Genomic DNA, 280,057 nt, shown 5'->3' with positions numbered 1-280,057 from the left:
ACCAGGGACCAGGCAGGATGCTCTAAGTACACCCTCTGTGCTCTCCATGTGCAGGCCATTTCCTTAGTAAGGGTGCCAACTGCCATGTTGTCTGTGCTTTTCTCAAGGTGCATGGACAAAGTCACTGGCCTGGTCAGATTCTCAGGCAGACACAGAGGTCCCTGTCCCTCCTGTCCTCCTCATGGGCATACCCCAGGCATGATGTTGCTGTGGATTCGTTCTGAGAAGTGTGGTGGGGGCAAGAGGCGCAGGGTTATGACAGAGACATGGGGAGTCGAGTGAAAGCAAGCAGGAGGTGAGCAGTCCGCAGACTCATTTATTTCAGTTGGTACAGCAGCTTATATAGCTGAGGCAGCCAATCCAGTCAAGGGGCAGTTTATGCCCTAACTGATCACTGCCTGTTGCCAGGCAGGCTCCTTAGCCAGGTGGGTTCCAAATCCATTCCTGAGTAACCGACACTCACTTGCCAGTGCCCATCTTGGCACAGCCTTTTCATTCCACCACATTTCCCCCTTTTGTTTATTTTTGAGCAATGGGAGGCATGATCCTTGGCCATACCACTGTTGACCCCGTTTTCATGTGGTCTCCATACGCAGCTGTGCCTGTCTTGGGTTGTCCCCTAAGGGATCTTACCCATCGTTGACTAACCAGCCCTCAAAATGGGAGACCACAGGAGTGCTTGCTCAGATGGGGGTAGGAATGAGGAACAATGGTAATCAGGAATGGTGTGACCGCACACAGGCCGTTGTCTGTTCAAGTGGCTGACTGTAGCTAGTGGGGTATAAAGCAGTAACGGATGTGGCTGTGGGCAGATCCTCAGGACAGGATGACAGGGCAGGTGCGTGGGCTAACAAGCCAGTCTCTCAGTCTGGTTCAGCTGGTTCTGGTTGGCTGTCTGTTTCAGGCTTGATGTTTCTGGTATCCACATAGGCTGTCCCTCATTCTCTGGAACGACCCTAGCATATGCTTGGCCCTTGGTTAGCAGAAGCCTTTTTACGGGCGTTGGAATCCAGGGCCTGAATTCTGCATCTGCTCCTACATTAACGGAAAACATGTGGGTAGGATGGGGTCTCGCAGCTGCCCTGAGAGCCTGGGGTGCCCGGGGACTGCCACAAACGTGGGGATACTTACTAGGTGTTGATGGGATGACTTCACATAGGTAATCACCTTGAGGTCGTCTAAATTCATCTCACGAATATTTGGGGGTGGCTGACTAGGCATTGCTGTGTTGTCTGCTGTCATGTCATTTTGACTGTCAGAGCTCTTTCCCCAAGTCATCAATTGTTGCCTGTGAGGCAGCAGCCTGGAGTGGCAGGCTCTTATCACTCACAGATTCATTGTTTTTGGTAATCTGTGTGGGCTTCTGAGAGGGGGGTATCTTTCCCATGTTTGAGCACTTAAGAGCGGCGCACCACGCCAACTGTAGCCAAAGGAAAGACACCCACAGCACCGCTGCCATAACAAAAGAAATTCCTAGCACTCAGCAGCTGATGGCATTCTGCAGGTTGTTTCCTATGTCGGATGGACAGACAGTGGTGTGTCAGGTCGTAAGTATGTCCTGTGCTTAATGGGGGACTTCCTTGACTCGTTAGGTCAAGGCCGTGTGCCCAAACGGTGTCTCCAGATTGTCATTTCTCTTGAGTGAGGGAAGATGACTTGGTTCTGAATTTTGGGATGGTCAGTCCCTTATGGGAATTTGCTGGGTGAACTGAAAGTAAAAGGAGGAGCCTAGAAGTGGCGTTACATTTCTGGGCATTGTGTGCCTAACCCAGGGTCACTTCGACCAAGGACAAGGACAAGAAAGGGGCGTAGGAGGGGGTTCTGTGCTCACCCTCACAGAACTGAACAGCATACAAAACACCGATGGGCCTACTTGCCAAAATCAAGGGGGGGCCTCGCCAAGTCCATCACAATGTCTCACTCTCAGCCCGTGTTGGGCACCAGATGATGCTGTGGATTCATTCTGAGAGGAGGAGCGCAGTGGGGCAAGAGGCGCAGAGTCATGACACAGACAACCGGAGTCGGGTGCAAGTTGGCCAAAGGCGAGCAGCTTGCAGACTCGTTTATTTCAGTTGGTGCAGCTGCTTATATAGCCAAGGCAGCCAATCCAGTCAACGGGCGGTCTGTGCCCTAACCTATGCCCACATGGTGTCTCTGGAGAATCACCTCTCTCGAGTGAAGGTAGATGACTTGGTTCCGAATTCTGGTGTGATCAGTCCGTTATGGGAATTCACCAGGTGAATGGAAAATAAAGGAAGGAGCCGAGAAGTGGTGTTATGCTTCTGGGTGGTGTGTGCCTAACCTGGGGTCACTTCGACCAAGGACAAGGACAAGGAAAGGGGTGTAGGAGGAGGTTCTGTGCTCCCCCTCACAGAACTGAGCAGCACACAAAACTCTGGTGGCTGAAATCAAGGGGGACCTCGCCACGTCCATCATGCTGTCTCTCTTTCAGCCATATTGGGTGCCAGATGTTGCTGTGGATTCATTCTGAGAGGAGGAGCGTGGTAGGGGCAAGAGGCATGGAGTCACGACACAGACATCAAGAGTCTGGTTAAGGTGGGCCAGAGGTGAGCATCTCGCAGACTCGTTTATTTCAGTTGGTGCAGCTGCTTATATAGCTGAGGCAGCCAATCCAGTCAAAAGGCAGTCTATGCCCTAACCAACCACAGCCTGATGCCAGGCAGGCTCCTTTGCCAGGTGGGTTCTGAAACCGTTCCTGAGTAACTAATGCTCGCTCACCAGCGCCATCTTGGCATTGCCTTCTCATTCCACCACAGAGGGGGTGGTGGGACCTGGCAGGAGCAAGCCCCTCTGCAGAATACCAGCTTGCTCTGCCCTAATCACCCATATGGCATCCATACCAGCCTGCAAGGCCAGGTCCTAGTGATCGGAGGGACCAGGGTGGCCAGCAGAAGGGGTTGAGCTGCCTACATGGCCCAGCACCTCTCACTTGACTGCAGACACATGCACAGCTCTCCCACACACAGCCCGGCTCACACGGCACCCATGTGGGCAACTCACACAACCACGGAGAACCAAGCCTGGGCTCCTTGTTCTCCGCGATGCCTCGGGGGCCTGCACCATCACCTCTCCTGTGGGAGCTGCTCCCTGGGAGCCCGGATCCCTGGGCCTGCAGCCAGCCAAGGCCACTGAGTCTCAGCGTCACAGAACGGCCAGGTTGCCAGATGGGGCACCTGGTGGCCCGAGGTCCTTTCCTGCTGTGGCTGCCTCCAGCTTGCTGTCCCCGGGATGTTTCCTCCACCCACCAGGGTTTGGATGTGGTTTGTCCCTGATGGCAGTGTGGGGAGGCGGGGAGACCCTCTGTCAGGTGGGACCCTGGGGGAGGTCCTTAGGTCATTTGGGGGCACCTGTGCCAACCCTGGGTTGCTCTTGTGTTGTACTCAGAATGTCTGATTCCCACAAATTAAGACCACCAGGAGCCGAGGCTGATGCAAACACAAGAGTTTTATTTCAAACTCGAGTTTCGTCCGACGTCCGCACCAGGCGCAGCTGGGCTGGATCGGCGGACCTTCAGTAAGATTGTTGGGGTTTTTATAGAGTTGAACAAACAAGTTTGGCTATACAGCATCTGACAGGCTCATATTTTAAATTTATATTTGCTGTTCTGTGATTGGCTAAAGTATAGGGTCCGAGCCGCTAGGGTGTACGTGCCAAACTGCAAGGGTTTGGGGATGTTATCAGTCACCTTAACTGCCTGATAAGACACCTGGAACTTTAGGTGTTTCCCTTCTATATGCTGATTGGCTGTTGCTAGGGGACTTTATTGCAAGGGGAGCTTATTTTTCTTCTTTTAGGAGTTTTTGGCTTAGGGTTCAGGGCCCAGTCAGGCCTGAGTTACAAGATGGAGGCCTAGTCTAAAATAGCTGTGCCTTCGCTGTGGCTCACTAGGCTAATCCTCCGCCTTGCAGCGCCGGCACACCGGGTTCTAGTCCCGGTCGGGGCACCGATCCTGTCCCGGTTGCCCCTCTTCCAGGCCAGCTCTCTGCTGTGGCCAGGGAGTGCAGTGGAGGATGGCCCAAGTGCTTGGGTCCTGCACCCCATGGGAGACCAGGAGAAGCACCTGGCTCCTGCCATCGGATCAGCGCGGTGCGCCGGCCGCAGCGCGCCAACCGCGGCGGCCATTGGAGGGTGAACCAACGGCAAAAGGAAGACCTTTCTCTCTGTCTCTCTCTCACTGTCCACTCTGCCTGTCAAAAAAAAATAAAAAAAAAAAAAATAAAAAAATAAAATAGCTGTGCCTTGATCCAGGCTCAAGTCTCTCATTCCCCACTTCTACTGGTAACTATGGGGACCAATCATGGTCCCCTTTTACCCACTTTACTGGCCTGCTTGTCTAGGGGCTAGTGTTGAGCTTGCAGGACCATCAACTGTACAGTGCTGACTCTTGCCTTTAGACAGGGTCTAGAACAAAGGACAGAAAGGTGCTAAGCCAAATAGAAACTGACAGAAGGGGCCTGATAATGATCTGGTGGGCTTTAAGGCCTTATTAGTTATGAGGCCCAGACCTATTTATCCTTTTACAGGGGGTACATTTTAAGAGAGGTGTGAACCTCCTTGGGAAGGCCCCCTGTTGACTTCCATTACCTAGCTGGCCTGGGAGGAGAGCTGGCCAGGTAAAGGCAGGTGGCACTTTTTCAAACAGGAAGTTTACAGTTCTGCCTGTAGTGTTGCTGACCCCGCTTGGCCGTCCCCTCTGCAGTGGTGGTTACTTTGGAAGCTGGGCTGAGTAAAGAGTTTTTCAGCTTAGAGCCAACAGGATCCATGGCTCTGACCTGGGCGTCCTTCGACTCCAGGGCAGTTCCATTTCCAGTGACCCAACTCTTGGCTGGCAGAGCTGCCAGGGCTCTTTATAAGCTGACTTCTGCTGAAGCCCTGAATTTCCACGTTGAAAACCAATGCAGTGGACTGGCCTGTTGGGTCTCCTTGATGGCAGATCACTGTACAGACCAGCCATCAAAGGGCCTGCCCCTATCTTTACATTGCTTCTTATGCCTAGCTTTTTTTTCCCTCCTGGTTTTTGTTAAAGCAGACCAGAGGATATAAGTCAAGGGGATGTTTAAGTCCCGTCTCTAATCTTTATGGCCTAAACTAGAAGTCTGTAGTCACAGGCGTGTTCTGGTAGCTTTTATTTTGGGGCAGATAATGCCCGTGAGGAAAGCTATGTCCTCACTTTCAACTTTTTTTTTCTTGTTTGGTCTGAAAGGGAGGTTTTTCCTGTTTACTGTGCCCATGGCGAAGTAAGCCTAGCTGTGAAATTATAATTTAAACTCTCCTTTTGGCCATACCATTATTATAAAAAATGTTAGTCATTTTTTATAAGATTTTAAAAAATTAAACTGTACATCTACAGAGTTGTTCAGAATAAAATTAGTTTCCTACTTCGAGGAGAATAGAGAAATGAGGGAGCAAGTCCCTGATTGTTTGCTGATAACAGCAATATCAAATGAAAACTTAGTAACTTTAACCATTAGATAACAACTTAGGAAAACATTTACTAGAAGGTCTCATGCCTTCTATAAATTTTAAGAATGCATGCATTTGGAAACCTTTCTTAAATATTTAACATGGTGTAGCTTGTTTAACCAGAAAACTCAAGCACAAACATATAAAAACAATTTTAGTTTCTTTTTGCCAACAGATTTAAAACATCTGATACAGAGATTTAGGTCAGATGAATTAAAATGTATCTTTGATTAATTTTGGCCATTTAAATTTATGAACAATCTTTTATCCATAAGTCAATTAAAATAAAGCTGTTAATATTTTCCATGTAGACATACAATGTATATACACATATAACATAACATACAAGATGGAACAATAAAGCAGTTTCAGTAATAGCCTTTTAAAATTTCTAACTCCTTCTTGTAAATTACCAATAGATTTAAATTATTTTTTGCTCTTGGTAACCTCAGTTAACCATACTTTTTTGTTTTAGTTGGTACCTGTAATACATTATTGCCTTTATCTGTTTACAGAGCCATCCCAATTAATACAATAGAGGTTGTTGGGAAAAGTCCATTGGAACTTATACAAAACTGTGGATGACAAAAGACTTTAAGTTGGGTTGGTGCAGTGGTCACTTGGCTAATCCTCTGCCTGTGGCACCGGCACTGCAGTTCTAGTCCCAGTTGGGGCACCGGGTACTATTCCAGGTTGCTCCTCTTCCAGTCCAGCTCTCTGCTGTGGCCCAGGAAGGCAGTGGAGGATGGCCCAAGTGCTTGGGCCCTGCATCCGCAAGGGAGACCAGGAGGAAGCACCTGGTTCCTGGCTTTGGATCAGCGCAGCGCTGGCTGTGGCGGCCATTTGGGGAGTGAACCAACGGAAGGAAGCCCTTTCTCTCTGTCTCTCTCTCACTCTCTATAACTCTCTGTCTCTGTCTGTCTCTCTCTCATTCTGCCTGTCAAAAAAAAAATTTAAGTTGTCATGTTTTAAATTACAAACTCATTAACTAACAAGAGGCACTTGTTTGCTTTGCAGTATTTTTAAAAGAACCTGTAGGATTTTACAAAGTATTTAACTCTTTTATGCCTTTAGGGCTTTATTTTTAAGATAACCATCATGTGTAGTAATATAAGATCATTAGGCTTTTTAACTTTTAGACATTTGTAGTTTTTTATATTATTAAAACTTAAAAGTTAGCAGCACTTTACACCTTGACAGTGCTTCTAAATAATCTAAATATCCTGATTAGTTGGTGTCTCTACAAGATGAGAGACATGTGTCTTTCACAATTTTCAGGGACCAATCTGTAAATTGTCAAATTTTAAATATTTGAAATTTTGATTTTTTTTTGAATGACTGTCAAGGATGCAAAGAAGCCTCAAAATCCAAAATATCTGGTGAAATAATATTCTTAAATGATGACATAATATAGACCAAATTTGATCATTGTTACAAGGTGATTATTTAAATCTCGAACATAAGTACATATTTAAATAACCTGTAGCTCTTAATAAAAAAAACTCAGCTATTTTTAAAGAATTAGAATTTAACAGAGACATCAAGAGAACATAATAGATTACTTTAACTCATTGTTTGAACAGAGGATCAGATTTTAATTTTATGTCAAAGAAAAAGAATAATAGTTTTGAAACCAAAAATTTCTTTTTTTCATAATGTTCTGTGACTTTTTTTACACCTTTTGTAACTTACCCAAACATTTTTTTCTATTATTTTAGTATAAACTAGCCATTAAGATAAAACAATCTTTATAAACCTTGTCCTTTTTTATTTAAAAATGTTTTAACTCTTTTTGACCAAGAACACGCTTTTGTACTTGTGACCTGTTACCACCTTTGGTTTTCTGATCTCTAGTCCAGCCTTCGTCTTCCAGCAGAGGTGGGCGTCCCACACCTGGGTGAAATCTCAGGCAGCAAAACCCTGGTGCCTTCTCTGGCTTTCTCTGTTCCGGTGTGGAAAGACCCCACCCTGCCTGAGTAGTACAAACAGTAACAACAGGTATCCTTAGCCTCTGCTGGGTAGTAGTGTAGCAAAGTCTGTCTCTAGGCCTCCAAACAGGCTTTGTCCCGTTCTTTGTATTCCTGGTGGCTGGGAGGCCCCATTTGGCATGCTGCAGGCCAAGTTTAGCATCTCTGAGCTACATTTCTGCAAAGTGCTGCCTGTGTTGTTCCGACCCGCAGTCTTCAGAGCTGTGAGCGAAACACACCTCTCTCCTTCCGCCGCTCGGGAAGTCCGTGGTGCTGATGGAACTGTCCAGGCCACCACTGGCCTCTGGCCTCTGTGCCTGCACCGTGATGAGTGGATTCCTTCCTGCAGCCCCAGAATCGCTCTCAGCTCAAGCCCCGGGCTGCGGCCAAGCAAGGGAAGCTTTGGCCTGCAGCGCTCGTGGCCATGGCAGCGCTGGTTCCGGTCCTGGCTGCTCCACTTCTGATCCAGCTTCCAGCTAATGCGCAGGGAAAGCAGCGGAAGACGTCCCAAGTGCTTGGGCCCCTGTACCCACGTGGGAGACCCTGATGGAGTTCCAGGCTCCTGGCTTTGGTCTGGCCTAGCACAGGCCACTGCAGCCACTGGGGAAAGGACCAGCAGGTGGAATACCTCCCTCTGTCTCTGTCTCTCCTTCTCCTGGTCAAACTACCTTTCAAATAAGTAATCCCTTTCGTCATGACAGATACTGACAGCTGCTATGACATGGACGTGTCCTAAGGACAGGAGGCCTCAGGAAATGCATCAGAGTCCCCTGGAGTGAGGGTCCCTGTGCACGACTGCCCTCTAGTGGCCAGGTTCACAGACCAGGACCCCCACGGAGGCTGCCAGGGGCAGGGGAGGAGGAGTGGTGAGTTACAGTGTGACAGTGAGAGGTCAGGTTTGCTGATGAAGAGAGTTCTGTGATGACAGCTGCCCACGAGCAGTGTGCCCACCCAGCACGCACGGCACAGCTGGAAACGGCTGAGAGCGTCCAGCGCCGCACCAACAAGGACACAGGTACACCAAGACACACACCACCTTGTTGGAAGTGCAGAGTAGGGCTGTGCAGGGTGGAGGAGTCCAACCCCACGTTCCACACTGACACACTGACAATGCACGGGACGCTGGGAAACACCCCTGCAGCCTTGGGCTGCCCTTCCTGACCACAGGGCCTTCTCCTGCCTGTGACCTGGACCTCACCACAGTTGATGCTGACGATGTGACCAAGGGCGGGACACTGGGCTGTTGCATCTGAGGTTGGTGGGAGCTGAGACCTGGTGATTGACATCACCCATGTGGGACTCCATGCCCTGGAGAGCTGCCCAGGGAGCTGCCTGGCCCCCACCCTCCACAACCTACCACACATCAGTGCTGGGAGCACCGAGACCTGTCTCACTGAGGGTACTGGGCAAGACCGCCTGGAAGCTCGGGGGTGGTCTTGGTGGATCTGGCCCTGTACACCTGTTCCCACTGCTGACTTCCATCAGGGTCCTGTGGTTGTACTAAACCACAACAGTGAGGACAACAGCGCTCCTACTTCTGGGAGGGCTTCTAGCCAATCACAGAGCCTGAGGGAGGTCTGGGGACCCCAACACTCTCCAGCCTTGGCGAGAGCTGATGCCCCAGACGCCCAGACACACTCCTCCTGCTCCCCAGACCCAGAGCCAAGACTGCTGCACGACCTCTGTCACCAACACCTGTCCGGGGGTGAGTCTCATGGGGGGATGCAGTTGGCTAAGCATCGGGGTCCCAGCTCTCAGATGCAGTCAGTGCTCAGGGAAGACGGAGGAGGCAAGGGTGGGGGCAGCCTCAGGCAGGTGGCTGAGGACCCATGACAGGCAGGGGCTCACCAGGGGCCAAGGGTGGACGCAGAAACCACAGGGGAGACAGGAGACTGCTCTATTGTGCATCAGGGCACTGCTGGGGGTGAGCAGGGACTCGGTGCCCCCACTAGCGGGGCACAGCACACAGCTGGTAGGGGGCCGGGGTCACCAGGGTACCAAAGATGCCGTGGTCGCTGGGCCGGGGCTGTCCCGCGGGCACCGAGAAGCTGAAGCGCTGCAGCAGGCAGGTGAAGAAGAGGAAGAGCTCCATGCGGGCCAGGGGCTCCCCGAGGCACGCGCGACGGCCTGTGGGGGTCAGGGGCTCAGTGAGCCTGGGCTCCATCTTCCCAGTGTCCCCAGGGCCAGGGCCAGGAGCCGGGCACCCCATGCACCTGCGGAGAAAGGCATGAAGGCCTCCTGCTTCACGAAGCGGCCCTGGGCGTCCAGGAAGTGTCCCGGGTGGAAGCGGAAGGGCTTCTCCCAGACGGCCTCGTCCTTCAGCACCGATGACAGGTTGGTGAACAGCACTGTCCCCTGGGGAGCGGACGCCTGGCCTGAGAGGGGCCTGGGCTGGGAGGACCCCAGACCCTACTCCAATGTCAGGGCCCCGGGCTGACCTGCACCCACCTGGACTCTCTCAAGGAGCCCTGAGCCCAGGGACTGCTCATCCACAGCAGGGCCAAGTGTGACACCTGCCATGGCACCCCTGAAGCCACCTGTCCCTGTGGGCACTGGTTCCTAGGACTCATGGTGGCACATCCTAATTTTTCTTCCTCATGCTCCTGAGGGTCTGTGTGGACACACAGGCCCTGCCTCTGCTCTGCACCTACCCAACGCAGGCTGGGCTGGTTATCACCTTGGGCATGCAGGTCTGGGTGGCCTGGGCTCCATCACCTCTCTGTAGGAGGACATGCTGGGGCCACCAGCGGGCAGGGGTGCTGAGCAGGGGTGAGGGGCCCGGAGTACCTTGGGGATAAGGAAGCCCTGCACTTTCGTGTCCTGTGATGTCATGTGCGGTGTGCCTAGTGGGCCGATGGCTGCGAAACGCTGCACCTCGTGAACCACGGCGGTGGTGTAGGGCATGTTCGCCTGGTCCCCCATCTCTGGTTGCCGCACCGGTCCTATGACCTCATCGATCTCCTGCTGGACACGGCCTGGACAGACAAGCATCCACACAGCAAGTCAGTTCCCTTTGAGCTGAGCTCAGACTCACTGCTGCCTCCTGGCTGTGCCTGTGCCCACATACAAGGAGGTCACAGGAGGCAGAGCCAACCAGTGCTTGGGGCCACAGGTGTGGCTCAGGGCACTGCCTGCTCTTCCCTCACCCAGCCTCACCCTCCACAGCAGCCCCCAGCTGGCTCACGCTGCACTTCCGGGTGCAGGATCATGAGCAGGAGGGCCCAGACCAGCGTGGCCGACGTGGACACCATCCCCGCGACAAACAGTTCACCAATCACCGAGTAGAGGTTCTGATCATTGAAGCTGCTGTCAGGGTTCCCCTTGGCCTGAGCAGGGAGAGAGGGTGGGCTCAGGGGCAGAGGGAGGAAGGCCCCAAATGACCACCTTTTCTCTACCTGGCAGCCAGAGTCCTAGACTGCTGTGTGGCACCCAGGTCCCCCCTGGACATGCGGGGCCTCATCGTCCCTGCCCTCGGCCTTCCATTCATCCTCTCACCTTCTCCACCTCTGCCAGGTAGGCGTCTGTCATGTCTCGGGGTGGCTGGGCTGGGTCCCGTGTCATCCTGTGCTCGGTCACAATCTCAAGCAGCATGTCCCCAAAGGCCTTGTGCCCAGAGAAGACCTTGTCCACCAAGCCCGGGATGCGCAGGAGCACGGGGACCACGTTCAGCACCTGCCCAAAGGAGGGCGGGGTCTCCCTGTGCTCAGCGCCCCAGGTGCATCCCCCACAGGTGGACCCAGTACCCACTCTCCCCAGCTGGGTGCCCCTGCTCTTCTGGGATGTAGAAGGACACAGATAAAAGCCACCAATCCTGTGCTGCATGGCTAAGGCCGACTGGACGCACGGCTTCCTCACCCTGATGTGGGGGTGCCCTGGGGCCCGCCACATGCTGGGGTCTGGGCTGCTCCTGCAAGTCCTTTTCCCACTCTGTGGATGCAAATTCTAGCCCGCAGTGTCTGAGCCCGCACCGAGGGCACTGTGCCAGAATCCGCCTCCAGCACGGTCTCGGTCAGGTGCAGCAGCCTGAGGAAGCGCGGGTCGTCGTACTCGAAGCGGCGCCCAAAGGTGAGCGAGGTGATCACATTGCCCACGGCTTTGTTCAGCAGCACACTGGGGCTAAAGGGGCATCCTGGGGGTGGGGATGCGGTCAGGGATCACCCTTAGCTCCCTGCCCCTTGCCTGCCTGCGTCCCTCGGCCTGTCACCCACCGGCATGGTCGGCGAAGGCAGCACAGAGGCAGGCGGCCTCCTCGGTCACCCTGTGCTCCAGCGACTTCTTGCCCAGGCCGAAGGTGCGCAGCATGGACATGGAGAAGCGGCGCTGCTCCCGCCAGGCCTGTCCATAGGGCGCCATGATCACCCCTGGGGGTGGGACAGAGTGGTGGGCTTGACCCGGGATCAGGCCCGCCCCTGCTCACACCCCGTGTCTCCTCCAGGGCCGGGTGTCCCACCTGCCCAACCCTCTGGTCACCTGTGCCCCTCGCTGGTTCTGTTCTCACAGCCCCCATTAGTCCTCGTCCTGACCAGTCATCCTTCCCCCTAGTCCCCCCAGTCCCCATCTCCCTGCCACTCCTTGCCTTGGGAGCCCGGCCCGAAGCCAAGGTGCTCCAAGGTCGCCACGTGTGGGCGGTCCGCGGTGTCCTCGCCGCAAGTCACCAGCGCCTCGCGCACGGCCGCCAGCCCGTTGAGCACGACCACCGGCGTCCAGGCCAGCTGCAGGCTGAACACGTCCCCGTAGCGGCGCCGCAGCTGCAGAGCCAGGGTCAGGGCACTGTCACCACCGGGGGTCACCCTTCCCCACCGTCTGCTGCATGGAGCCTAGGTCCTCTCTGCCTGCACCACCCCTCTCTCACCTGGTGGTAGCTCCTCCGTGGGTCCCGGAAGTCCACCTGCAGCAGGTTGCCCAGGCCAGGCAGTGCCATGGGGCCCGGTGGGTAGTGTGGAGCCCAGCGCTGGCGCCGGTGCATCAGGTCCACCAGGAGCAGGAAGATGGCCATGGCCACGGCCAGGGACACTAGGTCGTCTCCAGTCAGGAGCCCCATGGCTGTCCTGTTGATCACTGGCTCCTCTGGCTACACCTGTCCCGTCCCGGTCCCCAGGCACCAGGGACCAGGCAGGACACTCTAAGCACACCCTCTGTGCTCCCCAGGTGCAGGCTGTTCCCTTAGTAAGGGAGCCCAGAGTGGCCTTTGATCTCTGCTGGGAGCCAACTGCTGTGTTGATAACGCTGCCACAGGGTACAGGGAGTGGCCAGGGCGGCCAGGTTCATGGGCGGCCAGAGGTCCTTGCCCCACCTCTTCACAGGCCTACCCAGGGCGGGAGGTGGCAGGGACCTGACAGAAGGCCTCTTACTAGACACCCCAGACCTGCAGAAGCTCCTTGGAGAGCCAGGGAGTGACAGGCCAGTGCCGGCCCAGCTCTCTCGGCTTCTTGCTCCCGCGCTGGTCTCCTGCCCCCGTGCTCTGGATTCTGTGCACTGCTGTGAGTTCTGAAGCCCTTGGGAGCACTGCCTGTGTTGTTCCGACCCGCAGTCTTCAAAGCCGTGAGCGCAACGCACCTCTCTCCTTCCGCGGCTCAGGAAGTCCGCGGTGCTCTTGGAAGCTGTCCAGGCTGCTGCTGGCCTCTGGCCTCTGTGGTTCCCAACGGGAAACCTGAGGGTAACATGGCTGCGTGGGTGCGGGGCCTTCCTCGTGACGAATGCATTCCTTCCTGCTGCCCCGGAAATGCTCTGCGGCTCTAGCCCTGGGCCTGTGGCCAAGCAAATGAATGCGGCTCTAGCCCTGGGCCTGTGGCCAAGCAAATGAAGCTGTGGCCTGCAGCACCGGCATCCCATCTGGGCCCCTGCCTCCCATGTGGGAGCTCTGGAGAACCAGTGGAGAAGAGCTTGCTCTCTGTCTTTTTTTCTGTCTCTCCCTCTGGCCCAGTTGCTCTGCCTTTCAAGCAAATCAATCTTTTTTTTTTTAATTAATTTATTTGAAAGACAGGGTTACAGAGAGAGGTAGAGGGAAGTCTTCCATCCATTGGTTCACTCCCCAAATGGCCACAAACGGCTGGAGCTGATCCAAAGCCAGGAGCCAAGAGCTTCTTCCAGGTCTCTCTCGCGGGTGCAGGGGCCCAAGGACTTGGGCCATCTTCCACTGCTTTCCCAGGTCATAGCAGAGAGCTGGATTGGAAGTGGAACAGCCGGACTCAAATGGGCGCCTATATGGGATGCCGGCACTGCAGGCGGCAGCGTTACCCATTATACCACAGTGCCAGCTCCTCAATTTTTTTAAAAAACGAAATTCTCTGAGTCTTGACAGCGAGACTGAGTGTGCACAGCTGAGTCGGTCCTGGCACCGGGAACTTCTTGCATGTGGAGATGATTGTCCAACCACTTGGGATGCTCGGCCAGTCTTTCTTCACAGTTCCTGGCATTCTGGCATAGCAGGTCAGGTCATAGACTGATGTCGGTATCCCAAATGGGCACTAATTCAAGTCCTGACTGCTCCACTTCGGATTCAGCTCCCTGCTAATGCACCTTGGAAGGCACCAGCAGATGGTCCAAGTGCTTGGGCCCCTGCACCCACTGTCGCCCACGTGGGAGACCCTGATGAAGCTCCTGGCGTCGGCCTGGAAAATCCTGGCTGTTGTGGTCATCTGGGGAGTGAACCAGCAGATGGAAGATCTCTCTCTCTGTGTCACTCCATCTCTTTCTCTCTCTCTGCAACTCTGCCTTTCAAATAAATAAAACTTTGCAAAAACAGAGCAGACACTGGGAACGAGCATCACTGGTAGGAGCCCAGATGGCTGCGCCCCACGCTGGCAGAGCTGGGCTTCATTGGCAGCTCCTGCTCCTGACTCCAGCTTCCCCACAGCGCACAGCCTGGGAGGCAGCGGGGACGGCGCAGGCAGTTCACTCCCTGACGCCCTGGATTGCATCGCCAGCTGCGAGTGTAGCAGGCAGGATTCGAAATCAAGACACCAAGGCCTCTTAAAAGGAAACAGTCTTTTATTTTATGGGCATAAGGCCCAGGTGGAATTTCTTAGCCAAAATCCTGAGCCCCGAACAAAGAAGCGTTTTCCCTTCTATATGGTTTTAGCCTTTTTGTCTCCTTTATATGGCTACTTGCATGCATTTGATTGTGTATTTTTTTTTTAAGATTTATTTTATTTATTTGAAAGACAGAGTTACAGAGAGAGGTAGAGAGCGAGAGGTCTTCCATCCGCTGGTTCACTCCCCAGATGGCCACAATGGCCGGAGCTGTGCCGATCTGAAGCCAGGAGCCAGGAGCTTCTTCTGGGTCTCCCATGTGGGTGCAGGGGCCCAAGGAGCCAAAGGACTTGGGCCATCTTCCACTGCTATCCCAGGCCATAGCAGAGAGCTGGATTGGAAGAGGAGCAGCCGGGACTAGAACTGGCACCTATATGAGATGCCGGTGCTGTAACATGCTGTGCCACAGTGCCGGGCCCTTGATTGGGTGTTCTAATGTGACATGGCGGGTTGATAGAGTACTGGGCGTGCGAATGTAGTTACTGAAGAGTTTTTTTTTGTTTTGTTTTTTACACACAAACTGAGCCTTCTGCGGTCTGGCAAGGGTTAACATCATTGCTCTGCACTAACAAGCGGCTCCTGAAGTGGCTACAGAGCCGCAGACAGGGACCACAGCAGACAAAGACTGCACTGCATTCCCAGGACAGATGTCGCCTTCTGCTTCTGACCCTGGGGAGGCCTCTGCCACAGCTGTAATCACGGCAGAACCGAGCCTGGTTAAGACAGAGGCCTCTGCCACATCCCCCCCTTTGATGCTCAGAACCCTTTTGGGTCAGACAGCAGTATGACATGCGTAGCTGTTTGCTTGTTTGTTTTACCCGACCAGGGTCTTTATGTAGTTAGAGACAGTTTTCATAAACAAGGTCACAAGACAAGGAAAAGTCAGAGAAACCCCTAACATTATAACCACACCTAGGAGAGATTTGAATCAACTAAAAACCATCCTCCAAGCAGGTCTAGACTGGGACATGGGGGAGCTTCCTCATTTGATCTTTTTTTTTTTTGACAGGCAGAGTGGACAGTGAGAGAGAGAGAGAGAGACAGAGAGAAAGGTCTTCCTTTTTGTCGTTGGTTCACCCTCCAATGGCCACTGCAGCCGGCGCATCTCGCTGATCCGAAGCCAGGAGCCAGGTGCTTCTCCTGGTCTCCCATGCGGGTGCAGGGCCCAAGGACTTGGGCCATCCTCCACTGCCCTCCCGGGCCATAGCAGAGAGCTGGCCTGGAAGAGGGGCAACCGGGATAGAATCCGGCACCCTGACCGGGACTAGAACCCAGTGTGCCAGCGCTGCAAGGCGGAGGATTAGCCTGTTAAGCCACGGCGCCAGCCTTGATCATTTTTTTTTTTTATGATCTTGTCCTTTTTTTGTGTATACAGCAGTGATTTAGATTAAAATTTTAAAACCAATACAAAGAGGCAAAAAAAGGATTGGTCCATTTATTGTATAGGGCAGCTGACTCCTCGAGCTTCGGCTAGTCGTGAATCAGCCAGTTTCCGGAGTGCCTGAAGCAAGGCTGTGTAGCAGCGTCCCTGGTGAGCTGTGGAGGGCAGATCTCATGCGGGTGGAAGAAGCACCAGTCTCTTATTTGGGGGGCTTGTTTTATCTCCCCCCAACCCGTTTGTGGCTTTGTAAGTCTGGAGCAAACAGATCCAACAAGCGAGTTAAATCCGGCAGGATCTGAAACAAAAAGGCTGAGTCTTTGCAGAGTGCCTAGGAGGGTGCTGTCTAAACCAGGAGGGCGTTTCCTCATTGAGGGAGGCGGGTAGACCGGAGCTCCTCAGGGAAGACGTCCTGTCGGCTCTCATTACCTAGCCGGCCTGGCAGGAGGTGAGTACAGAACAGGCGGTGAATTCGAGAGAAGAGTCCAGTGCTGCCTGTGTGACCCTAGGCCTGCCCCTGGGAGGCTGGGCGAGGTAAAGGACTTTTCCAGCGTGGAGCCAGCAGGGTCTGTGGTTCTACCCAGGGAGCCCTTCGGCCCCAGGGCGGTTCCTCCTACCCAGCTCCCGGCGGGACTTTGGAGAGGCTGGCCTTGGTCAGGAAGGCTATTGCCCCATCTCTCAGCTTTCCACATGGACTCCTGACGCTGTGCAGGGTGGGCTGGCCTCGCTGGGTCTTTGGTGGCAGGACACTGGGGACAGCAGCCATTGGTTGGCTGTACATTGCTCCTGCTGCCTAACTCGTTGTTTCTTTCTTGGTCTCTGCTGAAGTAGACCACCGAGGCAGCCTCTAGGATATCAGTCAGGGCTGTTCAGTTCCATCCTTAGCCTTCGGTGGCTGAGCTAGGAGGCTGTGGTCACAGGCGTGTTTAGACGGCTTTTCCTGTGAGACAGAACCACACCCAGGAGGAGAGCTATGTCTTTCAGATAAGACTGACACATGATGATCGGTTTACCTAACCTGCCTATAAATTTGGTGTTATTAATTTGTCAAAGGATAACTTTAAACTGGACTTCATAGGGAGCAGTGAGCACTGTATTTTACCTTTTTCTATATTATTTTAAGTCACTGTTGTATTTGTATGATTGTAAATGCCTAACCCAAGCGCAGGGTGTTTGGCCAGCAAACCCAAACACGAACATGTCAATGACTTGAAAAAACATTTTTAGTTTTTCTCTACCAACAAACTTAGAACAGCCTGCTTATCAGAGATGTATTGCAGTCACATGTATCCAAAAGGTAATTTGTGTTAATTTAGCAGTCTTATATGACTGCTTGTTTTTAATCTACAAGCCAATCAAAACAGTTTTTAATAATTTTTAATAGACATGCAACCTGCACACATATAACGTATGTATAACATACATTACAAGACTAAACACTAAAACAGTGTTAGTAACCATTTTTTAACTTTTTAAAATTACCATTTATTGATTAGAATTACCTTTTGTTTTAGTAACCTAGATTAACCACACCCTGTTAGTTGGAACCTGTAGTTTATTATTAAACTTTAGTTTTTATCTATTTACAGAGCTGTCCCAAAGTACCGAATACAATAGGAGTCGTGAAAAAGGGGTGCTTTTTTGGGGAGGTACCTAGAAGAGGAAATATTTAAACACAGACCCAACAATATTTTAATTTTTATGAGCAGCCTGGTTTTCTTTTAGAGGCTTGAAACCTCTTATTAAGAGAATATTGGATTCTCTCTGTCTCTCTCTCACGGTCCACTCTGCCTGTCAAAAAAAAAAAAAAAAAAAAAAAAAAGAGAGAGAGAGAGAGAATATTAGGGCTGCCACTGTGGTGTAGTAGGTAAAGCCGCCACTCTTTTTTGCACAGAGACATGAACCTAGTTTACCTGGCCTGCCAGGTATATTTTTCTCATTTATTGCTGTTTTCTGTTTTACACCAAGACTTTTTTGCATGGAGACAAGAACCTACTCCAGCATCTCCACTAACAGTACCATGTGACCAAGGCTCTTTGAGCACGGGCATCCAGCTCTGCAAGACCACCCAACCAAATGCAGGAGGCCATGACAATCAATGAAGGGAGCCTCTGAGGGCCGGCACTGTGGCGTAGCAGGTAAAGCTGCCGCCTGCAGTGCTGGCATCCCATATGGGCGCCGGTTCAAGTCCCAGCTGCTCCACTTCTGGTCCAGCTGCCTGCTACTGGGCCTGGGAAAGTAGCAGAAGATGGCCGGGCCCCTACACCCACGTGGGAGACCTGGAAGAAGCTCCTGGCTCCTGGCCCAGCCTGGGCCATTGTGGCCATCTGGGAATTGAACAAGTGGATGCAAGATCTCTCTCTCTCTCTCTCTCTCTCTCTCCTTCTCTCACTGTAACTCTGATATTCAAATCAATCAATCAGTTATAAAAAAGTCAAGAGAACAAGCAGTGATGATGACTGGAGAAAAGGGAGTTGGCAGGAGTACAAGGTAGCCCAGCTCTGTGTAAACAGGATGGAGTTGCTCAGCAGTGTGAACACAGCTACCCCAGAACGTTACAGGGATACAGCCGGAGGATCCGACATGGCTCTGGGGAAGGCACAGCCGCACTCCCACGGTTACTGCAGCGTAGGTCACAGTACCCAGGAAATGGACACCAGCCGGGGGACTGAGGACAGCGCAGCACAGCCACATGTGGAATCCCATCCCGCCACAAGGAAGGACGGGATGTGGGCATTTCCAACCATGGAGGCCTGCACACCTCGCGCCCGGGTGGAATCTGAACCAGGGGCTCCGAGGCACACAGGAGCTGGCAGGCCGACAGGTGCAGGGCCATGGTTAGCTCGGAGTCTGGGGTCTTCTACTGCCCCGGAGACGACAAGAGCGAGCTGCATACGTCCGTCTCAGGCGAGGAGAGAAGAATTTGGATGTTTTCACCAGAAACAACGGTAAGAGTTTGAGGAGCTCATTCTGTCCACTGTGAGTTTCAATGGCCTGATGTATTCATGTGGCAAACCATCACGATACTGCATAAATATGTAAAAACATAGCCCAGGATATCTATACAATGGAATGTCATCTGGATTCAAAAGGACAGAAATGGACTGGCGTTGTGGTACTGGTCACTCTTGAAAAGCTGGCATCCCGAACCTGAGCCACTTTGAGTCCTGGCAGCTCCACATCTGATCCAGCTACCTGCTAATGCACCTGCACAAGAGCTTAACTGGGCCCAAGTACTGGAGCCCCTGCCACCCACAAGGGAGACAGGATGGAGTGTGGCCTCCTGGCTTAGGTCAGGTCCAGCACGGGCCACAGCAGCATCTCATCTCCCAAGCTGCCATAGAAATAAATACAATAATTCCTTTTGTAATGACAGATACAGACTGCCCCTGGGATGCATCCATGAAGCTACATGAGGCTACAGGAAATGGGCCAGTCAGAATCCCCTGGAGTGCAGGTCCCTGTGCACGACTTCCGTCTAGTGGTCAGGTTCACAGACCAGGATGCACACGTAGGCTGCCAGGGGCGGGGGAGGCAGAGTAGTGAGTTGCAGTGTGACAGTGAGAGGTCAGGTTTGCTGATGAAGAGAGTTCTTTGAGACAGCTGCATCTAATGGCACAGCTGCAAACGGCTGAGAGTGTCCAGCGCCGCACCAACAAGGACACAGGTGCGCCAAGACACACACCACCTTGTTGGAAGTGCAGAGTGGGGCTGTGCAGGGTGGAGGAGTCCAACCCCACATCCCACACTGAGACACTGACTCTGCCCAGGATGCTGGGAAACACCCCTGCAGCCTTGGACTGCCTTCCTGACCACAGGGCCTTCTCCTGCCTGCGACCTGGACCGGACCACACTCGATGCTGACGATGTGACCGGTGGTGATCTCGGGCCTGTGTCACTGAGCTCAGCCTCGTGACCAATCCCCAACACAGCCCTGGAAACAGCCCAGGGAGCTGCCTGGCTCCCAGCCACTCTGCACTTGTCACACAGCGGTGCTGGGAGCACTAGGCCCTGTCAGGATGAGTCCTCCAGGAGGGATCGGCTGCAAGCTCATGTCTGCCTTGGATGGATGTGGCCCCAGGAGCCCCTCCCCAGACTTCCGAACACGTCCCTTGGCTGAAATAAACCATCACAGTGAGGATGATGTCATTTCTAGACTTTGAGGACTTCTAGCAAATCCCAGAGACTGAGGGAAGTCTGGGGACCCCAAAACTCTCTCCAGCCAGGCCCGGGCTGCAGCCCCACAGACGCCCAGACACACCTCTCCATCTCCCCACACCCAGAGCCAAGACTGCTGCATGGCTTTTGTGACCAACACACATCCAGAGCGGCCAGTGGGGGACGTGGCAAGCTGTCCTCTATGAGTATCGGGGTCCCCAGGTCTGAGATGCATCCAGAGGACAGGTAAGGCAGATGAGGCAGGAGAAGGGGAGGCTTCAGGCAGGTGGCTGAGCACCCATGACAGGCAGGGGCTCACCAGGGGCTAACGGTGGACTCAGAAGCCACAGGGGAGACAGGAGACTGCTTTATTGTGCATCATGGCCCTGCTGAGGGTGGGCTGGGGACTCGATGCCCTCCTCTAGTGGGTCACAGCACACAGCTGGTAGGGGGCTGGGGTCACCAGGAAACCAGGGACCCCTTGGTCGCTGGGCTGGGGCTGTCCCGCGGGCACCGAGAAGCTGAAGCGCTGCAGCAGGCAGGTGAAGAAGAGGAAGAGCTCCATGCGGGCCAGGGGCTCCCCGAGGCACGCGCGGCGGCCTGTGGGGGTCAGGGGCTCAGTGAGCCTGGGCTCCATCCTCCCAGTGTCCCCAGGGCCAGGGCCAGGAGCCGGGCACCCCATGCACCTGCGGAGAAAGGCATGAAGGCCTCCTGCTTCACGAAGCGGCCCTGGGCGTCCAGGAAGTGTCCCGGGTGGAAGCGGAAGGGCTTCTCCCAGACGGCCTCGTCCTTCAGCACCGATGACAGGTTGGTGAACAGCACTGTCCCCTGGGGAGCGGACGCCTGGCCTGAGAGGGGCCTGGGCTGGGAGGACCCCAGACCCTACTCCAATGTCAGGGCCCCGGGCTGACCTGCACCCACCTGGACTCTTTCAAGGAGCCCTGAGCCCAAGGACTGCTCATCCATGTCAGAGCCAAGTGTGACACCTGCCATGGCACCCCTGATGCCACCGGTCCCTGCAGGCACTGGTTCCTAGGACATCTGGCAGTACATTCTAGTTTGTCTTCCCCATGCTCCCAAGGGCTCCGTGTGGACACACAGCCCTGGGTCGGCTCTGCACCCACACCACCCAGGCAGTTTCAATCAGTTCCTGGGGCATAGAGGGCTGGGTGGCTTGAGCTCCATCCACCTTTCTTAGCAGGACTTGCTGAGGCCCCAGCGTGTGGGGTGCTGAGCCGTGGTGAGGGGACCCGGCCTACCTTGGGGATGAGGAAGCCCTGCACCTCAACGTCCCGCGATGTCTGGTGAGGCACCCCCAGTGGGATGATGTCCGCGAAGCGCTGCACCTCGTGAACCACGGCGGTGGTATAGGGCATGCGGGCCTGGTCCCCCATCTCTGGTCGCCGCGCCGGCCCTATGACCTCATCGATCTCCTGCTGGACCTGGCCTGGACAGACAAGTGTCCCCACAGCAGTTTGTCCAGACTAGGCTCTGAAGCCTTGACTGCCTTCCCCCCACCCACACTCCCAGCAGCCCCAGCTTGGCTCACGCTGCACATCCGGGTGCAGGATCATGAGCAGGAGGGCCCAGGACAGTGTGATCGATGTGGTGAACATGCCAGCAGCAAACAGGTCAGCGACCACCAAGTGCAGGTTGTCATCGTTAAAGCTGCTCTCAGGGTTTCCCTTGGCCTGGGCCAGGACAGAGGAGTGGGCTCAGAGGGACAGAAGCCCCCACCTGACTTCCCATTCTGTCCCTGGCAGCCAGGGGCCTGGTAGGAGGGGGATGCACAGGCCCCACTTTGTCTGGCTTGGCCTCACAGCACCCTGAACCTCCAGCCCGGAACCTGTCCTGGTCGTTGCCTCTCACCTTCTCCACCTGAGCCAGGAAGCTGTCCGTCAGGTCCCGGGGAGGCTGGGCTGGGTCCCGTGTCATGCGGTGCTCGCTCACCAGCTTATCCAGCAGAGCCATGAAAGCCTTCTGCCCACGGAAGACCTTGTCCACCAAGCCCGGGATGCGCAGGAGCATGGGGACCACGTTCAGCACCTGCTCAGAGGAGGGCGGGGTCTTCCTGTGCTCAGGGCTCACCTGGCCGTGCCTCAGGCTGCCCATCTCCACCATTTACCTATCCTGGCCGGGGATGCCCAAAGACAAACCTGAGCTCCAGATCTCATGGGCTGCCTGGCACCCAGCCCTACTGAGGAACGGCTTCCTTCTCTCTCCCGGGGCCATGGACTCTGGACTCCTCTCCATGGCTGTGGTCTGGGATTTACCTGTCCCATGTTTTACCTGCTGCTGTGGGCTCTCCATGAATGCCCTTTCCACACCCTGTGGATACAGATCCCTGCCTGCAGTATCTGTTAGCCCCGCACCAGTGGCAAGATCCCCGCTGACTCCTCCACCATGGTCTGTATCAGATCTATCAGCTTGGTTAAGTGATGGTCGTTGTACTCAAAGCGGCACCCAAAGGTGAGTGAGGTGATCACGTTGCCAACGGCTTTGTTCAGCAGCACGATGGGGCTAAAGGGGCGTCCTGATGGTGGAGGTGCAGTTAGAGGTTGCCTCTGCCTCCCCCCGCCGCCTGCCTGCGTCCCTCGGCCTGTCACCCACCGGCATGGTCGGTGAAGGCGGCGCAGAGGCAGGCGGCCTCCTCGGTCACCCACTGCTCCAGTGACTTCTTGCCCAGGCCGAAGTTGCGCAGCGTGGACACGGAGAAGCGGCGCTGCTCACGCCACGCTGGTCCATAGTGTGCCATGATGACCCCTGTGGCCAGGAGTGGACTTGAGAGCGTGGCCAGTGGCTGGCACTGCCCCTATCCACACCCTAAACTCCTACCCCCCATCTAGCACCGATCACCCCCAAACTCTTGTTCACCCGGGCACCTACTCAATGTGTTCTCCACCCTGGCCCTGGCTGTCTCTGGCGTCTGCTGATCCCACGTTTAGGTCCCCATCCCTGTATGTCCTTTTGTGGTCACTAACCCCCATTCACCACGGGACCCAGCCTCTCCACATCCTCTTGCCTTGCGCGTGGGGCCCAAAGCCCAGGTGTTCCGAAGAGTGTGAGTAAGGGCGGTCCGCGGTGTCCTCGCCGCAAGTCACCAGCGCCTCCCGCATCACCGCCGGCCCGTTGAGCACAACCACAGGTGTACAGGCCAGCTGCAGGCTGAACACGTCCCCATAGCGGTGCCGCAGCTGCAGAGCCAGGGTCAGGGCATCCATCAAGCCCAGGTCCCCAAGAGCTGCCTGTCCCAATGTCCCGCGAAGCCTTGGGGACCCCATGTGGGCAGGTGCAAGGCGTGACCCCTGATCCTGGGGGTCCTGTCCCCCTGGTTGAGGGATTCCCTTGGGCCCCACCACCCAGCTGTGGCCTGGCCGGCATCACAGCATTGTCAGTGGGGCCCAGCACCATCCTGTTTTACAGGTGAGAGAACCCGGGTCACAGAGGTGAGCAGTGACAGAAGACTGGAACCAGGTCACGGCACCTCTCAGCCTCGGTTCCTTGATTCCAGTGGTGCCCAGCGCCCTGCCCCCGACCCCCAACCTTCTCCTTGGGATGTAATCAGAGGGGCCCTGGCGCCTGCGTAACCTGTGTGCCATCGGTGAGGGGGCAAAAAGCTGCCAAGTCCTGCTCCACCCCGGGCCTTTGCCTTCCCAGGCGTTGCCTTTGGGAAATCCAAACTGTCCCTGGCCCGCTCGGAGCCCTTCCCCTGGAAACCTCTGACACCTGCTTCCTGGTCTTAGCTGGTCCTTGTCCAGCCCAAGATTCCACCCACTCCCCTTGTTTGCTGGGTCCTCCACCTCTGCCGCCCTCCATCACCACCACCTCACCTGACGGAAGCAGTTCGGGATGCCTCGGAAGTCCACCTGCAGCAGGTTGCCCAGGCCAGGTATTCCCACGGGGCCCGGCGGGTAGCGGGCAGCCCAGCGTGGGCGCCTGTGCATCAGGTCCACGAGGAGCAGGAAGATGGCCACAGCCACAGCCAGGGGCGCCAGTGCCTCTCCCGACAGGAGCCCCATGGCTGCCTCGTTGCTCACTGCAATCCAGTGGCAACACCTGGTGCCTCCACCAACCCAGGCAGCTGGCACCAGCCAGGGCTCTCTCACCACCCTCTCCTTGCCCAACCAGGCCGGCCGTGCCTTTATAAAGGAGCTCTAGACCAGCCTTTGTCCTCTGCCCTGAGCCAGCCTGTTTGTTGACTGAGCTACCAGAGGGTACAGGGAGGGGCCAGGGTAGCTCAGCTCATGGCAGCTACAAAGGGCTTTTCCCTCCCCCTGCACTCCCCAGGTGGGAAGTGGAGAGGCCTGGCAGGTGAAGGAGAAGGCCTCCTACCCCCCTACCCGCCACTGAACTCCCCAGGCCCAGGAAGCTCCTTGGAGACCCAGGTTCTGATCTGCTCCTATCCCCACCTCTCCCATCAGACTTTCCAAATCCACGGTATTCTATTCCTCCTTGTAATCTCCATTTCCTTCCTACACTGGACCCCCCTTGCTCACTCTTAACCTTTCAGCTGAAAAGTACATGGATTCAACGTGAAAACAGGATAGAAGGCATCAGTAGTGGAACAGATCAAACAGAAGAAACAACTAGTGAGCTAGAAGACAGGCTATTTGAAAATACACAGAGGAGAATAGAGATAAAAAAGAATGAAATTCAAAGTGTTTATGGACAGCAGGTCAAGAGCAAATGTCAGTGCAGTGAGTTAAGCTGCCACCTGCAGTGCCAGAGTCCCAGATGGGCACCAGTTCAAGTCCTGCTGCTTCACTTCTGATCCAGCTCCATGCTAAGTCACCTGGAAAACCAACAGGAGATGGCCGAGGTGCTTGGGTCCCTGCACTCAAGTGGGAAACCTGAGTGGAGTTATAGGCACCTGGCTTTGGTCTGGCCCAACCTAGGCTATTGTGGCCATTTGGGGAGCAAACCAGCAGCTGGAATCTCTCTCTCCCTCTCCCTCTCCTCCTCCCTCTCCCCCTCCCTCTCCCTCTCGCCCCCCCCCCCACACCTTCCTCTCTGTTACTGTACCTTCAAATAAATCAAATACATCTTTAAAATACAAGTGAGGAAAGGAATCTCAAAGCTGCAAGAGGGAAGAAATTAGGGTCCCATGTCACTCACCCAGAGACTTCCAGGCACAAACGTGTCAGGCCAGGAGAGAGTGGAATGAGACTCCCACTGCACTGAAGGGAAAAAATTTCCAAAAATTTCACAGTACTGTACCCAGCAAAACTATCCTTTAGACATGAAGGGAATTCAAACCCAAATCAGACAAACAACATATGAGAGACACCTGTTGTATATGAGATGCTATAGGGAACTCTTCAAACAGAAAAAAGATGCAAGTCAAAAGGCAATATCAGAAGGTAGAAAACTCACAAATGAGAGCCTAGAAGAATCCGCGAAGTGACAGCCAACTGAGTTTCCAAAGTGGTTCGCAGAGCTCACACTGCAGACTCCTGGAAGTGCACTGCAGAAGAGTGAAACCAGATCCCTACCTTTGCAAAACACAACTCCAACAGGGGAGCGATCTCAGGGCATCCCAGTGCACAAACGGCACATGGATAAAACCCCAGAAGCACAGGAAACAAAAGCAAAAGGAGTAAGTGGGATTTGATCAAGCCACAAGGTTTTTGCACAGCAAAGGAAACGTCAACAGAGTGGAAAGAAGACCCAAAGAATGGGAGAAAGCGGTGTGAATAGCACGCCAGGCAAGGAGTTCATCATGAGAACGTGTGAGGCAGTCAGCTCACTAACAGGGAAAAGCCCATTTACAAAACGGCGGCGGCAGGCCTCTGACTCGCCAGCTTAAGCCAGACAGCAACCTAACCCACTCTGTCCCTGATCTGCTCCCAGTCACAGCCTCCTGCCAACGTGCATGCCGAGAGGCAGCAGATCTCGGCTCCAGTAGTGGGGTCCCTGACACCATGTGCACGTGTGCTTAGCTCGAGGGTCTTCAGGTTGGGACCCCAGGAGCAGGGGCCGCCGCACTGAGGGCCTTCTGTCTTTCTTCTCTGTGAGGTCTCTCTGATGGTTAACAAGGATGGACAATAGGTAGCACAGACATTTCTCAAAGGAAGACACCCCAGTGTCCAACAGCTATGAGAAGAATGTTCAACATCACCAATCTCCAGGGAAGCGCCCATCAAGGCCACCTGAGATTCGACCACACTCTTGGTTAGAAAGGATTTTCTTCAAAAGACAAAGGATCACAAGTCACAGCCAGGCTGTGGAGGAAAGGACAGACTTAGAGCCAGCTGTTGGGAATGTGCGTTAGTACCATGGAGGTCCCTCAGAATGTTCCAGATAGAACTTGCACACGCTCACACGCGGTAGTAGTCTTACTCCAGGTGCACACGCAAAGGAAATGAAAACACCTGTTACACCCGTTAAAGAGCCAGCTGCGCTGCCACGTCTACAGCGGCACAGTCACCACAAATGCACATGTACCCTGTGTCCAGACACAGCTGGAAGACAACTCAGCTGCACAAGAGGACGGAATCCTGCATTTACTGCTATGTGCAGGTCACCTCGTTAAGTGAAATAAGAACCGAGGCTGGTGTTGTGTGGCAGAGTAACACTGGCAATACCAGCATCTCATGGGAGTGCTGGTTCGAGTCCCAGCTGCTCCACTTCCAATCCAATCTCTGCCAATGCACCTGGAAAAGCAGCGGTTGATGGCTCAAGTGCTCCTGCCGCTGCCATCCACGAGGGAGAGCCAGATGGAGCTCCCGGCTCTTGGCTCTTCGCTTTGGTTTGGCCTAGCCCTGGCCACTGTTGCATTTAGGGAAGAGACCAACAGATGGAAGACCTCTCTCTCTCTCTCTCTCCCTCTCCATCTTTGACACTTGGCCTTTTAAATAAATAAATCTCATCTTTAAGAATTAAGAAAATGACCAAGGTACCATCAGCAGGAAGTTGGAGCAGACGCCTAAGAGTCTGGGCTTGCAACTGCACTTCATTATGGACCGCTGGCAACCCAAGTGGCCGCCTGACCGCTGTGCCACAACACCAGTTTTTGAACGTAATTCTTACAAACCAGATGGAAATCGCTCAGCTGGAAAGCGCACTAAGCGTGAATCTTTGTTAAAGATGACAGCAGTACTGACAGCCACTAACAGGGAGGCTTCTTGAGGACAGGAGCCAGTCACAGAGTCCGTGTGCATGACTGCCCTCTAGTGGGCGGTTCACAGACCGGAACACAACATGGAGGCTGCCAGGACCTGGGAGGAGGGAATGGTTACAGTCTGATGGGTGAAAAGTCCAGTTTTGTCCAAAGATAGGAGTTCTGTGATGACAGCTGCGCCAGCTGCCCACGAGCAGAGTGCTTACTCACCATGCACTGCACAGCTGCTAACGGTTCAGAGCATATGATGGACCCCCGCTCCATCGTCAGGGCCCTGGCATGCAGGGCTGGGAGCTGAAAGAACACTCCCGGAGCTGTAGGCGGATGGGTCGTCTTTATTCAGGAAGAAAACGAGGCAGCGTAGGTGCCCGGGACACAGCAGCAGCCCCCAAGGGCTGGCTCCTTTTCTGCAGGGTCACACAGTAACGGCCATGAGCAGAAAATGCATCTCTCACCAGGACCTGCCCAGTTGCCAGGAGGCACAGATAAGAAGGCATAGCAACACACATCTGAACACCACTAGCCAACCTGTTTACCTGGCTTTTTCCACAGTTCCAACAGCATAACTTTGTTTTCTTTTTAATATTTATGTATTCATTTGAAAGGCAGAATTACAGAGAGGCAAAGGCAGAGAGAGGTCTTCCAACCCCTGGTTCACTCCCCAGATGGCTGCAACGGCTGGTGCTGGGCTGATCTGAAGCCAGGAGCCAGAAGCCTCTTCTGGGTCTCCCATGCAGGTGAGGGGCCCAAGGGCTTGGGCCATCTTCTACTGCTTTCCCAGGCCATGGCAGCTTGCTGGATTGGAAGTGGAACAGCTGGGACTGGAACCGGCACCCATATGGGATACTGGCATTGCACGCGGCGGCTTTACCTGCTATGCCAAAGCCCAGCTCCCCAACAGCATAACTTTCCCATTACGGGTTTCACTACATTGTAAAGCAAAGCATGGATGCTCCAAGAAAGGACTATTCTGAGTAAGAGCTGAGGGTATGCCTGTGCAGTAGCAGAGGTCCAACCCCCACGTTCCACGAGAAGTCACGGACTCTACACAGGCATGCGGGAAACATGCCCTGGGACCTAGGACTGCCCTCCTGACCACAGGGCCTTCCCATGCCTGCAGTCTTGACCACACAGGAGTTGATGCCAACCATGTGTCCTCGGGCTGGGGCCCTGGGCTGTGGCACTGTGAGCTCCAGGGTGAGGAGGAAGGCTGGAACCTGGGTAACTGACATCAGCTCCGTGTCCACATAACTGACCCCAGCAAAACCCTGAGCAGCAGGCGCCGGGCAGCTGTGCTGGCTCCTGGCCTTCTGTGCACTTGCCACAAATCAGTGTTGGGAGCACAGACCCCTGTCTTGATGAGCATCCTGGGAGAGACTGCCTGGAAGCTCGGGGCTGGTCTTGGTGGGTATGGCCCCGTGCGCTTGTTCCTGTTGCTGACTTGCGTCTGTGTCCTGTGGTTGTGCTAAACCACAACAGTGAGGACAACAGCGTTCCTAGTTCTGGGAGGGCTTCTAGCCAATCACAGAGCCTGAGGGAGGTCTGGGGACCCCAAACTCTCACCAGCCAGGGTCTGGGCTGATGCCCCACATCACCCATGCATGCTCCTTCTGCTCCCCACACCTAGAGCCAAGACTGCTACACAGCTTTTGTGACCAATACACATCCAGGGTGCGGCCAGTTAGGGACGTGGCAAGCTGTCCTCTATTTGCATGATGGTCCCCAGGTCTGAGATGCATCCAGGACAGGTAAGGCAGATGAGGCAAGGGTGGGGCGGCCTCAGGCAGGTGGCTGAGCACCCATGACAGGCAGGGGCTCACCAGGGGCAAGGGTGGACTCAGATCCATAGAGGCGATAAGAGACTGCTTTATTGTGCATCAGGGCCCTGCTGGGGTGGGCGGGGACTGGGTGCCCCCACTAGCGAGGCACAGCACACAGCTGGTAGGGGACCGGGGTCACCAGGGTACCAAAGATGCCGTGGTCGCTGGGCCGGGGCTGTCCCGCGGGCACCGAGAAGCTGAAGCGCTGCAGCAGGCAGGTGAAGAAGAGGAAGAGCTCCATGCGGGCCAGGGGCTCCCCGAGGCACGCGCGGCGGCCTGTGGGGGTCAGGGGCTCAGTGAGCCTGGGCTCCATCCTCCCAGTGTCTCCAGGGCCAGGGCCAGGAGCCGGGCACCCCATGCACCTGCGGAGAAAGGCATGAAGGCCTCCTGCTTCACGAAGCGGCCCTGGGCATCCAGGAAGTGTCCCGGGTGGAAGCGGAAGGGCTTCTCCCAGACGGCCTCGTCCTTCAGCACCGATGACAGGTTGGTGAACAGCACTGTCCCCTGGGGAGCGGACACCTGGCCTGAGAGGGGCCTGGGCTGGGAGGACCCCAGACCCTACCCAATGTCAGGGCCCTGGGCTGACCTGCACCCACCTGGACTCTTTCAAGGAGCCCTGAGCCCAAGGACTGCTCATCCATGTCAGAGCCAAGTGTGACACCTGCCATGTCACCCCTGATGCCACCTGTCTTTGTGGGCACTTATTCCTAGGACTCATGGTGGAACATCCTAATTTTTCTTCCCCATACTCCTAGGGGCTCTGTGTGGACACACAGGCCCTGGGTCTGCTGTTCACCCACCCTACCCAAACTCTGCCGGTCAGTGCCAGGGGCATGGAGGGCTGGGCGGCCTGGGCTCCATCCTCCTCTCTTAGGAGGACATGCTGGGGCCACCAGTTTGCAGGGGTGCTGAGCTGGGGTGAGGGGCCCAGCCTACCTTGGGGATGAGGAAGCCCTGCACCTCAACGTCCCGCGATGTCATGTGTGGTGCACCCATTGGATTGGAGTGGATAAAACGCTGCACCTCGTGAACCACGGCGGTGGTGTAGGGCATGTGGGCCTGGTCCCCCATCTCTGGTCGCCGTGCCGGCCCTATGACCTCATCGATCTCCTGTTGGACACGGCCTGGACATACAAGCGTCCCCACAGCGAGTCAGTCCCTGGGAGCTGGGCTCAGACCCTCTGCAGCCTCTTATGCTAGGACAGGGGCTGGAGCCAACCAGTGTCTTCGCCACAGCTGTCCAGGCTGAGCTCAGGGTCCCTGCCTGCCCCTTTCACCCCCACCCCACTCCCAGCAGCCCCCAGCTGGCTCACGCTGCACTTCCGGGTGCAGGATCATCAGCAGGAGGGCCCAGACCAGCGTGGCCGACGTGGTCACCATCCCTGCTATGAACAAGTCCGTGACCACCATGCGCAGGTTCTCATCATTGAAGCTGCTGTCAGGGTTCCCCTGGGCCTGGGCAGGGAGAGAGGGTGGGCTCAGGGGCAGAGGGACAAGGCCCCAAATGACCACCTTTTCTCTACCTGGCAGCCAGAGTCCTAGACTGCTGTGTGGCACCCAGGTCCCCCCTGGACATGCGGGGCCTCATCGTCCCTGCCCTCGGCCTTCCATTCATCCTCTCACCTTCTCCACCTCTGCCAGGTAGGCATCTGTCATGTCTCGGGGTGGCTGGGCTGGGTCCCGTGTCATCCTGTGCTCAGTCACCAGCTCGTCCACCAAGCCCCAAAATTCCTTGTGCCCAGAGAAGACCTTGTCCACCAAGCCCGGGATGCGCAGGAGCACGGGGACCACGTTCAGCACCTGCCCAAAGGAGGGTGGGTTCTCCTTGTGCTCAGCGCTCACCTGGACCCGCCCCAGGTGCATCCCCCACAGGTGGACCCAGTACCCGCTCTCCCCAGCTGGGTGCCCCATGCTCTTCTGGGATGTAGAAGGACACAGAGAAAATCCACCAATCCAGTGCCGCATGGCTCCCAAGGCCCACAGGACGCACAGCTTCCTCACCCTGGTGTAGGGGCTGCCCTGGGACCCGCCGCATGCTGGGGTCTGGGATGTCCCAGCTCCAGGTCTTTCCTCTCATAGTGACCGCTCCGGGAAGACCCTGCCCCACCCCCGTGGATGCAAGTCCTCGCCCCCAGTGTCTTTGCCCCCACCGAGGGCAGGAAGCCCGACGTTTCCTCCAGCGCGGTCTTGGTCACGTGCAGCAGCCTGAGGAAGCACGGGTCGTTGTATTCGAAACGGCGACCAAAGGTGAGCGAGGCGATCACGTTGCCCACGGCTTTGTTCAGCAGTGCGTTGGGGCTAAAGGGGTGTCCTAGAGGCGGAGGCGCAGTCAAGGGGTCGCCCCTGTCTTCCCTCCCCTTGCCCGCCTGTGTCCCTCGGCCCATCACCCACCGGCATGGTCGGCGAAGGCACCACAGAGACAGGCGGCCTCCTCGGTCACCCACTGCTCCAGTGACTTCTTGCCCAGGCCGAAGTTGCGCAGTGTGGACACGGAGAAGCGGCGCTGCTCTCGCCACACGGGGCCATAGTGTGCCATGGCCACCCCTGGGGGCAGGGCGGTGTCATGGGCGTGGTCAGCTGGTCTTGTCACGCCCCCTTCATATTCCCTGGGAAGAGTGCCCTCCACGACAAATCAATTGGTTGCCTGAGGGCCACACTGGTTCCTTCTCCAGCCTCCATTCCTGGGCTGTCATTGGCTCTTCCTTGCCTCACATCTAGGTCACCACCCTGTTATCACTTGTCCTGATCAGTCATCCTCCCCCATAGTCCCCCCAGTCCCCATATCCTTGCCACTCCTTGCCTTGGGAGCGCGGCCCGAAGCCCAGGTGGTTGAAAATGGGCATGGGCGGGCGGTCCGCGGTGTCCTCGTTGCAGGTCACCAGCGCCTCGCGCACGGCCGCCAGCCCATTGAGCACAACCGCCGGCGTCCAGGCCAGCTGCAGGCTGAACACGTCCCCGTAGCGGCGCCGCAGCTGCAGAGCCAGGGTCAGAGCACTGGTCACACCAGGGCCTCCCACCACTGCCTGCCCACCACTGTCACCACACAAAACTCGGAGCCCCAGATCCCCAGTAGCAGCCGAGGCAAACAGATCTGCACTCTCCCATTCTGCCTGGAGCGTCTGACCCCGGCCGGGACCATGCAAGGGCCATTGGAACGGTGGGCAGCTGCCCTCAGCACCCAGCTTACAGAGGGAGAAGCCAAGGTTCACACACAGAGCCGGGCCCTGGCCCCACAGGGACAAAAGATGTGACCCACATCCCCGCACCTTTCTCCACACCTGTCTCTTGTTTAGAACCTGACCCTGCCGCCCACCTCCAAGACCTGTCCCTCTGATGAACCAAAAGGGGCTTGGGGTCTACAGATCTGTGGGTGGTCGCCCTGCACCCACACCTGCTATGCAGGCCACCCCACCAGCAGGGTCCCCAGTGTCTTCCGGCCTGTACAGTGCTTCCCCACAAAACACCCCTCCCACCTCCCCTTCTCACCCTGCTCTTGTCCCCCCTGGGGTCAGCCTCCCCCACCATCTGCTGCATGGAGCCTAGGTCCTCTCTGCCTGCACCACCCCTCTCTAACCTGGTGGAAGCTTCTCCGTGGGTCCTGGAAGTCCACCTGCAGCAGGTTGCCCAGGCCAGGCAGTGCCATGGGGCCTGGTGGGTAGTGTGGAGCCCAGCGCTGGCGCCGGTGCATCAGGTCCACCAGAAGCAGGAAGATGGCCATGGCCACGGCCAGTGACACCAAGACGTCTCCAGTCAGGAGCCCCATGGCTGTCCTGTTGATCACTTGCCTCCTCTGGCCACTGCTGCTGCCCCTGGTCCCCTTGGCACCAGGGACCAGGCAGGACGCTCTAAGCACACCCTCTGTGCTCCCCAGGTGCAAGCCGTTTGCTTAGTAAGGGAGCCAACTGCCGTGTTGTTTGTGTTTTTCTCAGGGTTCACGTAGTGTCCGGCGTGGTCAGATTTTCAGGCAGCCACAGAGGTCCTTGCCCCTCCTGTCCTCCTCATGGGTGTACCCATGGCATGGTGTTGCTGTCAATGCGTTCTGAGAAGCGTGGTGGGGGCAATAGGCGTGGAGTCACCACACAGACACTGGGAGTTGGGTGAAAGTGATCCAAAGCTAGCAGCCCGCAGACTCGTTTATTTTGGTTGGTATAGCAGCTTATATAGCCAAGGCAGCCAATCTGGTCAAGGGGCGGTTTATGCCCTGACCAATCACTGCCTGTTGCCAGGCAGGCTCCATTGCCAGGTGGTTTCCAAAGCCATTCCTGAGTAACTGACACTTGCTTGCCAGTGGCCATCTTGGCACGGCCTTCTCATTCCACCACATTTCCCCCTTTTCGTTTATTTTTGAGCAACGGGAGGCATGATCCTTGGCCATACCATTGTTGACCCCGTTTCCATGTGGTCTCCGTACGCAGCTGTGTCTGTCTTGGGTTGTCCCCCAGGGGATCTTACCCATCGTTGACTAACCAGCCCTCAAAATGGGAGACCACAGGAGTGCTTGCTCAGATAGGGGTAGGAATGAGGAACAATGGTAATCAGGAATGGCGTGACTGCACACAGGCTGTTGGCTGTTCGAGTGGCTGACAGAGCTAGTGGGGTATAAAGCAGTAACGGATGTGGCTGTGGGCAGATCCTCATGGCAGGATGACAGGGCAGGTGCGTGGGCTAACAAGCCGGTCTCTCAGTCTTGTTCAGCTGGTTCTGGTTGGCTGTCTGTTTCAGCCTTGATGTTTCTGGCTGGTACTCAAATGCGCTGTCCCTCATTCTCTGGAACGACACAAGCACATCCTTGGCCTTTGGTTAGCAGAAGCCTTTCTACGGGCATTGGAATCCAGGGCCTGAATTCTGCGTCTGCTCCTACATTAACGGCAAACATGTGGGTAGGATGGGGTCTCGCAGCTGCCCTGAGAGCCTGGGGTGCCCGGGGACTGCCACAAACGTGGGGATCCTCAACGAGTGTGGATGGGATGACCTTGCATGGGTTATCACCTTGAGGTCATCTAAATTCATCCCACGGGTATTTGAGGAGTGCCTGACTAGGCATTGCGGCGTTGTCTGTTGTCATGTCATTTTCACTGTTGGAGCTCTCTCTCTCCGCAAGTCAGCCACTGTTGCCTGTGAGGCAGCAGCCTGGAGTGGCAGGCTCTTATCACTCACAGATTCATTGTTTGGTAATCTGTGTGGGCTTCTGAGAAGGGGGTATCTTTCCCCTGTTTGAGCGCTTAAGAGCAGTGTGCCATGCCAACTGTAGCCAAAGGAAAGACACCCACAACACCACTGCCATAACAAAAGAAATTCCTAGCACTTCAGCGGCTGATGGCATTATGAAGGGGATTCTCTACATCAGATGAAACAGATGGTGGTGTGTCAGATCGTACGTATGTCTTGTGCTTAGTGGGGGACTTCCTTGACTCGTTAGGTCAAGGCCGTGTGCCCCCACGGTGTCTCCGAGCGTCACCTCTCTTGAGTGAGGGAAGATGACTTGGTTCCAAATTCTGGGATGATCAGTCTTTATGGAAGTTTGCCAGCTGAACCAAAACTAAAGGAGCTGAGAAGTGCATTGTGCTTCTGAGCAGTGTGTGCCTAGCCTGAGGTCACTCTGACCAAGCACAAGGACAAGGAAATGGGCGTAGAAGGGGGTTCTGTGCCCCCCCCCCAGAACCGAACAGCACACAAAACCCTGGTGGCCTACTTGCTGAAATCAAGGGGGACCTCACCAAGTCTGACACACTGTCTCTTTCAGCCACGTGGGTGCCAGATGTTGTTGTGGATTCATTCTGAGAGGAGGAGCGTGGTAGGGGCAAGAGGCGTGGAGTCATGACACAGACACCAGGAGCTGGGTGAAGGTGGGCCAGAGGTGAGCATCTCACAGACTCGTTTATTTCAGTTGGTGCAGCTGCTTATAGCCGAGGCAGCCAATCTGGTCAAGGGGCAGTTTATGCCCCAACCAATCACAGCCTGTTGCCAGTCAGGCTCCTTTGCCAGGTGGTTTCCGAAGCCATTTCCTGAGTAGTGACACTCGCTTGCCAGTGCCATTTGGCACGGCCTTCTCATTCCACCACAGAGCGGGTGGTGGGACCTGGCAGCAGCAAACCCCTCTGCAGAATACCAGCTTGCTCTGCCCTCATCTCCCGTTATGGCTTCCGCACCAGCCTTGAGGACCAGGTCCCAGTTAACGGAACTGGGGTGGCCAGCAGAAGGGGTTGAGCTGCCTACATGGCCCAGCACCTCTCACTTGACTGCAGACACATGCACAGCTCTCCCACACACAGCCCGGCTCACACGGCACCCACGTGGGCAACTCACACAGCCACGGAGAACCAAGCCTGGGCTCCTTGTTCTCCGCGATGCCTCGGGGGCCTGCACCATCACCTCTCCTGTGGGAGCTGCTCCCTGGGAGCCCGGATCCCTGGGCCTGCAGCCAGCCAAGGCCACTGAGCCTCGGCGTCACAGAACGGCCAGGTTGCCAGATGGGGCACCTGGTGGCCCGAGGTCCTTTCCTGCTGTGGCTGCCTCCAGCTTGCTGTCACCCGGGATGTTTCCTCCACCCACCAGGGTTTGGATGTGGTTTGTCCCTGATGGCAGTGTGGGGAGGCGGGGAGACCCTCTGTCAGGTGGGACCCTGGGGGAGGTCCTTAGGTCATTTGGGGGCACCTGTGCCAACCCTGGGTTGCTCTCGTGTTGTACTCAGAATGTCTGATTCCCACAAATTAAGACCACCAGGAGCCGAGGCTGATGCAAACACAAGAGTTTTATTTCAAACTCGAGTTTCGTCCGACATCTGCACCAGGCGCAGCTGGGCTGGATCGGCGGACCTTCAGTAAGATTGTTGGGGTTTTTATAGAGTTGAACAAACAAGTTTGGCTATACAGCATCTGACAGGCTCATACTTTAAATTTATATTTGCTGTTCTGTGATTGGCTAAAGTATAGGGTCCGAGCCGCTAGGGTGTACATGCCAAACTGCAAGGGTTTGGGGTTGTTATCAGTCACCTTAACTGCCTGATAAGACACCTGGAACTTTAGGTGTTTCCCTTCTATATGCTGATTGGCTGTTGCTAGGGGACTTTATTGCAAGGGGAGCTTATTTTTCTTCTTTTAGGAGTTTTTGGCTTAGGGTTCAGGGCCCTGTCAGGCCCGAGTTACAGATGGAGGCCTAGTCTAAAATAGCTGTGCGTTGATCCAGGCTCAAGTCTCTCATTCCCCACTTCTACTGGTAACTATGGGGACCAATCATGGACCCCTTTTACCCACTTTACTGGCCTGCTCGTCTAGGGGCTAGTGTTGAGATCGCAGGACCATCAACTGTACAGTGCTGACTCTTGCCTTTAGACAGGGTCTAGAACAAAGGACAGAAAGGTGCTAAGCCAAATAGAAACTGACAGAAGGGGCCTGATAATGATCTGGTGGGCTTTAAGGCCTTATTAGTTATGAGGCCCAGACCTATTTATCCTTTTACAGGGGGTACATTTTAAGAGAGGTGTGAACCTCCTTGGGAAGGCCCCCTGTTGACTTCCATTACCTAGCTGACCTGGGAGGAGAGCTGGCCAGGTAAAGGCAGGTGGCACTTTTTCAAACAGGAAGTTTACAGTTCTGCCTGTAGTGTTGCTGACCCCGCTTGGCCGTCCCCTCTGCAGTGGTGGTTACTTTGGAAGCTGGGCTGAGTAAAGAGTTTTTCAGCTTAGAGCCAACAGGATCTGTGGCTCTGACCTGGGCGTCCTTCGACTCCAGGGCAGTTCCATTTCCAGTGACCCAACTCTTGGCTGGCAGAGCTGCCAGGGCTCTTTATAAGCTGACTTCTGCTGAAGCCCTGAATTTCCACGTTGAAAACCAATGCAGTGGACTGGCCTGTTGGGTCTCCTTGATGGCAGATCACTGTACAGACCAGCCATCAAAGGGCCTGCCCCTATCTTTACATTGCTTCTGATGCCTAGCTTTTTTCCCTCCTGGTTTTTGTTAAAGCAGACCAGAGGATATAAGTCAAGGGGATGTTTAAGTCCCGTCTCTAATCTTTATGGCCTAAACTAGAAGTCTGTAGTCACAGGCGTGTTCTGGTAGCTTTTATTTTGGGGCAGGCAATGCCCGTGAGGAAAGCTATGTCCTCACTTTCAACTTTTTTTTTCTTGTTTGGTCTGAAAGGGAGGTTTTTCCTGTTTACTGTGCCCATGGCGAAGTAAGCCTAGCTGTGAAATTATAATTTAAACTCTCCTTTTGGCCATACCATTATTACAAAAAATGTTAGTCATTTTTTATAAGATTTTAAAAAATTAAACTGTACATCTACAGAGTTGTTCAGAATAAAATTAGTTTCCTACTTCGAGGAGAATAGAGAAATGAGGGAGCAAGTCCCTGATTGTTTGCTGATAATAGCAATATCAAATGAAAACTTAGTAAGTAACTTTAACCATTAGATAACAACTTAGGAAAACATTTACTAGAAGGTCTCATGCCTTCTATAAATTTTAAGAATGTATGCATTTGGAAACCTTTCTTAAATATTTAACATGGTGTAGCTTGTTTAACCAGAAAACTCAAGCACAAACATATAAAAACAATTTTAGTTTCTTTTTGCCAACAGATTTAAAACATCTGATACAGAGATTTAGGTCAGATGAATTAAAATGTATCTTTGATTAATTTTGGCCGTTTAAATTTATGAACAATCTTTTATCCATAAGTCAATTAAAATAAAGCTGTTAATATTTTCCATGTAGACATACAATATGTATACACATATAACATACAAGATGGAACAATAAAGCAGTTTCAGTAATAGCCTTTTAAAATTTCTAACTCGTTTTTGTAAATTACCAATAGATTTAAATTATTTTTTGCTCTTGGTAACCTCAGTTAACCATACTTTTTTGTTTTAGTTGGTACCTGTAATACATTATTGCCTTTATCTGTTTACAGAGCCATCCCAATTAATACAATAGAGGTGGTTGGGAAAAGTCCATTGGAACTTATACAAAACTGTGGATGACAAAAGACTTTAAGTTGTCACGTTTAAAATTACAAACTCATTAACTAACCAGAGGCACTTGTTTACTTTACAGTATTTTTTAAAGTACCTGTAGGATTTTATAAAGTATTTAACTCTTTTATGCCTTTAGGGCTTTATTTATTTATTTATTTATTTTTTTGACAGGCAGAGTGGACAGTGAGAGAGAGTCAGAGAGAAAGGTCTTCCTTTTTGCCATTGGTTCACCCTCCAATGGCTGCCGCGGCTGGCGTGCTGCGGCCGGCACACTGCGCTGATCCGATGGCAGGAGCCAGGGGCTTATCCTGGTCTCCCATGGGGTGCAGGGCCCAAGCACTTGGGCCATCCTCCACTGTACTCCCTGGCCACAGCAGAGAGCTGGCCTGGAAGAGGGGCAACTGGGACAGGATCCGGTGCCCCGACCGGGACTAGAACCCGGTGTGCCGGCGCCGCAAGGCGGAGGATTAGCCTAGTGAGCCGCGGCGCCAGCCTAGGGCTTTATTTTTAAGATAACCATCATGTGTAGTAATATAAGATCATTAGACTTTTTAACTTTTAGACATTTGTAGCAGTAGTATTTTATATTATGAAAATGTAAAAGCACCACTTTACACCTTGACATTTTCTAAGATAATCTAAATATCCTGATTACTTGGTGTCTCTACAAGATGAGAGACATGTTTCTTTCACAATTTTCAGGGGCCAATCAGTAAATTGTCAAAGTTTAAATGTTTGAAATTTTGATTTTTTTTGAATGACTGGCAAGGATGCAAAGAAGCCTCAAAATCCAAAATATCTGGTTGAAATAAGATTTTTAACATGATGACATAATATACACCAAATCTGATCGTTGTTACAAGGTGATTATTTAAATGCCTGAAAATAAGTACATAACTAAATAACCTGTAGCTCTTAATAAAAAAAAAAAACTAAGCTGTTTTTAACGAATTAGAATTTAACAGAGACATCAAGAGAACGTAATAGATTACTTTAATTCATTGTTTTAACAGAGGATCAGATTTTAATTTTATGTCAAAGAAAAAGAATAATAGTTTTGAAACCAAAAATTTCTTTTTTTCATAATGTTCTGTGACTTTTTTTACACCTTTTGTAACTTACCCAAACATTTTTTTCTATTATTTTAGTATAAACTAGCCATTAAGATAAAACAATCTTTATAAACCTTATCCTTTTTTATTTAAAAATGTTTTAACTCTTTTTGACCAAGAACACGCTTTTGTACTTGTGACCTGTTACCACCTTTGGTTTTCTGATCTCTAGTCCAGCCTTCGTCTTCCAGCAGAGGTGGGCGTCCCACACCTGCGTGAAATCTCAGGCAGCAAAACCCTGGTGCCTTCTCTGGCTTTCTCTGTTCCGGTGTGGAAAGACCCCACCCTGCCTGAGTAGTACAAACAGTAACAACAGGTATCCTTAGCCTCTGCTGGGTAGTAGTGTAGCAAAGTCTATCTCTAGGCCTCCAAACAGGCTTTGTCCCGTTCTTTGTATTCCTGGTGGCTGGGAGGCCCCATTTGGCATGCTGCAGGCCAAGTTTAGCATCTCTGAGCTACATTTCTGCAAAGTGCTGCCTGTGTTGTTCCGACCCGCAGTCTTCAGAGCTGTGAGCGAAACACACCTCTCTCCTTCCGCCGCTCGGGAAGTCCGTGGTGCTGATGGAACTGTCCAGGCCGCTGCTGGCCTCTGGCCTCTGTGCCTGCACCGTGATGAGTGGATTCCTTCCTGCAGCCCCAGAATCGCTCTCAGCTCAAGCCCCGGGCTGCGGCCAAGCAAGGGAAGCTTTGGCCTGCAGCGCTCGTGGCCATGGCAGCGCTGGTTCCGGTCCTGGCTGCTCCACTTCTGATCCAGCTTCCAGCTAATGCGCAGGGAAAGCAGCAGAAGACGTCCCAAGTGCTTGGGCCCCTGTACCCACGTGGGAGACCCTGATGGAGTTCCAGGCTCCTGGCTTTGGTCTGGCCCAGCACAGGCCACTGCAGCCACTGGGGAAAGGACCAGCAGGTGTGTTGCCATTGATTTCTCAACAATGTTGCAGTGGGTTCGTTTCTGAGAGGAGCAGCGTGGTGGGGGCAAGAGGCGCAGAGTCACCACACAGACTCCGGGAGTCGGGTGAAAGCAGGCTTGAGGCGAGCAGCCCGCAGACTTGTTTATTACAGTTGGTACAACAGATTATATAGCCAAGACCAGCCAGTCTGATCAAGGGGCTGTCTATGCCCCAACCAATCACAGCCTGTTGCCAGGCAGTTTCCAAAGCCATCAAATCACAGCCTGTTGCCAGTCAGGCTCTTGTTGCCAGGCAGTTTCTGAAACCATCCAATCACGGCCTGCCCTCAGTCAGGCTCTGTTGTCATGTGGTTTCCTCTGTTGTCATGTGGTTTCCGAAGCCATCCAATCACAGCCTGTTGCCAGGCAGTTTCTGTTGTCAGCGGCCATCTTAGCATGACCCTTTCACCTCAGTGGCCATCTTGGCATGAGCTTTTCACCACAGCAGCCATCTTGATATGACCTTTTCACCTCATTCCACCACACAGGTGGAAGACCTCCCTCTGTCTCTGTCTCTCCTTCTCCTGGTCAAACTACCTTTCAAATAAGTAATCCCTTTCGTCATGACAGATACTGACAGCTGCTATGACATGGACGTGTCCTAAGGACAGGAGGCCTCAGGAAATGCATCAGAGTCCCCTGGAGTGAGGGTCCCTGTGCACGACTGCCCTCTAGTGGCCAGGTTCACAGACCAGGACCCCCACGGAGGCTGCCAGGGGCAGGGGAGGAGGAGTGGTGAGTTACAGTGTGACAGTGAGAGGTCAGGTTTGCTGATGAAGAGAGTTCTGTGATGACAGCTGCCCACGAGCAATGTGCCCACCCAGCACGCACGGCACAGCTGCAAACGGCTGAGAGTGTCCAGCGCCGCACCAACAAGGACACAGGTACACCAAGACACACACCACCTTGTTGGAAGTGCAGAGTGGGGCTGTGCAGGGTGGAGGAGTCCAACCCCACGTTCCACACTGAGACACTGACAATGCACGGGACGCTGGGAAACACCTCTGTAGCCTTGGGCTGCCCTTCCTGACCACAGGGCCTTCTCCTGCCTGTGACCTGGACTGTACCACACTCGATGCTGACGATGTGACCGGTGGTGATCTCGGGCCTGTGTCATTGAGCTCAGCCTCATGACCAATCCCCAACACAGCCCTGGAAACAGCCCAGGGAGCTGCCTGGCCCCCACCCTCTACAACCTACCACACATCAGTGCTGGGAGCACTGAGCCCTGTCTCGCTGAGTGTCCTGGGAGAGACCGCCTGGAAGCTCGGGGGTGGTCTTGGTGGACCTGGCCCAGTGTGCCTGTTCCCATTGCTGACTTGCGTCTGTGTCCTCTGGTTGTATTTGTAGGGTCTTAGTCCACCCGAACGAGGATGGACTGGGTCCGAGGAAAGTTAGGTGCACCGCTCGCCCGTTCCCCAGCCTCCCGATCCTGGAGACATCAGACGCAGTGGGGAGTCGAATCAGGCAACAAATTGTTTATTGCGCACTTAGCAAAGCCTTTTAAATCACGAAACTGCAGGACTATTGGGGCAGGGCATACGTACCAACCAATTACTTAAAAGGTCATTTATGGGGCGATTTTTTACAGGACCAACCATATGTCTATACACTTGTCATTAGTTGTTGTCACTTCCCCTGATGTTGCGTGGCCAATTAGCTTTGGTGGTAAACAGCTTTGGGTTCTGCCCACCTTACGTCCTTTGGGCGCCATCTTTGAATTGCCTCGTGTGCCTCATTTCCCCGCAGTACTAAACCACAACAGTGAGGACAACAGCGTTCCTACTTCTGGGAGGGCTTCCAGCCAATCACAGAGCCTGAGGGAGGTCTGGGGACCCCAACACTCTCTCCAGACAGAGCCGGGGCTGACGCCCCACATCGCCCATGCACGCTCCTCCTGCTCCCCAGACCCAGAGCCAAGACTGCTGCAAGACCTCTGTCACCAGCACCTGTCCGGGGGTGAGTCTCATGGGGGGATGCAGTTGGCTAAGCATCGGGGTCCCAGCTCTCAGATGCAGTCAGTGCTCAGGGAAGACGCAGGAGGCAAGGGTGGGGGCAGCCTCAGGCAGGTGGCTGAGGACCCATGACAGGCAGGGGCTCACCAGGGGCCAAGGGTGGACGCAGAAACCACAGGGGAGACAGGAGACTGCTCTATTGTGCATCAGGGCCCTGCTGGGGGTGGGCAGGGACTCGGTGCCCCCACTAGCGAGGCACAGCACACAGCTGGTAGGGGACCGGGGTCACCAGGGTACCAAAGATGCCGTGGTCGCTGGGCCGGGGCTGTCCCGCGGGCACCGAGAAGCTGAAGCGCTGCAGCAGGCAGGTGAAGAAGAGGAAGAGCTCCATGCGGGCCAGGGGCTCCCCGAGGCACGCGCGGCGGCCTGTGGGGGTCAGGGGCTCAGTGAGCCTGGGCTCCATCCTCCCAGTGTCCCCAGGGCCAGGGCCAGGAGCCGGGCACCCCATGCACCTGCGGAGAAAGGCATGAAGGCCTCCTGCTTCACGAAGCGGCCCTGGGCGTCCAGGAAGTGTCCCGGGTGGAAGCGGAAGGGCTTCTCCCAGACGGCCTCATCCTTCAGCACCGATGACAGGTTGGTGAACAGCACTGTCCCCTGGGGAGCGGACGCCTGGCCTGAGAGGGGCCTGGGCTGGGAGGACCCCAGACCCTACCCAATGTCAGGGCCCCGGGCTGTCCTGCACCCACCTGGACTCTTTCAAGGAGCCCTCAGCCCAAGGACTGCTCAGCCACGGCAGGGCCAAGTGTCACACCTGCCATGTCACCCCTGATGCCGCCTGTCCCTGTGGGCACTGGTTCCTAGGACATCTGGCAGTACATTCTAGTTTGTCTCCCCATGCTCCCAGGGGCTCTGTGTGGACACACAGCCCTGGGTCTGCTCTTCACCCACCCCACCCAAGCTCTGCTGGTCAATGCCAGGGGCATGGAGGGCTGGGCGGTCTGGGCTCCATCCTCCTCTCTTAGGAGGACAGGCTGGGGCCACCAGTGGGCAGGGGTGCTGAGCCGTGGTGAGGGGGCCCAGCCTACCTTGGGGATGAGGAAGCCCTGCACCTCAACGTCCCGCGATGTCATGTGTGGTGCACCCATTGGGGCAATGTCTGCGAAGCGCTGCACCTCGTGAACCACGGCGGTGGTGTAGGGCAGGCGCACCTGGTCCCCCATCTCTGGCCGCCGTGCCGGCCCTATGACTTCATCGATCTCCTGTTGGACACGGCCTGGACAGACAAGCGTCCCCACAGCGAGTCAGTCCCTGGGAGCTGGGCTCAGACCCTCTGCAGCCTCTTATGCTAGGACAGGGGCTGGAGCCAACCAGTGTCTTCGCCACAGCTGTCCAGGCTGAGCTCAGGGTCCCTGCCTGCCCCTTTCACCCCCACCCCACCCGTAGCAGCCCCCAGTTGGCTCACGCTGCACTTCCGGGTGCAGGATCATGAGCAGGAGGGCCCAGACCAGCGTGGCCGACGTGGTCACCATCCCCGCCGTGAACAGGTCAGCAACTACGAAACGCAGGTTCTCATCGTTGAAGCTGCTGTCAGGGTTCCCCTGGGCCTGGGCGGGGAGAGAGGGTGGGCTCAGGGGCAGAGGGACAAGGCCCTACAGTGCTCCCATTGCCTCGTGGCAGCCGAGTGTTGGGTCACTGCGTGATGCACTGGCCCCACCAACTAGGGCTCTGTGTCATGGGACCCCCCATCCCCTATCCTGGCTGTGGCCCACCTTCTCCACCTCAGCCAGGTAGGCATCGGTGAGGTCTCGGGGCGGCTGGGCGGGGTCCCGCGTCATGCGGTGCTCGGTCACCAGCTCTTCCAGTTCGGCCATCAGCTGCTTCTGCCCGCTGAATAACTTGTTTATCAGCCCTGGGATACGCAGGAGCATGGGGACCACGTTCAGCACCTGTGCGAGACAGAGGAGGTGGGGTCTTCCTGCGCTCATGGCTCAGCTGGACCGCTGTCAGGGTGGACTCAGGGCCTGCTTGTCCCCACCGGTGACCTGCTCTCCCCAGCTCGGTGCCTCCACGATCTTCCTGGCCCTGGGAGGCAGTAGGACAAAGCTGACGTCCGCTTCTCACGCCCCGCGTTGCTCCCAGGGCCGAGGGGATGGGCGGCTTCCCCATCGTCTCCAGCGACCGCTGCTCCTGCTGGGGTCTGGGATGCCCCAGCTGCAGGCCTCTCCTCCCGCAGCGGCCGCTCCGGGAACGCCCTCCCCGCGCCTCTGTGGATGCGACCCCTCGCCCGCACCTGTGGCAGAGACCCGGCCGTCTCCTGCAGCGTGGTCTGCGTGAGGTCCAGCAGCCTGTTGAGGCGAGGGTCGTCGTACTCGAAGCGGCGGCCTTGGGTGAGCGAGGCGATCACGTTGCACACGGCTTTGTTCAGCAGCACGTTCGGGCTAAAGGGGCGTCCTGGGGGCGGAGGCGCGGTCAGGGGTCGCCCCTGGCTCTCCGCCCCTTTCCCTCCTGCGTCCCTCGGCCCGTCACCCACCGGCATGGTCGGCGAAGGCGGCGCAGAGGCAGGCGGCCTCCTCGGTCACCCTGTGCTCCAGCGACTTCTTGCCCAGGCCGAAGTTGCGCAGCGTGGACACGGAGAAGCGGCGCTGCTCGCGCCACGCGGGGCCGTAGCGGGCAAAGACCACCCCTGGGGGCGTGGCGAACCACGGGTGTGGCCTGGGCTGGCCCCGCCCACTCTGCACCTTCGGCGAGCGCGCCGTCCCACCAGGTCTGCCCACCACCCCACCTCTCCCCGCCTCCTGAATGAGACCCCGCCCCGCCCCGGGCCCCTAGAGCAGCCTTTGTCCTGTCTCTGCTGTCCCCGCCCGGTCCCCCCAGGACGCGGTCTCCCGGCCCCTTGCCTTGGGAGCGCGGCCCGAAGCCCAGGTGCTCCAAGCTCGCCACGTGTGGGCGGTCCGCGGTGTCCTCGCCGCAAGTCACCAGCGCCTCGCGCACGGCCGCCAGCCCGTTGAGCACGACCACCGGCGTCCAGGCAAGCTGCAGGCTGAACACGTTCCCGAAGCGGCGCCGCAGCTGCAGAGCCAGGGTCAGGGCGTCCACCAAGCCCGGCCCCCACTGAGCCTACGGTCCTATGGTCGCTGCTAAGCTTTGTGGAGCCCGAGAGGGTGGGTGCAGTTCCTACCCTCTCTCTGTGGAAATCTCGCTGGGGTCCCACCCCCTGGCAGCACAAACCTGCCTGCCCGTCCCCTTAGCTCTCCATTCTGCAGAGGAGAACAGGTTCCCGACGGTGAGCATTAGGACCCTGGTGCCACAGCGGCAAAGGGTTTGAGCTGGGTCCCAGCCCCTCTGGACTTTGGCTCCCTGATTCAAATGTCCCCCCCACTCTGCCCTCTGCTCCCCATTCCCGAATCCTGCTCCACTTGGAGGCCCCCACCCCGAGCCCCCTCCTGGAACTCAGTCCAGCCCACTGGAAGGCCCGTGTCCTACCACAGGATGTGGCCGTGCTAAGTGCACAGCGACCTCCAGGCCTGCATGGTGCCCTCCCCACCAGGAGCCTCTCACACCAGCCTCCTGTTCTCCCACCCCGGTGCTGCCCTCCCCAAGCGTCTGTGGCTAAGGGGCCGCCAGGTCCCCTCCTGCCTGCTCCACGCCTCCCTCACCTTGTGGAAGCAGTTTGTTTGTTCCCGGAAGTCCACCTGCAGCAAGTTGCCCAAGCCCGGCAGTGCCATGGGGCCGGGTGGGTAGCGTGAGGCCCAGCGCTGGCGCCGGTGCATCAGGTCCACCAGGAGCAGAAAGATGGCCACGGCCACGGCCAGGGCTGTCAGAGCATCCCCCGTCAGCAGCCCCATGGCTGCCCGCTGCCCACTTGGGTCCTCTGGCTACACTTGTCGTCCCACCACCGGGAGCAGGCAGGATGTTCTCACCGCACCCCGAGCACCCAACCACACAGGCCCTTTCCTTATTAAGGGAGCTGCCACCGACCTTCACCCTCTGCCGTGGGTCATCTGCCCCATGGAATGCTCTGTAAACAACTGTTGATAGCTGGCAGAGGGTGCAGGCCAGGGGTGTGGTGCTGCTACACAGGTCCTTGCTACCTTTGCTCTCTTACACCTGAGAGGGTTGTGCTGGGTGCTCATGTCCACCAGAGGGTCAGACAGTGGACACGCCCAGCCACCAGTGCTCTGAGGGCTATGGGGCCCTGTCCCAGGCTGCAACAAACTGTGGGACTGTGGCTTCCCACAACAGGGCACTTCCGTGGCACGCCGCGCCAAGCTCATCAACCCTGGAAGTAGTGTCTCTGGGTCAGGGACGTGGTCACGCCCAGCTTTGGTGTCTGTGTCCAAAGTGCGTACGCTTGGCCACTGCTCCATGCTGTTGGGATCGCCTTCCACTAATGGCCGCTCTAACAGTTCGTTTTAAAAGACAAATGCAGCCCACCCTCCCCCAGTTCTGGGACTGGAACACACTGCTGATGAGATCCATCAGCACGGTGGCCAAGGACCCTGTCCCCCCAAAGCCCGGGGTGAGTGACACTGTATGGACAAGCAGAACCTTCGTGAGAATTCTAGAAGCCATGTAGGAAGCCCCCCCCCCCAACGGTTACACAGCCGGGGGTGGGGGCCGACTGCAGAGTCCAAGCTTTTTGCTTGCCTTTGCCCCTCTGTGTCGGGCAGAGCAAGAGCCACGGGGAGCAACCTCGCCAGAAAGCCGCGAGAGCACTTGTCCGGGGGCTGCCCGAGACTGGTTTCTGTTGGCCTGATTTGGTGTGAACAGGGGCAGTGTCTGGATGCCAGGCTGGTGGCTGTCAGAGCAAATGCAGGTCCGCGGGTGGGCCCCAGAGGGAGGGAGAGTTTGTGGGCAGTGGAAGGTTCTAGAAACAAAAATGCATGCTCGGTAGCAGGGAGCTGAAAAGTGGAGTTTTGTGTTTTGCAAGATGAATCAAACCCTGGAGATGGATCCCACGACAGTGAGTACTGAACACCCCCAGAAACCGTACGCTTTGTCGCAGCTCAGATGGTGAATTTCAGGTGCTTACAATGAACTTTTTATAAAACCATTTTTAAAAACATCGCCACTCCACATCTATTAGCATGGCCCAAATCCAAGACACCGAGAAACCAAATGCTGTTGAGGACGTAGATCGTAGGAAGGCTGGGAGACAGTGTGACGCTCTCTCACAGAACAAACGGACCCTCACCACGTGACCCAGCGGTCACGCTCCCGGCGATCATACCCGACTGAGCCAGAAACACGTCCACACGGGAACCTGCGCGTGGACGTTTACACAGCTCCATTTGAACTGCCCAAAGCGGGCATCCAGCAAGCCGGCCGCGAGCAGGTAGAAGGATCACCCGTGGTGCATACAGGGAACGGGGTGAACGGGTCTGAGACTGGAAAGGCTGCATCGCAGGTAGGACCCCAGCTACGTCATATCCTAGAAAAGCCACGGCTGCGGGGGCCGAGTAGGGGGTGCACCCCATGGGGCCGATGGTGCGGCGCAGTGAGGTGCTGTGTGCCCGGTCTGAGCCTCACTACTGTGTCCTGGGAGGCAGCAGATCCTGGACCGAGTGCTGGGGCCCACGAGGGAGTTCCTGGGGCAGCCCTGGCTGTTGCGGGCATTTTGGGGCGTGAACCACAGAAGGAAGGTCTCTGTGGCTATGCCTTTCACGTGGATGGAAACACACATTTCTCTCCCTCTCTAAAGATTTCATGCTGTGAAGTGCCAGTGTGGGTCAGGGCGGGTCCACCGGCAGTGACAAGTGGACTGCTCCAGCAGGCGCTGGGGTGGCGTGGGCGTACGGCAGTTCTCTCTACCTCCTGCTGAGCGCTGAGCGGACGGGGGACTGCAGAAAGCTGCAGTCAGGAGACACAGGCAGCCTGGCCGCTGCCCGCCACAGGCCGTTTCCAAAGCTGGCCTAAGGCAAGGCCCAGAGGAACCACACGTGGGTCCCCACTGTGCAAGTGTCAACAGCCTATCCAACAGGACAAAAAGCAGAATGAACGTTTGCTGTTAGGAAACTATTCTATGGTTTAGCCCTTGACACCTGAAATCTATCAATTTAATTTTAACTGTGTTAACGCCACATCAAGACCAGAACAGGGGGCTGGCGCTGTGGCATAGCAGGTACAGCCACCGCCTGCAGTGCTAGCATCTCATATGGGCATTAGTTCAAGTCCCGGATGCTCCACTTCTGATTGAGCTCCCTGCTGATGTACCTGGGAAAGCAGCAGAAGACGGTCCAAGTCCTTGGGCCCCTGCACCTGTGTGGGCGACCTGGGAGTAGCTCCTGGCTTCAGCCTGGTCCAGCTCCAGCCACTGCAGCCATTTGGGGAGTGAACCAGCAGATGGAAGATGCCCCCCCCCCCAACCTCTCTGCCTCTGTATCTACTCTGCCTTAAAAAAAGAGAGAGAGAGAGAGAGAAAGAGAGAGAGAGAGAGAGCGCGCGACCAGAACAGGAAGCCAATGTGCTTAGAAAGCGGCCCTTTCTATGCAGGTCCTATCTGGCTGCCTGGGCCGGGCACCCATGGCACCTCCACCGTGGCCGAGCTCAATGAGAAATGGACCGCACTGCCTGACGGAGCCAGAGACGCAGCTGGTCTGCCGTTTCTGTTCCCACAGAACTCACGTCTACTGCTCATTTCTAACTTCAGGATTCCAGTTCTCTCAAAGAGCTTAACACTGCGTCGTTTTTACAGCCTCTAACATCAGTGCTGGTGAGAAGTCTGGCCTCACGTCAACCCCGCAGTGGCAGAGGAGCCCGGGTCCTGCCCGGTCCGCGGGGGCAGCTGGGGGTGCAGAGCGGGGTGCCGGGGGCTGGGTCTGCCAGCTGCCTCCTAAGGAGCAGACAGAGCCAAGGTCACTCTCGGAGGCTGGCTCGGAAGAAGGAAGAGACGCATTTGCTTTGTATTAAGGAAAAAAAAAGGAAACAAGGTTAAAATGAAGTTTATTATTTTTTTGATGTTTTGGCTTTTTTTTTGGTTTGTTTTTTGTTTTTTTAAATAAAACTGTTTGTGAAACAGCTATTTTATCCCCATGGCAGAGTGACCCCTGAAAGATGCACTAACCCCTTCTTAAGGCCTTAACAAGATTTTTTTGTACTTTTTCTTTTTTTTTTTTAAAACTCAGATATTTAAAAATTATACAATTTACAAAACAAAACACAACATAAAAAAAAAATCACATAGCATCGGGCTGCCCCCTCTTCTATAAAAATGAAAGCGAAAAGAAACAAGGGTTAAGCGGGTGCTCCTGGCCACTCCCCGTCACCGCCTGCTCCATCTGTTAGGGCACAGGGCCTCTGCCCCAGGAGTCGGCCCCACGCTGGCCCTCGCTGCAGGCCATGCGCCCCTCAGCAGCCACAGTGACCCAGGACACGGCCACCACATCAGGGCATCTGCCAATTCCACCCCAAAAAGGATTTTACAAATGTAAAATAATAATAAATAAATAGTGTTTCTGGAAATGAAAAAATTTATTTTTGTGTTTAAACATCATTTCCTCACTTTTGAAAACATGGACCGTCCCCACTTCCTCCCCGAAACCTCCCACCTGGAGGGCAATGGCAGGGAGCGGGCAGGCCGGGCGGCGCGCACCTGCCCGCCCAGCCCTGGGTCTGGTGTCCTCTGAATGTGTGGGACAGGCTGCGGGACAAAGCCACACCCCTCCCGCCCTGCACGAGATGAGTTGGTTCAGTTCAATTTCACTGTCATTGGAACAAATTTGGAGTTCTTTAACTAGATAAATTTAAAATAGAATCAAAAGGGATAGCGCACCTTTCATTTAAACCAGGTCTTTCCAGACTAAAAATAGATTTATATATATATATTTTTATCACTCCCTTTTAATTCCCCCCACCCTTTCCCCTTCGTCCCCCCTCCCCCCTCCCCCCCACATTGTCACTATGGAGATTGTGTCCATGGAAACAGCCATTCCAACATCTTGGGTCTGTCTTTCCTGCGGTGCCACCGGTTTGTGTGTGATGTGAGAACTTGGGAGGGACGTGCTGGCATGGCAGGCACGGCGGGGCGGGGCGGGGCGGGGCGGGGCGTGGCTGCACATAGGAAGATTTCCATTCCATCACAAGTGTCCACCACCTTCTCATCTCCACAGTCTCACCTGGAAGACAACAACAGGTGCTGAGTGCACGGTCCCATCACCGGGGGCCCTGGGGTGGGGCTCTGGGCAGGAACCCCGCACGCAGAACCTCTGGAGGTGTGCTAAGGCAGGACACACCCAGGCCAACGCAGCGGCCACCGAGGCTCGGACCTGGAAGATGAGGCGAAGCGCCCGAGGTCAGCGGGGGCAGGGGTCCTGCGGGTGGGCTTGTCCTCAGAGGTGGCTAAGGCTGCCAGCTGAGCCGTGTCTGTCACAGCTCCTCCAGCGGACACAGCCAGTTCCTTACGCTCCAGGAAGAACATCCCTCCCAGGGTCTCCGCTCGTTCTCTGAGCTCACGGAGCTGGAAAACGTCAGTCCGCCTGCCCCCAACCCCACCAAGCCCCGGAAGGTGGTTCCATGACCCTTGTGGGGGCGCTGGGTCAGCTCAGAGCCTACAAAGACCTTCGTGGGCACCCAGGTGGTAAGTCAGAGCAGTTCCTTAGGTATCCAGCCCAGAAATTGACCCTGGAAGCCGGGGATGGCCGCCCTGGCGCCCAGCACAGGTGTTCACTGCTGCGCACGGGACCCCACGTCCCCACAGACCCCTGCTGTCCCCACCAGCACCCGGGGGCCAGGCCCCCCTCAGACCCCTGCTGTCCCCACCAGCACCCGGGGGCCAGGCTCCCCTCAGACCCCTGCTGTCCCCACCAGCACCCGGGGGCCAGGCCCCCCTCAGACCCCTGCTGTCCCCACCAGCACCCGGGGGCCAGGCCCCCCTCAGACCCCTGCTGTCCCCACCAGCACCCGGGGGCCAGGCCCCCCTCAGACCCCTGCTGTCCCCACCAGCACCCGGGGGCCAGGCCCCCCTCAGACCCCTGCTGTCCCCACCAGCACCCGGGGGCCAGGCCCCCCTCAGACCCCTGCTGTCCCCACCAGCACCCGGGGGCCAGGCTCCCCTCAGACTCCTGCTGACCCCACCAGCACCCGGGAGCCAGGCTCACCATCTTTTCTGCTTCCAATGGACCTCACTAGGTGTCAGGTGGCCAGGGAGGAGGGACCAGGCCAGGCACGTGCACGTGCGCCGTCTCACCCGGCTTTGCCCCTAAGTGCTTGGCAGAGCACCAAAAGCAGGAGAGCAGCCAAGATTTCAGCCACAAGGCCGGGAACGAGGCCCTGGCGTCCTGAAAGTGGCTGTGGGGCCCAGAAGCCTCCCTAGCCCCCATGGGCCAGGTCTCCGCTCAGGCTGGAGCCCCTGCCTTGCAGCCCAGGGAGAGGGGAAGCAGCAGCATCACACACTGGGCCTTGTGCCGCTCAGATGCCACCCCAGGTGAGCAGGCCCTTCGGAAGTGTGCTAACAGGCACCCCTCCAGGAATAGCCAGGAGAGAGGAACCTCGCTGTGGATGGGGGATGCCTCCACCGGGGGAGCAAGGGACACAGCGGCAACTGCCCTTCCTCCTCCCCCGGCCCGCCACCTCAGCACCACAGCCTGCCTCCCTGTGCACCGATGGCACCACGGGGCTGCCTGGGGCAGAGGGAACGGTGGGCCCTGGCGGCCCTGGGGATCCATCTGTCAGCCTTCCCAACAGCTTTTCCCAGGTTCTGCCGATTAGGCGACCCAGAACACGACCTGAATACAATGGCCCCGTCCTCTCCAGGGGCACTTTTTGAAGATTTATTTATTTGGAAGGCAGAGTTGGGGGTGGGGGCAGACAGGCGGCCTGGCCGTCCTCCGCTGCTTTCCCAGGTGAAGTAAGCAGGGCGCTGTATTGACGTGGAGCAGCCGGACTCAGACGGGTGCTCCAGCGGGTGCTGGGGTGCTGGCCCCTCCACAGTCACTTTTAAGATCTTTCTCTGTCTCTCTCCCTAACTCTGACTCAAAATAAACAAGGGCCGGCGCTGTGGTGAGGTGGGTAAAGCCGCTGCCTGCACTGCTGGAATCCCATATGGGCTGCTCCACTCCCGACCCCGCTCTCTGCTGTGGCCTGGGAAAGCAGCAGGAGACGGCCCAAGTCCTTGGGCCCCTGCACCCACGTGGGAGACCCGGAGGAAGCTCCTGGCTCCTGGCTCCGGATCAGTGCAGCTCTGGCTACTGTGGCCAACTGGGGAGTGAACCAGTGGATAGAAGACCTCTCTCTCTGCCTCTACTTCTCTGTGCAACTCTGCCTTTCAAATAAATAAGTCTTTAAAAATAATTAAATAAATCTTTGAAATTAAAAAACAAAAACCAAAGTCTGGTTCTTTCAGTATGGAGAATGGTCCTGACCCGAGCCAGAGGCCTCCAGGCCCTCCTGCCACAGCCGGGGGCCCCCAGGCCCTCCTGCCACAGCCGGGGGCCCCCAGGCCCTCCTGCCACAGCCGGGGGGGCCCCCAGGCCCTCCTACCACAGCTGGGGGCCCCCAGGCCCTCCTACCACAGCCGGGGGCCCCCAGGCCCTCCTACCACAGCCGGGGGCCCCCAGGCCCTCCTGCCACAGCCGGAGGTTTAGTTTCTGAGTGACTGAGAATTCCGACCCCGTCCTCAAGATGAGGAAGCTGAAGCACGGGCAGGTGATCCTTGTGGCCAAAGCCACACGCTGATCAGAGAGGGGACCGGGCTAGCAGTCAGCAAAGCTCTCCCACAGCCCAGTACCTGGGACATGGCCGAGAGGACGGGGCTGTGCCTGGCTAGGAGCCCAGAGAGCTTCTCAGCCGGCAGCCTGGTGCTCGGTGACTCACGCTCTCTAGAGGCACCCCGGGCAGGTGTGCGGCCGCAGGTGTTCATGCAGCACCCACACCTCGTATCGAGGGCCTTGAGTCCTGGCTCCTTGTTCATGAGCATCCTGGGAGGCAACAGACCACCCGGGTACCAGGGTCTCTGGCACCCATTTGGGAGACCCAGGTGGAGGTGCAGACTCCCAGTCCCAGCTGTTCCAAGCATTTGGGGAGTGAAGCAGCCAATGGAGACATGAAGACCCCCCCCCCCCCTCAAATGAAGGCACCTGGACGCTCAGCAGCTGCAGGCCAAGGCCTCCAGCGTCCCCCGGCGTGCTTGCCCTGTGTCATCCTGCTGCCGTCTACCCTGTGACCTGAACCCGAGCACCTTTTATGTCCCAACCACGCAGGACATCACCCTCTCCACACCATCTCTCCCGGTCAGGACCCGGCCAGGGCCTACCTCCTCATGGCCTAGACTCATGGGAATCCCCCCGAGGGAAATCTCATCTGTACTGACTTGGAGGGGCAGGGTCAGGTCCTCCCAGGACAGTGCAAAGACTGTGGGTGTCCTGCCCACACGCGGCTTGGTCTACAGAGGGTGGATGGTGCTGGGAGGGGGCAACTTAAACAGGGATTTAGGGCGGGACTGAGAGACAAGGGGCTCGGGGCACAAGGACAACCTGCACAAGAAGCTCGGAGGGAAACGCTGGGAGCCGGGAGGGCCTCACCAGGGACTCCTGCAGACACAAGGCGGGGCTGTGAGCTTGGACTGCGGTCTGAGAACCTCGGGGTAAGGGCAGGACTGAAGGACGGCTCGCGAGGACAGAGCTTGTTGCTCAGGGGCAGCCGCTCAAGATCCACAGGAGGCCGGGCGGGGGCTGGGGGACGGGTCCCAGTTCCCCTCAGGAGGTGCTATCCTGGCACGTCTCAAACCAGCCTGGGAAACGGAGAGCCCGGATGCGGCACTGGCTCCTGGTGGGCGGGCTGTGTGACTCCCGTCTCCACCTGGCTCGCCTCCTTCCTTGGCTGTTCTGTGCAGGGCAGTGGACAGAGCATCAGCCTGGATGCAAGTCATCGCTTCCCACCGCTTGGATCCCAGGGCCACCGTGTTTACTGTGTGATAAGACAGGGACAGGGTATAGAGGTCCCGATGTTGGAGCCTGCCCACCAGCTATGTGGAAACCAGGGAGACAGTGACAATCCCAGCCAAGGACAGTGTGGACACCCATGGGCCAAGCTGTCCAAAGACTTCTCTGTGTCACTGGTCTAGTGTGGGCTCGGTGCTGGGAACAGCCCGCTTCTCCAGGGTCCCATCTGTGCCTTGACCTCCCAGCCCCTGCCACAGAAACCTGACTGGACACGTAACCAGCGGGGCATCAGCCGAGCCGCACCACGCTAGCAGGGTCATTTCCTGAGAGAACCCTTGGACAGAAGAGGCTGAGGCAGAGCCAGTGAGTGACCCCGGCCAGGCCCACGCCTGGGGGTGGGGCACCGGCGCACACCCACTGTGCCTTCCCTGTCTCGCTGGGATTTCAGATAACCACAGCTCTGTCGAGCACGGGCCACATGAAGGGCACTGAGGGCAGGTGCGCCTCTGTCCCTGCTCACCGGGGCTTCGGCACAATCCTACGGCACACCCTGGGCAGAGGGTCACTCCGCTGAGCTGAAAAACCACGAAAAGGAAGCTGCCTCCTGGCGGGACGTCTGTCCTTCCCCTCCACGAGGTGAACGGCCCCACCTCACGGGACTCGAAGGGCAGGCCACGCCATCGCCCTGGGAGGAGTCAATGACGGGGCTCGCTGCCGTCACAGGAGTCTGGTCTGCTGGGAGGGGCCGGAGCGAGCACGAGGGGGACAGAGTCCCCAAGACCTGCTCACCAGGCCCTCACCGGCTCTGTTTCGCAAACACAGGCTGGCATTCTGAGACAGAAGCAACCAGCACCGAACAATGACAGCACTGTCCTGACCGGGTCTCAGGCCCCGAGGGAAGATGGCAGGGCCTGTGTGGGCAGCGACTCGCCAGCCCAGGAGCACAGCACTCACTGCCACTGCCTTGCCCCGAGGGCTGATCGGGCCAGTGAGCAGGTCCGGGAAGGCCTGTGGAGCCCTCGGGGGTCCGTGTGCGCCAAGGACACACTGATGACGGCACCTGTCCTGCTCCGCACGGACCCCTCCCCGGCCAACCCCACTCCCTGGAAGGAGGAAAGAAAAAGCAAGGCGCTCACCGACACCTCGACCAGGAAGGCACCGGGGAGCCCCTCGGCCCAGCTCACGGCTGGCCTCTCAGAACAGGAAGCGGCCGTATTCTGAGACGAATCTGGTTTTTCCCTAAAATCGCTGTTGGGTCTTTCAGAGAAAGGCAGAAACTTCCAGGGGAAGAGAACAGTCTGGGACACGCTGCTGCCCTCAAGGGGCAGGTACAGGGGGCTGGGGGGCTCAGACCCTGGAGTCCAAACAGCAGCCCTCCTTTGAGAACACACGAGAACCCTACCCACCCTCATCCCACAGAAGCAAGCCCCCCGCCCCCAACTGCGTTTGGTTTTCCTCTCCTTCTCCTTCTCTCTCAGACTCAGCAAGGCTCAGCACAGCAGAGGCACGGCCAGCCCCACCCCGGGTCGCAGGCTCAACCTCCTGAGATTTCTAGAAGGTAAAATTAAATCAGATCCTGAAGTCTACTAAACCTGAGAGGATTTTTCTTACCCTCCGTACTTCTTCTTCTTTTTTTTTTTTGACAGGCAGAGTTAGACAGTGAGAGAGAGAGAGAGAGAGAGAAAGGTCTTCCTTCCGCTGGCTCACCCCTCAATGGCCTCTATGGCTAGCGCTGTGCCAATCTGAAGCCAGGAGCCAGGTGCTTCTCCTGGTCTCCCATGGGGTGCAGGGCCCAAGCACTTGGGCCATCCTCCACTGCACTCCCGGGCCATAGCAGAGAGCTGGCCTGGAAGAGGGGCAACCGGGATAGAATCCGGCACCCCAACCGGGACTAGAACCCGGAGTGCCGGCACCCAGGCGGAGGATTAACCTAGTGAGCCGTGGCGCCGGCCAGCCCTCTGTACTTCCATAAAAAGGAGTCATGGTGCCCAGTGCTGTGGCCTGGTGGGCTCCCCGCCTGTGGCACTGGCATCCTATATGGGCACGGGTTTGTGTGTCCTAGATGCCCCTCTTCTGATCCAGATCTCTGCTGTGGCCTAGGAAAGCAGCGGAGGATGGCCCAAGTGCTTGGGCCCCTGCACCTGAGGGGGACGTGGAAAAAGCTCCTGGCTCCTGACTGGCCAGCTCTGGCCGTTGAGGCCATTTCAGTGAACCAGTGGATGGAAGACCTGTGTTTCCCTCTCTCTGTAACTCTACCTCTCAAATGAATAATCTTTAAAAAGTAATAAAAGGATGTCATTCACAGTATGGGGGGGGGAAGGGGAGTGGGGGTTCAAACAGCAAAACCTGGAGAATTTTGTGCTTTTCAAAAGAAAACACTAAATTTTACAAAAATGCTGAAAACGAAGTCCTCTGGCTAGAAGCGTTCTCGAGAGGGGCAGAGCCGAGGCGTCTGGCAGAAGCCCCTGCCCCAGCAGCGGTCACGCTCTGCCCTGAAGGCTGACTCCAGGGAGGGCCAGCCAGACCCCGCCCAGGCAGCAGGACAGACCCAAAGCCACCGCAGCCGCCCAGGCTCTGTGCGGAGCTGAGCGACAAAGGGAAGCCCATTTCTCCACCTGGTGTTCGTAATCCACACGGTTCAGTGTGGTGGTGCGGCCTGGCGTGAGCGGGAGGCAGAGGCCACGACACCCGCGGGGCCACACAGGGGTGACGGCGGGGCCCGGCCGCCCGACTCACCTGTGCTTGCTGTCCTTTCCATTCCCGCGAGACACCGCCCCCTCACCCCCGCTCCGACTGCTCTGTGCTGAGGCTGCCTTTCGCGGTCTTGTTCTGCAAGGCGGGGAGAGGGCACGGGGGGGGAGGCTGACAGCAGCACAGCAGCAGCGAGGAGACAGGAGAGGGAGGGGCGGACAGTGAGGACAGGAAGGGCACACGGACAGGAAGGAAAAAGCAGTCAGTACTGAATGACAAACAGGAGACTGAGTTCAGACAGGGCCTCTGCGGCAGAACGCGACGCTTGGCAGCAGAACCCTGCCTCTGGAGACAAGTTCAGGAGAACCCAGAGGAGTTCTGAGCCCTCCCGTGACCTCTTCTAGCACCTTCTGGGGACTGAGGCCTGTGAGCAGCCAGTGACCACCAGGTGTCAGTGTCACCTCTGTGGGAAGAGACAATGCCGCCCAGGCAGGGGTCTGGCTGCATCCCCGCCCCCTCTACCCCTTGCACACAGGCTGTCCACCCTCCCCTTCCCCCCTTCCCGGAGAGAGGTGTCAAGAGAACACTCTTCCACAGAAGCAGCTGTGCACCATCAGGGCCCCTGCCCAGTGACAGCCTGGAAGGACTGAGTTTCCTGGAGGCCTACAGTCTGTATTAGGCTGCGCACTGGCCCGGCCACACGCCAGCTCTGCCACCTGAAGTGCCAATCAGCAGTTACTAGGAAGTGGAAGAGTGTGATCCTCTAACTTCTCTTAACGCCCTCCTGCCACACAGGGTGCTGACCCCCTCGACCCGTCTCCCTGCAGCGCCAGGACCAGGCAGCACAGGGGCTTGGGCCCGACTCACCTTGTGCTTGGGGCACCTCACCGAGAAGTTCTCTTCATGCAGCAAGCAGTCTGCAAGGCAGAAGGAGACAGTCAGGGGGGCCTGCTCGGGCGCACAGACCACAGAGGCCGAGGCCGAGGCCCAGTGTGATTCCCAACAGGAAAACCCGAGAGACCACAAATGAAGGACAGTACACAAACCAGAACATCCAAATGTGTCAAGTATACTCACAGTCTTGTTAAATGTTTTCTATACATTAAAAAAAGAAGACGGAAGGAAACATACCAAAACATAACAATGGTTCTCTGTGGTTATTAACATTACAGGTGGTTTTTTATTTCTGTACGTCCACAATGATATATTATTTTGATAAGAGACAATTTCTATTAAATAGTATTCTTAAAAATCCTTGATTCTAGGCGAAGGCCATTCCAGAGACCCAGGCCAGCACCTCCCTGTAAAAAGTCCTCTTCGCTGCAGAGGGCCCAGGTTTCCCAAGGCCCCACTGTCACCTGCGTCGCACAACCACGGAGGCACAGACGTCCTGGCCTGGGTCACCTCATCCAGGATCCCACGGCGGGACTTCTCCTCCTCGGAGGAAAAGTGACTCAGCGTTCCCACGACTACAGCGAGGATGCAGGTGCCTGAGGGTGCGTGGGACTCTGCGGTGTGTGGAGCGGGCGAGGAGGCCTCATTACCGAGTTCACGCCACACAGCGCAGCTGCTGGAGACCGACAGCCGCGGCACTGGCGCAGGCCGTGGTGGCCGAATGTTAGTAAACACTGAGCACACATTCTCAGAGCCCCCAGGCCTGCAGCGGGAGGCAGCCGTGGCACTGGCCCTTGTTAGGTTCACGATTTAACTCGGGCTTCAGCTGAGGCCCTGATCAGCAGCCTGGGCACCCACAGATTTCACGTGAAACAGGGGGAAGCAAAGGAGCTCACAGAGGAACACTTTCAGGTCTTCTGGATCCTCAACAAATCAGAAAAGGCGCCTGCATCTCTTCCTACCGCGGCGAGCCCTGTCACAGCGCCACCTGCTGGGTCTGCTCCAGGCCTGGGAACTCAGCAGGCAGCTGCCAACCTCCAGGCCCTCCCCGAGCAGACAACTCACAGTAAATGAAATGTGTTCATTTAAAACCCACAAGTACACAGCATGACCAAGACTCCCGGTGCTCCAATCCGCCAGGAAGTTCATGAACATAGGAGTCAGACAACTGGAGCTCAGGGAAGCACTTTCTCTTCACCGGGCTGGAGCAGCATGGTGCTGGCCAAAGGCCTCGGTGCCTCACCCGTGGGGCTTGGCCACCCCAGTGCCCCAGGGGTTTACAGAACCCAGGAAGGGGGCCACGCCAGCGGCAAAGGGCCCCCTCAGAAAGGAATAGGTGGCTCGGTTTCTGCTGGACCATTATAAAATACGTCTCTAGACAGGACACACATTCCCTCTGAGCTAAGAGCACAAAGGCAACAAGACAACGGAAGCACACACTACAGGCAACTTGCGACCAGGGCCAGGTTCTTGTCAAACAGTTGTCTGCTGCAGGGATCTGCCAGACAGTGGAAGCAAGAGACACGCAGGAAGGGCGCAAGTACTCCTTCCTGTTCTCGTACTTCCCCACGGGCCGCAAGGAATTGGAACTCCCGTTTCTGGGAATGGTTAAAACTACAGCTGGAGAGCCCAGGCACCAAGGGCACCAGGAGCCTCTTCTTGGCTATGTCCAATTTGGCCCTGCTCGGGGAGACCAGAGAACAGCAGGATTGTGGCAGAATCTCTCAGGGCCCAGCACTACCCAACACTGCCCAGAGGGGCTCAGTCAGCACATCTAACCGGTGTGGGAAAAGGAAACAGCTCTCTGATAACCACACGAGCCGGACGGAGGGAGGGGTTTACTGGCCTTCAGAACTTGACCCTGTCCCCAGCTCAGCTACAATCTTCCTGGATGTCACCATTACTCCTAACACTGGCACACAACACAGGCAGGCCACGGTGGCCTCCAGCCCATGACAGAGCAAGCATCACCAAACAGCTCACGTGACAGCAGAGGTGCAGATCAACATGAGGTTGGGGAGCTGCAGGAGCCACAGACCGTCTCCATGGAGACATCCCAGCAATAAAAGTTTTCCCAGAGACAGCAAAGCTCATTGAAGGTTTGGGCAGTTGACACCAAGGCAGAGATGAAAATGCTAAACTGCTCTTTCCTGCAAGAGACCAGGGCCTTATTTACGATCTGAGCGTCGTTCAGGGAACACCTTTCCTGGCCATGAAGATACACCTTACAGACCAGAGCTCCTCACAAGGCTGGGTGACCACAAGCACCCATACCCACAGAGCAGACACTGCAGGATCCAGGGTGCCATTCTCTGCTTGAAGCTGCTCCCCTGTCCCAGCTCTGCACATGGGGGCAGCAAAGCCACAGGCCCAAGAGCTTGCCCTCGATCCAGAGTCTCCCCCTCACTGAATACTGGGTCACCAAGTTCTGCTGGGGAGATGCTACCAGCTTGGGGTTGGCGCTGTGGCGCAGCGGATAAAGCCACTGCCTGTGGTGCTGGGGTCCCACAAGGGTGCTAGTTTCAGTCCTGGCTGCTTCACTTCCCATCCAGCTCCCTGCTAATGCACCTGGGAGAGCAGTGGAGGATGGCTCAAGTCCTTGGGCCCCTGCACCCACATGGGAGACCCAGATGAAGCGCCTGGTTCCTGGCTTTGGCCTGGCCCAGCCCTGACTGTTGCGGCCATTTGAGGAGCGAACCAGTGGATGGAGGACCTCTGTTGGCCTCTCCTTTTCTATAACTCTTTCAAATCAATCAATCAATCAATCAATCAATCTTGAGAGAGAGAGGCGTTACCAGCTTCACTGGGCAGGTGCATGTGACAGGCTCCAGCAGAGACAGCACTTACTTACTAAGCCTCAGCAGCTAATGAGGGAGGCCCTGCCTGGTCTCCGCACAGAAACAGGGAGTGAGCGGCAGGTGAAGCAGCACACGGTGCCCCAGGCATGCTGAGGCACCAGCTGAGCTGGTGACCGGCTCACAACAGCAGGGCTGCCCTGCCCCTGGGTCCAGTTTTTCTCAAGGGTTGGGGTAGCACAGTTCAGGAGAACTTCCTGATGGCGAGCACGCTGGTGCTGAGGGACAGCAAATTAAAAGTATATATATATGAAAGTGCGCCGGCAGTGCCAGCATCTCATGTGGGCACCGGTTCAAGTCCCGGCTGCTTCACTTCTCTGCTACGGCCTGGGAAAGAAGTAGAAGACGGCCCAAGTGCTTGGGCCCCTGCACCTGTGGGAGACCCAGAAAAAGCTCCTGGCATTGGATCAGTGCAGCTCCAGCCATTATGGCCATCTGGGGGTGAACCAGTGATGGAAGAATTCTCTCTCTGCCTCTCTAACTCTGACTTTCAAACAAGTAAATCTTAAAAAGAGAGGGAGGGAGGGAGGGAGTATGAGAGAGTACGAATGCAGGCTTCAGAAAAGGATCCATGAGTACAATGTGACCACTGAAATACGGCTACTGAGACCAAAGAAATGAAATGGACTTTTAGATTGAATTCGAGTGGCTATGTGTGGCTAGCGGCTGGCCAGCACAGGTGCAGAGCCGGCTGGACAAGCTCGGGCAGCACAGCTGTGATGCATTGGGGAGGAACACCTCTTCCAGTGGAGGATGGCTCAAGTACTAGGGTCCCTGCCACCCATGTGGGATACCAGGGTGGAGTCCGAGGCTCCTAGTTTAAGCGTGGCCCAGGTCCAAATGTCGTGGGTGTTTGGAGAGAAGACCGGAGGATGGAAGCTCAATCAATCCCCGCCCACCCTCCCTTAACTCTGCTTTTCAGATAAACCGACCTATAGAAATGGGCCAAAAAATGTGATCAAAAGGTTGCACACAGGTGCCAGCATCATTCCATGAGGACGGAACAGTCATTTCTACAAACAGAGATAGGTCAACCGGCCGCCCACATGCAAATGCATGAATTTGGGTTCCCACTTCACACAAAGCCTAAAAACTAACTCAAAATTGATCAATGAGCTCAATGTAAGAGATAAAGCTACACAATTCTTAGGAGAACAGGTACAAATCTTATAACTTTAAATTAGGCAATGGTCCCTTGAGTATGACATCAAAAGCACAAACAATGTAAGGAGAAAAAGGTAAATCGGACCTCACACACAGGAAAACAGCGAAGCCATAGAAAGGAGAAGGTGTTTCCAAATGATGTGTCTGTCTCATAAGGGACTTCATCCAGAAAGGCAAATGATTTTTAAAATTCAACGATAAGGCTGGCGCCGCGGCTCAACAGGCTAATCCTCCGCCTGTGGCGCCGGCACCCCGGGTTCTAGTCCCGGTCAGGGCACCGGATTCTGTCCCGGTTGCCCCTCTTCCAGGCCAGCTCTCTGCTGTGGCCCGGGAGTGCAGTGGAGGATGGCCCAAGTGCTTGGGCCCTGCACCCCATGGGAGACCAGGAGAAGCACCTGGCTCCTGGCTTTGGATCAGCGCGGTGCGCCGGCCGCAGCACGCCGGCCGTGGTGGCCATTGGAGGGTGAACCAATGGCAAAAGGAAGACTTTTCTCTCTCTCTCTCTCTCACTGTTCACTCTGCCTGTCAAAAATAAAAAATAAAATAAAATTCAACGATAAAAAGATAACCCTATTTAACAGGCAAAGGATCAAACAGCCATTTCTCTAAAGGAGGTGTACAAACGGCCAATAAGCACATGAAGACGCTCAGCATCACCAGCCATCAGGGAAAAGCACAGTGAGGGCTGTTTCAGGCCCGGGGATGGTCAGGGCGGAGGAACAACAAGTGTCAGTGAGGACGTGGAGAAACTGCAGTCACGCTCTGCTGCTGGGGATGCAGACTGCACACCTCTGGAGACCACTCTGGCAGTGCCTCCAAAGGTTCCGGAAGTTTCTCTCCTTGGTAGCTACCCAAGAGAATGAAAAACATACACACTTGTCCACACAAAGACTGTGTACACACGGCACACTATTCACAACAGCCACAAACTAGGAACAACCCGAATGTGCATCGACCGATCAATAGACAGACACACACACTGTGTCTCTTATGATCAAATGTCATCTGCCAAAAAAAAAAGATGCACGCTCCATGGATGAATGTTAAAAACATTATGCAAAGTGAGAGAAGCCAGTTATAAAAGGCCACATAATGTGTAATTCTATCTACATGTAATGTGCATAATGGGCAAATTCAGAGCCAGGGGCTGGGGGGAGAAGGAAGGTGAGTGACTGCTAATGGTTAGCAGTTTTTAAGTGATGTGATACAATGTCCTAAAATCTGCTGTGAGAGTTGTACAATTCTGAGAATGTCCACTTGAATAAATAAATAATATGGGAATTAGATGAATAAAACATACTATACCATTTCATACCTTTGCATTATGCTCGTTGCATTTTTTTAGGATTTACAAACAGAACAGAGTCAGGAGAGACAAAAAGAACTATATAAAGAAGGGATATATATATTCTTTATATATGTAATATACAAAGATATAAATATATATATATTCTTTATATAGAAGGGAGAGAATAAGATTGTGTGTCCCAACTCTTCGGAGGTGCTGGATGAGGGTCTGTGGCCCCCTCTTACCTGCATCAACGGCACACGGGTAATGATATCGGAAGGAGCAGCCTTTGTTGTAGCAGCCCAAGGTGGCGCCTGCCTCCTGGCAGTGAGAACATTTCTGAAAGGAAGGGAAGTCAGGCACGTCAGTATCTCACATTCACCCTCTTCCCCAGGCCTTCCTGGGACCCTACTGGAGAGACCTCAGCACGTGTCTGTGTGCTCAGAGGAGGCTGTCAGCAGGATGGGCAGGAATCCAGCAGTTACATCTCAGTCCAGGCCTCACAGAGGATAGCATCTCAAGTAGAACAACACAGCAGGGCAAGAGTGGGACAACAGCCTTGCCTGCTGATGCTGTGTCCACCCACCCACGTGCTCCGCCTGTCACTTCCTCCCTTGCTAGTGTGAGCTGTCTGTGCCTCTTCTGCTGTGGAAATCTGGAGCAGGAGAAAAGGGTAAGGTTGTAGAGTTATATATAAACCGTTCAGAATTAAAAGTGGAATTTGGTTTCTAGTTCTTATAAGATGGTTTTATTTTTATTTTCGATCTACTTACCCCAAATGCCCAACAGAAGCATATTTCCCTTTTCAGAAGTTATGGGCTCCTGTGTGCAAACAGTATTTTTATTCACGAATCCTATTTTAAATGCAATAGGAAACCTGCCACAATTTTCTGGCCAAGTGAGACATTATTTGGTAGCTGAGACGCTCCCTCCTTATATGGTCAGATGTTCTTAAAGTGGGGCCCGTCTGTCACCCTGTGATGCCACTGCTCTGGGTGTGCATCCTGTCAGCTTAAGAACACGTGTCCCATCACAACCATCACAGGCGTGAAGCGCAGCACTGTGGCTTACTGAGGACGGGGGCAGGCTGCTCAGCGGCCGGGGCACACCCAGACGAGGCTGAGCAGAGGACAGATAGGGGTTTCCGCTTCTACGAAAAACAAAAGTGCTCCCTCAGCAGCTACACTCAAGCTGGCTCAGGCACCCTCATGGCGATGCTGATGGCAAACTACACCAGTGCCCGCGACAGTGACGCTCAGGTGCCCCCACACATCAGGATGGCTGGATGAAGCACCGACCTGGGCGGGTGCACCTGTGGGTGCTCCTCACATGCTCACTCAGCTCTCTGAGGCATGAGAGGTAAAGAAGTCAGCTCAGAGGCGAGGTTCGGGCTGGCTACTCGAGGCGTCCTCCAGGAACTCTGGTCTCCTCTCACAACCAAGATTCTTCTGGGCATGATGATCGGCACACATTTACCACGTTCTGTTTATACCCTTGTAAAGGAAGAAAGCTCACCTGGCCTGCACCAAACCAAGGACTGTGAACAGCACTGCCAGGGGCCCTAGATGTTATCTACTTTTTAAAAACAAAACAAAAACCAACAAAGATTTATCCATTTGACCTGAGAGTCAGAGTGACAGAGAAGAGAGGGAGAGACAGCTGCAGAGACCTTCCATCTGCTGGTTCACTCCTCAAATGTTCACAACAGAGACCGGGAGCCAGAAACTCCACCCGGGCCTCCCTCACAGGCAGCAGGAACCCAAGTACTTGGGCCATCATCCGCTGCCTTGCAGGCCCATTAGCAAGAAGTGGATCTAAATCAAGGAGTAGCCGAGCACAAAGCGCCACTCCAACATGGAATGCTGGGTTCCACGTGGCAGCGTAGCCTGCTGCACCACAGAGCCCACCCCAACATGCTACAGACTTTGGCCAGCGCCATGCCACACCTCAGAAATGAGGTCTCACCACCAACCCGAGGCAAAGCAGTGCGAGAGGTGTCAGCGGCCAGCCTGCGGCCCCTCTCTTACTACAGGAGCACAACATTAAGGAGAGCAGGTCTCAGTTAGGGGTGGCATCAGCAATGGGTGCGGAAGGATCTGGAAAGGAAAATCTGCAGTTACGAGGCCTCCGCAGAGTTTTGCTCTTAAAAAAGAACAAGAGGGAGGAACAGGCCAACTTCTCACTCAGGCTCCAGCCGTGGCAGCCATTTGGAGAGTGAACCAACAGACGGGAGACCTTTCTCTCTGTCTCTCCCTCTCACTATCTGTAACTCTGCCTCTCAAATAAATAAATTCTTAAAAAAAGAAAAGAAAAGAAAAGAAAGGCCTTCCATCTGCTGGTTTACTTCCCAGATGGCCACAACAGCCAGAGCTGGGCCAATCTGAAGCCAGGAGCCAGGAGACTCCTCCAGGTCTCCCACGTGGGTGCAGGGGCCCAAGCACTTGGGCCATCTTCTACTGCTCTCCCAGGCCACAGCAGAGAGCTGGATTGGAAGTGGAACAGCCGGGACTCAAACCAGTGCCCATATGGGATGCCAGCACTTCAGGCAGCAGCTTTACCCACTACACCACAATGCCAGCCCCTGTGGCAGTCTTCTTATCACCTCTAGGGGGCAGTCCTGGAGCAAGGCCAATCACTGAGGACAACAGACAAGACACCCACCTTGACACAGGTGAGCCTTAACCAACCCCAGGACCACCAACCTCCAGACCTGTTAACAGGAGACTGAAGGAAACACAAACCAATCAACAAGGGCAGGCGTTTAGCACAGTGACTAAGGTGCCACATGGACACGAGCACTCCACATCGGAGGGCCTGGGTTCAGGTCTCCGCTCCACTGCAATCCCAGTTTTCAGCCATTGTGCCATCATGGGAGGTGGCAGCTGACAGGGTCCCTGCCAACCGTGTGGGAAGCTCCACTCCTGGCTTCAGCCTGGCCCAGCCTCTGCTGTTGTGGGCATTGGGGAGTGAATTAGAAGATGAAAGTTATTTCTTTCTTTCAAATACTTATTTTTTTTTTTTATTTTATAATTTATGGTCAAAATATTCTGATATAGAAGGGACCTGCATCTGAGGTGCTGCTGGAGAAGTTACACATGTGGGCTTTGTAATGTAATATTTCCTGGACAGTGAGTCTCCTACTTTATAGCTTTGACTTCTTGTTCATATTTTTTTTAAAAAAATTTTTTTATTTGACAGAGTTAGACAGTGAGAAAGAGAGACAGAGAGAAGGTCTTCCTTCTGTTGGTTCACTCCTCAAATGGCCGCTACGGCCAGAACTACACCTATCTGAAGCCAGGAGCCAGGTGCCTCCTCCCGGCCTCCCATGCGGGTGCAGGGGCCCAAGCACTTGGCCATTCTCCACTGTCTTCCCGGGCCACAGTAGAGAGCTGGACTGGAAGAGGAGCAACCGGGACTAGAACCCAGCTCCCAATGGGATGCTGGCACAGCAGGCGGAGGATTAACCAAGTGAGCCACGGCACCAGCCCCTCTTAGCTCTGGACTTTGACCACACCCAGCCTTGGTTGTTGTGGCCATCTGGGAGTGAATCAGTGGGTGGAAGATCTCTCTCTCTTTCTAACTCTTACTTTCAAATAAATAAATCTAAAAAGAAAAAAAGAAAGAGAGACGGATGGAGGGAGGGAGGGAGGGAGAAAAGCTGTGAGGGTTAAATGAAGTAATCCAGGCTTACAACAGTGGCTGAATCAGAAGTGATCAGTAAGGGCCGGTTTTGTGGCACACTGGGTAAAGCTGCTGCTGGCAACACAGGCATCCCATGTGAGCGCCAGTTCGACCCTCAGCTGCTCCACTTCAAATCCGGCTCCCTACTAATGGCCTGGGAAAAGCAGCGGAGGATAACCCAAGTGCTTGGGCCTCTGCACCCATGTAGGAGACTCAGATGAAGCTCCTAGCTTCAGTCTGGTTCAGTCCTGGCCATTGTGGCCATTTGGGACGTGAACAGTGGATATGGAAGATCCCTGTCTCTACCTCTTGTTAACTCTTTCAAATAAATAAATCCTAAAAAAAAAAATACTCTGTAAACGTGGCTCAAGAGGACCACGAGATACCTCTTACAGCCCACGGCATGAAAGACAACCTACAGAGCACCTTGTTCTCTCCACCAGCCAGTCTACAGAGGGGGGATGACAAGAAGTGAAGCTTGGATCTCAACATCGTCCCTTTCCTTTCTCAACATCTGCCTCCCTGTCCCCCTGCGAGGCTTCCCAAGGCTCCCTGCTCTAACCTGGCCCACAGATCACATGTCCATCTCTTCATGAAGGAAGCAAACTCACTACTCAGCAGAAAACCACGTCAGTACACTGCTGCCTGCTTCTATCATGATTAATTTGCCATGCTGCACCCAAAGCAGGACATATTAAGGCCTTAGGAAAAGGACCTTAAGGACAATTAAGGGGGCTGGCAGTGTGGTGCAGTAGGTAAAGCCGCTGCCTGCAGCACTGGCATCCCATGTGGGTGATGGTTTGAGTCCTGGCTGCTCCACTTCCAATCCTGCCCCCTGCTAATGGCCTGGGAAAAGCAGCGAAAGATGGCTTAAGTGTTTGGGCCCTTGCCATTCATGTAGGAGATGGAAAGAAGTTACTGGGTCCTGGATTCAGCATGGTCCAGGCCCGGCTGTTGCAGCCATCTGCGGAGCAAACCAGCGGGTGGAAGATCTCTGTCTCTCCCTCTCTCTGTGTAACTCTAACTTTCAGATAAGTAAATAAATCTTTAGAAAAAGAAAAAGAGAAATGCACATTTTCAGTCCTCACTCCTCCGGTGCTGTAACGCCTCTTTCAGGTAATTCAAATATACAATACAGTTTAAGAATCACTGGTTAAATCCAACTCCCCAGAAAACAGGGACTCGGAGGGATACAGCTGACCTCGGATTCTGGGCTTCCTGAGGTCTAACCAGTGCTTCCTCCACTGCCCACTTCACTTCCTCCCCTACAAAGAGACTGACAAGTCATGAGATGTGGTGGGCAGAATTACGACCCCCTGGAGCTTTCCGTCCCAATCCTCAGAACCTGGGACCTTAGGTGGCAAAGGGAATTTCAGAGATGTGGCAAAATCAAGGATACTGAGTGGAGAGAGGAGGTTTAGTTGTCTAGGCAGGCCAAGCTAACGACGAGGCTTTAGGTAGATGTGGGATGGAAGCAGGGTTAGAGAGATGTTATACTGACCTAACAACAAAGAAACAAACAGAAAATCTTATTTATTTATTTATTTGAGCTGCAAAGACAGAGAGGACCCATCCAATTGCTCACTTCTAAATGTTCATAATGGTTGGGCCTGGGCCAGACCAAAGCCAGGAGCTAGGAACTCCATTTTGGTCTTCTGCATGTGTGGCAGGGACCCAGTCTATAGTGTGCAGAATGGGAAGCAGAGCTGGACTCCAGCACAGGAGTCCAGTATCCTATCTGGTACCTTAACTTGTTAGGTCCAACGCCTGCCCCATGCTGCTGCCTTTGAAGATGGAAGAAGGGGCCACAAACCAAGGAACATCGGCAGCGACAGAAGTTGAAAAAGGCAAGGAAACAAGCTCTTCTCCAGAGCCTCCAAGAAACACTGCACGCCCGACGCCTGCACTCCGGCCAGCCCGGCTCCTGCGCAGGACTTCAGACCAGGACCTACCTCACGCCTTGGAAAGCTGTCACAGCAATGACAGGAAACTCCCAGTCCAGGAAGAGTTCCTGAGAATCTCCTAACAGAAACCAGTGCTCCTTTTCCTTTTACATTCTCAATGTAACAATTTTCTCCTCACGAGCATTCCTAAATTTTTAAATTAAAGATTTATTTGAAAGTCAAGGTCAGAGAGAGAGAGAGAGAGATCTTCCATCTGCTGGTTCACTCCCTAGAGGACACATGAAAGCCAGGAGCTTAATCCGGGGCTCCCATGTGGGTGCAGGGCCCCAGGACTTGGGCCGTCCTCTGCTGCTTTCCCAGGCCACAGCAGGGAGCTGGATGGGAACTGGAGTGGCCGGGACTTGAACCGGCACCCGTGAGATGCTGGTGTCATGGGGGTGGTTTTTCTGAACCCCAAGTTTACCTTCTTCATACCATCCTATGCTGCCTTTTTAGTTCCTTTCGTTCTCTCAGCTATCCAACACCTGAAAAGTACTTCCTGCGTGCTGGGCGCCAAAGACAGCAAATGAGAGCTCATCTTCCTTATCCATCCTGTCCTGTCCCAAAAATTAATACCCAAGCTTGTCACTTCCACTTAGGATTTCAGTCTTCACTTTTTACCAAAGAAACTATCTGCACTATCATTCTCCATACTGCAAATATTATAATGAAATAACTGCACAGCTAAATGTCCTTAGTTTTGACGCACTCTTTACACAAATTTAGCGAGATGCACTCCTGGGAGAGGTAACTCCAACACAGCTCCCTGCACAACCCGGTTTCTGGGTCACAACACAGACACACACATGTCACAAGCGCTAGCCCAGGCCCAGACTGAGTCACCACACACACACACATGTGCCAGCCCAGGCACGGATTGAGTCATCACAGACACACACACACATGCCAGCCCAGGGCCGGAATGAGTCACCACACACACACATGTGCCAGCCCAGGCATGGATTGAGTCACCACACACACACACATGTGCCAGCCCAGGCCCGGACTGAGTCACCACACACACACACACATGTGCCAGCCCAGGCACGGATTGAGTCACCACACACTCACACATGTGCCAGCCCAGGCCCGGACTGAGTCACCACACACACACACATGTGCCAGCCCAGGCACGGATTGAGTCACCACACACACACACATGTGCCAGCCCAGGCCCGGACTGAGTCACCACACACACACACATGTGCCAGCCCAGGTCTGGACTGAGTCACCACACACACACACATGTGCCAGCCCAGGCCCGGACTGAGTCACCACACACACACACACACATGTGCCAGCCCAGGTCTGGACTGAGTCACCACACACACACACATGTGCCAGCCCAGGCCCGGACTGAGTCACCACACACACACACATGTGCCAGCCCAGGCCTGGACTGAGTCACCACACACACACACATGTGCCAGCCCAGGCCTGGACGGAGTCACCACACACACACATGTGCCAGCCCAGGCCTGGATTGAGTCACCACACACACACACATGTGCCAGCCCAGGCCTGGACGGAGTCACCACACACACACACATGTGCCAGCCCAGGCACGGATTGAGTCACCACACACACACACATGTGCCAGCCCAGGCACGGACTCAGTCACCACACAGACACACACATGTGCCAGCCCAGGCCTGGACTGAGTCACCACACACACACACACATGTGCCAGCCCTGGCCTGGACGGAGTCACCACACACACACATGTGCCAGCCCAGGCCCGGACTGAGTCACCACACACACACACATGTGCCAGCCCAAGCACGGTCTCAGTCACCACACAGACACACACATGTGCCAGCCCAGGTCTGGACTGAGTCACCACACACACACACATGTGCCAGCCCAGGCCCAGACTGAGTCACCACACACACACACATGTGCCAGCCCAGGCCCGGACTGAGTCACCACACACACATGTGCCAGCCCAGGCCTGGATTGAGTCACCACACACATACACATGTGCCAGCCCAGGTCTGGACTGAGTCACCACACACACACATGTGCCAGCCCAGGCCTGGATTGAGTCACCACACACACACACATGTGCCAGCCCAGGCCTGGACGGAGTCACCACACACACACATGTGCCAGCCCAGGCCTGGATTGAGTCACCACACACACACACATGTGCCAGCCCAGGCCTGGACGGAGTCACCACACACACACACATGTGCCAGCCCAGGCACGGATTGAGTCACCACACACACACACATGTGCCAGCCCAGGCACGGACTCAGTCACCACACAGACACACACATGTGCCAGCCCAGGCCTGGACTGAGTCACCACACACACACACACATGTGCCAGCCCTGGCCTGGACGGAGTCACCACACACACACATGTGCCAGCCCAGGCCCGGACTGAGTCACCACACACACACACATGTGCCAGCCCAAGCACGGTCTCAGTCACCACACAGACACACACATGTGCCAGCCCAGGTCTGGACTGAGTCACCACACACACACACATGTGCCAGCCCAGGCCCAGACTGAGTCACCACACACACACACATGTGCCAGCCCAGGCCCGGACTGAGTCACCACACACACATGTGCCAGCCCAGGCCTGGATTGAGTCACCACACACATACACATGTGCCAGCCCAGGTCTGGACTGAGTCACCACACACACACATGTGCCAGCCCAGGCCTGGATTGAGTCACCACACACACACACATGTGCCAGCCCAGGCCTGGACTGAGTCATGACACAGACACACATGTGCCAGCCAAGACTCCTGGTAGACCACATGCTAGTGTGGTCACCCCTCACTTACTATGGAAGGGAACACGAGCTATTTTTAAGCAACTCTAATGAGAAGCCTGCATTTCTTGGTAGTGTAAACTGGGGGGAAGACTGTAAGACGCATTGCTAGTCTCAGAGCATCCTGAAAGAGAATGGCCCGACAGCCACCCTGGCGTGCCAGCCCTCGTCTGAGGGAGGCTCAGGGGAGAGCTCTGCATGCCTCTTGGCTCACAGAACGGCACTCTCCTAGGAGACGTAACAGCGACCTGAATAATCATTTGGTTTAACGAGCAGCCTTGGAGCGGCAAAGCATCTGGGTCACAGTATTATTAGCACATTGACGATGATGGGTTCTGTGAGCTCTGCAGATCACACACTCTGCCACTACTACTGTGCCTGGTGGCTGCTACCCAGTGCTGCATACCCTCTGCTTGTGCTTGCTCACTCCTTCCTGTGTGTCCAACTCCCCTGCGCTGTGAGATTCATCCCTGCACCCAGATCTGGTACGCTGTAGGCTGACAGAAGGGATGCAATGCTGTACGTTTGAGAGCTGGAGAAAACTAACGAGGCTGCTGCTCAGTATGAGCTGGGAGAGCTTGGGGAACGTGGAACATGGTGTGTGTTCACTTCTGGCCACCAGCAAGAGGCTTTTCTCCTTTTAATTATGCTTGCTGTATCCAGGACAGATGCCTCTGCTGCCCTAGCACCGTGACAGCAACGCAGGCCACACCCAGGTCATCCTCCCAGGCCCTGGGATGCAGCTGGGTATCACATTAATCCTCTGTCAGGAGCACTGCAAGGTGCTGGCCAAGGCCGTGCACTTCAACCCTCTACGTTGGTTCCTGCTTCCTCAGAGTCAGACAAGCTCCTTAGGCTGCAGTTCTGCCCCTCACTGTCCTCACAAAGGCCTAGGGGAAGGGCTCTGGCACCGGCCCCTGGGACCACACCACAGCCCAGTACAACTGGCTTTAAACTGAGGTTTAACAGCCAATCCTGGAAGGCCACAGACACCTAGATCTTTGCAGGCTCATTTTCCTCAGTACTACTGGAAGACACTTTGTGGAATTAAGAGTTATACCAGGGGTGGACATTTAGCCCAGTGGTTAAGACACTCACATCTCTTATCAGAGTGCCCAGGCTGGACTCTCCAGCTCAAGTGAGCTGGGATCCTCCTACCCACGTGGAAGACCTGGACTGAGAGTTCCTGATGTCTGACTTTGGCCCTAGTCCTGGCCCAGACCCAGCCACTGTGGGCACCTGGGGGTAAACCAGAGGACCAGAGCTTTCCCTCTCTCTGCCCTTCCATACCCCACACCCACACCCACTCAGCCTCCTCTCTGCCTCTCAAGTAAAACAAGAGGCCAGTGCTGTGGTATAGTGGGTAAAGGTGCTGTCTGTAATGCCGGCATCCCAGATGGGTGTTGGTTTGGGTCCCGGCTGCTCCACTTCCGATCCCACTCCCTGATAATGTGCCTGGGAGAGCAGCGGAAGATGGCCCAAGTGCTTGGGCCCCTGTATCCACTTGGAAGACTCAGAAGCTCCTGGCTCCTGGCTTTGGATCGGCCCAGCTCTGGCTGCTGCAGCCATCTGGAGAGTGAACCAGCAGATGGAAGAGCTCTATTTCTAACTCTGCCTTTCAAATAAATAAATGAATCTTTAAAAAAAAAAATTTTTTTTAATTTAAAACAAAATAAAAGCTATACCATGTCCCATAGGTTTCCTAACAAGTGTCAATTTCAGAAAGTGAATCCATTATATATGTATCTTAATAAATTACGATGATGCAAGTATAAAACATCAGTTAGCAACGTGGGCTAGCAGTACTCACTGGCTAAAGGCTAGTACTCACTGGCTAAAGTATACTCAAGTCCAGAGTTTCAGGAATACATCTGATTGTCCAACGTGACTATTACCCAGGGGTGAAGCAGCTGGGGACGACTGGACACAGCACATGCATGAAAGCTAGAAGCCACCAAACAGTTTTATCATCTGTAAATGGGGACCATGTGATCTCTCTTGCCTTCCACATAAAGCTGCTGTGTGAAATAACTGAAAGAAGAGAGTTTTGTAAGACAAGCAGCCCTGGGCGAGACGCGACACCTGCTGTCCCAGTCTGCTGCACTGGAAGGAGAAGAGTTAAGTAGCTGGGACCAAGAAGACACGACACACTGAACACAACCAGCTCTGCACCCTCAACAACCACCCCAAGAAAGGCATTCTGAGCACGGGGAGAGGGGTCCTGCCGGGCACCTGCCACGCTCCACAGCCAGTGCCAAGCGTGTCAGAGACAGAGAGCAGCCACCCCCACGTGCTCCTGGCCACAGGTGCCCAGCTACTCTGCTGTGGCTGCCACACAGGCCTGGGGCTCACCAGATGGACCGTTCTCACAGCACACTGAGAGCCTAGTGGCTACCTTCTCTGCCTCCTGGGACAGTCATTTGCTCCCTATCAAAATGAGCAGACGAAAACCACTTACATAAACTGTTGTTCTGTTATCTTTCAGATATAAAAATCTAGAATAATATGGTCCATTTGGAATCCCCCTTTCCCTCCAACAAAAATCACAATCAAACACAGCTCTAGGGGCCAGCGTATGATGCAGTGGGTAAAAGTCACCTCCTGTGACACCAGCATCCCACACAGATGCTGGCTCAAGTCCAGCTGGAACTGCTTGGGCCACTGTCCCCACACGCAAGACCCAGAAGCTCCTGGCTTCAGCCTGGCCCAGCCCTGGCCGTTGTGGCCATTTAGGGAGTGAACCAGCGGATGGAAGATCTTGCTCTCTCACTAACTTTGCCAAATAAATAAATCTTTTTAAAAAAGTGGCTCTGCTACTGAACCCAAGATACACTTGTTTGTTCAGGGAAAGTGTTTTCTTCTTCTTTTTAAACAGAGTTGAGCACTTTTAAAAAAAAGATTTATTTTTATTTTATTTGAAAGGCAGAGTTAGAGAGAGAGAGAGAGACTGGTCATCCCCAAGTGGCTGCAACAGCAGGAGCTGAGCCAGGCAGAAGCCAGGAGCTTCATTCGGGTTTCCCATGTGGATATGGGGTCCTAAGCGCTTAGGCCTTCTTCTGTTGCTTTCCCAGGCACATTATCAGGGAGCTGGATTGGAAGTGGAGCACCCAGGACTTGAATCAGTGCCCATATAGGATGCTGGTGTCACAGGCAGCAGCCTAACCTAACCCACTGTGCCACAGCACTGGCCATCAGGAAAGTCTCTCAAGCTACATTATAAACCTGGAAGTGCTATGAAGGCTGAGTGAGTAGGGGTCTGGTGAAAGCTGGCTCCAGAAGTAGTACAACATGCACATACAATGACCAAGGTAAACGTGAGCACGCCCGTCCTGGTAGCAGCTCCCAGCTACATCCTCTGCCTTGACCATGGCAAAGCCTAGTCCCTTAATGCCTTTCCTCTGTCAGTGGCTCCATCTGCAGTGTTGGGACTGAGATTTTCCCCTTCATTTACACCTTCCTTGTCCTCTTGTACTTCATATGACAAACAGAAGACGCCAGCATGCAGCCACACACTTGAGAACAACATAGGATACACAGCACTGTTAGCAATGGATTTCTTCATTTTATTATTCAGCAAAGAAACTTCCAGAAGCTCAAGATGCATCTGGGGAAGGAGGACTAACCACCTTTTTTGTTACCGTAGCTGCTGCACGTTAGGTGTGCTGGAAGTAAGGTACATCCCCTGTACCTCCATCAGACGTGAAGGTAACCACTGCATAATAAGGTAAAAAAGCCAGTCTGGCACTTCTCTCAAGAATCATGAAATGCAAGTTACCTTACTGAATATGAAGAATGTATTCTTACTTCCTAAGGAGCTGCTATTTTTTTAAACAAAATATTTATTTTTTATTTATTTCAAAGGCAGAGTTACAAAGAGGAGGAGGAGGAGAAGAGATATCTTGCATCCATTGGTTCATTCCCCAAATGGCCACAACGGCCAGGGCTGGGCCAGGCTAAAGTCAGGGGCCCAAAGTTTCTTCTGGGTCTCCCACACGGGTGCAGGAGCCCAAGCACTGGAGGCATTTTCTGCTGCTTTCCCAGGCCATAAGCAGGGAGCAGCTGGCTCTCAAACAGGCACCCATCTAGGATGCCAGCATTGCAGGCAGAGGCTTAGCCTGCTAAGCCACAACCACGGCCCCTCTTAGAGACTTTAATTTGCCTTGTTAGCATGTCAATTCTGACCATAAAAACCACAAAATCCAAAAAGTGGAAACATGGGCTGGAGGAGCAGTAAGAAGAGCTCATCGCCTGGTCCCTTCCGCTTGCTACCCCTACTCCCCACTCCCTTTCTCCAAAGTCTGGAAGAGGCTGCTGGCCAAAGTACCTTTGTTCTGGGTAGCTGTTTCTCTGATATTTAAGTTGATGGGATTAACTTCAGGTGTAACAGCCCTTTCTTTTTATTCACTCAGCACATTTTTATTGCATGTTCACATGAAGGGGCAGACGTAATGAACCAAAGTCCACCAAGCAAAACCTAAACTGTGACATAAACAGCACTTCCGGGCTTAGAACTTGAGTGACTGACCTAGTTAGGGTCAGGAAAGTGTCCTTGAGGGAGTGTTGCTCGGGCTGAGGCCTACTGCCCAGAAAGGGAGCCGACTGACTTACAGAGAGACAAGCCAGCCAGGAACAGCCAGGCCCAGAAAACACTACATTTTGTCTTAAGAGTTCTTCCATGTTAAGAAAGGGAACTTGGGACCAGTGTTGTGGCAACAGGGGTTAAGCTGCCACTGGCAATGCCTGCGTGCCACATCAGAATCCCAGTTTGAACCCTGCCTGCTCCACTTCAGATCCAGTTCACTGCTAACACTCCTGAAAAGGCAGCAGAAGATGGTCTGAATGTTTGTGGCCCTGTCACTCACATGGGAGATCTGGCTTTGGCTGGCTCAGCCCCAGCCATTGTGGCCATTTAGAGAGTTAATCAACAGATGCAAGCTCTCTTTATACATCTCCATGCCTTTCAAATAAATCTTTAAAAAAAGGGAGGCGTTGATGCTGTGGTACAATGGGTTAAGACACAGCCTTCAGCCATATGGGCACTAGTTCTAGCCCTAGCTGGTCCACTTAAAATCCAGCTCCCTGCTAATGCGCCTGGGAAGACAGCAGAAGATGGTCCAAGTATCTGGGCCCCTGCTACCCACGTGGGAGACCTAGAAATAGCCCCAGGCTCCTGGCTTTGGCCTGGCCCAGCCCGGGTTGTTGAGGCCATTTGGGAAACGAACCAGCGGATGGAAGATCTGTTTCTCTCTGATTCTGAGTTTCAAATAAATAAATATTTTTTAAAAAGAAGAAGTTGGAAAGGAGCGGCTCAGCGTGCTGGAGCAGAACTAGGTTCAAGGCCGTCTTGGCACCTTTGCTCTACGTAGCGGCTGAGAAGCTGGAGAAAGGCTCTACCCAGCCTAAGCTGAGCCCCGCCGCAGCCTTTCCTCTGAACTGACGTAAATTCCGAGACAGAATCCAGAACACTGAAATGCAAGTTGCACAAGCCCAGCTCATTTTTATCGACCAGTGGATTGACTGCATCTCGTGTTTTCTAACCTAACAAGGCATCCTTTCCGAGAAATCACCCTGCAGGCAAACGAGCCTCGGTCTGACCCGGCTCCTCTCCACGGCCTTTCCCACCCAGGAGCTGAGCCCAAGTGTCCAGAAAGCTGGTCACAGAAGCGGCTTATTCCCGAGGCGCCCACACTGAAATGTTTCTCATTTTCAGTAGCTGCTGCCACAACCGTGCTCCTCTCCTGAGATCTCAGACCTACAAAGGGGTTCCCAGCGCGTGGCTCCGGAGGTCTTCTCCTTTCCCCACCTCTCCCTGCCTGCACTGGCGTTTAGGCCCCTCCTCGCCCAGACCCGCTCTCACCTCGCCGGCCGACTCATTTGCCTGTCTTCTCAAACAGAATCTTGAGCTTTTACAGGCCAAGGTCTGGACCAGCAGGGCCATGTTGTTCCTCGAGGTGGTAGGGGCAGCCTAAAAGGGACAGATGGCAGAGTCCCAGCAAGACCAGGATGAGGTGGGCCTCTGGTCCAGCAGTTAACACACTGGTGGGGATGCCTGTATTGCAGACTGGAGGGCCCGAGTCCTCGTTCCACTCTCCATTGCAGCTTCCTGCTAATGTACACCCTAGGAGGCAGTGGTGGTGGCTCGAGAACTTGGGCCCTGCCACCCATGTGGGAGACCTGGATAGTTCCAGGCTTTGGCCTGGCCCAACCCTGGCTGTTGTATGTATCTGGGGAGGGTACCAGCATATGAGAGCTGTTTCTTTGTTTTCAAATAAATAAAATTGGGAGAGGTGGGGGGGTGGTGGTGAGAGACCAGGATGTCGTGGCATGTTCTAGCTACTAACAATGCAGCTATGTAGAACAGGTTCCATCACCTGGGCTTGCTTTCATGAGACTAGAAAGAAGCAATAGGCAGAGAATGTGTGAAAACATATTAGGGACTAAGGGGCTTCAGAATCCCCAAGTCAAATTAAAGAGCCAAAGGCAACGGGTAGTGTGTGTTGGTGGACTCACAGCCCTGTTACGGCCTATGTGGTGTGTGTGTGCTGGTGGGGGGCATTTTCTGGGGTTCTCTAGAGCTAATCTGGAAGGTCCAGAACACAGTCTTCTAGAGCTTAACAACAAGATCTCGCTGGCACAGTCACCTTCAGAGGTGGAACGATGGGCAGCAGTCACAGAGACCCCACTGCTGGAGACGTCCGACTTCGAAGAAGGCAGAAGCCACTGCTAAAGCCTGCCCTACTAGGGGCTTCTAAAGATCCCTATCAACAAGCCGGGCAGACCAGGGCTGTCAATCCCACTGATGCAAGTTTAGGGAGGACTGTGGCCCGAGGTGTCACAGCCAGGGAGCAAGTCATCTCTTGGAGAGTACTTGGCGACAGTCGCAGGGGTGAAGGGGCTGTTCTGGGTGGAGCATTGTGTGTGTGCTGTGGCTGGGCTGCAAGTTCCAGAGGGCGTGGAGGGAAGCTTGGGAAAGCTGGAAGGTGAGGAACTGGATGGACGTGTGCCTTTTCTCCTGCCACTTCTCAAATCCTCCCAAGTCATTCCGACAGTGGCAGTCCAAGAGCAAGACTCTGAGAAGGGCAGGCCTCCAACGCCCTCTTGACTTATCTTCTCTGCCCAAACGAGGCACAGATCCCAGAGGCTACGGGCTCAGCACTTACACAAGCGCTGACCTAAGCTAAGCTAGAGCTGCTCTTAGCTGCAACGAACTATTCAGAAATTCCTTCATTCTGGAAACAATCACACCCCACCTGGATGACTAGACATGGAGAAAATACAACTCCTAATTTCCCTACCAAAGCTGTTCTCCCTCTTATTTGAATAAATGCCATGGCATTCACCCAGCAACAGGGTGAGCTGTTTCCATTCCTGTCCCAAAGAGGCCAAAAGAACCAGCTCCTGCCCACCTCTCCAACCTCAGTGCCCTCCCTCTCACCCTCAGCGTATCAGCACCGGCTTCCCTCCTGTTCTTCCAGTCCACTAAGTACACCTCCTACCTACAGCCTCTGGCAACAGTGGTTCCCTCTGCGTGAGCTGCTCTCTGGTCTCAAGGTGGGCGCTTGCTGCTACTCCAACCTCAGCATCTCAGAGAGTCCGATCTGAAGCACCTGCCTGTGCTGGTTTGTGCTGGTTTGTTCCTGACACACAGCAGATGCTGACTGGATACTGGCTTTGGCTCGAATGAGCAGTGTGTGCTAGGAAATCAGGGTTGTAAGCTGGCATTGCCAGAGCCATATTTGAGTTTTATTATTTATTTGAAAGGCAGAGAGAGAAAGACACACACACACACAGATAGGGATCTTCCATCTGCTGATTCACTCCCCCAAAGCTCACAACAGCCAGGGCTAAGCCAAGCTGAAGCCAGGAGCCTGGAACTCAATCTGGGTCTCCCGTGTGGGCGGTAGGAAGCCACCACCATGGTGTGCATTGCCAGGGAAGCTGATAAAGGATACTTGGCACCCAGTTTAGTGCTGAGTGAAACGCTTTCCCCCACATTTGAGAAAGATCACTGTGGCGTCCAGAATGGACTCAAGGCAGGGGAGGGTCCAACCAAAGGGTAGGGAGACTAATGAGAGGCTACAGTGATGCAAAGGAGAATGGCTTGAACCAACGAGGGCACATGGGAGTTGGAGTTCATTGTTTTAGGAAACAGAACCAACAGATCATGGAGAATCTCCCTCTGCCTCTTCCTGGGTCTGAGGCCCAAAGGAGGCTGTTCTCTGGATGGCTGGTCGAGGGCGCTAAGCATCGGCCTCAGGATTCAAGAGCTGACTGCCCTCTAGTGCTCGCGCCTGTGGCCCACCAGGCACACCTGACAAACCCTCACACAGACCCCTTCTGTAATTAAGGCAGAGCTCGTGGCAATGGTCCCAGGCACACCGTGCCTCACAAAGAACCACAGCATAAACAACTAAGGAATGTGGAATGATCACTGCCAGTTGTCTCTCTTCTATTAATTTTACCGAAACTACAAAGCAGCAAATAGAAAAAGTCACCCACAGTCTCACTGCATATTTAAACACCTCTTCAATTATTTTATACACAGATTAAACTTTAACTAGGATTTCTGCAATACTATACACTTCAAATGACATCCAAAGGCACATGTCCTGTTACCACACGTACAACACCTGCAACTTACATGTCACCTCCTTAGAAGAGGGCCTGCCAGTCACAGGCACACGCATCCTGACCCCCACACCAGGCAGTAGGGGGCGCTGCAGCACACCCCAGTCCCTAGACGTCAGGTGAGCAGGCAGTCACATGGACCATGCTAAGCAATCAAACAGATAAGACCAGAGTGCCGGGCTGTGCTTGCTGCCTGGCGGAGCTGCCCTTTCAGAATATTAGGGCTTGCAGTCCTTCACCTGGGAATGCTACCTAGAAACAAGCAAAAAGAACCATGTATCAACTAGCAAGCAAACCAAGGGCCTTTGCCTGACAGCATCTGAACCAAGATTTAAACGTCACGTTTTCAAATCTGGAGCTATGTGGCCCCTCCATGGAGCCAGACAGGATGAGAATGACTGAGGCCTGTTACGTGAACACGTATCTTACAGAAACCCCTGCCCTAGCTGCTCAGTGAAACACCTGAGAGAGGAAAACACCTCCACAGCTGAACGCTGTCACGGCAGCTGGGGTCCCACTGCCGCCCCTTCGGGCTTGAGCTGGGTTGGAAATCTGTTGTTTGGTGGACCTTGCTCTTGCGCACCTGTTTATGCGACAGTTCTTGAGTTGTATTTTCATCACACTACTTGAAAGCAACATGTTGCCAACATTCTCACATTGTCAGCTCTTAAGAGCATCCAGCCAAAATCATGCCAGTGTACCTGGCTCACTCGGACGGGATCACTCAGGGCTGAATTTTCTCTTCGGTTTGGTCTACTCAATGATAGGAATGTGTCTCTGCTAAAACAAGTGCGGAAACCAATCACTAATATGTTATTTCCCTTAAAATCACCAAAACTCAAAAGCTTCTAGGACTAGTCTAGTGCCCACCGAGGCTCTCTAATCCCCATTCAAGTTAATTTTATCCTTGGCAGTCCTCTGTCATCAGTTTATGTATGAAAAACTGTAAGAGCTCTACAGACGCCTCACACAGGGGGCACTCCAAAAGCAGTTCCATCCACCGAGTTTTACACACGACTGAAGTTATGCGGACTAAGAAAAATAAATTGAGAAGTGAAATGGTGAAATTACAAATTAATACTTAAGGGACCTAAAATAAATTAATATGGACTAATAATGCACTAATACCTGTAATAAAAACAGATAAAATTTAAAGAGACTGAAAATATAAAAATATCGAGTGCACTGAAGTCAAGTGTGGTCCCTGGGGGGTGATCTCGCTTTTGAGCTAAACTACAAGACAATGATCATCAAAAGCCAACATGTGTGCCCGTGCTGACCTAGCAGTTCAACTGCCAGGAACTTTTCCCCAAATACAACTCTATGAATAAGAATGTTTGTTGCTCTGAAAGATGTGGTAAAATTTACTGGAAACCTCAATGTCCAAAAGTCCAGAAATAAACACCTTCAGTGAATTAAAGCAAAAAAACACAGATTTAGTATGAAAATTCCAATTACAAAATTAAGTTAAAAAAGCAACATGCAGACTTTATCTGCAGTGTGACTGGGCCTCAGTCTCCCTAGCTGGACATGGTAGGACCCTGAGGGTTGCTTTGAGGTTTAAATGTGACCATTTGGAGGCCACGCCGTGGCACAGTAGGTTAATCTTCCGCCTGCAGTGCCAGCATCCCATATGGGCACTGGTTCTAGCCTCAGCTGCTCCTCTTCCCATCCAGCTCTCTGTATGGCCTGGGAGAGCAGCGGAGGATGGCCCAAGTCCTTAGGCCCCTGCACCCACATGGGAGACCCGGAGGAAGCCCCTGGCTCCTGGCTTCAGATTGGCGCAGCTCCAGCCGTTGCGGGCATTTGGGGAGTGAACCAGCAGATGGAAGATCTCTCTCTGTATCTCCCTCTCACTGTCTGTAACTTTACCTCTCAAATAAATAAAATCTTTATTAAAAAATGTGATTATTCACACAGGATCCTCAGAAAGCACTCTTCATTAGTAGTCATTTTGAGACAAATGTGCTGCCGGGTTATCAAGATTATGCCTGGCTTTCTTTTACCAACAATTCTATAAATTTTGTAACATGAATAATATTATATTCCTTTAAATATATAATACATAATCTTTTAAAAAATGGTACTTCATTTTTTTCTTAGTGTAACTATGCCAGGTGCCTCATTTAAACTCCATGGCCAGCCCTTGGGTCTGTCTTTTCTTGTGTCTTCTGCCCCATTTCCAGCCACTTACTGTGATAGGAGCTGAACCAGGCCCTCAGCAGTAATCCATACTCCGGCACTCATCTGACCTGAGGGGAAGCGTGAGCACTTTGTCTAGCCTCAGTTGGTGCACAAAGGCCTCGGGCTGCATCCTGGGACTCTGAGAAAATGGGGTGCTACTGTGCACAACCAAGGATGCTTGTCCAAGCCCAGGAAAGTGCTGCTTCACGTCAGCTCTGTCACAGTATAAATCAAATGCAATCTTGGTTTTCACTGCCTTGTTTCTTGGGAAAATCATTAAAAAAACAAAACCAGCAAACTGGTGCCTTCTGCTCCCCCTCCTAGTTGCATTTTAGGCAGTAAGTATAACAATCTCTTTGTATCTTTTCAGGGCTCTGTGTAAAATTGTTTTAAACATAACACCGTCCTCGTGTTTTTTTATTTTCCTCTTACTTGGATATAAGAGTTTGCCAGTTTTCTATTTTAAAAGTTAAATAAAATTAACTAATCCTTATTTTTTTTTTTTTCTTGACAGGCAGAGTGGACAGTGAGAGAGAGAGAGAGTGAGAGTGACAGAGAGAGAGAGAGAAAGGTCTTCCTTTACCGTTGGTTCACCCCCCAGATGGCTGCTGTGGCCGGTGCACCGCGCTGATCCGATGGCAGGAGCCAGGTGCTTCTCCTGGTCTCCCGTGGGGTGCAGGGCCCAAGCACCTGGGCCATCCTCCACTGCCTTCCCGGGCCACAGCAGAGAGCTGGCCTGGAAGAGGGGCAACCGGGACAGAATCCGGGGTGCCTGCGCTGCAGGCGGAGGATTAGCCTAGTGAGCCGCGGCGCCGGCCAACTAATCCTTATTAAAAACCACTGTATTATAACCAAGTGTTGCCTGATCTAAACACGTGCACTAGGTCAAACTGCTTTCCTACCCAATATTTTCTCTGTTGCACATTAACTGTAAACCTGAATTCTCTCTCTTCTGCCCCTTTCGTTACAGGTGTCTTGACCCCCTTCACCCTGACCAAGCCAGAAACAGTTTCACCTCGGCCTCCCCACTTCGCTTCACCTGGCACACTCACCACCCCTCACCTCCCCTCAACTCAGAATCACAGAATGTCTCAGATCCGTCCCCTCCCAACTCCCGTTTCCACCACGAATCCAGCTCATACCAGCTTACAGCCTACAGCCTTTTGCTTCCCACCTCTCCCTACTCCTTTCCCAAATTTTCTTGATGAAACACAAACTGATTTTATGATTTACATGCTTAGCAATTCCAAGTGGTTTTGCCTTGCCCATAAATTAAAGGCCAAATCTCTAGCACACAATACAGCCCTCTTCACATATTCTCTGTGGAGAGGCAGAGTATGGCAGAAAAGTCATTATCCTGAGTCATTCTGTGATTACATTACACAAACCTGGAATGCATCATGATTTTGGGTCTCCCTCATAGTGATGTGTTTAAAAGGGTTACTTAAAAAAAAAAAAAAAAAAGACTTTATTACTAGATAGGTTCTTTACCTTGGCCTTAAGTAATGACTATCACAAATTTACCAACTCTCAAGAATAATAATGCTTTCACTCAATGAGCAAAGCAAATTATATTTCCGCCTTTGTGCCCCCTGTCCTTTGAAGAATACAATCCCTGAAAGTGTCCATTCTGGCCGACGTGATTTCTTAAGACAGAAATTAATATTGCACATGACATACCACACTTTGTTCTCTTCCCTCCCGCCGCTAGCACAACTTGATTTTCCAAGAAGAGTAAAAATGAGAAAGCACTGATTCCATATGTGAACAACTTCCCTAGAAGTTCTGGACCCTCCCGAGAGGCCCCATGAACGTACTAGGACAGGACCATGGGGCAGCCTTCGCCTCCGGAGCGAGCTCAGGAAAGGATCACGTCTCCACTGCGGCACGGAGCGCACATGCCAGCCCACGGTTCGTGTTTCCTTCAAAACCACCCCAGCTGCTGAAATGTGCCAAACAATTCTCTAAGCACTTTCCAAAGAGTCTGCTCATTTACGCCGTTCACCATCCTCATGCAGGTGCTGTGGTTTCCAGTCTGTGAATCAGTGAAGTGACCTGGGCAAACCACCCAGCCAGGAACAGCAGGTGCTCTCACCCACGCCTCCCACTGCACAGCAGCCGAGCAGTAAGGCAAAGCCACAAAGGCCAAGAGGACTTTGAGGCCAGCTACTCAACGGATCTGCTCTTCTCACACTTCTTTCCACCATGTGGGAAGATGGGGAGAAAATGGTTTGTTTGCCTTCGGGGTCCTGCAGATTTGCCCCTGAAGTGGATACAGGAAGCTGTATCGCCCAGAAAACCCAAAGTCCTCACGCAGGAACCCTGTGGGACAAGGCATTCCTGTCGGGTGAATCACACACATCTTCCTGCACAAAGTTCAGGGCCTCACACAGGCCCCAGGGCTCAGGCCCACTCACCACAAGTCCCCTCAGCTCCGACTACTCCTGGTCTTTTAACAGGGACTCAGACATTTTTGTGACTTGTTTATGCTAGTATTTTCAAAAAAAAGTCTATTCCTTATAAATTTCACTATAAATTCAGATAGAAAAGTATTGCTCCCTCAATTATCTTCCTACCTCTTCAAATAAACCAAAAAACCATACGCACACAAAAACCAAGAAACAGACTGCAGGGAAATTAGAGTCTGATCTGTCATGATTTATTCTGTAAACCAACATAAGGACCCTTCAAACAGTTCATGGGAATTGGAATTAAAAGGCAAGTTTATTGTTATGTAAAAAAAGTGAAAATCCATGCATTTAGTGGTGGTGGGGTCTTCACAAGGTTCTGAAAAGTGCCTATTATGGAAAAAACAAAAGAAACAAAAAGAAAAACTGCAGATTTAAATTTTTTTTTTGTATTGGTAGAAAGCTGGAGTTAGGAACAAGAGCCAAATATTGAAACAGGCACTTCAATGGCATGCAGGCATCTTAACCAGTCTTAAACCAGGCCAAACGCCCACACATAGGTTTACTTGTTTACTTTTAGAAGAAGTTTACATAATGGATAATTGTTTACGTCTCCCCATCTAAGAGACCAGTACATTGCTTCATTTACTTGGAAAATTGCAGAAGTATTAACAGGTTGCATCGAAATTCCTGCAGAGTGAAGCCATTATCCTCCATGCTCTCTCAGTTGCCATCTGCGTGCTCCTTAAGGTTGTTAGTTCCCAGAGCCTGGCAGGGCTGTGCCACCAGCCCCTCTGCCGAAGTCCCTCAACTCCTGGTCTCTGGTCCTCACCCTCCTGCCTCTCCTTAGACACACCCACAGCAACTGCTCCCCTCCTCTGTACTCTGCTCCTACCCTCTCTGGCACTCCCTCCCTCACCCTCTCCACTCTGCCATCCTCCTCCCCAACCTCTCTCTGGCAGTCACTTCTGTAACAGCCTGTCTGCCTAACATACTCATTAAGAGCAGACACCAAGGCCTCTTCAGGTTCCTATGGCTCTCAGCATATAAGGAGGAGCTTCCAAAGGTTTGTGGGAGAATGGAATTAAAAGATAACACAGGGTAAGCTTTTCGTGCAGTAAAGATGTTGTTAGGGACACCCACATCCCAGACTGGACTGCCTGGTTCAAGTCCCAGCTTCTGATACAGTTTCCTGCTAATGAACATCCCGGAAGACAGTAGATGACGGCTCAAGTACCGGGGTCCCTGCCAGCCGCATAGAGACCTGGATTGAGTCCCTGGACCTGGCTTTGGCCTGGCCCAGTCCTGGCTGTTGTGGGCATTTGAAGAACCAGTGGATGGAAGCTCTCTGTCTGTCTGCCTCTCAAATATGTTAAAAAAAAAAAAAAAAAAAAAAGTCAAAGTGGGGCAGAAGGAAAGGGAACTCTGAAGAGATGATGAGTGGATGCACAAGTCACACCCTCAGAAGAGTGAAAGTTATTTTTACATGGAATGGTAGGAGACTGTCTAAACATTTAACAAAAATCTGTAGCCCCTGAGGGAGCAATGGGGGAGCCTGAAGATTTAAGTTTAGAGCCTTTACCATAGAGAAGCAGTATAGGGTCAGAAACACCTGTGCCTAAACCTTCTGTCATTAAATGAATCAGGCCAAATTTTCAATCCTTAGAGAATATAATGAATTTGAAATAGCTGAAATTATAGCCAGTATTTAAGAAAACAAAAAACATGTTCGATGCTGGGTGTCCTATGTTATTTTAAACACCTGCCCCCTGATTAGGCCTCTTACAAGGCAGGGTCACCAGCCGTTCGGGCATGGGAGCTAACAGATTTACGGTGGCTACATCATTCTAGGGTGCTTTTTCCTTTCTGCAAACTACACTAGGATTAAGAGAACAGATGTAGGCATTTGTGGGCAAGGTTTGGGCTGATTCCTACAAAACGCTCAGAAGTTTACACACACAATGTGCACTGAGGTAGTGGGCCATGGGCGAGTGCCTGGGTAAGACCCTGGGGTGATGGTTCAAATAACTGGGTTTCTGTCATCACAGGGGAGTTCTGGATTAAGTCTGCACCTCCGGCTTCAGCCCCTCTGGTCACTGTGTGCATTTAGAGAATGAACCAGCAGATGGAAGCACTCTCTCAAATTAATTTTAAAAAATGGAATGAAAAAATGTTAACATTAAAGGTTAAAATAAAACACTGACAGAGGATACTACTCAGGATGCCTGCATCCCATATTAGAATTTCTGGTTTGAGTCCCTGCTCCACTTTCAATCCAGTTTCCCACTAATAAACACCCTTGGAGGCAGGAGCTAATGGCTCAAGTACTTTGGTCTCTGATACTCTGTGGGAGAACCAGATTGAGGCCTTGGCTCCTGGCTTTGGGCTGACCTTGCTGTTGCAGGCATGTGGGGAATGAACCCGTGGATCAAAGATCTCTCTGCCTCGGTCTGCTCTGTTTCTCTCTACTTTCCAAATAAAATAGCAATAAATTAAGAAGAAAACACTGACAGATGGTCATATATACACACCAAAAAGGAACAAACAAAACAAACCAACCCACCAAAATGCTGGGACTGTCAGAGAAAAGCTCACAAGCCAGCCATCAACCCGGGCAAGCTGATGGTGAACGGATTGTTGTAGTGCTCAAATGTGATTACTTAGAGGATTTTATACGTTAGAGTCTCAAATGTTGACTTCTTTTAAGACCTTACATTTAAAAATACTCTCTCTCTCTCTGCCCGTCACTCTGCCTTTCAAATAAATGATCTCTTTTTTTTTAAAAGGGTGTTCTAATTTCAAATACATACACATATATGTATAGCACATTAATATGCACTTTAAAATTTTATTTATTTATTTGAGAAGCAAGGAGACAAAGTTTCCATCTGCTGGTTCACTTTCCAAATGCCCACAACAGTTAAGGGGCCAAAGTGGGGGCTAAGGAACTCAATTCAGATCTACAGGTGGCAGGAACCTAGTGACTTGAGCCATCACCACTCTCTCCAGGGTGTGTATTAGAAGGTGGAGTCAGAAGCCAGAACTGGGAACCAAACCCAGGTACTCCCACATGGAACACAGACATAAAACCAGCACCGTAACTCCTAGGCCAAACACCCGCCCCAAATACACAAGTTCTCCCTTTTTACCAGACCTGGTTGTAAATTCTATTGGTAATGCAATGACAGTGTTTTGGAGGGAGATGTAGGAAGGAGAGGCTACTATTGACTGTCCAAGAATACTATGATCCTGTCTAATATAATCCTTAACTATGATTGAAGGTCATTTAAATACATCAGGTATAGCAAGCTTTACACATAAATTAATGTAAATATTCTCCTCTAATTTTGGTCGACTGAATATGCATTTATACTAATTGTTCACATCCCACAAAAAAGGGGCAGGGGTGCAATAAGCCTGCTCAAGACAAGCCCATGAGGACACTCAGAACAGAAGAGGAGCTGGAGCCAGAACAGGTAGAAAACGAATGACTCAGCAGAAAGAAAGGCAGCAGCAAGCGAAGACCGTCGCTAAGGAGCCGCTGGAAAGCAAGCCCCCTTGTGGCACAGACACCTCAGAGGTGGAGCTGGAGTTTGTAAGAGGAATTACAGTCCTGGCTCAGCCCAATTCAGCCAGATAACAGTGGCCCCCTCAGAGGGGCATGGAGTTTACTAAGAACAGGTAGGAAAAAGTCAAAGTCTACACATTAAATGATGAGACTGTATCCCTTCCCGCACCTCTTTATATCCCTTCTGCACTTGGCTTTGTAGATGATGGCACTCAAGCTTATATTTCTACATAAGAAACCTTAAGATTTTCATCTGGGAAAACTTATGACAATTTAAAGACCTAAAGGTGTTGACTGGCACACAACTTCACCACACTGTAATTCAAGGTTTCAAACCATGCTTTTAAAAGACTACCTTTCCTAAAACTATAAACAGATGGCCAAGGATGACCAGGCATTTGAATATTCTCTAACTAGAAGAAATGGAAAATTTGACAGGAAGATTTAAAATACTACAAAAAACAGCTTATAATAAGCTCAAAGGGGCCGGCATAGTGGGTAAAGCCGCTGCTTGTAATACTGGCATCCCATGCGGGCACTCGTTCGAGTCCTGGCTGCTCTACTTCCAACCTGGGTCCCTGCTGGTGCTCCTGAGAAGGCAGTGGAAGTTGGCTCAAGTCCTATAGCCCCTGCACCCACATAGGAGACCAGACAAAGCTACAGGCTCTTGGCTTCACCCTGGCCCAGCCAAGGCTGTTGTGGTCACTCTATAACTCTGCCTTTCAAATAAATAAAATCTCTAAAAAAGAAAAAGGCAGGGGGGAGTGTTGTGGTATAGCAGTTTAAGCTGCCCCTTGCTCCACCAGCATCTCATACCAGAGTGCCAGCTGAAGTCCTGGCTGCTCTGTTTCCAATCCAGTTTCCTGCTAGCATGCCTGGGAAGGCAGCAGAGGATGGCTCAAGTACATGGGGCCCAGCCATCCACATGGGAGATCAGGATGGAGTCCTGAATCCTGGCTTCAGACATTTAGGGAGTAAACCAGAGGGTGGAAGGTAATATCTCCCCCATACTCAACTTTCAAATACATACATACTCAGAAAAGAGGAGGAGCTATTGCAGCTGTAAACCAGGCTCTGATTATTTAGACCTAGACTGAGTTCCAGGCTCTTGGCTTCAACTGGGCCAGAAGTGAATCAGGGCATGGAAGCTCTCTGTCAATCAAACTGGGAGGAAAAAAGAAAAAGCATGAGGGTGGCATAAAGACAGGTGCACGCAGGTAAGAGCTCACCATCTTTACTCCCCAAGTGGGAGAATTGAAGGACGATGTACTCTCTTAGAATGAAGACACAGGAAAGACATGGGAATCATGACACAGAGCATTCAACAGAGGAGTAGATAAGGACGAGGAACTCCCCAGGACAAGAGAAACAGACTTATGGGGCTGGTGCTGTGGCACTGAGGGAACAGCTGGCCTTTGCAATGCCAGCATCCCTTATGGGGACCAGTTTGTGTCCTGGCTACTCCCCTTCTAATCCAGCTTGCTGCTAATGGCTTAGGAAGAGCAGCAGAAGATGGCCCAAGTGCTGGGGTCCCTGCCCACCTCTGTGAGAGACCTGGAAGAAGCTCCTGGCTCCTAGCTTCAGCCTAGCACAGCCCTGGCCATTGCAGCCATCTGGGAAGTGAATCAGTGGATGGAAGATCTGTCTCTGTAGCTCCAACTTTCAGATAAATGGAACTTAAAGAAAAAAAAAAAAAAAGGAAAGAAACAGACCTAAAAACACGTATTTCAATTAAAGACATGGCCCTCGGGGGACTGGCGCTATAGTGTAGTGGGTAAAGTTGCTGCCTGCAGTGCTGGTATCCCATGTGGGTGCCGGTTCCCCATGTGGCTGCCGGTTCAAGTCCTAGCTGCTCCACTTCTGATCCAACTCCCTGAAGATGGCCCTGGGAAGCAGTGGAAGATGACCCAAGTCCTTGGGCCTCTCCACCTGTGTGGGAGACCTGGAAGAAGCTCCTGGCTCCTGGCTTCGGACTGGCCCATCTCTGGCTATTACAGCCATTTGGAGAGTGAATTAGCGGATGCAAGACGTCTCTCTCTCTCTCCTCTCTCTCTCTCTCTCTCTCTCTCTCTCTCCCCCCTCTTCCTCCCTCTCTCTCCGCTTCCTCCTTCCCTCTCTCTCTCTGCATAACTGCCTTTCAAACAAACAAACCAAAAAAACCTCAGACAGACATGGTCCAGGGGGGCCAGCACTATGGTGTAATAGGTTAAGTAAGCCTCTTCCTGCGGTGCTGGCATCCCCTATGGGCAATGGTTTGAGTCCAGACTGCTTCACTTCCTATCCAGCTCCCTGCAGATGACCTGGAAAAGCAGTAGAAGACGGCCCAAGTGCTTGGGCCCCTGGACCCACATGGGAGAGCCAAAGCAGCTCCTGCCTACTGACTTCAGATTGGCCCAGCTCCAGCTGTTGCAACCATTTGGGGAGTGAACCAGCAGATGGAAGACCTCGCTCTCTGCCTTCCTCTCTGTAATTCTGCCTCTCAAATAAATAAACAAATAAATCTTTAAAGGAGGGGGTGGCACTATGGCGCAGTGGATTAAAGCCCCAGCCTGCAGTGCGGGTGCTGGCATCCCATATGGGCAATGGTTCGAGTCCTAGCTGCTCCACTTCTGATCCAGCTCTCTGCTATGGCCTGGGAAAACAGAAGATGGCCCAAGTCCTTGGGCCCTTGCACCCACGTGGGAGACCTGGAAGAATCTCCTGGCTCCTGGCTTTGGATAAACTCAGCTCTGGCTGTTTTAGTCATTTGGGGAGTGAATCAGCTGATGGAATACCTTTCCCTCTGGCTGCACCTCTCTCTGTAACTCTTCCAAACAAATAAAAAAAATAAATCTTTAAAAAAAAGAAAAAAAAAAAAAAAAAAGACATAGCCCAAGAAAATTAACCACAAATGAATACATGAACTAGTAGTACTAGAGAAATAAAATATTCTAGAAGTAAATATAGTCACAGTATACCTTTAAGAGTATCATAACAGATGCTGAAAAATGATTTAAAAAACATAAAAGGCAGTTAAAGCTTATTATTTAGAAACAGAAGGACCTGGGAGAGGAAGCAACCTTTGAAAGCTCAAGCTGTAGCAAGTGAACGCCCCTGGAAGCAGGAGTCGGGGGGAGAAGGGAGCCCTGTCTGTCACGAGCTGTTGTGGTACTAACACGACTCTGAAACCTACAGGCACGTATTACTGATGAAAGGAAAGCTAAACAAATTTGGAGTGGGCACTGAGAGGCAGTGCCACCGCCTAGGACACCCACATCCCATATTGGAGCATCTGGTTGGAGTCCTGGCTATTCCACACTTCAGATCCAGCTTCCTGCTAATATCCCTGGGAAAGCAGCAGATAATGGCCCAAGTGCTTATGTTCCTGTTACCCATGTGGGAAACCTGGATGGAGTTCCAGGCTCCTGGCTTCAGCCTGGCCCAGCCGGAGCTGTTGCAGCCATTTGGGGAATAAGCCAGCAGATGGAAGCCAAGTGTCCCTCTGTCACTCTGTCTTTCAAATATTAATACAGCTCTGAAAAGAAAAAAAAGGGGAAAAGGAAAACCAGCGAAATGAAATCTTCCAAATAAGGTATTATTTTCTATCATTTGGGGATGGGGGCTCGAATTGAGAGAAATAATCATGAAGATATTTTAGAATTAAACAGCAAGGTCCAAGAAACAGAAGCAAAACAAGGTAACAAAATTCCCAATCTGGCAAGGGGCTTCTACTCACCATCTCTCTGGCTATTTCCAGCGCTTCTTGCAGGCCGTAGAGCCTGCCGCAGACCAGGTAGATACCATTTGCCCAGAGAATACAACCCTCATGGACCCAGAATTCATTGCTGTCAAGAGGTAGTTCAGGGATTTGTAACTCCAGCTCGGGGCCACCTTCTGAAGTGGTGGGCATGGAGGGCTTTGAGTCCAAAACAGTCTTCTCGCTGCTGCCCTCTGCGGCGGCTTTTTTACAAGGAAGCCCCCTGGACAGGGACCGAGGGCCTCCGCCACAGTCTTCCGAGCGGTGGCGCCGCTTAAACCTGGGGTGCGCCGCCAGGCTCCTCTGCTCCTTCTGCTCCTCCTCCTCCTCAGTGTCCGTCTTGGAGCCATTCGAAGCGCTTTTGTGCCGTACCTTAACTTTGCTCTGCATCTCTGCGGCCCTCTTAGGGGGTGGATTCTTCGGGAGAGTGGCTGCGTAATCTTGCGGATAAAAGGGTCCAAAGAGGTCACCCATGTTCCGGTAACTGGCCCACTTGCCACAAAGACAGCAAACCAGGTGCCCCATAACAGAAGACTCTGTCACAACGGGTCCCTGCAGCACAAAGGACGAAGCTGGGAGCACCTTGCTTTCAGTGCTGCTGGGTGGAGGGGTCAGTGACCTCTGGCCCTTGCGACCCCTCACCAATTTGGTCTGTTCTTCTTCTTCAGCATTGATGATTGTACACACAGCTCCGAGTTCACACTTATTCACTACGTGGATGTAAGGGAAGAAAGACTTGTTCTTGGCGTCAGTTTTATCCAGCGGCTGGGTGGCGTACTTCAGTTTGATCTCAGGTTCTTGAGGTTCTACGATGGGAGCTGCTTGTTTGGTTTTCCGCTTCCTTGGCTGGGCCCCAGGCTTCCTTCTCTCCCTCCGCTGCCTCTGCTTTTTTGGCTTTGGTTCTCCATCTGCAGAACCTTCTGGTATCTGCGGGGGCTGAGGTGGGGGAGGCGGGGGCTGCTGCTGTTTCTTTTGCTTATTCACGCTCCCAATGGGTCTTCCCTTCTTCTTTCCGGATGGGAAATATCCCTTTGGAGGGAAACTCTCCTGTTTGGGCGAAATCGTCACCGTATCGTTCTCTTTCTCTTCAGCCTTGGGGTTTGTCTCAGGGGCCAATATGCCCACTGGGGGTACATTCTTTGAGTCAGTGAAGATTAAAGGTGCAGTCCCACCCAGGGGACCATCTGGTCTCCCTTGGTTACCAGGCTTCTGTGAGGTCACGGAGGCCATGGCGCCAGGGGGTTCCTTTCCAGCAGGAACTGTTTCTGGACGTGTCTCTGTCTTCACTTTGTCGTCCCCACTGCCACGCCAGTCTTCTGAAGACCGTGAGAGAGGCTTCTCCACACTCAGCTCCTGGTGTGCTGGGCTCACCAGGTCAGACACCACCTCGCCTTTTCTCTTCTCCATCTCAGCATCCTGAATGGCTGCGCTGCCGCCCTCGGGAGGCCCACTCTTCAGAGACAGGATGTCATCGAGCGTCACCGTGTCTCCCCCAGCCTCTGCGCTGTTCGAGGATGCACTCCTCCTGATATTTGGGGACGTGATCTTCTGAACTATAGCTTCCAATTTCAGTCCCCGTCCTTTCCGTGGGGGCAGTATTTTGGTCTTAGCAGGGCTTGTGAGGGTAACAGCAGGGCAATTTCTATTATCTGGACTTGGAAGGTCCTTGGCGGACTCTCTCTTAGGGATAGACTTGATGTCCTGACTGTGAGAAAGATGGGCGTAGGAATTGAATGCTTTATCAGCGCCTTCTTTCGGTGGGTGAAGGAGGCGTCCTTTATCATCAGCGTTGCTGTTCTTTACCTCCTGTGACTGCCTCTTACTGGGAATGGGAGAGATGAAGGAACGGACACGCCTCCTCATGATTAAGGGGTTTTGAGAGGAGTGGTCCTCTTGACCTGGAAGCCTCAGCATGACATTACCAGGTTTGGACGACTGTGCAGACTCAGCTAGTCCATGTCCGTCAGTCTCATGGGGCGGCCCATACCTTTTCTGATTGGACATCCCTGGAGGACCGCTGCTTTTGGCTGGAGAAGTTTGCCGAGAAAGATCCCAACAAGACTCTTGCTGCAACTTCTGGGAGCCATGCTTCAATTCCATGCCTTTGTTGGGCAGACCATCACCAGGCACGAGACAGCGCCCGGCCTCCTGAGCGCTGGAGTCGTGGTAAGTCCCTACCGGTGGGCCATACATCATACCATCCTTGTCATTCTTCAGAGGGCTCCGTACTCTGTCAAGAAACTGCTGCTGCCGTGGGCTCTTCCGGGGCCCCTCCTGCCGGTGCTGTGCGGCAGCAATCACACCCTGAGCAGAGCTGCTGCTCCAGTCCTTATACTCCTCTTGCTGCTGTTGGTACATCTGCCTCTTGTAATGGAGCTGCGAATTCAAACCTGTGGGGTCGCCATAGGCGTGAGCCCGAGTGTTTGCATGATAAGCAGAGGCCAGGCTTTCTGAATTGGGAGAAAAGGGTGCGTGTAGAGAACTCCTGTTGGCCCTCTCTGAGAAAGCCATGTGTGGGTTCATGTGATGAGGGTCTCCCCCTGGGCCTCTGCTCCGCCCAGGAGACATCTTCAACTTTTCTGCGAAGTCATGATACTGAGAAGGAGACCGACCCCTCATACTTTCCCGACCACCAACCCTGCTGGGGACCCGACGCACTGGCGTGGGTCTGCTGTCCTGGGGACCGTAGTCTGAGAGGGACTCGTGGGCTGCTGCCCCTGGACTGGCATTACCACGGTAAGACTCGTGCTTGATGCTGCTAGGATGGCAGTGGTCTCCAGACTTCTTGTTGTTGAAACTAGCTTGGGATTTGGATTGTTCAAAGTCTTCCTCTTTGATCTGCCCGCTCTGGGATTTCAGCTTTGCTTCCATGGATACCAACCCGCCTGGAAGAATGACGGACTGACTTAAGTTTGGGTTCAGACGTTCATTCCTCCCAATTCTGGTGTCAGCACCCATGTGCGCCAGGGAGTGGGCCCCCGGGTCCCTGACAATCTGTCTCAGTGGAGAAATGTCACAGATCACGGATCTTCTTTCAGAGAGGGAGCCTCCGGGCTCATGGGCTGATGACTGAGGCTCCATTTCAAACTTTCTGGGAATTGGATAGTCAGCCAGACTGATCTGCTTCAGCTCAGGAGCCGTGCTGCCAGCTTTCCTCTCCCAGGGGCCCCAGTGAGGGTTTTCTAACAGGGATCCAATGCTCTTGTTCAGTAGACCCCTGCTGGCTAGTTCATTGGTTTGACTGACTAAGACGTTGGGCCTTGAGCTTCCTTCTAGCCCGGCAGCCATCCCCTGGTGCTCCTGAGCACTCCTGGAGTATCTCCTGTCCGGGTGGTGGTGGTAACCTTGAAGCACTTCCTGCAGGAGGCTGGGGAACTTCTCATTTCTACCCTTTCGTTCCCCATGGCCAGTGAAATCTCCCTTTTCTTGCCCTGTAGGATACTGAGGGAAGCTGCTGACATTTCGCGACATAGCAGACCCAAAACTGTCTTTGTAACTGTAGCGCAGGCTTCCAGGGGATTTGCTGGGCTCGGTCCTGCCTGTGAAAGCAGGCCCCGCCGCAGTGTGGCCAGCCTGGCCATTTCCCTCTCCGTTGTGGCTGGAGTTGCTGTCTCCGTTTTTGCTTCCTTTGCTCCCTCCTCCTGGAGGCTCCGGCTGTGGAAGTGGGGCAAGACTGCTTTCCTTGGCTGCACCGTTGCTGGGGGGCCTCTGAGTGGCTGCAGGATCATCCTCCTGGGAGCCTTTATCTTGTCCACCAGGCTTTTCTACCCTACTTGCCATGGTTTCCCGGGAGACAATTACCCCAACCGTCTTCTCATTGACTTTTGGGTTCCCCTCAGAGGACAAGGCTGTGTCCTTGACACCTGGCGAGGTGGCTTCTTCTCTGGTTACAGGACTGGCACTGAGTCTGGGGGCTTCGTTTTGAGCACCTTGTGCAGGTGAGGAGCCAGCTTTCTCTGAGGCCCCCCCCTTGTAGGTGGTGTCAGAACTGGTGCTCTGGCCACTCAGCTGCCTCACTCTCTCCCCTTGATCCTCTGAGCTGCTGGAGCAGCCGCCATCCAAGGACTCTGCCAGAGGGGACTTCAGCTGTTCTTCAGGCTGTGAGGAGCCCTCAGAGTTTGTGCAACTATCTGCCTTCTTAGAAGACGAGGAGGGCCTCTTGGAAGTCTTCTTCTGAGGTGTCAGGGCATCTGAGAGTAACATGTGCTGGACAGTGTTAGGAAGATTGGCCACTTGCGTACTCAGGGCACTCAGACTACTCAAGCCAGGATCTGTCAGTCGTTTCTCTGGCACCCCTTCCAGTCCAAACCCTTTGAGGCCTGCAGCATGAGAATTAGGACTGGGCATCATGGATGGGGTTGGACTGAGCTGAGGCATTAACTGTAGAATTCTGTTTCTGGAACCCATGGGCACACTGCCTTGGCCGCACTGGAGATTCTCTCCACTCTGCATGAGAGGAGATGGAGTAGAGCTGCAGCTTGGAGACTGGACCACCGAGGCAGCCGGAGAAGGGTTAGAAATGGGGCTGAAGTTCTGGTGAAACTGCATGGGGGACCTCACAGGAACCTCAGGCTGGTTATACTGCCCCACCTGGCTCTGTAGGGGCAGCTTGGTGGCAGCGTTGGTGTACTGCATCACGTGCTGAGCGGCGTGCTGCTGCTGCTGCTGCTGCTGCTGCTGTTGCTGCTGCTGCTGCTGCTGCTGCTGCTGCTGCCCTTGCTGGGTCCCTTGTGGAATCTTTGCCTGTTCAAAATTTTTCATGGATTGAGGCTGATAGCTGTAATTTGATTGTGTTCCATAAGCCTGTGCATTAGAACCCACATTATGGCCTTCATACTGGGACCCAGCATTCACGCTGTAACTGCCATCATAGCTCTGTCCAGACTGACTGAAGCGCTGTGGGGAAGGGAAGGAGGAGGAGGAGGAGGAGGAAACAGAGGACTGGTAGTGCTGGCCGAACTGACCCACTCTTAACTGGTAACCAGCAGCAGAGGACGGCAGAGTGGAAGGCCGCTGCATGGGCTGTAGATGGGACGAGCTGGACGCCGGCTGACCAGTGGCCTGTGGCAGAGGCTGATGGGACTGGTAAAGCTGCTGTCTCAACTGCTGCACTTGCTGCTGCTGCTGCTGCTGCTGCTGGCTAGAAGCCTGCTGCTGATACTGCGCACTCCCTGGAGAGAAAGGCCCTGTGTAATCCTGCTGGTAATGAGACACACTGCCGAGGGCAGAGTGCTGGGCTGGAAACTGGCCCACATGACCCTCACTCCCATACTGACTGCCAAAGCTGCTCCCCTGGGGGGGACCGTAGCTCTGCACAGGCCCAGAAGGCCGTCGCTGAGGAGGCTGTGGGGTTCCTGTTGCCACGGGGTCTTTGCTGCCTGCCATGTAGTAAAAATCTCCAGCCTCTTTCCTAAACCCCTGGTAGCCTTGATGGCCAGAGGTGTCGCTAGCCATCGCTGCAGCAGCTGCTGCTGTCCCTCGACGGCCACCGCCACTGCCGCTGCCACTACCGCCACCACCTGCACCTCCAAAATTCTGGAACATCTGGGCCTGGCGAGGGCTGAACTCTTCTATCCGGGATGAGCCGTGGACCTCCTGTGGGTAGCTCTGCTGGTTCCCGTGGTAACTGCTTTGCTCCCGGAAGGACTGCATACTGTTCAGCAGCACAGCAGCGGGCCAGCAGCCCTCCTGGAAATGGAAAAAAATAGGCGTTAGACACGGGTCTCTTCATGCAAATAAAGTCAAGTCAAGATGATGGAGGGCATAGGATAAGTCAGACGTCCAGGTGAAGCCGGCCAGTTTGAATTTCAACTCCTTTTATTCCTTATCCTGTCCATTTTTAGACAGGCGAACAGTGGAGAAATGGCCTCAATGTGAGGCAGGAATCTAGGCAGAGTGAAAAGAACACTCTGGATGTATGCAAATGTAAGGGTTTTTTTATAACTTCATTATTAGTCAAATGAGCCCCCCCAAATTCAAATGGGTTTTAAAAAAGGGGTTTTGTTATTACTAGAAATGAAAAACAGCAATACTTGGAATCTTCCAATTATGGTCGGGAGGGGTGAGAAAATCCAATTTTCTTTTCTTTTTTTGCTTTCACGCACGAGACTGATCACTGCACTGGCTGCTTGCCTCACTCCCCACCCTGAGAAGATAGAGCTGGCAGCTTTGCCCTGATCACCGATGACCCGTGCTGACCAGTGCACACAGGACACTTCCCTCTTCTCACTCGGGTTCCCTCCACAGCAGTCACCCACATAAACTGTGGGCTCATCTTCTTCTTGATAACACACTGTGACAATGCACCCCTCTCAAACGCCCACCTCAAATCCCAGATACAAAGGGTTAGACTTAAGCCAGAATGGCAGAAACTGTTCTTTCAGATCCTGTTCAGAGGTTCACAAGAAGTCCTGGCAGTTTTAAGGTCCACCTGGCTCACTGCTCGCCGACCGGGTACTCACTAAGTCAGTGTTGGCCATTACTGGGAGGGATACTTGGAGGGCAGCAAAAACAGAAAGCAAAGTAAGAACTGAGCAGGCTGAGGGCCCAGATTCTTCCCAAGTCACCTGACTGGGCTACCGCTTCCCACGACCTCTGCCAGTGGCTCAGGTTCCTAGCCCACTTCATTACGCAAAGATGCTGCTTTTCCCTTTGCCTGCGCCTGGCTTCTTCCCAGAGTCAGAGATGAACAGGACAAGGCCAGACTTCTTGCAATGACTTAACATCAACTGTTTAAAGAAGTGGTTGTGAAGCACACACAGCTAGGGTAAGGCACTAACAGTTCTCCTACGACAGTTCATGCAGCTCATTTTCTTAGTTTCTCTCAAGGGGAGCTGGAAATGGCACTGCCTGCAGAAAACTCAGTGATCCCTTAAAAAGACAGCTTTACCCTGCTCTGACGGCCACCTCACACTCTGCGGCAGCCTGATGACCACTTTGCTCCTGGAACACACTTCTACCCAGAGACTCTCCAGCAACGCTGCTCTCACCTACCACATTTCCCTGAGAGCTACAGCACTTGCCACTCGCTTCCTTCCAGTCTCTGGGCTAGCACCACCTGGCTGATACCGTCTTCCCTGGCCATCCAACAGATTAAGTTGCCCCCACACCCTCATCCTGGCTTCTCCATTTCCTCCTGCTGCTTTATTCCCCACCCGCACCCCGGGGCTGATTTACAACAGACAGAAAACTCGACTTGTTTAGTCTGTCCTTCTCCAGCATGTAATCTCCTTAAAGAGAAGAGACTGTTCCTTGCTGTTATCCTCATGTCATTAAGACAGTAAGGAGCACGTGGCAGGCATTCTAGGTGAATGATTAAATGGTGTAGAGAACCAGGCTAGAACTTATATATTCAGAGATGGTGCTGTGGAGCACAGTGAGATGAAAGAATTGTGGGAAGAGACAATGAGAGAATGACTGGTCTAAAAGGCAGAGATCTAAAGACTTTGCCTATAAAGTCATCCAGGTCTGTTCCAGGGTAAAACACCCAATTTTGGTTCACACGAGGACCATAAGGAAAGACTTTCAAAAAGCCGACATAGATCACAACAGAAGATGGTCACTGATCCCAAGTGTTACAGCCTGAACACTTCTCAGTGAAATATCTTGAAGTGTACTTCCCTAGCTATTAAGTTTGATTACATGGTCACATGACTCAAAGTCATCTTTAAAGAAAATTCTATTTGAAAAGCACAGTGAGAGAGAGCCAGAAAACAGAGAGAAAGAGATCTTCCACCTACTGGCTCACTCCCCAAATGGTCCCAATGCTGGGTCTGGGCCATACCAAAGCAAGGAGCCAGGAGCTTCATCTGAGTTTCTCAGATGGGTGGCAGGAGCCCAAGTACTTGGGTCATCTTCCTCTGCTTTCCCAGGCCCAGTAGCAGGAAGCTGGATCGCAAGTTGAACAGCTAGGACTTGAACCTGCGCTCTGATAAATGATGCCAGCATTGCAGGAGGTGTATTAACCTGCTGTGCCACAACACCAGCCTCTCCAAGCCATCTTGAAAAATATTCACAAATAATGGCAGACACCAAGGGAACCACTTCTCCTCTCCAAAGGCCTTTGCAGGACACTGCTGCTTCTCAGTTCCAACGGATCCCCGGGTGACCTGAGCGCTCACTGCAGTGCTTTCTTGATGCTGCTTGGACCTCCACGCACTACCGTGTCCAATCCTCCCAACACCACACTAACATCCTCATCCTGCAGGTGAGGAAGCTGAAGCTCAGAGCTCACAGACTTCCTAAACAACACGGCCAGTCCCCAGTGTGGCAGCTCCTACAGGCCACACTCTCCAGCTCTCTGCTAGGGCTGGGAAAGCAGTGGAATTTGGCCCATGTGCTTGGGCCCCTGCACCCATGTGTGAGACCTGGAAGAAGCTCTTGGCTCCTGGTTTCAGCTCCAGCCATTGAGGCCATTTGGAGAGTGAACCAGCGGATGGAAGATCTTTCTGTCTCTCCCTCTCACGGTCTGTAACTCTACCTCTCAAATAAATAAATAAAATCTTTAAAACAACAACAACAAGCTTTTTTTTTCACCAAGATGGCGCCAAAGGCAAAGAAGGAAGCTCCTGCCCCTCCTAAAGTCGAAGCCAAAGCAAAGGCCTTAAAGGCCAAGAAGGCAGTGCTGAAAGGCGTCCACAGCCACAAGAAGAAGAAGATCCGCACGTCCCCCACCTTCCGGCGGCCCAAGACACTACGCCTCCCATGGCAGCCCAAATACCCTCGGAAGAGCGCCCCCAGGAGAAACAAGCTTGACCACTATGCCATCATCAAGTTCCCCCTGACCACGGAGTCTGCCATGAATAAGACAGAAGACAACAACACCCTGGTGTTCATTGTGGATGTCAAGGCCAACAAGCACCAGATCAAACAAGCTGTGAAGAAACTCTATGACACTGATGTGGCCAAAGTCAACACCCTGATCAGACCTGACGGAGAGGAGAAGGCCTATGTGCGGCTGGCTCCTGACTATGATGCTCTGGACGTTGCCAACAAAATTGGGATCATCTGAACTGAGTCCAGCTGGCTAATTCTAAATAAATGTTTTTCCACCATATAAACAACAACAACAACAAATAAAAAACAACTCTACCCATGTGTTTTAAGTGGTAAGCCACTGCTCTGGTTCTTAGTGGCAGTGGTCTTCCTTAGATTGGGGGGGGGGGGGGGGAGGCTGTAGCGGGGCTAAGTTGAACAAAAATATTAACGCTGGTGGTTTAAATTAATGAAAAGCTTGAGAACAATTTCTCTATCAATTACATCTTATTTAATTAATCCTTCTGGAAACAAGACTTCTGAAGAAGAGAGAGTGTGAATAAGGCTGCCGTCTGCCTAGATAGGGGCCACTAAGAGCGGAAAACCACCAGACATCAGGCTGCTGGTCACGGAGGGAACCTGATCTCCAGATGGGAAAGCAGACCAGGTCTGCTTCAGGCCTCCCCTGGAGGTACAGCACAGCTCTTCCTGCTGCTATGGTTCTAGTTTATGGACTAGAAGAAAAATAACTGCAGCCAATACTTCCTGCAGGGTACCAGTCAAGCTAAATATTCCGAGTGTACATGAAAGAGCTGAGTACCAGAAGGTGGTTGCCAAGTTTATCTTTTTTTAGGAGTTCCAAGTAAAGTAATTAGGAAAACCAAGTATACCAGCAACAGAAAATGTAAAGTGAGGGGCTGGCGCTGAGGCGTAGTAAGTTAAGCCTTCACTTGCAGTGCCTGCATCCCATATGGGTGCCAGTTCAAGTCTGGGCTGCTCCTCTTCCTATCAAGCTCTCTGCTATGGCCTGGAAAAGCAGAAGATGCCCAAGTGCTTGGGACCCTGTACCCACATGGGAGACCCGGAAGAAGCTCCTGGCTCCTGGCTTCAGATCAGCTGCAGCCATCTGCGGAGTGAGCCAGCGGATGGAATATCTTTCTCTGTCTCTCCCTCTCTGTAACTCTCCCTCTCAAATAAATAAAATCTTGGCCGGCACCATGGCTTAACAGGCTAATCCTCCACCTTGCGGCGCCAGCACACCGGGTTCTAGTCCCAGTCGGGGCGCCGGATTCTATCCCGGTTGCCCCTCTTCCAGGCCAGCTCTCTGCTATGGCCCGGGAAGGCAGTGGAGGATGGCCCAAGTCCTTGGGCCCTGCACCCGCATGGGAGACCAGGAGAAGCACCTGGCTCCTGGCTTCGGATCAGCGAGATGCGCCGACCGCAGCGGCCATTGAAGGGTGAACCAATGGCAAAAAGGAAGACCTTTCTCTCTGTCTCTCTCTCTCACTATCCACTCTGCCTGTCAAAAAATAAAAATAAAAATAAATAAAATCTTTAAAAAGTATAAATTGAGAGTCTGTGTAATTTTACCATGACCACAAAAAATGAGTTAGAGATCACTCCAACACTATCCCACCATTTAAAAAAACCCATCAGTGTAATCTGTTTTAAATTATTGTGATTAATAATGACAAATGCCTAAATTTCCTTATTTGATTGATCACAAATATGTAGTAAAGAAAACTGACACCCAAAAGAAAGTCACTGGCTCGTATTCTGAAAAGGTTTGTTTGCCAACTCCCTTTACTCCCCAAATCCTTTCCTGTTTTTTTCACCCAGTCCCAACTTTGAGGTTTCAGAAGGGCCGTGGAGCGCACCTCCACACTCCGAGTCCACGTGCCAGCCTCACCACCACTGCTGTCACCCTGCGGCCACTCCCAGCATCCTAGCAGAAGGTCCCCGTCTTTGCCATCTTACAGGAAATCAACCTTAGCTGCTTTCACATGTCCCACACCATTCTCCTCAATCAGGGTCCTCTCCCCTTCCCAAGTACCAGTGTCCTCTCTTGGTTCAGATTTAACCCCTGCTTTCTTTTATTTTCCTTCCTCGCCTTTAAAGTAAAACGCTCCAATCCTCAAGACACTAACAGAATCGGCTGCTGCTGGTTTTGGCCCTTGTGTGGGAGATAACTTCATCTGCCTCCAAGGCCTGCTCCTTACTCTCCATTTTCACACTACTCTACTCCTAGGGCACCACAGAGACTAGGCACAGCTCTGCCACCTGGTCCAGCTTAGCTGGTAAAAAGAAAGGGATTTATTCTGGCTCCCAAACTGGAGATTGAGGTCGGCTAAGTAAGACTTTTTATCAATGACTGCAGCCACAGCTCTGGGGGCAACCTGCACATTGGGCCACTTTTCTCTTCCCCTTCAGGCCTAGGAAGCAGATCCCAGAACCTCTTTCCAGCACGGTTCTAGGTTAGTTTGTAAAAAGCAGCACGAGAGATCTGGAAGGTGGAAGAAAAGGAGGGGTGGGTATTCCTGTAGGCAGCCGCAGCACACACGGGTGTGCGGGGCTTTCCTGTGACTCCTAAGAACCACGGTGCTGGTACTTCAGTCTGAGATCTTCAGGAGTGGGTTGCCTGACCTCCCCAACACCAGTTCTTCCAAGCCTGGGTAAACCCTTAGTTCCTTCATACCTGGAATAGATTCTCATTTTCTGAATGAACCCTGAGTGATGCAACTAAACACTCTTCAAATACCCAGTTTGCAATGCGCCATCCGTTTTCCACAGGGACCCTGACTGGGGCAGTTCTTCTCCCACTCCTAGGATTTCCAGATAGACCACTTTCACTTGGGGAGTGAGAGGCTTCTATTCCATGCAATATGGCATACGATAGGGACTAAAAATCCAACACAACATCCAGAAATACCAGACAAAATGAAGAGTGCCCAAGGCTCAGCACTGGATGGGTGGGGTACTGCAGTCGAGTACAGCAGGCGGGTGCAAGGCTCTGGACGCCAGGCCCGGGGCAGAGTCTGCAGCGCTCATCGGCCGTGTGGTAAAGGCTTTACTGGCCACACAGAGAAGGAAGACGCCAGCGCTCTTTAAGTGGCCGTGGGGTAAGCACATCAGTCACTCCACACGTGACGACTGTGGGCAGTGTCATTTCTAACTGCAATAATTTATTTTTTTAGTATTTTATTTTTTAAAAAGATTTGTTTATGGGGCCAGCGCTATCATGTAGTAGGTTAAGCCGCTGCCTGCAAGCAGAGTAGCTAGGACTCGAACCAGTGCTCATTTGGGACGCCAGCATCATAGGCAGTGGCTTTAGCTTCTATGCCACAACGCCAGACCCCTGGAATAATTTCTATAAAGGTGATAAAACATATTTATTTTCACGCAGTCACCAACTCATTTTTCGTGACAAAGATGAGGCTGTTCTTTCCTCAGCTGACCCAGCTTTCTATGATCGCCCTCCGAATGGCCCCAAACACATCTCCTCCTCAGACTCCTCCCTCTAGGACAGCCCCTCCCCGTGACACTGCTTTCCTGTGTCTGCCCTGCGCCTCTGCCTCCCCGCCACTGCCATTTTCATCTTTTCTGGCTACAGAACCCCTCCAGCACCAGTCGCCAGTAAAGAAAAGAGCTTTTCTCCACCTGTTCTTTGACAGTGTTACCCTCCCCAAGGCCTGGAAGCCCTCTGGGTACCTGCCCAGCCCAGTTTCTGCTCCTCCCCACTCTAACATGCCTGCTAGTCCCCTCTTTGCTGCTGTCCCACCCTCACCTTGGGGCCTTCTCTGAAGTATTCCCAGGTCCATAAATCCCTTCCTCTCAGGTCATGGGGTTCTCAGAATCTTTTTTTTTTAGATTTTTATTTATTTATTTGACAGGTAGAGAGAGAGACAAAGCTCTTCCTTTCGTTGGTTCCCTCCCCAAATGGCCGCAACAGCCAGAACTACACTGATCCAAAACCAGGAGCCAGGTGCTTTTTCCTGGTTTCCCATGTGGGTGCAGGGGCCCAAACACTTGGGCCATCTTCTACTGTTTCCCAGGCCACAGCAGAGAGCTGGATGGGAAGTAGAGCATCCAGGACTTGAACCAGTGACCATATGGGATGCCGGCGTCACAGGCAGATGATTAACCTAGTGTGCCATGGTGCTGTCCCCTGCTCTCAGAATCTTAAGAGCTCCTGAAAAGTGATCTTTGCTACGAATCTTCTATTAAGCAGAGAATTTGCTGATTTTACTTTGTTCAGTAAAAACAAACTTAGTAAAGTATATTTACCTTTAAGCAGTATCTAAGGCATATGCTGTTGATACAGTAATTACCAAGGCCAGTGTTGGTGGTGTAGAAAGTTAAGCTGCCACCTGTGACACCAGCATCCCATATGAGCACCAATTCTAGTCTCATCTGTTCCACTTCTGATCCAGATCCCTGCTAATTTGCCTGGGAAGACAGTGGAAGATGCCCCAAGGACCTGGGCCCCTGCCACCCATGATGGAATGCCAGGCTCCTGGCTTCAGCTGGGCCTAGCCCCAACTATTGTAGCCATCTGGGAAGTGAACCAGAAAATGGAAATTTCTCCCTACCCCCCACCTCTCTGTAATTCTGTCTTCCAAATAAATCTTTTAAAAATTAAGCAACTGCTATATATCAGGCAGCATGGTTTCACATATATCTCAATTAATGGATAAAGGGGGAAAATCCAAATAAAGTATGTAATTTTCCAGAAGTCACTCTTCTAGAACAAGCTGGAACAGATACTAAATAACTCAAATCCTTTTGATTCAGAAGCTTGTAATACTTTCTTTGCACCACTAACTGAACAGGAAGCACTCGAGTCCATGCTTTTGAAAAATCCTAACAAACCCTTGGATCAGATCTGCAAGTGCATATCAAACACACGCTACGCTCTCGCTATACACTTTATGTAAATGTTAACGTATTTAATCCTAACCACGATCTAAGAAGTGTTAGTTCAAGTTTTTTCACCTGAGGCTTCTTCAACCACTGGTTCATCCCTCGAATGCCTGCAAACAGCTGGGAGTGGGCCTTGCTAGGAGCCAAGAAACTCCATCTGGGTCTCCCACAGGGGCAGCAGCCAACTGAGCCCTCATTACTACCTCCCAGGATATGGATCCAGCAGGGCGCTGGAATCAGAAATCGAACCAGAACTCGAGCCCAGGCACTCCAACGCGGGATGCAGGGATCCCAAGCCATGTCTTAACTGCTAGGCCAAATCCCTTTCCCTCGGAGAAGCCTCACAGTAACTACAAGTTACTATACTGTGTAGAGAACGCTCACCTCGGAATCCAGTCTGTGTCTCTGGGAGAAGCCTGCCTCGAACCAGCAGCAAAACAATGCCGCTATTCTCACAGACTTAGATTCGTTCTAGAAAGGACTCTTCAAATTTGCTGGAGCTCAAGGGACTGCCTGTACCCAGACATATCTGCACCATTTGTGCTATGTATGTGCAAACATGGGATCTTCCTTAATACCCTGAGCAACACATCTCCCAGGACTGGATCTTCCTCACTCTGTTCTGTCTGCATACGGGCGGAGCCATGCTCTTCATCAGTGACTGACAGTGCAGTCAGGCCTTTGCAGTAACAGGATGTGCTGGCAGTGCCCGCACACTATTCAGCTTGGGAGTCCAAGAGGAACCTGGAGGCAGTTTAAGGAACCGCCTCAGCTGGAATTCCCAAGTCTGTTCACCATCTCTCTGAAGGTTAACACTTTTACACTAGCCAAGTAGGCTACCAAAAGCACCCACCTTCAACTATGAACAAATACAGGTAGGCAGAAAGCAGGGGCACAAATTTATAGCTATCAAAATTTTCAAAAAAGTTTAAGTTGATATCCCATTTGGTGAGGGAATATAAAAAACAATTGAAGCGAGTATCAAAAACAAATGTTAGGAAAAGAAATTGGTAATGAAGTCTCAACTTAACTAAACAAAACCCAAAATATCAACATCACTTCAGTGATATCTTTAAGAAAAAACCACTAGCAGAAGTCTCCTCATCATTTGAAAAGTGATTAAGCAAATCATGTCCATCCACCTGCAGGAGCAGTACACAATCATTCAGAGCATTCCGAAGATTCTGGCATCACGGAAAGTGCTGATGAACAGCAGCACGCGAACTAGTATATGTACTAAGATTTTATCTAGAAATCAGGCAATCATTTAGTCCACTGTCAAAGAGAATGACATAGGGGTTGGCGCTGTGCTGCAGCGGGTTAACGCCCTGGCCTGAAGTACCAGCATCCCATATGGGCACTGGTTCAAGACCCAGCTGCTCCACTTTTGATCTATGGCCTGGGAAAGCAGTAGAAGATGGCCCAAGTCCTTGGGCCCCTGCACCATGTAGGAAACCCGGAAGAAGCTCCTGGCTCCTGGCTTCGGATTGGTGCAGTTCCAGCTGCTGCATCCATCTGGGGACTCTGCCTCTCCTCTGTGTAACTCTTTCAAATAAATAAATAAATATTAAAAAAAAAAAAAAAAGATGGGGCCAGCATCCCATATGGGCCCTGGGGTTCTAGTCCTGGTTGCTCCTCTTTTAGTCCAGCTCTCTGCTGTGCCCCAGGAGGGAAGTGGAGGATGGCCCAAGGGCTTGGGCACCTGTACCCGCATGGAAGACCAGGAAGAAGCACCTGGCTCCTGGCTTTGGATCGGCACAGCGCCAGCCGTAGTGGCCATTTGGGGAGTGAACCAACAGAAGGAAGACCTTTCTGTCTGTCTCTCTTACTGTCTATAACTCTACCTGTCAAATAATTTAAAAAAAAAAAAAAAGAGAGAGAGAGAGAGAGAGAGAATGATATAGAAAAATGACAATGTTTTTGACTATCCACAGTGGCCAGATTGTGGATGTATTTTCTCCCTTTTCATTTCTATTTCTATTAGTGTTTGCACAGAAAATACCACTTTAAAAATTTCATTAGCAGCCAGTGCTGTGGTACAGTGGGTTAAAGCCCCAGCCTGCAGTGCCAGCATCCCATATGGGCGCTGGTTTGAATCCTGGCTACTTCATTTCTGATCCAGCTCCCTGCTAATGTGCCTGTGAAAGCAGTGGAAGAAGTCCCACATCCTTGGGCCCCTGCACCCATGTGGGAGGCCTGGAAGACTCCTGGCTCCTGACTTCGGACAGGCTCAGCTCTGGCCGTAGTGGTCGTTTGTGGAGTGAACCAGCGGGTGGAAGACCTCTCTCTAATAAATAAAATGAATTTCATTAACCTCATTTAAAAATTGTCCTTTACGGTATCTCAATAATATCTTTGCTCTGTCTGCTCCTACTGACAGCAGAGTACTTCTCTGCCCAAGGAGAAGAAATGGAAGCACACGAGATTTCACAGGTCCAGAGGCAGGTGGTGAGGGAGAAACTGGCCAGACAGTCTCAGCTCCAGAACCGGGGGCCCACGCCGCGCCACCTTGGACACTGTGGTGCCCAAGACAGTGCACACAGACACTGTACAGAACTATTTCTCAGAATCAGGTCCAAAAAGAAATGAATTCCACCCCCCGAGGACAGGCCTATTTTCAGACATAATCTCCAACGGCCAAGAGGCTGCAGCACCCTATCATCTGCAAGCTCCTGTGACTGCACGAGCGCGTGAATCTGCTCGAGACAGACCCAAGCCTGAGCTCCATGCCTTCTGTCTGCCTTACAGCCACAGGGGCATTCCGAGAGAGACACACAGACCAGCAGAGCTGCTGGCTGTCGGTTCACTCCCCAAATGCCCACAACAGCAGGCGCTGGATCAGGTGGAAGCCAGAATCTGGGAGCTCCATCCAGGTCTACAGCTTGGGTGCCAAGGACCTAATCACCTGAGTCAGCACGGCTGTCTCTCAGGGTCTGCATGGGCAGGAAGCTCACATCGGGAGCAGAGCCTGATATCAACTCCAGGTCCTCGGGGAAGCGACACAGGTATCTAGCTACCAGGCCAAACACCTGCTGCCCATCATCTTGGAGAGCCAGATCTGTTAGCAGGAAGGTGGACCCACAAGTCTTTCTGTGGGTTTTTCTTAACTATTGAGCCTAAGGGTTCTGGGATGTCACTGAATTTTTCCCCCCTTTTTAAAGGTTGTTTGAGTGAATACTGTCTAAACCTTCACACAAAAGAATAACATAAAGCAATTAGTGTTGCCACTTTCAAGTAAAAAGTGTGTTTCATTTTATAATTTATTCAAATATAATGCTGAATTAAAATTCAAAAGACACCAAGGATTAATCCAAAGCAGTAGCGGCAAAAGCTCTATGACAAAAATCACAAACTTTCTAAAGGACCAGAAGAAGACTTCAACACAAAACATACCCAAAAAACCCCCACAGTGGCACTGGATTAAAAAGTGGCAGCATTATAAAGTCTCCACAGATTTCATTTACAAAACTAATGGAGTTCCGAGCCGGCACCATGGCTCACTAGGCTAATCCTCCGCCTAGTGGCGCCGGCACCCCAGGTTCTAGTCCTGGTCGGGGCGCCGGATTCTGTCCCGGTTGCCCCTCTTCCAGGCCCGCTCTCTGCTGTGGCCTGGGAAGGCAGTGGAGGATGGCCCAAGTGCTTGGGCCCTGCACCCCATGGGAGACCAGGAGAAGCACCTGGCTCCTGCCATCGGATCAGTGCGGTGCGCCGGCCGCAGCGCGCCAGCCGCGGCGGCCATTGGAGGGCGAACCAACGGCAAAGGAAGACCTTTCTCTCTGTCTCTCTCTCACTGTCCACTCTGCCTGTCAAAAAAAAAAAAAGAAGAAGAAAGAAAGAAAAAAAAAAAACTAATGGAGTTCCAATCAAAACAAGGTATTAAAAAATTCTGAATAATTTAAACATTCAGAAAAATGCAGAAACAGTTCACAGAGCTCACATCCCCCACCCCACTTTTAAGATGGCCCATCTGACAAGGGTGTCTGTCACCTGCTCTGTGACCAATACTCACAGACACACAATCCTGTATGTCTTTTCCTGACCTCTCAAGAGGAGCCGAAGACACGAAGCCCCAGCACCCCCTAAACACTCCTGTGCTATCTCCCCACCAAAGACTCTCCTATGTAATCAGCATGCAAGCCTCCGCGTCAGGAACCAGCACTGAGGGACCAGCACTTCGATGCAGCAGTTTAAGCCACTGCCTGCAATGCCCACATCCCATGTGGGCACTGGTTCAAGTAGGTTGCTCCACTTCTGATTCAGCTCCCTGTTAATTGCCTCAGAGAGCAGCTGAAAATGGCTCAAGTGCTACGGCCCCCACTACCCATGTGGGAGACCTGGATGAAGCTCCTGGCTCCTGGCTTCAGCATGGCCCAGCCCTGGCTTTTGCAGTCATCTGGAGAGTGAACTGGGAAACAGAAAATGTCTCTCTCCCCCCCTCTGTAACTATCTTTCAAATATATAATAAAATAAATCTTAGGAAACAAAAAAGAAATCAACACTGACCCTACACTACCAACTTGACCCACAGTCTCCATATGAATTTAATCTACAGTCCCAATACCATCTCTTTTTCTTTTCTGGTCCAGGATCCAGCCCACGCAGGGGCCACGTGTCACCAGTGCCCACTACTCTGGTCCAGGATCCAGCCCACGCAGGAGCCACGTGTCACCAGGGCCCACTACTCTGGTCCAGGATCCAGCCCACGCAGGGGCCACGTGTCACCAGGGCCCACTACCCTGGTCCAGGATCCAGCCCACGCAGGGGCCAAGTGTCACCAGGGCCCACTACTCTGGTCCAGGATCCAGCCCACGCAGAGGCCACGTGTCACCAGTGCCCACTACTCTGGTCCAGGATCCAGCCCACGCAGGGGCCACGTGTCACCAGGGCCCACTACTCTGGTCCAGGATCCAGCCCACGCAGGGGCCACGTGTCACCAGGGCCCACTGCTCTGGTCCAGGATCCAGCCCACCAGGAGCCACGTGTCACCAGGGCCCACTGCTCTGGTCCAGGATCCAGCCCACGCAGGGGCCACGTGTCACCAGGGCCCACTGCTCTGGTCCAGGATCCAGCCCACGCAGGGGCCACGTGTCACCAGTGCCCACTGCTCTGGTCCAGGATCCAGCCCACGCAGGGGCCACGTGTCACCAGGGCCCACTGCTCTGGTCCAGGATCCAGCCCACTCAGGAGCCAAGTGTCACCAGGGCCCACTGCTCTGGGACAGAGAGTTCCCCAGTTTTGCCTGCCTCTGTGCAGTCCGTTCATTCAGCAGGGTGAGTGCCCAAGTCGGCCATGCAGCACATGGGGTTGTACTCTTTCCAGTGCACTGCATCAGGACTGGATTGATAGGGACCCAACTCACGACTGGTGACATGAACAGCCACCTGCCAGGCTTCTCTACCACAACACCATTGTGTCCCTCCTCGTAACAGGGATTTCACTGGAGAAATTCTAAGATTACACCAATATTGTGATCCTTCTCCAACCCTGACCAACACTCAGCATCCACTGACGACTGACACATAAATCCATCGTCTCTATGACAGCCACCCAAAGTGACACTCATATCCATCATTCCTTCTACATTAGTTAGTAGTAAGCAGAGTTTTTTCTTCTCATTCATTTGATGATCAAACTGTCCAAGATTTGGCCACCGGAAATGTCTTCAGACTGGCTGTGGCCTTCTGACAAGCTCCATTCTTTGAGCACACTCTCATCTCCTGGCACAGGATGATTCAGCCTCACTTTGTACTTTCCCTGCCCCAACCAGTGAACCAGCCACTTCTCCAAGAATAACTTACTCTTCTTCACAGAAGATGACTTAGAAACAAAGCTCGGGATGCTAGAATTGTTCACTGCTTCTAGCTAACAAATATTATGTGCGTGGGCGCACACACCTGTAACTGCTTCTGTACAGACAGCGTGTGTGTTACAGAACCATGAGATCTCTACCCATACCTCCAATTTCAACCCAACACCTCCTGTCTGTGACTCTCTTCAAGACAGTAAGAGACTGGCCCCCACTGTCCTCAATATACTTTGACAATCGTTTAACCAACTGAGGCAGAGACAGAGCTCATCCATCCCAACAGTCAGAGTTGGGCCAGGCTCAAGCCAGGAGCCTAGAACTCAACCCAGGTCTCCCATGTGAGTGGCAGGAACCCAAGTACCTGGGCCGTCACCACTGTCTCCTAGGGTCTGCACTGGTAGGAAGCTGGAATCAGGAGCTGGAGCCAGGGATTGAGAACCAAGGCACTCTGACGTAAAATGTGCTTATCTCAATCACCAGACCAAAAGCCCACCCCCATTAGCTTTTATATATATTTTTAAAAATCTACTTGAAAAGCAGAGTCACAGAGAGAGGCAGAAACACACAGGGTGAACTTTTCCATCCATTGCTTTTCTCCCCTAAATGGCTGCAATGACAGAGGCTAGGTCAGGCCAAAGCCAGTAAACTAGAACACCAACTAGGTCTCCCACACAGGTGCAGGGGCTCAAGCACCTGGGCCATCTTCTACTGCTTTCCCAGGCACATTAGCATAGAACTGGATTGGAAGTGGAGCAGCGGGGACTCCAACAGGCATTCATGTGGGCTGTCAGCGTCACAGGTGGCTGTTTAACCTGCTGTGCCACAATACACTTTCCACCCCTCGCCAACACACACACATTAGTTTTTTGTTTTTTTTTTAAACACACATTAAATTTTGCTAAACTAATTCTGAAGTTCAACTAAGGAAAATGTAAAGAAAAAGTGTGGAACTAGTCAAGGAAATATGGAAAAAGGAAAATCCAAGATATTTGCACTATCATACATCACCACTGTCTTATAAACTGTAATTAAATTAAAGGGTGCTGAAATGACATCTACCTTTTTGGGACAATAACTGTATTAGACCCCACCTCATGGTATCCATGAAAATAAAATCTAGACAAATGAAAGAACTGAACACCACCCCCAAAGAAAGCATGGCAGTTTTAGAAGACAAAACAAAATAAGGACAAAGTTTTGAGTTTCTATACCATTTCTTACTGAATGGAACATGGGCTTTTGGGGGAAATGATTGATTTTCCAAAGGACAGACAAAACACAAGGTACCTGGCTATAAGCTATGATACACTTTCAATGTAGTAGAGACAGGGCAGACCCGCCTGAGGGGTAACTGACTTTCCCGGTTCCCCACTCAACCCGTTTATGCAAACATCAGAGTTCTTAACAGGAAAGTCGAGACCCCTCAGCTTCTGACACCAATAGAATTTCCATCCTCCTCTCATGATCGCACTCTGTACCTCCAGCTCCAAGTGACACCGAATGTGCTTCAGACCCCAGCACATCTGGAGCCAATCCATGGAACCAACCAGACTCTTCTGGGAAGTCCTGCTGTGGTACTGGTTCTGCTCACACCTCAGCCGACACAGCCTCCGGTGGGATGGCTTCATGGACAGGGCACCCATGGGCTCGAACTCAGACACATTCTGAGGCTGAACCAGGCCTTGTAGCCACTACTAGGAGATTCTCGGCAAAACTATTCACTTCTTTAAGCCTCACTTTCCTCAACTGGAGATCAGAAATGGCCCCCCACTTCCACTCTTCACGGTCAGCCCTTAATAAGGTAACAAGGCTTCGTGCTGTTCTGAGGCCCACCACGGTGTAGCCCTCAGAAGGGAGTTTCTCTCAGTGTCTCAGGCCCCATGGACCCACAAAAGCCAACTGTGTACTTCCACAAGCCTACTAACAAGTGACACACACCTTACTGTTTGAGAACTATTGGGAAAGGCCAGTATTCTGAAGGCCACAGAGAAGTCTGAATTTCACTGCAGGTCTTTGGAGAGTTCTGACCGACAGAGTGCTAGTTCTGCCTTCAGTGCTTCAGTGGCCAGTCCGTTCTGTGGAAGACAGACTATGGGAGAGGCAAGAGCAGAAGCTATTTTGGTAGTCTGAGTAAAGAATGTCGGCTGCATGGGTGAACTTCGTGTTGATGGCGAGGTGGTGATATGTGGTCAAACAAAGGACACATTTTGAAGTTAGAGCCAAAGGAAATTGCTAACAAATCAGGAGTGCATGTGGAGGGCACACTGATGCGAACGAGCAGCAGCACTAGCTGAGCACCACTGCTCCATGTCCTTTGCAGGTGAAAACTCAGGCAGTCTTCACAATGATCCTGTGAGGCAGGCAGAGCAGACAGCGCTGGGAGAACTGCCCACAGCCTCAACGCACTCACTGAACCTGAACACTAGCAGTGGGCTTGGGGCCTGTACCCCAGGGCCATCCTTTAAGGATCATCTGGGAATGTGGCACTATACACAGAGAAGGATGAGGCCAGCGGTGGGCCAAGAATCAAAGAGTGCTGGGGCTGGCATTCTGATGTAGCCAGTAAGGCTGCTGCTTGCCGTGCCGGCATCCCATGTGGATGCCGGCTGGTGTCCCAGCTGCTCCACTTCTGAAGCAGCTCCCTGCTAATGGTGTGGGAAAGAAGCAGAAGATGGCCCAAGTGCTTGGGTCCCTGCTACCCTGTGGGACCCTTGAAAGAAGCTCTTGGCTCCTGGCTTTGGCCTAGCCCCAGCACTGGAAGATCTCTTTTTTGGTCTCTCCCTCTCTCTGTAACTGACTTTCAAAAAAATAAATAAATCTTTAAAAGAAGAGTGCTTTGCCAGACACACTCCCTGTGAGGTTTCACTGGAGAGGAGACATCAGGTAGACAGCTGCATGACGTGATCACGATCTCAGGGGAAGGTGGAACAGAGAACGAGAAGGTCATCAGCAGAAAGTCAGGACGCAATGGCCAAGGAGCTGATGAGATCACCCGAGCTTTCTCCAAGCTGCAAGTTGTGAAATCAATTTAATGGGTCATGAATAGCATGGGGAGAGGGAGGGAGAAGGAGAAAGAGGGAGAGAGAGGGAGAGAGAGAGAGAGAGAGAAAGAGAGAGAGAGAAAGAGAGCAGAATGGAAAATAACAGTGTCCATGACCCACAGTAAGATGAGGAGAACTGTTCTGGATTCTACCTGAGTGCATAAACCAGTGTGGTTGTTTGTACCAAGCTGGCATCTGGTATGGCTGTAAAAAGATTTAATGCTATTGGTCTAGCGATTAAATATGGAATTGATCCTTGAATCATGCCAACACTTTAAGGTTGGGAAAGAGGAAAAGAAGCCAGAAAAGGAGAATGAAGGGAAGGGAGTTAGTGAGGAAGGAGGACAGGCAGGGTGGGTTCCCACAGTCATAAATATGACATCCTGCTGCGGGTCGTCTGGCATGAGAGCTGCACACAAGTGACACGGGAAGGCGAGGGGAGCACACGGTGCTGTGGAAGCACAGAGAGTGGGAACTCTTCCAACTGAACCCAGAATCAAAGAAGAGGGCAATATTAGAGTTTATTTTAGACCCAGAGTTTGAGGAGACGGCAGGATACCAGTGCAGAACTTCTATCAACAGCAAGTAAACAGTTATTTCAGGGGCGGCGCTGTAGCGTAGAGGGTAAATTCGCCACCTGCAGTGCCAGCATCCCATACTGTGCTGGTTCAAGTCTCAGCTGCTCCACTTCCCATCCAGCTCTCTGCTATGGCCTGGGTAAAACAGTGGAAGATGGCCCAAGTGCTTGGGCCCCTGCACCCACATAGGAGACCCAGAGGAAGCTCCTGGCTCTTGGTTTCAGATCAGCACAGCTCCGGCTGTTGTGCCATTTAGGGAGTGAACCAGCGAATGGAAGACCTCTCTCTCTCTCTCTGTAACTATGCCTTTCAAATAAATCAATCTTTAAAAAAAAAAAAAAAAAAGCCCGTTATTTCATTTTAAAGCTTCTAGTGCGTGCTGGCCGTTTTTCTATGCCTGTGGAAACACTAACACACCACGTCAGGCACATGCTCACACTGCGAGAACACATCGCAATGCCGTGAGGTCAGTGTCACAGAACGGAGGCCAACAGCCGGAGCAGCGCACAAGCAGCTCCACTCTGGCCAGCCCAAACCCATCCCTCTGTTGCCACTGAGTTCTCCACGTCTGCATTCCTGCCTCGACTTGTGCTCGGCTCCCACCCCAAACACCCCAACCACAGTCACTCCTCCAGGTCACCCGGCATCCCCACTAGACTTGTGCTCGGCTCCCACCCCAAATACCCCCGACCACAGTCACTCCTCCAGGTCACCCGGCATCCTCACTAGACTTGTGCTCGGCTCCCACCCCAAACACCCCTGACCACAGTCACTCCTCCAGGTCACCTGGCATCCTCACTAGACTTGTGCTCGGCTCCCACCCCAAACACCCCGACTACAGTCACTCCTCCAGGTCACCGACATCCTCACTAGACTTGTGCTCGGCTCCCACCCCAAACACCCTGACCACAGTCACTCCTCCAGGTCACCCGGCATCCTCACTAGACTTGTGCTCGGCTCCCACCCCAAACACCCCCGACCACAGTCACTCCTCCAGGTCACCTGGCATCCTCACTAGACTTGTGCTCGGCTCCCACCCCAAACACCCCCGACCACAGTCACTCCTCCAGGTCACCGACATCCTCACTAGACTTGTGCTCGGCTCCCACCCCAAATACCCCCCGACCACAGTCACTCCTCCAGGTCACCTGGCATCCCCACTAGACTTGTGCTCGGCTCCCACCCCAAACACCCTGACCACAGTCACTCCTCCAGGTCACCAGGCATCCTCACTAAAGCTTCCTCTCAACTCATCACCACTCCGTTTGGTGAACAAGGACAGCACTTCCTGTCTGTACACCACCTGGTGCCCAGTTTCCTGCCTTGTCCTGTTCCTATGAACGTCTCATCCCCCCAGCAATGCTGTGCATCACTGCAGGTGCATAACCCATCTGACAGTTACAGGGCTCAATGCGTGCTGCCTGCCTCCCATCCACGTGTCAGCATTCTTACAGAACACCTCCGGACCTGAACCCCTCACTGGCTCCTAGTCATCAGCACAGCACGCAGACCAGTCTTGTCTTCCATCCTGCCACACAGCCTTCCCCTTCATGGCCTCCCAAACACCCTAAGCCAGGGGCAATGAAGGTCAAAACTAATACCAAACAACAAAGATGCTTAGAGGTGGCATAAAAACGGAGACAAATATTCACCAAACTGTTGACTACAGATGTCTCTCAGGTGGGATTACAGGAGTCACCTTCCAGAAACTGGTGTAGCTAATGTTAATTTTAAAACAAGGAAGTAAAAAGGAAAGAAATACCATAACTGCAGCTACTTTTTACTGACTGCTTAAACGATGTGCCAGGCAACATTATAGTCTCATTCAGTCTTAACAATTCCATGAAGCATGTGCTATTAGCCACTGTTAGAACGCAGAATCAGAGGCTCAAAAGGCTGAACTCTCACAAGGTTGCATGGCTCCTCAGCGAGTCCGGCTGGGACTGAAGTCCAGGGCTGACCGAGCGTGCTCCTCACTTTCACCGCTCCTACCCATGCTCTACATACTCCCCAGCACACCCAGCATGCGCCTTTGGCGGCCCTTCCTTTGTTGGAGCTGTTCCTTCTGCCTGTATAATACTAGCTTTGCTGACACACCAGTCAGCTTCAAGGTCCAGCACAAACCCCACTATTTACCAGACACCTCCCCTAAAGTGCAAGCCATGGCACAGCCACTTGCATTTACTCCTTCAATTCCCCCACACTGTAGGACTTTGGTTCTCCTGCTGCTAGGCACATAATAAACACTGCGTAAGTTAATACCAACCGCTTCTGACATCCTGACAAAAGCAAAGATTGGGAGTGGGGCGGTGGTGTGGCGCAGCAGGTTAAGCTACTGCGTGGGACATTCATACTCCACATGCGGTGCTGGTTGGAGTCCTGGCTACCCCACCTGCAATCACCACCCTGCTAATGGACACGGGAAGCAGCAATGATGGCTCAAGTGCTTGGGGCCCTGCCACCCCAGATCCAGATGATATTCTGGGCTCCTGGCTCTGGCCTGGTACAGACCTAGCTGCGACAGTCTTTTGGGGAGTGCAGAAGCAGATGGAGCAGCCAGGAGTCAAACCAGCACCCATATGGGATACTGGCATTACAGGTGGCAGTTTAACCTACTATGCCACAATGGTGGCCCCACAAGACCAAAAGTTTTAATCTCTGAGGGACATAACTGGAAAAGTGTTTCTCTAACCCCCCCTCTCTCATTCTGTCTTAAAACCTTACTTCTTACTAAAGCATAACTTTTAGCTCATGCACAAGGTGGCTGATCATAACATCACTTTATAATGAGTAAAAACTACTCACTATCAGGTATGTAAATAACATATATGAATCAAAAGGTTTTTTTAAAAACTTTCTAAAGGGGCAGATGTTGTGGCATACAGGGTAAAGCCTCCTCTTGCACTGCCTGCATCCCATATGGGCGCCGGTTTGAGACTCAGCTGCTCCACTTCCAATCCAGCTCTCTGCTATGGCCTGGGAAAGCAGTAGAAGATGGCCCATGTGCTTGGACCCCTGCACCCGTGTGGGAGACCCAGAAGAAGCTCCTAGCTCCTGGCTTCAGATCCGCACAGCTCCAGTCATTGCGGCCATTTGGGGGATGAACCAGTGGATGAGAAGACTTCTTTCTCTCTGCCTCTCTAATAAACAGATCTTTTTAAAAAAAAACTTTCTAGAGAATTTTGAGGGCATATGGCACAGAAATTAAGATGCTGTTTGGATGCCTACATTCCATATCAGAATGTCTGGGTTCCACTTCTAATTCCAGTTTCCTGCTTGCACGCACTCTGGGAGACAGCGGTAACAGCTTAGTGGTTGAGTCCATGCCACCTACACGGGAGACCCAGATCCAGTGCCAGGCTCCTATCTTTAGTGTGGCCCGGTCTTGGCTGTTGTGGGCATCTGAGAAGTGGGCCAGTGGATGGAAGATCTGCCTCTGTCTCTTTGCCTTTCAAATAAAATAAGTAAAAATAATTAATATGTGGATTAAAACAGATTTTGAAAACTAGAGTCCAAAGGCTCTGACCCTTGAAAGAAAGCACTGAAGTTTCATACAATGAGACACAAAATTACTCAAACATGTATCTAAACATGGAGACACATACACACAGTGAATCTGATAAGTTAAAAATTCAAAAAGCTCTTTCAACACCAAGTGACCACATCTGAATTTATGAGATGTTGAATGCAAACAAATAACACACTGTGAAGCTAAAGTGCAGGCTAACAACCTTAGAAAGGAAGCACAGGATGGGACAAACAGATTTTAACACGTCCCTGGCCTTCTTGGGCAAAGCAATGAGAAAAGCAGTCAACCGAAGCATTTTAGACTTGATTTTATTGGAGGTACCAACACCATAGGTCAAACCTGTCAAACGAAGCAAAAGGCAGAACTGAGTTGTATGGGTAAAGTTCACTTCAGATAAAAGCCAATGGACCTTTTTACAGTTTATGGGGTCTCCTCTGTATGGCTAAGGATGCAGGCATGGGAGGAATATTGTCTAGATGATTAATTCCTGGGAAAAGAACATAGGAATTAGGAAGAGTGGAGGCAGTTGACACATTCTACAGCTTCCGCTGTTGGCCAAACTCACAACAAATCCAAAATACTGAGAAACAATGCATTAGATGTAATCCTCTTAAAGATACATGTAAGCAAAGCGCCCTTGTAAAGACTAATGAACTTCCCACTTAAACAAAAGAGAACTCAAAAATACAAAAGTCCTCATCTGTAAATACTTCCAAAGATTATTTCAAACATATTACAAGTATCAAAACTTAAATCTCACACTAAGGAGAAACTGTCACAGCGAGGCATCCAGGAAGAACACCTAGAATAAGTAAACCTAGACAAGCATTTAGCCTAGCAGTCAAGATGCCCATGACCAGGGCAGGTGCTGTGGCACAGTGGGTGAGGCTGCCACCTGTGGTGCTGGCTTCCCATGTGGGCGCTGGTTCAAGTCGCAGCTGCTCCATTTCCGATCTGGCTCTCTGCTGTGGCCTGGGAGGGCAGTGGAGGATGGCCCTAGTACTTGGGCACCTACACCCACGTGGGAGACCTGGAAGACACTCCTGGCCTGGCCTTCAGATCGGCGCAGCTCCGGCCGTTACGGCCATCTGGGGAGTGAACCAGTGGATGGAAGACATCTCTCTCTGCCTCTGCCTCTCTGTAACTCTGCATTTCAAGTAAAAAAGATAAGTAAATGTTAAAAAAAAAAAAAATTAAGATACCCACGACCCTCATCAGCGTGTCTGGGTTCGAGCCCTGGCTCCAGTTCTGACTCCAGCTTCCTGCCAGAGCAGACTGGGAGGTAGCAGAGAAGGCTCAAATAGTTGCGTTTGGGCCAACCATGTGGGAAATCTGCATTGGTTTCCAGGCTCTTGGCTTAGGCCCCAGCTGTTGCAGGCTCCTGGGCAGTGAGCCAGTGGATAAGGGATGTTCTCTCTGCCTTTCAAATAAGTAAAAATTAAAAAACCAAAACAAAACAAAAAAAACTGAACTAACAAATTAATTTGAGGCAAGATCTTATAGAAGCAAGAAGATAAATCATTTCAATAAGTATAGGACCTGTGACTGGCTTTATTTCTGAACCCTATTTTAGGTTCTCATTTCATTAAAAAATGAGGAGGGGGAAACCCAAACTTAACAGCATTGTTCCCAAGCGATTAAAGAACAATAACCAGGCCAGCACGCCGTGGCTCAATAGGCTAATCCTCCGCCTTGCAGCACCGGCACACCGGGTTCTAGTCCGGTCGGGTTCTAGTCCCGGTCGGGGCACCGGATTCTGTCCCGGTTGCCCCTCTTCCAGGCCAGCTCTCTGCTGTGGCCCGGAAATGCAGTGGAAGATGGCCCAGGTCCTTGGGCCCTGCACCTGCATGGGAGACCAGGAGAAGTACCTGGCTCCTGGCTTCGGATCGGCGCAGCACACCGACCACGAAGGCCACTTGGAGGGTGAACCAAGGGCAAAGGAAGACCTTTCTCTCTGTCTCTCTCTCTCTCACTGTCCACTCTGCCTGTCAAAAAAAAAAAAAAAAAGAACAATAACCATAGAGCCCTCCTCCCTCCCCAATCAACTGGGGCCCGCCTGGACGTAAGCACTAGGCAGAGGGGCAGGGGCAGTCTGGGCAGCAGGTGGGGCCAGCACAGCTCTGGCTCACCAGACAGGGACGGCAGTGAACCTTGCTCTCTCACCTACAGTCAAACTAAAAGGACCTGAAGAAAGAGAGCAAGAAAAATAAAGATATAAAAAAAGTCTGAAAATAGAATTTTATTTTAGTAAGCAAAATGAGCAAAAATGCAATTTTATTTTAGCAAGTTACAATTGCTTTCCCTGTTAAGTTTGTTTTCTATTGATTCTCCTGGGTGATGCATTGGAAAAAGTACTATATCTAGAAACAGGAAACCTAAGTTTAAATGCTTTCTAATTTTGCCACTTGTTCTGTGACTTGGGCAAGCTTTTTAATCTACAACTCATTTTCCTCATTTGAAAAAAATGGGCTTTTGGAGGGTGGTGAGCAAGTCTGCAGACGCCTCCCCCTGGAGGAGCTGTCATATCCCCACACTCTGTTCCATTTCACACAGTAACAAAAAAAGGCCATTCATACGGAAGGAAGGGAGGGAGGGAGGGAGGGAGGGAGAAGGAAGGGGGAAGGAGGGAGGGAGAGGGAAGGAGGGAGGGAGGGAGAGGGAAGGGAGAGAAGGGAGGGAAGAAGAAGGGAGGGAGGGAGGAAGAAGAGAGGGAGGGAGGGGGGAGGGAGAAGGGAGAAGGGAGGGAGCGGGAGGGAGGGAGAAGGGAGAAGGGAGGGAGCGGGAGAGAGAGAAGAAGGGAGGGAAGAAGAAGGGAGGGAGGGGGGAGGGAGCGGGAGGAAGGCCTCTGAAGTGCCAGTTTTCCTCTTCCTTCCCTGACCACAGGCCTGACTTAGCAAAAAGATCTGGCCGTTCTGAAATAAGCCATAGAAAACAACTGGCTAATGAAAAGGCAGCTTACCTACAATCCTAAATTCTGGAAAAAAAAAAAAAACACATTTTATGAAAAATCAGCTATTTCTAAGTTTTCTAGGCGGCAATAGCTACAATGTATCTGGTGACTACTCTGAAGTCAGGTCATTTCCTAAAAGCTTCAGTTGTCCATTGACTTAACTGGCACAAGTGTCCTAGGACATAACAGCAGCTATTATTTTCATTCTCTAGCCAAGAAAGCAAGAGGCACAGACATTTACTTGCTTAAAGTCACCCTGCATGGGCTGGTGCTGTGGCGCAGCAGGTAAAGCCACCACCTACAGTGCCGGCATCCCATATGGGCGCCGGTTCGAGTCCTGGCTGCTCCACTCCCCATCCAGCTCTCTGCTATGGCCTGGAAAAGTAGTAGAAGATGGCCCAAGTCCTTGGGCCCCTGCACCTGTGTGGGAGACTCAGAAGAGGCTCCTAGCTCCTAGCTTCAGATCAGTGCAGCTCTGGCCGTTGCAGCCATCTGGGGAATATCCAGCGGATAGATCTCTCTCTCTCTCTCTCTCTGCCTCTGCCTCTCTGTAACTGCCTTTCAAATAAACAAACAAATCTTTAAAAAAAGAAAGACATTATTACTCCATGGCTTCTCATTATTCTATAACTGATGTTTCAAATACCAAGTACAACACATGAACATATGAGCAAACAAAACAGCATTAAGAAACTCACAAAGCCCAAAGGAACTCCAGACCCTGGGTTACAGGACAGACACTTAAAGCTACCAAGGGGACTGTGTCCCACGACATAGGACATCACACTTGAAAACTTCACAGGAGCAGGGACCCATGAAAAGCAACATGGTAGACTTGAAAAGAACCAAAACTGAGACACAGTAAACCTCCAAAAACCTCCCCACTGAGTTCTTAATTTCAAATAAGAGATTAATCAGAGAAATAATTAACTGAAAGGCCACAATAAACTGTCTAGAATGGGCCAGTGTAGTGTCACAGTGGGTTAAGCTACCACTTTAACAATGCTGGCATCCCTATCAGAGTGCTGGTTCAAGTCCCAGCTGCTCCACTTCTGATCCAGCTTCCTGCTAACGCCCCTGGGAAGACAACTGATGACAGCCCAGGTCCTTAGGCCCCTGTCGCCCACATGGAAGACCCAGATGGAGTTCTGGGTTTCAGCTCGTCCCAGTCTTGGCTGTTATAGCCTTTTAGGGAATGAGTTAAGGGATGGAATCAAGATATTTCTCTGTGTCTCCCTCTGCCATGCTGCCTTTCACATAATTAAATAATAAAAAATAAACGACCCAGAACTAAAAATAGAAAGGGACAAAAAAACAAGAAAGAGAGCGACAACAAGGATAGAATGAGATGATCTCAGGGTCTTAGACGTGAAGAGGGAGAATGGGAGCAGGGCTGTGTGAGGAAAATGCTGAGAACTTTCCAGAACAACTAAGAGATATCAAAGCAACAGACTCAAGAAGCTTGGCAAATACAAAGTAAGTGGACTCTATATTTCCTAGAACATTCTCTAAACTTGATAGGAACCTACTTAACTCTACTTAATAAGTATAGTGCCACAGGTAATTAAATAACCTTTATGGGGCCTTGCGCTGTGGTGCAGCAGGTTAAAGCCACAGCCTGCAGCAGTGGCATTCCATATGGGCACTGGTTTGAGTCCTGCTTATTCCACTTCCAATCCAGCTCCCTGCTAAAGTGCCTGGGAAAGCAGCGGAGGACGGCCTAAGTCCTTGGGCCTCTACATCCACACGGGGGACCAGAAAGAACCTCCTGGCTCCTGGCTTCGGATGGGCTCAGCTCCAGCCACTGTGGTCATTTGGGGAGTGAACCAGCATATGGAAGACTTCTCTCTCTTTCTCTACCTCTCTGTAACTCTTTCAATTAGATAAAATAAATATTAAAAAATAACCTTTATAACCCTACCAGGGGCCAGACACAGGGCACACCAGCAGTACCCAAGCACTTAGAAGAGAGACTACATTGTAATGATCTCCCTGTCTTTATGCTACAAAGAGAAAAAGGCAGGAACAAAACACTAGAGAAGCATTAAAAAAGGTGTTAGACATGAAAAGCAATAAAACAAAAAAGTACCTGCAGGAGTAACCACAGTGCCATTAGTCACCCAGAGGTGCAGGCCCAGAAGCCACCTGCATTCCTTCCACTGTGCTCAGCACACAGCCCTCCCTGTGCCTGCCCCCCGCCCCAACCTCAAATGAGCATCCCTGGCATGTGAAGCTCAAAGGAGAATCTTCTCTTCCTATTCCCCCCATCCCTACCATAAAGGGCTTTTTATAAATAACAAATAAATTAAAATATACTTTAATGAGTATCTTTTCCTCTCTCACTGGAGCCAGTGTGGAGCAGCTCGTCCTGGGAAGATTAGACAAAGGAGGAAGGAGAGTGCCAACAGGAACCAGGTGAGGAATGAGCAGTCGCTGGGGAGCAGAGAGTACCTACAGCAGATAATCAGGACACTGTATGAAAACCAGTCTTGCAAGAAGCATTCTGTTAAGTTCAACTGGCTACACCCTCCTCCCATCTAAGGAGGTAAAATTCAAAGAAACAGCTTCTGTTGTTGTCCACCTCTCAAACATTGGGTGCCACAGTTCAGTTCCAAAGATCAGGACAGCAGCAGAGAGGAACTGGCTGGAAAGTGAGTATTAACACACAAAGCCCTGCTTCCGAGTCAGGAAGTCGCCATGAAGAGGAGGTGAAATAAACAAGCCCTCTGTGAGCAGAGCCCCACTGGAGTCTCCGGGCAGCTGCCCATTACTCAGGGGTGTGCCTGGGATTCTCAGTTTGGAATATGACCTTCAGACTAAAACACAAAAGGTACAACCAGGGGCTGGCGCCGTGGCTCAACAGGCTAATCCTCCGCCTAGCGGTGCCGGCACACCAGGTTCTAGTCCCGGTCGGGGTTGCCCCTCTTCCAGGTCAGCTCTCTGCTGTGGCCCAAGAGTGCAGTGGAGGATGGCCCAAGTGCTTGGGCCCTGCACCCCATGGGAGACCAGAAGCACCTTGCTCCTGCCTTTGGATCAGCGCGGTGCGCCGGCCGCAGCGCGCCGGCCACGGCGGCCATTGGAGGGTGAGCCAATGGCAGGGGAAGACCTTTCTCTCTGTCTCTCTCTCTTTCTCTCACTGTCCACTCTGTCAAAAAAAAAAAAAAAAAAAAAAAGGTACAACCAATATATTCTGCTAAATCTCTCTTAGAAATAAAGTACTTGTACATTTTTATGCACACTGTAGCTGACTCTCAAAACTTGGTTTTTCCAGATCTCCTGAGCCCTGTGAGTGGTAAAGATTTCAAAGTGACCTGGAAAAAAAAAACACAATGACTAAATAAAACAATAAGCACTGAACAAATTTCAGAATCACTCAATTTCTTCTAGTTCTCAGATTTCACTACAGTCCAAACCTATGTTAAGACTTGTCCACATCTGGGCTGGTGTTGTGGCATAGCAGGTTAAGCCACTGTCTGAAACGCCGGCAATTCCAGGAGCACCGACTCGAGTTCCAGCGGCTCCACTTCTTATCCAGCACTCTGTTGCTGCTAATGCACCAGGGAAAGCAGCAGCAGACGGCCCACACACTTGGGGCCCTGTCAGTCATGTGGGAGAGAGACCGGAGTGAGTGCCAGGCTCCTGACTTCGGCCAGGAGTAAACCAGCAGATGATAAGATCTCTGTCTCTCACTCTCTGTAACTCTGCCTTAAAAAAAGAAAAACCTGTCCACACTTAAACTATCTTGCTCAAATGATATTAGCAAAAAAAAAAAAAAAAAAAAAGTACTCCAAAATTGCAGACAATGCAAATTGTATACTATCTAACACTGGTAAGGGTCTAGTATCCAGACTATACAAGGAACTAAAAAATACAGCCCAATTTCTCAAACAGGCAAAGAACTTGAAGTGATTTTTCTCTGAAGAAATATAAATGGCCAACAAACACACGATCCCAACATTATTAGATATCAGGGAAATGCAAATCAAAGCTACACTGAGGGGCTGGCGCTGTGGCATAGTGGGTAAAGCTGCCACCAGCAGTGCCGGCATCCCATATGGGCACCAGTTCGAGTCACGGCTGCTCCACTTCCGATCCAGCTCTCTGCTATGGCCTGAGAAAGCAGAAGATGACCCAAGTCCTTGGGCCCCTGCACCAGCATGGGAGACCTGGAGGAGGTTCCTGGCTCCTGGCTTTGGACTGGTGCAACTCCAGCTGTTGTGGCCATCTGGGGAGTGAACCAGAAGATGAAAGAACTCTAATTCTGCCTTTCAAATAAATAAATAAAATCTTAAAAAATAATTAAAAAAAAAAAAAAAACCTACAACGAGGTATCACTTCACACCTACTAGGAGAGCGACAACTAAAAACTGTCAAAGTACAAGTGTTGGCCAGAATTTGGAGAAACTGGGATTCCCATATCACTGGTGGGAATGTAAAACGGTGAATCCACTCTGGAAATCAGTTCGGCAGTGCTTCCAAAGATTAAACAGAGAATAATCATATGATCAGCAATTCACAGCAGGCATACACCCCAAGAAATGAAAACAGGGACACACACAGGTACCTATATGCCAATTTTCACTGCAGCACTATTCAAAATAGCAAAAAAGTAGAAATAACTCAAGTACCCATCAATAGAGAGTGCTGTGGAGTAGTGGGTAAAGCTGCTGCCTGTGGTGCTGGCATCCCATACCTATGTCCTGGCCGATCCATCTCCAATCTGGCTCCCTGCTGATGTTCCTAGGAAAGTAGCAAAGGATGGCCCAAGTCCTTGGAGGTAGCTTTGGGATCCGCAAGGAGGGAAGGCCTACACTTCCGGAAATGGAGAGTCCCTACCTGTACTTCAGGGGAAGAAAAGTCCCTGTCAAGGTCCCCACGGGTGCCTAAATGTCACCCAATGAGGATCGGACCTGCCTCGACCTTTAACCCCCCCATGCCCTGTATCTATAAAAGGAGCCCTCCCAATCTCTGATGCGCAACTTCCTGGCCCCCGCTCTGTTGGGACCGGGGAACCTCACCCGAGAACGGAATACCAATAAAAGCTTGTGAATTAATTGATTCGTCTGCCTGGGAAGATTCGTTGTGCGCCGGACACCTTGCACTTGGGTCCCTGAACCCATGTGGGAAATCTAGAAGAAGCTCCTGGCTCCTGGCTTCAGACAGGCCCAGCTCTGGCTATTGCAGCCATTTGGGGAGTGAATCAGCAGATGGAGGATTTTTCTCGGTCTCTCTCTCTCTCACTCTGATTTTCAAATAAATAAATCTTTTTTAAAAAAATAAGATGACTGGCTAAAAACATTTAGTACATAGATACAACAGAGTACTACTCAATCACAAAATATTTCTGATACATGATATAAAATGGATGAACCCCGACAAACTTTGAAAACATCATGCTAAGTGAAATAAGCCATACACAAAAGGACAAACACTGCATGTTTCTACAGGTTTTTTTAAATTATTTATTTGAAAGTCAGAGTTACACATAGAGAGGAGAGGGGGAGGGAGGGAGGGAGGAGGAGAGAGAGAGATTGAGAGTCAGTCTTCCACTCACTGGTTCACTCCCCAATTGGCCACAACGGCCAGAGCTGCACCAATATGAAGCCAAGAGCCAGAAGCATCTTCCGGGTCTCCCAGTTTCCCAGGCCACAGCAGAGAGTTGGATTGGAAGTGGAGCAGCCGGGACTTGAACTGGTGCCCATATGGGATGCTGGCACTGCAGGTGGCAGCTTTACCCGCTCTGCCACAGAAATGGCCCCTGAATGATTCTACTTACATGAAATATCTAGAATAGGCAAATTCATAGGAACAGAAAGTAAACTAGAGATTACAAAGGGCCTGGGGTCAGAGTGGAAGGAACAAGGAGTTATTGCTTAATGGGTACACAGTTTCTGTTTGGGGTGATGAAAATGTTTTGTAAACAGTGGTGATGGTTGCATAACTCAATGTAATCAGTGTCACTTAACTGTATACTAAAAAATGGCTAAAATGACTATTTTTGTTTTTTTTTATCACAATAAACAAAAAAACACAGGAGGGGCCAGCACTGTGGCACAGCCATCGGCAACACCAGCACCCTATATGTGAAGTTATTCTGTATGACACTGCAATGATAGCGGACAGGTGACACAATGCGTTTGCAAAACCCTTAGGCCATGCAACAAAGAGTGAACTCAAATATGAACTCTGATGGACTTCAGTTAATAAAGCATCAGCAATTATAGCAAATGCAATGTACTAGTGTAAAATGTTAATAACAGGGGGAACTGTGGAGGTGGGGGGAGAGGGTGTACAGAAACTCTCTATACTCCCCACTTTCTCTGTATACCTCAAAGTGCTCTAAAAACAGATTATTTTTTAAAAGTTAATAGATTAGGAAAAACACAATGGCAGTGAGATACCACTTCACAACCACCAGTGGCCACATCAGAGTCCTGGCTGAAGAACCCGTTACTCTACTTCTGATCTGGCTTCCTGCTCCTACACCTGGGAAGGCAGTGGTCGATGGCACAAGTATTTGGGTCCCTGCCAGCTACTTAGGAGATCTGTAGGGGCTGGCTCTAGTGGGCCTTTGGGGAGAGAACCAGCAGATGGATGTTTCCTGTCTCCCTGCCTTTCACGTAAATAAATCCTTTTAAAAAAAGTATTAAGGTATGTATTTTAATAAAAGGCTAATAAGCTGAAGCAGATCAACAAGAGAAAACAAGTTTCATAGTGGCTCGTGGAACTAAGTATTCATATACAGATGGAAAAGGAGAAAAAAAAATTTTTTTTTTTGACAGGCAGAGTGGACAATGAGAGAGAGAGACAGAGAGAAAGGTCTTCCTTTGCCATTGGTTCACCCTCCAATGGCCACTGCGGCCGGCGCACCGCGCTGATCCGATGGCAGGAGCCAGGTGCTTCTCCTGGTCTCCCATGGGGTGCAGGGCCCAAGCACTTGGGCCATCCTCCACTGCACTCCCAGGCCACAGCAGAGAGCTGGACTGGAAGAGGGGCAACCAGAACAGAATCCGGCGCCCCGACTGGGACTAGAACCTGGTGTGCTGGCGCCGCTAGGCGGAGGATTAGCCTATTGAGCCACGGCACCGGACGAGAAAATGTATCTTTTTCCTATTCCCCAATGATTTAATTTAGAATGAACTACAACTATTCTTTATTTCCCACATCATGTATTAAAATGCTAGTGAAGGGGCCAGCATTGTGGCACAGCAGATAAAGCTACCACCTGTGGCGCCAGAGTCTACTTCCAACTCAGCTCCTTGCTATTGCACCTGGGACTGCAGTGGAAGGCACCCAAATGCTTGGGCCCCTGTACCCATGTGGGAGACCTGGAAGAAGCTCCTGGCTCCTGGCTTTGGATCGGCCCAGCTCCAGCTGTTGCAGCCATTTGGGGAGTGAAGCAGCAGATGGAAAATCTTTTTCTCTGTCTCTCCCTCTCTCTTTGTAATTCTGCCTCTCAAATAAATCTTTAAAAAAAAAAAATTTAAAAACAACAACAGGGTCAGGCCATTTAGAGAATACATTAGGGCCATTTAAAGCATCTGAATAAAGAACCAGAAGATGAGGGTGTGTACTTGTTCTCTCTCAAAATTAAAATCTAAGAATATTGGTTGAAAAACAGAAAAGTAATTCCTGGTCTGCTGATTAGAGCTAGTTCTTGGTCTAAGCGTCTCTGAAGGGCCAGCGTTGTGGCACAGCGGGCTCAGCTAGTTTGCTTCTCATTCAGCTTCCTGCTAATGCGTCTGGTAAGGCAGCAGCAGACTCAAGTCCTTGGGCCCCTGCACCCACGTAGGAGACCCAGATGGAGTTTGTGGCTCCTGGCTTCGGCCTGGCCCAGCCCTGGGCAACTGCAGCCATTTGAGGAGTAATCCAGCAGGTGGGAGATCCTTCTCTGTCTCTCCCTCTCTGTCACTCTGCCTTTAAATAAATCTTTAAAAAACAAACCAACAAACGAAAAACACCTTCTCTGAAAAGGACTGCACACATTATCTGCACTGCTGTAATCAGAAGTCAATTCTAGGGTAGGCCTTTGGAGCAGCAGGACACACCTCGCGAGGCCACTCACGCGGGAGTGCTGGGTTCAAACCCCAGCTCCACTGCTGATCCCAGCTCCCCTGAGAGGCAGCAGATGATGATCAGCTCAGGCACTTGGGCCCCTGCCACCCATGTGTGAGACCCAGATGGGTTCCATGCTCCCGGCTTCGTCTGGCTTGGCCTAGCTCCAGCATCTGAAGAGGAAACTAGCAAATGGAGGACCTTTCTGTGCCTCCACCTTTCAAATAAAAGTCCTTTTTTAAAAAGTCAGTTCTGTCTTTAGTAACATTTTCAAGGCTCATGTCTTAAATAAGTGCCGATAAAAGAAATCTTACTTATATAATAACATTTCTGCTGAAATTTTGAACCTTAATATTTTTATTTTGAAAATAAGTCAACTTTTTAAAACCAAAAAAGTAGACAGCACTGGAATACTGAAAGCTGAGCAAAAGAGTTCAGCAAAAATAAGCAAGTAATAAGATCACATAACTTTGCTGGCACCACGGCTCACTAGGCTAATCCTCCTCCTGCGGCGCCAGCACACCGGGTTCTAGTCCTGGTTGGGGCGCCGGATTCTGTCCTGGTTGCTCCTCGTCCTGTCCAGCTCTCTGCTGTGGCCCGGGAGTGCAGTGGAGGATGGCCCAGGTCCTTGGGCCCTGCACCTGCATGGGAGACCAGGAGAAGCACCTGGCTCCTGGCTTTGGATCGGCGCAGCACACTGGCCCCAACATGCCAGCTGTGGCAGCCACTTGGAGGGTGAACCAACAGAAAAAGACCTTTCTCTCTGTCTCTCTCTCTCTCACTGTCTAACTCTGCCTGTCAAAGAAAAAAAAAAAAATCACATAACTTAAAAAAAAAAAAAGATTTATTTATTTGAAAGGTAGCGTTACACAGACCAAGAAAGAGACAGAGAAGAAAGATCTTACATCTAATAGTTCACTACCCAGATGGCCTAAACAGCCGGGGCTGGTCCAGGCCAAATCGAGGAGCCAGGAGCTTCTTCCGGGTCTCCCACATGGGTGCAGGAGTCCAAGGACTTGGGCCATCCTCCACTGCCCTCCCAGGCATCTTAGCAGGGTGCTGGATTGGAAGTGGAGCAGCCGGGACCGGAGCCTGCACCCAAATGGGATGTCTATGCCACAGGCTGTGGCTTTAACCTGCTGCATCACAGCACTGGCCCCTCATGGAACTTTATGTTCAGAAAGGAATCGCAACAGTGAACCAAAGAGAAAAAGTCAACTGAAGTATCCACGGCATATTCCTTCAAGAGCTGACAAACTACCTTACTCATTGGCTCATTCAACTAATATTTGCTGAACACTAAAACTACACACCAGGTCATTCAAATTAAACACAGAATCACACTGGGGATGGCTTAACGGCAGGAAGTCTAGAGCCAGAGTTCCCAATTCCAAATACTGGCAGCTCTGCTACTTATGAGTTAGTTGGATGGCCTTTCTTGTTTTCTCATCTGAGAAAAGCGGATAATACCATCACCTAATTTAAAACAACTGTTAGGGATGAGCCCTGCAGCTCAGCAGGTTAAGCTGCTGCTATGGGACACAACACCAGGGTGCTGGTTCCAGCCTAGGCTGCTCCGCTCACAATCCAGCTCCCTGCTAATGCTCCTGGGAGGAAGCAGCTGACAGTACTTGAGTTCCTGCCACCCATGTGGGTGGACATGGATGGAGTTCCAGGCTCTGGTTTGTCCTGGCCCAGACCTGGCTACTGCAGCCATTCAGGGAGTGAACCAGGGGACAGATCCCTCCAAATAAATTTTTTTTAAGTTTATAAAAAGGAGTTAATATTCTCAAGTGTTTAAAACAATGGCACTTGGCCGGCGCTGTGGCTCACTTGGCTAATCCTCCGCCTGTGGCGCCGGCACCCCGGGTTCTAGTCCCGGTTGGCGTGCCGGATTCTGTCCCTGTTGCTCCTCTTCTAGTCCAGTTCTCTGCTGTGGCCCGGGAAGGCAGTGGAGGATGGCCCAAGTGCTTGGGCCCTGCACCCGCATGGGAGACCAGGAGGAAGCACCTACCTGGCTCCTGGCTTTGGATCGGCACAGTGCACCGGCCGTAGCAGCCATCTGGGGGGTGAACCAACAGAAAAGGAAGACCTTTCTCTCTCTCTCTCTCACTAACTCTACCTGTCCAAAAAAAAAAAAAAAAAAAAAAAAGGCACTTAGAATCTATTATTATTTTGGGGCCGGCACTGTGGCACAGAGGGTTAAAGCCCTGGCCTGAAGCGCCGGCATCACATATGGGTGCTGGTTCTAGTTCTAGTCCCGGCTGCTCCTCTTCTGATCCAGCTCTCTGCTATGGCCTGGGAAAGCAGTAGAAGATGGCCCAAGTCCTTGGGGCCGCTGCACCCACGTGGGAGGCCCAGAAGAAGCTCCTGGCTTCAGATTGGTGCAGCTCCGGCCGTTGCGGCCATCTGGGGAGTTAACCAGCGGATGGAAGACCTCTCTCTCTGCTCTGTCTCTACCTCTTTCTATAACTCTTGTCTTTCAAATAAATAAAATAAATCTTTAAAAGATAAAATTATTTTTATTACTTATTATTTAAATTTGGAGTAAATGAAGTATCCTTGCTAATCTGTTTTGGAATCAAAGAGGCTGAAGCCACAAATTCCTAAAAATCCCTCTCATTTAAATCAGCTGCTACATTTTACAGATGCTTCTTACATCGACAAGGACAATGGCCACGAAGAAATCAGAAGAAAGGCAATTCATCACTTGGTTCCAACCCTCCTATCTCCTTCCCGCCTTCACCCCAACTCCAACGCCACCCTCCGGGTGACAATAGTTCTTTCAATCATATGTAGCACCTCTCTTCATAAAATCCCATTCCCCAAGTACCTTGGCTTCAAGGCTCCTCAAGCTGTTCCCATTTCTCTCTTGCACTGCCTGACCCCCACTTCCTCTGACTTCCCCTTCCACGTCAGCTCCAGGTCAGTCCCCTCCCACCCCCAGGAGCCCACGCTTGCTAGGCACCATGCTGCACGCTCTGAACCTTGGTCTTCGTAGGACTACCACTGGAATTCTCCCCTACCTAGCTCCCTTTCCTGTCCGTGTTCTAAAGCTTACTCAATTGTTCCCTCCTCGACAGCCTTCTCCAATACTCCTTCCACACGTACTCAGGAGTAGCAGCACCTTCTCGAGTTCTCCTAGCTTCCCAGCTATAATACAACTTTATGGATCCTTTATAGATTTCATAAATGTTAATTTTCAATGTCTGACTCTCCCACAGACACCGAACTCCAGAGAAAGGCTTACTCTTTGCTGAATTCAAACAGAATATCTTTTCTTTTATTTTTTTCTAATGCATTTCATTCCCATAGGCTTCATTTGGCCAGTGTCCCCTTTAGGAGAAGTCAACTTTCAACACATGTGTTAGGCAATGTAACAAAGTTAAAGTTTGTTTTTGTTTTGAAACATTTAACAAATGATGCAGGCTACAATGTCCTTCAGTGAAATCCAAACTTCTTCAGTATGCTAGCACTCAAATCCACTTTTTTTTTTTTTTTTTTTTTTTTTTTTTGAGAGAGAGAGAGAGAGAGGAGAGAGAAAGGTCTTCCTTCCGTTGGTTCACCCCCCAAATGACCGCTAAGGCCGGTGCTGCGCCGATCCAGAGCCAGGAGCCAGGAGCTTCTTCCTGGTCTTCGACGCGGGTGCAGGCACCCAAGCACTTGGGCCATCCTCCACTGCCCTCCAGAGCCACAGCAGAGAGCTGGACTGGAAGAGGAGCAACCGGGACTAGAACCCGGCGCCCATATGGGATGCTGGCGCCGCAGGCGGAGGATTAGCCAAATGAGCCACGGCGCCGGCACTCAAATCCACTTCTTTTTTTGGCCAGGCAGAGTTAGACAATGAGAGAGAGAGAGAGAGTTATAGACACCGAGAGAGAGAAACAGAAAGGTCTTCCTTCCATTGGTTCACTCCCCTAATGGCCGCTATGGCCAGCGCTGCACCAATCCGAAGCCAGGAACCGGGTACTTCCTCCTGGTCTCCCATGCGGATGCAGGGACCCAAGCACTTGGGCCATCCTCCACTGCCCTCCAGGACCATAGTAGAGAGCTGGACTGCAAGAGGAGCAACCGGGACTAGTACCTGGCACCCCAACCAGGACTAGAACCCGGGGTGCCTGCGCTGCAGGTGGAGGATTAGCCAAGTGAGCCACGGCGCCAGCCTCAAATCCACTTTTACCAAGTCCTCTCCAACGGAGAAGATGAGCATCCTGCTCCCATGATGCTGAAACTCAAAAAACAAAAATCTAGGGGCTGGCACTGTGGCATAGCAGGCTAAGCCTCTGCCTGCTGGTGCTGGTTCAAGTCCCAGCTGCTCCACTTCTGATCCAACTCCCTGCTGATGGCCTGGGAAAGCAGTAGAAGATGGCCCAAGACCTTGGCCCCTGCACCCGCATGGGAGAACCAGAAGAGGCTTGAGGCTCCTGGCTTGGGATCAGCCCAGCTCCAGATGTTGCGGCCACTTAGGGAGTGAACCAGTGGGTGGAGGACCTATCTGTGGGTCTCTCCCTCTCTAACTATGTCTCTCAAGTAAATAACCAAATCTAAAACAAAACAAAACAAAACCAAGAAAACACCAATCAATGCAATACAGTTCTGTCTCACTAAAATGCAAGTCCCCTGGAGGGCACTCACATGTGCATGGTGAGCTTCAGAAGCCACAGGAGTGCTTGAGGCCGTGCCCCACACCCCGCTGCCACCAAGCAGAACTACTGGACACAGGTGAGTCTGTTCTATTGTCCTAAGACTCTCCAACATCCCTCGCAGGGCAAGGAGTTTTCTAGTTTCTTCACCTAAACAAAGAATACTGCATCGGGCTTTGTCTCTGGTGGTGGTTTTCCAGAGTTGAGGAACGGGACCACAGCTCTTTAACGCCCCTCATCAACATGCTGCAACACGACTTTAATACCTACTGTGTGAAGGTGGCCATCTAAGAATACACAGCCATGGGGTGGAAAGGACACATTCTATATGACTGTAACATACAATATACATACAACCTATCTGTAATAGACAGACAGAGGCAGAGGAGCACATATTCCACAGCAAAGGCTCAGAGGCAAAACCAAACCCTGACTCTCAATGCAGTGACAGGTAATAGAACAGACCCTGAGGCTATGAAATAAAGCAGAAAATGGTTTTGACCACAAAGACCTTAGAGCCCAAAAGTGTTGTTTGAAAACATTTTATGAGTTTTTCAGCAAAAAGTTTTAGATGCCCAAAGCCTGGGGGTGTGTTGGGGAGCTGACAAGAGCTGAGCCTGGAGGTGGAAAGAGGGTGACCCCCACTTCTGCTCCTGGCCTCACTTTTCCTGCCAGGCCCTGAGAGGCCTCTGCAGACCGTGAGCGCACCCCTGACCTTGTTGTTGTGCCACAAGGCTTACACACCGCCACTTACCCACATAGTGAGGCGACATACTAACTAACTAGAGCATGAAGGCTCTGGAGTAACTCACCAATCACCGGTCTGGTGAATGGTAGCAGCAGTGGCAATGGGGAAGGATTGGAACTGCCAGGGACAGGCAGGAGAGGCTGAGTCCAACTCACCGGGCCTCGCCAGCTCCCCTGAAATCTCAGGCGGCAGGAAGCTCAGTGCGACTGCTCCCTGCCTCCACCTTGAAATCCACGCTTCCCTCGTCAGTGCTGCACGCCACAGCAGTTTCTTCAGACTCCCATCTCCTGACCCTGCCCGTCTGCCGCCATGTGCGTCTGGTTTCCTGCACCTCTGCTCTCCACCGGGGAAGAATTCTTACTGCAGTCGCCTGGGCTCACATGTGCTATCCAGGGACACGTCCTCTCCTGCACCTTCACACTGGCCTCTGGGCTGGCTCCTGCCCACCAGGGTTCACACGTGCTCAAGCTCCTCACCTGTTTTTGTGAAACAAGAGGTCTTCTCTTGACCCTGATTCTCCTCTTGCCCAAACTGAAAACAGCCTGACTCCACACTTACGCCAGCACTTGTCTCACTTTCTCATCAACAGGTGCCAACTGGGTGTCAGTATCCAAGCCTTCCAGAGGGGCCCTCCTGCCCACCCAAGGTCCTTCCCTCAGCGGTCCTGGCTACCACCACCAGGATGTGAAACATTCACCCTCACATCACCCTCTGTGGATTTTCCTCCTTCCTTTAAATGTCACCTTGCTCTCTCAAATGCTCAGTCCTCAGTTTGATCCTGGGCTACCTGAGCACTTGTCATCATAAACAACAAAAATATAACTCCCTACGGAGTTCTAAACAAAGCCCAAGTACAAGTTACTGGCCAGAGATGCCCATTACTCAGGCAGAAAACAAGGACCGAAGCACTTCCCTACACACCCACATTCCTTACAGACTCGGGAGGGCAGTGTCACCAGGATTACTACACATATGCTAGCCTCTGAATTTTTTTTTAAGATTTATTTTAAAGTGAAAGGCAGAGTTAACAGAGAGAGGGAGAGACAGAGAGATCTTCCATCTGCTGATTCACTCCCAAAATGGCAACAGCCAGGGCTGGGCCAGGACAAAGCCAGGAGCTTCCTCCAGGTCTCCCACGTGGGTGCAGGGGCCCAAGGAGTTGGGCCCCCTCTGCTGCTTCCCCAAGTGTGTTAGCAGAGAGCTGGAAGTGAAGCAGAGGGGGCTTGAACCAGGGCCAGCACTGCAGGTGGCAACTTTACCAACTACACCATAATGGCAGCCCCTAAATTTTTTTTAAGTTTATTATTTATTTGAAAGGCAGGGTTACAGAGAGAGAGGGAGAGACAGAGATCTCCCATCCACTGGTTCACTCCCCAGATGGGCACAATGGCCAGGGCTGTGCCAGGCCGAAGCCAGGGGCTCAGAGCTTCTTTTGGGTCTCCTGTGTGGGTGGCAAGAGCCCCAGCACTTGGGCCATCTTGCTTCCCAGGTGCATTAGCAAGGAGCTGGATTGGAAGTGGAGTGGTCCATCTCGAACTGGTGTCCATACAGAGTGCCTATGTCGCAGGCAGCAGCTTAACCTGCTCGCCACAATGCCCGCCCTGGCCCTAACCTCTGAATCTTAATCTACACCCAGTTCATTCCCTTAAATGTCAGATCTGTGCTCAAACATGTGATGCCTTACAACATCTCAAATTGAAGCTCAAAACTAAACTCCTCACTTTATACTTCACCCAGTCTTCTCTCTGTCCACTGCTTTGCTGTTTCAGTAAACAGCGGTCCTATCCCCGAGTTTCCCAAGCCAGAAATCATGGCTCTCCTGGGTTCCTCCTCCCTTACATGCCACCATCACCATTTCCCATAACTTCTCAGTCAACACATCTGAGGCTCCAGTGTGTCAGTCACTCTGCAGACATTAAGTGAACAAGAAAGCTTAACCTCTGGGGCCAGGGCTGTGGTGTAGCGGGTAAAAGCCTGCAGTGCCGGCATCCAATATGGGTGCAGGTTCAAGTCCTGGCTCCTCCACTTCCGATCCAGCTCTCTGCTATAAGCCTAGGAAAACAGTGGAAGGTGGACCAAGTCCTTGGGCCCCTGCACCCACGTGGGAGACCCACAAGAAACTCCTGGCTTCGGATCAGTGCAGCTCTGGCCGTTGCAGCCAGTTGGGGAGTGAACCAGCAGATGGAAGACCTCTCTCTCTCTCTTCTCTCTCTCTCTCTCTCCTTCTCTGTGTAACTCTTTCAATTAAGTAAATAAATCTTTAAAAAAGAAAGCTTAACCCTAGAGGAAGGAGACAAGCAAGCAAGATAAATCCACACTGTGATAAAGGCCATAGACAAATCAAGGCAGGGTGACAGGACGGGGACACTGAACAGTGGGTCAGAGAACAGCTCTCAGGGAAGGTTACATATAAACAGAACCTGAATAACAAGCAGAAACAAGCCTGCTCCAGCAGAGGGAGGAGTCAAGTGTAAAGGTCCTACTGTGAGGAAGCAGCTTGTGCAGGGAGAAAGAGAAGGGCCAGGGCTGTGGTTAGGCTACGCCCACATCCCGTATGGACTGCAGGTTGGAGTCCAGGCTACTCCATTTCCAATCCAGCATCCCAATCCAGCAGATGGTGACCCAAGACCTGGATGGGGTTACCAGCTCCTGACTTTTGCCTGGCCCAGCCTTGGCTGCTTGCAGACATTTGGAGTGTGAACCAGTGGGTGAAAAACAACTCTCTCCTGTTTCTCTCCCTTTCAAATATATAAATCTTTTATTAAAAAAAAAAAAAAAAAAAAAAAGAGGGACAAGGAGAGACAGAGATCTTCCACCTGCTGATTCACTCATCAAATGGCTATGATAGCCAGGGCTGAACCAAGCTGTAGCAAGCAGCCTAGAACTCCATTAAGTCTCCCATATGGGTATAGGCGCCCAAGGACTTGTGCCATCTCTCACTGCCTTCCCAGGTGCATAAGCAGGGAGCAGGGCTGGAAATGGAGTAGCTGGGATACAACCTGGCTCCTATATGGGATGCCAGTTCTGCAGGTGGCGGCTTAACCCGCTGTGCCACAATACAGACTCCATTAATAATCTTTTAAAAAGGAAAAAGGAGAAGGTCATCAAAGCTAGAACTTGGGAAGCGGGAGAGCAGATCAGAGGGGCTCAGAGGAGGGAGGCAAGATCAATAAGGAAGCACACTGGAGCATTTCAGGAGGGAACAGACAGAATGTAATCCCAATTTCTTAAAGATCACTTTAGCTGAAACATGGAAAAAACAGTTTTGAAAGAGGGAAAAAATAGGGAGTAGAAAAACCATTCAGAATGCTAATAACACAGCAGTCTAGATCAGCAGATGGAATTCAAGATACATTTTAGATATAAACAGTAAACCTGCTATGGGTTTAGACATGGAGAGGAGGAAGGAAAAGAATCTAGAACAATTCTTAGGTTGTCATTAGGTAACTGACACCTAATGACACTTTGACCAAGAAAGGGCCTCAAGTGATCTCCTAACACTGTATCACCCAGTGACCCCACAGTCATTTTAGTCTAAGTACTCTCTCTGATGCTTGCACGGTAAGTAAGTGACCCAACAATGCAATTCTCAGAATATATCCCTGCCCTTAAGCAACAGAGGACTAGCACAATGAGCTTCAATATGTTAACCAGTTTTAAACAATGCCTGTAGGTCCGGCACTGTGGGGCAGCATCCGACTTCAGAGTACCAGTTACTCCTCTTCCAATCCAGCTCCCTGCTAATGCACCTGGGAGAGCAGACAAAGATGGCCCCCACCACTCTCATGGGAGACCCAATGAAGCACCGAGTTCCTGGCTTCTACCTGGTCCAGACCCAGGGGAGTGAACTGGCCATGGATGAAAGATCTCCTCCTCTCTGTCTCTCCTTTCCTGTCACTATACCTTTCAAATAAAACATATCTTTTAAGAAAAAAAAAAAAAAAAAAAAGAGGGGGGCCAGTGCTGTGGTGTAGCAGGTAAAACTGCCACCTGCAGTACTGGCATTCCAAATGGGCGCCAGTTCAAATCCCAGCTGCTCCACTTCTGATCCAGCTCTCTGTTACGGCCTGTAGAAGCAGTAGAAGCAGAACTAGCAGTAGAAGATGGCCCAAGTGCTTGGGCCCCTGCACCCATGTGGGAGACCCAGAAGAAGCTCCTGGTTCCTGGCTTTAGATCAGCACAGCTCCAGCTGTTGCAGTCATTTGGGGAGTGAACCAGCAGAATGGAAGATTTTCTCTCTCTCTCTCTGCCTTTCAAATAATAAAGTCTTAAAAAAATATTTAAAAAATGCCTGTGAAGACCTAGAACAATTCCATCACTCTGGAAAGTTCTCTCAGTCCATTCCCATCCACCCCAGCAACACTAATCTTATCTCTAATACCAAAGGTTAGTTCTGCCTGTTCTGGAAAGCGTTATAAATGGTCTCATCCACTGCGTGCCGTCTGTGTCTGGCTGTTCACTCGGCACATGCTGGTGAGACTGATCCTTGCTGCGGTGTCAATGTCTGTTCTTGTATGCTGCCGAGCGGCCTTCGGTGAACAGTTTGTTGGCCCATCCCCCCCGCCCCCTCCGCAGTGACCCTGCTGCCCACATTCGTACACAGCCTCACCTGTGAGCATGTTCACTTCCCTTGGATAAACACCTAGAAATGAAAACTGCTGTGCACAGGGAAGGTGTATGTTCATCTTTGCATCATTTTATAATCCTCTCAGCAAGGCATCTGAATTCCAGCCACCTGACTCCCACCTATGCCACAACCAAGTTTACCTTCCATCAGCTCTGCAAACATTTTTTTTTTTTTTTTGACAGGCAGAGTGGACAGTGAGAGAGACAGAGAGAGATGTCTTCCTTTGCCGTTGGTTCACCCTCCAATGGCCGCCGCGGTTGGCATGCTGCGGCCGGCGCACCGCGCTGATCCGATGGCAGGAGCCAGGTGCTTATCCTGGTCTCCCATGGGGTGCAGGGCCCAAGCACTTGGGCCATCCTCCACTGCACTCTCGGGCCACAGCAGAGAGCTGGCCTGGAAGAGGGGCATCCGGGACAGGACCGGTGCCCCAACCAGGACTAGAACCCGGTGTGCCAGCGCCGCAAGGCGGAGGATTAGCCTAGTGAGCCACGGCGCCGGCCGCAAACATTTCTTTCTACATCTTCCTGTTGGGACTCTGCAGATGCTTTTACTCACTTAACCAACGTCCTGAAGCAAGAGAAAGGCTAAGTCAGCCAGTATTCTGGAAGGAGAAGCAGCACCCAGAAGTTCTGGGTTGGGAAAGAGCTAGGCACCTGCAGTCAACTGAAGTCAACGTACATGTGGCAGGACAGGAGAAAAGTGGCAGGAGAGGCGGCCAGGGCACCAGGCCGTCCACAGACAGCAGTCTGGAATCTCTTCTAAGTGCTATGGGAAACCATTAAGACATTTTAAGCATGAGACAGGTGATCTTGGCTGCTCTGGGCAGACTGGAACAGAGGCAGACAGGTGTATAAGAGGGGAGGCAGTGTTCCGGGAAGGAGATGATGACGGCACAGAGGGTAGTGGCAGTAGGGATGAAAGAAGTGTCATTACGAAAGTCATATTACAGAAACCGTACTGACAGTAAGCTGATGATAGATCAGATGTAGAGGGTGGTGAGAGAAAAGGAATCCAGTCTGAGAAACCAGACAGATGGCAGAGTCACTGTGGAGAGGAGAACCAGTGAAGAGAAAGTCTGTGCAGAGTTCAATGTTCCGTTTGGTGACGGGGTCATGGTGTAGCAGTTAAGCTGCTGCTAGGGACTCCACGTCCCATACTGGAGTGCCCAGGATCAAGCCTCACCTTCACTTCTTCCAGTCCAGCTTCCAGCTAAGGTACCTGGAAGGAAGCAGTGGACGATGGTCTGAAGGTTTGGGTTCTTGCCACCCTTGTGGGAGATCTAGATGAAGTTCCAAGTTCCTGGCTTTGGCCTAGCACAGCCCTGGCTGTTGCAGTCATCTGAGGAGTGAACCAGCAGGTGGACGATCCCTGTTTCCCTCTCTGTTACCCTCTCAAATAAATAAACTGGAGACCTGCGTAACGGGTGAAGCTGCTGCTTACGCTGCCGGCATCCCATACGGGCACCAGTTCAAAGTCCTGACTGCTCCACTTCCAATCCAGCTCCCTGCTAATAGCCTGGGAAAGTAGTGGAAGATAGCCCAAATACTAGGGACCCTGCACCTGCATGGGAGACCCACCAGATGAAGCTCCTGGTTCCTGCCTTCAGCGTGGCCCAGCCCTGGCTGTTGCGGCCATTTGGGGAACGTACCAGCAGATTAAGAACTCTCTAACTCCAACTTTCAAATAAATCAATCTTTAAAAAAAGAAAAAAGTTGAAGACCAAGTACCTACAGATGTGGATCTTGGGGGGGAGGTAAGTAAAAGAGGTAATAGACTAAAAAAGGGGCACTTGGTGTTGGTTAAGGAACATTATTTTTAAAATAAATATTCTGGGGGCCAGCACTATGGCATAGTGGGCTAAGCTGCTGTCTGCAGTGCCAGCTGGAGTCCTGGCCGCTCCTCTTCCCGTCCAGCTCTCTGCTGTGGCCTGGGAAAGCAGTGGAGGATGGCCCAAGTGCTTGGGCCCCTGCACCTGCATGGGAGACTTGAAAGAAGCTCCTGGCTCCTGATCAGCTCAGCTCCAGCCATTGTGGCCATCAGGGAGTGAACCAGTGGATCGAAGACCTCTCTGTCCCTCTCTCTGTAACTCTGCTTCTCAAATAAGTAAATAAAAATCTTTTAAAAAAAATATTCCATTTTGGCTTATAAAGGTCACGGTATCAGTGAAAAATGCAAGCATAGTTATGTCAAGCAAAACTGGAGGAGCTATGAAAGGTCTAGCTGAAGTTGTCAATGGGAAAGTCATCAGTTGTTGGACAATCAAGAGTGCCTGGGGATACTTAGATCAGCCAGGGAGAGAGTACACTGAAAAAAAGAGGGTCTCGGGGCTGGTGCTGCGGCCCATCCCTGCAGTGCCAGCATCACATCCGGGTACCAGTTCAATCTTGGCTGCCCCACTTCTGACCCAACTCCCGGCTAATGTGGCTGGGAAGGCAGTGGAGGATGCCCGCGTGCTGGGCCCCGCACCTTATGTGGGAGACCTGGAGGCGGCTCCTGGGTCCTAGCTTCAGCCTGGCTCGTTCCTGGCTGTTGTGGCCATTTGGGGAGTGAATAAGCAGAGAGAAGATCGATCTCTCTTTCCCCAATTCTACCTTTCAAAATAAAAATTAAAAAAAAAAAAAAAAAAAGGAGTCTGACAAAGGTGGGAAGGAACGACGGAGAGAAGTGAGTCAGTGAGAAGCACATGCTCTTCCTGAGAAGCCCCCACACTCCCACAGCTGCCTCGAGCCCCTAGTAACTGCCTCTCTGCTAGACTCACATTTGAGGGCACAACAGCCACAGGACAGGGGCAGGCACTGTGGTGCAGCAGGCTAAACTGCTGCCTGTGATGCCAGCATCCCTATCAAAATGCCAGTTCCAGACCCAGCTGTTCCACTTCTGATCCAGCTTCCTGCCAACCTGACTGGGAAGTCAGCAGAACGTGGCCCAAGTCTTGGGCCCCTGCCACCCAAGTCTGAAACCTGGATGGAGCTCCTGGCTCCGGGCTTCAGCCTGACCAAGCCCTGGCTGTCGTTGCCATTTGGGGAGTGAACCAGAAGATGAAAGCTCCCTTTCTCGCTCACTCTCGCTCTCTCACTCTCTATGTCTCTACCCCAGCCTCTCTCTGTCCCTCTGCCTTTCAAATAAATAAATATTTAAAAAATAATAATAATAAGGGGCCTGCTCTGTGGCTCAGTGGGTAAAGCCCTGGCATGCAGCACCAGCATCCCATATGGGCGCCGGTTAGAGTCCTGGCTGCTCCATTTCCGATCCAGCTCACCACTACAGCATCTGGAAAAGCAGCAGAGGATGGCCCAAATGCTTGGGCTCCTACACCCATGTAGGAGAGCTGGAAAAAACTCCTGACTCCTGGCTTCGGATAGGCTCAGTTCCAGCCGCTGCAGCCATTTGGGGAGTGAACCAGTAGATGGAAGAGCCCTCTCTCTGTATGTCTCTGTCTTTGTCTCTACCTCTCTCTGTAACTCTGCCTTTCAAATAAATAAAATAAATCTTAAAAAAAAAAAAAAATTGGGGCTAGCACTGTGGCGCAGTGGGTTAACACCCTGGCCTGAAGCACTGGCATCCCATATGGGCGCTGGTTCGGGACCCGGCAGCTCCACTTTCAATCCAGCTCTCTGCTATGGCCTGGGAAAGCAGTGAAAGATGGCCCAAGCCCTTGGACCCCTGCTCCCACGTGGGAAACCCGAAAGAAGCTCCTGGCTTTGAATAGGTGCAGCTCCGCCCCACTGCAGTCAATTGGGGAGTGAACCAGTGGATAGAAGACACCTCTTTCTCTCTCTCTCTCTCTCTCTCTCTCTCTCTCCCCTCTCTCTGTGTAACTCTTTCAAATAAATAAAACTTAAAAAAAAAAAAACCACGGTAAATCCAATAATGTATCACTGTCTTGTGCATACAAAAATTTAAATAAATAAATAAATAACAGGATGGCAGAAACCAGACCTGCTCTAGTTGAGTATCTTGCTACACAGCACAACATGGAACATGTGTCTAATGGGCAGCTGTCATTCACTGAGTGCCACACACCTGTAATATGCTCCACATTTTTTTTTTTTTTGGAGATTTTTTTTATTTCTTTGAAAGGCAGAGTTACAGAGTGACAGGAAGAGACAGAGACAGAGATCTTCCATCTGCTGGTTCACTCCCCAAATGGCTGCAATAGCTGGGGCTGAGCCAAGCTGAAGCCAGGAACTTCTGAGTCTCCCATATGGGTGCCGGGGCCCAACCACTTGGGCTATCCTCCACTGCCCTCCTAGGCACATTAGCAGGGAGCTGGATCAGAGCGGAGCAGCTAGGACTTGAACCAGTGCCCATATGGGATGCTGGCACTGCAGGCAGCAGCTTAACTCACTGCACCACAGCATCAGCCCCACCACACACTAAACATCTCTATGAAGTAGCACTGGTGGGGAGGGGTGCTTGGCCCGACAGTTAAGGGGCCACTTGGGAAGCCTACTTCCCATTATCCAAGAGCCTGGGTTTGACTCCCAGTCCTGCTGATTCCAGTTTTCTGCTGGCGTGCACAGCGGGAGGCAGCAGGTAATGGCTCAGGTACCTGATTCTCTGCCACCCATGTAGGAGATCTAGAATGTGAGTTCTAGGCTCTAGCTTTAGCCTGGCCCAGCTCCAGCTAGTGCAGGCATTTGGGGCATGAAACAGAAGATGGAAGATCTCTGTTTCTCTCTGCCTTTAAACAAATAAGTAAATGCCAATTGTTTGAACAAAGAGAAAAGTAATAGCAGGACAATATTCTTTGTCCATACTCTGCTTTCAAGATCAATGTACCATCTCTCCCTTGATTTTTTTTTTTTTTTTTTAAGATTTATTTATTTGAAAAGCAGAGGGGCTGGTGCTGTGGCATAGGTTAAGCCTCTACCTACAGTGCTGGCATCCAATATGGGTGCTGGTTGGAGTTCTGGCTGCTCCATTTCCAATCCAGCTCCCTGAGAATGCATCTGGGGAAGCAGTGGAAGATGACCCAAGTATCTGGGTCCCTGCACCCATGTGGGAGACCCATAAGAAGCTCCTGGCTCCAGCCTGGGCCGTTGCAGCCACTTGGAGAGTTGAACCCACAGATGAACGGTATCTCCCTCTCCCCTTTCTTTATTTAAATAAATCTAAAAAAGGAAAGAAGGAAGGCTGGCAGGCAGAGCAATTGGGGTACAGGGGCCTCAGGACAGGGAGAGAGAGAGATCTTCCATCCACTGGCTGAGGTCAGGCCTAAGCCAGGAACCAGAAACTCCACTCCTCCCAAACGAGTGGCAGCAGACCAGTACTTGAGCCGTCCTCTGCCACCTTCCCACGCACACCAGCAGGAAGCTGGATCAGAAGTGGAGCAGCCAGGATGCAAACCAGCACTCAGACGTGGAATACTAGTGTCACAAGCAATTTAACCTGCTATGCCACAATGCCATCCCCCCTGATTTCTTAGGATTGGAACTGCATGGTCTCCCCTACCCCAAGTACCTTAGCACCCAAGGCTTCCGTCATTTTCCCACTCAGGAGCCTATCAGTCATCAGTGCTTCGGGAAGAGCGTGGAGTCTGATGAGAACATGGCTTACTTGGCCAAAAACAGGGTCTTTCCCTTGATTCTGTCAGTACAAAGCTGCATGAACTTGAGCAATTCTCCACCCTCTTGGCTGGCATCTTTCCAAAGTTATAAAGCCAAAAGGTTAGACTAGACAATCTCTTCAATTTCTTCCAGCTCTCAAATCAGAGCACACAGAAAGGGTGGGAGAAGGCACGCTGGCTGCTAACTGGCTGGGAAGAAAGAGGCCGCGCTCTCCGGGCTGCAGCTGAGGAAGCCCGCCAGACGCACACTGTTTGCTGCCCTGCCAGAGCCTCTGCTTGCAGTCATGCTGGTCTCCTCCGTCACTGGGGAGCCTGTGCTGGAAGCGATACTCACAAAATGCCCTACATACAGAAACCACCAATGCTTGCCAGCTTCATTTGAAGCTTAGGCAAAGTATAATGACTTTAACATCCCAGTCTAAACCTCAGCAAAGACACAAACACAACCGAAAGCTGTTTCTTCTGTTGCCCAGCACTCACCAATGCTACAACACATTTCTTCACTTTTTTATCAGAACAATTTTTAGAAAAACAGAGAGCAAGAGCCAGCATTAATGGTGTAGAGGGTACAGCCACTGCCTGCAACGCCAGCATACAATGTGAGTGCCGGTTTGTGTCCTGGCTGCTCTACTTCCAATCAAGTTCCTTGCTGTTGGCCTGGGAAAAGCAGTGAAGATGGCCCAAGTACTTGGCTCCCGCCACCCAACTGGGAGACTTGGAAGGAGCTCCTGGCTTCAGCCTAGCCCAGTACTAGCCATTATGGCCATCTGAGGAGTGAACCAGTGGACGGAGATATCTGTATCTCCCTCTCTCTGTGTAACCTTGACTTTCAAATAAATAAATCGAAAGAAAGAAAGAAAGAGAGATAGAAAGAGAGAAAGAAAGAGAAAGAGAGAGAGAGAGAGAGAGAGAAAGGGAGGGAGGGAGGGAGGGAGGAAGGAAGAGCAGACAACATTCCCCTTCCTTAGCCTCTACAAGGTACCATTAACCCACCCCCTTAAATTCTTCTGAGCCAGGTCTCTACTCACAAATCACAAAGACACAAGCAGAAGGAGGCCTTCAGCAAACCCACCTGGAGTAACTTCCAAGGTGGTCAGGGCCAATGCAGATCATTCACGCTGTTCACAGGCTTTCACCCACCTCACAGGTCAAGGCCAACTGCCCACTGGCGGGAAAGCTCCGGAACAGGGACTCCTCTGCAACTACTCTGGGCATCTGGGTTCACGGTCACACCGGGCATGCTTGTGTTTTGGTGATTATTATTATTTTTAATTCTCATTACAGCTATTACTACCTGACATGCTTGTTTACTTACTGTTTTACAATCCAGCTCCAGAGCAGGCTCTTTCTCCATCTCACCCACCACTGCTTCTCCCATGCTTAAAACAGCGTCTATAAATACTTCTTGGTGAAAATGGAAGTGTGCACACACACAGGTCGACCTCAATCTGCATTCAGGGATGTGGTGCTCAAATGTGGAAACCATCTGCCCGTCAGGCTGATAGCTGAGTATTCCAACAAACTTCCACCGTTCCCTACAGAACTACTTACACATACACAGCACCATGAAGGACTTTCCCCCGGAGCTCATCCTTTCTCTTTCTTAACTCCTTACAATCAAGCATAAAATAGAAGCAAGGAGATACAGCAACAACTCACATTAGACAGACCATCATCCTGCTGGGCTGTCATTACCTACAAAGCAAACACAGCTCTAATGCAGAAAGTACTGAGTGTGTTTGTCACCATGACAACCTTTTCACCCACACTTCAGGTACGAGTATTAAAAAACTTTAAACAATCTAATAATCAAAAAACTAGTCTAAATGAAACATGACCAAATTATGATCTACTATAAAAGCCTTAGTTTCAGTATGTTTCCAATGTACAACTTTGATGCATTGTTTTACACCAATACATAGGATTTCATTATTTTGCTTTATTTTGTTAGTCTTTTTTTTTTAACCTCCACAAAAAGAAAATGAAAGTGGGCCGGTGCTATGGTGCAGTGGGGTAAAGCCCCAGCCTGCAACACTGACATCCCACATGGACAAAGGTTCAAGTCCCGGCTGTTCCACCTCCGAGCCAGCTCCCTACCTGGGAAAGCAGCGGAGGATGGCCCAGGTGCTTGGGTTCCTGCCACCCATGTGGGAGACTCAGATGGAGCTCCTTTCTCCTGGCTTCAGTCTGGCCCAGTACCAGCTGCTGTAGATATCTGGGGAGTGAACCAGTGGATGAAGATCTCTGTCTCTGTCTCTCCCTCTCCCCTATCTGTCACTCTGCCTTTCAAATAAATCTTTTTTAAAAAAATATTACATAGGGGGGCCGGCGCTGTGATACAGCAGGTTAAAGCCCTGGCCTGAAGCGCCGACATGACACATGGGCACCGGTTCTAGACCCTGCCGCTCCTCTTCCGATCCAGCTCTCTGCTTTGGCTTGGGAAAGCAGAAGATGGTCCAAGTGCTTGGACCCCTGCACCCACATGGGAGGCCCAGAAGAAACTCCTGGCTTCAGAGTAGCACAGCTCTGGGCACTGTAGCCATCTGGGGAGTGAACCAGCGGATGAAAGACCTCTCTGTCTCAACCTCTCTCTGTAACTCTTTCAAATAAATAAAATAAATCTTTAAAAAAATATTATGTGGGGGCTGGAGTTGTGCCATAGCAAGTAAAGCTGCTGCCTCCAACACTGGCATCCCATAGGATGTCAGTTCAAGTCCAGGCTGCGCCACTTCTAATCCAGATCCCTGCCAGTGAGCCAGGGAAAGCAGTGGAAGATGGCCCAAACCCTTGGGCCCCGCACCCACATTAGAGACCCAGAAGTTCCTGGCTCCTGGCTTCAGTCTGGCCCAGCCCTGGACGCTGCAACCATCTGGGGAGTGAACTAGAGGATAGAAGACCTCTCTCTGTCACTCTGCCTTTCAAACAAATAAATCTTTAAAAAAATTTTGTGAAGCCTAAATGCCATGTCATGTGACATCTTATCAATTTAGAAACCTCATCTTACATGCATATAAAATACTTCAGTAGAATAAAAGTTTTATAAAAAATTGCTCCTTATAAGCCATAAGATAACCATAATACACACATGAGCATAACTGCTTATAACTTGAGCAACTAAGGTTTTTAAAATCCCACACAAAATACAAGGTCATACCTCAAATTCTAAAAAAAATAAACTGCTTACCATGGGAAACTCCAAATAATTCACCGGTGCAAAGGCAGGCAGTGTGGCTCAGAGGGTTACGCCACTGCTTGGGACCTCCCCCCCATCCTTTTATCAAGTCCCAGCTGCTCAGCTTCTGATGCCATTTCCAGGCAATGTTCCTGTGAAGGTGGTGGTGCCCACACAAGGACTGGGACCTCTGCCACCACCTGGGCCTCAGATGGAGCTCCCGGCTCCTGGCTTCAGGAGGGAACCGGTAGACGGGAGATTCCACCTCTTTCTCCTTTTGCCTTTCAACTAAGAAAACCTTTAAAACTGTGTACCCATATAAAGGTCTACCACGTGTTGGGCCTACTGCTAAACAAGAAAACTTCTAGCAAACCATCTCCAAATTCGGCGTTCTGAGCCTACCTCCTTTATGACTGTACAGGTGGAACAAAAACGTGATCTCAGACACACTGCCCCGCATTAGGCGCCTGTCCCCCAGGCATCACGGTACTGAAAACTTAAGACAAACAAGACCAAATCCTGAGGTTGATCTAGAAGTACTCACCAGTCAGAAGTACAGCCTGAGGCCCTGACACACCGTAAAATCAGTGGAACTAATTGGGGTTCTTCAGCATGGAAAGAGAGCAGCCTGCCATCATCAGGGAATGAATCAGGGCTGCTAATAATCAGTGCGCCCTGAGGTGACACTTAATTCCACAGGAGACACTTCAGAACGCCGTCTCATCCCTGTTCTGCGAATGCTGAGTGACGCGGGAAGCCCAGAAGTAAGCCAGATGCCAAACGTCCCTGAAAGAGTTTTTAGACAGATCCGTCCATGACCCCCAGTACAGAAAGGTCCTGGAACTCTCAGATCCATCACAGGTTGTCTGCAATTCTCAAGTAGTCACACACTCTTCTAACTTAAGTCTCTTTTACAACTTCTTCCACCAAAGATTGGGGGGCACAAAAAAAAAAAAAAAAAAAAAAAGGAAATACAAGGAACCAGCACAGGCTGAACAACCCTGCACTCTCTGTTCTGAGGCTCAGGACAGCACAGGCAAGAGGGCACCCTCGCCCACCTTTATCCCCACTGGACACCCGCGAGGCTGGAGGCCAAAGGCAAGACAGGCCGCTTCCTGAGACCGGGTGAGGTACCACCTGCATCTTTCAGGTAAACCGCCCAAGGCCGAAGACAGCGGGGGGGGGGGGGGAGAGCACCAGCTAGGGAAAGACAAAAAGCAAAGCCCCAACTCCACGTTGTTTGACCTGTTAAGGCAGTCGCCCAGCAGAGTGGCAGCCTAGCACAGGTAGCTTGTCGAGGACTACGGTTTACTTGGTGGCAACGCTGAAGGAGGTTCCAGGTCTCCCACGCTGGAATTCAGCAGTTTCCCCATTCACCAAAGCAGCTACCCCATGCAAGATGTTTCCTAATAAAACTTCGTTCTTCAGTAAGACTGTTAACATAAGGGTCCAATTACCATCCAGAGATCAGCCTGTTAGGTAATAGCTCTAGAATTCCATCCATTTTACAGCAGTTACCAGAGTCATCTAATCTACGAGGGAAAAGAGGGGAAATCCTAATTTTGATCTGTCCCCTAAGGGTAAGCTGAAGGGCTGAGCCACCGGCAACCGGCACTGGCACCCACAACCACAAAGAGACAATAATCCCCACCCACAAACCGAGGCAGGCGGCCGCCCCTCGGCACCGCCCCCTCCCCAAATTTCACTCGCGGGCAGGCGCGCCGAGGTGTCCCACCTCCAGCCGCGGGCGCCGCGGGCTGGCCCTCGGCTCTCCGTCAGCCACTTTTCCCCGAAAGCAGGGACAAGCAGCCTGCAGCCCCCTCCGCCTGCCAGGCGATCGCAGGTTCGCTCCGAGACCCCCGGCTCCCACGCAGCGCCCCGCACCCGCGGCGGGGGAGGGGAGCCCGCCTCGCGCAGGAAGTGTCCCGCGCCCCGCGGCGGTACCTGCCCTCCGCCCCCAACAGGCGAGAAGCGGCCGCGTCCACATGGCTTCAGGTGTTCAGCGGCGGCGAGCAGGGTCCGGCGCCCCGACGCGGCTCCCTCCGGCCAGGCCCCTCCCCGCCCGCCCAAGCCCGGCCCTCCGGCCGGCCTCGCCTCCAGCCGCAACGCCGGCCGAGCGCCACGGGACCCCGGGGCCGCCGGCACTGGCCCGCCGACGCCGGGGCGCTGCCCGTCCACTCCCTCCGGCTCCGCACCCGCGGCTGCGAACAGGTACCTCTCCCCCTCCCTCCGGCCAGGACGGGCGCCCTCGGCCCGACCGGACCCCCGCGCGCGCTGCCGCCAGGTCGGGTCGCTGCCCCTCGGGACCCTAGGCCGGGCCAGCACCCGAGCCCCGGCCCGGAGTCCGGAGGGCTCCGCACTCCCCGGCCGGACCGGACAGAGCCCCGCGCCCCCAGACCCCCGGCCGGGCCCGCCGGCCTGGCCCCTGCCCCTCGGCCCGCACGGCGGTTACCTGCGGGCGCCCCGCGCCCCGTCCCTCGCCCTCCGCCGGGGGCAGGCGGGGAGGCGGCGGCGGCGGCGGGCGGCGCTGCGCGGGGTGGGGGCGGGGGTGGCTCCGCCGCCTCCAGCTCGGACGCCCCAGCCGGCGGCGGGGCGGGCCGGGGCCGCGGCCCCTCGAGGCTCGCGCCGGCCCGCGCGCTCGCTCGCTCGCTGGCTCCGCGGCCCGGCGCGCCTCAGGGCGGGCTCCCCCGGCGGAGGCCGTGGCCGCCTCGTAGGGGCCGAAGGCGGCTCGGCTCCGGGTTTTTTCTCTCCATTCTCCCAACACACAGGAAATAACAGAGCGTCAGGTGACGGCGCGCGGCCAATCGGGAGGCGCCGGGCCGCGGCGCGCGGGCGGGCGGGAGGGCGCGCGGCGGGGCGGGGCGCGCGGCGGGGGCGGGGCGGCGGGGGCGGGGCGGCGCGCGCGTGCCCTCCCGCGTGCGGCGGCGTCGAGGCCGGCGCGCGCCGGGCCGGGCCCCCCGGGCCCCCGGAGCCCCCGAGCCCCGCGGCCGGACGCGCCGGGCTGCCCCCGCGCGCCGCGCGCCCTGTGCCATCTCGGCCCCTGGCTCGCGGCCGTCGCGGGGGTGGCCGCGAGCCAACTTTCTGGGGAGTTGGTGCCCCGGACTCCCTCGCTGGAATTTCTGGAGTTCCCTGAAGCCTCCCACGCCAGAACCGCGCGTCCGGCCCCCTCCTGCAACCTGCGTGGTCCGGCCAGGCCGTGCACCCGCTGGGCCCCCTGGGCAGCGCACGGCCGCGCCCCGGGTCTGTGGGTGAACGACTGGGGCCTCTCGGCCCGTTTCCCCCTAAGTAAACGCGAGGGGGAGGCCCACCTACCTCGCGTGTGGACCAGAAGCTCCGCGAATGCCAGCGGCCGTCGTTCGGAAGCTGCAGTGCCCCGCTGGCCGCTGGCCGCACCCCAGGCTAGAGCTTCTGGCGCCCGGGCTCAGACAGGTGTGACTCCACCGCCCCGCGAGGATCCCGCCCACTGGGGCTGGCTCTGCGGTGTAGCGAGTGCAACGCCAGCATCCTGGGAGCACCGGTTCGAGGCCCAGCTGCTACACTTGCCCTCCAGCTCCCTGCTATGGCCTGGGAAGGCAGTGGAGGAGGCTCAAGTCCTTGGACACCTGCACCCACGTGCAAGACCGGAAGAAGCTCCTGGCTCAGGCAGGCCCAACTAGGGGTCATGGCCATTGGGGGAATGAACCAGCAGATGGAAGATCCATCCCCCCTCCCCTCCCTCTCTGCCCCATAACTCTGCCTCTCAAATAAATAAATCTTGAGAAAACATAATCCCAACCACTGCTGGATGTCCGTGCCGTGTGAGGAGACGCGGGTAGAACGCCCGTGTCTGGAGCATTTGCGACTCTGCCTCTGATTCGCCCAGTGACCCGGCCAAATCCTCTCCCCACTTTGGGCCTGTTTCCCGTTGCTGCACTGGGGAGAGCACTTGGATTAAAGCCCCTCGTGTTGGCGGGCATTGCCTAGTCCATCCGTCCGAGACGCTGGAGGGCTGTGTGGCTTCCTCTTCCAGGAACCCGACCCGGAGGTAAATGGGGACAGGAAAAGTGTTTCAGGCAGCAGGTGGTGGCTGACAGGAACCAGGTGTGGCCGGCACCCAGATGCCTGTGCGTTTGGGTACAGTTCCCCAGGGCCACCCAGGCAGGGCCCCGTGGCAGGGGAGGTAGCTGAGGAAGGCAGGGACTGCTCCCGGGTGGGTCCGGACTTTTCCCCGGCACCTCCCGCGTGCCAGTCAGAGCGCCACAGGCCACAGGCCCTGCCCGCTGTTCCCATTGTTCTTCTGAGTTTCATTTTCAAATTCTCGGGCACCAAGACTTCTCAGAGGCCAGTGCCTTGCTTCTGCTTGGGCCAGGGCTGAGAGGGAGGGGGAAGGACGTGCACAGACCCCTGTCCAGTCCCTGGACAGAAAGGGTGGGATGCACAGGCATTTCCTGCAGACCCAGTGCCAGGGGCAGCCTCACTTTCTTGAGAGAATTCAGGAAAAGGGAAGCCATTTCCTCATCCCCCGTCATTCCTCTCTCCTTCCTCCACGCACTGTGTTCCACGGGTCGAGCGAGGTGGACGAGCTGTGGCAGAGTCTCATTCAAACGGGAAAGAATGAAGAGGACTGGAGCCCCAGCTCCTGTCTGCTCCCGTCCTGACACTGACCCTACTGGAACACTGCCCAGATGGCCTCCACCAGGAACGTCCCCAGCATGGCATGACAAGGACACGCATGGGCATCACGACCAACAGACTGATTTGGGTGACTCTTGTGCTGCGTGGTCTTTTTTTCTTTTTCTTTAAAGATTTTTTTTTTTTTATTTACTTGAGAGGCAGAGTTACAGAGAGAGGGAGAGAGAGAGAGAGAGAGAAAGGTCTTCCATCCAAGAGTTCACTCCCCAAATGGCCACAACAGCTGGAGCTGGGCCGATGCAAAGCCAGAAGCCAGGAGCTACTTCCGGGTCTCCCATGCGGATGCAGAGGCCCAAGCACTTGGGCCGTCCTCCACTGCTTTCCCAGGCTGTCCGGAGGCAGTTGGATCAGAAGTGGAGCAGCTGGGACATGGACCAGCGCCCATATGGGATGCCATGCTTAACCTACTACGCCACAGCGCCGGCCGCCCGTGCTGCGTGGTCTTGAACCGCTCACTTCGCCTCAGCTTTGGCTTCTTCATGTGAAAGCATTGCCTCCCGAGTGAGTGTCGCAGCAATCTGAAGAAGAGCTGCAGAAAGAGCTCGGTTCACTACAGGCACGTGGCAGCACCAGCTGCGGTGCCGCGGTGTGGACTCGGGGAGCTTCTGAGAGCCCGTGGGGCAGGCGCTCAGCAACTCGGAGCCCCTTCCTCTCATGTCACGTTGGTGACTTCTGTTGGTCTCAGGTGGCCTCAAGTGTTTGAGTCCTGCGTTTTCTACCACACTTTGAACTCTTTAAGGAAAGCACTTCTGATTAGGTCGGGTTTTGTCTTTCTCCTAACACAGTCCACTACAGAAAAAAAAAAAAGAAAGACTTGTTGAGCAGAATCAGTGTGTATCAATTCCAGGAGCAACACGAATCCTCTCCCGCCTCTTCCGGCTCCAAGACAGCTTTGCAAACCTGTGTCACTCCTTTTATTACAAACTCCTCTGCCCTCCTGCAGGCGCCTGGGCCGCTCCGGGATTACAAATGGAGCCTTCTGCCTCTAGGTCACTGGTTCCGCTACCATCTGTCAGCACGGATTGATGGAGGAGACTGGCCCTGCTCGGCAGATCAGTGACTTGTGTGACGCGAGCCGGGTGTCGGTGCCTTCGGCGGCAGGCAATGTCCTTCCTCTCGCCCGCTGGTTCTCTGGAGCTCGCACACAGGCGCCAGCTCTCCTTCGTCTCAGGAGGGGCCACCTGCTAACCGTAGCACACCAAGAGGGACCTGAATTCCTGCTCCCATGCGTGGGCCCTCACCTCTAGTCTTCCAGGAGGCCGCTGACAAAAGTCTCTGGTTAACAGCATCCTGCTGGGCCTGTCCCGAGCAGGCAAAGCCCCGGGACGCTGAACGTGCACAGAGCAGCAGAGGTGGCCCCGGGCTGTGAGGACATACCTCACTGCACACGGCACCTGAGCCCAGGGCTCAGATGGATGCTTTCTCAGTCAAGGTCATGTCTGAAGCTAAGAGCAGGGGCCCCCAGAGGGCAAGCAATCCCAAGCTTCCCACTGTGCCCAGGGCAGGGGAAAGAGATGAGGCTGTGGACATGGGTAAGGGAGAAGGAAGCTGATGCCCGCTGGTCTCTCTGGGCTGTTTGTGAATGTGTCCATCTCTCCCCCTGGACTACAGGTATCTGCAGGGCAGACATGTGCCTGCCTCTTGCAGGCCTCCAGCCTATATAGGCAGGGTGGAGCAGCATGTCCACAAAAATGGTCACGGTGACCATGCAGCCCAAACAAAGTCAAGCTTACTGTGAACCAGGCGCTGTGCAACCCACTTAATGGCTGCACCGATCTGATGACTGTTACTACTGTCACTCGTTTCACAGACTGATCCCCGAGGCACAGAGAGTGTAAGTAACTTATCTGAAGTCGCACAGCTGGGAGGAGGCCAAGTTGGGATTTGAACTCAGAGCTTCAGAGTTTACACTGCTAACCACCCGGTTTACTGGCACTCGGGCGACACTGGGAAGACAGGAGGAGACATTTGGTGCAATGACAGTAGGCTCAGCACCAGCCTCTCCCCACAAGTTATGTGTTGAGGTCCCGGAGGCCAGAGGGCCTGAGAGACCCCACTGAGAGCCACTGTGCACCAGCTCACTCGCCTTCCTGCAGGGAACACAGACCTAACACCTGCGCAGATGGCAAGACAATCTAGAAGCCCCACAGCCTGGTCGCTTGGAAGATCATCCCCCTGCCCAGCTCCACACTTCTGCCCCTGCTGGTTCCCTGAGCTGGGGCCAGCCTGCTCTTACCCACAGGTGTCCCGCAGCAGATCAGGCAATGGCGCCAAGTCTCAGTGTCTTCCTGTGTAAGCTGGGAGTGTGGGGGAAGGGGCCAGGTGATCCGCCTGGCTCCAGGGAGTCAGGAACCTTACCTGGGTGATCCCATTCACTCCACCATAATTCTGCGAGGCAGGGGCTGTCGTCTTCCTCTGGCAGGGCAGGAAATGGGCCCACACGGAGAGGGGGATTTGCCCAAGTCACACGGCCAGCAAGGGGCAGAGCTGTGATCTGGACTCAGCGTCTGGCTCCAGAGCCCCCACTGAGCCCCTCGGAGCAGCACAGAGTGAGGACCAGTGTAACAGTGCGTGTGACGGAGGTCTCCTCTGAGGGTTTCACCTTGCTACACCTTGAGCAGTCCTCACAAGCAGCCTGGTCTTGCCTCATTTGGCACCTGAGGAAACTGAGGCACAGAGCGGCTGGGAGGGGGCAGAGCTGCAGCGTGAAGCCGGGCAAACAGGGCTGCAGAGCCCCTGCATCGCTTCATCAGGAGCTAACAATGGGGAGGTTCCTTCCCATCGGGATTATTCTGCTTGAAAGCTCGAGACTTTTAGCCACATCATTGTCTGGGCTCCACAGGCAGGCAGTGCCACATGCTGAGGCATGCTGGGAAAAGACTTTGTTCCATCCTGTTTTGTTGACATGCTCTTCATTTTTAAGCCCTAAACCCAAGCTTCCTGCTAAGAATTCAAGCCGTGGAGAAAAGCTCGGCCATGATAATGGCCACTGCACTTCCTGGGCTTCCAGTGTTCCCTGTGCTCTGGGCTCCGGATGTGTGGCCTGACCTCAACCTTCACAACATCAGAACCCCCAGTTCACAGCAGAGGAGATAACCAGGGTTACTAAGCAGGTGCCCAGCTGCTCAGTGGTGGGACCTGCCCCAGACTCCCGAGCCGTGGCCACATCCGCTGCTTCCCCACAGAGGCCGGGAGGGACGTCTTCCTTAGCTGGACGTTAGACAGAAATATTCCTGCTTAGCTCCGCCACAGGCTGGTCCTCCGTGTGGTGAGTCCTGGGCCACTGAGAAGACCCCAGGATGCAGAGGGGGGACTGCACTCTCCATGAGGGGGGCTCAAAAGTGGGGACTCCGAAGCCCCCTCCAGTCCGTCTCTCCGTCCAGTGACGGCAATGGCCGCTCTGCCACCAGACTGTCTGGGAGGCGGCTACCCCACGCCAGGCTCCTGGCCTGCGTCTCCCTGCCAGCTCCTGAGACCTGCCAACGCACAGGTGTGAGGCTGGGGAGCAGCGCAGCGGGAGCCAGAGGATTCGCCAGGACTCAGTCGGCGCCCCGCCCCCAAAAGCCACTCTGACGTCACACCCCGACCAGAAAGTTCCCAGTGGATCCCGAGTGGCTTCGGGCACTCGTGTGTATCCCTGTGCGCCTGGAATGCGAAGTCCTCGTCTGGCTCAGCTCTGCTCCCCAGCCTGCTTCCCCGGTCTGCCTCTGCCTCTGCCAAACCGAGTACGGTGTGCTCCTGTCTCCGCCTGTCTGCTCCCACAGCAGAAGGCGCCTCCTCTTCCTGCCTCAGCATTCGCTCGTTCATTCACTCAACAGTGCTTCAGCCCAAGGGTGCCTAGTGCCACACAGCTTATGATCCCATGGGGCTGTTAGGAAATGGGTCCTCACATCAGTCATCGGTTAGCACCCAGGATGTGCTTTAGTAAGAAAGTGTGGCAGGTGCACAGAGGGTGTAAAACGGAGACCCTGGGTCTGGGGACTCCGCACACTGGGACAGATAAGAAGGGGAGAAGCAGTCCTGTTGCAAGGGAAGTGGAAGAGAGCTCCACAGAGGGCACAGCTGAGCAAAGGCCCTGAGGCCAGAGGGAGCAGGCAGATTTCCAGTGGAGGGAAAGGAGTCCAGTGCAATTCAAGTGAAACAAGAAAGCTAGAGGCGCAGTGGAAGCAAGGTGGTGCAGGTCACGGTAGGCTTCAGGGCCTTCTCCTGGGTGCTGGGGGCCAGAGCAGAGCCGGCTCCCTTCTACGCCATCTGGGGGTCGGGGGGGGGGGGGAGGGGGGGGACGGAGCAGAGCCACGCCCCCTTCTACGCCATCTCGGGGGCGGAGCAGAGCCGCGCCCCCTTCTACGCCATCTCGGGGGCCGGAGCAGAGCTGCGCCCCCTTCTACGCCATCTCGGGGGCTGGAGCAGAGCCGCGCCCCCTTCTACGCCATCTCGGGGGCCGGAGCAGAGCCGCGCCCCCTTCTACGCCATCTCGGGGGCTGGAGCAGAGCCGCGCCCCCTTCTACACCATCTCACCAGCCTCCCTGCAGCCACCTCTTCTAGAGAAGCCACCCTGAAGCCTGGCCATCGGGCACTCAGCTGTGAGTTTCCCTATCCCTCCCAGGCTGAGTGCTGGCCTCCACCCCATCAGCCAGTCCAGTGCCCAGCACAGAGAGCTGCTCCAAAAACACCGGTGGACCGGGCCACCTGAGAGGACCAGGCACCAGCGCTTCCCCCGCGGGGCCTTCCACCTTCTTTAGAAATTACAAAGTTCAAGGTTTTTAGAGAGGCCACAACTCAGGGAGCTCTTGGGACCAGAACTGACACTGCATGGCTGTCCATCCCCAGGGTCAGCACACACATGACACATGACCCCGCACAGCTGTCTGCTCCTGGCTGGCTGGTGAATGACCAGAAACAAACCCAAAAGATCTCAGCAGCTGTGAGGTACTTTTGGGTTTACAAAGCAGTCTCACGCGAGCAGAGTCACATGGCCCTCTGAGGTGGGTAGGGTTAATGCCCCATTTTACAGATGGGGAAACTGAGGCACAGGAGAGGGAGGGCCCCTAGCAAGTGGTGACCAAGCCACAACTAGAATGTTATCCAAAGTTCAGGTTGTGTACGGGCCCTGTGAGCTAGGAGAGTGTTCCGGAAATTTCTTCTAAAAGCTTCCTGACGGGACATATTCATCAGGATGTCTGTCACGCCAGCAGTGGGAGCCAGCACACCAGTTCTCAGAGGCTGTTCCTCTACGTCAGCTCCCCAAGCTCAGCCCTCGGCCCTGAGGCGGGCGGCTTAGCTCGGGGCCCAGGAGGAGGCTCCCTGGGCTTGATGTGTGCACACAGTCAGCTGGCTGGAGGGGTCACCAACAGAGGCCGCTACTACAGCCCTCACGTGTGCTGGGCGCTGCTGGGGCGCTGCCTGCACTACATCACACTGCACTCCCAGAGGCTCTGGGAGGAAGTACAGTAATGAGCCGGCTCACAGCTGTGGAAACTGAGGCTCAGCGCAGGAAACAGGCTGAGACCACACAGCTGGTGCGTGGCAGCGCCAGGCTTTGAAGCCCTGCAGTGCTCTTGAGCAACCCCGTGCCCTGCTGAGTGAGGCGGGCAGGGAAACAGCCCTTAAGGGCTGTGGCTTTGTGGGCCCCCCTGGCTCCCGCCCCCACACACTGGTGGCTGTCATTCCCGTCTTCCACAGATCCCTCTGGGCAAGTCAGGACAGACCTGCATGGGGACCCCAGTGACCTCAGTCTACTTTCCATCCCCTGTCCCCTCCGCCAGTCCCAGGGCTCGGGGCTCCCTTGGCCTGTCTTGCCTCCAGTGGGCTCCTTGCATCACAGTCTGTCTCGGTCCTCTCTGGTAGTAAGTGGGATGTAACGAAGGGCAGAGGGCAGCACCCATTGAGCAAGCTCCCTAAGCTCTTGTACCTCAGTCTGTGTAATGGGGGACATTAATGTAGGTCACCGGCGAAGGCTGCATCCTCACAGGGGATCATCAGTGCCCATGCAGGAACCACAGCACCATTTCCTTTCCATTAGTCCAGCCCAGGTGCCCCATGGGGTGGCAAACAGGCTCAGGGCAGTGAGCAGCCCGCCATCACCCAGCACAGGCACAGTGGGGCCGGGCGTCAGTCAGTCTGACCCATCCAAAGCTTGTGCTCAGGGAAGCCCCCTCCCTGCTCCATGGCTAGCAGCCCCACAGAGCCAGCCCCACAGACACCCACCCTGCACCCCCTGCACACTGTACGAGGCATGGTGTTGGGCCTCAGTACCAGTGGGGCCGGGAGGAACAACAAGCAGGCTACTCAGAGGCTGCCTACCAGGCTGGCTGACTGCGGCGTGAGAGGGGAGAAGGCATCCTGACCAGGAAAAATCAATGAGCAGATGAGGCCGCCCAAGTCACAACCTGCATGGAACCCATCCAGGAACATCAAAGCAACGAGAGGATCGCAGCCCACAGAACAGCAGGTGAGCAGACTCAAGGGCCCGTCAGACAGAAATGGAAAGTGAGGCCCACAGTGGCAGCCATGGCCTGCTCAAGGTCCTATAGGAGGCCTGTGGCTCCGCCACGTGCCGAGGGGTGTCCTGCCCCAGGTAACTCCTCTGCCCTGTGGCTGCGCCCTGGCTGGCCTTCATGCTTCATACTCCAGCCACTCACTTCCTTCTGGTTTTGCCTGTGTTAACCAAAGGGACCATGGAACCTCATGCAGGAAGACCTGATCTCTGGAGAACCAGTCTTCTTGGTTCTGGGGTGCCCAAGCCCCCATCTTGCCCCCAATATGTAGTTTGGAGTGGGAAAAGACTGTATTAAATAAGCTAATGCACAGAGAAGCAGAACAGAGCCTGCCTGGCTCAGACTGAGTGCTGCCAAGTGTCAGCTCTTGTTACCAGACACAACAGTCAGCCCCATTTTATAGCTAGGGAAACTGAGGCTCAGAGGGCCGGAGAGGTTGGCCCATAGAAACTAGGTACAGGCCTTTTTAAAGCTAACAATGAGTGAGTGCCCCCAGGAGCCAGACTCTGGGCTGACTGCTGTGCGAGGCCTCACCACAGCCCAGTGATGTGGGAGCTGCAGAGCTGACACTTCCCAAAACCAGGACTCGCCCCAACAGTCTGGCCCCAAGCCCTTGGCCACCCCTGTGTGCTACCACCCTGATGGGGAATGGGTGTGGGGAACCACCCACCCCAGCTGGCAGGAGCTTCCAGGGGCTTCAGGGTCCCAGGCTGGAGAGCCACTCCAGGAACCCCCATCCAAGGCAGCGACTTGTTCTGACATCCCAGCTGCTGCCCCATAATGTTGGCTCTGGTCAGGCCTGGGCCCCAGGAGCCCTGAGACTGCAAATTAAAGGAAGACCCAGGCTTGTCCTTGAATTCAAATATAGGGCCATCTGGGACTCCCAGCACCACAATGCAGCCTGGGGGGCCTGGCTTGGGAGGGACTGGAACAAGGCCGCCGTGCAGGATCCTGGAAGACGGGTCCAGGTGCTAAGACATAAACTTATCCGGGAAGTAGCTTTGCGATGGCCAAGCTGCTTTTGTGGAGCCTTCCCAGTGTGTCATCTCCAGAACTGGCTCCCACTGCCCAGGGAAACAGGGCGCCTCCCCCCTCCCGTGGGCTTCAGCCACCTGAGCCATCTGTCCCCGACACCCCAAAGCTTCCTCTGGCATACACACTCCACTGACTTAGCTGGGGCCCCTCCTCCCTCTTCAGGGCCCTGCAGGGCATCTCCAGGTCTCTCCTGAGGGCCCTGTGAGAACTCGCAGGCTGCTAGCGAGAACTCTGCACCTTGCCTGAGGTTGCCAGCACAGTCAGCTCCCGGTGACCACGCTGCCCCTCACTGAGCAGTGTACTCCCTAGAACAAGCCTGCAGGAAGGGAGTCCTACTCCCTGGTCCCACCTTTTAAAGCTTGCTCCCAGAGACTGAGCTGCTTGCCCAAGGTCACACAGCCAGAGTACTTGGCGGTGCAAGGGAGCCCAAGGAAGCCCTAGTCAGGTCTCTGACTCCAAACCCTGGAGGGAGGGGGCATGCCAGACTTCTCCCACCTCTGTCTGCCACGAGGCTGCTCAAGTGAGCTGAAAGGGACCAGCTGGTCTCGGTAGCTGCCCAGCCTGGTGCTCCCAGCACCTCCCAGGAGGCTCTTGAGCCCTGGGATCTGGAATCGACCCAGCACCTTACTTTTGAGATCCCATCCACTATTCCTTGTCCATCTGGCACACGGAGCTCCCTGAGGCACAAGAGCCCTGCAGGTCATCAGGATGGCTGGGCTGCAAGGCCAAGGCCATGGTGGTATGTAGCTGCTCCACACACAACCCCTGGCACCCCAGCTTGGGGCAGGTGTCCCCTCCTCCCCCTGACCCCAGCCACAGGGATGGCCACAGCTTGCCTCCCCAGGCAGGGCTCCGTGAGGAAAACTCCCCTTTGGGTAGGCTTGACCAAAGGAAGTCAGCCCATTACACTCCCTAGGGCAAGAGAGCCAGCAGCTCTTACTTCCTGGGGGAACCACCGAGTCTGCTCCCCTGGGTACCAGCACAAACCTCTTCTATGCTCAGCTCCAGACAGCTGCCAGAGAAGCACAGGGGACGCCTTAAAGTCCTGTATCCAAGGATGCCCACCGGGCTCTGCCTCCAAAGGCCTCCAGGGAGACAGAACCATTGCCATTTGGTCAGGGCTCCGAGAGGACATGGGGGATGGGAGACAGTAGGCAAGGTACAGCCCCAAGCCCACCCAGGTAGAGGGCAGGAGAAGCTTCCTGGAGGAGGTAAACTGAGTCCAGGAAACAACCAGGCTCTGGGGCAAGTGGGACTGGTATAAGGACCATAGCCTCCTCTGGCCTCTCACCTGCAGGCAGCAGGTTCCTGCCTGGGCTTCTCAGCTAAGAGCCCAGTGCCCACTGGGGCCTGAGCATCCTGTATGTTCTCGGGAAGCCTCTCCAACAGACTGACCACTTGGGTCCATATCACCTGTCTGCCTGAGAACCACAGCAGCCCAGAACCCTGAACTATAGCCACTACCCAGCCCAGGGCAGGCTCAAACTCCCTGCCCCCATGGGTCCATCAGAGTCAAGGCCACTTTGCCAACCCCCCTGGGATACAGAACCCTTTGCCAAACTCCTCAGAAGGCCAAGCTACTGTGTAGGTGGTGCACTCCACCCTGGCCTCCTGGCTCCAAAATTGCATTGCTGCCCTCATCCAAGGCTTGCCATCTCTGGTCACCCTTAGGAATCAGCTGTGGGCAGAAACAGCCTTCAGAGAGAGACCCGCAGCTAAGGGAGCGATGGAAACACGACTCTGGGTAGAAGTGGGTGGGACGGGCAATGGCTGGGGCAGGAGAGGGGCCTGGGGCTCCTGCAGGGTGCACAGGAGCCAGCATGCCAGGGAGGAGGGCCCAGCTTCTCCCGCCACGCCAGCCTGTCTGTCTGCAGCTCTTCACTACAAAATAAATGGAAGCCGCACACGCCAGACAGAAAAAAAAAGGAGGAACAAATAAAACCCCTGGCCGCCCCCCACAGGCTCCCTCGGTGGGTCTGGGCCGAGGCCTTGGCCTGGGTGACTTGCTGCTGCTCCGCCCGGGAGCTGCGGGTGCCAGATTTGCATTTACCACAAACAGAGACAACACAATGTCATAATCCTCCTGTCATTCTCCCTCTCCTCCTCCTCCCACCTCAGACACACACTCGCTAACACAAAATGACGGCTCCCTCGACAGCCTGAGCGAGCAAAGCCCGCGACCTGCCTCTTAATTGTCGGCGTTTCTCCGTGGCCTGCGCACACAGCCCACAGCCCATCGGCCACTCGCAGCAGACCACCCGCTGCCCCCTCCTTTGTCCCGCATCACGGCTGACAAATGGCCTGCTGGAGGTGGGAAAATACAAATACGCCTAGAAATGGGGAGGGGGGTGAGAAGGAGAAGGCAGCCCCCGCCCGCCGCTGCCTCTGCACCTCATTGCTGGGGTCCCAGCCAACCACTGAGGGTGCTAGACCTCAGAGGACAGGGACTCAGCCCCTGGGACTATGACCTGGGACCCTGCTCCTACACCCCTGCTGCTCCCAGAGCAGCCCCCGCCGCGCCCCTCACAGCCCCCTCCAGGCGCTGCTCTGAACAGCTCCCTGTGCTCCCCTCCCGCCCTCGCTCTGTATGGCAGTTTCAAAGCAGCAGCCGCCACTCAAGCAGCTGCGGCCTTTGATGAGGACAAGGCTGTGCAGGCTGCCGGGGAGGCCCCTGCCCAACCCTGCCCTGCCCTGGCCTGGCCTGCCCCCCCCCCCGGGAGCCCGGGCCACGCGGCACAGTAGAGCTCCCAGCGGGCACGCCTCACACGCCAGAGCAAACTTTCACGACCGAGGGAGAGGACCGCGCACACGGTTACCTTTGCAGCAGGAGCCTTCCCTGGTCCTGGCCCCAGACCCCCGACAGCCCGTGACCGGCTGGGCGGGAAGCAAGGCTGGGGAGGAGGGGAAAAGAGGGAAGGAGAAGAAAGAAGAGAAAGGGGCAGTTTCTCCTCTCTCAGCCTCCTCGCCGCGGCTCCTGCCCAAGCCAGCAAGTGAAGTCACAGGGCCAGGGCGGTGACATCAGCTGAGCCTCTGACATCACGGCCCCTGCTGGATCTCACCTCTGCAGGGTGGCGATGGAGGAGCAGAGAGGGATGGATGCAGGAGAGAAGGGAGCGTGGAGCCCTCAGCCCTAACTGCAGAGCGTGTGCCAGCGTGGGGGAGCGGGGGGCGGGGCGGGGAGGGGCGCAGCTCATCTCTGAAGGATGTGTCTTCTCTCTACAGAGCAGGCAAGTCTGTGTTTATCCTTGGCCCCAGAGTGAATGGCTTAAGTGGGGCGCCAGCCCACCGCGGATGAGAGTTGCAGCTCACTGCTGTTCCTGGAGGCTGTGGGATAAGGTGACTGTGACCATTCACAGAGCGCCTACTGTGTGCTGGGGACGTCCACCAGCACCTTGAGTGGTGGTCACAAAGGCAGAGTGCTGCATTCCACCTGGTGAGGCTCAGAGGAGGAAGGGCCTCCCTGAGGCTGCCCAGGGGACGGAGTGCTGGGCCCTGAGGCCAAGAGGCCCAAGGAGGCTGGGAAAGGGCTGATCGAGGCCAGCAAACGGGGCCCAGGGCCTGGGGGCCAGGCAGGCAGCTGCAGGGCTTTTCAGAACCTCTGCAGACCACTGGAGTGAGGCCTTGGGTGTGATTACTCGGCCTGCCACCCCCACAGAGGGGGCTACAGCTGGGCTAGGGCAGAGCACAGCAGTCCTGACCCCCAGCCTACGTCCACCTTTGGGGGGCGGCAAGCAAGAGGAGTCAGGCTGTGGGAGTCCCAGCTCTGGACTCTGCCCCTGAGAGTCTGGTGGCAGCATTAGTTCCAAAGGGTCGAGTTCCTACTATGTGCAGGACCAGCATCAAGCACTTCACACTGCCCCCTTCCCCCATGGCAGTGCCTGACAGGTAAGCTCCGACACATCCAGATGGGGAAACCAAGGTCCCGGAAGCAGTGGACCAAACAGGGACCCTGCATCGGGCCCGATCCTTGGCCCTGCCATGACCTCAGCCTGAGCCTCCTATTCCGCAGCTGCTCCAGCCATCCCTGGCCCAGTGGGGCCTCCCCTATTCAGTGACCACTTCCTCTTAGAAAACCCCAGGTGCTCCAGCTTCTACCCTCAGATGAGAGGGAGCCACACAGCTCACTCCGCCATCTCCCTCAGCCGGGGGCCCCCCAGGCTCTGCTTTGCCAACCCCACCGCAGCACCCTCCTCTTCCCTGGTGCCATCAGGGCTGCCCCAAACCCAGCAGACTCCTACACCAGAAATTCTGTGCCAGACATTTGGGGAGAGCCTACTAGGTGCCAGGTCCCAGCTAACTCACTTCATCCTTCCTGTGTGCAGGATATCAAGGATTATGGCTGTGTGGAGAGCACGCCCATTCCTGCTGGCCTTTCCTGAGTCTCGCCGCTAGGGGTCCCGCCTGGGGCCTTGGGACTCCCTCCACCAAGGGCTAGGATTGTATTTAAGACCCAGCATGGTGCAGAACCCACCACAGCCCTCAGTAAATGCCGCTCACTAACTCCACGCAGCAAAGATAACTGCAAACGCCAGCAAGGAATAGATGCTTCGTTCAGTTCCCTAGGCAAGCCACACTCCGTCCGGCCTCTGGGCCTTGGTACGTGCCATTCCCCCTGCCCGAACACCTTCTCCTCATGCCACCACCACGCCTTCCCTGCTACACCGGGTCTCGACTCACACATCACTTCCTCTGGGCAGCCTGACCCCTAAGCCCAAGCGGCACGCCACTTCCACGCTTCCCCTCGTCGCAGCTCCTTCTCAGTGTCCTGGGAGGCGGCTGGAGTGGTGAGAAGGGATGGAGTTGTGAGGCAGGCAGACGGCTTCAAACCCCCGTCCCCAGCTCTCTCACTGTGTCATCTCGGCGCACTTGACCCCTGCAAGCCTAAGCGAAGTTGGGAGCAATAACACTGTTGTCCCGTAGGAGGGTCTCAACACAGCACAGTCCCTCACCAGACCTGAGCAAAACGGTACCTGCCCCTGCCTCCCGTGGGCTTCAGGGATGACCAAGGGCACAGGTCTGTCTTGTCCTCTGACCCTTGGCAGCACCTGTACCTAGTGCACAAAACAGAAACATGCCCTGAGGAACCTAGGCAATGTCGGCCGAAATAGATTGAAGAATTTCTTTTTGAGGCACACAGAGAGAAAGAGCGCGCGCCAGCCCCCATCCACTGATTTATTTGCCCAAATTCCACAACAGCCTGGGCTGGACTGGTGTGAAACCCAGAAGTTGGGAACTCCATCTGGGTCTCTCACGTGGGTGGCAGGGACCCAATTACTTAAGCCATCATCTTCTGCCTTCCAGGGTCTACACTGGCAGGCAGCTGGAATTAGGAGCCAGAGGTGGGTATTAATGTGAGATGTGGGTGTCTTAACCACTGGGCCAGACACCTGGCCCTGAACTGGAGAATTTTAATGCAGTTTGGTAGGCTCCTTCATCAGATGACCCGGTTTTAAATCGCGGCTCCGCCACTTCCTTCCTGTACGACCCTGGGCAAGTTGCTGTACTTCTCTGAGTCACATATGCTCCGCTTGTAAAATGGAGGTACGAAGGGAGAAGCCTTGTGAGGTTACTGTGAGACAGCAAGAGATAAGGAGTGCGGGAGCAGCGTGGACTAACCAGCTGCCATCATTACTGCTTTATCTGATTGGAGCCTGCAGAGGTGCCTCTGAGAGAACGAAGTCTGAGAGCGACGTGGCAGGGCAGTGCGGAAGAACCGGGCTCAGACAGAACTCATCAAACCTCAGTTTCCCCTCTAGAAGCAGGGCAAAATCCTTACTTCACTGAGATTCCAAATGCACAAAGAATACAAACGAATGCACCTACCAGCCCCAGGCCCGACACTCAGCAGCTGGGCAGTAAATGTGGGCACTCATTGGTGTCCGTGACCCTGGACACAGGTGCACACTTAGTGGCTTCTCACAAACCCCCAACAGGAGCAAAGCGGGATCCCAAGCTAAGAGCAAAAGATGCAGAGAAGGGGCTTGGGAGGGAATGTGGGTGGGGGCAGGCGCCAGGAGAGTCTTCCTGGAGGAGGAGGTGTGTAAGCAGGACAGCTACGGGCAAAGAGGAAGGGGGCAAACGCACCGGACTCCACAGGCAAAGCATGTTTCCAAGGCAGGGACTCCTCAGATCTCTTGGGTGCAGCGGCCCTGTCACGTGGGAGCACGGAGGCTGGGCTGAGGGCTCAGGAGCAGCAAGCCTCTACTCTGGACACACTGTGTCTGGGGATCGAGGCCAACAACACAGAGACCAGAACAACGAGCTGCAGAGGATGCTGGAATCATCTGGTCCAACCACTGCACAGCTGAGAGAACGAAACTGAGTTGCCTAAAACCACTCAGCTGAGAGCAGAGGCAGGATTCGACTGCAGGCTGTCTAGCTGGCTTCTCACCAGCACACTCTACTGCTTCTGATCATAACCAGGATCCGCCCCACCACGCATGTATGCACCTATCCATCCATCAGGCACGCACGCACTCTCCCCCCCACCAGCACCTGCATTCACTCAAACGGTGCTCACTGGAGCTCCCACGGTTCCGGACACTGAGGTGTCAGCAGTGAGCGCACAGCCAGTGCCCTGGAGCGCTCCCACCCCCCCGGCCCCCGCCGCCGCCTTGCTCTGTACCCAGCTGTGTCAGAGCTCGCTAAAATCAGTCCTAAAAAGCCTGGTTTCAAATTTAGCTGCTCCAGACCACAGACCGCTCTACTGCTGAGAAACCACGACCCAACCTCCTTTCAAAGGCCATTATGCTGCCTGCGTGGGAAAGGGGGAGTAAAGAATTGATCCGGGATCCATTTCTGGGCAGAACAGTGAGCTGCGTGGAGGTCTGGGGCCTCACAAGCAAAAGTCCTGCAAGTCAGACTTGGAAACGTGCAGCCCCCAGCTCTTGAAGCAATCGAGTGAAAAAGTGCAACTGGGTTCTGCCACCACAAGAGCTTTGGGCAAGCCCAGTCATGTGGGCGAAGACGAGGCAGGACAGACATCCTTCAGAAAAGGCCTCTTGTGGCTCCCAGACCTCTTCCTGCTGCCAGCGTGTGAGCTGTTCCACTGCCAAAGGCTGGCACAGTTGTCCCATTCCACAGGTAAGGAAGTCGAGGCTCAACACAGCCTGCCTGGTTCCAAAGGCTGTGGCCCACCCCCAACCCAACACCACCCTTTGGTGCAGCCTAGATCAGGCCCCGCTCCTCGTCTGGTCCTCTGCCTTCTCATCCTGGAAGTGGAGGTGCTGCAGGTCGGGACACCCCCTCCAGGCCCTGCATTCTGTGCGTCAGTCCCACACAGAGTCGGAGGGCTGAGGACAAGAAGGCAGGCCAGGCGGATGACTTCCTGTCCCACCCAGCAGCAGCCCCATCTCGCCTCCCCACCAGTGCCCTGGGTTAAGCCGTCACCTGGCGTGCGTCCCCATTCCAGGGAAGTAAAGTATTTTTGTGCCCACTTTACAGATGGGGCCACAGAGTCAAATCTATCAATCAGGATGCTCTGCTTGCCACCCCATCCCCCACAATGCACTCTGGGAGGCTCTGAATGCCAGATCTGCCATTGTCCAAAGAGCAGAGACAAAGCCAGAGGCACCCGTATCTGCTGACACCAGGTTGTTAGCAGAATTATTAACAATAACACCCCCACACACATCTGCAGGGCACTCCTAGCAGTACAAAATGCTCACAGCCTGCTTCTTCCCCCAGCAAATGGGGAAAGTACTCCCGCCTTCTCTGTGACAGCAGGGCAGAAGCCATGCATCCCATTTTACAGACGAAGGCCCGGAGTTGGCATGAAGCGTGCAGAGAAGCCACAGCTTGAGCGTGGTCTGCGACACTGAATGCAGGAGACGAAAGAGAGGGAAAGGCCCGAGTGGGTGTCGGGTGGGCTGAGATGCCAAACCACACACACATCTATCCGCTGCCAGTGAGCCCATAGCCACCAACAAGGGGTGATCTGCCCACTGGGGGCCACCAGGAGCCTGCGGCATGCCCCGGGCACAGCTGCCACCTTGGCAGACCCCCAAAGAGCCCCCCAAAGAATTGCTGCGCTCCTGAGCTTTTTTCCCATTCCAAACATGCCAGAGCCCCGCGGACCCCGGAGGCTGCTACTTAGCGCCAGATTAATCACACCGAATTCTCCATCCAGATATTGCGTGCAGGCCGAACTCCCACCGCTAATCGCCGTAATATTCTCCTCGGCGTGTGCAGGCGGCCGGGGCGATGTTCCAGGAATATTAATTCTCCACAGCCGGCTCACTCCCGCCGCACGCATGCGCCCCCTGCACCGCTGAGTGGCTGCTGGTGCTGCTGCTGCTGGGGAGTGCACTGGCCATGGGCACGGGGGCAGGCAGGAGGCAGAACCTGGCTCCAACCCCCTTGGGGGCCAGGCATCAAGCCAGGAAGCGGCAAGCCCCAAGGCTGGCTGCGTTTTAAGACAGGGCCAGAGGTGGGCTCCCGCCTGCAGCGGATCTGCCCCAATCCTCCCCTCTCTCCTCCGTGTTCTGACTGAGCCCCCTGCCCCAGGACCTGCAGGAGGCTCAGGGTCCCTGAGAAGCCACACAGCGCGGCTCTCTGATGTCCTCTCAACACAGCAGAGGTTTAAGGAATGGGCAGGCAGCGACCAGCTAATCCCAGCCAAGAAAAAAAAAAAAAAAAGCAGCAGCACACACAAAAAGGAAGGAAACGCTTTCATCTGCTCCAAACACAAAAACGTGGGTGGCAGAGGGGCCCCAGCAAAGGGAGGTTAAGCTCAGCTGTGGGTCTGCAGGGGTCAGGCTGGGGGTCTGTGGAAGCAGGCACCCCCCTCCCCGCGGCGTGGCCAGTAAGAGCCAAAGCCCAGGGAAGGTCAGGATGCAGAGGCTTCTGGTCTCAGAGAGTCCCCGGGGAGAGGCAGCACATGCCCGTCCCAGGAACTCCGGCTCTGGCAGAAGCTACACTGCTGGGCCTGCCCACACCTGCTGCTAGCTAGCTCCCTGATCTCCCTGCACCATGGGCCCACGAACAAGTTCCTGGCAAGCCGAGGACGAGGTCAGCGTCCCCAAGCACACAGAGCCAGGGGCAGGCCTCCTGCCCACCTGACCCACCAAGACCTCCAGCACAGCACTGAGAAGTTTCACATCTTCAGGAGCTTTGGTTTCACCTTGGTTTCAACCTCAGCACAAGCCTGGGAGGCAGCTCTAACACCTGTTTACAGACCCACAAACTGGGGCAGAGAGTGGGGAGCAAGCAGCCCAGTGAGCTCAGCCCCCAGCTGCTGGGATCCAAACCCAGGGCCAGGTCCCCTCCCTGGGACTCCCACCTCCTCTGAAATGATCTTTAAGGTGTTCCCAGCTCCCACATCCTGTCCAAAAAGCACAAACATTTATTGAGTGCCTACTGTGTGCCAGGTCCAGAGATCCAGAAATGCATGTTTCTTAACAATCTCACAATCTTGTGGGAAAGACAATAAAGAAAACCAATGGCTATGGTGAGCCCCAGGCAGCCTTGGTACTGGGGGGGGGGGGGGCTCCCAGGAAGAGGCAGCACTGAGAAGTCCATGGGGGTTGGAGTGGGGAGTCCAAGTGGGGATCCAAGTTTCTACACTGGACTCGGAGTCAGAATGAACAGGTAGTGTCTTAAGCCACTACAGGTCACAGGTTGAGGGGGACCTGATCAGGAGGCCCCCAGACTGACCTTAAGCAAAGCAGCTGGATGGTCTGGCCCCTAAGTCTGGTAGATGTCACCTGCCCAGAAGCAGTTTTCCTAGTGGTATGTACAAAGCGGCAGCACGGGGGATCAGACGAGCACAGCGAGGGTGTGGCTGACAGCGGGCCAGGTGTGGGGCATGGCCCAGGGCCGGTGTGAACTCAGGTCCGCTGAGCTGGCCCTGGTGCTCTGGCTGCTTGGCTTGGCCCAGGTCACGTGAACATGTGGATGCTGAGAAGCGGCCTCCTGAGCCTGGTCTGCGGACCCTGGCCCAGTGCTGTTCTGGGAGGCAAAGCCTGGAAGAACACAGGAAGGTGGGCCCAGTCTAAAGAAGTGAGTGGAAAGGGGCTGCACGAGGGAGAGGGAGTCGGCCCAATTGCTCTCCAGGACAGCTGAAGAGAACACAAGTCTGAGTGCAGGCCCCTGGCTCCACGGCTCCCACCTCCAGCACCAGCACCTGTCCAGGCCAAGGGACACAAGATGTCCCCCTGGCCCTGTGCAACCCACCCAACCTGCGTCAGGAACAGATGACCTAGGTACCCTCACACCGCCCCTCATACAGTTTCAACGAGCATGAGAAAACCAAAGGTCTCGCTCCCATTTTTCAGCTGAGGAAACTGAGGCTTGCAGACAAAGCACATACAGGAGAACATTCCTATATGGGCCACTCCTAGGCACTGGTTCTCAGCCCACAGTCTCACAGGATGGGAGTGGGGCCGACAGCATTTCCCAAGGAGGGAGTTCACCCAGGCCCCACGGTCTCCCAGCTCTAGGCCTGGGTGACCCATGTCCTGCTCACAAGGCCCAGTGCTCAGGTCAGAACATCTGCATGGAGTCTTTCCTGCCCCTGTCCTACCCTGTGGTCCCCAAGCACTGGGTTCATTTTATAATTTTATTATTATTTTTTTATTTTTTGGCAGGCAGAGTGGACAGTGAGAGAGAGAGACAGAGAGAAAGGTCTTCCTTTGCCGTTGGTTCACCCTCCAATGGCTTTTGCGGCTGGCGTGCTGCGGCCGGCGCACCGCGCTGATCCGAAGCCAGGAGCCAGGTGCTTCTCCTGGTCTTCCATGGGGTGCAGGGCCCAAGTACTTGGGCCATCCTCCACTGCACTCCCTGGCCACAGCAGAGAGCTGGCCTGGAAGAGGGGCAACCGGGACAGAATCCGGCGCCCCAACCGGGACTAGAACCTGGTGTGCCGGCGCCGCTAGGCAGAGGATTAGCCTAGTGAGCCACGGCGCCGGCTTGGATTCATTTTACAGATAAGGAATCCAGAGACTCAGCCGGGGCCAGCAGATACCAAGATGGCAAGGACGTTAACACTCCAGCATGCCAATGTAACCAAGGTGGACCGTGGAACCCCAGGTTGGCCTGGGAAGATCCCAGAAGATTCTCAGAGAAGGGGGTGTCTGGACAGGAACTGGAGAACAAGGAGGCCAGGGTGAACTGCCAAGTGCCACACATGAAGACTCCAGGTCCCATGACACAGCCTGGGACCTGGATGGACGCTCAGCATTCTTGTTCCAGGCTCTCCTGCTGCGCTTCCGTCCTCGGCACCTCCAGCTCCCATACATTCCAGGCCTGTCCCACTGAACAAGAGTCCCTGTACAAGTGGCACAGACACACGGTCGTAGTGCCCCTCCCACTCGTCCCAGCCCAGGACTCCAGGTCTCACAAATGACCCCCACTCAGTTCTGCCCACCAGGAGTGGCCCACCTAGACTTCAGGAAATGGGCCTCATACGTGGGGCAGAAGGGCCAGGGAATCATTCCCACTCTGGAGCAAAGCAGAAGTAGGACACAAAATGTGGGCAAGCCAGGGACACAGCCCCCAGTAGGAGGCCCCAGGCCAGGCTCAAGCCATGGAGCAGGCAGAATCCTCCCTTGGCACCTTCTCCAAAACATCCAGTGGTTTCCAACGCTGCCCCTGCCATCCGCTCCTTGAACAGAGGAAAGACCCCAATCCAGTGGTAGCCTCTGCACCCCCAGGTGAGACCGAGCAAACCAACTCCCTGCTCCAGCCTCTCTCTGCTCATTTGCAACACAGGCTGCCCACACCCCTCACTGCCAGGTTACAGCCAGGATTCTGTATTATCACAAAGCGAGGGACAAACAGAAGCGGTCAGGATCAGCCCCTTCCCCACGGCTAGACTTTTTTTTTTTTTTTTGACAGGCAGAGTGGACAGTGAGAGAGAGAGACAGAGAGAAAGGTCTTCCTTTGCCGTTGGTTCACCCTCCAATGGCCGCCGCGGTAGGCGCGCTGCAGCCGGCGCACCGCGCTGATCCGATGGCAGGAGCCAGGTGCTTATCCTGGTCTCCCATGGGGTGCAGGGCCCAAGCACTTGGGCCATCCTCCATTGCACTCCCTGGCCACAGCAGAGAGCTGGCCTGGAAGAGGGGCAACCGGGACAGGATCGGTGCCCCGACCGGGACTAGAACCCGGTGTGCTGGCGCCGCAAGGCGGAGGATTAGCCTAGTGAGCCGCGGCGCCGGCCTACGGCTAGACATTTAAACAGACTTGGGAGAGAAAGACAGGCCCTCTCCTGGGCTAGAGAACGCACTTTGACCTCTGTCACTGTTTAGGGCAGCCTAAGGAGGGAGGGACTGCTAGATCCCTTTTAGAGGCAAGAATCTGAGAGCAGACAGGTAAGGTGGCTTGCCCAAGGCCACAGAGCTCCAAGTCCTAGGAGCTTTACCAAGCCCTAGAGCCTTACCTGACTCTGTAAGGGGGTGCTTTCAGACCATAGGAAAGGGGTGGGTAGAGAGGAGGCCTGAGGGCCAGACCTGCAGGAGGAAAGAGGCATAGCCAGGACCCCAAACCCCAGATCAGGAAAAAGAGCCTCCTCATCCTGTCTCCCGGAGCTTGCAGCCATCTTGGGCTCTGGCAGGGGCTTGTTGTGACAGCCAGGAGCTGGATAGAGTCCTGGATGGGAGCCAGGAAGAGCCTGGGAAATGGGAACACGCCCGCCAGCCCAGCCTCCCGGTGGGGAACCACCCCCCCGCCAGCGCCTCCCCTCCCGGGGGCCGTGGCCCGCGCCTGCAGTGCGGTGCATTAACCCAGCACCAATGCACGCTGCACTGGCAGGCACCTGCCAATCTCAGCCCCCGCCCCCGCCCCAGCCCCCTCTCCCGGAGGACAGATAATTCTCTCGCTCTCCCAGCCTGACAAAATAACTAATGCTAACTCAATAAAGTCCCCCTTGAAGGTTTTTAATTACCAGACTGTGCCGAAGACTAAAGACTCCGAATCCAAGAGGGAGGCCGGGCAGGCTGCTGGGGGTGGGCGTGGCAGAGGCAGGGCAGCCGGCAGGGTGGGAAAGGGACCTCCCTCCAATGGCATGAGAGGGCAGGGCCGGGCCGCTGCTGTCCAGGGTGCTGGGCCCGGCGGTCACAAGATTTAGGATTCTCATTTGCAACAACAGCCACTGACAGACATGGCAGGAACTTGACCAAAATCATCTCTAAGCCTCAGGGCAAACCACAAAGTAGACACCAACGTCCCCGCTGTGCAGACCAGGACAACGGGACTCAGGACTGTCTTGTTAGCTAGACATCAGGCAATGGCTGGCTGCCCTGGGGAGAAATACAGACCCAGTGATGTGGCTGCACAGAGGGCCCTTTCAAAGGCTTAGGGATGGCCCCTCTCAGAGAAGAGCCCCATGCTGCTCAATGGTGCTTGGTGCAGGACACACCAAGGCTGGATGGAGGCCGCCCAGAGACTCAAGGCAGGAGCAGCTGGGCTAGGCTTGCCTGGAGCACCCCCAGCCATGGTACAGGGGACTCAGGGACCTGACCAGGAATCCCATGCCACTGAGGCAGATGACTTGGAGGGGGCCCAGCAGAAGTGAGAACTCAGCCTGGCACCCAGGCCCTCTTGCCCCTACCCAGGCACTTCCTCGTCGACCAAGAAGAGGCTACAGCATGCACAGGGGACCGTGTGGCTAGAACCTCTGTTTGCAGCCTCCCCACCACCGTGGGCTGGCACAGCCACGTCCCTGCAACGTGCCCAGGACCTCTGCCCTGGCTCCTACCCACCCTGGGATGCTCTTCCTAATGGTTCTTGCACAACTGACTCAAGTCAAGCAGGTCACAGCCTAAACAGCGCTTCCTCCGATAAGCCTTCCTCGAATTCCCTACTGGGCCTCTGTCAAAGGCCCCGGCAGCTGTCACAGAAATCCCAGAGAACTTCAGCCCACCCCCAACCCCCGCCTCCAGGCAGCCCTTCCATGCCACCACCAGGGTGATGAGCTCCCCAGACGGCATGGGCCACCGTCAGCACACAGACCCCGGCGTCGCTCTGAGGCCAGCCTGCGGGGGCCCATGCCCTGCCCTGCTGCCTCCCAGCTGCAAGGAGCTTTTCCTCAGCTACAGAAAGAGGCAAGCAGCCCTCCAGTTCTGTGAGGACCCCGAAAGTGGGTTAATGTTCCTGAGGACTTGGAACAGCGCCCGGAGGGTGCGCGCTTGGTGCTGCCTGGCATCCTCACAATCAGCCCAGCCCAGCCTCCCCACCAGACCCCAGCCGCTGGGACCTGACAGGTTCTGCCCCAGCAAAGGCCCTGGACATGTGGACACTCAGTGCTGGCTGAACCCGTGACCCATGAGACAGGGGTACAGCCTGGCTCCATTTTCCGGATGAGGCTGTAGAGGTCACAGGCGGCTCCGTGTACCTTTGGCCCAACTCTGCTCATTGCACTGCTGTTTCCACAAATCTGCTTTCCCCAGAACTGCGAAGGTGCCAATGTGGGGGGCAGCATGAGAGCTGGTACAGTTGTGCCTGGCTCCCCAAGGGCCACCAAGGGGCTACTGGAAGCCCCAACAGCCAGCCCTGCCTGGAGTCTCCTGGCTGGGATCACAGCCCTGTGGCGCTGGAGCTGCTGCCCACCAGCCGGCCCCCTGGCAATGGGCCCGGGATGCCAGCCAGCCGGGAGAGGAAGCAGCTTGGCTGGCAGCCAGCTCACAGTGCCCGAGCTGTCAGCCAGGAGGCAGGCCAGGCAGGGCTGAGCCCCTCGCTCCCAAGTGGGGCCCTGGCCAGGCCGCCAGCACTGAGCCAAGTTTCTGCTCCGCACCAGAGCTACAAGGGGGCTCTGCTGATGCCAGCCCCCAGCAGGACTGAGGGATGGAACCTTGCTGGGTGGAGATCCAGGCGCTCCATCCCCATTTATTCAGCTCAGCTTCTCACAAATGAGGACTTACTGTGGACGCAGCACACGGAGCAAGAGGAGCTTTTCAAGTCAAATAAGTAATAAAAACGGCAGCGACTACAGCTGACGTTTCACCAGCACTCACTCCACACAGGGCGCCTGCGAGCTACCACACTGGCTCCTCCCCAGGGCAGGGGCCATCGTGATGCTCGCTCCAGAGATGTGAGGCTCCAAGAGGCACAGTAACTCACCCAGGACCACACAGCCCCTGGAGGAGAGCTCTGCACCTGAACCCAGGCTCCCGAAGCTGGGCTCCAACCCCTAGGCTTCACCAACTCAGGCAGGCCTAGGTGCCCAGGCCTCAGTGGACAGACCGGCTGAGTGACCTTTGGCAAGGAAGTCCCCCACTTGGAAAATGGGCATGAGCAGAGAACACTACCCTGTAGAGTTCACAAGGAGCTGAAGATGGACAAACAGGCGAGGGGCTCCTGCCTGTCTCCATAGGCCTGGGCAGAGGACAAATCCCCTAAGGACAGCTGCCGGCAGGATGAGGAACAGGGCCAGGACAAGCAGGGCTCATTAGTGCCTGTCTTGGCCTGCCCCTACCCCCACAGCCTCCCGAGGACCCCCCATGCACACAGCTAAAGGAGTTCGTGGAAGCCTACAATGCCAAGGCCTTGAGGCTCAGTCCCCAGGTGCTGTCCCTTCACCGGCCCCTCTCGCTAGCCTCAGCCAAGGCAGACTCAGGAAAAACTGGGACGAGAGGATCTGAGCCAAGCAGTTCAAACGTGCACTGGCCCGGCCCCACCCAATAGAGCATGGCAGGGAAGCTGGGCTCTGCGGTTGGTGGTGAGGCGCCTAAGGCTCAGGGTGGGAGGGGCCCGTGTCACGGCACAGGCCACGAGCATGTTCTAGGTCAGGGCTGGCCACTGGGGTACCCGGGTGATCTGTGCCCAGCTGCTCACATCTGCGCCAAGAACCAGGAGGTTCTTCTACCAGAAAGCTTCTCAACCTCTTAGAAACATGCAGAGGGGGCCAACGACTTACCCAAGGTCACAGAGCATAGTGGGACACAGGGAGGGCCCCAGGTGCTGCTACCAGCAGATTCTGTAGCCCAGGGAAGGTCTCAGAGGCACTGCTCCACTCACGGGGCAACGTGTGAGCAAGGGAGGAATGGAGGACAGTCAGGCTTTGATGGGTGGACACATCGGCAGTGACCCTCATGGGCTGACCATGCCTGGGGCCCCCAGCACGCGTGGGATAGAAGAGCAGCCGCTCCCCAGAGGTGAGGAACTGGCCCTGATGTCAAGGACTGAGGACGCAAGGGGGGGAAATAGGGCAGTTGCCAGAGAAGGGGCTCACAGTGACCCCAGGATGGGAAGCAGCCAGGGCCCTGTTGGGCATCACTGAGGTCCGCCTTGCCCCCACCCCTCAGCAGAGGGCCTGGGCCCCAACTCTGCTGTGTAGGACTCACACCTCTGTGAGCTTGGACTCTCACCCATGCAGGGAGGGTGCAGGGTGGGGGCAGCAGAGCAGAGAGGGCCCACTGTCCCCTGGGAACAAGGCACACAGCAGGCCCACTGTCTGGCACGGTCCCCATCTTGCCCATTGCTTGTGTCTCCCCGCACTTACCTTTCCTGAGTTTGCCTGCCAGGAAGCCCGTACAGCAAAAGTACAGCAGGATGGCCAGAGCCCAGGGACTCAGCAAATGGCCCCTTCCTCACAGCAGGCCCACTGGGTCCCCCAGGCCAGCCCACTCAAGGCCCTGGACCCCATGTGCTACCCCTGTGGATTGGGGCAAGTAGACCCCCGGCACAACAGCCAGCACACAGACTCCTCACAGCCTCAGTGACCTACTGCGGACACACTGGGACAGTGCATGGCCGTGGCAGTGAACTGTGACACCAAGGGCTTCCATGCCCTTTGTGAGAAGGGACAGAGACTTGACGAGGTCACCACACGAACCTGCACTTGGGTCCCAAGGTTGCAGCCTTCAGAGGACAGGGGAGGGATGGGGCGGGGGTGGCGGACAGCCACCGGACCAACTGGAGATCCCAGAGATGTCCAGTGGTAGCAGTGGCAGGGTCCACTGGGGAGAGGACACTAGGAGTTGTCCCTCCCCAGCACTCGCCCCTCCATCCAGCCTCCCCTACTTACCTCCCGACACACAACACATCCCCCACCCACACCCACTCTGCTCTCGGTGCCTCCCCGTTTACTCTCTCTGGACTGGCCTCTCCAACCCCCAGCGCCTCAGGTTCCACCCCCCACCCCCACCCCAGGACAAAAGGGCCTCAAAGCCTCAGAAATCAAACATGCCAGCAGTGGCAGTCCCCAGGGAATCCTGTGGGACGGGGGAGGGAGGTGGAGGGGCATAACCCCGGCATCTCTCCCAGTATGGCAAGGCCTCCACCCCAGCCCCCAAAACATCAACCTCCTAGGGGTGACCTGGTTGGTCTTAAGGAGCCAGGAAAGCAAGGGCAGGAGGGGAGGGCAATTAGCAGGTATCTGGAGGCGGGAAGGGGGAGAGAGAACAGCAGAGGAGGAGGCAGTAGAGGGGAACGGGGAGAGAAAAGAGGAGGGGGTGGCGGAGGAAGGGAAAGGGAGCAGAGGAAGAAAGGAGAGGAGGGGAGGATGGGGGAGACTGGAGGAGAAGGGGGGCAGGGAAGGGAGGGCGGGAGGGGGAGGGGCACTCTGAAATCCCGGCAACATCAAAGCCTTCCCCAGCCGCAGAGCGCAGTCACGTGCGCCGGCCTCGTTCCTCGCTCCTTCGCTGGGAGAAGCCGCTGGGCCTGGGGCTGCTGAAGGAATTTTAAAACGAGGCAGATTGTCTGGAATATTGGGGGGGGGGGGGGGGAATGCAGCCTTATCTCCAGGCAGGGGACTGAGAGGCGGGTTTGGAAACCTGTCCCCCAAGGAGGGTGTCCAGGAGGACAGGACTCTGCTGGCAGCTGGGCAGGTGGCCAGGAGCCAGGACCACCCAGCCGCTCCTGACCACGTCCTCGGTGAAAGCTTCTGGCTAGGCCAGTCCAGCTACCAAGAGAAGAAGGAAATCTGGTTTTTACATGAAACCTTCCCCATTTTAACACTGACTCCAGTTAAAAACAAAGAACAGTCACCACTACCACCATTCAGGACTGGGTCTGGCCCTCTGCTGGCTCCAACCCAGCTGTCTCACAAGGGAGGGTCTCAGAACTGCCCCCCACAACCACCATGTCCAAGGCATCTACCGCCCATCCCCACTCCCGGCCCCTGCCCCGCGCCCCCATTCCATCCCAATCCTGCCAAGACACAGGCAGCGTCGACTCCCCAGACCGCAGCCTGGAGCGCGCACTCAGTGACCCATGCCCAGAAAGAGGCCAGGGACCGTGCTGTCCCACGGTAGGGATGGAGAAAGGGGTTCTCCAAGGAGGGAGCTGCTGCCTCGGGGCACGGGGGAGGGTGTGTGTGGGGTCACCCCAAAGGGAGGCCCCACAGCAGGGGACACAGAACTCCAGGCAGAAGGGCAGGTGTTTAGCTTAGCAGTTGACACGCCCACCCACCCACCCTCCCTCACTGAGATGCCCTGGGTTTAAGTCCTGACTACCCTGCTTCCTGTTTCGGCTTCTTGCTACGCGTACCCTGGGAGGCAGCCACAATTGCTCAGTTGCAGCTCCAGGATCCGGGCTGCAGCCTGGCCCAGCACTGGCTATGTGGGCATTTGGGGAGTTAGCCAGCAGGTGGAAGATCTCTCTTCATCTGTCTCTCTGCTTTTCAAATAAAATTAATATTAAAAAATAAATAAAAAATTGCAAGAACAGCAGCTCAAGCCATCTCCCTCACGGACACGGCAGCCCTCAGAGCCTCACTGTCAGAAGCTGAGTTCGTTCCTTCCAGCGTCTACTGCACATTTACCCTGTGCCAGGCCCCAGGACAGAGGGGAGCCAGACAGACGAGGTGCCCGCCCCTCTGGAGTCAGTGGAGGCAGATGTGGCCACCGGGAGGCAAGGGGCTGGGATGTGGGGCCTGGGCTGGGCAAAGCAGACGGCCTGGTCCCTCCAGAGAAATCCACCTGCCCAGTGGGGGGGAGGGCAGACTGCACCCAGCAGAGGGACAGCAAGGGCGCAGGCCCTGTGGAGAAGGGGTGCAGGGGATTCCTAAGGACGGTTCTCAGCAGGCTGCAGCGTGGGCAGGCCCACTCCACAGGTGACTGATCTCCAGGGCTATGGGGGTCTCTGAGAGGGCTTGGAGGAAGGGCAGGAAAGTTAGAACCAATGCTTGTGGGGTGGCGGGGCCTGGTTGTACCCCTTGGTTCTGAGGACCATCATGGGGGTCAGGGAGACTCCTTCCTCCCTGACAGTGGGCAGACCCAGAGCAGATGGGCAGCCATCAGCCCCAGGGGACCATGCACACAGGCTCAGAGCCAAGCCTGGCCCCCAGGCCTCGGCCTTGCTACAGCCGGGGACATCAGCCAAGCCTCTCAACCTCAGCCCCCACAGGAAGCATCCTCGTTGAGGAACCACTGGGAATCGGGGCAAGAACCCTCACCACGGGTCTGGTGTGGCCCTGGCCCACCCCTAACCCTGAAGCCAGCCAGCATGGGTGCCTCTCACAGAGCTGGAGCCTCGACACTGCCATGAATGATACCGTGGCATTTAGAAGCCCATTCTCCAGATGGAGTAACTGAGACCAGAGCTCTTGTGGCAGCATCAAGATGGAGACCAGGCAGAGGCTGGTGGAAGCTACAGGTGGGGGTCTGTGGAAGGGATGAGAGGGGGACACAGGCCTCCGATGGGTCAGAGTAGAGGCACAGGTGGAAAGGTGAAAACAACACATCCTCCCAGGTGTGCCCATCCTGGGGCAGGTGAGAGGTTCCTGAGGGGACCTCCAGCCTCCCTGAGCTCCCAGCCCTGCAAGGAGGCCACCAACCATCCCGTCCCCCTTTCAAGGCCAGAAGAGGCTTTGCCAAGGTCGCCAGTAGGAGATGGGGCAAGAGCTGGATTTCTGCTTCCCTCTGGACTCGTGGGGGTTCCAGGGATTTGGAGAAAGGAAAAAGGAAAGAAAGAGGCTGGCCTTGGCCCTTGACCAGGCTCATCTAGGACCCCACCCCCACCCAGCACCCTCCCACCCTGTCATTCGGGAAGGACTGTCCTACCCTGATGTGTGCACATGTCCTCAGGTACAACTGCAGGCAGAGACCCCCCCCCCCCAGGCAAACCCTCTGCTTCCAGCCCTGGCAGCCATCTATTGGATGCCCCCTGTGCCAAGTCTAGCAATGCATGACGTCCAGGCTGGGGGTCATTCACACCACTGCAGAGAGGAGGCCACAGAGGCTCAGGGAGGTCCAGCCCCTGGTCTTAGACTGCAAAAGCAGCTAATCCGAGCAAACAAAGCGTGTGCTTGGGGCAGGCAGCCATCCAAACACCTGGCAGCCACACTCGCTTAACCCGCACCATAAGCCTGTCCTCCAGACCTGGGCGTGAACAGGAATGATCTGCCCAACAAGCACCAGAACTGCGAATTCCTAGCTGTTTGGCCTCACTTTGAGTCGCCTTCTCCACAGGATGTGCCCAACAGGTGAGGGAGGACGCACGCTCGCACCTGCACTCGCTGCAGGGCCCTGGTGGATGGGAGAGGGTCTGTGCACAGAATGAAGACTGCCCAGGCCTCAGGAAGAAGGGGCGGGGGGAGGAGGAGGAGGAGGAGAGGGAAGGAGCAAGGGGCAGAGGAACAGCGGTGAGACGTGGGGAGGGGAGAGGGACAGGAAGGAGGGGCGGGGGGAGGAGGAAAGGGGGCCTCTCCCAGGGCCCCACAGACCACGTTCCAGTCCAGCTGGGGCCAAGGCTGCAGCCTGTGCCAGGGAACACTTGCCCAGTTCCCTGCTACAGGAACATCAAAGCTGTGTCCCGGCCAGCCCGAAGGTAGCGTCCTTTGAGGCTGGGTGGTGACAGGGCCATATTTCAGGCTGATGCGAAGCAGGCTGCGTCCGCCCCCCCGCTGGAGATTCCCATCTGGGCTGTCTACTTAATGCCCCATTACGGGAGAAAATATCCAGCCGCTCCCGCCCGGCCTCAGCTGCCCGCGCCTCCGAGATCAAAGCTGCACCAGGTCCCTGCCCAGGAATTCCGTGAGGAGACCGCGGCAGACTTGGGAAAGGCAGGTAGGGCCCAACGCGGAGGGGACCCCAGGGAGGCGGGGAGGATGGGTCAGGGGTTGTCAGAGGGGAGAGAGCCCTGGGCATCTCAACGTGAGCCCCTTACCTCGGCCCTGGGGATACCCGGCCAGATACCTCCTGCCCTGTCCCTCAGAGCCCTCCCAACTCACCAAGCAGACAAGGCTCCACCCCTCCTTGGTGTGCCCCAGCCTCCAGGGTCTCGCTGGCCCTGGGAGGTGAGTCGTAGCAGTGGATGTGTCTGTGGTCCAGGTGGCTCTGAGGAGTCGGGGCTCACAGTAACCCTGGGAGGGGGGCAGGATCATCCCATTTTACAGCTGGGGAAACTGAGACAAGGAGGAGTGAAGAGACTTGCCAGGGTGGGGCGGGGGGAGCAGTTACAAGGCCCACGACTTGGAACTGGTCACTTCCATCAGGGACGCCCTACTTTCTGAGCGGTCTTGGTGGGAGAGGAAGCAAGGGGCAGTCCTCCCCATGGAAGCCAATGGCCACATCCCAGCCAGGGCAGCCACTGGACCTTCCAGGCTGAGGATGGAGTTCTGGAGCTCCAGTTTATCCTGGCCGTGGGCTCCACAGTGGTCCTGCGTGTTCAGGGTTGTCTCCACAGCCTGGGCGCTTTCAAAATCAGGAAACGGGTTCAGAGAGGCTCAGACATGCCCAGAGGCTGCACAGCTCATGAGGGAGCTCTGGACACCCAGCAGATCCTCTCCCAGGTTTCCCGCAGGACCTGAACCAAATACTCCTTGAACTCTGCACCCCCTCCAAAGTCCCACAGACACTGCAAACGCAACCTGAGCAAGTCAGCCTTGCCTCCACAGTGCTGTCTCCTGGTCCCCAAGGCTGCCAGTGAGGATTATTTAACAAGCTGGCCCAACTGCCTAATTTATACTAGACGGTGACTGACTACTTCCTCTTGAGTAGGACTGCCCCGCCTTCCCCAGTCTTTCTACCTCCCTCTTGAGGAATGGCACTGTCGTCCACGTGGGTCCAGAAATCTGGGGCCATCTTACCTCCTTCCAGGTCCTCCTGTGTGTGTTCCCTCCCAAACTCCCTCTGCAACTAGCCACTCCACGGATGTCACTAGACCCCATCTGACCAAATCTCTCCTAGTTCCCAGAGAGCCCAAACTCCTCACCAGGACACTTGGCAGATCCCCGAAGTCTACAACACTCTCTCCCGAGCAGCCACTTCATCCACATCTGGGGGAGGAATGGACGCACGCAATCTGTTCTGGGATCAAGACCTCTTTCCCACCCACCTCCCACCTGTCCTTCCAGACCTGGCCCCTCCAGGGCACCCCTGCTGTGGTGTCCACCCCTCTTGGCCTGTCCCACAATGGCTCTTAGCTGGCGGTCGTCACCAGTGTGCCCAGCTGTCCCCGCCGCCCATGGCTGGGAGCTCACTGAGGCCCCATGGGGTCACCCCTCACTCACCCCATCTCCCTCCTGCAGACCTGGCCCACAGAGACTGGGAGACAAGCAAAGGCCCTCAGGAGGGTGGCAATGGCAGCCTCCATGCTCATTCCAGTGAGAGTCGGTGCAGAGAAAGCAGGGCTGCCCCAGGGCCCCCCCACAGTCCACCTAAGGCAGACCCTGGCCCCTGGCAGGTCCTCACCTCTGCCTCCACCAGGGACGGAGCAGCAAGCACAGGGCAAACCAAGCAATTTTCCACACCTAGTGGGGCTCGGCAAGCCAATTTGAGTACAGAATAAACCTCTGGCCTCTGTGGGGGCTGCAGCACATGGCGTGAGCAAGTGGCCGCCCAGGGCCATCCCCCTGCCGCCCCCCAACCCAAGCAGAGAGCGTGGCTGGCCCGGAGCTGCCGCGCGTGGCTGCCAATTCCCCGGCTCAGCAGAAAGCCTCCATTTTGCAGAGAGAAATTAATGAGAGGAGAAGCCTGGGAAATTATGAGTTGCCACCTGCAATTTCTCCTCCAAAGGAAAGTGGCGCGATGGCTGATTTGCGCTGCAGCCGCCCTGCCAGGCTGGGCTGGCAGCTGAGGACCCGTGCCTGCCAGGAGGCAGGTGGGAAAGAACGGTAGGGGGTGACCAGGGGACCTCCCAGCTTGGGCAACCCCTCCCAGGGAAATGGGGAAGCCTCCAGCCCAGAGAAGTGCCCAAACCCCCCCATCGCCTCAGCGGAGCCTCTGCTGGGACCCAGGGAATCCCATGGTCCCCTGTGCTGGAGATGCACTCCCAGGCTGGGCTCCCAAAAGGCCGCTGGGAGTCAGGGGGAGGGCACTTCTCCTAGCGAGTCCCTACGCCAGGGGATGGAGCCATCCAAGCCGCTCTACTGCCCAGGGAACGGAGGCTCAGGAGGGCAACACCTGTTCAAGACTGAGATGAGGGAGAGCCAGAACTGGGCACCAAACTCCACTAAGAGGAGGCAACAGCGGGACCCCGGAACCTGCAGAATTGTTCAGGATGAGCCACACAGGATGCCCACTGCAGCGACTATGACTGCCATTCCAACCGCGAGGGCAGAACTCCGGACATCACCCCAAGCCTCCTCTTCCCTACTCAGGCCAACATCCCTCGTTCCCAGCCTCGCATGAGGCCTCAAGACTAGGACGGTGGGAGGGTGGGAAGGGCAACTTCCCCAGTGCCCCACCTACTCCGACTACAGCAAGACCATCCCTTCTTTCAGCAGCCCACTCATCTCCAGCCCCTCAGACCTCGGCCCTCACCAGGGTGCAAATTCAGACTATGGTGTAAATGACTGATAACGACCTCCTACCACCTCGTCTCAGGGTTTGTACCTCCTACAGCACTAAACTTGACTTCCCAGCAGTGAAGGGTGCCTGGGATGGGAATGAGGCGGCCCCAGCCCTGGCACCAGGCCAGCACACACCCCTCGCTGTACATCTCCAAGGAGACCCATCACCTCTTCCCCCTCTCCTGGACTCAGCTATGCATCCCCAGGCAGGTCCCTCAGGCTCTCTGGGTGTTAGCCCGGACAGCCGGAGGCAGCCTGCTGTGGGATCCTTCGGAAGGCGAGCACGGAGGCACCGCTATCTCCCCGCTCCACGGCCCTGGCCGTATTTTATTATAATGGCCTTGGCCAATAGGGGCGCAGGCTATTAGAATGAGTTAAGACCAGATTAATCTGCTTAAAAAAATAGGCCTGGTTCTTACGCTGCGCACTCCCTCCTAACAACCCAGGCTCCTTCCAGGCCATTATCTCGTTTTATCGTTAATTCAATTCCATAAACATGTATTAAGTGTCTATTATGTGCACAGCCCTGGTCTGGTAGCTAGGATGGGGTGAGGGGGGCCACAAGGGCAGCCTCAGGCCCCAAGGTGCCTACAGCCGGGCAAGGGGACATGCTTGACCCTCAGGACCTGCTCCCAGTTTGTGGAGCCAGTGCAGAGCTGAGGAGAGAGAGACGTTCACCAGCCTCGAGGATTTGGGGTGCTCCCTGGAGGAGGGGGCCCACAAACACCAGGACAGCAACATGTGTCATAGACAGAGGAACTGCTTTGTGCCAGACACTGCTCTTAGCACCTGACACACATGGGCTCCCGTCGTCCTCCAAGTCACCCTGGGCAGGCACTACCACCACCCTCCCTCCAGAGAAGAAGCTGAGAGTCCCAGAGCGAACTTACTGGACGTGCCCCGCCGCTGGGCTCTCGGCCCTGTGAAATGTGCCTGGAAGGGCCCCAAGGGCAGGGCACCACAGACATCTGGGAGCGAGCAAATGAATGACGGAATGATCAAGTGAGCGTCAGGACACTGCCTTTGCTCTGTGCCAGGCGGTTTGGTCCCTTCATGGGGGTGTTGAGGGATGGCTGATCTTGGTGAGCAGAGATGAGGGTGACTGGGGAAGACGGAACCCTGTGGGGGGAGGGAGGCCTGGACAGCCACACCTGGGTTGGAATGTTGGCTCCACCTCACTGGCCAGGTGATCACAGTCACTTCACCTCCAAAGATTGGGGATAATGAGCCAGGCCCGCCCACCGTGCCCACCTGGGTCCAAGAGCAGTGTGGATCCCCAGGGTGGAAGCCGGTGCCTGCTTCCCAGTATGGAGGGTTGGCAGGACATGCAGGCGGAGCCAGCTGGCTGGGAATGCCATGTGAGAGACATGGACAGTGAGCCACCGAGAAGGAGCATGGGCTGGCCGAGCAGGCACGGCCAGCAGCCATGTCCTCTGTGAGAGGGGCCCCGCTGCCTCCCCATGCTCTGACCCAAGGATTTTCAGAAAGGCAGTGCTGCCCAGGGCCTCCACCTACCCTGTCAGCCTGGAGGGGAACAAGGCAGAGACTGGGCCAGCGGAAACAAGGGACCACAGCCTGGAAGCTGCCAGAAACCAGAGCCCAGCATGGCCGCTTGCCAGGCCCACAGCAACAGCACACATGCGGGAGCCTGGGTCCCTCCCCCAGGCCCCTGCCAGGGCCCCCTTCCTGGGCCTCCCTCCTCCCTCCCACCTGGCTCACCTCCCAGCCTCTCCTTACTGCTCCCCCATGTCTCCCCACCCCACCCTCCAGTGAATTCCCCAGCCATCTGCCCCCTGCCAGCACGGCTCCCAGCACCAGCAGTGCCCCCCCCCCACTCTGCCTGCAGAACATGTACTTTCCCTTCCAGTCTCAGCTCAGACGTTTACCCTCTGCAACACCAGCACCTCACATAGTGCTGTGGTGAGGATGGAATGGGCAGAACACGCTTCTGTCATCGCCACGGCCACCACCACATGTCCCGAGGCGGCTGTGCACAGGGTGCTCAGCTCCGTACTTCCCAGCCCTGGCTCCCCAGTGCCCTGCCCAGGGACGTGTTCCGCAGCCGCTGAATCAGAGGCCAGAACGACCAACTCTGCCCGGGGGCAGCCAGGAAGGCTTCACAGAGAAGGCGACATCTATTTGGGCTTTAAAGGATGCATAGGCGCTCGCCAGGTAAAGGAACAGACAAGACGGAAACTCCAGGCAGAGGGCACTGACTCAGCTGGACCCTGCAGGAGTCTGGAATTCACCGCAGGGGCAGCAGGAGGTGGGGATTTGTTAATGAAGAAGTAGCCGTCAGTCACTTGCTGAGGGCCAGCTATGGGCCAGGTAGTGAGGATACGGTGGAAAACAAGCGGCACGATTCCCAGGGCCAGAGTCCATGTCCCAAGGGAGGGGCAGCAGGGACAGAGAACCTCACAAACCGCTCACTGGTCCCTGCCATCTGGACTGTTCGGCAGGTGAGGCAAGTGGTGCCGAGACCACAGACGACAGAAACCTGGCCTTGCGGGGCGAGAAGCTGTGGGGAAGCAGTGTTCTCGCCACACCTAAATGACAGGACACGAAGAGAAACTGTGTGAGGAGTTTCTGAGGAGGAGGCGGCGAGGGGACGGCTGGGGGAAGAAGTGGCAGCCCCAGGGCTGCAACAGGACAGAGGAGCCTGGGTGGCCACAGAGTGCGGAGGGACATGGGCCCAGGTGAGCAGCTGGGGTCCCCTCCCAGGCAGTGGGAGGCTGCTAGAACACAGTCACTCTGCAAGTCCCTGGACAGGGAACAGCCAAGCGGTGTCCCTGGCAGGTGTGTGTGGCTGAAGCAGAAAACTCTGAGAGCTCAGGAGGGCCCCGCTCGGCCCATGCCCCGCCGCCCCCACCTCCCCAGCACAGCAGCATGGGCAGATTGATGAGGTGGAGGCCCGATCTGTCTTGAGTTCAGTTCAGCTTCTGGCTGCATCCTGGGTGACACTGGCTCATCAATACCCGAGAAAATACGGCCTGGAGGGTGGACCAATTAGGACCTGCACAGCTGGCCAAGGGCTGGCGCAGGAGCTGCGCAACGCTCCTCACAAAGACGGATGCGGGAGTGCGGGAACCTGGAGGGTGACAGGTGGGGGCCAGCTGCTCCCACATGGCCTGCCTCCCCTCCGGGACCTGCTCCCAGCTCCCACCTGCGGGAGGCTCTGAGCACCGGTCCCAGCAGGGCTGAACACCTCACCTCCTGCCACCAAGGCCAGGCCAAGATCTTCTCTGGCCTGCTAGGGGCACCACACGGCATGTCATTAGGGCAGGGGCTCTCTGTGTTCCCAGTTCCCTGCTCAGAGAAGTGGGGACGTTTCGGCCTTGGAGAGCTATGTGAGGCTCAAAACAGACTCAGTGTGATCACTTTCACAAAGCACAAAAGGCAGTGGGACAGAGCCCTCCCCGAGGAGCTATAAACTCAAAAGGGCCACCCTTGGCGCTCTACAGGGGCCACATCAGTGTCACACAGCCTTCTTCCAACAGGAGCAAGATGTGCCAAGGGTGTGGGCAAGAGCGACACAGACCACAGGCCTGGCCCTGGCCACTCCCAACTGGGAAACCGGCTGGGGCCCTCAGTTCCCTCATCTACAAAATGAGGAGATCCTGGGAGCAGGGCTGTGATGATGACAGGGAGACAACAGTGTAATCCCAGGCACCTTGCAGGGGAACAGAGCCTGACACTGGTCCTGCTGCCTCTGCCACAAATCCCTGGCTCCACAGCCCTGTAAAGGCAAGACAGTCTTGGCCTCCTAGGCACAGGAGTTACCCAAAAACTGGAATTCAAAGGGGACTCTTTCCTGGAGGGGGTACTAAGACTCCAGGGGTTCACATTTTAGAGGAACCTAGATAAGATACTGGTTATGCCAAAGGAATGAGTCATTAGTGGTAAAATTTCTGCTAACAGACAAGAGGCAAAGGAGGAAGACACTGAGGATGAGGGAGGGTCCTTCCAAGGACTTTCAAACTACCTCGCATAGACGGGCAGTAATTATAGGAAATGCACTACTTGGAAAGCACTAAACAGGGGTCACAGAACAAGGGGACCCCCAGTGCACGATGAATGAGTGAGCGACAGCAAGGTTAAGGCATCAAGGACTCTGCCACAGGCCTCTCCCAATGCCAAGAGGCCTCCTGCCTGGCATGAAGGTTAATCCATGTAGCCATGGCCCTGCCTGGTTTGGTCCAGCCTGTGCTGGAAGCAGGATCCTCATGGGCACAGCTGATGGAAGAGAAGGGTTCCCGGGCTGAACTTGACCTTAATAATGGGCATCTGAAGGGGCCAGGTCAAGGAGGGCTCCAAGATGCAGACAGATCCATGAAAGGAGTTGTGAAGAGACAAGAGGCTTGGGGGAACTTGCATTCTGGAAACCACACTCCCCCCAAAGCAACGGCTGTGGCACAGCAGGTTGGACCCCTTAACCTATGTAGGAGACCAGGAAGAAGCTCCTGGCTCCAGCCTGGCCCTACCCTGGTCACTGTGGCCATTTGAAGGGTGAACCACTGAATGAAAGATTTCTCTCTCTCTCTCTCTGTAACTCTTTCAAATGAATAAAAATATATCTTTTTTTTTTTTTTAAAAAAAAGCTACTACTTAGGATGCCCACATCCCCCCACTCTACATCCACAGTGCCTGGGATCCAGCCCCACCTCCACTTCCAATCCAGCTTCCTGCTAATGCACCTGGGAAGGCAGCAGATGATGGCCCAAGTACGTGAGTCCCCGCCACACAGGTGGGCGATCAGGACGGAGCTCCAGGCTCCTGGCTTCAGCGTGACCCAGCCCTAGCTGTTGTAGATATTTGAGGAGTGAACCGGAGATGGAAGATCTCTCTCTGCCCATTGCCTGGAGTACGACAGGGGCTGCAGGGACAGACAGACCCACAGCTGCCTTGGCCTGGCCTCCCTTGTCCCTGCTGAGCCTCAGGCTCCTGGTCTACAAGAGATGAGTGGTCACCCTCCACGAAGAGCCAGGAGCCTGCAGGTCCCTGGAAGCTCAGAATGTCTCCTTCTTCCACCATTTTTGAGTAGTGGGGAAGGCGTGGGGCACCAGCTCTGGCTTCCAACCTTCCTATGCCCACGCTCCTGCAGGCCCAGCACCAGACCTGATCCCACATCTACACAGCCTGGGGGGAAGGCACGCAGGACAACAGACTGGGAGCCGGAGCAGGTGCAGGGACTGGTTCATGGTTCCATCCAGGCACATTCTGGAAGCCCCGGCTCCCTGCCCCTTCACCATGCTGTGGCCCCCCAACAAGCCTCCCCACTTCTCTGGGTTCTGTCCCCCACTCAGGAGAGTGGGCAGTACCATGTGACAGGTTAGGAGCATCTTCAGAACCAGTCTGCGTGGGGACCAGCATTGTGGCATAACAGGTTAAGCCATTGCCTGCAGTGCCGGCATCCCATATGGGCACTGGTTCGAGTACCAGCTACTCCAGTTCCAATCCAGCTCCCTGCTGATGCGCCTGGAAAAGCAGTGGAGAATGGCCCAAGTGCCTGGGCCCCTGCAACCACGTCGGAGACCCGTAAGAAGCCCCTGGCTCCTGGCTTTGGACCAGCCCAGCTCTGGCCATTGCAGCCATTTGAGGAAACAGCAGATGGAATCTCTCTATTTATATGTAACTTTGCCTTTCAAACAAATAAATAAATCTTAAAATAAAATAAAAAGAATGAGCCTGCAGTAGACAGAAACAAGTCCGGGGTGTGAGGGAACACCAGGGGCACAGGAGGACCTCGCTGCAACACAGGACTGACAGTGGAATGCTACTAAAGGCCAGAGAGCCCAAGGAGACCTGGACTCGCTGAGCCCCTAATACAGCGTCTTCATTGCACACCCGGGGCCCTGCCCAGCTCCTCCTGAGGCTGCTTCAGGTTGCTCTGCCAACAGAAGGCTACTCCCCCGTGGGCAGCCCCGCCAGGCACAATCCCGCTCCCATTCTGGGCTCACACTGAAGCCACCTCCTGCAGGAGTCTCCTGGCTAGGTGGCCAGGGTTCAGCCTGCCTTGGGGCACCTCCAGGGCTCTACCCGTGGGTGACTCGGCAGCCTAAACAGCACTTTTTTCTGTTCCATCGACACTGCAGCCTGAGCCCCACCTGAGGACCTTGGCCAGATTGTTCCCTCTGCCGGGAACCCTCTTCTCTGGTACCCAAGCAGGGCTGGCTCCCGCCCTTCACCTCAGGGCCATAGCAGTGGCTCTGGCTGCATCTGTTACTCAGCGGACCCAGGGGGTGGGCACGGCCACAGCAGCCCAGGGTAGCCACCCCAAGGTGGGGACCAGCCAGCTGTACCAACCCAAGGTCCTGGGAGCAAAGGTCCGAGGCGGGGAGGTGCGCGCCTCGGCCTGGCTGAACGCTGTCTCTTCCGGACATGTGGCCCAGGCAGACGCCTAACGCGAATCGCTTCTGTCATCAGGACCCCCTGGGGCTCGACACGGACCAGCTGCCGCTGCCGAGGGACAGGCTGCCAGCGCGCCGATGGGCTCTCAGCAAAATTGATGGCCGCTGTCAGAAAATGATTTCCCCACGGCTGCGTCGCCAGCCCTCGGAGGAGCTCAAATCCCAGGCAGCGGTGCCTCCTGCGGTGGTGGGCGGCGGGCAGGCGGCCAGCCGGCCCACACCTGGCCCAGCTGCTCCCCAGGCCGGGAGCTGGCAATTACCGGAGGGAAGAGGAGCCCACAGGGCCTGCACCCAGGAGGCCCGAGGCGAGGGGCTGAGGGGCAGCAGGCAGCCTGCCTCCCCAGGTGACTGCGAGGGATCCCGCCCCGGGCCCCACCCCACTGATGAGCTGGGACAGTGCCAGCCCCCAGCAACAGCTGAATGGATGAGCAGATAAGTCATTCTAGAAAGCTCCAGGGAAGGCCCAATGCTACATCTGCAGGGGGATGCACCAAGTGGACGAGAAGGGTGGGGACAGGGGGTGGGGTGCTATGGGAATCTGGGCCCGGTGTTCACCGCCCCTCCCCCAAGCCAGGAAGGGAGGAGGCCCCTGAATGGGGGACTGAGAGCCCCTCCAGCCCAGCCTAAACCAGGACGTCCTTCCCACTGGCCTGGCCCCAAGTCTTCAGCCTATTCCACAGCAGGGCTTTCTACTTCAGTAAAAGTGAGAGGGGGCAGAAATTTTCCACTAACACCCAAAATGGAGGAGCCACCTGAGGGCAGCCAGGGCGGACAGGAGGCAGTGGCCGCTCCCAGACACAGCCCCACCGGAGGGAAGCCAGGGCGGACAGGAGGCAGTGGCCGCTCCCAGACACAGCCCCACCGGAGGGCAGCCAGGGCGGACAGGAGGCAGTGGCCGCTCCAAGACACGGCCCCACCTGAGGGAAGCCAGGGCGGACAGGAGGCAGTGGCCGCTCCCAGACACAGCCCCACCTGAGGGCAGCCAGGGCGGACAGGAGGCAGTGGCCGCTCCAAGACACAGCCCCACCGGAGGGAAGCCAGGGCGGACAGGAGGCAGTGGCCGCTCCCAGACACAGCCCCACCTGAGGGCAGCCAGGGCGGACAGGAGGCAGTGGCCGCTCCAAGACACAGCCCCACCTGAGGGAAGCCAGGGCGGACAGGAGGCAGTGGCCGCTCCAAGACACGGCCCCACCTGAGGGAAGCCAGGGCGGACAGGAGGCAGTGGCCGCTCCAAGACACGGCCCCACCTGAGGGCAGCCAGGGCGGACAGGAGGCAGTGGCCGCTCCAAGACACGGCCCCACCTGAGGGCAGCCAGGGCGGACAGGAGGCAGTGGCCGCTCCAAGACACGGCCCCACCTGAGGGCAGCCAGGGCGGACAGGAGGCAGTGGCCGCTCCAAGACACAGCCCCACCTGAGGGCAGCCAGGGCGCACAGGAGGCAGTGGCCGCTCCAAGACACGGCCCCACCTGAGGGAAGCCAGGGCGGACAGGAGGCAGTGGCCGCTCCAAGACACGGCCCCACCTGAGGGAAGCCAGGGCGGACAGGAGGCAGTGGCCGCTCCAAGACACAGCCCCACCTGAGGGCAGCCAGGGCGGACAGGAGGCAGTGGCCGCTCCAAGACACAGCCCCACCTGAGGGAAGCCAGGGCGGACAGGAGGCAGTGGCCGCTCCAAGACACAGCCCCACCGGAGGGCAGCCAGGGCGGACAGGAGGCAGTGGCCGCTCCAAGACACAGCCCCACCTGAGGGCAGCCAGGGCGGACAGGAGGCAGTGGCCGCTCCAAGACACAGCCCCACCTGAGGGAAGCCAGGGCGGACAGGAGGCAGTGGCCGCTCCAAGACACAGCCCCACCTGAGGGCAGCCAGGGCGGACAGGAGGCAGTGGCCGCTCCAAGACACAGCCCCACCTGAGGGAAGCCAGGGCGGACAGGAGGCAGTGGCCGCTCCAAGACACAGCCCCACCTGAGGGAAAGTTTTGGAAAGGTTCCACCTGTCAGCAGTCATCAACCACCTCACAGGGACCTGAGGCCCTGACGAGTGGGAGAAGCCAGAGTCTCGGGGTGCTCACATCAAGCTGGAGGTCCAGGGGCAGCAGTGTGCGGCTCTGCCTGAGGCCCCCGTGGGAGGGGGCAGACGGCCTCAGACAGGAAGGAATGGACTGGACACAGGCAGGAAAAGCCCTGTCCACTCGCTCACTCACCCACACTCAGCAATCACTGACCGCACCTCTGAACAAGGTCCTGAGCTGGCCATGGGCCCAAAACTGAGGGAGACGCTCCCACCCCACGGTCACAAGTGCTTACAGGAAGGTGTGGACAGTGCAGCCATGAAGGGAGCCTAGAAGCCAGGGCAAGAGACACATGAAAAGTCACCCGCCAGGCTGGGACAGGCTTCCCAGAGATGTCAGCAGAGAGGCAAATGTACCAGAGGAAGCTGGTGGAAAAAGGCAAGGCTCTCTGTCAGAGGGGACAGCACGGATGGGACACCCAGACAAGCGAGCACAAGAGGCTTGGAGGAAGCACCAGAGAGCCCTGGGAAGGTTCTGGAAGCAGGGTGACCCAGCCAGATCTGCAGGCCAGAAGGAACTCTGGGAATGAATTGGACAAAGAGAGGGCTCCCACCTGAGGTCGCCTGGGGGCAGCAGGGCCTGTTCCATGAACTGCCAGGGACCACCAGACAGGAATAGAACAGAAGGCTGCAGCCAGGGTCCCAGCATGGCCCTCAATCCCTTCGGCTTGGGCCCAGTTACCCCAACTCCTGATAGCTCATGAGGATGCAGAAAGGGGTCCCTGCCCTGCCACCTCCAGACGCCTTCATGGTCCCCTGAATGTGCTAAGGACACGGCCCAGCACCTGGCGCCAACCCCTAGCTCCATTCCCAGGCTCCTAGGCTCGCCCTTAGGTGACACTGGTGGCAGGAACCTTCCTCACCGATCACCAGGAGCCTTGGGGACAGCCCAGGCAGGACTCCTCTCCCCCGAGAAGCAAAAAACCCAGCGCTATGCCTGGGCTGGGGCACAACCAGAGACCCCAGCAGCGTATCCTGCTCATCTCTCTCCTCCTTTGAGAACATCTGGGGCAGGGGCTCTGCCCTCCTACCACTCCCCAGGGCAACAAACATACTGACTGTGCCAAGGGCTCTGTGCGTGCACAGACCTCACAGCCTAGCACCATCACAGGCCCGCTTCACAGGTGAGAGACAAAGCACTTGTCCTCAGTGTTGGCACACGCCCTGGCGCTCCCCAGAGGGACTGGAGTGGGGCTGCTTCCTTCTGCTACCACCACGACCATGACCACGTCCACCTCCCTTCCAGCTGAAGCTGGGATCTGATCACTTCTCCTCTCCCTGCTCCAGAGCCATCGAGGGCTCCCACCGCCTTCTAGATCCCATCCAAACTCCTTGGCTCCCAGCCCCTGGGGCCGGCCCCCACTGCCAGGCTTCCTCTCCCTCCTCTAAGCCTCTGTGCCCACCCACATCCCTCTCCCCAGTGCCCTTCCCCGCTCCCCTGCTGCCTAGTGGCCTCAAAGTCCCACGGCCCCCAGCAACCTTCCCAGACAAGCCCCGGCCACACTGCATGTGTGACTCACCCCGGCTGCCTGCCCGTCCTCACTCGGCACACCCTCAACATTTGCTGAAATGCATAAATTATCTCATTTAGCCACACAGCACACCCAGCTCTCAAGTCAGCGGCTCAGCCAAGAGCCTGCGCGTGCAGACGCCACGGTGAAAGGCGGCGGTCTCTCACTCGCCCAGCAGCCCTGGAGTATGAACATGTGTGTGCGTGTGCATGTGTGTGTGTGCATGGGTGGGGGGAGCTGTGCTGATGACAGAGCTTCCATTTAAACACACATGACAGGGAATCTCCTCCAAGCTCGTCTGGCCCACCAAGCTCACCCAGGCCCTTCTCCAGTGACTCCTAATTGGCCCCTCACCACCCTGGCAGGAACACAGGCAGGGAAAAACAGCCCCATTTCCACTGAGGTGGAAACTGAGGCTGAGAGGCCAAGAGACCTGCCCAGGACAGTCGACCCCCAGATGCTCCTGCCCACGGGGGGCTGAGTGGGAAGTTCGGGTGTTGGCCAGAGCAGCTGGAGAGCAGAGGGTCTTGTGAGCCTTTCTTATGGCCCAGGGCTGGGGAGAGTGGAGGAAAGGGGCCAAAGGGGACACAGGGTGGCCTCTCCCTCACAGACATAGTGAGAAAAATGGCAGGCAGCCAGCAGGATCCAATGAGGTGCCTGGTTTCAAAGGCACCATGAGCCAAGAACAGCCAGATCCCAGTCGAGCCCGGGCAGGGAACCATAGGCTGGCCACACTCCCAGAGCCCATGGGGCAGACAGGCCCGGGCCCCTCACTGGAGGCCCTGATGCACCACAGCGTGGGATAGTGTGCTGGGCTGCCTTTGCCCTGACACCACCAGCACCCCCAGCCCACTTACCTGCCAGAGGCCCTGGCCTTGGCCCCAGGCCCTGCTGGGGCACCTTAGGCCCTGCCCTGGTTGCCAGGCCTTATTTGAATATGCTAATTAGCTGCACATCCCTTGCTCCCCTTGGAGTCTGCTTGTTTGGGGAACGGCTGGATCTGGCTATACCTGTACCGTGCTGATGTCACGCCGAGCTATTTCCAGCCCAGTTGCCATGGAAACCACAAGGCCTCAGCTCCAGTTAGGAGTTCAATATATAATTTACTTACTCCCCCATCCCCCAGCACCACCCCGAAGAGACTGGGGCGCCCGGGGAACAATCGGCTAAAATATACAGTAACACCTTCCACATCCCTGGGCAGCGAGAAGAGTGGGGTGGGGGATGGGGGAAGGCCAGCAAGGAGGAGCAAAGCTTCCTTCATTAGAAATAAAACTGGGGCTGGAACTTGGGGGATCCAGGTTGCAAGCTCAGGCCTGGCAAAGGGGACAGGATGAGCCCTGCCCCCAGTGCCCCCCAGCTCTGCCTGACCAAACCTCCATCAGGGACCACAGGTGAAGGGTGACTCTGGGCCAAACCACCAGGCCACAGGTGACCAGCCTCATTCCAGGAAAGCCCAGGGCTTGCACACTGCTAGCTCAGCTGGCACCGTGCCCAGCACCTCTAGTCACAGGGATGTCATCAGGGCCTGATATGCCTAAGCTATGCCCATACAGGGGCACTGGCCACCTCCAGGGTGGATATGTGGTGCCCCTGGTGGGCCACAGGCCAGCTGATGAAGCCTGGGGCCATGAAATCAGCCCAGGCTGGCACCTACCCCACAAGATGCAGATGCAGGCCCCTTCCACTTCCCCAGCCCAAATTCTGTCCAGCTCTGTTCTTCAGATGTTCACTGACACCTGCTCTCTGGCACAGCCTGTGCGGGGCACCAGGTGCACAGGACGACTCAGACACAGCCCCACACGCGGGGTGCTCCCACGGGGGCGCAAGCATGGGGCTATGGGGACACAGAGGCTGTCAGGGAAGACTTCCCAGAGGAGGTGCTGGCGGGGGCTAAGGCTTAAAGGGTGACGACTTGGCTGTGGAAGAGGCGGAGGATAATGCCGGCAGCAAGCCCCGCACGCACTCACACAGGCAGAGACCTGACAGCCAGGCCACCTGCCAGCACTCCAAACCCTCCTGGTGCTCCAAAGCCACCGCAGCCCTGGGCCTGCCTGGGCAGCCATGCAAGGCTACAGGACCTCACTGCATGACCCAACGCCGGGCTCCACTCTCCCCCAGGCTCCACAGCCTGTGGGCCCGGCCATGCCGGGACCCACAGGGGCTCCGGGCAAGTCACTGGCCTTTCCAGTTTCCAGTTTCCTCCACATTAAGTGGAGACATTATTTGAGCCGAGAGAATGAGAGTGCAAGCAGCTACTGGGAGGGTTTCTGTCCTCCCTCCTGGGCCCGAAACATCACCTCTAACCTCCTAAGGGCCAGGGTCTCCGTTATCTGAAAGAAACCGAGGCAGTGGGTGAACAGCATAATGCGTGTCCAGGCTGCGCTCCGAGCCCCTTCTTCGAGGCCTGGGGGGCAATCCTGCCCCCCAGCAGCTGCATCACTGGATCCCATGGGCCCAGCCTTTCCTAGGAGGCCTCGCCTCCTCTCCCCACCATCCCTGCTCTCGGGGGAGCTCCCTCCCTGATCGTCCCATTGCCCCCAAGGCTGCCGGGGTTCAGGAGGAAAGAGGAGCACAGAGAGCCTGCAAGTTTTCATCACAGCCTTCCAGGCAGCCCCGACTTCTCCCCTCTCTCCTCTTCCCACAACCCTGCTCACCACACTCCAGCCACTCGCTTTGGCCACTGCTCAGACTCATCAGCTCCGTTCTGGTCTCTGGCCCTTTGAACCTTCTGTTCCACCCACTCAAAGGGCCTTTTTTCCAGAGTCACAGAATAGAACTATGAGAACAAGGATGAGGGGGCTGCACGGCCTGGGTGGGATGCCGGCTTTGCCACCAAGCAGCTGGTGACCTGGGCACCATCTGTGAAATGGGCACGATGTCCCTTGTGGCCTTGTCATGCAAGTTAACTGAGTTATCAGCCCGTGCAGAACAGCCCAGGTTCACAGCCAATCGGCTACTGTGAGACCATGACCACGTCAGAGCCTCCCTCCTCCAGTCTCTGCCCCAACACGCACTTGCCCCACCTCCACCCATCACTACCCTCACTTTCCCTGGCTATCCTTTCCTCCCAAGGCTGCTCGCCTGGGCTGGCACCATTAGGCGGACACGTGGCTTCTGGGAGGACAGAGTGCAGTCAGTCTCATTCCCCCTATGTCTCCAGGCTGGGTACACAATAGACGCTCGGCACACGTGAGGGTATGCATGTACTTGCTGGCACACAAACACCACACACAATCCACAGGACTCACCCAAGGTCTGGAGCCAGCCAAGGCTGGGATCCCCAGTTCATCAGCCACATGGAAGCTTCCTTTGAGACTCTGCAGGGGGACCTGAGTACTGTGAACACTTGGCCAGCAGCAAGCACCTCTCCTGGGGGTCCCGCGGGAGCCAGGGACCCCAGCTCAGTCCCCAGGCCGGGGCACATTCACAGCTGTGTTTGTCCACAGGCACAGCAGGCCCCTGTCCCCCATCGCCCAGTAATGTACACACACCTCCCAGGAAACTGCAAAAAATGAGCTAATGTAACATTATGGCTGAGAATTTAAATACACAGGAGTCGGGCCACGCAGACTTACAGTTCCCCCAGCAACTGTAAAAACCACACAAGCAAGTCAGAAGCAAGGGCCGGAGCGGATTAGTGGCCTTCTAGGTCAGAGACAGAGCCGGGGCTGCTGCACCCTGCCCTTCCATGACAAGAGAGGCACAGACACACATTCCAGCAGGGGCCCTCAGGGATGTGTGCCTCAGGCCATGGGGGCCCCTGGGGATATGAGGGAGACCCAGCAAGGGGCAGGAGGGAAGACGACTGCCCCGCGCCCGCAGCCTCCCACCCTCACCCCACTCACTCTCCTCCTCCAGTGGCTGCGCTGCCCCAGGTCTCTGCAGAGGCAGGTTCCTGCCAGGCCCTGCTGCGGTCACTTCTGAACTCCACCCTTTGGGGCCTTGTCCCTGGGGCAGCTACTGGGCCACGCTGTGCCTCGGGTTCCCTGTGTAAAAGAGGGGCACCAGCACCTCCCTCGCAGGCCCCAGGCCAAGCAGCTGAATTAACAAATGCGTAAAATACTTGGAACAACGCCCAACACGCAAGTGCCCAGCAAAACAGGCTCGTTGCTGTGACTGAGAGCATCGCTGCTGGCGTTCCCCTTTCCTGGCCGAGGAGGATGTGGGACGCGCAGACCACAGACAGTGGCACCCAGCAAGGAGTCATTCATTCATTCATTCATTTAGTAGAGAGTTACTGAGGGCTTGCTGGGTGACCGGCCCATGCTGGGTGGGTGGGGAAGTCTGGGGTGGGAGTCCCTGCAGCCAGCACGAGGCCTTGTCCAGGCCGGCTGCTCTCTGGCTCAGGGCTTCCTGGCAGCCTTCGCAGAAAGAGGAGGGTGGCCTGGAAGATGGCAGACTGGCAAACAAGAGACCTCCCCATCAAAGGTCAGTGGCCGGGATGGTCCAGGGGAAGAGCATCAAGGAAGAGGCGGTGACAAATGAGCTGGGAGAGGCTAGGAGGGGCGTTCATTTGTTAAACCTGGAGCCTGCGGCCAGCTGGGAATGGGACCAGTGAGTGAGTGAGTGGGCTGGCGGGCGGGCGGGCATTTGAGTGAGAGAATGAGGTGTGTTCTGTGACTCCCGAGGCAGGGGTCTCACCGTTCCCAGGCCCAGCTGGTTTTCCTGAGCCTCCTGTTCAGACCACTGGCCAACCTGCAGCAGGACCCAAGTCCAGCACGGGCTGAGCCTCACTGCAAACTGGCCAGGGCGGCGGAGTGGCAGCGGCAGCCAGGAGCAGGCAGGCCAGCACATCAGGGAGCTGCTCAGCCAACAGGGGAGCTGGAGGCCCTCCGAGCCCGCCCAGCTCAAGCTCTCAGCGTGACAGCGGGAGCCACGTGATCAGGTGAGGACACAGAGTCATACTGAGGGCGGCCTCTTCCAGGGGGTGACAGCGGAGGTGAGCCACACGCAGCTCTGGGGTGAGAGCATTCCAGACAGGGACCACAAGTGCGAAGGCTTGAAGGTACGGCTGTGTACAGCACGATGGAGGAACCTGGCCAGGGAGGCAGAGAGTACACGGAACAAGACCCTCTGGCCTCCTGCCCGACTGCACTGACGCGGAAGAGAGAAGCCCAGAAACGGTGGCTCTGTGGTCCCTGAAGCACAGACCCAGCAGCCGGGGCTCGAATCCTAGGTCCAAGGGTCAGTTTCCTCATCTGTGAAATGGGGATGGCAGTGGTGCCCACTCCTCAAGGTTGTGTTCAGGGTGCAGCGGGTCACAGCGCCCCAAGCAGGGCCACGCAGCATGAATTGTTGTTGCAATGATTGCTGGAAGGGGACAGGACCGGGGAAACAAGCATGGGACAGGGAGGGGACACAAATACACCAGCAACAGTAACAAGTCCACAAGGCCTGACAGACCTGGGAGCGAGGAAAACCAGAAGCAGTGACAGCAGAGCATCATCACCCCAGCCTGTCTGAGCTGTGCGGTCTCCTGACACCTCATGTGACCTCTCAGGCACCTGGACAGCACTCTTCCCAGTGAGACGCCAAGGCCAGCCAAGGGTCTGTACAGAAAGTGAGGCCAACAGAATTCCAGGCTCAGATCCCAACACAGGCCTCAGGTAGCCACAGACTAGTAGAGGGTTCTCTCCTTGTCCCTAGTCTGGGCCCTGAGGGCACACCTTGCTCAGGGCTGTGGCCCAGGAAATCACTGCTGGATGGACAGATGGACAGGTGGATGAGTGGATGGACAGGTGGGCAGCTGGCAAGCAAACACGAATCAGACAGCTGACACTGCCAGTCTCAATTCCAGGCGCTTCTCAGAGTCAGGCCCCCGGGGCCAGTCCTCCCTGACCAGAGCTCTGTCTTCTTGGTCTCTTCCCTACTAGGCTCATGGACACTCCCTGGTGCTGGAAACAGCAGCCACCTCTGGGTTCCGGTCTGTTCTGGGGCAGGGCCAGGCCAGGGAAGTCCAAGAGGGCAGTCACCACTCCCTGCTCGCAAAAACCTTCAGGAAAAAGGCCCCCGCCTGCCTGCTGTCCCTTGTCAGCCTCCTCTCTCCTCACATGCGAGTCCCCAGGGCCAGGCCCACCTGACTGGTGCAGCAACACCTCCGTTTCCTGCCCAGAAAACCCCGATTTCCTCCCCTAGGGCAGCACTGAGTGAAGACGCTGGCAGCAGCCCAAGCCGTGCAAGTCCCCATGCTGGGGGGAAGGGAGGCTGAGACCTCTCCATTCTGCAGCGCCCAGGGTTGGGCACAGTGCTGGGTGAACCCAGCTGGCAGGACACACAGCAAGGCCACGTCTTTGAACTCAAGGAGCACAGTCAGACCAAGGTGGAAGCTGGGCTGACCCAGAGGAAAAGGCCCTGGGGCTAGGACAGGGAATGCTCACCTGCCAGGGCCTCCCAGAGAGGCTGTGGCAGAGCTGCAGGGCCCTGGACAGAGAAACAGGCAGGAGGCACCACGGAAAAAAGGCTGGGGACCGTAAGTGCTGGCAAATGGAGGCCGGGGCCACCTGGCACCATGTGGAAGGTCCAAGTCTGTCTCTGCTGGCTCTGGAGCCAGCGCACCTCCTTGGGGCTCGGGCTGGCAGGGGTTCAGAGGCATGGGCGGGCCAGGGGCTGCCATAACTGCCACCCTTCAAACAAGGAAGCCACAGGCTTCTCCTGCACTTGGCACCCACCTTGCTTGTTGATGTCATCGGACACAGGCCCTGGAGACACAGGCCTTAGAGAGCAAGACACAGGTTTTCCCAGGTGCCCAGGAAGGAAGGAGCCACCCCACACACACACACTTAGGCATGTGCTCTTCCTGGAACAGCTGCTCCAGGACCAGCCAGTGCAGGGCATGAGGGCCAAGACCCTGTCTGGGTCTGGAATGGCTCGGCAGGACCCCCAGCTTCTGAGGGCCCATGGGGATCAGCTGATACCTCCCCCTCCCGGCCCAATCAACCCCCGCCCCCCCGCCAACACTCGAGTCCATTTCCAATGAAGCCATGATGATGGCCCCCTTCCCTTCCCTGCCAGGGCCTGAGGGTTGTGCAGTCCACACCCCAGAGACAAGGGACAAGGCAGTGTCACACGTGGAACCGCACCAGGGTCAGACCAGGGGATGTACACCGACCCTTCCATCCAGGGCAGGGGCTGGTGCCCAGCTGACTGATGCTGGGTTCTGGACAAGGATAGAGACATTGTCAAGAGCACAGACTCAGCCCCACGGAGCACAGTGGCAGCTCCTGCCTGCGGTAAGGCCTGGGCTGCCAAGGCCAAGACTTCATCCCATGTGCAAAACAGTGACTGTGGTCCAGGCAGAGCTTCTAGGCCAGCAAAGAGCTGCCACATCGCCCTCTCAGCAGCTTCACTGGGGCAGCACCAGCCTTGCTCACCTTGCACAGAGGATGCCAGAGAGGGCCAGGGCCTGCCCGCTGTCACACAGCAGGTGACGGGAGCAGATCTCTGGCCCGGCCACCCTGGCCTATAGCGGCCATTCAGTCACGCGGTCCATCCTTAAATAAGCATTTTCCAACAGTCTTTTCCATTGAGGAAGTGCGATTTTTCTCAACAGCCTGAAGCTAGCCCAGCGGCATCAGATCAGAAAGAGGAAAAGAATGGGCAGGCACCAAGTGAGCACTGTGTGCCAGACCCTCCCCAGGAGCCTGGAGCCGAGACACCCACAGGGTACTGAGGCACAGAGCACACGCACAGCCCAGCCGGGATCCACCGGCTCTGCCTACGGGGCTGCAGTGGGGCCACAGCGAAGCCCGGGACACAGTATCTGGGACACTGCCAGCACTGCCAGTGGGCAGGGGCCTTGTGCTGAGGGAACAGAGCAGGGAGCGGCAGGCACCTGACTTTGGCCATGAACTCCGTCTCCTCCAACCTGCCAATGAGATGGGAGGCTGAGGCAGGCACAGGCCTCACTGGGTCCAGAGAGCAGGCAGGCAGGTACCAGGGGATGGGGACGGGGAAAGGCTCACTCATGTCCTAAATGGAACCTTGAAGCCAGGGGCAGCACATGGGGCGTTTTACACACACACACCCCTATCCCGAGCCCTCAGCCCAGCCTTTGGCTGGGGCACAATGAGCCCATTTTACAGACGAGGAAACAGCCAGAAATGGCACCTTCTTCCCCCACACAGAGGTACAGTAGAGCTGGACTGTGACTGCTGAAGACTCTGCAGATTCTCAAGAGTCCACGTGTCCATGTATGACCCAAATGACCACTCCCCAGGGGACCTGCCTCGCCAGGTGCCGCATCTCTCCCTTCAGATCCCCTCGCTGCAACTACACATGTCCTTCCACTTCTTTAAATATAGGGCACCCCACCACCACAGGGCCTTTGCACAGGCTTTTCCTCTGTTCCCTGTTTCCAGCCATTTAACTCCTATCCATCCCTCCCATAAGGGAGGGTCTCCTCCTCCAGGAAGCCTCCCCATATTCCTTGGTCTGTGTAGCCCTGTCTCAGCAGCCACATTATTTCCACCTGATTCGCTGTTACCATCCCTGGGTGAGGTCCAGTCTTCCCTCACTTGAACCAGTACATCTCCCCAACCGCCCAGGCCTGGTCCCGGGGGGCCACGTGCTGTTCCCTGTGTGGGACCCGCCCTCTCTGGCTTCTCTGCCCATGTGTTCACTCCAGTAGGGCCGTGTGCAGCCCCTGCTGACCCCAGCTCTCCAGCTTGCGCCAGTCCTGGGCTCCCTGAGGGGCATCTAGGTTGCCCTGAGGAAGGACACCGTGGGATCTGAGGTCCAGACCCACCAAGGGGTGAGTGCAGGCAGCTCAGCCCTGAGACCCCAGCAGCACCCACACCCACAGGGCTCACGGCCACTGTCCAGCACAGTTCTGAGCCTGCTCAGGTCCCCCATCCTGCCCTCTGCCCACCATCCATGTCTTGGTTCCAAACTCAAGTCTCTAGCACTCCCTGGTTTTGGGGTCCAGAGCAAGCCACTGAACCGTTCTGTGCCTCAGTTTCCCAGTCTGTAAACTGGGGAGAGGGACTGCACTACCACACAGGGCTGTAGTGGAATCAAGGGGACAACACAGGCGAAATGCTCCTCTCAGGCCTCACCCCCCGGGAGCATGTCCGCCCCTCCTTCACCAAAGCCACTCGCTGAGCCTGCTCCAGGCCTCGGAGGAAGCCCCTGACCCGAGCCTTGACCGGGGAAGAGCGTTCCCGGAGGGAAACAGCCCCGGCTGTGGCAGGGCAACCACAGCGTCGCTCTGGGTTCTCTCGCCAGTCTCACCAAGGTTGGCCCAGCAGGGTGCTCCCCTGCCCAACGCTGGGGTCCTGAGACACCTGTGCCACTCGACCCTGGCACAGGCCAGCTGTGGCCCGCTCTGCCCACACCTGCTTCCCACCACGTTTGGCTCATTCTGCAGCCTCCACTTGGCAGTTTTACTTCTCTCACCCCTCTCTGAGCCATGGCTGGGATTGCCAGGACCTCATGCCAGGGAGGCAGGTAGACCTGATAAACTTCCTGTCCAGAGCCACCCTGGCCTGGGCAGGCAGTAGCAGCGGCAGCAGCCACTCATGCAGTGCAGAGCGGTGGGAGTGCCTCGCAGCCCACAGCGGGGCCACACACTTGGTCTTCACCCCCAGCCCTCAGGCTGCCAGGGCTGGCCTTGCCTGTACCCAGCCCAAACACCCTGCTGGGAGAATGGCACAGGACATGCACCCCCTCCATGAGGAAGAGCTGGTGGTTATTCGGGAAAGCAGACAGTGAGGCAAGGAGTGGGGTTCAGCCTCAGAGGTCACAACTGCTGGGGCCAGATGTGTAGGGGCTGTGCTGGGTAACAGGGAGACATGGGCAGTAGAGGGGACAGGAAACAATGAGGTGTGGTGGGAACAGGGCAGACACATCCAGTACGAGCTGCAAGGTCAGCCAGGCGGCTACTGCAGGGAGAAAGGGGAGTGGGGGCTGACTCGGCCACAGACGGCAGCCAGGAAAATTGGGAAGCAGCTCAGGGCTGGCTGGGGGAGGTGGGGGGAGGAGGTTCCTGGGGGCTGCAGGCCAGTGCTCACCCCACTCCTCTTGTGAGTCCACTTCCTCCCCCTGCCTGCCCTATTCCCAAGCCACAAAGGGAGTGTGGCCTCAACCTGGCTGGAAGCAGCTTAGTAGATGCAGGAAGGAGCATGGACTCAGACTCACACGTGGCCCTGGCCCAGGGCAGCAGGAGACACACCCAGGGCAGAGGCCAGTCTGGTCCCTTCCCTACCCGCCTCTGCCCTGGAAGGGCCTCAGCTCAGCGCAGCACCCCCTCCTCATTGTGCGGCCCCTCCAGGCTCAACCCCTGCTGAGAAGACACCCCCTGGCTGGGGATCTATAAAGGCTGGAGCTGCTATGGGCCTCAATGTCCCCGCATGGAACAATGACCCTTCCTCCCAGCGCTGTCTGAAAGGTTAAATGAGAGACCATCCCAGAAAATCTGTCCAGCACAGGGTACAAAACCAGTCCCCTTCCTGGGCAGCACTGGCGCCCTCACTGTGCTCCATGTGCCTCCATACCCGCCACACCTCTCAGGGCCTTTGCACATGCTGTCCCTCCCGCCTAGAACACACTCCTCTTGTCTCCTCAATTTTGTGTTCAGCTGCCACCTCCTCCAGAGAGCCCTCTTTGGCCCCTAGATGAGGTCAAGGCCCCTAGAGTCTCCCCATAGACCACAAACTCCACATAGGCAGGGGGGTGACTGGCTTGCCCACTGCTGGGCATTCTCGTTAAATACACGAGGACTGAATGAGTGAATGAATGAGACACAACCCTGCGGACTCTCAGTGACCACGCAGGGCCGTGGAGGGTAGAGTCTGCCTTGAGGGCAGCGCATGCCCGTGGAGGCCCCTGTCTCAGCCCTTTGGGTATCGGCAAGTTTCCCAGAGGAGATGACGCCACAGTCTGAAATCAGGAACTTAAAACTGGGAGGTCCCCAGTGCCCACTTCAGAGAAATCTAGGGCTGGAGGGCTGTCGTGTGAGTGTTGTGAGAAGACACCCTGCCCCACAGGTCCAAGGCCCTGCTGACTCCCCCTCTCCCCCCTACCCAGCCCTCTCCCTTGGGGTCACCTCACCACCCACCCAGGGCTGCTGCCTCCTGCCCTGGTCACCCTGGTGGCAGCGCCGTTGGGGCTAAGGCAGCACTGGGCGCGCGGCTGCTCGGCTGAGCCGGGCAGCTGGCAGCAGCGCAGCTCCGAACCAGCTGTTTGGATGACAAACTGCGTTCAAGCTTCATTAGGGTAATCACGGGCTCCCCTCCCGGCAGCGCCGCGGAGCGCGACTGTCAACCTGAACTAATCAAACCCGGCCCCAGGACACCCGCCCGCCTGGCTGACAAGCCGCTAAGCCGCGGAGCCACCTTGCGCTGCACACTCCCGCCGAGCCCCATCCGCTGGGGCCCTGGAGAGATGCCTCAGAGACCCACGGTGCTCCCTGAGAGTGCTCCCTGTGAGTCCCGCTGGGGAGGCGGGCAGAGAGCACGGGGAAGGGACAGCGCGGGGCACGAGCAAACAGGCACTCTCCTTTTCTAGCTGTAGAATCAGCCTGTGGAGAAGTAAGCAGACCCACACCATGCAGCAGGAGGGGTGGAACCAGGCCCAAACCCAGGTCTGCCAGGGCCCCACCCCCACCCACACACTGTTCCCACTGCCTCCCCTGCCCTTCTAGGCCAGGCAGACTGAGCCTGGAGCTCTGAGGTCAGAGTGAGCTGAGTGGCCTAGGCAGGTGCCTGGCAGGCCTAGGCCCAGAGCCCTGCACGAGGTGCAAAGGGGCCTTAGAGGGCTCCGTAGCTGCAGGGGAGGCCAGCGCCCTGCCAGGCGCTGGGGCCACAGCTCCAGCAGGCACTGCTGTCCAGGGAAGAATCTGCAGGTAGCCTGGTTACCTCTCTGTTCAGCTGGCCCGTCCTGGGCAACCTGCCCCACATCCTCAGAATCAGAAGCGGTGGGTCTGGCTCTTTCACACAACTGGGGAGAGGGGGCCCAGAGAGGAACAGCAGTAGAAAGAGTATGGTCTCACGGGGTCAGAACTGTGGCGTTTTGAGTAGCGCCACCACCTGCAGCACTGGCATCCCATATGGGTACCAGTTCAAGTCCCAACTGCTCCACTTCCAATCCAATTCCCTGCAAATGCGCCTGAGAAAGCAACAGAACATGGCCCAGGTGCTTTGGCCCCTGCATCCGCATGGGAGACCCAGAAGAAGCTCCTGGCTCCTGGCTTCAGACAGGCCCAGCTCCAGCCATTGCAGCCATTCAGGGAGTTAGCCAGTAGACGGAAGATCTCCTTGTCTCTCCCTCTCTAACTCTTCCTTTGAAATAAATAAACAAATCTTAAAAAAAAAAAAAAAAGTGTGGTCTTTAGAGGCAAATGGATCTTCGCTCATTCACTCATTCCTCCACCCATTCACTCAACAAATACGAGCTAAGAGGCTGCTACACGTCAGGCGCTCGGTGTTTGCTGAATGAACAGATGACTGGAAGGATGAGGGGAGGAATCAGTGAATGATGCTGCGAATGCAGCCGTGAGTTCAATAGACACCATCGCTGCCTCCTGGAGTCTAACGGGAGAGCGGACGCCTAACAGGTAATTCAGCACCAAAGACACAGGCGGTGTGGGAGCAGCACAAACTAGCCTCGTAACAGCTAGCGGGGGGCCCCACCCGGCTGGCCGCCGGGGAAGGTCCTCCAGACTCCATGGAGGAGGTGACACTCCAGCTGGCCCTGAGGGTATAAGCCAAGCAGAGGAAAGTGAGGGCAGACAGCAGGAGGGAACCGCATGTGCAAAGGTCCAGAGGTAGGACGGAGCTCAGGGCTTTTGGGGACAAAGTGTTCATCTATGTGGCTGAACTGGCCAGGCCAGGGGGAGGAGTTAGGAGGGGACAAGCAGGGCAGTTTCTCTGAGTGCTGCGTCGAGTGGGCAGGACGGTTCGAATCCTAGTTCCGCCACCTTCTGCCAAAGCAACAGCACATTCGATGCACGCGGAGCAGTGCTGACGTAAGGACATGCAGTGTGGTTCCTTTACGTGAAGTGGACAAAGCCGAGGTCCACTGCTAAGTGCCAGAGAGATGCTGCTGGCAACAGATAGGCGATGACTGGGCAGGGCAGGGGAGTCTCCTGGGGTGCTGGGGAGGTTCTAGCTCTGGAGACGAACAGGGAAAGTACTCGTCTACACATGCGCACTTAGGACGTGTGTACTTTTCTGTATTCTATCTCTGGGGCCGGCACTGTGGTGCAGAGGGCTAAGTTGCTGCTTGCAACATGGCATCCCATGTGAGAGTGCAGGTTCCAGTCCCAGCTGCTCCTCTTCCAGTCCAGCTTCTTGCTAACACACCTGGGAAAGCAGCAGAAGATGGCCCAAGTACCTGGACCCCTTCCACCCAAGTAGGGGACTCGGGTGGGGTTCCAAGTCCCTGGCTTCAGAATGGCCCACCTTGGCTATTGCGAGAATTTGGGGAGTGAACCAGCAGACAGGGGATCTTTCTCTTACTCTCTCCCTCTCTGTCACTCTGCCTTTCTAGGAAATAAATCTTTAAGAAAAAAACAACTAAGGACAAAGCCCCCCTCCACCATTCTGCCTTCTCAGTAGCTTCTGCATCTCTAAGACAGGGCCAGTGGCGAGAGCTGGTTTGTTGCACGGTTGACGAGGCTGGGGAGCACCCAGACGGCGCACAAGCCCGGCTCACAGCCACTGCACCGTGAGTGCAGGCCACGCCAAAGCAGAAAGGTGCCTGGCTTCCCCCAGAGCTTGGACCCCTCAGGCCTCAGTTTCCCCATCTGTAAGAAGCCAGGGCTCTCCACCTGCTTCCCAGGCAACAGGGAAATGGTGTAAAAACTGCATACCAGGTTCTTGTGCCGCAAAGCTGAGAGCAGGGTACCTAGTTCCCAGGTGTCTCTCCCGGCTCTGCTCTGCAGACACTGTCCACTGTCGGCAGGCCACTGCCCACACAGGGTCTGCAGCAGAAGCCAAGTCTACAGGTGCCCAGTCTGGATCAGGCCGTTCCTGCTCACCTACTGTGTGCTATGTGCCAGGGCCAGCCTGGGGCCTCCCCACAGGAGGAACATCAACCCCCCACAGTGGCTCTTCCAGGACAGAGGGAACCCCGACCAAGGGGCGGACAGCCAAAGCTGCCTCAGTGTGACGTTACCCTTGACGCTGCAAGGGGCAGCACAGTCAGGTGCTACTACGCAACAGGCAGCTGGAGGCAGGGAGACGCCTGCTTCTGTCCAGAGCCTGAATACCTCCCCTGCATCTCCAAGGCCTGGGGTGGCCCTGGGAAATCACATGATGTCATTATGGCCAGGATTACTGCAGGAGGAGCTGTCCATGACTCTGTAGTGACCTGGGGGCTGTGCCTGCTGACAGCTCCAATTTACAGAAGAGGAAACTGAGGCTCTGAGAGCTTCTGTGTCCCAGGACTGCCCTGATGAGGGGTCCGTGGGGAACTGGATGGCTGGGATCCCCAAGGGCAGCCCACTAGGTGCAGCTCAAACTCCCAGAGCAGGAGCTGGTGTGGTCTCTGGCCTGTCCTCCTGACCACTTGGTGGCTGCTCACTCACTCACTCAGCCAGTCAACAAACACCTACTGGGTACATTAGGCACCAGCCTAGGGGGTGGGGCAGGCAACAAGGCCGCAGGGATGAGGACTTCGAATCAATAACAGCCCCATCTGTTACACACTCAGCCAATGCCAGGATCCACAACAATGGCTCTGGCAACACACCCAGCGTCTGCTCTGTGCCAGCTGCTGGGCTCACTAGGTCCCAAGTCATCTAGGCTTCTGCGCGGCCTCACAAAGGGGATACTGCGCCATTGTACAGATGAGTACACGGGCCTCCAATTCTGTGCCATGCTGGACACCAGTCTCAGTCTCTGAGGGGGGCAGACATGACCCCAGCCACATGGGCTTAGTCCTGTCTGTCCAGTGAGTGTTTTAGCCTTTCGCACACCTCATCTAACGGGACCCTCACCCTGGCACTCAACAAGGATGAACCTGGACCTGAGGCTCCACGCCTGTCCTGTGTCTCAGGTCTGGCAGAGTACAATACTCAGGGTGACACACTCTCTGAGCCCATAGCCCAGCCTGACTTTGACTTCTGCCTATGCCCCTGGAATCTGGGCTCCATGGTCACCAGAGACTGTCCCTGCCCGCAGGGTCCTGCCCACATCAGCTCACCTCCAGCAAACATGCTGGCCCTTTCTGTCCACCTCCCCACCCCCACCCCCCTGGCATGGGGAATAAGGGAACCAGAGGAGACAGCAGCCTCACCTGGCCTGCTCTCCCCACTGCACCTCCCACAACTGCAACATCCTCCCTCGGGTCAGGAATACACGCCCCCAACCGCCAGTCTCCATCGCCCACCCACCCCTTCCCTGGCATCCCTCAGCTCCCCTGCACAGCGCCACCCACACCCGGCACAAGACACACCTTTGTTTGCTGTGGTGCCTGCCGTGCTGGGAGCTGAGGGCCAGGCCTGGGGCTGCTCTATTCACAAGCCCAGTCCACCTCTCTCATCCCCAGCGCTGTGTGTGGTGCCCAGTAGGGCTCCCGTATCCTTAGTAAGTGAATAATCTGCTGAGAGAACACTGACTGGCAGAGAGGATGTGGAAGTGACCCTGACCCTGAGCAGGCAGCAGGGGTGAGGGAAGAAGAGTTTCAGACAGGAGGCAAAAGTGTGGCTGTGAGGGGGCTCCAGGGCCCTCCGCGTGCAGCCACTGTGTGGCAGGGCCCAAGACGTGAGAACGAGAGACCAGCAGGATCGTGGAGAAGCTGTCGGGAAGCCCTTCAGGGTTCTAGCTCTAGGGCGGTGGCTCCCAGCATTCAGATCAGCCCCAGCCCAGCTCCAAGCCCCCAGGCCTGCCCATGGTGGGCAACCAAGGTCTGGGACCAGCCACCCTCTCCCCTGCCTACAGGCAGTATCCTGGAACCCACCTTCAGGCCCAGAAACCAGCCTGCCACCTGTACAGACTGTAGCCTGTGACCTTGGCCCTGCTGGCATGGCCTCTTCCAGCCAAGCAAACCAGCTGGCACAAAAAGACAGAGCAGCTTGGGTGAACTCCTCACTGCGGGGGGTGGCTCAGCATGGGCAAAGGCCGTCACTCACATGCTGGCTCCAGCCTGCAGGAGGCGGCAGTGGAGGGAAAAGCTGGCTGTGTCCAGGGCAGCAAACGACTCTTATATCCCATGCTGGGCCCACCTGGCACACCCCGGCACGGCTCGGGTGGTCAGGTAGGAAAAACCACCTCCTCTCTCTCTAGGTCCTAGGCCAGGCCCTGGCTCCCATCTCTCCTCCCCTTAAATGACCCCAGCTTTAACCACCAGCTCTGATTGCTTCTAGAGCCTTCCACCCAGGTGTTCCCCAGCTTAGTCCTCTCCTCTTCAACCTCCCATTTCCCCAGATGCCTCCAGGTGCCCCATCAGGGTTTCTTCCCTCCCCAGCCCTCCACACCACATGGACTCTCCCGGCTCCAGCCTCACTGCCTTCTCCCTCTGTCTCCAGACCTGTCTCCAAGACACTCTAAGATTCCCCACCACAAGGAGAATAAAACCCAGGACCCTCCCTGGGCCCACAGGCCTGCTACTCCAGCCACGCTGGCCTCCCCTCCGCTCCTTGGCAGGCCCAGCTCAGAGCTGCACCAGGGCCTGTGCAGCTGCCTCAGCCCGAGGTGCTCGCCCCCTTGATCTCACCACAGCTGGTGCTCATTGGCCAGGTCTCCGCTCCAGCATTTTCCCTTGGAGAGGCCTTCCCGGAGCACCCCAGCTAGAGGTGCCTGCACGCCCACCCCAGCTGGTCACCTCACCTCACATAACTGCTCCTCTCGGCTCCCTGCCCACTGTCCCCTCATCACAACCACTACAGCTGGGGCTGGGCGGTCAGACTGTGTCCTCAGGTCCTTGTGTACTCTAGGCCAGGACTCTACGGCCTGTAAATCACACAAGCCCACTGTCCACTCAACGCATGGACTGCCATTCTCACCCCGCGGTTCGATCTGGCCACGTCGGGACTTGCAGGACCACTCTGCATGGCGCCGCCGCCGGTCTGAGGCCCCCGGGATCTGGCCCTCACTACTTCTCCAGTCCTGCCACTGGGGCTCCCCCTTTCACTGATTCCCAAACCCGCATTGTGCCACAGTGCCCTCCCTTTCCCTTCTCTGCTGCCAGCTCCACTTACCTCCCCCCTACCTTCTCTGACCAGCCCACCTGCCACTCCCCCAGCCCTCAGAACCTCCACTCCACCTCCTCTGTCACTTCTGTTTACAAATCCTGGGGCCACAGAGTGGCCCGATGGTTCCCCTACATGCTGCACTTTCACCCCTCCAAACCGTTGGCCCTTGCCCTTCCCTCCTCCTGAGTGTTAGTCCTCCTTCTCCCAGCTGGATGAACTCCTATTCATCCTTCAAGACCCAACTCAAAATGTCATCTCTCTCATAAAATCCTGCTTCATTCATCTCTTGCATTCGTCAAAAATCTATTGGTAGCCAAAGATACACAACTCAAAATAAGCAAAAAGAGGGAACATGTCCATTCATGTACCTGAAAATCCCAGGGGTGGCTTCAGGCATCGCTGGATGTAGAGACCCACAGTCCCTCCACCTCAGCTCTGCCCCTCTCCACATAGTAATCATATATCCAAGAGTGTCCATCTGGGACATGGCTGTGGAAAAGGTCCGCCAGCAGTGCCACACTCAGTCTCTAGGTTCAACCAGGGCCTAGGGAGCGGGTCTCAGTCTGCATACTCAGCTCTAAGTCAAAGTTCCAGGGAACCCTCTGATTGGCTCAGACAGGACACATGTCCACTTCTCAACCAATCACCGTGGCCAGGCTGACAGCCTGGGCCCATATGGGTGTCATGCTCACCCTGGGCAGCAGGGGGAGTGCTCTCAGGAAGAGAACCAGCTAGAGCCAGAGTCCCACCCTACTCACCTCCCTCTGGGCCTCCACATGCCCCACACACATCACAGGATCTGCTACCCACCCAGCATCCAGGGAGTACACAGTTGTGCAGCACAAGGGAGTCTGTCACCCTTACAGCTGGGTCCCCGGTGCCCACCCAGGGATAGCCTAGGAGAGAGGCCTGAGAAACTTCTCGAGGAGACAGCCAGAGCCAAGCAGCTGTGTAATAACGGGTTAACAGTCACCCCTGGCAGGCAGCAGATCTGCATTTTCACAGAGGCCTCAGCGGGACACAAAGCTTAAATGGCAAAGTCGGAGGGAGGTGCCCAGGGGGCCCTCTGCAGAGCCCAAGCCCAGCAACCCAGCCTGGGGGACCACTCGGCCAATCCCAGAGAGCTCGCTAAGGGGCTGCGAGTGGAAAGGCTGGGAAAATAATTACCGAGGAGGCCCGGGAGGGAGGTGGGGAGGCTGGCGAGAGGCTTAATGAAAGTGCTAACGCGTTAGTGATTCCTGCCTGCTCGGGGAAGGCGGAGAGACAGCCATGTTGCCAGCTCCTGCGACTGAGGCTGCCAGGCGGGACGGGCTGGGCACAGCACGAGGCGGCAACAATAGGCACCTCTTCATCATCTGCCTCTCAACACGTGACTTCCAAAGGGCAATCGTAATATATTAAAGTCCAGATGACAGGAGATTTCAGCACAGCTCGTATTAAATCGGGCTGGAGTCCATTCGGATGCATTATAAATAGAATGGCTAAAACTCCCTGAAACAGAAATCACTGAGCGGCTCAGAGATCCCCAGTGACCAGGCTGTCCGTTCCCATTTTCCAGACAGGACCCTGGGCCCCAGGAGGTCACCTGCAAGGGGTGGGGGCTGGGCTCTTCCCAGAAGCATACAGCCCTTGGAGCCCTTCCCCCCCCCCCCCCCCCCGCCATGAGCAGCCCCTCTCTCCCCACCCCTACATCTGTTCATTCCCAGAAGAGCTGGGTGAGACAGGCAGATGTCACGGCCCCTTTAACAGATGCCCCCAAAGAGCCTGGACCAGAGCCAACCAGGGAGGCCACACCGCAGGGGCTCCACCCAGGACTCCCATTCCTGATCCAGTGCTCAAAGGAGGTGAGCACTTACTGGTCCGTGCAGTCTGCACTGTGGTTTTCAGTTTAGAATATTTCACGGCAGCTCCAGGTGAGAAAACAGAGACACAGAGAGGGTGAGTGACATGCTCAGGCCACGCAGCTGAACGGCCCCAGAACCAGGACTTAGAGCTTGGGTTTCAGATTCCAAAAATGAGTGCTTTTTGTTCAAACATCCTGCAGGGCACAGGGAGCACCTGGCACCTCCTGCCTGGTAATGGAGAGATCTGGGACTGCAGAGAGCCCGTGCCAGGGTCCTCTGGGCAGCAAACTGTCGGCAGAGCCACATTAGGAGTTGTGGCAGCTGCCTGAGGCCAGTACTGACTCTGCTTCCACTCCACATCACCCAGGCACTTAGCATGGTGTGATCCTGACTGTGCAAATGAGGAAACTGAGGCTGGAGGAAGCAAAACCACATGCCTTAGAGAGCGACCCTCAGCAATGGACTAGCACAGCCCAAAGGAGACTGACGCATCCACGGGGTGGTCCTGGCCTGGCTGCTGCCCACCCCAGCAGCAAGCAGACCCTTGGCCAGCCAGGCACTCGTGGAGCCCGGTCGGAGGCACACACTTAAGGGTAGAGACTGCAGGTGTCAGCGGCCTGCACCCCTCGCACTGCCCCAGGATGCCTGAATGACGTTCAGGGCAGACAAGCGTGGATCTGGGGACGGGACCCAACCTCTGCATGCTCAGCAAAGGTCCCCTGCTCACCCTGTCAACAGCCTGGTCTAGGGGACCCAGTAGGCCAGGAACTCAGTGACTATCAGGGTCCCCCCTCATCAGGTCTTTAAGAAAAGACTACAGAGGCCGCGGCTGTGGGGCAGCAGGTTAACGCTCTGGCCTGAAGCACCGGCATCCCATATGGGCGCCGGTTCTAGTCCTGGCTGCTCCTCTTCCAGTCCAGCTCTCTGCTGTGGCCTGGGATGACCGTGGGAGATGGCCCAAGTCCTTGGGCCCCTGCAACAGCGTGGGAGACCTGGAGGAAGCTCCTGGCTTTGGGTCGGCACAGCTCCGGCCGTCACGGCCATCTGGGGAGTGAACCAGTGGATGGAAGACCTCTCTCTCTGTCTCCACCTCTCTCTGTAACTCTTTCAAATAAATAAAATAAATCTTTAAAAAAAAAGAAGAAGAAGAAGAAGAAGAAGAAGAAGAAGAAGACTACAGTGGCCAGCATTGTGGCATAGCGGGTAAAGCCACCGCCTGCAATGCCAGCATCCCATATGGGAACTGGTTCGAGCCTCAGCCGCTCCACTTCTGATCCAGCTCTCTGCTAATGTGCCTGGGAAAGCAGCAGAGGATGACCCAAGTTTGGCCCCCTGCACCCACGTGAAGCTCCTGAAAGAAGTTCTTGGCTCCTGGTTTCAGACAGGCCCAGTTCCAGCCATTGCAGCCATCTGAGGAGTAAAGCAGCAGATGGATGATCGAAATCCCCCCACCTCTCCTTTTCTCTCTGTAACTCTGCCTTTCAAATAAAAAAAATCTTAAAAAAAAAAACAAAAAACAAAAACAAGACCATCAGTTCTGCCTCGATGGTCCCCTTGGCACCTTCCAGATACCCCAGAGGAGGGGAGACTCCTTTCTAGGGGCCCTAGGAGGCCCTCAGCCCCGCCCCCATCTGTTTCTGGGTCTGCCGCCTCAGGAGAGCTATGGAGAGGTAAAGCCACGTCTGGACCCCTTCTGTGGGACAAGGCTTCTGTGCAGGAGGTTGTCGTAGGTGAAGGAGTGAGTGAACAAATGACAAACCAGTGCCCACCCACCTGCTGCTGCAGTCACTTCCCACGGCGGCCCAGCAGCCGTTTCTGTCCACCAAACGCACCCCGAATGCATGAGACCAACCCTGGCCCACAGCTATCACCAGTCAAGGAAAGCAGGCTTGGAGGGCCCAGGGAGTCCCCAGTTTCAAAGCTGGGCAACTGGACGTGAGTCTGTGCCCCAGCCTCAGCCTCTGCCCTATCCTCATTTCAAGTGCACGAAAGCCATCCCCGCCCCGCCCCACCCCACCCCACCCTGCCCTGAGGGGCACGGCCATGCCCATTCTACAGGCAAGGGCCTTCAAGTGCAGAGCAGCCGAGGCCCCAAGCCAAGGTCACACACAGTCATGAGGACGCACAAGGTCTCAAACTCAGCTAGCCTGCAATCCTTCACCATCTCTTGCACACGCCAAAGCTGCCTCCTTCCCCATCATCAACGCAATAAGGAGGGGAGGGAGGGGAAGGGGGAGGGGAGGAGGGAGCCCCCCGCTCCAGCCCGCAGCAGGCTCCTTTCTGGTCAGGGGAAAAGCCTCTAATGAAGGCCCCGCAGATGCCGCTGAGCAGGCGGTGTCAGCCTGGGAGCCCCGCGGAGCTGTGGGGCGAGCGTCTCTGCTCCCAATTAGCACACAGGTCCTCCATCAAAGCGCACGCCTGCTGCCAGGAGCAGAGGCCAGAGGGACGGCCCTCCTAGCAGTGGGAGGAGGCCGCAGCTCTCCAGCGGGCCCTGGCCTCTGCCCCTTGCCTTTTCTGTGGTGGGGGCGTGAAGCCCCCAAGCCCCCCACTCACTCACACCCTCTCCAATCAGCCAGCTCAGGGCAGACGCCGTCACCCCGGGGGACGCGCTAATGAAGATGGCGGACATTAATCTCTTCCCTCTCCCGACAGGTCAATTTATAGTACCATGGGGAGCCCTGGCGCTTGGCCAGAGGGCCTGACATAACTCTCCTGGTTTCCCAGGAGGACATCGGGGGTGGGCTTGATGGGGAGAGGGGCTGGAGGCCCCTCAGACAGGGCAGGGAGGGCCCCCCACCTGAGCACTGCCCTCGGTTGGTCAGGTAGGCGAGGACCTTGGCCTCTGCACTGGACGGCTGCAGGTCAAGTCCTGCAGGTACCTGGGAGCAAAGCAAATCCTAAGCCCCTCAGCCCAGGAGACCCCCGGGAGGCAGGAGACTGACTCTGCTCCTGAGGGCTCTCAGGAGCTGAGATGCTCTGCTTCTACCAGACTGCCCAACATTCATTCCTCAGAGGTCGCCAGGGAAGCCATGCTGGGCCTGGGGACACAGCTCCCCGTCCTCAGTGCAGTGGCGGAGGGCAGCTCCCAAGCGGCCCACCATGCTGAGAGCAATAATGGAAGGGTTTGCCTCTCCCTGGGAGGACCACAGAGAAGTCCAGGGATGTTGCAGCGTAGGGGCTGGAAGTCACGAGAGAGGAGGTGTGTGGGGAGGACCCCTAGGACCAGGGGACATCAGCTCACGGCAGATGAAGGTTGGAGAGATGGGCAGGGCAGACCACGGGCAAGCCCAGTCTCAAGAGACAGCTGAGGAGTTGGCCTAGTTTAGGTTCATGGACGGCTGAGCAGTTCGGAAGCTCAGCTCTGGTAATGGTGTTGCAAGACGATGGCCACAGAAGGCCATGGGCTGGAGTCTCGGGTTTGGGTCCTGGGTGGCAGTGACATCACAGGCCTGGAGGAGGATTCAGAATTGGGCCTGATGCTAAACTTAGGAGGCTGGGAAGGTCCCAGCAGGCCCCCAAACCCAGGCCTGGGCTTGGAAGAAGTCAGGCCCCAAATGCTGGCTCTGGGTTCAAAATTCTGAGCAGGGCTAGACTCCTGCTGGAGGGAGTTCACTTGCTTGGGCAGAGGGGAAGCAGAGGCCTGGCAAGGGCTGGGTGTGGGGCCAGGCAGGCCCCTGATGCTGGACAGAGCCCTTCTGCGGGAAGCACATGGGAGGCTGCCCCCACCCCACCCCCCAGGCCCAAGCCCCAGCCCTGACTCTGCACACGATCCCTGCTTTAAGAGGTGACCCCGAACCCAGGCTCCAGGCCCGCCCCACCTCCCCCCTCCCCTCCTGCAGGGCTGCCTCCCAGGTCTCCTCTAATCCCCTCTGTAACCTGGGAGTGTCCCTTTCTTCCTAGGCTGAGACTCAGACCCCAAGGAGCTCAGACTTCTTTAAAACCTCTCAGAGGGCACCAACTGACCCCACAGGAGGAGAAGGAACAAGGCTGAAACGGAAAACCCAGACGCCAACAGTGGCTGCGTTATGGGGGTGGGACAATGGAAGATTTTTTTTCTTCTTTTCGACAATGAAATATTCATAGCTCACTCTGTTGCTGTGTGTGCCCTGGAGGGGAGAGCAAAGCTGTCACCACCAGCAGCCCCAGGGGCAAATCCTGGCTCGGACACTTCCTGACTGGGGACCCTGAGCGAGCTATTTGCCCTCTCTTAGCCTCCGTTTTCTCATCTGTACAATGGGGACAAACACCCCCACTTATGCAGAGGAGGTCCTGGCTGGCGCACAGTAGGCACGCAGTAAGTGCCAGCCTTTGAGCATCACGCCCCCGCGCTCTCGCAACCTGTCCGGCCTCCAGAGGGAACTTGAGACGCCCCCACGTGCCAGACGCCGGCGCTGGGCGGGCCACCAGGTCCCGGGACGGGTGCCCACACCCCCCCGCCCCCGCCGCGCCCGCGGTGCCCCCTTACCCTGGCGGCCGGAGGGCCGGCATCGGTCCCGCAGGAGAGCCCGGGCAGCGGGGCCGGGCTCCGGAGCGCGGGGCGCGGGCGCGGGCAGGGCGCGCGGGGGCGCGGGCCGCGCGCTCCGGGCCGTGCGCCCCGCGGCCGCCGCGTCCTCGCCTCCAGCGCGGGCCCCGCGCGCCCCGGCCGGCCCGGGGGCAGGCCCTGCGCAGCGCCGCGCCGGGTGGGGGGCGGGCCTCGCGGGCCCTGGAGAGGCGCCCGGGCGGCGCGGGCTCCCGGCGGGCGCGGGCGGCGCCGCTGCGGTGGCCCCGCTGCTGAGTAGTGGGACGCGATTTACTGGCTGCAATTCCCGGCGCCCCTCGATGGCACTTAAGAGAGACCGGGAGGGAGCCGGGGAGAGCGGGCGGAGGGCGGGCGGGCGGGCGGAGGAGGGGCGGCGGGAGCCGTGCGCGCCGGCGGGGGAGGGGCGCGGGCGGGGGCGGGCGGGCGGGAGGTGGGGAGAGGCCCGGATGGAGGCGGCGGGCGGCCGCGGCGCGCCGGGCTGGGGTGGGGGGGGCCCTGCCTCCAGCCCCCGCCCACCCGCGCCCAGCCCCCAACGCACCGGCGCCGCTGGCGGGGGGTAGGCCAGCTCCCCTTCGCCGGCCCGCCGCACCCCACGCCTTCCAAACACCCCAGCGGCCCACCCTGCCCTACCTTCTCCCCGGCACAGTCCCCCCCCACTCCGGCCTGCACCACCCTTTTGCTCCAGTCAACCCCGCCACTAGAGATCAGAAACTCTTGGCCCGTGGGCCCACTCCAGCCTGAAGCCATGCTTGGTTTGGCACCATAGCATTTTTTGTTTTTAATTAGAATTAATTCCCATCATTTAAAAACCAGGAATTTTCACATGAAAATCCACATATCGGCTCTCAGTTTGCAAAAAGAGGCTCGGACATCCCCCTCGGGCATTGCTGCTCTGCAGCCGTCTTGACTGTGGGCACCAGACCCACCTGCCCGCCCCAGGCCTGTGTTCTCAGTCCTGCACCAAGCTTTCATGCCCCAGTGCCCCAGCGGCTCCCTCTCCGTGGGATGCCCACCCCACCCTTGAAGGCCTCTCTTCTGGGAAGCCTCCCTCTCCGCCCGCAGCCCTAGGGGGAGGTGGTGGCGCCTGCCCCACTGCCTGCTTCCTCGCTGGCTGGCACCGCGGCCTGCGGCGGCGTGCTCACCACAGGGCTGCTGCTCTCTGGCTGCCTGCTCCTCCATCCTGGCTCCAGGCCTGGCCCACAGTAGGCGCTCAGTGTTGGCTGAGCGGCAACTGAAGAAGAAGGGCCAGGACTGGGATTCCACGAGGAGGCCTGGGCCATGGCGGGCACAAGGCGCTGGTCCCTACAGCTGACATGCATTTTAAAAGCCCCAAATGTTCGTTCAGGGCAGCTCCCTCCAACCAAAGAAGCCAGTGATTTCCACGCTTCAATTTTCTCCACCTTAATCCCACTGCCAAGACTCCTGGGCCTCGCTTGCCACTGCCCTCAGGTTGGCATCAAATCCTTCCCAGAAGGTGCGATCCGCCTAGGGTGTCCAGGAAGGGGAGGGGCGGTCCAGCTGTGCGTCCCTGACACCTGCAAGGTCATGGCCGGACCTCCGGGCCACCCGGTCTGAGGGCAGCAGCTGGCTAGTGCCCCTGGGCAGGAAAGGGGACAGGACAGCCCAGATGTCCCACCCCAGGCCCCAGGGAAGATGGCTCAGGCGCCCTCCCACTCTGCTGCCTCCTGGGGAGCTGGGATAGAGCTGCCCCTTCCCAGCCATCAGACACTGCACAGATCTTACCAAAACCTGGCAATGTCACAGACTCAGCCGGATCCCAGACAGCAAACAGGCTCAGAGGGGGTGACCCTGCCAAGGTCACAAAAGTAGTATGGCACTAAGCCAGTAACCTGCATGGCCTTCCCCGAAGAGAAGGGAAAACCCTTTAGGACTGGACCCAGAGCTGAGCCCAGGTGAGACTGGTCTGAGTGGGAGAGAGACAGGCACCTGCATCCCGGAGCTGGCTCCAGAGGAATCTCTCCCCTGAAGCTTTGCACAAGCTGCCCAGGTGCCAGTCACCTGTCCCCAGCTCAAACACACCCTCCCCACAGTGGCCCAGCCAGGTGCCCTCCTCAGTGAGGGGGCCGGGAAGCAGCCCTAGCTCAAGAGCCGCAACCACACACAAGCCACATCCCACCTTCCTGGGCCTCAGTGTGCCCATCTGTGAACTGGGAGAATGACCCCAGCCTCAATGGGCTTTTGAGAGCACAAATAAGACGCAGACTAGTGAGGAGCGGGGAGAGCCAGGAGGATAAATGCTTAGGCTCTGGGGCAGGCAGGCCTCCCCACGCCCAGCTCTGATGCACCAGCCTGGGGCTGCAGTCTCCTTATCTGTGGAGGCACAGGGGCACGTCATGCATGACAAGCCCTACTGGCTTAAGACTAATAAGGCTGACACGGGACGGCGCACGTAGACTACTTGGCAGTCCTAAGTCTCAGGACTCACAACCTTGATGCCGGACACAGGAAAGGGAGCAGGTAGAAGCCTGGGTGGGCTTCACAGGGTCCCCCCCGAGGAGCTCCACTACAGCAGCCGATGTGGTGTGGGACAAGTTAGTTAACCTCAGTTAGCCTCAGATACCCTGTCCATAAAATGGGGCAATAGCAATATCAGACTGTGCTAGGGATTCAGTGAGATAACTCAGGCCCTTAGAACAGTGCCTGGCACCTGTAACACTCAAAGAAAAATTAGTGCTGGGCTCAGAGAGGCTGTTCTCTCCCCGGGAGATCACAAGGCCTGGGTTTTAGTTCAGAAAATTCTCAGATCTACGTTCAGATTCCAGCTCTGCCAGCTGGGGTCCCTGGCAGACCTCGGTTTCCTCAGCTGTAAAACGGCCCAGCAGCACCTGCAGCAGCCGCCTCTTCACGCTGTGCCTGTGATGCGCCCTCCCACCGCCTCTCACCAGCTCCAGGATGAAATGCAGGCAGCTCAGCCAGAGACCTCGGCCACAGCCCAGCAGAGGCCAGATGGGGACACCTGACCCAGGGCAGCTCCTTAGGGGCAGGTCTGGGAGCCCCAAGGCTGCCTCGGCTACAGGCCTTGGTAGCAGTGACTGGCAGGTGGTCAGGGGATCAGCTGAACCTCCCGAGGCCCAGGCGTGTTCCCAAGGCCTCTGGAGCGAGGGACGATGGACCCTCAGGTGGGCCTTCCCCAACACCCACAGCTTCAGTAGTCCTGGCTCCCCGGTGTAACTCCCTCTGTAGCGATGATCACTGTTTAAAACGACCCGTATTCACCAGTGGATTGATCAGCTTTCCCCTTCCCCCACAGGTCTGTCTGCTCTAACCCCAGCATCTGGAACAGTGCCAATGCACAGTAGGTGCTCAACAACTGTGTGCCCCTGAATGAGAGCCCTCAGATGGCAACGCTTAGCCAGAAGGATGCGGCCCCCCTTGCTGGGAGACAGCCCGGTCCAGCTGTTGGCCCTGGTTCTCTCTGTCACCCCGCAGCAGGGGCCAGGAGGCTGGGAGTCATTTCTGCTTTGAAGCCCAGAACGTGTCGCTAGCTATGCAGTGCCACAAGGCTTCTTGGGCAAGGGAGGGACCTGGGCAATGTTCTGGCTCACAGCTCATTCCAGGGCTGCCTGGTGATACAGACAGCGCTGCAGGCCCAGGGACCCACCCTGGAGCCCAGCAAGGCTTCTCCTGCCTGCCCACCCCCAGGCCTGGGGGTGCATCCCAGCGGAGCCCCAGGATGTCACCTGGGGGCTGGGCTCCCAGTCCTAGCCTCAGCCCCACGTGTGTGTGGCACTCCCCCGTTACAGTTTACAAAGTGCGTTCACAGACATTATCACGTAGGCTCCTAAACGCCCCCTAAAAACCACAATAAATCTCTCGCTCTGGCTCGGGAGCCCACCGGCTGCTGCTGTGTAATCAGTGAGCTGAGAGGCCTCGGGGCCTAGAGCCTGCCAAAGCCGACTCGGCGCCAGCAGGGGCAGAGGGGGGTCCACGTGGGCGGGTGGCAGGTGGCGGGTGGCAGGCCCAGCTGGGGCGCTGCGGGAGCTAGGAGCAAGCCTGAGGCCCAATCCTGCAAAGGCAAAAAACCCAGACCGACTCCTGGGAGAGCAGCCAGCAGGTCTTGAGGGGAGGGCGTGGGGAACCGAGACAGAGGGGCAGGGCAAGGCTGTGGAAGGGACCTGGAGGGTCCGTCAGCCTCAGAAGCAACACAGGGAAGCTGACGGCCAGGCACCGGGGCCCCAGGAGCAGTCAGCGTCAGCTTCTCTCCTGCGTCTCTCCCCTTTCCAGAGAGCAGCCTGCAGCCAGCGTGGGCCCCTTGACCGTGGGCTGCCCTCAGCACACACTGTCCTCTTGGCCTGGAGCGTCCTGGCGCACTCTTGAAACCCTAAGCCTCCTTGAAGGACAGTTCCCAACTCCTCACCTGCAGCTGCACCCCCCTCCTGGAACTGCCAAGCCCCCCTTCTCACCGTGTGCCTGGTGCCCCCCAGGGCAAAGGCTGTGTCTCACTACGTTTGCCGTGGCCCAGAGCCCCTGGCATGTGTTCCTGTTAGCGAACATCAGAGTCACAGGCAGAGACGTGACGGGCCATGCCAGCCCAGAAGTTGCAGGGGGAAGTGATAGCCCACGTGGCAGGCCTCCGGAGCCTTCCTCCTGTGTGTGCAGCCCAACTCCCAGCCCGGGCAGAGAGAGACAGAGTCCCCCATGTGCCTGAGCTGAATCAGCCAGCGGCTGTGGTTGGGTTTTGTTTTTTAACATTTCCCTTGGTTCTTGAAGTTATAGGAGCTCAACTTACAAACTGTGGAAAGTTCAGAAAAGTTTAAATAAGCAGGGCGTGGGAGGGCCTGGCCCGAGGGGGCTGCGGCTGCCCTGGCAGGCTTCCCTCCCGCAGCACAGGCATGTCCTCCGCTCCTGCCGCCTGCTGGGTGAGCCTTGGGCTTGACCTCTGGGCCGGCGGAAGTGGCTGGTCTGTCACAGTGGTGGCTGCGGCAGTGTCACTCACGGCAGGCATTCAGCAGGTGGTGGCTTCTCTGTGGTCACCTCTGAGAGGATCTAGTGTTTCCCCTCACAGCCTCCACAGAGCCTGGGGGGCAAGGGGAGGAGGGCAGCCCTGTGGACCTGGAAGTGTTTGCCCTGTGATGTCTGAAGCCCCACTTCTGATTCAGCTCCCTGATAATGTGCCTGGGAAAGCAGCAGAAGATGGCCCAAGTGCTGGAACACCTGCCACCCATGTGGGAGACTCAGATGAAATTTTTGGCATTTGGCTTCAGCCTGGCTCAGCCCTGGATATTGTGGGATATTTGGGGAGTGAACAGGCAGATGGAAAATCTCTCCTCTCTCCTCTCCCTTTCTCTGACACTCTTTCAAATAAATAAATCTTTAATTTTTTATAAAAAAGTAAACTTCCTGATATGTGAATTATACATCAATAAAACTGCTTTTTTTTTACAAGATTTATTTATTCATTTGAGAGGTATAGTTACAGACACAGAGAGGGAGAGACAGAGAGAAAGGTCTTCCATCTGCTGGTTCACTCCCCCAGTGGCTGCAACGGCCAGAGCTGAGCTGATCCAAAGCCAGGAGCCAGAAGCTTCTTCCGGGTCTCCCATGTGGTGCAGGAGCACAAACACTTGGGCCATCTTCTACTGCTTTCCCAGGCCACAAGCAGAGAGCTGGATTGGAAGAGGAGCAGCTGGGACGTGAACCCAAGCCCATATGGGATGCTGGCGCTGCAGGCAGAGGCTTAGCCTACTTTGCCACAGCACCAGCCCCAATAAAGCTAGATTTTAGGAAAAATATGGAGTCCCAATACCTCAACCTATCCCAGAAGCCCCAGGAGCAGCCCTGCTACCTGCCCTTCCCAAACCACGATCCGAGGACAATGGGATGCAGCCAGCAGTGGGGTACCAAGAAGGGGATACCCTGACATGGGCCCTACGTTTCCAAAGGGTCCCTTTCCGTCCTGGCTCAGGCCTTCTGCTCTGCACCCCCTCCTTCTCCTTGGAACACCCTCTCCAGTCCCGCACATCCTCTGGATCTCAGCTCCAGTGTTGTGGTTCTCAGATATCCTCAGCTGACCCGGCACCCCAGGGCACTGATTCTCTTTCCGCCAACACAGTTCCCAGCCTGCATTGCAAGCATGGTCCCAGCACGGAATAAACCTCAACCAAGTGAGCAAAGCAAGAACAAGGAGCTCCGTGTGAGCCTGGACGTGTCGGGAGGCAAGCAGGCTTCTGTCGCCCAGTCAGTGAATGAGATGAGCAGGGTGGCCACTGGACTCAGGTTCTGCAAGGATCCCTTTGGTTGTTCTGCAGGGATGGTCCAGCCGTGTGATGCTAAGGGCAGGAGGCCAGGGGAAGACCAGGAGCTTAGGCCAACTCCAAAAAGGCAAGGCCGAGCCTCAGGCAGAGGCTACATAGACAGAGGGAAAGGCAACACTGGGAAGGAATCTGGGAACCAAAATCAAATGATCTGGGGACAGCACCACGACGGGACATAGAGAGCCCAGGTTGTCACCAGGTTCTGGTGATGCAAGGGGCCAAAGGGATGGGGACATTTCCTGAGTGGGGAGCACAGATGGGGTGAGGTCTTCTGAGATGGCCAACCATGGGACCTCACAGGCAGTGCCGCCCCCAGTCAGCAGCCTCACCCACTCAGCCCTGGGACACTTCCCATGTCCATCCCCTTTAACGCCACACTGCCCAAGGTCAGGTGCCAGCACCACAGTCTCTCCACCTCAGCCCGCTTGCTTCCCCTCACTTCCCCTCCATGGTGCCACTGGGTCCTTCTCCAGCTCACATACCTTCAATGGCTCCCCAGTGCCCTCAGAGCAAGGGGCAGACTGGGCCTCCCTCATACTTCCTGTACCCACCCCATTCTGCAGAGCCACGCCTCCCCTGTGCCCTGGTCCTACTGTGCTTCCCACCCCAAATGCCCTTTCTCCCTGCTGTGCCCGGTATAAAAACTGCTTCCTCCATGTCTCCCACTCTGAGCCTGGGTAGCACAGAGCCTGCAACTCTGGAACCCAAACCAGGAGGCATGACCTGACCAGCAGTTTCTTCTAATAGTGACTTTCTTTTAAATGATTTAGAAATGCTAAACGATCAAGTCACGTGGAGTTACAAACTCGTTGAGTAACCTTAGACTGGAAAGAACTAAGAGCATCTCTTGGTCCACATTCTCCCTGTGGAGGAGGCGCTGCAGGCCCAGGCACATGCATGTCCAATCCAGGAGGCAGAGACATGCATGAGCCGTCCAGGAGGGCTGTCTCTCCGGTCCACAGATGCTGCAGAGTCCCGGGTGCTGAGGTGGAGCTGAGTGGGTGAGAGGCGGTGGACAGAGGCAGAAAGGATGGAAGGAGGACACAGAAGAAATGGGGGGAACGTGTGAGCAAATGGATGGGAAGCAGACATGTGCAGGCTGCGTCCCAGCCCGTGGACCCTTGTCCAGGGCACAGGGAGGATGGCCCTTCCCAGGGACAGGATGGAATCCCATAGCCCGTGACTGCCAGATGCAGAATCTCCAGCTGTCTCATTCACAGGGGCTGCCATACAATTTGAGTGGGGCACAACCGCCCCCTATTCCCCGCTGGTCCCTGTCCCAGCCCATCCTCAGGTCTCCAACCTCTCTCAGAGTCCAGCTGAGCCTCTTGGCCCAGCAGGCCTTCCCAGCAAAATAGAACTCTCTGGAAGACACCTCTGTGTTTCTCTCTCTCTCTCTCTCTCTCTCTCTCTCTCTCTCTCTCTCCTGCACATCCAATCCATCAGCCAATCCTGTTAGACTGTCTTCAACAGCCTCCTCCAGCTCCCTGCTTCTGCCCTGGCCCCTCCCCCCGCCTATTCTCAACTCAGCAGCCAGAGGGATCCTTTGAAATGGTGCATCCAGGAGGCCTCGCCATCTGGCCCCCATTTCCTCTCGGAGCTCATCTGCTACCACCGCCCCCCTCCTCGGCCACACTGGCGTCCTGGCCGCTCTTGGACTGTGCCAGGCTCACTTCCTCGCGGGCCTTGGCCGGCGTTTCCCCTGGGTCTGGAAGGCGCCCCCCACCCCCAGCCATCTCCTGTCCCTCCTCCCTCATCTCCTCCAGTCCCTCCTCCTCCAAACGTCACCTTCTCAATGAGCCCTGCCTGGGACACATACTCATAACCGAAGGGGAAAATCCACTCCGCCCCTCCTTCCCTGGTTTATTTTTCCCCCTAGCGCACCTCCCTCCTGACCACAGTGTCACTTCCTAATTACGCTGTAGTCAGCTGCTCTCCTTTACAACGCGATCCCCGCGAGGGCAGGGGTTGCCGGCTGTGTTCCGGGCATGGCACACTGCGACTGCAGTGCACACAAGGTACCCGTACACGGGTGCAAGGTGAATGCACGCATGCATGTGTGAGTGAAACACCCAGTGTTCAGGCACATTCCCCTGGGCCAGCCCAGGGAGTCTAACGGGACCCATAGCTGCATTTGTCACCAGCTGCTCTCACCCACCACAAGCCACGTGAAAGAGCTCCCGCTTCCCGGCCCAAGGGCCCTGGAGAACTGCAGTACCCACCAGAGGGCTGCCCACCTTTCCTGAGCTGCTGTATGGGCAGAGCCGGAGTGGCCCAGAATTCAGCGGAGTTCAACAGAAGATAATCCAGGCGAGCCCAGCCCCTATGTGGTTACAAACTATTTACAAACTATTTACATAGCACCTTCTCCAGCAGGCCAGGTGGATGCCAGGTGCCAAATGATCCCTGCCAGCCACTGCCACTTTGCATGGATCCTGCTCTGCCCTCCTTAGTCCTCCACATTCATTTTCCGAGTTGAGCCTCAATCTAGCCTGGCCAGTAGACTGGTGCCTCTGCCTGGTGAGGCTAGACTGAGAGCACAGGCTCCTCTCCCGCTGCTGCAACACCAGGCAGGGAGTCAGGAGTCCTCGGCCCCGTCACCCTCTGGGTGCCAACAGTTCAGAGACAGAAGCCAACGAACGGATGAGCGGTGCCAGCTGCACCCGCGGCATTTCACAGGGGCTTCCTATGGGTGTGCAGTGGGGAAGACAGACATGGCCATGGAGACCCAGATGAACCTGTGGGCTGTGGAGGTCCAATGTCCATAAGGGCACTTCAGAAAGATCATTGAGGGGCCGGCAGCATTGTGGGGTAGCCGTTGAGCTGCCGTCTGTGACTCTGACATCCCATGTGGGTGCTGGTTTGAGTTGCAGCTGCTCTGCTTCCAATCCAGCTAACTGCTAATGCACCTGGGAAAACAGCAGAAGCGGGCCCAAGTTGTTGGACACCTCAGCCAAGTGGGAGACTTGGATGAAGCTCCTGGCTCCCAGCTTCAGCCTGGCCTGGCTCCAGCTTTTTGGAGCCATTTGGAGAATGAATCAATGGATGGAAGATCTCTCTCTCTCTCTCCCCTCCCCCCCAACTCTGCCTTTCAAATAAATAAATATTTAAAAAGGATAGAATGGACGGAAGGAAGGAAGAAAGGCATGGGGGGAGGGAGACAGATCACACATGGAGATGCAGGTTCAGTCACTGCTTAGGGTGCTCACATTCCACATTAGAGTGCCTGGGCTCCACTATCACCTCTGCTTCTGACCCAGCTCCCTGCTAACGCATCCTAGGAGGCAGCAGATGATGGGTCGAGTAATTGGGCCCCTGCCACCCGTGTGGAAGACACAGATGGAGCTTCAGGCTCCTGGCTTTGGCCTGGCCCAGCCATGGTTCTTGTGACATTTGGGTAGCGAAAGAGCAGATGGAACATTCTCTCTTTCTCTCTCTCTCTCTCTCTCTCTCTCTCTCTCTCTCTCTCTCTCTCTGTCACCTTGCCTCTTAAGTGAATGAAAACAAGTACATACACATTTAAAATAAAAGTTCGTGGAGGGGTGGGCACTGTGGCTCAGTGGGTTGAGCTGCCACTTGGGAAGCCCACATGCCACAGCAGGGTGCCTAGATTTGAGTCCCACCTCTGCTTCTGACCCAGCTCCCTGACAATGTGCACCCTGGGAGGCAGCAGATGATGGTTCAAGGACTTTGACTCCTGCCACGCACATGGAAGACCTGGATGGAGTTCCGGACTTCTGGGTTTTTCCTAGCCCGGCCCTGGCAGTTGCAGGCATTGTGGGAATATACCTGTGAATGGAAGATCTCTCTCTCTCTTTCTCTGCCTTTGAAATAAATAAACTTTTTAAAAAGTTGTGGAAAGTAGAATTAAAAGTTATTTTGACACAAACATTTTGAAGTCGCTAAGTATGAGGGGCCTTCAAAAAGTTCAAGGAAGGGGGCGGCGCTGAGGCGCAGCGGGTTAACGCCCTGGCCTGAAGCGCCAGCATCCCATGTGGGGTTTGAGACCTGGCAGCTCCACTTTCTCTCCAGCTCTCTGCTATGGCCTGGGAAAGCAGTAGAAGATGGGCCCCTGCACCCGCATGGGAGACCCGGAAGAAGCTCCTGGTTCCTGGTTTCGGATCGGCACAGCTCCAGCCGTTGCGGCCATCTGGGGAGTGAACCACGGGATAGAAGACCTCTCTCTCTCTCTGCCTCTCCTCTCTCTGTGTAACTTTGACTTTCAAGTAAATAAATAAATCTTTTTTTAAAAAAAGTTCAAGAAAACTCCATATTATGAAAAAAAAAGCACAGATTTTAAAATTGTTTTGTACCAAATATATTTATCTTTTAATTCCACTTTGCACAAATGATTTGAAGTACCCTTGTATGTGTGTGGGTGCCTGTGCATGTGTGTTCCTGTGTGTACGGTGCATGTTTGTGGGCGTGATAGGGCACAGGGCCCTTGAACTGACAGATCACTGAGACCCACCTCCATGCCCCTCACCCCAGCAATTCCAAAGGGGTGCCTGGAGATGGGGGAGGCGGGGGGGGATCCGGACTGTTCAGCAAGAGCATAACCGTACTTAGCCAGACTCCAGCTGCTCACGTGCCTACCGGATTTCAGCAAGCCAGCCTAGTCTCTCTAAGCCTCGGTTATACCACCTGCGAAATGGATCTAGTGATTCCCATGTCACACGGTCTCAGGATTACACCAGAGGTAGGCACCTAACGAATGGCCACTTTTCAGGTTGTGGGTTCTATCAGAGATGACATTTGAGCAGAATGGGCTGTCCGTGCATTCCTGAAACAACCACTGAACCCCCACTTTGCCTGACGTGAGCTGGGCAACAGACACGAGGCTCTGCCCTCGAGAGAGTCGCACATCCTAGCAATGACGTCTGTGCGTGGGTGTGTCTGGGCTGGCTGGCTTTCTGTGGCTGTGCTTTATAAGTCCCCTCAAGAATCCTGGGAGTTGGGGCTGCAACAGATGAAGAAACATTTGGAGCTGCAAGCAGATAAAGAAACAGAAAGGTGAAGTAACTTGCCCAGGGTCGCCCAGCAGGCAAAGGACAGCAGCAGGACTTAAGTGGAAGGTCCACCACCACAGGCAGGCTGGACAGAACCTGCACAGCCTGGGCCATCACCTGCTCAAACAGAGGCAGCAGTAGGGGCTACAGGAACTCTGGGGATGGAGCAGTGTTCGGGGGGTGGCCCAGGGAAGGGCTGATGAGACACCAGTGAGCAGGGACTTAAAGGCACAAAGGCTTGGGCAGGAGGAGGGGAGGAAGGCTAGGTCAGGCAGGGAAGACAGCCTGGGCATAGGTCCAAGGTGGGGAAAGAGCAGCCCCACCCAGGCCTGTCCCCAGCCCCCGCCTGGGTCCTAGCTCCACCCTCCTAGCTGATGCAGCTCTCCAGGGCCTGCGTGACCTCCTGTCTTTGCCCATGCTGTGCCCTGTTTGTCTGCTCTTCCCCTGATTCCTCTCCCCTCAGGCACAGTGGTGTCAGGGCAGGATTTGCAAACAGGCCCACTGCACGTTCTCACCACACTGCCCTGCCTTGCGTAGAGCGAGAGACATAAGCCCAGAGAGACCAGAGGTAGAGAGGAGTCTGCCAGGAAAGTCCTGGTGACTGGGGGAACAGGCTGTGCGAAGACGTGAGCAGAGTCAGGGCTGTTACAGGGTCTGCACACCTGCCCAGCCCAGCACACTGCAGCACTCTGGAACCAGTGTTCCTTCCAAGGCCCTGCCCAGCGGGTGCCACAGACCAGGGCTAGAGCCCTGGCTCTGGTGTTGCTCTGGGCCTGGTGTTCTCCCTGAGCCTTGCCTCTCTGTCCTATGAAATGAGAGCAGATTTCAAGAACCACTGGAGCAAGTGGAAAGCATCTCTGGCCCCGAGTGGGTGCCCAACAAATGCCAATTTCTAGAACACCGTGATGGAGCTCACTGCGGTGACAATCTCCTAGCAGCTCAGGCCCTGGCACAGAGCCATCGTCTAGGTGGGGAGCCAAGAAACTGAAGGGCCAGGAGGCTCTGGGCTCAGCCCTGATGGGGCTGTGGTTAGAGCAGGGGCATTATTCCATGAGCCCTGCCTCTCCTGGAGACCAGGGTCTGGCAGCAGGAGGCACGTGTCTGACGCCCCAGCCCTGCTTTCCCAAGAGTCACTGTAGGGGCACCCAGGTACCCAAAGTGCAGCCGTGGCCTGGCCCAGGTGACAGATGACAGCCAGAGACAGCTGTCTGGGGCCTGGACACCCCGCTTCTGCCAAGTAGGAGCCAACAGGGCCTGAGGGCTGCTCTGCCCCTCCCCACTCTGCCCTCCGTGCTAGAGGGTCAGAGGTGCTCACTGCGCACCTTCTGTGATCAGAAGAGGGCTGGGTGCTTTGCAGCACCCGTTGCCCCTAACACCTCTGACAGCTGCATACGAACATCCCAGCCACATGCAGACAGAGCTGCTGGACCCTCTGCCTCTGACCTCATCTCCCTCACCCACATCATGATGACAGGGAGCTCATTTTGGGAAAGAAAGTCCTTAGCAAGACCTGAAACTGGCCCCTGAAACCTGCACCTTAGGCCCAAGCACCAGCTCTAAGCTGCACCCAGAGCCAGGCCCTCTGCCCCCAAAGCAGCCTTAGGGGCGTGAACACAGCGGCACAGCCCCCACAGAACCAGTGTCCTCCTTCACTGCACCTGAACCTCAGCTTCCGCTGCCACAAAACAAGGAAAACCACCCCTGCCCCTGGGGTGGTTCTGAGGCTCTAGCAAGTACAGCCCGGAAAATTCCAGGAGCAGCCGGTTTTCAGAGAGGCTCCAGCCACGGGGAGAGGTTCAACGGGCTTTCCAGAAGTCTCACTCCTCTTCCCCACAGGAGGAAGTGGCTGTGACCAGGGCATCCCCGTGGTGGGGGCTGGGATCAGGCACCTAGCAGCTGCACGGGTCTGGCACAAGCTCACACACAGGACAAGGACACAGCTCAGCGCAGCCTTGCCAAAGGACCGCAGGGCTTGGGGCCAGGCAGGTCTGGGTGCGAGCCCTTCTGCTGTGTTTCAGCTCTGTGGCTTCTGTAGCCACAGCCACCTCTGCTCTGAGCAGTGACTTCCTTCTGGAGGAAGGACCTGTCCCTCAGGGCTGGGATGCTCAACACAGGTCGAAGCTGGATGACCCCTCAAAGGCAGAGCCAAGCAAAGCACAGCCAGGGCCCCTCCAGGACAGCCAGGTCACCCTCATCAGTGTCCTCCCTGTCCCTAGCTCACTGGAGAAGGGCCCCGTGTCTGCACACTGTGCTCCCCTTTTCTGCACACTCTTCCCTGCAGAGCCCTCTCTACCCTCAGTCCCTCTGGTTTGTCTCAATCTCTGTGTGAGGCAGGAAAGACACAGGGGCAGGAGTCCACCGATGGGAAACTGAGTCCCAGAGGAGAGAACTAAAAGATGCAGTATCAGGACTGGAGGCAGCAGTCAGCTAAGAGTCCAGCCCAGGCCCCTGCCATGCCCCCAGTGCCCCTCCAGGCAGCACTGAGACCCTCCCCAGCCCAGCTACCCTCCCCCCACACCCGGGCATCCCCCCACTCAGAGCTTTGCACACACCATGACCCCAGCCTAGAATACCTGCTGTTCTCTCTGCCCACTGGGATCTCATTGACCGTTAAGCCTCCATTCTCCTCCCTGCCCATCCAGCCATGCCCTCAGCCCCTGGGGCACCCTGTCCCCCTGACTTCTCCCCATCTCATTGCCCTTCACTGTCAAGTCACCTTATCTATGCCCCTCCTGTAGGACACTCCCTGGAACCAGCTGGACCACTTCCTCCCACAAGGCCACTCCCAGACACTACCCTGCTCCACCTGCTTGTGACCCTTGGCTCAGAGCAAGGGGCTCCGTTCACACATGTCGCCTCACCACCAGCACAGACACTGGCGTGGGCCAGGGGTTCAGTACCTGCTGGCCCCGCATGGCTATTGAGCACCTGTCATGTGTTAGGGACGCAGCAGCCAGCCGTGAGGAGACTTCGGGGCCCTGCTGTAACATAGGTTACACTCTGGTGATAAACACATGCGTGTGTAGCCCAAGGTCAAGGTAACAAGGGTTGTGAAGAGCAACAGAAGAAAGCAGGGGGCAAAGGATGGGGAGGGTGGTAAGGAAAAGGTGAGTTTTTAAAATATTGTCTATGTATTTGAGAGACAGCTAGAGACACACACACACATGGACAGATGGAGCTCCTGCTCACTGGCTTACTCCCCAAATGCCCAGAGCGGCCAAAGCAGTGAGCTAGGAACTGAATCCAGATCTCCCCTCCCACGTGGGTGGCAGGGACTCAATCACTTGAGCTATGGCCACTGCCTCCCAGGGTTTGTGTAAGCTGGGAGCTAGAGTCAGAAGCTGGAGCAAGAAACTGAACTCAGGCACTGATGTGGGACTCAGGCATCCTAACCACTGCGCCAAATGTCTGCTCCTGTGCAGGTGACCTCTGATCAGAGGTCTGTAGAAGTGAGAAAAAAGTCAGGTAAGTATCAGAAGAAAGGGTACACTGAGGCAAGGGATAGCAGGTGCAAAGGTCCTGGGGTGAGACTGCATGTGGTGTGGTGGAGGAATAGCAAGATCAGTGAAGGGGTAGGGAGTGGCAGGTGCCGAGGGTTGAGAGGCAGCAAGTTGGGGCCATAGGCAGGACTCTGCCTTGACCTTGAATGAGCTGGGAGCTGTGGTGGGGTTCTGGGCAGAGGACTACAGGTCCTGACTTGAGTCCAAACAGGATCACTCCAGCTGCTGTGTAAAGAATGGAGCCCAGGAGGGCAAGAAGGAAGCAGGGAGACCAACAGGGAGGTCACCGCACCCAGTCAGGTGGGCAATGCGGGTGGTGGCAGCGGATAAGGAAGGAAGAGTCAAATCACCACTACATTTTAAAAGTAGCATGAATGGGGTTTGCTGGTGAGTTGAACAGGAGGAGACACACAGAGGAATTAATAATAGCCAAGATAACCCCAAAGTTTGGCCTGAGCAAGTGCGTGGAAACTGGAGGTGAGGGTGGGGCAGGCTTGGAGGTGAACTCAGGAGCTCAGCCTGGGACATGCTGAGGAGGAGCTGTCACAGGCTACCCCAGTGGAGATGGGGCAAAGGCACTGGATGGTGCATCTGGAATGCGGGTGAGAAGTACAGACCAGACGCAGCACCTGCTGTCTGAGGGCCCACATCTCACACGTCGTCGCTGGTCCTCAGGAAATCCCTGCTGACGTGGCCTGCAGGGCTTCATGGGGGACACAGTTCCGTTCTCAGCCCAGTTCTGGCCTCCGAGAGAGGTGGACAAGGGACTCAGGACCAACCATGGACACCATACCCTGAGAGACAGCATTTCTCAGACATCCCAGCGCAGGCCTCTTGCCAACAGAGAGGGGCATGCTGGGAAGCCAGGTGCTCCTGCCTCCAGGTGATGAGGGAATCAGGGAGGAAGGCACAGTGTAGCAAGGGATAAGTGCATGGCACAGGAGTCAGCTGGGCTCTGGACAAGATGCGCATTAACGTGAGGCCTCTGTTATCATCGCTAAAGTTATGCTGTTCCCTATTCAGGAACTGGTGTGAAAATAAAACAAATCAGTCCATGTAAAGTACGTAGAATGAGTGTCTCAATAGAGGTGACCTACCCCTTAGCACCGCGGCCACAGGACACAGCTATAGCTGCCTGGGAGGACAGGGGGGCAAGGAGAGAGAAGAACGCAGAAAGCCCAATGTGAAGGCCCTCTGGGCAGTGGGGAGCCATGGAGAGCTCTGTGTAGAGAGATACACTCCTGTTAGTCCTTGATCATCCTCCACCTGTGCCAAGCTTGATGTACCCCCTGCCTCCCATCCCAGGCCCCACAGTCGACCGGGTCACCTGCCTGCTGGACTCAGGGGACCACAGGGTGACAAGCAGAGGCCACATTCCAGGCCTTGTGTACCAGGTTGGTGCTAGCACTATTACAGTTTGACAAATGAGGAAGCATAGCAGACAGTGTCACTCACATCATGCCATAGCAAAGACAGTGGGCAGCAGGGCCGGGACGCAAACGCAGGGAGTGGAGTTGGCTCTGGTATCTACACTGGCCTCTCCCGGCTCTGAGCCTGAGCTCAGAGCCCTCTGAGAGTGACCAGGCAGGGCAGGGTCATGGTGTCTGTTGGCAGGGGAAAACACAGAGAGGCGCTGTGGCTTGCCTAGGGCTTCATGGCTTGTCCACGGAGCAGCTGGGACTCCAGTCTGGGTCTCGCACTCCAAACACATGTGCTGGAGTTTGGCAGGCAGCACACACAGCATCTTGAACTTGAGGCTGCTCAGGGGTGAGGTGGACCCTGAGGCTCCCGAGGCCTGGAGCAATTTCTGAGGACTTGGCTCTCTTTTGTGGGGGGGTGAGGGGGCAACAGATGCTCCTCTCAGGCTGTGTCCCAGACCCCTTCATTTCTGTTGCACTCCTGACTCCTTTTAAAGACGTTTGTTGTGCCTAGAAGGGCCCTGGCCACTGGTCCCTGCTGACACACTGTCACCCTCCAGCCAGGGGAGGAGACCAAAAAGCAGGCTTCACTGTGTCCCCTTAAGGATTTCACTGCCAGGAACCCAGCAGAGGGAAATATAGTTTGTAGACCAGGTCAGGTCCAAGGTCACTCCATAAAAATGGATTCCTGGAAAAACATAAACCAGTAGTTTACTCTGTGGATTTTATTGGCCCTAAAAAAAAAAAAATAAAAAAAAGGAACCATGTCACAATATGGAAGACAGAACGCATCCCTAGCTGCCCCTTTATTGGCAAACGAGGACTTCAGGTCCGGTGCAGTCATCACTTTTGTTTCATAAAACCCGGCATTGCTATGAGACGAGGATGGTGTCCAAACGGTTTGCTTGTTTTCAAGATAACTGTCTGTAATGCAGGGCATGACTTAGTTTGGTTTGTTTTATTTTTTAAACCAAGCTCAAATTCTCCTGACTTCACGCCTGTTCTTCCAGCCAGAGGGAAACTGATTTCAGCATCCATCCGATATGTCGGATTTCTTTGTGGCATCCACTTCATCTCTCAGCCGCCAGCCATGATGTCATGAGCCCATCAGATTTCCGGTAGGGGGAAAACGCAGGGGAGCTGGAAAGAATGGATGTTTCTTCCCCGTCAGGAAGGCGGGGGGGAGGCGCGGGGTGTGTTCGGGAGGAGGCAGGCTCAATGTTTGTGATATTAAATGTCAGGCAGAAACCTGAAAAGCCCAGCCACCCAGATGTTTTCTCAGCATCCAGATGTCTGGCACCGAGCAGCCCGGGCCCCCCACTCCCAGGAGGCGCTCGACATTTCGGCTCTGACCCCAGGTCCGCACTGCCAGGAGCAGAGCATCCTCGCGGCTGCCCACCCTCGGGTTGGGAGGGTTTTTGTTGTTTTCTTTTTTTCCTTCTAAATCTTTACACATGGATGACAGGAGTAACTAGGTCCAGATTTCTAAACGCTGCTGGAGCCGTGATTTGAAAAGTTCAGTCCTTGGAATTAGCCTCCACGGCATACACGATGTGAGCCCTCGGCCAGCACACACCCCAGCATGCGTGACTGCAGCCACAGGACTCGGAAACCCAGGACAAAACGGCCAGGCTGAGGCCCGGGACCGAGGCCGACACCGAGCGGCGCTCGCCCGCCCGCCCCCGGAGTGTGCTTCCCCCAAATCACAAAACCCCCGCACAGCTTTCTGCTTCCTGACAAAGGCCCTGGCTGCCAAGGCGCCGGCAGTTGCCAACAAAGGCGCAGGGCAGAGCTGGTTCGCACTCACACTCAGGGCCGCGAGGAGTCCTAAAGAGCAGATGTGGCCTCCCCACCACCGGCCACGGGACCCCTCCCAGGTCGGGGGAAGCCCCGCAGGACACAGGCTGTGCAGGGCCCCAGCCTCCTGGTGGCCTGGCCGGGCGCCCGCCAAGGCCACCTCCCAGGCCTCTGACATCACGGCTAATTGCCCCTGAAAATGAGCCAGGAACGCCAGGCCCTTGGTGACTTCGCAGGGGCCTGGAGAGAGGCAGTGGGGAGGGGCCGGCTCCAATTAAAACGGAGCGCTCAGGCAGCAAGAAGGAGGGGTGGCTGAGGGGACAGCGCCTGGCAGAGGGCAGGAGGAGGTGCCTAGGGGAGCAGAGATGGGGCGGGGGGGCACCCCCTGTGCTTTACACTGAAGCTGGGGTGGCCCAAGGTCACCAGGCTAATTAGCAGCACAGCCAGTACCTGGGAACAGAAAACACAGGTCTGGCATCACCCAGCTCTGCCCTGAACGATATCTCATTTAATCGTCACAACACTCTGGGAGGGAGGGGTTACCATTAACCCCGTGTCCAGAGGAGCCAATGGAGGCGCAGAGAGGTTAAGTAATCTGCCCAGGGCCACACAGCTAGCCACTGTAGAACTTGGCCTGAACTTCCGCGTCCTCGGAGTCCGAAGCCAGTGGGCAGGGGAGGAGCTGAGATTCCAGCGGGAGCAGTGCGCCTGACTTAGCCACATCTCACGTGCCGGCGATCCCCACGGAACAGAAGGGAGCAAATCACTGCAAACGAAGTGTGTTTTTTTTAAGCCACTGCAGGCAGGAGGCCGGCCGGTGAGTGGGTGGGGAGCCCCTTTGAATTCTTGTCCCTGCCAGAGCCTGCGGGAAGCTCGAGCCGGCTCTGCAGCCGTGCGTGGTGGAGGCGCAATCCCCTGGAGCCGGCGGGGGGAGGGCCGCGGTAGAAGTGAGCGGGTGAGCTGCCGCAGGAGAGGTGCCAGGCGCCCAGGTCTGCGGGAGCCAGGGCAAGGCAGATCCGCCGAGCCCGGAAACCACAGACAAGAAACAGGAGGCGGTCCCTCGCCAGGAGTTCCCGTGAGCTGAGGGTCACCCGCAGACTAGGGGGACCTGCCGCCGCTCAGGGTCGCTGGGACAGGCCTGAATCCTGTCCGCCCCGGGCGTCGCGTGGGTGGGTCGCCACCTTCCCCCGGAGGAGCTTGGGGGGGGGGCAGAGCTCCGGGAGGTGGCACAGAAGAAAGGGGGCAGGCCAGTTCAGAGACGGGACGCGCTCTGGCAGGGCCACGCTCCGCAGTGGGCAGTCTGTCTGTGCCAGGCCGCCCCCTGCTCTCTCCCTGAGCAGGCCTGCTGCCGTCTTTCACTTTGTGAGAACAGCAAACAGGGTGTGGAACCCAGGCCGTGCGCCAGGGGAGGGCAAGAGACCGTTTCTGCCGTGCGGGTGCCGGGCCTGGCTGAGCAGCCTCACGCTTCTCGGGAAATCTTACCCATCCTTTGCCCACCAGAGTCCCAGTCCTGCCCTCGCGGCACTTACAACCATGGGAGACCCACATGAACCAACTGACCATACAAGAACCAGGTTAGGGAAGTCAGGGAAGGCTTCCTGGAGGAGGTGACACGGTGCTGGGGGCCAAAAGATGAGTGTTAACCACCCTGATTCACTGTCACCCCCGGAGACAGGTCTTCACTGCCATCCATGCCCCTGCCTCTGCTCGCCACCACGTCCCTGCCCTGTTCTGGAAGTCCTGGGAGGGTGGAGGGGGTGTGGGAGCAGGCACGGGGCAGAGGGCGCTGAGAGGCTGGGAGGGGAGGGGGGGGCCTCCCCAGGAGCGACCGCAGCCATGCAGCCTGGGGCCCCTTCCTTCTCTCCCCTGAGCCCACCTGCACCATGGGAGGGGGAGTCATGTGGTCAGGGCGCCCCCAGGGGCAGAGCAGGTGGAGGCCGCCGTCCTCCTCCACTTCCTCCCGCCCCGCGCTTGGCGGCCCCCGGCGCCACCGGGAGACAGGGAGAAGCAGGTGCTGGGGACCCCGGCCCTGGTCCGCGCCCGCCGCCCGCCCACGGCTCTCCTGGCTGAGCAGGAGGCGGAGAGGAACCGGCGGCAGCCTCGGCGTCCGAGTCCGCCCGGCCCGGCCCGGCCCGGCCCGGCCCGACCAGCGGCCCCAGGGCTCCGAGGGAATCCCGGGGCTCCGAGGGAATCCCCGCGCCGCCGCCCGCCGCACCCGCGGGCCGGCCCGGGCAGCCGGCGGCCTCGCCGCGCTCCGGCAAACTTTCCGCGTCTACACCCGCTGGCGAGCCTGCGGCGCCTCAAGCACGTGTCTACACAACCTCACCACGCACACACACACACTCCCGGGCCACGGGGACCTTCCCCACGGCCCCCGCCGCGCGCGCGACCCGGCGCACAACTTCAGCCTGGGGTCCCCTGGACCACCTCCGGATTTCCCGTGCTCGTCTACACCCCAGGCAGTCCCTGGGTCGCGAGAGCCACCTCAGTCCAGGGGCCGCGTCCACACCGCCTCGGCAGCCCCCAGGTCGCCGAATTCACCTTGGCCCAGGGGCCGCGTCCACACCGCCCCGGCAGCCCCCGGGTCGCCGGATTCACCTCAGCCTGGGGCCACGTCCACACCGCCCCGCAGCCCCGGGTGACTGGAGCCTCAGCCCGGGACCGCGTCCACACCGCCCCGCAGCCCCGGGTCGCCGAATTCACCTCAGCCCGGGACCGCGTCCACACCGCCCCGGCAGCCCCGGGTCGCCGAATTCACCTCAGCCCGGGACCGCGTCCACACCGCCCCGGCAGCCCCCGGGTCGCCGGAGCCGCCTCAGCCCGGGACCGCGTCCACACCACCCCGGCAGCCCCCGGGTCGCCGAATTCACCTCAGCCCGGGACCGCGTCCACACCGCCCCGGCAGCGCCCGGGTCGCCGAATTCACCTCAGCCCGGGACCGCGTCCACACCGCCCCGCAGCCCTGGGTGGCCGGAGCCGCCTCAGCCCGGGACCGCGTCCACACCACCCCGGCAGCCCCCGGGTCGCCGGAACCGCCTCAGCCCGGGACCGCGTCCAAACCGCCCCGGCAGCGCCCGGGTCGCCGAATTCACCTCAGCCCGGGACCGCGTCCACACCGCCCCGGCAGCCCCCGGGTCGCCGGAGCCGCCTCAGCCCGGGACCGCGTCCACACCGCCCCGCAGCCCCGGGCGGCCGGAGCCGCCTCAGCCCGGGACCGCGTCCACACCGCCCCGCAGCCCCGGGCGGCCGGAGCCGCCCCAGCCCGGGACCACGTCCACACCGCCCCGCAGCCCCGGGTGGCCGGGGCCGCCCCAGCCCGGGACCGCGTCCACACCGCCCCGCAGCCCCGGGTGGCCGGGGCCGCCCCAGCCCGGGGTCGCCGACCCGCGGCGGCGCGCGGCCGGGGTGATGCCCGCGCGGGTGCCCGGCGCCCCACGCCCCGGCCGGCCGCCGCTGCCTACCTTGCCGCGCCTCACGCTCGCGTCCCGGCCGCGCGTCGTCTTTCACACATGTTCCAACACTGCCGGCGGCGACAGAAAACGTTGTAAATCCTCCAGCGGCCACGTGGCGGGCCCCCCAGGCTCGCGCCCCGCTTTTTCCGGCCTTTAGGACAATGCTCGGCCCCAGCGGCCGGCCGCGGGCCACCGGGCTCCAGGCGGCGCGGCTGGCCGCGGCGGGGCGGGGCCTGGGCGGGGAGGGGCGGGCCGGGGCGGGCCGGGGGCGGGGCCGGGGCGGGCGGGGCGGGGCCACGGGTTCCGACCGCCCTCTCCCGGGAAACCGTGGCCTGCGACTAGGGCTCCTGTTGCAGCTCCTGATTGGCCTGCCGGCTGGCGCTTCTGATGCCTGATTGGCTGGGACGGAGAAGGGGGCCTCGGGCCTCGGTGTTGTGTGGCTGCAGTCCTCGTTCTTCGGCTTCTCGGTCCCGAGCGGCCGGGGCTGCCCGGGGCTTCCGTGAACTCAGCCTCCTTGGCTCGGCTTCCGGGCTGCTCATCACAACCCTCAGCACCTCGAGGGTCACCGCGCTCCTTTGTCCTCTTCCAGATAGCCCCTTGAGGTGGGGATCCGCGGCTTGGCTGCTCACGGCTGTGTCCCCAGGGGGCTGGCACGTAGCAGGTCCTCAGGGCGCCGACCGAATTCACGGGAAATGTGCATGCGGGCTTTTTAAAGCTGTCCTCGGTGCCGGCAGCATGCCGGGGGCGTGGGGGAACACAGGTTGAAGGGCAGAGCTGTCCTGGGGCGAGCTGACGTCCTGGGCCTCCACACCTGTGGGCGTCAGGGCCTCCGTTTCCAGTCTTCCCAAGAGAGCTGCGGTGCAGCGGAGGTGGGTGCCCGTGAGTGATTTCCACGAGCGCCAGGAACCTAGCACTGTGTGGGCAATGCTATGGCTCAGGGGGTAAAGCCGCCGCCTGCAGCGTTGGCATCCCATACGGGCGCCGGTAAGAGTCCCAGATGCCCTACTTCTTCTTCTTCTTCTTTTAATTAATTAATTAACTTAAGAGGCAGAGTTAGAGAGAAAGGGAGAGACAGAAAGGTCTTCCATCCACTGGTTCCCGCCACAACAGCCAGAGCTGTGCCGATCTGAAGCCAGGAGCCAGGAGCTTCTTCCGGGTCTCCCATGTGGGTGCAGGGGCTCAAGGACTTGGGCCGTCCTCCACTACTATCCCAGGCCATAGCAGAGAGCCGGATTGGAAGTGGAGCAGCCAGGACTCGAACCGGCAACTATATGGGATGCTGGCACTTCAGGCAGCAGCTTTACCTGCTACACCACAGTGCCAGCCCCAATAAGTCTTTTTTTAAGTTTTTCAAAAAATATATTTATTTATAAGTCAGAATTACAGAGTGGAGAGAGAGAGAGATCCTCCATACACTGGTTCACTCCTGCAATGGCCGGGGCTGGGCCAGGCCAAAAAGCCCGGAGTCAGGAGGCTCCTCCACATCTCCCACATGGGTGCAGGGGCCCGAGCACTTGGGCAATCCTTCACTGCGTTCCCAGGCACATTAGCAAGGAGCTAGATCGGAAGTGGAGCAGCCGGGACTTGAACCAGTGCCCGTATGGAATGCCAGCACTGCAGATGGCAAGCTTAACCTGCCGGGCCACAGCACTGGCCCCGATAAGTCAGTCTTTAAAAAACAAAACAAAACAAATCAAATCAAATCTTAGTTGCCCGCCAGGCCTTGTTGCTTCTTGGGAAACACCACGTCAACCACAGGGAACACTGGAAGACTCGGTTCAACCCAGAGTACATGGCCCACCTCTGACAGTTTGGGCTGGGCAGGACCATCATGGAGCACAGGGACTTGAGCTGGGATGCTGTTCTCTGAGGTGGGGGAGGGGGTTCTTGAGAACCTCTCCTGCCCCCACCGGGGGTCCCAGGGTGGAGTGGCGGGTGTCCGCCTCTGCAGAGGAGAGTGGAGGAGTTGCTCCTGGAGTCGGGCAGGAGAGGGTTAATCAACCAGAAACATGCTCTCGCCGAGCTGGAGCTGCCTCTCCTGTAAGTGGGCAGCCGAGGCGAGGCCAGGCGGCTGATGAATGAAAACATGTCTTCACGCGGCCTTCCTAGCAGCACCTCCCGGCGTTGGGGTTAGGACCTGCTCTGATCCATGTGAGCTCCTCTGAGCAGGGGAGCCTGTTTGCACACCGGGTTACGGGGACCCGGGTTAGGTCTACAGCAGGACACTCTGGGCACGCAGTCCCAGACAGAGCAGGTCTCAGGGAGGAAAGGGCGTTCTCACCAGGAGGGAGCAGTGGGAGCCGCAGTCCTGGGGCTGCCCGAGGTGGGTCACCCACCCAGCTGCACACTGCTCCCCTGGGCTTCCTTCCAGCTCATCTCAGATCAGGAGGGAGCCAGCCCTGGCCTCTGGATAACAGGCTCCCTTTCCAGCCAGCTGACCCTGCCCCGTCCTGGTGCCCCAAGGAGGGCGCTTCCTCCTGACTGCATGGCCCCACCCCCACTCCCATCTGAGATGGACAAGGACAATACAAGCTGTTTCACAAGCAGCTGGTGATTAATCGCCAAGTTAATTAAAGAGGCAGTAATCGCACTCCAATTTCACAGGCAGGAGGATGTCTTGAGCAGGGGTGGGTGGTCAGCGCAGGTCTCCCTGACAAGATGGGGCCACAGACAGAGGATTTAAACAGGCGGGAAGAAAAAAAATGGCATTTTTGAAAAGTGGGTGCTTCAACCATGGCTATGATGTTTTATTTGACATAATCGGGCAGGGTGGGGGCTTACATGTTGAAGCTCATCTCCATATTTCCCACATCTTTGAAACACTTTTTTTTTTTAAAGATTTATTTATTTGAAAGGCAGGGTTACAGAGAGCGGGAAAGACAAACTGAGAAAGATCTTCTACCAGCTGGATCTCTCCCCAGATGGCCACAGCAGCTGGGGCTGAGCCAGGCTGAAGCCAGGAGCCCAGAGCTCCATCTGGGTACAGGGACCCAGGCACTTCAGCCACGTTCTGCTGCTTTCCCAGGCACATTAGCAGGGAGCCGGATTTGGGGTGGAGCCGGGACTCGAACCGGTGCTCATATAGAATATCAGTGTCACAGGTGGCGGCTTGAACCCACTGCACCACAACGCCGCCTCTTGAGATATTTTAATTGCAACAACAGCCAAAGGGCAGGGCGGGGAGGAAGTGGAGGATTTATAAATGTCCCCGGATACCAGCGCACCTCGCTTTACACAGTGGAGGGGGTCTGAGACGTCCCCTTGCCCACCCAGTGCGTCTTCACACCCCCATGCTGTATCTTCATTTCTGATTGATTTTCCCTGGCAGAGGCGCCAAATTCTTTGCTTTAAATGTCAGGCTCTCTCTGTCAAGTAGTTAATGACCTATAAAGCACTTAAAATGTACTGGAGGAGATGCTATTTGGAGGCCCCCCGCTGTGTATGCTCGCCTATTGTCAGTAATCACCCCTCATTTATTTGCTCTTCTTGGTTTGGAATTTGCTGTCGGGTTCCCCAAAGCTGAGCCCACCAGCAGCGGATGTGGCCTCAAGAGCCCTTCAGCTCGGGCGACCTGGTCATCTCTGTCCATCACACAGACCCCTGCCTCTGCCAGCTGAGTGACCTTGGGCTGGTGTCTGCCCTTGGACAACTGGAGGACGATGCCAGCCTGCTCAGGTCGGCACCGCGGGTGAGAGAGAAGAGGCCCAAGGTCAGGGTGAGCCCAGAGGCCGTGGTGGGGGCGAGCTCCAGGAGCCGAGCCGGGAGAAGCCTCCCCAGAGAGCAGAGGGCAGGGGGAGCCGCGACCCAGGGCACGAGGAGAGCGTCCCAGAGTCAGCCTGGCTCTCCCAGGAGGGAGAGTATGCGTGCTTTCTGTGACGGCTGAAACCAATTACTGCAGACTTTGTGGTTTAAAACAACACACGTTTATCCTCTTGGAAGCCAGAAGCAGCCTCAGCAGCCCGCTCCAAGGTGTCTGCAGAGGCTGGGCAGGGAGCTGCTGCACCGCCCTGCCCAGCTGCTAGAACTACTGTCCCTGGCGCTGGCCCTTCCTCCGCCTTCCAGGCCAACAGCGGAGCATCTTCCAGTCTGTGTCTGCTTCCACCACTGTGTTGCCTTCTGCCTCCAATCTCCCTCCACATCCCCTCTCGCAAGGAGATTTGTGATCTGAATAAACCGGGGTAATCTCAAGACCCTCACTCACATCTGCCAAGTCTTTGCCGGATGTTCTAGGGGTTAGGCTGTGGACATCCGGGGGGCTGCCAAAGACCAGAAAGCAGTGTGGATCACAGAGTCCGAGGCTGCCGCTGGGGCCTGAATCCCTGTGCCACCCTCAGCTAGGTGACTCGGATGATTTTATCTTAGGCCTCAGTTTCTCATCCGTGAAGTGGAATCGATGCTTGTCTCCAGCTAAGAACTCACTTGGTACAAGGGTACCTCGAGGGAGCCAGCATCGTGGTGTGGTGGGTGAAGCCACCAGCTGCAACACCAGCATCCCATATGTGTGCTGGTTTGTGTCCCAGCTGCTCCCCTTCTGATCCAGCCCCCAGCTAATGGCCTGGAAAGAACAGCAGAAGATGGCCCAAGTGTTTGGGCCCCTGCATCTACGTGAGAGATCCGAATGAAGCTCCTGGATTCACCGTGGCTCAGCCCTGGCTGTTGTGGCCATCTAGGGAGTGAATCAGCAAACGGAAGACATCTGTTTCCTCTCTCACTCTTACTCTCTCCCTCTCTCTCTCTCTTCCTCTCTCTGACTCTCAAATAAATAAAAGTAATAAATAAAGTAACTCTGACTTTCAAATAAATAAATAAATCTTTTATAAAAATGACTACATTGGGACTGGCACCGTGGTGTAGCAGGTAAGGCTGCCACCTGCAGCTCTGGCATCCCATATGGGTGCCAACTGAAGTCCTGGCTGCTCTATTTCTGATCCAGCTCTCTGCTAATGCACCTGGGAAAGCAGTGAAGATGGCCCAAGTGCTTGGGTCCCTGCACCCACGTGGGAGACTAGGAAGAAGCTCCTGGCTCCTGGATTCACATCAGCCCAGATCTGGCCATTGCAGCCATTTGAGGAGTGAACCAGCAAATGGAAGATTTTCTCCCTCTCTCTCTTTCTCTATCTCTCTCTGTAACTCTACCTTTCAAATAAAAAAAAAATGTTTAAAAAGAAAGGGGAGTACATCAGGGCTGGCGCTGTGGCGCAGCAGGAAAAGAATCACCTGCAGTGCCGGCATCCCATATGGGCGCCGCTTTGAGACCCGGCTGCTCCTCTTCTGATCCAGCTCCCAGCTATGGCCTGGGAAAGCAGTAGAAGATGGCCCAAGTCCTTGGGCCCCTGCACCCACGTGGGAGACCCAGAGGAAGCTCCTGGCTCCTGGTTTTGGATCGGCACAGCTCCGCCCGTTGCGGCCATCTGGAGAGTGAACCAGCAGATAGAAGACCTCTCTCTCTCTCTCTCTCTCTCTCTCTCTCTGTAACTCTGTTTTCAAACAAATAAAATAAATCTTTTTTAAAAATGTTCATTTTGATGCAAAATCTTTATGAAATGCACACATAGTTTTCTTATAACTCGCATTTCCACAAACTTTGTGAAGATGCCCACCCTCCTATCTACTAGGCAGAGTTTCCAAGGATCCCTGCTGTGGGAAGGGGAGCAAAGGAGGAAAGGGGACAGGGCAGGGCAGGCTGGGATGGAGAGGGAGCTGGGCCGTGGCCCGGTGTGTGTGTGTGTGTGCAGGCTCAGTCCTGGGACTAAGGAACAGGGGACACAGAAGGCGTTGAAACAAGGCTGTATTTTCTTTGGTTTTATCGAGATACCATTCGCATACCATAAAATCCACCCTCCTAAAGTGCACAGCTCGGTGGCTTTTGGCACAATCACAAGGTTGTGCAACCATCACCACTATCTAATTCCAGGACATTCTCACTGCCTCACAAAGAAGCCCCTTCTCACTAGCAGGTTCCGAAATCACAGCAGGTTTAGGATGGAGCAGTCTAAAGCTCACCGCAGACTCGATCCCCAGCCAGAACCCGGGAAGAGGGGGGGCGCCCTCAGCGCTGAGATGTGGGCAGGGATGGTGCAGGCTCAAGGCCAGAGCGGCAGGGGTCAGCTTCTGCCATGGCCCCTCCAGGTTCCCTCACTTCCCCCTGGACACAGGACTGCAGGGTGGGGCAAGCTCAGGGCTGATCATCACAATGACCGTGACCGCATTCGCTTTAGCCCTGGTCACTTGGCTCCGAGTGTCCCTCCTCCCTGGACTTCACCCACTGCACTTGTGCTGAGGGCTGGGGAGGCCTGTGGACTGCTGGGGGAGGGAGGGGTGCCTTTGAGGCCAGGGCCTCAGTGAGCAGCTCTGAGCCTTGCATGGATCCAGCCCATCTCAGGGTGGCTGTGACCGGGCTGGAACATGAGGGTCCCCTCCCCACCTTCCCCTGCCAGCTGGGCTCAGTTCTGCTGGCCACTTAGAGGGTCCCAGGCCCCACATGGTCAGGGGGTTCTGACCTAGCCCAGAGGCAGCTGAGGTGGGAGGGAGGCCATCTGGTGAGGCAAGAGACAGCGGTGAGGACGTTTCTGAGCCGTTCCCCTGGCAGTGACAAGGGCTTCTGGGATCAATTAGCAGAACCACCCGAACAGGGCTCACGGCCCCTGACGCACAGGCCACAGGCACGCGTCTCCAGGGCCTCTTGACAGCAGTGGCAGCCAGGATTGAGTGGGGGAGGGGCGCTGGCCGTTGCTGCATGCCTGGGCCCCGCCTGCCTCCAAGGCGGGAGGGGAGCCGGCTTCCCAGGGCCTGCGCTGCCCTCACTGCCTCTCCTGCCGTCGTGGCTACAGTGCAGGTGTCTTCTCCATGTTCACCTACGTGAAATGGGTCACAGACCAATTAGCGATCACTTCCTGGAAACTGGGAAAAAATGTCGTTCTCCCTCTTTCAGCAAGAACAGGCCCTGAAATGCCAGCAGAGGAGATTCATTTATTCTTTGAACAAATGGCTCTGGAGCCCGGACAACGCGTCTGGCAGAGACAAAGAGAGACAAATAAGGTGTTGGCTGTGCGGGGGGAAGCCCGGGGCCTCCTGGGGAGACAGACGTGTGAGGACTGATGTTGTGCCAGGAGGTCAGAGCGTGAGAGGAATGAGTAAGTGGCTCGGGGGGGGGGGGGGTGGGGGGGTGGGTGTAGGGAGGACTGCATGGAGGAGGCAGCATTGGAGCAGGGAATTCCTCAGGCAAAGAAGGGGGTGAAGGGCCCCGGGGCAGAGAGAAGGGGAGGAGTAGAGGTTCAGAGCTGGGGTGTGAGCAGCCACGGTGGGGCTCGGGGTGACTTTGGGCCAGCGTGAGCTGTTCGGGAATGCGCTGGTGGAGCCTGGGAGGACAGAGCTATCTGTGTCTTATCCCAGCTGCAGCACAGGGCCTGGGACATGGTCCGAGCTGGACAAAAATCCTCCAAAGAAAGAGGGGATGGGAAGAGCTCTGAGTAGGGGCTGCGCAGTTCAGCACCCACGCGGTGCCAGTGGGAGTCACTGTGACGCCTCGGGTGGGGTGTGAGGTAGGCGGCCAGCATCGTCCTGCACGTGCGGATCTGGCTCTCCCAGCACCGGTGTTGACAGACGGGGCTTTCCCCGCTGAGTGACCTCGGCACCTTGTGGCAGTGACCTGAGCGTAACTGCAGGAGGTGCAGGGTTCTGGGAGGGGAGCAGTGTGGTCAGAGCCGCGCTCTGTAGAGGTCCACTCGGCACAGAGACTGGCAAGGGCTGGAAGGAGGCTCCGATGTGGGAAAAGGGGAGATCTGGGGAGAAACGCAGTCCCTGGCTCGGCCAGGCCCGTGGTGGTGAGGCCCACATGGGGCTAAGCCCCAAGCCTTGGCCCATCGGGGCCTGTGGCACGCACTGGGGCAGGCAAGAGGGAGACAGAAAAACCCAGCACTCCGGAATCCCTGAAGGCCCACAAAGTGGTAAAACAAAACCCACTCCAGATCAGCCATCTGCAAAGTCAGTTTTCAGGTAATGAGAGGAACGCAAAGGCAGCGCAACGCCCATTACAGCCGCATTATCCCAGGTTATACAGCTTATCAGAGGCGGCTCACACCTCCAGGCCTGCTGTGCCTGAGAACTGCCAGGGGAGACCCAGGCTCCAAACGACCAGGCTGCCAGGATCCGGCCTCACAGCAGAGTGGGCTGCCAGGGAGGCGCAGGCCCAGCTCCTCCACTAACCTGCCTGCATTTCCCCAAGGCCCTGGGCCACTGGAAGGCAGGCGGCCCTCTCTCTCTCTCTCTCTCTCTCTCTCTCTCTCTCTCTCTCTCTCACACACACACACACACACAGAGTTTTGAGGACCTGGGTATGAGTGACATGCAGGTGACAGGCCATCTCTCCCATGGGCGTCCCCAATCCCAGGGGCATCAAGGCTTTCGGTGGCTCTTTCTGTCCCCCTGTCGCCGCCTCACCTGACCTCACCTGACCTCACCTGAGGCGGGAGGACTGCACTCAGTCAGAGCCATCCCAGGCTGCTCCGTCTGGGCTGTGTGTCTGTCCTTTATCCAGCCAACCTCTCTTTGCAGACGGGAGACCAGCCCCCGGCTTGCGGGATGAAACGTGATACTGCAGATAGAGAGTCTGAGGAAGAGAGCCAGTACCCTCTCCCGTGCCTGACGGTTTGGCAGCATCGGTTTGAAACAGCAAATGCCACAGGCTGGGCCCAGGGATCCCTCCTCACCATCCCCGGGAAGTTTTGCAGACACAGCCAAGGAGGCACGGCCACGATGTTCCCGACAGCGCCTTCTGTGACGCTGAAAAATCCTCTACGACCCGAGCGGCCACCGACAGCAGCCTGATTAAATTAGGCTCCCCCCGTCCTGCCGAACCCTGGCCATAATTACAGTCTGGCAGCTCCCGCGCCGTCTCGGGCTGCAGGAACAAAGACAGGCTGACGGCACCGCAGCCAACACTGCACGTGCCCCGCGCTCGCGTCTACCTACACAGAGGCCGTGAGAACAGCACAGAAGAAAACGCTCCCAGGGGACCGAGTGACTTCCCCGCCTCCTGGGAAGGGGACGGGACACAGGGCAGGAGGCGGCCGGTGCATCAAAGGGAATGTCACTTTGCTGCTGTTTAAATGTTTTCTCACAACGCACTGTCACCTGCTGGGTACACACCCACAAAGCTCATGCTACCACCAAGTGCAGGGATGGGCAGCCCGGTGCCCGCTCAGTCAGAGGCCGTAATTTGGATGCCAGCTCAGGGGCACGGGCCCAGCAGGAAGGTGTGTCAGAACTTCGCACCCATGTCCCCAGCTCTGGAAGCCCCTCAGGTGGGCCGATGGCACCCTCTGGCATCTCGGAGGCCTGGAGAGGTGCTACCAGCCTGGCCGGGCCGAGGCGGCAGCTCACCTGTGCGGCAGGAGCTGTCTGCTAAGAAAACTATTGAACTGCACAAAAATCCATCCCTGAAACCCCAGAGGCAGCCTCAGAATGGAGCGTGGCCTTTAAATTAGAATGTAAAAAAAAAAAAAAAAAAAAAGGCGGCAGCAGCGGCAGGTTTGCCCATAACTTGATTTCAAGGCAGTGAGCGCTGGTGGCCAAGGAGCCGTGGCTGCCCCCGCCGAGGCCCCACATCAAGATCCCGCGATCTCAGTGTGCAGGGGGCCCCAGCCCCACTGAGGCGCGTGTGGAGCCGCACGTGTTCCCATGGAAACTCTGCTGTGCAGAACCCTCTGGAAATTTTTGCTGGGGGGGGGGGCACCGCTTCCCACACCCACTTCAAGCTCCTGGGCTTGGTTCCAGAAATGATTTTCACACAAACGTGCTGAGAGGAGCAGGAGCCGAAGGGAGGCTGGAGGCCAAACCAGGAGAGGGGCACACAGGGGCCTGGAGGGCGGGGGTGCCCGAGGTGTCCGGGTGGCTGAAATCTTTCCAATGCCCAAGGCTCTGAGGGTGGCCTTGGCAAGACGTAGGAGGAGGGCAGGATGGGCTGGGCCAGGGGAGAGACCGGGAAACCCCTTGTCTGGAGAGAGGCAGAGCTGACCTGGGGTTGGGGCCGGGGGACCCTGGGGCAGGGATTCTGCTCACACTAAGCCTGGGGCCACTCCCAGGGCCAAGGCTTCCTTTCTCCCGGGTCCCTACTGCAACCTCTCCCTGGAGCACTCCCAGGCCATCTTTGCCTCTCCCTGTCTTGCTCTGATCCATCCTCCCACCCCAGCCTTGCCCCAGGGGGCCTAGGACACCCCCCAACTCTGCTTCCTCCCTCCCTAGCCCCCCCAAACCTCTCTGCACCCCCATGCTCTGGGCAGCCCAATTGTTCCCCGCAGGGCAGCTGCAGAGCCTGGGTCCCTACCTCCCTGGAGGTCTGTGCACCCCACCCCCGCCCCTACTCCACCCTCCATGGTAGACACCTCCCATCTACCCCCAAGCAGCCTTTGTCTCCTCCAGGATGGAGAAGGAAGCACACACAGGAGCCCCTCCCTCTGAGAGGTGCTGAGCCCCATGTCACTCGAAAGCCAGGCTCAGTGGGCAGCGACTTGCCCAAGTCTACATGGCCGCTGGGAAGCCCCTGTCTCTTCTCCCCTCTGCATATGTCAGAGTCAGACCCAGCCTGCCCTGGAGGAGCTGGGCCCACCGCCCTCTCGTCCCCTCCTCCCTCAGCTGCACCCTGCCACTCCTCCCTATTCTCAGCAGGTGCTCACTCAGTCCTCGGGCGGGGCCTTGCACAGGTGCTGTCCTCCCTGCCCACAGGGAGACCCAGAACATTCCTTCCCCATCCTTCCTGTGTCAAAGCCCTGCTAGGGCTCTGCCCTCCCCCCACACCCTTCTCCCTGCCTCTCTCCTTACTGGAAACCCAGCACCTGCTGGCCTCCTAGCCTGCCTTGTCCCAAACCAGGCTCAGCCTCGCGTGGCAAGGCTGTTGGGGTGGGGCCTGGGCCAGGGTCCTCGGTGAAGTCCCCAGCAGGCCCCTGGCGAGGTGGCCTCCCCTTGTCTTTCTGGCTCTCACTGCCCACTCCCTGCAGGCAGCAGGAGTTGGGAACCTGGGAGGCCGTACTGCACAGGGCAGCTTCTCTCCCAGAACAGACATGGAGTTCATTAAACCTGGACTCGTGGGGAGCAGGGGCCTCCCCGCTGGCTGTGTGGGCTGGGAGGCCCAGTGAGGCCTGACGCCCCCCTTGCAGACAACTTAAGGACTCCCAGAGGCCAACCTGTACCGCCCCAGCCCCAGCCTTTCCATCCCTGCGGGGAAGGGCCTGCCCTGCATGAATCGCCAAAGCTACTGCCTGCTGCCCAGGAGCTGGGTCCAAGGCTGCTTAGGGGTCAGGGCTGGAGCTTGTGTTCAGCTAGGCTATACCCCCGGGTACCTTTGGGGTTGGGGGTACAAGGGCACCCCAACTTCTGGGGCAGCCTGGGGAGTGGAGGGAGGGCTGACCTGCCCATTGCACAGATGAACACACAGTGAGAAACCCAGGGGACGGGGAGAGGAGCAGAGAGAGCAGAGCCCTCAGCCTGCTGGCCAAGACTCTGAGCCCGTCTTCTCTCACTGCGGGCTCTCCCCGGGTGACACGGATGGCGCCGGGAGCACGTGGGGCAGTAGAAATGGCTCAGGACCAGGCACTGGGGAGCCGCTGTGCACGGGGGCCTGGGCTCCTGCCACACAGAGGGACTCCTCTGCCCATCCCGGGGAGGCCCCGGGCACCGGGCCACACAGCTGGACCACAGTGGGAGAGAGGCAGCTGCCACGGGCACTGCTCCAGGGGCCAGGGACAGGGTAAGGTAGGGAAGGACAGAGAGGACCACAGGGAGGCCCAGGTGGTTGGGTCAGGATTCGCAGAGAGAGGGGAATGTTGACAGCAGGAGGAGCAGCTGGGGCCCAGGCCAAGACACCTGCAGAGCAGAGGGTAAAAGGCAGGTGGGGAGGGGCAGCTTCAGGTCATTCACTGGGGTCCTGTCTGGCCAGCTCCCTCCCTACCCCGCCATCCCTGCTGCTGGCCACCACAGGTGCACAGGCCCTCCTGGCTCCAGGCTCCCAGGTGGAGTCGGCGGGTCACTCCTCCACGTGGCCCCTGGGTCCTGCTGGGTCCCTCCTGAGCAGCTCCAGATCTGCCATGCAGGCTGAGCTGTGGGGCAGACCCCGAGAGAGCCCCCACGCACCCCCCTGTGGGGTATAAGCGGGGCAGAAGGGCTCCAGGAAGGGGTGGCATCCACAAGAGCCCTGAGTAGCATTTTGCTGGCTGGGCAGTAGAGGAAGGGATGAGCTTGGGCAAAGACCCAAAGGTGTGGGAGGTGCTGAAAGGGTCTTGGCTGTGAGGTGAGGTGATGGCTGCCACCGCGGGGGCCAACTCTGGGTCAGAGCAAGTCCTCCAGGGCCCAGGGCTGTCCTGATGGAGGACGGGGCCTTTGATCGGGGGCCACATCCTAGAGGTTTTCGTAGACCTCGTTGAATTCGTGGTCATCCTCTACTCTATGCAATTTCCCCTAGGTTCAAAAAGAAGAAGAAGAAGAAAACATTAGGTAGGAAAAGAACGGACCTGCACTAACTTAGCTTCAGTCGGAAGCAGACAGATTGCTTCCTGTTCAGCGCTGACAGGGGGTCTGTCCTCTGACTGCAGCCCCCCTGCCAGCCGCCAGCCCTGCCCTCTGCCCTCCAGCCCACCGTCTTTCCTACCTCCTTCAGGCTTCCTCTCTTGCTCCTCCTCTGGCTGGAAGGCAGCCCCTCCCCGCAAACCCTGTGGGGCTCATCTGACTGTCCCAGGGAGCCGGCCCAAGCCCTGGCCGGGTCCCCGCACAGAGCCTGCCCATCACGATAGGGCTACAAATAGGTTTCTGTGCCCCCGGGGTCAGTGACCCTGTTCCAGAAGACTGCTCCCAGAGGGACAGACCAGTTCTCCTGTCAAACACCCCAGGGCCTGGCAGGGAGGAGCCCTGCTACCCTCGGGGTCCCAGGGTTGGGAGGCCCTGCCTGCAGTCTGGGCCTAGCTCGGGCCTTGATAACAGGAGGCTGAACAAATAGTGCCAGCCAGGGCCAGGAGAGGCCAACCACCAGCCCCGTCCACTCCTTCAAGGTGGGGAAGACAGCATTGCTCGCCCATTTTATAGGTGAGCCAACTGAGGGGTTGGTTTTTTTTTCAAGATGTGTTATTTATTTAAAAAGCATAAAGAAAGGGAGAGACAGAGAGATAGAAAGATCTTCCATCCTCTGATTCACTCCCCAAAGGGCTGCAATGGCTGGGGCTGAGCCAGGCTCCCCAGCTGGGAAAGCAGCAGAGGCGGCCCAAGTCCTTGGGCCCCTGCCACCCACATAGGAGACCGGAATGGAGTTGTGGCCATTTGGGGGTGGGCCAGTGGATGGGAGATCTCCCTCTCTCTGTCACTTTGCCTTTGAAATAAATAAATAAATGTTTTTTAAAAGCGAGAGAGGAAGAGAGTGTGATGAAGTGACAGGCTCGAGGTGCTATCGTGCCCATGACGGCTGTGGCCAGGGGAGCCCCACTTTCCAGCTCTAACTTTGGTCAACATTAGCCTGGGGCATCTTGAGGCCTAACACGCCGTGCCTGACGACCTGGCCCTGTGCCCAGTGGTAGCCAGGACCACTCACACTGCCGGGTGCCTGCTGGGTCCCCGGAGGCCATCTCAGCACAATAGTCTCCCTCCAGGAAAGTCTAGGGGCCGGGGGCGGGGGTGTGGTGTGCTGTGGGGTCTCTAAGTTTACAGATGAGGACACTCAGGCTCAGAGAGGTCAGGCAAGCTGGCTCGGGGTGCACAGCTGCTAAGTGATGGAGCAGGGGTTCTGCACCAGGACGGGGCTGGCATTCAGCAGCTGGCGGCTCACATCCAGGGTCCATCGACTCCCATTTCACAGACGAAACGCAAGGAGGAGCCAGACTTGCTGCCCGGGGCCCTGTGTACCTGGGAGACAGGGTTCCCGGCAAAGGGTGGGTTGCAGGCCTCCTGCTCGATGCAGGCGTAAACCTCCGTCTCTCGGTGCTGCAGGGCCTGCAGGAGACCGGGTATGGCAGTCAGAAGCAGGTATGCAGAGAGGCAGTGCCCAGGCCGCAGAGCCGGCCTCCCTGTGGCCTCCCTGTGGGCCATTGCCAGCCACCATGCCCAGGGATAGTTAGGGCTGCCTCGCCACGCCGTGCACGCTCAGACCACACGCCTTTCTGCCTGCCATTCCTGCTCTCAGTCACTCACCCCTTCCCTGCCTGTCCAGGCTGACTGCTCCCTGCTCCCTGCTTCCCCGGCAAGGACTGCTCGGTGCTCCACCCGGTGAGTTTTCTTCCCTTTGAGGGCCTGGCAGCCAGCAGCGCACTGCGTGCCACCTGGGGCCTCTGCTCTCCCGGGATGCACTCCTGGCATCCACCCTGGCTCCTGGCTCTGAACCTCTTCCAGGTGAGGGTCCCCCATCCATCCACACCTTCCAGGCCCCCCTAACCTGGCAGCTCGCTGGGGTCACTCTCCTCATCCATCAAGGCCGTGCCCTGCAGCGGTCCCCAGCCCAGCCCTGGCTCTCACTCAGCATGCCCCTCGCCTCCCCTTGCCATCAGTTTCCTTTCACCGATTCAGCCACCCATCCCGGGCTGCTTGGGCTCCAGTCATCACCCAGATGCTCCTCTTGGAAGCCTCGGGTTCCCACTACCCACTCTGACCACGGCCCACCAGGCCGAGCCCCCTCCCAGGGAAGTCGAGTGAATGGTGGGCTCAGCTGGGGTGGGAGGCCTGACTTCTGTGGCTCCTGCACTGGTTCATGTCAGGGTCATGGCCCTGGTATCCCCTCACTGGCCGGGGACACCTCCCTCACTTGAGAATGTCCAGGGCCACACTCGCTCTTGGCCCAGCCTAGAGGCCTCAAGAGGATAGAAAGGGCTTTGGGGTCAGACAGGAATAGGTTGAGCACTTGGCTCTGAATCTGCCAGCCACAGGTGCCTCAGTTTCCCCATCTATACAATGGGAATGATTATATCAATCTTGCAGGATTAAATGTGATACTGCACATGAAGGGCTCTGCACAGTCAGGCCAGCTGTAGGTGCTTAATAAGCAGCCGTAGAATGATCGTTGAGGAAGGTGGGCTGCTCCCCCTTCCCCCTCTCCGTGTTCACAGCCTGGACCCTCTGACAGATCCTGTTGGGCTCCAGAGCAGAGTCCACCAACAGCCTAAACTGGAGGCAGAAGCCCCTGCTTCCCAAGTGTGCCTGTCATATAGATGCCGGCTGGTTGCCAAGGAGGCGGTTTCCCTGGCAACAGTCAAGCAGGGGTTGCCGCGCAGGCTGGAGAGACAGGTGGTGCTCAGAGGCGGGAGGAGGGTGGAGGGCGGGGGGTGGGAGGGGAGGGGAGGCATCAAGAGGCAGCCGGGCATGAAAACCCGCGTAATAAACCATTTGGCGCTTGGGAGACCCTCGCTTCAAGGGCATCAGCCACAGGATGGGGCCGGCCCTGGGGACCCATTCAAGGGGTCTCTGGGCCGCAAAGAGGGTGGGTCTTAGGAGGCATCCGACCTGCCTCCTCCCCAAGGAGCAGCCCTTTTCCAGGGGACGGCGATTTGCAGAGGCTGCTCTGGCTTGCAGGATCTGGGAGCACCAGCCACCCGGCAAGCCCAGGGCACAGGATGGGCTATGTCCATCAGCAGCCCGTGCCCGCCCACTCGCCCACCCAGACAGATCTGACAGATCTGACAGCCCCTTGAGTCGGATGTTGCTGGCCACAGACAGAAAGGGGAGCATCCCCCAGCCTGGCATCTCGGCAGCGAAGCCTCCTGGGGCCCCACAGGTGGGCCCTGCCCCCTCCAGTCCAGCTTTTTGCACTGCCCTGCACTCATGAGCCCAGAGAGATCAGGGGCTGCCAGAGCCAGATGAGAGCGTCCTGCCCTGGACACCCCCCACCCCCACCCCCACTTCGGGTAGGCTGGTGTGCCTCGGGCAGGGCAAGAGCAGCTGCAGCTGGGGGCTGAGGCCGAGGGAGGCTGCCGAGGGAGGCTGCCGAGGTGAAGCGCTGAGTGACAGCTGTGACAAGTCCTGACCTGCCGGCTGTGTCTGCATTGGGGGTGTGACCGGCATCCCCAGGCTGGGAGATGCAGGGTGCGGCTTTGTCAGCAGTGCGCCTCCCAGCTTCCCCTGGTCACGATGGGGCGGCCTCCCTGAGGCGCACCTGCAGGGAGAGGGCTGTGCAGGTCTCCCAGTGGGCTATCTGCAGGCATGTGCCGTGCAGTGTTGTATCCAGGCTTGGGGCTGACTCTGGTCTACGTTAGGCTATGGCTGACTGGGACCCAGGAGGTCTAGGCCCATTGACCTCCTGCTGTCCAGGAGATGCTGGTGCTACCCAAATGGTCATCAGCCATCTCTCTCTCTCTCTCATCAGCAAGGGCAAGAAGTCGGTGCCAAGGTCTGCCTCCTATCAGACTGAGGCCAGAGCTGAAGTCAGCTGCCCTGGGCCTGGACCTCATTGGAGGGTCCTGGACATTGGGGTCCACGGGGGAGATGTAAGGAGGTGCATTCATGGGAGAAGAAACACCCCAGCTCTGGGCCAAGGGCATGGCGCCCCCGGCATGAACCAACCCGCTGCTCTGACGGAACAGAGAGGCAAGGCTGGGAAAGTCCTTTCAACAGCGCATCAGAGTCGTGTGTCAGCAAGCTCCCTCGGGCTGCAGGGAGGAGTGAGAGGGACCACAGGCTGAGGGCAAGGGTGGGGACATGGGGCCAGGCAGGGGCTGGGAACAGAGCCGGGGCAGGTGTCTGGACACCGCTGAGGAGCGTGCGGATCTGAGTGAGGACACTCTACGCCTGCGGCGCGTCCTCTGTGCCCAGCACCAGCCCCCAGGGACCCAGGCGCCCTGGAAGGTTTAGAACAGGTTCTGCCCATCCCCCAGCAGTTGGTGGCTATGCACCTACTGTGTGCAGAAGCAAAAGGTCGCCATGAGGGCTGTGGATAGGCACCGAGAAGGAAGACGGAGGTGGGGGGCACACTGAACAGAGAGCAGAAGGGCAAGGGGGAGGATGGCAACAGCGGCAGGAAGGGCCCTCTCTGGCAGAGGAAGCCACCCCGAGGCCCTGACCTGGGCGTGGGTGAGAGGGGAACCCCTCAAGGCCATGGTGATGTTGAGAACTGCCTCACCGGCCGTTGCTTCCGGAGCCAGAATGGACGGAGGGCCCTGGATGCTGGACTCTGGAATTCACCACGCCTAAGGCGCAAGCTGCTGTGGGGGGTGCTCCCGGGGGCCGCACTGAGCCTTCCCAGCCGGGGTGCTGCCAGCCAGCCTCCAGCCTCCATTCCCTCTGCCGGCTCCCCCAGGTTCCCCCAGTTCATCCCCCTTCATTTCCCACAGGGGCCCCATAATCAGAGCCAAGGCCCAGCGCATCTTGGCGTCTGCTTCTCAGGGCTCTCTCCCTGCTCTAGCAAGGCCCCTCGGGCTGCATCCGGGTGGGAAACAGACTGTGCAGCAAGGGTCAGCACCAGGGGCTCATTGGAGGTCAAGTGCAGGACTCCAGGCAAGAACCAGGAGTGGCTGGGGGCGGGCACTGTGGTGGAGCAGGTAAAGCCACCGCCTGCAGTGCCGGCATCCCATATGGGCACTGGGTCATGTCCCGACTGCTCCACATCCGATCCAGCTCCCTGCTCATGGGCCCGGGAAAGCAGTGGAGGATGGCCCAAGTCCTTGAGCACCTGTACCCGCATGGGAGACCCAGAGGGAGCTCCTGGCTCCTGGCTTCGGATCGGCGCAGCTCCGGCCGTTGAGGCTGTCTGGGGAGTGAACCAGCAGATGGAAGACCTCTCTCTCTCTCTCTCTCTCTCTCTCTTTGTAACTCTTTCAAGTAAATAAATAAAATTAAGGGAAAAAAAAGAATTGGGGTTTGGGTTGACAGAGGTGTGCAGGAGATGGCCAGACTGCAGCAGGAATCTGGGTGCCGTCAGGACAGCGGTGCTTGTCAGAGCCAGGGCTCACTGAGCTCGCCCTGGGAGGGGAGTGACGATCAAAGGGAAGGGGGGGTCCCAGGACTGGGCTCCGATGTTTACTCCAGGGTTTGAGGGTCGGGGGTTCTCGGGGAGGAGCGGTGAAGGGGATGGGGAGGTGTGAGGCACATCAGGGGACAAGACAAGGACTCCCACTGTCGCCACTCCTCTTCACCATCCTAACAGAGCTCTGTGCAAAAAAGCAAGAGGAAAAGAAATGGGAGGTACGAGGATCTGGAGGGAAGAAGCGGAACTTGTGTTAGGAGACGGTGGAATATTCTAGAGGCCCGGGAAGAAGGTGTCTCAGGCAGGAAGGGAAGGTCGTTGGAGGAGGAGCCTGCCTCTCAGCTTTGGGGGCGGGGCGGGGGGTGCTGCAGCAAGCTGAAGCTGAGCGAGTTTTGGTCACTCTGGAGTGGAGAAAGGCAGGTGGTGGAGCCGGGTGGGAGCTCACAGTGTGGGATCCAAGGTGCGCGAGAGCGCAGCATCTCTGCGAGCTGCAATGTGATGCTCGCTCCCCGTCCCCATTAATGGATGGCGGAGCCAAGGCTCAGAGGGTTCCAGTGGCAACACCAGGGAGCGGAAGAACGAGGCTGCCCGGCCCACTCCAGATCTGTGCTCTTAGTAGGTCAAGTTTTAAAAAGCAAATTAGAGTAGCACAGGTTTCCTTTTCTGTTGTAACACACCATGGGTGCTTTTGCATGTGAAAAAAATGACATAGTTATATACAAATCCACAATCATACTGGCGGATTTTTAACTCCCTCCTCTTAACAACTGATAAAATAGGGAGAAAAATCAATGAGGATCAATAAGGATACAGACTACTTTAACAACACAGTCAACAAACTTGACCTAACTGGCATGCAGAGGACACTCACCAACCTCATACGACACAGGTTCTTTTATCACGCACATACAGAATAGACACTGAGCCATAAAGAAGTACAAAGAGATCTCAAAGGATAAAAGTCTTATAGAGGGGCTGGCGCTGTGGCATAGCGGGTAAAGCCATCACCTGCGGCGCTGGAATCCCATATGGGAACCAGTTCGAGTCCTGGCTGCTCTTCTTCCAATCCAGCTCTCTGTCATGGCCTGAGAAAGCAGTAGAAGATGGCCCAAGCACCAGGCCAATGGACCCGGAAGAATCTCCTGGCTCCTGGCTTGAGGCCATATGGGGAGTCAGTCAGCTGATGGAAGGCCTTTCTCTCTGTCTCTTCCTCTCTCTGTAACTCTACCTCTCAAATATATAAATAAATAATTTTTTTTGACAGGCAGAGTGGACAGTGAGAGAGAGAGACAGAGAGAAAGGTCTTCCTTTGCCGTTGGTTCACCCTCCAATGGCCGCCGCGGCCGGCGCATCGCGCTGATCAGGAGCCAGGAGCCAGGTGCTTCTCCTGGTCTCCCATGGGGTGCAGGGCCCAAGCACTTGGGCCATTCTCCACAGCCTGCCAGGGCCACAGCAGAGAGCTGGCCTGGAAGAGGGGCAACCGGGACAGAATCCGGTACCCCGACCAGGACTAGAACCTAGTGTGCCGGCGCCACAAGGCAGAGGATTAGCCTATTGAGCCGTGGCGCCCGCCAATAAATTTTTTTAAAAAGTCTTATAGAATATATTGTCTGATCACAGTGAAATTAGCTAAAGATTTTTTAAAATGATAACAAAAAGTAAACATTCAAAAATTAAGAAAAGCACTCAGGAAATAACCAGTGAAAGAATTCTCAATAGAAAATATAGAGGGGCCGGCGCCGTGGCTCACTTGGTTAATCCTCCGCCTGTGGCACTGGCATCCCATATGGGCGCCGGGTTCTAGTCCCGCCTGCTCCTCTTCCAGTCTAGCTCTCTGCTGTGGCCCGGGAAGGCAGTGGAGGATGGCCCAAGTGCTTGGGTGTCTGCACCCGCATAGGAGACCGGGGGAGGCACCTGGCTCCTGGCTTCGGATCGGCATAGTTCTGACTATAGCAGCCATTTGGGGGTGAACCAACGGAAGGAAGACCTTTCTCTCTGTCTCTCTCTCTCACTGTCTAACTCTGTCAAAATAAATTTAAAAAATAAAATTAAAAAAAAGAAAATATAGACGGAAAGACAATGAACACACATCAGAGCAAAACTCATGGGATGTGGCTCAAGTTATAGCTAAAGGGATATGCATAGCCTTACAGGTATGAATTAGAAAAGAAGAATGATAGAAAACCAAATACCCATCCAAAAAAAAAAAGTGGAGGCCAGCGCCGCGGCTCACTAGGCTAATCCTCCACTTTGCAGCGCTGGCACACCGGGTTCTAGTCCCGGTTGGGGCGCCAGATTCTGTCCCAGTTGCCCCTCTTTCAGGCCAGCTCTCTGCTATGGCCAGAGAGTGCAGTGGAGGATGGCCCAAGTGCTTGGGCCCTGCACCCCATGGGAGACCAGGATAAGTACCTTGCTCCTGCCTTCGGATCAGCGCGGTGCGCCAGCCGCAGCGCACTGGCCGTGGCAGCCATTGGAGGGTGAACCAACGGCAAAAGGAAGACGTTTCTCTCTGTCTGTCTGTCTCTCTCTCTCTCACTATCCACTCCACCTGTCAAAAAAAAAGAAAAAAGAAAAAAAAAAGTGGAAGGGGAAAAGATTAAAACCACTGCAGAACGTGGGGACAGACAGAGATGCCGGCTACCAGCACTCCTGCTCCTCATCGAACCAGACGTCTTAGGTAGTGAATGAGAGCAAGAGAAACAGAAACAGGAGCCAGGGCGTTGGGAAGGAAGACGTGAAACTTCCATTGTTCCCAGAGGACAAGACAGGATTCACGGAAAACCCAAGGAACGGACGGAGGATTCTGTGATGTCAGCACTGAGGAATGAGCGCTGCCAAGTCACTCTACAGAAACTGGTCATCTTTCTACGCGTCAGCAGCGACAACCAGAAAAGATGGTGAAAATGGGGACAACGTCTGTGCACAGCCCTAGCATGGTGCCTGGCACGTAGCAGGCGTGCAACAAATGCTCCTGATGTCGTCACTGTTCTGGGCCCAGGCCCAGCCCCAAGTAGCAGGCCCTTGCCTCCAGGGCTTACCACAGCCCTGGCGCCTCCCATCACGACTCCTGTGGGTCCCAAAATTAATCCATGTCACCCTGAGATCTTAAGGCATTGGGGCCTCTATGCCTTACCCTGAGTCCCAAAGGGTTTTTTTGTTTGTTTGCTTTAAGATTTATTTATTTTTACGGCAGCACTACAGAGAGAAGGAGAGACGGGGAGAGAGAGAACTTCCATCCACTGCTTTATTCCCCAGATGGCCACAATGGCTGGGTTGGGCCAGGCCGAAGTCAGGAGCCAGGAACTCCATCCAGGTCGCCCACGTGGGTAGCAGGAGTCCAGGTACTTGGGCCATCTTCCTAACCTGCTACTCCACAATGCCACTTCTGTGGAAGCTTGCTCTCACTCCCTCTCCCTCTCCCTCCCAGATAAATAATTTTGTATGTTGAACTATCTAGGGGTGTGACAGGAGGTATGTAAGAGGCGAAAGTAGAAAAATCAACGAAGGAATTTAGTAAAAACGTACATGCAAGTGTGCACAGGTGTCGTCGTGTGTGTTTACAGGACCGAGCACGACCAAGGGAACAAAAGTCCACGCTGTTTATCCTGGAAGAAGCCAGGGCTAGAATGCTGCTCATTTTCTGTAGTTACGTGTACGCGTGAGCATAGGCTCCCACATACATGCGTGTGCGCGTGTGCGTGCGTGGGGAGAGAAATGCTTCCATTAGCAGCTGACACAGAGCTCCTCGTAGGGAGAACACCAGGCCGAGCCGCTGGGAGCGGAGAGTGTGGGGGAGGCGGGGGCAGCTGGCGGACGTCCCTGGGGGGCAGCCCCTCTGGGAACCGTCCTGCTCTACTGGAAGCCGTTGTCAGCCCGCCCCGTGGGGACATTCTTGCCACCACCAGTCCCTGGCTCTGGAGGAAGGGCCTGGCTGTGCGTGTGCGCCCGGGAAGGGGGGGCAGCAGGGCTGTGCAGAGGCCGAGCTGTGTCCCTGGGGTAACCCGTGGATGTCGCTGGGCTCGGCGCTGCCCGGGGAGGAGGAAGAGCAGGCACCCCGTGTGGCAGGCGGCCCCTGCTTTCCCAGGCCGGGACCCTGACTCCCACTGGGGGGCTCGCCCCAGAGAGCACCTGCAGGGCTCCAGGAGCATCACTGGGCAAGCAGGGTCCCTGCCCCCTTGGGCAGGCCCTGGCCGGTCCCCTGGGCAGGTGGGCTGGGAGGCCACAGCCTCCCGGGGCCCCTGGGGCTGCAGCCCCTCCCTCACGCATTGAAGCATTCCACAGTGGAGAATGCCTCCCACACGACAGGGTGTGAAACAGCAGGATCTGGCTGGGGTGTCCGCCAAGGCACAACTGAAAGCGCTGATGCGTTAAGGGTGCTCAGGGCACGGGGCACTGTGACCTTCTCCTCTTTGGAATGTTTGCGAGGCTGTTTGTGCAGGGAAAACAGGAAGGCCACGCCATCTGGTCATTCCTCCCCACTGTTGCCCTCGCCACCCCTCACTCCAGAAGTGCAGGGGACCTTCCCAGGACGGCCTGGGGCGGCCCTTCGCCGGTGCGCCCCTGCCCGGGTGTCCCTCTTCGCCGTTATGGAAATACGGCCAGGATAGATTCTTGCCCCCATTTTACAGACAAGACATTTGAGGCAGACCTAGCTTCCCCGTGGCTGGTCCACATCTGAGCCATGGAAGCGGCCGGGACTTGGGCACGGGAGAGGTGGAGGGAACCAGGCCAGGACTCACCGTGTAGACAGCTTCCGCTGCAGGCTGCTTCGAGGCGCTGGCAGGTCTCGGGTCTGAGCGCTTCCCCGGAGCCCCCATCTGTTTCTGTGTGGAGAAAGCAGCCGGGGCCCTCAGGACTTGGCCACAGAACCGATCCAGCCAGGCCAGCTGTCCAGGCCCACTCTGCTCTGGCCCTCGCTGGCTCTGCCCTGGGGCCACTGGGCCTCTCTGGGCCCTGTTTCAACACCAGCTCCAAGGACTGGACAAGGGGACGAGGGCTCCACATTCGGGCACTTGGGAGCCCCTGGCTCAGGCAGCGTGAAGAGGCGGCCAGCATCTGTGCCCCCTGGTGTTCAGGGTCCAGTGTGACGGACTAGGCATTTGTTGTCCTCAAATGCGGTGTGTGCACTGCCGGCAGGCACAGCGCTCCCAGCATGCGAGGAACATGCTGAGGGGGGAAGGTCACAGATGAAACCTGCCCGCTGCAGTTCCCTTAGCCAGAGGGGGAGCAGGGGCTCCAGGCAGAGGGACTCAGTGTGGCCAGCGAGCGGCGACCCTGCCCGCGAGGGGGCCGGACAACCAGAGGGCTTCAAGTGGGAGGTGCCCGCATCACCGCACAGGGTTTGGAAGCTCCAAGGGGCTTCTGCGTGGAGCACTCATGAAAGTCGCACGCCTGCTGGGAGGGCGGCAGTCAGGGTGCACAGGCGGCTCCTCGCCCAGCAGGGAGAGGCGGTGGGGACGTCCCCCCTCATCGCAGGCACCAACCCTGCCTATGGCAGAGCGACCACAGCCTCGTCTCAGGGCAGAGCTAATTACAAGCGCTGGCCGCCTGCCAGTCCCCAGCCCATTTACTCAGGATTAGCGCTTAGCTCTCAGGCAGGAGCCAGCACCACCCCAGTGCCGGCGTCGTCGTAATGGCCCAGCCCGTGCAGCCAGGTAGCTCTCTGACACGCAGCTGGCAAACTCTCTGCCCTGCACACCGGGAGGCGAAGGCTCAGAGGAGGCAGGAAGCTTGCGGAGGCCGGATCCAAAGTCAGGGCTGCGCCCTGCCGGGACACTGACCCGGTGGCGCCGGGGTTTCTGTCCCCCCATCTGGGGAACAGGTGTAGGTCTCCGGCTCTGTGTAGACACACAGACAGTGCTGGCGTCCGTGTGGCGCTTCCTGGTGGGATTTGTCTTCATCTGCTTCTCTCAAAGCCAGAGAAGGTGGGTGTGGAATCGCTCATTTCACAGAAGGGAAACTGAGGCTTGCCCTGTTAGTAACGGATGCCTGGGGCAAACCCACAAGCCCCGTCCTCACCCCCAGGGCCGCCTCCCCTGCCACCACCCGCTTCTTAAGGGTCCCATCACAATCAGAACCTCTAGGCTCACCCAGGACACCCCTATGCCTCCTCTTACAGAGACAGCCGGGGTCCTGGAAGGCCTCAGCAGCACGGAAGCCCAGAGTGGGGCAGGCACAGAGCAACACAGGGGCTTAGGAGCCCAGAGATGGGGCAGGGCAGGGCTGGGGACACAGTGCAGGGTGCGGGGCCTGGGCGGACGAGGGCAGGGCTTGCAAGGACGAGGGTGTGGGGTGAGAGAGAAGCCAAGCACAACTCGGAGAGCATCTGGAGCAATCGCCACTGAGGCCTTGGGGACTCGGCTCTGGATACCTCAGGTGTGCAGTGGGGGGAGGGGGCCCGCAGTGTCAGATGTCAGGAGAGGACGGGGTGGGCTGGCAGGACAGTGCCCGCCCCGGGAGGACCGCTTGACCCCTGGACCTGCTCCAGGTGGGGTCATGGTCCTCGCTGCCTCCTCCAGCAGGCAGCCCGGACCCGCAGCCCCACGCCAGCCCCTCCACTCCTCCCACAGCCCCCGTGGCGCGGCTCTGCTCAGCACAGAGGAGCCCAGCACCCTGGCCAAGCTCTCCGAGTTGGAAAGGGGTGAAGCCTAAGCCCCCTCTGCCGGCCACTCCTTCCCTTCTCCCCACATGCTGCCTGCGTTCCTAGCCCCGCTCTGCAGGGCCTGTCGCACGCAGTGGCCCTCAGCCAATATCTACTCAAGGAAGGAATGCACTAATTTAATAATGGACATGAAAAGGCTGTGCCAGCTCTAAGCACAGCAGCAAGTGCTTCTTGAGGGCCTACTATGTGCAGAGCCCTGTGCCGGAGCCTGGGGTTGCAGCAGGGTACAGGCTGAGAGTGGGTGATGAGGACAGCAAGGGGAGCCCCAGAGGGAAGCACCCCTGCCCGGGGAGGGGCCGCCCCCAGTGTGAGCAGGAGCCGGCCAGGCAGAGTGGAACAGCTGCCCCCTCTACCTGCACCCGTCCAGGCTCTGCCATGCAGTCTCTCTGAGCCTCGCTCTCCAGAGCTGAGAGATGGGAAGGCGGGGGCACAAACTGGAGTGTGTAGGGACTTGGCCTGGCACAAGGTAGCTCTTGGTCTCTCCTTTCCTTCTAGGTCACTAGGCCAAGAAAACCCAGCCTGGGCTGCTAATCCTGGGAGCTAGAAGTGCTGCTGCTTCTGCCAGATTCCCCGAAGAACCCACGAGCCGGACAAGCCCTAAGAGCCCTGGTTCCTTGCAGGATCAAAAGGGAGCCTGCCAGGCCCACCATCAGGTGACAGCAGATGCCCTGCAGGGCAGGCAGGCAGCCCCTCTGGGCCTGCAGGGTGTGGGTGGAGCGGCCACGCCGCGGGCACGCGTGGTGTCACATACCTTCTTCCAGAAGAGCAGTGCCGTGGCCAGGACACTCAGGACAGTCAGGAGGCCAGTGAAGCCAAAGAGCAGGGCCTTCTGGGAGCTCTGCGGGGGCTCTCGATACCCCGAGTCTATGGGGGAACAGCGGAGCAGGGGTGAGGTCCCTGGAGGAGCTGGGCCTGCCCTGCCGCACGCAGCCGCCGTGTGTTCTCCATCCAGGAGGCCCGTTTCCAAACCCCAGGCCCCACGCCCCTCTGGGCCTCTGGAGCCCCCACCCAGGTCCTCCTTCCCTTGCTCACTTGCTGGGCCTCCTGTTTGTGCCCAGGGCTTTGATTCTCTTGGAGGGCAAGGCCACAAGGTCCATTCCCTTGGCCGCCCTGGCTCAGTGAGCTGGCCTGAACTGACGAAACGGTGATGACACGGGTGGGTGTGGTGAGGGTTGAGGCAGACTGGAGTGTTCTGGCTCCCACAGGTGGCTGCACCTGGGGAAGGTGAGGGCACAGCCCTCCTCCTCCACCCTTCCTCCTTCCAGCTGGCTGGCAAAAGCTTAGAGCGCCAGCCACGCGCCAGGCCCCTCCTGCACAGCACCAGCTCCCCATGCATGATCTCGGTCATCCTCACAAAGTCCTTGGTGGGCAGAGCATTGCCGTGGAGACCAGGCCCGGGGTCACACTTAGACAAGCATCAGGGCCGGGATTCAAACCCAGGTCTCTGGGATTCTGCGCACAGGTGGCAGGTTAGACACTCGCGGCTTTGGTGATAAGTTTGCTCTTCACCTTTGGGGTCATCGCTGCATTGGCAATGCGATGAACTCTAGGACTCTGTCCCCAAAGGATGTACTTGATCTTGTACAAGGTCATGCACAAGGTAGCCACAGGCACGTTCCCACACACACCTGTGTCTGCAGGTGTTCATCCCCACCCACTGAGACCCAGGGACCAAGTGTCCTCTCAGGTCACCAGCCAGAGGGGATGAGAGACCCACATTCCAGACCCTGCCCCTTTCACACAAAGGTGGGTGCCTGGGTGCACCTGCCAGGTAGGTGCTCCCTGGGGATGCTCCTCTCTGCCCTGAGAAAGCTGGGAGACAAGGCAGACCCTTCTCCACTTCACCTCCTGGGCCCCAAACTCTGCTGGGTCCTTGGCCCTGGAGGAGCCACAGACAAAAACTCACCTCTGACCAGGAGGAAGGTGCCATCGCCATTCCAGGTGAAGCCCCGCCAGTGGAGAGAGCAGTAGTAGGTGCCCGTGGCTGATGCACCGGGCAACCTGATGATGGCCCCGCACTCCAGGGAGTAGCTCTTGTTCTCTGTGCCTGGCACGGGTCGGCAGGTGATGGACTTCTCAGAGCTGGTGTGACCCTGGACATCCACATCAAAGTAGCCGACCGTGATGTTCTTGAATTCCGGCATGTCTGGGCAAGTGACCCTGCATCTGAATGAGACGAATGTGTTGGCCAGGGAGACCACTATGGGGGGGCCGAGGTTGGTCACTGACTGTCCTCCTGCAGGGGAAGCAGAGGGGGAGAGTGAGGGGTCACTGGAGGCTGCCGCAGTCTCGCCTCTCCCCGTGAGGCCCCAGGCTCGCAGGCCCTGTGTGCTCACTGTGCGCTCCGTACTTCCTGCACACTCACTGTGCACCGGTTTGTGCCAAACCTTCCACATGCACGCCTCCACCCCTCCTGATGCACTGTGAGGCAAGGTGAGCACCTCATTGTGCTCTGAGAGTCAGGAAGTTTGAGCCACCAGCGACCACACTCTTAGCAGGCACCCAGTGGAGCTGCACCCTCTCCACTTCCAGGGCTGGGGGCCCAGAGCTGAGCTCCCTCCTTCCCAGAGACCAAGAAGCCACACTGAATGAAATCAGGGGTCTGGGAAAGCCGGGCTGAAGGAAGAACGGTGAAGCAGGAGGCAAGAAGCCAAAAGGAAGAAACCGGAGCGCTTCTGGCAGCCGAGAGGGAGGGAGGCAGGTCCGCCCTCAGCCCCGGCCCGAGAGCAGGACGGGGAGCCTTTCCTGGAGTCTGGGTTTGCAGACGACCCGTCACGTTTCCCTGTCACAGAACCGGCAACGTCCCTGGTCCAACCTGATCATGATGGTCACGTGCTTTGCAAAGTCCATTCTCCCCTCTCCCTGCCCCTTGCTCATCAGGGCGGCTTGCAAAACAGCATGAAAACCCCACAGCCACAGCCCCTCCCTGGGTGGGCCCTCACCCTCCTGCAAGCTTCTGAGTTGCTGGCTGGATCCTGGCCAGGGTCAGAAGCGACCCCCGACCCCGACCCCAGCTGCACAAGGCCCTTGGCTTCAATGTTCCGGGTCTCCCAGGCCCTTCCTCCCCAGGCAGTGCAACGGCAGACAGCTCTGAACCGAGGTGGGCAGTGAGCAGCCAGAACATGCAGGCTGGGTTGTTAATCGGGAGAAGATCGCGCATTTGAGACACTCAGAGGAGCTGCAAGATTTATTTTGTTGAGGAAAATGAGGAGTGGGCCTCCTGCCCGGGGTGTGGGGCTGGCGGGAGGCCAGGCTGGGCTCTCCTCCGGTCTCTCGGGCTCAGGGCTGCGCTGGAGCCCTGGGAAGTGGCCTCCTGGGAGGGACAGAGATGCCCTCCACCAGTTAATCCCTGGCAGCGCTGGCCTTGCTGATACTTGGAGCTTCCTGTTAAGCAACTGAAGAGACAGCCTCTCCCCAACCCCGCCCGGGCTCCAGGCACTTCCAATTGCAGCCAACGGCTCGGCACAGCCGGCGCGTGCAGCTGCACAGTGGCTCCGCTTTGTTGTAGTTCCTAGGACGACGCTCGCTTGCGGAATATCCACCGAGCTGGCACCTGGGACCTTCCGGGACAAGGAAGGGACTTTCAGTCTCTCACTGGGCGCAAGTGCCCAGCTGTTGTTTCACAGCGACCACACAACGGTCCTTCAAAGCGTTCACAGAAAACAGAACTAAAAGACTTGTTTCGGTGCCCAAAAAATTTTTAAAAAATTGAAGTCCATGGATAGTTGTTCCAGAATGTACATTTTCTGTGAACTTTTTGATGCACGCGCCTGTGTTCGTTTTATCATAAAACAAGGAGCCTGTATTAGTTTTAGGACAAAGCCAGGGCTAGATCCTGTTATTGTCAAATAGGGTATTGTGCAGAGGTTGCCTGGGGGTGGCAGTGCCAGGTAGGGGGTATCGAGGCGTCCCAGGCAGGCGGGGAAGGACAGCGGGTCGGGAAGGTGGGGTGGACGACAGATGGCTGAGACCACCGTGCCTGCTCGGTGCATCCACCGGCAGCCCCTTCCACCTGCAGCCTGGCCGGCTCCTAGAGCCCCTGACTCGGCTCTGTGGCCGTCTGCCAGCTCGTATATCTTCTTCCTGCCTGGTTCTCACAGTGACCCCGGGAGGCCGCAGAGCAAGCGGCGCCTGGCTAGACTTTCCTCCGCATAGCAGGGTTGGAGCCTGGCCATGGTCACCAGCAGAGAGGCCATGCCAGGCCCCCTGCTCCCCGACAGCACGTGTGAGGGCACGCCAGGCCCGCGGAGGGCGGCCACGCTGTCCGCACGAGGAAGCCGCCTTCCTGTTTGTCTCGGCAGGAAGACATCCATCCAGCTGTCTGAGAGTCTCCCCGTCAGAGGACTCCTTCTAGAAGACGGAATCTGCCCCTGCGATTAGGTTGATCTTTACGATTCTGGAGAAATCCATAAAAGTAGACGTCTATTGCTCTATATTCTTCGGGGATTCGTGATTTGAAGGTCAGAGAGGGTAGGATCATGCAAATGCGTGGCCCTGGTTGGGGCCTGCCGCAGTAAAAACGGCAGGCGGCCAGTGGTGAGCCCACCCAGCTGGAGCTGGTGCCGAAAGCTAGGGAGGGAAAGGGGTGTGCAGGTGCACCCGCTGTAGCCGGGCCCTGGCCGATGCTGGGGCTGGTCGCCTCCACTGCCCCTTCCCTTTCCTGGGCGGTGAGCACCCCAGAGCCTGGGCTGCAGCAAGCACCCAGCTCGCAGCCTCTCTCCTGGACCTGTGCCTCCCTCCTGGGGTGCAGGCTGAGGGACCCGGTTCCCACTTCTCCAGTTCTCTGCCAACTAGCAATGGCTTCTGGGTAAGGCTCAGCGCTGGAGACAGGTTGAGGGTGACTGCTGGCCCCTGGTCTTTCCTGCTGCCACGTGTTTCTGCTGCCTGCATGCATAAGGGGCAGGTTCAAGCCCCGCCAAGACCCCCAGGCTGATGGCAGACTGATGATGTGAGCCAGGGAGCTCAAAGGGGACCTCCTACGTCTTTCTGGACAGGTGGGGGAGGGCCCTGCTGGTGGCCCGGGCGTCCACAGGTGGCCAGCAACCTAGAAGCAGGAGGTGAGAGGAGAGAAGGAAAGTGTGCAGAGTACGAACCCTGGCTGGGTGGGACGCAGGCGCCGCGTCTCTCAAACACCACAGCCATCCCATGAGGCACTGGGGCACCCCCCTTCTGCTGACAGAAACCCAGAGTCTCAGAGGCCCAGAGCCAGAGCTGGGCGGTGGCTGGGGCTGTGCTGAGGGAGTGGCAGCGAGGGAAAGAGCCGGATGTGACCGGACCACGTGTCACAGAGGCGCAGGCAGGGCACCGAAGCCACATGAAGCGAACGGCAATTTTGGGGAGGCCCCTGGTACAAACCATAAAGTCACACAATTGGTGACCGACGCATGGCTGCCTGGCCCTAAGGTCACACAGAGGCCACGGCGGTGGGTCAGAGGTGTGCAGAGCTGCAGGGGCCTGTCGCAGGGTTGTCTGCCACCCCTCGCCCTGGACAGGCGTGGACACGTAGCCTGGCCCTGGAGGCACCCTCCTGGTGCGTGGCGTGCCCACAGGCCTCTACGCCGGAAGAGCCCTTGGCCCACAACCCCATAGGGAAGCAGCTGCTCGTGCCTGGTTCCTTCCTGTTCTTCCCACCAACCTGTGGCCACAGGCACTGCAGGGCAGAGGGCCAGGTGCAGGCCATGCACTCCCACCCCCACCGGTCATAGAACTTGACCCTGAATGCGTGGGGTGCCTGCCCCACAGCTTTCCTCTGGGGCACCCTGGCTTAACACCCCCTCCCATCTAACCAAGGCTGCCTGGGCTCTGAGCCCTCAGATCCGCCCATTGAACCGGAAGCTCCCCACTGCAGGAGGCCCAGGAAGATGTCTGAAATCCACGTACAGGGTAGAGATGGGTGATCAGGAAATACGGCATGGAGGGGCCGCCGGCGTGGCGCAGCAAGGTAAGCGTCCACCTGCGACATCGGCACCCCATAACTGCGCCTGTTCCAGTGCTGGCTCCTGGTCCAGCTTCCTGCTCATGGCCCAGGACGGCAGCAGGTGGGCCCCTGCCACCCACGTGGGAGACTCAGATGGAGTTCCTGGCTCCTGGCTGCAGCCTGGACCAGTTCAAGCCATTGCAGCCATCTGGGGAGTGAACCGACTGATAGAAGCTTTCTCTGTCTTTCAACAAATAAAATACATATTTTTTTACAAAGAAAACACAACATGGAGCATTTCGAATGCCGTAAGGGTTCCATTCTTGACCCTTGACTTCAGCCATATGCACTGCACTGGCTAAAGTAAAAACCCCAGGCTTGAAAGGCCCAGTCCACGCCTCCCCGACCCTGCACCAGCCAGCCCCACTGCCCTGCGGCCTTGGCCCTTACTCCCTCGCTGCCCACAGAAGCTGCCTGCCAGGCACTTTGGGGCCTCCCCGGGTCTCCAGGACTCTCCTCTGCCCTGAGCTGCTCCCGGGCCCCGGCTCCCACCTAGGGTAGCTCTCAGGGATTGGCAGCCCAGTGGTGAGAACCGCTGATGTCCCCCAGGGTTGCTCCCCTTTTGCAGATGATAAAACCGAGGCTCAGGGACCGGCAAGAGATTTGCCCAAGCAGCACAGCTGGAAAGTCTGGGCCCCCCCGATTCTGTGCCCCCACGCCCCAGCTGCTGCAGCTTTGTGTCTGTGCTGCCAACCTCGAACCTCATGGAAAGAGCAAGAAACTCAGAGGAGGCAGCGCAGTCTTTCCGAGAGAGCCAGAAATGTGGAGGCCATTGTCCTGATGCGCAGCCATGGCCAGCAACAGGCTCTGGCCTTGCAGCATCCGGGGGACTGCCACTGTCACCCAGCCCAGGCCGGTCGGCAGGCAGGGGCCCCCTGATACCTGTGCAACCTGGCCCTGTGACAAGGCCGCCTGGCGTCAGAGGCCCGCACAGCGCCCCGGTCTTGCCAGGCACGTGAATAAACTTGGCACATGCCGACGAGCACTGGCAGCTCCCCCTCCCCCAGAATCTGGCACCCCTCGTGCCTCCCCGCTTCTGCCTTGTATACCACCAGCTCCTGGCCGGAGGCCTGGCCCGCTCCCCTCCACCTGGAGCATCCTCGGCAGCGGAGGGTGTGAGCGCCCAGGCAGGCTGATCAAAGGCATCCATCCCCCCTTCGGTCGATTTTAAAGGAAAACACTTCGATTCCCCAGCCACTGAGCAGAGCGGTTCCCACGGTCTTTCTGTTAGGCCTGGAGTTTGCCCTCCAATCTAATTCTGGCATCTCTCAGAGATGCTCCTTTTTTTAAATACGCACATCTGTACCGATGTTCATCTCACTTGACAGGCAGAGAGACAGAAAGACAGAGACTGTAGTCTAGCGGATTCACTCCCCAAATGCCTACAATGGCCAGCACTGGGCCAGGCCAAAGCCAGGAGTCCGGAGCTCCGTCCAGGTCTCCCACACGGGTGGCAGGGACCCAAGTACCCGAGCCATCGCCACTGCCCCCCAGGGTGTGCATTAGCATGGAGCTGAAATTGGGAACAGAGCAGAGACTCAGACACAGGCACTCCCGTGTGGGACACAGGTGCCCAAGCAATGTCTCACCTGCTGAGCAACATGCCCATCTGAAGGGCTCCTGGGGAGATGAAGACCCCGGGCTGCTGGTCTTACTCCTGAGCCCCAGCTGGGGGCCCCAGCGTGAATCCCAGGATTGCCAGAAACAGGTGAGTTCTCTGGACGTGGGCGCCCATCGTGGGGCACATGGCCAGGCAGCTGCGACCCTCAGCAGGCACAGCAGGTGTGGGAGCCACCTCTGAGCAGAGGGTTCTCACAGAGCTGTTAGCACCGACAATGCCTTCAGCCCGGCTGTCACATCTTTCAACACCTTCGAAGCACAGAGATGCGTAAGGATGTGGCTTGCCTTGGGGGCCATTTCCACGGCTTGTCTGTTGGTTCTCACCCCTCCAGACCCCAACGGGGACACACACCGAGTGCAGAATATCAAAGGTTTGGTCCTGGAAGTGTTTTGTAGCCACCGCCTCCCTCTCGTCCCCTTCGAAAAGCCAGTGATCAGACTTCAGAGTGGCCTTGGGTCACCAGGGGGCTGGGTTTCTCCCTGCAGGCCCATTTGTACCCTCAAAGAGGGGAGACAGGACGGCGTGGGGACGGTGGGAGCTCTGGGGGGTACAGTGGGAGCTCTGCTTCTTGCCTCTGAATTGGGGAGCCCACACCCACCTGCCCGGAGCCCCCTGGGTGGGGATGGGAGGGGCTGGGTCCTGCTCCTTGGGCGGGGCTCACAGGTGGACAAGGGAAGTCCCTGGGTCTGCAGAAATCGAGCAAGGAGGGAGCCCACCACAGCCTGGGAGGGGGCAGGGGCTTCCTGGGGGAGGGGACCCTGTGTTTGCAGTTATAATCCTCCGGGTTCCTCTGCCCCTCCCCCCTTATAAAAGTGAAACCTGCTCGCTGTGGAAACCCTAGAAGCCCCCCGGAGGATCAAGAAGAAAGCTGGACTTGTGTGCAGTTCTCCACCTGACATCACAGCTGTGGACACTTTGATGTCTGTCTTTGCCAGCTCTTTACAAGCTGAACTCTGGAGGGAGAGAGGAGTGGGAGGCAGCCAGGTGGGGAGGGGGCGTGGAGAGGGGTTTGAAGCCCGGGAAAGCTCGGGGTGAAGCTGCTAGAAGTCTCCACTCCGGGCTCTGAGCTGGGGCCTGGGGAGTCAAGAGAAAGAAAGGATTTGTGGCTGGACAGGGTGGGGGTGCAAGGGGGGTGTCCTGGCAGGGGGGGTGTGGTGGCAGGCAGGGGTGTCCTGGTGGAGGAGGGGTGTGGTGGCGAGGGTGTCCTGGTGGGGGGGTGTGGTGGCGAGGGTGTCCTGGTGGAGGAGGGGTGTGGTGGCAGGGGTGTCCTGGTGGAGGAGGGGTGGTGGTGGCAGGGGTGTCCTGGTGGAGGAGGGGTGGTGGTGGCAGGGGTGTCCTGGTGGAGGAGGGGTGTGGTGGCAGGGGTGTCCTGGTGGGGGGGTGTGGTGGCGAGGGTGCCCTGGTGGGGGGGGGTGGTGGCAGGGGTGTCCTGGTAGGGGGTGTGGTGGCAGGGGTGTCCTGGTGGAGGAGGGGTGTGGTGGTGGGGGTGTCCTGGTGGAGGGGGGGTGTGGTGGCGGGGGTGTCCTGGCAGGGGGGGTGTGGTGGCGGGGGTGTCCTGGCAGGGGGGGTGTGGTGGCGGGGGTGTCCTGGTGGAGGGGGGGTGTGGTGGCGGGGGTGTCCTGGTGGAGGAGGGGTGTGGTGGCGGGGGTGTCCTGGTGGAGGAGGGGTGTGGTGGCGGGGGTGTCCTGGTGGAGGAGAGGTGTGGTGGCGGGGGTGTCCTGGTGGAGGAGGGGTGTGGTGGCGGGGGTGTCCTGGTGGAGGGGGGGTGTGGTGGCGGGGGTGTCCTGGTGGAGGGGTGTGGTGGCGGGGGTGTCCTGGTGGAGGGGGGGTATGGTGGCAGGGGTGTCCTGGTGGAGGAGGGGTGTGGTGGCGGGGGTGTCCTGGTGGGGGGGTGTGGTGGCAGGGTTGTCCTGGTGGGGGGTGGTGGTGGCAGGGCTGTCCTGGTGGAGGAGGGGTGTGGTGGCAGGGGTGTCCTGGCAGGGGGGGTGTGGTGGCAGGGGTGTCCTGGTGGGGGGTGGTGGTGGCAGGGCTGTCCTGGTGGAGGAGGGGTGTGGTGGCAGGGCTGTCCTGGTGGGGGCGGTGCGGGTAGCGGAGTTGACTGCTGCCCCAGAAACCTGGCGGGGCCTCAGAGGGCTTCTGACCTGGCCAGTGCCGTGCTCACGTCTCCGTTTAGAAAGAGGGCTGGAGATGCTCGCCTGCCAGTCTCCCCGGCCGCCTGACCCTCCTCGCGTTCCTCTTCCCCAGGGATTCTTCCCCGCCTCCCTCGGCCTCCTTTTCAAACACAAGTGCTCCGGGCTGTCAACACCGACTCCTCCCTGCGCGTGGGGGCGGATCACTTTCATCCCGACTTTCTCCGAAATCTCCTCTCCCCAGATCCCCAGCCCTCGGGCACAGTCCCCCCACCCCTCGCCCTCCACCCCACCCTCCTCACCCTCCACAGCCTGCACCTGCTGCTCCCTCCCACTCTCCCTCCCGCCTCCTCCAAGCCCTGGCAGGAGCTTTCCCCAAGGGCTAAGCTGAGGTCCCAGCTGTTTCTGACCTTGAGCCCTGACCCTGCCGACCTTGCCTCTGTGACCTTCCCTCCTCCTCCTGGCACTCCCCGTCCCCAGCTCTCTGGACACAGCCCACCTCTGGAGGGTGCTTGACCTGCTGCAGGTGGGCCTCACGCACCCTAGGGCACCACAGGTGAATCCCCTGGAGGAGGGGCCAGAAGGGAAGCCACAGAGGAGGTAGCCTATGAGCTTGACCTTGACAGCTTGGCTACCAGCGCGAGGACACCTTCTAGGGGTGTGGATGTGGCTTCTCCAGGCACTGGGCATCACCCAGCACAGGTGCCAGCGGCGAGGGTGCACACAGTCACCCCCAGCCTGGGAAGCCAGCACCTGTCCCCATCACTCACCCTGCCCTCGGAGCCTGTCCCCCTGGTCTCGGCCCCACAGCCCCACCCCTCCATGCAGGAGTCCGGGCGCCCGGCTCAGAGGCCCTCTGGGTGAGCGGGAGCCTGCACGGCGCCAGCCGAGCATAGCGGCCACTGGGAGAGTGGAGGCCCAGCAGGCTCAGGGGGCTTGGCCGGAGTCTCCAACTCTCAGAGCCTCACTAGGTGGCCGGGAGCTCCACACACCTGCTCCCTGTTTCCATCTACCTCTCTCCCTGCTGCCTCACCGGAGCCAAGGAACGGCAGCGGCCACAGACGCTTCCACACAGAGCCAGAGAGGGTGGGCGTTCGGCACGGCAGCTGGCACGCCTGCGTCCTACGGCAGAGCGCCTGGGTTCCGGTCCTGATGCCACTCCTCACCCCAGCTTCCTGCCAGTGCCCTAGGAGGCAGCAGGTGACAGCTCAGGAAGCCGGTTCCCTGCCCCCACGTGGGCGCTTGGATTGAGCTCCTGGCTCCTGGCTTCAGCCTGGCCCAGCACGTGGCATAAGGGGTAAAGCTGCCTCCTGCAGTGCCGGCCTCCCATGTGGGCGCCAGTTCCAGTCCCAGCTGCTCCACTTCCAATCCAGCTCCCCGCTTAGGCACCTGGGAAACCAGAGGAACATGGCCCAAGTCCTTGAGCCCCTGCACCTGTGTGGAAGACCCTGATGAAGCTCCTGGCTCCTGGCTCCTGGCTTGGCCCCACGCTGGTTGTTGTAGCCATCTGGGGAGTGAACCAGTAGATGGAAGATTCTCTCTCTCTCTCTCTCTCTCTCTCTCTAACTCTGACTTTCAAATGAATAAATCTTTTTTAAAAAATTGTATCTCATCAGAGTGCCAGGGTTCAAGTCTTGGCTTCACTTCCTATCCAGGTCCCTGCTGACGGGGACCCTGGGAGGCAGCAGGTGTTGGGCCCCTGCCTCACACGAGGGAAAGCTGGGTTAAAGTGCGAGCTCCTGGGCTGGCGCCGCGGCTCACTAGGCTAATCCTCTGCCTTGCGGCGCCAGCACACTGGGTTCTAGTCCCGGTCGGGGCGCTGGATTCTGTCCCGATTGCCCCTCTTCCAGGCCAGCTCTCTGCTGTGGCCCAGGAATGCAGTGGAGGATGGCCCAAGTGCTTGGGTCCTGCACCCCATGGGAGACCAGGAGAAGCACCTGGCTCCTGGCTTCGGATCAGCGCGGTGCGCCAGCCACAGCGCACCTACCGCGGCGGCCATTGGAGGGTGAACCAACGGCAAAGGAAGACCTTTCTCTCTGTCTCTCTCTCTCACTGTCCACTCTGCCTGTCAAAATAAAATAAATAAATAAAAATTTAAAAAGTGCGAGCTCCTGCCTTCAGCCTGGCCCAGCTGCAGCTGTCACAGGCGTCTGGGAGGTGAGCCCTGCATGTAAGAACTCCCCTCCCCCTCTTTGTTGCTCTTCCTTTTCAATAAATGAAAATAACCAATAACATGTAAATAATAAAAATACAAATATACTTCAAAAGGGCCCGGGGGTGGCTGTGTCAGAATCTCCCGTAATGACCCAACCCCAGCACCATGTGCAGAAGCAGCACGGACAATGAGCAAACACTTTTGTTTAGAACCACGCTTACAGACACAGGTATTTGAATTCTGTATAACTTTCACATCTTCTTCAGTATTTTCAGTCATTAAAAAATACACAACCATTCACAATCCACAGACCACACAGAAAGAGGCAGGGGACTGGAGTGAGCAGGGAAACATCCAACCTTGGGCCGCACCGGCAGCTGGGCAGACTTTGCAAAACCCACGCAGAGTGGATGGCACAGCCAGAGAACCACGAAGGCCAGGCACGGGCAGGGGCATCCAGATGGCTCAGCCATGCTCGGTGAACGGAAGTGTATAAGAGACGCCAGGAAGGGGCCGGCGCTGGGGCCTAGGGGGCCAAGCCTCTGCCTTGCGCCGGCATCCCCTATGGGCACCAGTTCAAGTCCTGGCTGCTCCTCTGATTCAGCTCCCTGACGATGCTGCCACAGAAAGCAGCAGCAGATGCCCAAGTGCTTGGCCCCTGCACCCACGTAGGGGACCCAGAGGGAGCTCCTGGCTCCTGGCTTCGGATCAGCCCAGCTCCGGCTGTTGCGGCCCCTGGGGAGTGAACCAGCAGATGGAAGACTTTTCTCTCTGTCTCCTCCTCTCTCTGTCTGTAATTCTACCTCTCAAATAAATAAATAAATTTAATACATTTTTAAAAAGACACACCAGGAAGTGATGACTCCAGAAGTCAGAATGGGGGCGGGACCTCGGCGGGGAGGGAGGGGTGTCTTGGGTGGGGTAGAGGCCCAGGGGCTCTGCTCTGGGACACTGGAACATTCTTTCTTGACCTGCGTGGTGGCTGCACGGGACTTTGACTGGAAGAACAGCGCTGTTCTTTTCTGTACGTGAACTCGATTTCACAATGAGACAGAAGAAGGCAGTGACGAGCAGACCTATTACGACGGCACCTGAACCTACCTGACGGGCATTTGTACCTGGCTACACGGCCGCATCCCACCCCGTCCTGGCACACTCAGACCTCTCAGCGCCCTGCCTCCCAGCCTTCATCAGTGCTGTGCCTGTACCCACGCCCCTGACCCCTCTTCCTCCCGACCTCAGCCTGGCGCCCCGTCCAGCAGGTGGCCAGACATGGCCCAGAGTTCTGGAAAGGCAGGAAGAGGCGAGGAAGGGATGTTTATTGAGGACACTGAGGATCAGAGAGGTTAAGGAAATCTCCTGAGGTCACACAGCAGCCCAGAGAGGAAAGCAGGCTTGGACTCAGGCCTCGCCGGAGTCTGAGGCCAGGTACGGGCAGTGTGAGAACAGGTGCGCAGTGGCTACCTGAGAGCCCCCCTTCACCGAGGGAGTAGCTGCTGCTGAGGCCACCAGCTGCCCCCGGAGCCTTCGAGAAAAGCCGAGTTTGCAGAGTGCTCGGGCCCAGAGGAGGGCAGGCCTGAGTCCTGGCTCACAACCAAGGAGGGAAAAGGGAGCAGGAGACGGCCCAAGATGCTGCCCCAGGTGGGCTGGGGCCACTGGATGGGGGTCCACAGGCTCCATGACGGTAGAGTCTGGAGTTTCGGTCGGCCCCGCCAGGCTGACAGGTGCCGAGTAGCACGCAATCCCTACAGGCAGGCTGGACGTGATCGTCATGCCCATTTAACAGGTGAGGCAACCAAGGCAGAACTCAGGCCGATGGCTGCGCTCAGGACTCAATGAGCCTGGACCTCAGCAGGGATGCAGCGGGGTGGGAGCTGTGGGTCTGAGCTGGCAGGAGGCGGCCGGATGGGCCAGGCTGGGGAGGGGAGGGGGTTCAGAGGCCAGAGAGGCAGGAGAAACCCTGCAGGCTAGAGATGGGGGGAGGGGCGTGTGTGTGTGTGTGTGTGTGTGTGTGGTGGGTCGGGGAGCCTGAGTGTTTTGCCTGCTTGTGAAAGAGCAGAAAGTTTCTCTTTTGTACAACATTGTTGCAACACCGCAGAAATCTGGTTTTGTTTGCAGTGAGCCTGTTACAAAAGAGCTTCCCCGCAGAGGGCAGGGCCTCTCTGCCCAGGGAGAGGCTGGCCTGCAGTCCTTGGGGAGGCGGGACCACATGGACAGAGATGAGAAGTCGGGAAGACTCTGTTAAAATGACCAAGTATGAGGTCAGACGCACGGACATCCCCAGCGGCACTTGGGCGCTGTGGCCACTGCTTGCAGTGCGCAGTGTAGGGGGTGCCCAGCTCTTGCCCGCCCCGGGGTGCAATTTTCAGTTGGCAAACAGGGGCCCCAGAACCCACTGGCCCGGCCGTGCTGAGGCTGACCCAGGTCCGAGCCTGGCCCCTGCTTATCCTCTAGGTCTCCTCTGCCTGTCCTTAAAGCAGAGCTGGTGGACAGCAGCAGGTGCCCTGCGAGGTGCTAGGAGGGCGGACAGAGGGTGCCCAGGCAAGGGCTTCACACAGCGCATTCAGGAGCCCTGGGGTAACGGCTGTTTACAAAGGAGAGCCGCAGTGAGTCGCCAGCACCCCGGCACGGCAGGGTGAGCCAGCACCCCACACTGAGTCCGGGCTGCTCCACGTCCCATCCGGCTCCCTGCTGAGGCTTCTGGGGAAGCAGTGGAAGGTGGCCCAAGTGCCTGGACCCCTGACACCCACATGGGAGACCCAGACGGAGCTCCTGGCCCATGGCTTTGGCCCAGCCCAGCCCTCTGGGGAGTGAACCAGCAGACAGAAGATCTTTCTTTCTCTGTCTCTCTCAACCTCTCTGACAGTCTTTCAAACAAATTTATAAATCTTTTAAAAAGGAAGCCCCAGTGAATCAGGAAGTCTGAACCCCAAAGCGGGCTGGTCAGCAAGAGGGCCAGCTGGTGCCAAGCCAATCTGGCAGTTTACTCGGGGGGGGGGGTGGGGCTCCCCTGGGGGTCCGCTGGCCCGGATGAACTTGCCCGAGCCCACCTAGCTCCCCACCTGGAACACATCCAGGCCTCCTGTGTTTCCAGGAAAGCTGGGGCCCCCTGCCCCCTTGACACTTGGCCTATGGCTGTTTCAGGAAGTGGGAGGCGGGACCCCCTCTGTTACCAGGGACAGGATTTGTGCCCAGGAGCACAGGGCTCCGCCTTGGTCCCCCCGGCCTCCCCTTCTCTCCCTGGCCAAGGCGTGGATGACTGCAAGGGTGGTTCTGCCACCTGCCACAGCTCCAGACCTCAGCACCAGCGTGAGACGCCTTGGGCAGTGGGCTGCCTACCCTACCCCAGGCCCCACCTCTTTGTTGAAGGGCCAGGAGGCGCAGCGTTGGGGGGTGTGGGGGGGAGATCACTAGCCCAGCAGCAAGGGGTGGGGGCTGCCCCACCCTTCGGAAGCCCCCTTGGCGAGGGAGGCACCAGCCACACCTCACCCGGTCCAGGAGGCGTGCCCGTGAGGTCCTTGGGCCTCGCTGAGCCGAGCAGTCGGAGCTCACCTGCCCGCTGTGGGGTCCACGACAGCAATGTCAGGAGCGCTGCAGCCATGAGGCGCGGGGACCAGCTCTCCATCGGGGGCTGCACGGCGTCTGTCCCTCCTTCCTCTTGAGATCCCAGGAGGGAAGAGCCGGGCTGGCAGCTGTAGTTCCCCTTTGGGTCCCCAAGAGGCCCCTCCCTACTGGCCTCTGCTTCCTCCAGGCCGCACTGGCCGCCTCCTCCCCAGAACCCCCAGCTCCTCCCAAGCAGGGGTCAGCGCTTGTTCCAGGGGCCACACAGCAGGACAGCAGCCAGGGACAGAACCAGGCTGTCCAACTCAAGGCCCAGAGGGCTTTGCCCTCCTCGACCCTCTCCCACCAGGGCCTGCCCGGGAGATAGTAGGGGGCACAGGGCACAGTCGAGGGCTCAGGTTAGCACCTCGGTCCCGAAACCCTTAGCAGCGGCCACGACCACGCTCAGCCAGACTTCCCCTCCAGATTCTGGAAACTGCTCGAGGGGCCTCGGCAAGAGCAGGCCTTCTGACGGGGCGGAAGTGGTTGGGAGAATGGGAAGGGGCAGGGTGGTGGAGGAGGGGGCAGGCTGGGAGCGAGAAGGGAGGAAGGCACCCACCCTAGTCCTGGCAAGAGCCGAATGCTGCCGGGGCTGCCCGCGCCTGCCCAGCGAGGGCCACCAAGGGCCCCCCGAGATGCCCAGGGGACACCTCCGGGTGGCCCCTCGACCCCCACCATGGGATCCAGGAGCTGCTTCCCCATCCGGCTCCTCACCGCAGCGGGTCGCAGTCCTCACTCTGTCACAGGGACAGCAGTGGCTGTGCTGGGCCCCCCTCCGTGCAAGCGCCCTCAGCACCCTGGAGCCCAGCACGGGGCTGGCTGGGGCAGGGGGCCAGACCCCGGCGCCGTGGTGCCCGGTAGGCCATGAGGCGAACACCGCTGTCCCGGTGCAGAAGCCTCCAACCACGAGAGGCGGAGCAACTTGCCCGGAGCTGGGCACGTCCACGGTGCCAGGACCCACGCCCCCGGCCGTGGGCTGCCGGAGGAGCCGCTCCTCAGCTGCAGCCCCCAGGGACCTTTGCACGCGGGCAAGGAAAGCCAGAGACGGGTCCCCCGCCAGTAGGCGAGCGGGGAGGGTGGCGGCAGGAGCCGGCCACCCACCAGACAAGGGAGATAAATGCACACACCCCATGCCGGCGCG

General features: G+C 56.0%; 7 protein-coding genes across 13 annotated transcripts; 1 reads left to right on the top strand and 6 right to left on the bottom strand.

Annotated features, from left to right (window-relative positions):
- Nucleotides 1-5,627: 5,627 nt before the first annotated feature.
- LOC133768298 (cytochrome P450 2D17-like) lies at nucleotides 5,628-13,133 on the bottom strand. The gene is made up of 9 exons (XM_062202758.1): nucleotides 12,304-13,133; nucleotides 12,028-12,199; nucleotides 11,660-11,812; nucleotides 11,420-11,580; nucleotides 10,947-11,123; nucleotides 10,636-10,777; nucleotides 10,239-10,426; nucleotides 9,665-9,806; nucleotides 5,628-9,578 (listed from the first exon to the last, which is right to left on the bottom strand). The coding sequence occupies exons 1-9, from the start codon at nucleotides 12,490-12,492 to the stop codon at nucleotides 9,400-9,402; spliced, it is 1,503 nt and encodes a 500-aa protein (XP_062058742.1). The 5' UTR covers nucleotides 12,493-13,133; the 3' UTR covers nucleotides 5,628-9,399.
- A 7,240-nt stretch (nucleotides 13,134-20,373) lies between these two features.
- On the bottom strand, nucleotides 20,374-24,959 carry LOC133768297 (cytochrome P450 2D17-like). Of its 2 annotated transcripts, XM_062202756.1 has the most exons (10): nucleotides 23,850-24,959; nucleotides 23,042-23,213; nucleotides 22,630-22,782; nucleotides 22,392-22,552; nucleotides 21,889-22,065; nucleotides 21,569-21,710; nucleotides 21,279-21,466; nucleotides 20,941-21,051; nucleotides 20,706-20,847; nucleotides 20,374-20,619 (listed from the first exon to the last, which is right to left on the bottom strand). In XM_062202756.1, exons 1-10 carry the CDS (start codon nucleotides 24,036-24,038, stop codon nucleotides 20,441-20,443), a joined length of 1,614 nt encoding a protein of 537 aa, XP_062058740.1. In that variant the 5' UTR covers nucleotides 24,039-24,959; the 3' UTR covers nucleotides 20,374-20,440. The 2 variants fall into 2 exon arrangements, with proteins under 2 accessions (XP_062058740.1, XP_062058741.1); XM_062202757.1 differs by lacking the exon at nucleotides 20,941-21,051.
- A 4,082-nt stretch (nucleotides 24,960-29,041) lies between these two features.
- LOC133768300 (cytochrome P450 2D17-like) lies at nucleotides 29,042-32,722 on the bottom strand. Of its 2 annotated transcripts, XM_062202760.1 has the most exons (9): nucleotides 32,534-32,722; nucleotides 31,760-31,931; nucleotides 31,351-31,503; nucleotides 31,110-31,270; nucleotides 30,583-30,759; nucleotides 30,273-30,414; nucleotides 29,896-30,083; nucleotides 29,322-29,463; nucleotides 29,042-29,235 (listed from the first exon to the last, which is right to left on the bottom strand). In XM_062202760.1, exons 1-9 carry the CDS (start codon nucleotides 32,720-32,722, stop codon nucleotides 29,057-29,059), a joined length of 1,503 nt encoding a protein of 500 aa, XP_062058744.1. In that variant the 3' UTR covers nucleotides 29,042-29,056. The 2 variants fall into 2 exon arrangements, with proteins under 2 accessions (XP_062058744.1, XP_062058745.1); XM_062202761.1 differs by lacking the exon at nucleotides 31,351-31,503.
- An 8,734-nt stretch (nucleotides 32,723-41,456) lies between these two features.
- On the bottom strand, nucleotides 41,457-45,929 carry LOC133768299 (cytochrome P450 2D17-like). The gene is made up of 9 exons (XM_062202759.1): nucleotides 45,605-45,929; nucleotides 44,846-45,017; nucleotides 44,479-44,631; nucleotides 44,239-44,399; nucleotides 43,718-43,894; nucleotides 43,411-43,552; nucleotides 43,034-43,221; nucleotides 42,461-42,602; nucleotides 41,457-42,374 (listed from the first exon to the last, which is right to left on the bottom strand). The coding sequence occupies exons 1-9, from the start codon at nucleotides 45,791-45,793 to the stop codon at nucleotides 42,196-42,198; spliced, it is 1,503 nt and encodes a 500-aa protein (XP_062058743.1). The 5' UTR covers nucleotides 45,794-45,929; the 3' UTR covers nucleotides 41,457-42,195.
- Nucleotides 45,930-49,831: 3,902 nt separating this feature from the next.
- TCF20 (transcription factor 20) lies at nucleotides 49,832-239,020 on the bottom strand. 5 transcript variants are annotated; one of them, XM_062202750.1, is made up of 6 exons: nucleotides 238,860-239,020; nucleotides 91,634-97,342; nucleotides 62,962-63,055; nucleotides 57,383-57,432; nucleotides 56,561-56,686; nucleotides 49,832-50,062 (listed from the first exon to the last, which is right to left on the bottom strand). In XM_062202750.1, the coding sequence occupies exons 2-5, from the start codon at nucleotides 97,304-97,306 to the stop codon at nucleotides 56,603-56,605; spliced, it is 5,901 nt and encodes a 1,966-aa protein (XP_062058734.1). In that variant the 5' UTR covers nucleotides 97,307-97,342; nucleotides 238,860-239,020; the 3' UTR covers nucleotides 49,832-50,062; nucleotides 56,561-56,602. The 5 variants fall into 5 exon arrangements, with proteins under 5 accessions (XP_062058734.1, XP_062058737.1, XP_062058736.1 ...); XM_062202753.1 differs by having other exon boundaries at nucleotides 56,561-56,653; XM_062202752.1 differs by lacking the exon at nucleotides 238,860-239,020 and adding an exon at nucleotides 217,346-217,387.
- Nucleotides 100,194-100,697, top strand: LOC133767514 (large ribosomal subunit protein uL23-like). Its single transcript, XM_062201929.1, has one exon. It carries the CDS (start codon nucleotides 100,194-100,196, stop codon nucleotides 100,662-100,664), a length of 471 nt encoding a protein of 156 aa, XP_062057913.1. The 3' UTR covers nucleotides 100,665-100,697.
- A 13,630-nt stretch (nucleotides 239,021-252,650) lies between the features above and the next one.
- NFAM1 (NFAT activating protein with ITAM motif 1) lies at nucleotides 252,651-278,941 on the bottom strand. Its single transcript, XM_062201870.1, has 5 exons — nucleotides 278,806-278,941; nucleotides 265,341-265,670; nucleotides 264,186-264,298; nucleotides 261,513-261,596; nucleotides 252,651-252,818 (listed from the first exon to the last, which is right to left on the bottom strand). Exons 1-5 carry the CDS (start codon nucleotides 278,939-278,941, stop codon nucleotides 252,651-252,653), a joined length of 831 nt encoding a protein of 276 aa, XP_062057854.1.
- Nucleotides 278,942-280,057: the final 1,116 nt, after the last annotated feature.

Source organism: Lepus europaeus, chromosome 10 (assembly GCF_033115175.1).
Source record: "Lepus europaeus isolate LE1 chromosome 10, mLepTim1.pri, whole genome shotgun sequence".
NCBI lineage: Eukaryota > Metazoa > Chordata > Mammalia > Lagomorpha > Leporidae > Lepus > Lepus europaeus.
Note: the sequence above shows the minus strand (reverse complement) of the source record. Positions and strands in the feature narration are given on the sequence as shown.

Bases quoted from the DNA above. Each gene is read 5' to 3' on its own strand.
- LOC133768298 (XM_062202758.1), bottom strand. From the start codon at position 12,492: ATGGGGCTCCTGACTGGAGACGACCTAGTGTCCCTGGCCGTGGCCATG. The intron at 12,200-12,303 runs GTGAGAGAGGGG...CTGGCTCTGCAG, and splicing joins CACGGAGGAGCTACCACCAG to CTGCGGCGCCGCTACGGGGA. The intron at 9,807-10,238 runs GTACTCCGGGCC...TCCGCTCCCCAG, and splicing joins AGGGCTTCCTTATCCCCAAG to GGGACAGTGCTGTTCACCAA.
- LOC133768297 (XM_062202756.1), bottom strand. From the start codon at position 24,038: ATGGGGCTCCTGTCGGGAGAGGCACTGGCGCCCCTGGCTGTGGCTGTG. The intron at 21,467-21,568 runs GTGAGCCAAGCT...TTGTCTGTCCAG, and splicing joins CCTGCACCCGGATGTGCAGC to GCCAGGTCCAGCAGGAGATC. The intron at 20,620-20,705 runs GTGCATGGGGTG...TGACCCCCACAG, and splicing joins CTTCATGCCTTTCTCCGCAG to GCCGCCGCGCGTGCCTCGGG.
- LOC133768300 (XM_062202760.1), bottom strand. From the start codon at position 32,722: ATGGGGCTCCTGACTGGAGACGTCTTGGTGTCACTGGCCGTGGCCATG. The intron at 30,760-31,109 runs GTGGGGGCAAAG...TCCTTTGGGCAG, and splicing joins CGTCGGGCTTCCTGCCCTCG to GTGCTGAACGTGGTCCCCGT. The intron at 30,415-30,582 runs GTGAGAGGATGA...CTCCCTGCCCAG, and splicing joins ACCTGGCAGAGGTGGAGAAG to GCCCAGGGGAACCCTGACAG.
- LOC133768299 (XM_062202759.1), bottom strand. From the start codon at position 45,793: ATGGGGCTGCTGACGGGGGATGCTCTGACAGCCCTGGCCGTGGCCGTG. The intron at 45,018-45,604 runs GTGAGGGAGGCG...CTGGCTCTGCAG, and splicing joins AAACAAACTGCTTCCACAAG to CTGCGGCGCCGCTTCGGGAA. The intron at 44,632-44,845 runs GCAAGGGGCCGG...CCACGCCCCCAG, and splicing joins CTTCGGGCCGCGCTCCCAAG to GGGTGGTCTTTGCCCGCTAC.
- TCF20 (XM_062202750.1), bottom strand. From the start codon at position 97,306: ATGCAGTCCTTCCGGGAGCAAAGCAGTTACCACGGGAACCAGCAGAGC. The intron at 57,433-62,961 runs GTAAGAGGGGGC...TCTGCCTTGCAG, and splicing joins CCCGTGTGCCGTTGATGCAG to ACTGCTTGCTGCATGAAGAG. The intron at 56,687-57,382 runs GTGAGTCGGGCC...TGCTGCTGTCAG, and splicing joins TGAGGTGCCCCAAGCACAAG to CCTCCCCCCCCGTGCCCTCT.
- LOC133767514 (XM_062201929.1), top strand. From the start codon at position 100,194: ATGGCGCCAAAGGCAAAGAAGGAAGCTCCTGCCCCTCCTAAAGTCGAA.
- NFAM1 (XM_062201870.1), bottom strand. From the start codon at position 278,941: ATGGAGAGCTGGTCCCCGCGCCTCATGGCTGCAGCGCTCCTGACATTG. The intron at 265,671-278,805 runs GTGAGGTGTGGC...CTTCCCCTGCAG, and splicing joins GGGCACGCCTCCTGGACCGG to GAGGACAGTCAGTGACCAAC. The intron at 264,299-265,340 runs GTGAGTTTTTGT...GTTCCCCCATAG, and splicing joins CACCTTCCTCCTGGTCAGAG to ACTCGGGGTATCGAGAGCCC.